Genomic DNA, 288,358 nt, shown 5'->3' on the forward strand with positions numbered 1-288,358 from the left:
AACATGTAACAACATGTTTGTTGATCCATGTATATGATCAAAATCATGTACATGGGTCAGCCAGACAAAAAATAAACATGTAAATGCATGTTGGCTAATCAATATACATGATCAAAATCGTGTACATGGGTAAGTCAGACCCATACAAATATATACACAGTTGTTGGTTGATCCATGTACATGATCGGGTCGGCCAGACCTGTACAAACAATATAACCAACTGCATACACGTGTCAATCTCAGTCCAATAAATAGCCGATAGACTAAAACATTAAAATTTAAAAGAACAAATACAAAACAGTAGATATAGACAGGACTGATGTGCACAAGCATATTCATGAAGAATAAAACTAGGCAAAACAGAAATACATGTACATGCATGAGTGTAAAATTGGCAAGTCAGAAAACAACAAATATCTATTCAGATGCATGCACAAGGAGGTTGACCAAATTTGAAATATAGGTATTTTTATTTTCGGGTACATAAACATGAGAATAGACAAAATCTGAACCATGTATACAATTTAGATACATAATAAAAAAGGTCGACAGATCTGAGTATATATATATATATATAGTATGCATGAATATGGGGAATCAACATATACGAATCACGTGTATACTTTCAAATGCCAAAATAGTAAAAATTGAAAAGCTGAGTTACATCTATATCTTTGCATGATCAATGAAATCAACAAATCTAAACATATACCTATATTTATATATTCAAATTCATGAACCAGAAAATCAACAAAACTGAGTATATATATATATATATATAGAGAGAGAGAGAGAGAGAGAGAGTTTTGAAATCAGATTTCCCTTTTTCTCCGCTAAACGCATGCTTAAATCAATTTATATGATTCTCTTTCTGAGCGAATTAAGAGAAAAACCCATACCTTGATTCATTGAAAAAAAAAACTAGAAAAATCAATGTATGTGATTTTATTCTTCCTCTTCTTCTTTATTTTCTTCTTTTATCTCTTTTTCTTTTTTCTTTCTTTTTTCCTCTCACACGAGTTCTCATTTTTCTCTCTTTTTCACAACTCTCTCTCTCTCTCTCTCTCTCTCTATATATATATATATATATATATATATATATATATATATATATATATATATATATATATATATATATATATATCCTTCTCACTAGAACTCGAGTTCTAGAGAGAGGCTTTCAAGACCCCTTTTTATATTATGTTAATAGGTTCTAGATTGGGGGTGACATCCCCTCTAGATGGTCATTTTAAGTGGGTAGAGTTCTACTAAATATAGAACTCTACTCCCTTATCTCCTTTAGATATTTATTTATTTTAATATTTTAATTATTTAATATTCCTAAAGAATATTATAAAGGGGGAAGCCCCCTTCTGGAAGATCCTCATGGGGTAGAGTTCTACCCCATGTGGAACTCTACCTCATCCTTATTGTATAGTTAATTAAATTTTAAAACTTTAAATTCAAGTAAGTTTTAAAATTGCCATGAATGAATTTTGGATATGGATTTGGATCCAAGATCTAAATCCATATCCATATCCATATCCAAATCCATATGAATCCCAACCTAGACCAGATTTTAGTCAATATGGATCCTGAACTAAGTCCAGATCCATATTAACATGGATCAAACTTTGTGGATCCAGTCCAATCCAACCTAGAAAAGTTCTAAAATAGAGGTCGATCATTTTATAAAAAGCATTTTTCTAGCAAACCGTAATCCGATTTCAGAAAAACAAATCTCCTACGAGATCTACATTCCAAGGTGGATCTAACGGTGGTCATGCCTGAATTTTGCTTTCGAATTTTACCTGAATTTAATGTGAATTTTGCTTGATTTTTAATCGAATTTAAAGGTTAAAAACTAAAAATTTATCAAATTATTCTTTAGTCAATTAGCTTTTGTCAGTGGGCTTTGAGCCACACCCAAACCCAGCTGACGTCACCTCCTTTTTAATTATTTCCCCATGATTTTATCAAATTTTAAATATAAATATACAATTCAAAAATTATATTTTATACTTTAAAAATCATGAAAAAATATGAGATATTACATATGTACCCTCTTAAAAGAATTTTGTCTACAAAATTAAAATGTACCAAATAAATGTGGGTAGTGTTCTTGCATATCGGCCTCAGGCTCTTAGGCGCACTCATCCAGTCCGTGATGTTGCCAATGCACTTTCATAAACGAAATCATCCTACTCCGAAGTGTCCTCTCTTGGAGATCCAAAATCTCCATCGGTCTTTCTTCCGTAGTCATATCAGGTTGTACCTCGATTGCTTCATAGTGGATCACGTGTGAGGGGTTAGGCATATACTTCCTCAATATCGAGTCGTGAAGCACATTGTAGATATGGAAAAATTGACCAACATACTCGAGGATCTCAAAAGATCCAACGAACCGATGACTCAACTTTCCCTTCTTTCCAAACCTGAACACACTCTTTGTAGGCGATATTCGTACAAACACATGATCGCCTATAGCAAAACTGAGCTTCCTATGCTGTTGGTCAGTGTAGCTCTTTTGTCTAATCTGCGCTGCAACTAAACACTGGTGAATCATCCACACCTAATCTGAGTAGTGTTTGATCGCCTCTAAAGACTCCAATGCTCTCACTCCAACCTTGTCCCAACACATCGAAAAACTACATGGTCAACCATATAGAGCTTCATACGAGTCCATGACAATACTGGCATGATAGTTATTGTTGTATGAAAACTCTATAAATTTCGCATGACTGTCCTAATCTCCTGCCCAATCCAGCACACACGCTTTGAGCATGTCCTCGAGTCTATGTATCGTGTACTTTATTTGCATGTTAGTCTGTGGGTAACAAGTCATGTTAAACTTCAGCATGGTACCTAGGGCCTTCTGCAACTGGTGCAAAAAATGAGATGTGAAGCGAGGGTCTCGGTTTGACACGATAGAACATGGTACCTCATGAAGTCTGACTATCTTATCCACATACAAATCTGCAAGGCTCTCTAAGCTCTGACTCACCCTAATAGGTAGAAAATGGGCACTCTTCGTCAACCTATCCACAATCACCTAGATGGCATCGTGCTGATGATGGGTCCTCGGCAAACCCACGATAAAGTCCATTGATATGTCATTCCAATTTCACTCAGGGATGTTTAAAGGCTGAAGAAGTCCACCAGGTCTCTGATGTTCGATCTTCACTTGCTGGCAAGTGAGACATCGAGACACAAATTCTGCGATATCATGTTTCATCTTGTACCGCCAATATGTTTCCTTAAGATCCTTGAACATCTTGGTAGAACCAGGGTAAACAAAATACCTTGATCTATGAGCCTCACTCATCAACTCCTTCTGTAGTGCCTTCAGAACCCACCATCTATCTCCAAACATGATAGTGTCATCTTCTCACGATGGAAGTGCGTACCTGGCTTCTGGGCACTCACGCATAACTTCTGAAAGTTTGGATCGATCGACTAAAGCTTACCAATATGATAAATTATCTCAGGTTGCGCCCTCATCCATGCATAAAGGATGTGTCTGGCCTCGCCTGCAAACATCTACCACTTGACGAACTCCTCAAGCAAGTCCCAACTTCGACCAATCAAGCTGGCTACCATGATTGATGTCTTCTTATTAAGCGCATCTGCCACTATATTCACCTTATCAGGGTGATAAGCGATGGTAAACTCGTAGTCCTTGAGGAACTCTAACCACCTGTGATGTCTCAAATTCAGATCCCGATGTGTGAAAATAAACTTAAGGCTCTTGTGGTCAGACAGAACCTCAAACTGCTCCCCAAAAAAATAGTGACAGCAAATCTTCAATACGAAGACAAAGGCTGCTAACTCCAAGTCACGCATGAGATAGTTCTTCTCATACATCTTTAGCTATCAAGAAGTGTAAGTGGTGACCTTCCTATGCTGCATCAAGACACAACCCAGGTTGGTACCCAAGGCATTGTTGTATACTACAAACCCTTCTGTCCCAAAAGACAAGAACAAAACTAAGGTTGATTTCAACCTTATCTTCAACTCCTAGAAGTTATCTTCGCATTGAGGTGACCACACAAACTTTGCTTCCTTCTGCAATAGTCTAGTCATCAGAGCAGCTATACACGAGAAGTTATGTATGAATCGACAATAATAACTTGCCAATCCGAAGAAACTCTTAATCTCTAACACTTCTTCGGTTGCTCCCAAGACAACATTGCCTCAACCTTGGTTGGAATCGCCTCTACTCCCTTCTATAATATAACGTGATCAAGGAACATTACCCTGTCGAGCCAAAACTCACACCTATAGAACTTAGCATATAACTTATGTTCTCTTAGTGTCTGCAACACGATCCTCAAGTGATTTTTGGGCTCCTCCATGCTCTCAGAATATTATCAAGATGTCATCAATAAACACGATGACAAATTGATTCAGCCACAACCTGAAGACTCGATTCATCAAGTCCACAAACATTGTAGGGCATTGGTGAGTCCAAAAGACATCACCAAGAACTTGTAATGCTTGTATCTCACCCTGAGCACCATCTTTGTAATATCTTTTGCCCTGATTCGCAATTGATCGTACCCTGAACGAAGATCAATCTTGGAAAACACCTTTGTTGTATGCAGCTGGTCAAACAAATCATCAATCCTAGGCAAAGTTTACTTGTTCTTCACGGTGACCTAATTCAACGTGCTATAATCTATACACAGTTGCACAGATCCATCCTTTTTCTTGACAAACAAGACTAATGCATCCCAAGGTGACATGCTCGGCCTGATGAAACCCTTATCAAGAAGTTTCTGCAGCTGCTTCTTTAACTCAACAAGTTATGTGCGAGACTCATGTCGTGCCAAACACTAACTCGATCGCGAACTCGATCTCCTTGTGAAGTGGCAAACCCTGTAAGTTCTCTAGAAAGACATTTGAAAACTCATGGACCATGTTCAACTGCTCCAAGGGTGTCTCCTGACTGTTCATGACAAACACACTGGCCAATAACACTACATAACCTTGCTTGGAGTACTTCAAGATCTTCATAGCTGAGACGATCTTCACCTCACTCACTGGCCTAGTTGCCTGAAATACCAGTGCAAACAAGTCGGGGCTTTCTAACAAAACCTTCTTACCCCAATACAGAAGAGTCGTATTATGTCTGGACAACCAGTCCATACCCAGAATGACATCGTAGAGTGTCATCTCAAGTATGACTAGGTCGATAGACAACTTGTGTCCCTTGCAGGAAGGTACTTCTCATATCGAGTGTACACACCCATTAGCGACATCACATCAAGAGTATTCTCTAAGCCAGATTGTACAAGGTCAAGCAGTCTAGCAAAAGACAAAGATATAAAAGAATGGGTTGCCCTTTAATCAAGCATAACACGAGCAAGATAGTCAGCGACTATGAGAATACCTTCGATCAGGTCGTCCTAATCGCCCTGCTCGGTGGTTGCGGCAACAAAGACTCTCTCATTCATCTTTCTCTGCCCTCGTTGCTGCTGACTGCCCTGAACCTCTGACTTGTTCAGACTGTATGATGCAATGTGACTGAGCTTCTAGCACTGGTAACAGACCCCCTTGAAGAGCGAACAAGGGCCCTGAGGAAGGCTCTTGTTGCACCGCCTACAAGTCGACGAAGCCATCCCCTGTTGCTGCCTCTGCTGAGGTCGACTCTGCTAGGTCCCCCGCTAGTTTCTTTGTTGGGTCTTCTACTTCTTGGCCATAATCCGTTGCATCTTGCCGCCTGCAGGTGGGTTTTTTTGTGCACCACCATTCTTGTTGCCTCCCTTCTTCAGTTGTCCACCCCTAAACCTTTCTCACTCCTCGTTTAGGATGGATGCAGGCCTGATGGTGTCACTGAAAGTAGTCGGTTTGCTAGTCATAAAAAAATAAACATATATTCAAATGCATGCACAAGGAAGTCGACCAAATCTGAAATACAAGTATTTTTATTTTTGGGTGCATAAACATGGGAATAGACAAAATCTAAATAATGTATACATTTTAGATGCATAATAAAAAAAGGTCGATAGATCTGAGTATATATATCTATATATGTATAATATGCATGAACATGGGGAATCGACATATCTAAATCATGTGTGTACTTTCAAATGCAAAAGCAGTAAAAATCGATAAGCTGAGTTACACCTATATCTTTGCATGATCGATAAAATCAACAAATCTGAACATATACCTATCTTTATATATTCATATTTATGAACCAAAAAATTGACAAAACTGAGTATATATGTACATATATATATATATTCAATATGCATGAATAAAGAAAATTGATAAATCTAAACCATGTATATACATTTAGATGCATGAGCATGGAAAATAAATAAACCTAAAATATATATACTTTTATATATTCAGATGCAGGAACAGGAAAAATCGATAATATTCATATTCAAATGCATGATCAATAAAATTGACAAATCTAAATATATATATACCTATATATATATATATTCAGATGCATGAACAAGAAAAATCAACATACATGAGAATATATATATATATATATATATATATATATATAGTTTTGAAATCAAATTTTTCTTTTTCTCCACTAAACTCATGCTTAAATTGATTTATATGATTCTCTTCTCGAGCAAATTAAGAGAGAAACCCATACCTTGATTCGTAGATCAAAAAGAAACTAGAAAAATTGATGGATGTGATTTTATTCTTCGTCTTCTTCTTTCTTTTCTTTATTTCCCTCTTTTTATTTTTTCTCTTTTCTTTCTTTTTTCCTCACACGGGTTCTCCTTTTTCTCTTATTTTCACAAATCTCTCTCTCTCTCTCTATCTATCTATCTCACTCCCTCTCTTTAGAACTCGAGTTCTAGAGAGAGGCTCTCAAGACCTCTTTTTATATTATGTTAATAGGTTCTAGATAGGGAGTGATGTCCCCTCTAGATGGTCCTTTTAAGTGGGTAGAGTTCTACTAAATGTAGAACTCTACTCCCTTATTTCCTTTAGATACTTATTTATTTTAGTATTTTATTATTTTTAATTATTTAATATTCCTAAATAATATTTCAGAGGGAGACACTTCCTTTTAAAAGATCCTCATGAGGTAGATTCTACCCTAGGTGGAACTCTACCTCATCCTTATTTTAAAGTTAATTAAATTCTAGAACTTTAAATTCAAGTTAGTTTTAAAATTGTCATGGATGGATTTCAGATCCAGATTTAGATCCAATATTCAAATCCATATGGATCTCAACCTAGACCAGATCCTAGTCAATATGAATCCTGAACTAAGTCTAGATCCATATTAACATAGATCAAACTAAACAGATTTAGTCCATTCTAACCCATAAAAAATTCCAAAATAGAGGTCGATCATATTTAAAAAATGCATTTTTCGGGCCAACTGTAATCCAATTTTTGAAAAACAGATCTCTTACAAGATCTGCATTCCGAGGAGGATTTAACGGTGGTCATACATGAATTTTGCCTGAATTTAAAGGTTAAAAACTAAAAATTTCTCAAATTATTCTTTACTCAATTAGCTCTTGTCAGTGGGTTCTAGGCCACGCCCAGACCCAACTGACATCACTTCCTTTTTAATTATTTCTCCACAATTTTATCAAATTTTAAATATAAATATATATTTCAAAATTTATATTTTATACTTGAAAAATCATGAAAAAATATGAGATATTACATCTAGTGCTCCGGAAGAACCTACTCCCACCTAATAGAAGCTTTAGATTTTTAAAATTTGGAGTGTTTTTTTTGTTGATCAAACCCTATAGATATGATCTACAATCAATATTTAGTGAAAAAAAGTTTTTGATCATGTGATTATGATATACACGTAGGTTTTTTAAGATCTTCAAAAATCAATGGCTCACAATGTACCCAAATTTCATGACTTAAAAAAACCTATTTTGATGTCCAAAAGACTTGACCCAAAACATGATTCCTATCAAATAAATTGCATTAAGTATATCTATAAGGTTTGATTGAGAAGATGGATATATATATATATATTTGTATAATATTTACACAATCTTGCATACATAGATATATCAATTTCTTAAATTATAAATATATAAATAAGGGTTAATCTAACAATAAACTAATTGTGTTTAACATCGGATAGATTGAACCTTATTAAAATGACAAAATACCTTGAAATAATGATATTTTTTAAAATGTATGGTTATTTTTGTAACATTATAGGTCTTTTGAACTTGAAGGGAATTGAAAAGTCAAACAACTTTTTTAAAAAAGTAACTTTATGAAGCTATCAAAGTTACCTTTTTTACCTCAAAAGGTAACCTTGCATTTTAGAAAATGCCATTATTTTAAGGATGTTTTAGTCATTTTCATAAGATTGAATTCACCTATGCTTAAACACAACTACTGTAACGTTAGATTAGCCCTATAAATAAAAGTCTAAATATATATTAAATATATAAATATTTAATATATTTTTTTTGAAGCAAATGAGTATTGGTGACAGCTGATGTGTCACTGATACTCAACCTTTTTTTAAAGAGAATGGCCTTTAGTGACAGCCATAGTCATCACTATAGGTATTTTCTTGTGACTGCTATAGCTGTCACTATAAGTCCTCTCTTGAGACACACAAAGCAGTCGCTAGATCTTTTAGTGACCCTATCTCATGTGACAGTCACTGGAGCTACTCGTGATGGTCATCTGGCCTCTAGCATGACCGTTGCTAAAGGTCTATTATTCTGTTATGTTTGTAAGCTGCAAATGGGCTAGAGCCTTGTCTTAGTTCTAGATGATACTTGTCCAAATCTAGGTCGATGGCCAGGTCAAGTTTAGGGTTTGAAATGAGTCGATAAATATATCCAGAACTAGTTTAGATCCATATTATGAATATACGGATGAAACCTATACAAGACTTGGGTGTGTTTTTAGAAATATTCAAATCTTTGGTTGTTATTTATTACTAACAAAACTTCAGGCCATTTTTAACAATACAAAAAATTTAGGTGCTTTTTTATTATCACCAAATGTGTGTTTTTGAAAATTTCTTCTAAAAAAAAATTTGCTTTGAGGGTAAATCAATAACTTTATCCTATTAGCTCAACTTGGGATGATGATAATCCAAGTTAAAATGTGTTTTTAATTAGTAGAGGATATATTTTGGTGTGTTTTCATATTATCCAAAAGTTAGTTGTATATTATTGCCAAAACTTTATGTGTATTTTTCAAAATTCTCCCCTCCCCCCAACCCAAGAAAATAAAAATAAAAATAGCCAACAATAACCCTGTAATGCAAACATTTGACTCGGTCTTATTTAAACCGACAGCCTGATTTTGTTTATTGATGACAATTTGAAAGTAAAGCCTACTAAGTACGCAGATAATTTTAGCGCTAATGGAGCTTGAAGTTGTCTAGATATAACAAGCAATGCAAATAATACGATTTGTTAGTCTTAATTTTATTGATCAACATATATATGCATATATGAAAGCCAAGAGTTGGTGATCACAAATTTTACTAAACAGTGTTTAAGCCATTCGAGCTAAGTGAATCCATTGACAGATGAATTTCTTCGAGAGTTCTCCCTTTGGTTTCTGGAATCAACTTCATCACAAACAAAAATGCTGCTCCACATATTCCAGAGTATATATAAAAAGTACCTGTAAGACATGAATAAATACGAAGAACTTGATCAGTACCATTCCCATTCATCTTGATCATCACTACGAACAATCTTAGCACATTTTACATGGAGTCATTCAATGGGAACTGCATATGGCTTAGAGGATGAACAAAACGATTGAATCAACTTATTACACCATTTATCATTATTTAAATAATTTAAAAATAGTTTTAATATTTCAGTATATAAAAATATATTATTTAACTATTATTAAAAACTATTGAAATGACTAAGAATAATAATATATTGTTCATACGTGTCATCAGCATGTTATATGTCACGCCTCCCTGTTGTGTCGTGTCGTTAAAACACATGGCCAAAAATGACATGTCCCTGTGTCAAAGCTTATAAACTTGTTACACCATTATTCAAGATAACACACACATACTCACTCACACACACACACACACACACACACACACACACACACACACAAGGAGAAATGGCTAATGAACTTCATGTACGTTTCGAAACAACACCAGAGGACACACACACACACACACACACACAAAGGAAAAAGGAAATAGCTAATGAACTTATTTCAGCGTTTTCAAAATGACTAGTGTAAAATTAGGGTTAGAATTCAAACAACATCAGATTACACACACACATAGTGAACACACTATATATGCGTTATAATCTATCTCATTTCCTCATATTTTTTAGGACAAGAACTACATTTCCTATTTCTTTTCTTTTTCTCCTGAAAGAACTGTGGATTTCATATTTTTTGATTCCATGGAAGGAGTTTTCAACTTTACCAAACAGAAGCAGCCTTTGGTTTTTCGACTTGTTTTTGTGAGCATGATATAGGGAAGTACCATGCTCTAACTTACCATGCATTATCTAATGAACACGGATCCCATCATTTAGCCATTGATTGGATGGCTAGGATTGAATGTATGATTAAACCCATCCTATTTCAAAGGATGGAATCCGTTTCCTTATCTAATCAGGTTTGGTGCATCTTTGTGGAATTTTTTTATTGTTTACGATTCTTTTTTTGTAGATTCTTTGAATTTTACCTGCAGCACTCCAATTTTTTAGGTCGTTGTAAGTGTAGGAGAGAACCCAATTGCCCAGCCAGTTCACCAAGCTTGCTATCCCCCCAGCCACACCCTTTATGTTTAAAGCAAATATCTGCAAAAGTGAAACACAATTTTGAGGCTCTTCTCTGTGAGAAACATCAAAGTTAAGACTTCCAATATTTGATAGATGATAGTTTCAAACTCACCTCAGACATGATAACCCATGGCAGTCCGGCCATGCTTATTACAAAGAAGCCACTGTAAACCTTATTACACATCAAAGAAAACTTTCAAATCAGCAAGAAGATGGAAATGATGTGCTAACACATATATAACTTAGGGTTGAACGCCATTACCAATATGCCTGTCAGGTTCATGATGAGAACCAAGATCTTGGGCCCCTCATGTTCCTAAGGAGGAAAAAAAAAAGCAGAGTAGTGTTACACTTGCTACCAAGTGCCAATAGCAAGTAAAAGCAATCATCATTTGGGGTGTCACCCCCTGCGTAAGCCCAAGCTTGGCGACTCCCGGGCGTCGAGGGGTAAGCCCTCAGAGTTTTACGCCGACATGGACAGTGACCACAAGTACGGTAGGCTGAGCCAGCGCGGTTAGGTATCTATGCCTGGGGCAGTTTTTCCGAGGAAAGAAAAAGTAAAAGCAAGCATCATTTGGGGGTGGACATTGGGTTGGTATCCGATGATTAGTCGACTCGAGATGGGCCAGGTTTGGGCTGTCTTCTACATCCCAAAGCCTGATAGAGATCCGGCCTCTCCCAGCCCTATTAGGAAACGGTCCGGGTTCCAGGTAGAGCTGAAACACCATCATCAATAGAACCCAGCCAGACCAGTCCGGCCCATTTAGTAATCAGACTTAAAGAGCTCAATCAGACCTAGGATGGAACCTATCCTATGTCAAAGGATTGGATTTTTTTTTGGCCTTTAGGAGGTCAGGGTCTGGCTCTGGCTCTGGCTCTGGACTGTCAAACCGGTCTGATGCCTAAGCATCATAGTTATGAATGCACGCCCTAATTTGATTGAGGGTAATAATTAGCAATTCGGCATTACAAACTAAAGACATTTTCATAACTGCAAGATAAGTGTAGTAGTCTTAGGCCTGGAAGTTTAGTTACCATGTAAAGAAAGGGTTTTACATGGAATGAACAAAAATTTCTAAAAAATCTTGTCAGCTCAACCCTACTAAAGCTTTCATAAGGGCAGAGTTATGAATGAATTTACACATAGAAACGTGGTAGGGCACTTTTCCACCATAATGATTTGATGTTCGTTTGATTCATGGTGAGAAAGAAATATATTAGGGTTGCCAGCTCAGCACTTTCCCATGTAAGTTTCATGAAACAAACGAGGCCTTAGTCTCGTAGGAAGAAAAGTGAGTGAGATCAGTCGATCAGCATCGCAGACTAAGTTGGCTTCCCATTAACCAGTTACTTCTACCTCCATCACCTCTTATGGGGATGTCCTACAAGGTTCACAACTACCAATTTTATTAAAGAATTCTTACCTGAACATGAACATGAATTCTTATGGCGTATGATGGACCTTATCATATGTCAATAATCCTGACTGTGGATATTGAAGCCCAGATCGTGCCGCATGTCCACACTCGGTTAGTGGGTGTTGCCTCCTTATAATTTTTTACAGGCGAGGGACAAGTGGCTCACTCTGAGTTATTATCAAGGTTAGGCCCATCATATGAAATATGACCTGATCTGCCTCTCGCTTACTTATCCAACTGACCTTTTTTCTCAAGCTAGATTTACAAATGCAATTAAACGCTTAGAAATTCCATTAATGAGCAATTCTTTTTTTTTTTTTTTTGAAAGAACCATTAATGAGCAATTTCATACATCTCACACAGTAATGAATGCAATGGAATACATTAACAAAGAAAAATGCTTATGAGCAGTAAAGATTCAAATTAGATAAGGGGACGAAAGCTTTGGTTATAGGTATTAAGGTAAAGGATTAATCTTAGTTGTGAAGATTTGAGAGTCAAGCCCTTATGGGTAGTTACCTACATTTATTTATTTTTTTGGATAACAGTAAATTCCAGGGGTTAACTTTTTGAGAAGGCCTAGTCCCAGCTCAATTCCTAGCAGTGGGGCCAGGCCCAGGACCATAGCGGCTCAGTGTGTGTAGGATTAATATTAGATACTAATGAAGGCATGGAACTGTGTGAGTAGAAATCACCTTTCATTTTTTTTTAGACTTTTTTTTTACAGATATTTCGACCCTATATGGTGGTGATCATCTGCAAGGCTTGTTTGATAGAAGAGTTTTGAATCACGTGGGTGAAACCCATAAAAAGAGCCTTTAGCAGTGGGTGAAACGAAGTACCTAGCATAAAATTCTATGCCTTACGCACCTGATGGCCCAACATCTTGAGGAAAGGGCCTGTCAGTTGTGAGGCCCAATACCTTTATAATTATCATCGTGAATATGATGATAATCTATTGGCGACGATAATTAATGTGTTGATTATTTATATAATTCATTGACGATGATAATTATCATTATTAATATATTGATTATTCAATATACTCACGACAATACTTATCATTGTCCATAGATTACAAATAATTAGCATATTGACACAATAATTATCATCGTCAATAGATTACAAATAATTAGCAAAATTTAAATAAAAAATGAAACGTAATCTATGGCAAATATCACTAAAAACAAAATTTGCATAGTGTTTTCACAAAAATCATAAATTTTACATGATATCTGATGCAAAACTCTTGACAATCCTTGCGAACATCCCTCATGATTTTTCCATCTATAGTACTAAAATTGCGATAATCTTTGCAAAAATTATTTGTGTGAATTTCATTAAGAGTTTTGCATTGGTAGTTGCAAAAGTCTACTTTCAATGCAAAAATCATGAAAAGTTTGTAGAATTGATGGACTTTCACATGCAGTCAACTTAAAGAGATACAAGATTTTGTATTAGCGTGCAAATTTACATGTATATTTGGTTAAGGACCTCTTGGCTTGCAAGATGTTTTCCATGCATACCGGTTGGATGCACGGGAGTGCGTGTGGGTCAGGGCTAATTCCCCCAGGAACCACCTTAGGTGATTCCAACCGAGTATGGTGACTCGGGGCTAGGAGAGTTAATGCTTAGGCACCGACGAATGAGTCTGGGTGGTGCTCTTTCCTATGGTGCTCAATCATCGACTGATCTTCGAAATAGGGGCCGCAAGGTCTTGTTCCTTCAGTGGCGAGGTTTGGCTATGTTGTGCGCATGGAGCCGCAATACGCTCCATGACACGCAAGGCTAAGTCAAAGTTTATGTCTCTTTCGAAAGTGATAGCTGGTATGAGACGACTATGCACTAAGCAGCATGGACTATATGGAATGCGCATTTAGAAACACGCTTGATCAACTTCTGTTAGGTAGTTGCGCACGAGGTGGTGCGTAGGGCCAATGAAAATGATTTAGCACATGGAAACATGTTAATACGCAACCTTTGGCTGTTAAGTTGGTCATCTTAGATAGCTTGGTGTGTCTCGGGTTTGCGAAGCATTCTATGTCTGTGACAGAGCGATAGATAGGCTTGTGACGATAAGAAAGGATAATCGCGTTGCACTGGCTTATTGAAAAAAGTAAGCCCGTGACAAATTGGTATCATAGCATAAAGGTTCACGAAGACCTTATTCTTTATTGTGTGCGACACTGAAGAGGACAACAATGCTTTATCTTGGGTATGTAATTTTGCGCAGCTGAAGTGTGGTTGGTCGAGCACAGAAGCAAGATGTTTGCAGGATGGTATAAGACATCTTGTAGATGAAAAGCAAAAGTGTAAGGTTGTTGTTCAGTTGGCTAAGGAAACATAGATAAGCCAAAGATTTCTACCAGTTGTGCATTAGGCTCACAGGTAGAGCATGACGTTTGCCTTGTGGATGCAAAGAATGCACGTTGGATTCAGCTGAATGGATTTGCACCTTTGAGTATGAAAGACTCAATTAAACTTCTAGATACTCTCCCAATATTGTGGGTTAGCGAAGTACCCATGTTGAGCAAAAGGCTCGTTGCTTTAATCCTTTGAATTGGTAGATCTTCAATGGATTGTGCATGTAGAAAAAGTTGTTCGTGACTTGTTTGTTCTTGTGGGAATGTTTTGCTGACTCTGAGAGAGAGTACAACGTGCTGACTTCGGGAGGGGAGTGCAGCATTGGTGCAAAGTGCCCTTGTGAGGACGAGTGCCCAGGAAGACACTTTGAAGGACCGCATTGGGGTGATACGTAAGTAGGTGTTCCCCACTTGAGGACTCGTTTAGACCAGTGGAAAATCGCAAGTTTGTGCTTAAAAGAGTAGATATCCTTGCGGCATGCATTGGTGGTCATCTTTCTTTGTGAGGACCATGAAGGGCTTGGACTAGCCTTTGCTGGGGTTGGAAGTCACCCCAGCCATGAGCATCAAGATGACAAGTTTGTCGTGTGGACGATGATGACCTGTTTGTGTTTGAGACTGCACTGGGGTCTCACGAGCAGAGAATGCTCGATGTTGAAAAAGCAGAAGACTGCTGTCTAAGTGATCGGAGATGCGTTAAAGGTATGGGACTGGGCGTGTTAAAGGTTGCGGTGATGGTGGATGTAAATGAGAACAAGTTGAGCAGACTGAAGAAAAAGTGTAAACCAAAGATAAGTATAAAGAGAAACTGACATATCAGTGAAGATTGCGTTCTTACCTGCACCAGCATTGTTGAGGATGACAATGGTTTTAACTGAAAGAGAATGTCCTGGGTCGATCTTTTGGAATGGGGCATGTGCAGTGCAGAACTCTATTGAGTGGAAAATACATCGAGTGTAAGAACACGCGGTATGCGTTCGCTTGTTCGATGATGTGTGATGGTAGCATGGCATGCGATAGGCATCAATATCATTGTTAGTGCATCGTTGTGTGGTGGCACAGACATGGAGCGTTTCGGTTAAGCAGTGCCAACAGATCATAGGATGTTGCCTTTGGAGATTTGGTTAAGGATCTTTAGGCTTGCAAGATGTTTTCCACGCATAGCGGTTGGACGTACGGGGGTGCATGTGGGTTAGGGCTAATTCCCCTAGGAATCACCTTAGGTGATTCCAACCGAGTATGGTGACATGGGGCTAGGCGAGTGAATGCCTAGGCACCAACGAATGAGTCTGGGTGGTGCTCTTTGCTATGATGTTCAATCATCAACTGGTCTTCAGACTGGGGGCCGCAAGGTCTTGTTCTTTCAGTGACGAGGTTTGGCTATGTTATGCGCACGAAGCCGCTATACAATCCATGACATGCAAGGCTAAGGCAAAGTTTGTGCCTCTTTCGGAAGTGATAGCTGGTATGAGACGACTATGCACTAAGCGACATGGACTATATGGAATGCACATTTGGAAATGTGCTTGATCAGCTTCCGCTAGGCAGCTGCGCATGGGGTGGTGTGCAGAGCCAATGAAAATGATTCAGCATATGAAAACATGTTAGTATGCGGCCTTTGGCCGTTAGGCTGGCCAACTTGGACAACTTGGTGCATCGTGGGTTTGCGAATCATTCTATGCCCTTGACATAGCGATAGATAGGCTTGCGATGATAAGGAAGGATCGTCACACCGCACTGGCTTATTGAAAAAAATAAGCTCGTGACACTTATAGACCCCATTCTATTGCAAGTCTTCCCCATTTCCCAACATTATCGTAAATTGTCTTTGAGATTAAACATAAACATTTAAGTGAGCCTTTTGTACCATGGTGGGTTATATAAAACTATGTGTTGATTAGCATGATTACCAATTGATTATTAATTATTCTAACACCCTTTATAGTGTGGGTGACGCCGCTCCGAACATGGATTGGTAGTACTTTCATCTTCCTTTCACTTGCTTCATTATTTTCATCATTGTCTACACTGTACAAATAAAGAGATATGCATGTGACTCAGTTTTCACCTATCTTTACAATAGAATCAATGTTTGGATGTTCTTTCTTCCATTTGGGACTTAGTTAAGTGTTTGATCTTGAGTTCATTGTTTGGAGGCTTCTCTTGCTACCATTTTTGGATGACGACTTAAGGATTCCCCACTTGCTTTGTGATGCTCATGATTACTTATAGATCCATCTTTTTTAACTCTTTTAGGCTGCACAATCTATGGGGCTCCAATTATTCAGTTCCATCTCATAGTCGTCTTGCTCTGCTTTTCTTTGGCTAGCCTTCCTAATTGGAAACACTCAATAATGCTAATGGCCTTGATGCTTGGACACATCTCTCTCTCTATATATATATAACATTAATTTAGGGTTAGAGTTTGTTAAATTTGATTTTTTTTGATAGATTTTAGGGGTTTTTGCATTTTAATATTTATTTTTGCAATTGATCGAGCGAACACATGTGAAATCTGATGTTTTTTGTTTGGGTATGTTGAGATTTTAAGGGTTTTGCATTTTAATCTTTATTTTTATAGTTTATTGAGTGAATGATGCTAAATGTGTTTTTTGTATGCTTAGATTCTAGTGGTTTTTGCATTTTAACCCTTATTTTTGCAATTTATCGAATGAATGCATGCAAAATTTGTTTTTTTTAGTAAGCTTAGATTTTAAGATTTTTTGCATTTTAATGAATATTTTTGAAATTTATTGAGTGAATGCATGTAAAATCTAGTTTTTTTGGGGTAAGCTTAGATTTTTGGGGTTTTGCATTTTAATCTTATTTTTATAATTTATTGAGTAAATGATGCTAATTTCATTTTTTTAGGTATGTTTATATTTTAGGAGATTTGTATTTTTAATTTTAATTTTTATAATCTACTAAAATGCATTGTAAATCTGAATTTCTTTTTTTATTCTTAGAATATGATTTTTTATCAAAATATACAAATTGTAAACATTTTGTCCAAGTCTGTGATGAAGAATCAAACACCGAATACATAGATATGATCTATGCAAACACTAAACAAGGACACCATCTTAAACAGAGTCAAAAAAAGACTGGACAGAACATGGAGTCCTTGTCCAGCGTTGTTGGTGACTCAAGGGGTCCCTAAAGATCAATGGGCTACAATGTACCAAAGTTTATTATTAAAAAAATTTGTGTCCAAAAAAATGATCCACGACATGATTTGTACCAAATAAACTATGTTTAATGTATTTCTCTCACAAGCATTGCCGGGTCGACAACGATGTTTATACCTAATTAAATTATATTTTTTGTTTTTCACATTGAAAATTTGTGAATCTTAGCTCAAGGATCGGGCCTAAGTCTGGTGGGAGATTTCATAAACCATATCAAGCTTGTATGCCAATTGAAGTTCATGGGTCTGACCTATATACAAGGATACCGTTGGGATTTGAACTTGCAACGTTCCTGCTTAGGGGTTAGAAGTAGGTCCCATAAAGATTACGTAAAGCAGCCCAAGTCCATTCTTGTGCAGGGAAAAATTGTGGATCTTAATAAAACTTAGGGGTTAGAAGTAGGTTTGGTATAAAGTTTCATAAACCATATCGGGTTCTTGTGTTGGGCTGTCAATAGGTCAGGTTTGCATTGGGTATCTGACCCAACCCGAACCGGGACTTTCAGGTATGGGCATAAAAAAGGCTGACCCAAATCTGACCCGAACAATATGAGGGCTGGGTTTGGGTCATGATTTTGCTGGGTACTTGAACCGGCCCGGTTTTTTTGCCCGGTCTGAGTATTTTACATGTATTTTTAATGATTTTTTTTTTGAACTAATGGGAGTCCAGGCCCGGGATTCCATTCTCGTGATCTGACAAAACCTGACCCTATACCTGATTATTTGTTAATTAGGCTCGTCCAGATATACCCAAATGGATCACGTACCCGACCCGATGACAGCCCTACTCGCATGTAATCGGAGCTCCGGATAGTTAATTGGCCCTTTTTTTTGTTTACTAAACTGTAGCCCCACCGGATCCAGTTTGAGTGAAGATCGGGTCATACCCGACTCGTTTGTATTCGTAGGTCGTGCTTTGGAAAGGCGTTGGCTCATAAATAGGCATAGCGACAAATATTGGCGATATTTTGAAAATATCGCCGAAAAAAAGGCATTCCCTTCGCCCTCCGTCCTTCTCCCTCACCCGAAACGCCTCGACGCATGAATTCACGACTCCCTTGTCAGAGAATCCAAATCCCTTCTTCTCAAACAAAAAAAAAAAGAATCCAAATCCCTAGAAACAAACGCCAACGGAGGAATCGGCGATCCTCTCTCCCTTTTCTCTTCCTGGTAATAAATCGGTTCCCCAACCACATGATCATTATTTTCCGATTACAAGAAGAGTAAATTTGCTTTCCAATGATCTAAGACTATTGTTTTCCTATAATCATCGTCCTTGATGAGAAATTTTTCCGTGACGAAGCATGCATCGATCATCCGTTCATCTCCTTTTCTTTCTTTCTTTTTTGTTAATCGTTTGAATTTCTTGAAGATTTTATCGTTCTGGTTACCGTATATAATGCTGTTTTCCATATGTTTGTTTTCTATTGCTTGATTTTTGAGATTGCTTTGTTCTTGTAGCCCGAATTTCGAACTACACAATATAATTATGCAGTTTCTTGGGTATTGATTTTCTTATTGCCTGATATTGTAGATTATCGTTCTTTGTCTGAACATGAAACGCCATGTAAGAGGTGAAAAAGGAAAATTGCAAACCCCATGCTTTTGTTTTATGAAAAGGGCCTGAAAATTGAATTGGCGCTGAATCATGTAAGATCCATTTTGCATTTGATGAGAAGGAATAATTAATAATAAATTTTTTCCCATTTGTAAAACAGAGGTTGTATATATCTGAACTTTTGATTAACCATGTGATTAATTGGCACCTCTCGCATTTAACTCCCAAGGGCAGCCAAAAACATTTCCTTGGAGGTGTATGTTAATTAGAAATGTATTTTCTGAAAGTCAATTTATTCTCTTTTCCTGGTTTGCAAAAGGAGTGAATGTTTTCAATTCACATAACTAAAAGTATAAGAGAGATCTCAGAAGAATCATTTGGTAGGTTTGCTGAAAAGTTCAAATGCAGTTGAATTGGCTTGACTTACACTGAAAAAATGTCAGAAAACTCTGATCTATCAAAATATTATGGAATTAGGAATGTTAGCTGAAAAGTCAAAGTAAACAAGAAATCCCTTATTTGTTATTACTGTAAAGATCGTTTGATTTTAAGCTAGTAGTCATAGACATTTTTTTTATATTAACTGATATATTGTCTAGATTTGGAGCCACATTAATCTATGTCAGGTTAGACTTTAAAGAAAGTCCATTTGACCAAATTTGTTTGATGGAACAAAGTTGAAAGAACTTTACGTGCACTAGTCTTTTTGGGTATCTAAAGATGCTGAAGAATTAGGTACAAATAGAAAAGACATTGTAAAAGAAATGAGATCTGTAGCTACTGTTCATATGAACCAGTTGAAATCACGACCAAAAAAGTTGTGAAACCTTGCAATTTGATCAATATCACTCCTACTGCCTTTGTTTTCCTCATTCTGTCCCTAGTTTTTATGTTATTGCATGATGATAACAGTGATTATAATGCTTGGCAGTTAGAAAATTTTAGTTTTTGTCATTTTTAAATTGGCTTTATTATGTTGATAAACAATTAAAAATTGCCTTCAGATTTTAAGTTGGTTTCTAACTGAAATACTCTGATTTTCATGTTGGGTTTACTTGGCAATTTTTTCTTACACACAAACCAAGTGTATGAAATACAGACTCCTTTGTGATGTGAGAAGGTGACAGGTTGCTTATTTACTTTGCTAGCAGTGCACACCAATGATCAAGATAAAGGGAACTATTGCTGGCAATAGATGGTGGACAAGACAAGTAATGCTTCTGACTGAAAACAAAAAGTAACATGCTAAGATTACTGAATTTGTGCTTGGCGTTTTAGGAAGAAACAGTAGTTAAGCTTTCTGACAAAGTGGATCAATCTCAGCAATATTGATTTGTTCATCCTGGCCAGGTTTTTTATAATAGCCTTTGGTGATAACTAAAGGTGGAGCAAGCGGGTGATTGATCTAGCAATGCATCCACAAATCTCTGCATCATGGAAAGAACACATATAAGGAAAATTAGATTATAAAATGTGGAAAAAGGTAATGTTAGTCTAACTGAAACAAAGGACCAAAGGAATTTCATCTATGCAGCTAAGGAAGTTTAATATGGCATCAATCCCTCACTCATGGAGGTAGTAGATGGAATGAACACAAGACTTTCTAAACCCGGATAAGAAAGCTAAGCAGGCAACTATAGAAGGTCAAGAAGAACAATTGAAATAGGGAACTTAAAGAAAGATGCTGAAAATATTGGTTGTGAAGGTTGGAGAGATAGGATGAATCAAGCATAAAAAGTTGAAACAATTTCTTTCACATTGAACTGATCCCTGTTAAGACAATGAGTCTGGATCTGACACGAGTTTACAATGTGTATCAATGTTATATAACCATGCAAGTTATGCAATAGGCTCCTGATAGACAGACTTGATTACCTTTTTTCTTCATCCAAAAAGTAATTACTATATATTTTTTTAATAAATGTCAACAAATCAAGGCTGCTTAGAAAGTATGAAAAATAACTAGAAAATGAAGACAAGACAAAACACAACATAAATCTTAATGGTGCAATGAGAATCCCATTCACACTTGTCAAGAATCAATCAAATTGGACTCCGCTCCCTGCTGTTTTAAGTTGGCTCAGATTCTAATCTCTTGGAAAAAGTTCTGCAAGGATGGGTAATGCCATGAAGTACCTCCAAAGCTCATTTTTTTTTTGTTGTTTCCATACCTTCTCAAGTGGTAAAGAGCTGTGATCCCCAAAATTGTGAAAATTTCCCCTGTTTTCCATAGGATAAGCTTGCCTAGTGATCTAAATTTTGAGGGAATCTCCTCATTTATGATGCAATGAAAGCAAAGGGCCTAACACAATGACAGAATAACCCGATTGATTGACCTGTTACCTAGTATAGTCTTGTGAATATCAAGTATTGTCTTGTGAATTCTTCCCTCTTTGCCTTCAGTTATGTATGGAAAATGATCATAAACTTTATTGTGACCGTCACACATTGGTTTTCCATGGATCCCATTATCAAGAAGTGTATATAGCTTCTTGTACCAATTTTTCGTGGTCCGGAGCCCTTCTAGTCTCTATGTAGATTACAGATGTAGGGCTGTTGGGAAAAACCATCATTTTCAAGTTATTTGTGCAAAAAGGAAAATATTTGCAAGATGGTATAATCTTTGTCACAAGCTTCCTACATGAAAAAGCTAGTGATCATAAGTGACCTTTTCCCAACTAGTTTTTTATGATTAATGTAGCAATGAATTAGGCAGCTTGTTGACCACAGGTCTGTGTAGCCTGTAACGCCCCAAAAATCCAGGACTTGTAACTTTTAGAATAGTTTAGAAAGCTTTGAAATCATACAATTATCAGAGTCTAAATAGTACTTCAGCGGAAAATGATATTTTTAAAACAAGTCGATGGACCTTGAGCGCATTACAGCGTAAACTATCTTTTACCGAATTCTGCACAACTATTAAAATCAAATGGTTTTTAAAATGCAATTTTAATGATGGAGAATTTGTTTGCTGAAACCAAAAAGAAGTTTACTAAAACAGTTTTAGTAACTCAAGGTTTAATAAAAAGAGAAATTTTGAAATACACTTTATACCAAATTTACCAACATGTCCTCAGGAGCGAAACGTTAGGGAAATAGCTCTATCTTGATCTCATCACGCCATCGTGTCATCGCAGACTATATCACCTATAAATCACCTGCCCATAAAATGGGTCAGTTTCACTAAAAATTGGTAGGTGCATGTACAGGACAATATAGAACATAGTTAAGCAGAATAATTTAATATGTCAAGTAGACAGGCAATTAAATAACAATTTACTTTCAGCAGGGTCATGGAGCAAACTATCATGAGCACAATGCTAAAACTATTACAAGCATTTTACTGGCACAAGTAGGCTTAACTATTACAAGCAAAGAACGGCATAAGAAATTCAACTAGCAAAATACAATGCTACATCAACCACACACACAATTCCATAAGTATTGAACATGTTACACACTATAACTTTCATATGGGCATAACTCAACAAATTGTGTGATCAGATTTAAATTATGTTTCGATATTAACTGGCCAAGTGGGTACGCACAAGGTACGACTCTAGAAACAGCCTAGACTGATCCGGGGGTTTATTATGTTATGTATTTTATGATAACCCGGATAGCTGACTGAGTCCGCACCTAACGGGACGGTCGGTGACCAAGAGAGAAATCCCCAAAGCAGCATAAACAATGGATGCATCCCGAACATGTAGAGCTACCACCTAGGATAATTATGGTAGTGCATTTTCCCCTAACTCCGATGATTGGGGAAGCCGAGTCTTTTGCTCGTAACTGTCATTAATGGCTTGTCCATCGAAGTTTTTGTACCTTCCCGTCCTCTCTTTGACAGGAGTCAGCGGTTCAAGTGAGTACATCTGGGGTAGTTAACTGAAGACCCATTCTACATACTCTCGTCTTTCGACCAAACTCGAGTATCTTACCGGTGAAGGCGGAATCATCACCCATTTAGGTGATCTTAGCATTTTGTTATTTGCACTCGTCGAGGTTGCCACAACCTACTTATCCAATCATCGCAACGTAAGAAGACGTACTTTTCAAAAAGTATGATCGTACTTGTCAAAAGTATGACTACGATAAAAGGGAAATGGTTCCACAAAAAAACCCCAACAGATATTATCTACAAAAGAATCAATACAACACCGTTTGGCAAGATAAGTCTTGAATTCACTTCAACAATATTTTGCATATTTCATGATACAAGGTCGTCTCGGATCTCTCGTCTCATCAACAAAGTACTTAACATGTCGTGCATGACTAAAAGTACGCTACACCAAAAAGGGGGGTGCGTAGGCTTCTCAAAAGAAACACCCAACACACAACTTCATAACGATCAAAAGAATATAGGAGTGCTCATTTGGCACGATTCATCCTTAAAAGCCATAATACCACATTGAGTCATTCACACCAGGCACATCACTATCAATCTTGCATCCAAAATTTATCTTAGTATCAACATGATTCGCACTACATGCGACACTATATTGATAAATGAAGAATGGGTCCTTCAACAGAACCCCACTCGTTCATAGGCTCATGCCCCTGATCGGGGTTATTCGAATTGGGTCGCAACTCGAATCGGGGTTATAAAATATTTCTCCCAAGTGTGTGGACCTGGGAGGGCCCAAATGTGACTTCGCAATCCGACGAAACTTAAAATTTAACTTTGCAAAAGCTGTGCATTTTGAAGAGCACTGGGTTTGCAGAAGGAAACACTCTTTAAAAGAACTATAGCGCACAAGCGCAACTTCTAGTGTTTTGAAAACAACTGAAATCAGGTTAGGCACAAGACTACATTTATGTAAGTACATATTTACCATGAGTGTGAGCATATGCAGGTTATAACATGACGACAAACAACTCTGGACTTGCGATGCCGCACATCGAGCGAAAAACACATAAGTAACACACGAGGTACCAAAACCATACCTTGGCCACTTAGATAGGCAAACACATAAGGTCATAAGTAATACATGAGACACGAAGTCGTACTTCACTCAAAGGAAACGTGCAGGCAAAAATATATGCAAGAAAACAAGAGCATAGGTATTGCACGAAGTACAAAACCACACCTCAAACTCATAAGCAACTATGCAAAATAATGATCGAAGAATGAAATTGTACCTCGACCCATGAGCATACAAACAAGATAATGCGAAATGCAGAAGCAATATAACTCTAAGCATATCTAGCATGGGCATATTAATTATTTCAACTTAAATAGGTTCATTTATTGCCCTTTGTGCGACTTTACCCTACCTCGGAATGTTGTGTAGCTGCGTACGCCTACGCGTGAGGATAAAACGAGGGTCGGGCCGCGGAGCACGAACGGGGCCTGTTGCGTAAGCTGTAAAGGTACGTTATTAGTATGCATTTAAATGAATAGGGAAAACGACAACAAAGGACTGGGGTCTCGGCTTCTCTGCAAAACAAGGCAGGGATCAACGGTCCCTGCAGACTTGAAACAGAATGGGGTAGCGTCCAATGACCCCTGCCGCCAAAGGAAACAGGTGCAGGGGCCATCGGACCCTACCCCGTTCTGTTTCAAGTCTGCAGGGACCGTTGATCCCTGCCTTGTTTTGCAGAGAAGCCGATACCCCAGTCCTTTGTTGCCGTTTTCCCTATTCATTTAAATGCATACTAATAACGTACCTTTGCAGCTTACGCAACAGGCCCCGTTCGTGCTCCGCGGCCCGACCCTCGTTTTATCCTCACGCGTATGTGTACACAGCTACACAACATTTCGAGGTAGGGTAAAGTCACACAAAGGGCAATAAATGAACCTATTTAAGTTGAAATAATTAAGATACCCATGCTAGATATGCTTAGAGTTATATTGCTTCTGCATTTCGCATTATCTTGTTTGTATGCTCATGGGTCGAGGTACAATTTCATTCTTCGATCATTATTTTGCATAGTTGCTTATGAGTTTGAGGTGTGGTTTCGTACTTCGTGCAATACCTATGCTCTTGTTTTCTTGCATATATTTTTGCCTGCACGTTTCCTTTGAGTGAAGTACGACTTCGTGTCTCATGTATTACTTATGACCTTATGTGTTTGCCTATCTAAGTGGCCAAGGTATGGTTTTGGTAGCTCGTGTGTTATGTGCTTTTCGCTCGATGTGCAGCATCGCAAGTCCAGAGTTGCTTGTCGTCATGTTATAACCTGCATATGCTCACACTCATGGTAAATATGTACTTACATAAATGTAGTATTGTGCCTAACCTGATTTCAGTTGTTTTCAAAACACTAGAAGTTGCGCTTGTGCGCTATAGTTCTTTTAAAGAGGGTTTCCTTCTGCAAACCCAGTGCTCTTCAAAATACACAACTTTTGTAAAGTTAAGTTTTAAGTTCTGTCGGATTGCGAAGTCACATTTGGGCCCTCCCAGGTCCACACACTTGGGAGAAATATTTTATAACCCCGATTCGAGTTGCGACCCAATTCGAATAACCCCGATCAGGGGCATGAGCCTATGAACGAGTGGGGTTTTGTTGAAGGACCCATTCTTCATTTATCAATATAGTGTCGCATGTAGTGCAAATCGTGTCGATACTAAGATAAATTTTGGATGCAAGATTGATAGTGATGTGCCTGGTGTGAATGACTCAATGTGGTATTATGGCTTTTAAGGATGAATCGTGCCAATGTCCGCACTTGTGGAGGGGTGACAACCAATTTTCCGATAACGGTTGGGTTACATCAAGGATCTGCTTTAAGCCCTTTCCTATTTGCGATAGTGATGGATGAGCTTACGAGATCAATTCAAGAAAATGTACCGTGGTGTATGTTGTTTGCTGATGATATTGTTTTGATTGATGAGTCTAGAGCTGGGGTTAATGCTAAGTTAGAATTATGGAGACAGACATTGGAAGCTAGAGGTTTTAAGTTGAGTAAGAGTAAGACTGAATATATGGAATGTCGGTTTAGTAAGCAACGAAGTAGTGATGGGAGTGTAGTGAAGCTTGGTGAGCAAGATATACCGGTGAATGATTATTTCAAATATTTGGGATCCATCATTCAAAAGTATGGAGAAATTGATGGAGATGTAAATCATAGGATAAAGGTTGGGTGGATGAAATGGAAAAGTGCTACTGGAGTGCTGTGCGATCGTAGAATGCCATTGCGGTTGAAGGGAAAGTTTTATAGGACGACTATTAGACCCGCTTTACTATATGGTACGGAATGTTGGGCTGCCAAGAGACATCATATTCAAAAAATGAGTGTAGCTGAGATGCGGATGCTTAGATGGATGTGTGGAAATACAATAAAAGATAAGATTCAGAACGAAGAGATACGTAAGAAGGTAGGTGTTGCACCCATTGAAAATAAGATGCGAGAGAATCGTTTACGGTGGTTTGGACATATTCGGCGAAGGCCTAATGATGCTCCAGTTAGAAGGTTGGAGAAATGGGAAAATATATTAGTTAAAAGAGGTCGGGGTAGGCTTAGGAAGACTTGGATGGAGATGATAGGAAAGGATATGAATGCTTTGAAACTCACCGAGGACATGGCGTTGGATAGAAATGATTGGAGGAAAATGATTCATGTGGAAGACCCAAAATGAATTTCTTTTTTGGTTCATATCGCTGACCCCAATTGTTTTGGGATGAAGGCGTAGTTGTTGTTGTTGTTGTAAGGATGAATCGTGCCAAATGAGCACTCCTATATTCTTTTGATCGTTATGAAGTTGTGTGTTGGGTGTTCCTTTTGAGAAGCCTACGCACCCCCCTTTTTGGTGTAACGTACTTTTAGTCATGCACGACATGTTAAGTACTTTGTTGATCAGACGAGAGATCCGAGACGACCTTGTATCATGAAATATGCAAAATATTGTTGAAGTGAATTCAAGACTTATCTTGCCAAACGGTGTTGTATTGATTCTTTTGTAGATAATATCTGTTGGGGTTTCTTTTGTGGAACCATTTCCGTTTCATCGTAGTCGTACTTTTGACAAGTACGATCGTACTTTTTGATAAGTACATCTTCTTACGTTGCGATGATTGGATGAGTAGGTTGTGGCAACCTCGACGAGTGCAAATAACAAAATGCTAAGATCACCTAAATAGGTGATGATTCCGCCTTCACCGACAAGATATTCGAGTTTGGTCGAAAGACGAGAGTATGTAAAATGGGTCTTCAGTTAACTACCCCTGATGTACTCACTTGAACCGCTGACTCCTGTCAGGAGAGAGGACGGGAATGTACAAAAACTTCGATGGACAAGCCATTAATGACAGTTACGAGCAAAAGACTCGGCTTCCCCAATCATCGGAGTTAGGGGAAAATGCACTACCATAATTATCCTAGGTGGTAGCTCTACATGTTCGGGATGCATCCATTGTTTATGCTGCTTTGGGGATTTCTCTCTTGGTCACCGACCGTCCCGTTAGGTGCGGACTCAGTCAGCTATCCGGGTTATCATAAAATACATAACATAATAAACCCTCGGATCAGTCTAGGCTGTTTCTAGAGTCGTACCTTGTGCGTACCCACTTGGCCAGTTAATATCGAAACATAATTTAAATCTGATCACACAATTTGTTGAGTTATGCCCATATGAAAGTTATAGTGTGTAACATGTTCAATACTTATGGAATTGTGTGTGTGGTTGATGTAGCATTGTATTTTGCTAGTTGAATTTCTTATGCCGTTCTTTGCTTGTAATAGTTAAGCCTACTTGTGCCAGTAAAATGCTTGTAATAGTTTTAGCATTGTGCTCATGATAGTTTGCTCCATGACCCTGCTGAAAGTAAATTGTTATTTAATTGCCTGTCTACTTGACATATTAAATTATTCTGCTTAACTATGTTCTATATTGTCCTGTACATGCACCTACCAATTTTTAGTGAAACTGACCCATTTTATGGGCAGGTGATTTATAGGTGATATAGTCTGCGATGACACGATGACGTGATGAGATCAAGATAGAGCTATTTCCCTGACGTTTCGCTCCTGAGGACATGTTGGTAAATTTGGTATAAAGTGTATTTCAAAATTTCTCTTTTTATTAAACCTTGAGTTACTAAAACTGTTTTAGTAAACTTCTTTCTGGTTTCAGCAAACAAATTCTCCATCATTAAAATTGCATTTTAAAAACCATTTGATTTTAATAGTTGTGCAGAATTCGGTAAAAGATAGTTTACGCTGTAATGCGCTCAAGGTCCATCGACTTGTTTTAAAAATATCATTTTCCGCTGAAGTACTATTTAGACTCTGATAATTGTATGATTTCAAAGCTTTCTAAACTATTCTAAAAGTTACAAGTCCTGGATTTTTGGAGCGTTAAGCCAATTGGGATGGGCCTAGGCTCAAACAAGATTTGGTGGACTAAACATGGTGTAGGCCAGAAGGCCACACATATATATAGGGTATATCTTTTGTGGGACCAAGCCATTATGGTGGTCTGCTCTTGGTTTATATCTATAGACTCCAAAATATAAAACTAACCATTATATCATACTTTTCATCATTCATTTACTACTTTCATGCATTAAAGTTGACTCCGAGATGACATTTTTTGGGTCATTTTTAAAAGGCATCATTTTTTTTGTAATTGTAAGCTGTTGATATTTCACCACCTTAAAAGCTATGTCACATGGGTGCGAGGGTGCGACACTTTCAAAAACCTTGGGTGCAGGGGTGCGGCAAAAAAAAAACACACACACACACATATATATATATATATATATATATATATATATATATATATATATATATATATATATAGAAGGGGGGTCCGGGGGTTCCCCCCGCTGCGCGGTCAGCGGGCGGGGGTCAGGAGGGGCCGCCCCTGGCGGGGGGTTATAGGGGGGCAGTGCCCCCCCCCCCCCCAAGATTTAAAAATAAATAAATTCCGCAGCCCATTTCATAGGGCAAATTTAAAAAAAAAATCCAAAAATGGACCAAAATGACCTTGGGTGCGTTGACTGCACCCAAGGGTCGGGTTGACTGCACCGGGTGCCGCACCCGCTTTGCGTCGACGCGGGTGCGGCACCTGTCTGCCCGAATCCCTGTGATATAGCTTAAAAGTTGAATCTAGTGATGTATTGGAGATGATTGAAGCTCCTAATATAGTGCACAAAACATGCTAAACACATCTGGATTGTTAGATCCAATATTTGGCGGCTAGATCTATGTGAACAAGATGGTGTGCCATTGTACGGATGTGGTTCAGAACCACAATAGATTTTTCTTCCTCTCTCTCATATACTGTCACTCTTGCAGAATTTAAGAGCCGCTTTACAACTTTTTGAAAATGAGCTTTTCTTGGTGTTTTGCATGTCATTTCTAAATTCTTTGTAAATTTTATCAAATTGCCCCCATCACGAACATGATAGATTTGTAGTTTCTTTAAATTCTTCGGGAAATTTCGTAAATTTCTGTCTGCCACCCCTCTCTTTTCCACCACGAAACCTCTCTCTCTCTCTCTCTCTCTGTTTCTCAGATGGACTGCTGTGTTAGATTTGGAGACATAGAGATTTGAATGAGGTCGTAGAGGGGGGGTGATCAGACATTCAGGGAGGAAGAAGGGGTTTTGTTGGGCCTTTCATTGGGTGAATCTCTCTCTCTCTCTCTCTCTCTCTGTTGACAGGATTGCGTGGATGGGGCTTAAAGGGAAGGAGGAGGAGGGAGAGGATTTAGTGGAGGTTTTCCATGAGTTTGATATTATCTCTTTGAGGGCTTGATTTTGTATTTCCATCTTCATTTGGAGAGTGAGTTCTTATGGATTTCTTTTGTGTTTTAGGTTCTGTTGTACATATATTATATATTTCATGGTTTCAAAGATCACAATTTAGGTGTTGTTTTTATGTTTTTGATTGTTGAGGACATTTTTTCAGGTTCAGTTTTTTTGTGTTTGAAATTATGAATGGTATAGAGTTTTGGATTAGTGAAGGGAATTTGCTGCTGGTGTTTCTGTTCCAAGAGTAAATTATGATCTACCTTTTATATATGATCTACTTATATGGTTATTGTTAGATGAAGTACTTTCAGTTATATGTAATAAATCCTTCAATGATTTATGCATATATGCTAAATATTTCATATTTTCTGAGAGTATTGGCTCTTCATGGGTTTTCTTTTTCAGGCTTAGCTTTTCTTTTGTAGTTGAACATGCAAGGGTTTTTGGATTTGACGAGTTACTGGTTGGTAGTATTGATGTTTACTTTAAAATCTGTGAATTTTAGTGAATATTAGGGTATTTTCTTGAGTTGGCTTGATTCTGATTATTTAGGCTTAAAATCAGCAAGCAACGGCGGTGCTTTGGCATGTGAACGGCAGCTCTGAAGGTGACCAATGGTCTGTCTGGGAGCTAGTAGTTTGGCATGAAGATGTGAAATCCCAGAATTTGCAAATGTTTGAGTTGAATGGCGAATTCCACTTGCCTGTTGGGAGCATGTTTAGGATTTCAGTTGCTGATTTTTCCTTTCTATTTTGTGTTGTTTAGGATGAACATTTTCTCAAATAGATGTTTGATTTGACCATGTTGTGTAGAAGTTCGAAATGGATTGTGTTTTTTTGTGTTGAATTTTTCTTAGAAAAAATATATTTTTGAAACTAGATTCAAATCGTATCCCAAGTTAAAGGTTACTTTGGACCCAACTCGTACAATCATTGAGGTCTTTTTTGGTCCATTGATTGATTGTCCCACATAACAAAGACACACTGACAGCCTTCAAATGGGTCAAACAAGATGCAAGCATGATTCAATAAAACCCGAACATGGATCCACCGAAATGGATCCTATAAGCTTAGTTGGTTGGGCTGGTAGTGCTTGAAGTCTATCAGTAGTAAGATCCATCTTCTCATAGGTGGATGTTGATCGAAGGAAGAATTACAAGTGAAACATTTGTTAAAATGTATGCTGTTATATACATATATATAGTTGTATATTGTCATAACCCTCAGGGGCATTTTTGTCTTTTTGTCATATGTACTTAGCACAGTCCACTAGGGACTTTTATTTCTTACTTTTTTGCTTTTACATTTTTGACCATGGACAAAACTGTCCATATTATAGGACTCTTGGGATCCTTGGGGAGCTCCCAACAACTCTATTGAGCTCCCCTTTGTTGTATAAATAAGGGACCTTCTCCCCTCTTAATTGTATTGTTCTTTAGAGCATTTTATCAATAAAATACATTATTTATTTTATGTTCTCTTGTGCTCTCTTGTGCTATTGTGTCTAGGCATCTTGTGACTCTATGTATTTTGCCCATTAATGGCCTTGTGACTTTATGTATCAAGCCCATTAGTGGCTTGTTATTGCGTGTTTAGAGATATCACTTGTGATTCTTCATTTCATTGCATGATATCAAAGCTCATTGGGTTCTCTTGATCTTAGAGGCCTTGCTTTTGATGGAGTGAAGATCGTGACTAAGGTGTGTTGTCTTCTCTTCTTCTTTACCTCTTTCTTTTCGTTATGGAGTATGAACAAAAGTGGAGCTCTCCTTCAAACTCAATGGAAGTAATTACTTAATATGGGGTTTGGCCATAAAAAATCATCTTAGAGAAAAAAAACTTTGGAGCTTTGTGATGGGTACTACTCTTGAACCATCATTTAAGCTTACCAAAGTCGAAGGAGGTGTTGAGAAAGCTCTTGTTAGAGATTATCGTGATAAAACCATAAAAAAACATCGAATAAAGGTAGAAGATTGGGAAATCAACCATACAAAAATTTTGGCATGGTTTATGAACAATGTTGACATAAAAATATGTACCAACATCGCCAAATTCAGAAGAGCCAATGAAGATTGGTTTTTTATTAAGGGTATGTATACTCAAGAGGATCTTTCTAGATAATATTTTTGTCAAGAAAAGATTAGATTTACTAAGTAAGGGGACATGTGTGTTTGAGATTATTTTAGTATTTTGTCTCCTTTGGGATGAATTAGAACTCCTTGAGCCAAAATGAGTGGCTCTTGAAGATGTTGAGATTAAAAGAGAGCAAATTGAGAGGTAACATTTTTTTCAATTCCTTCATAGTCTAAGACCGGAATTTGAACATGTGAGGTTTTCTCTTCTTTATAGAACCAAAATTATGCTTCTTGAAGATGCTCTTACCGAGATATGCTAAAATGAAACCCGCCTTGGCATGACAAATAAGAATGATGATGTCTTGGCCGTTACTAAATCAGGTTCTAATGTAAGGGCATATAAGCCCCCTCACTTTGTAAAACAAAATAACTATAATAGAAGATCCAAATATAATAGTGAGTATATGAAGGGTGCTATTTGCCACTATTGTAATGAATTAGGACATATTAGACCGGTATGTCAAAAATTTAAAGGCAAAGTCGCTTCCGTTGGAGAAATCACACCCAAGAAAGAAGAATCAAGCAAAAATGGTGGAGATATCAAAGACACGCTTAGCCAAATATCAGAGGCACTTCAACAACTTCTCAAATCCTCTTTTATGTTGGGTGCCGCCATTACATCTTCTTCTTCTACTCCAGGTATCTGGATTCTTGACTCGGGTGCTTCCTTTCATATGACCCCTCGTGAGAATGCTCTCTCTAAAGTTCGCACTAATTTTACTTCATCTTGCATTTCAACGGCCGATGGAACTTACTTAAAAATAAATAATATTAGAACTCTTGACTAAAAAATTTCTTGTTCCAAAAATAAGAGTTGTTCTAAAGTTAAACTTAAATTTTTTTCGTCTCTCAAATTTCTGATCATGGTTGCAAAATTTCTTTCTCATCTAAAGAGTGTACCATGCAAGATCTCCAGTCGGGAAAGCTAATTGGGCAAGGTCATAGGAGAGGCGATCTTTACTTTATGGATTTTTTGTTTCCACCCAAGTCATTTTGTAATTATGTACAAGACAAAAGTATTGACACTTGGCATAAGAGACTTGGGCATCCTAGTTTTTTGAAGATGTATGTCTTTTCTTTTTTGAAAAATATTTGTAATGAAAAAGATATATCTTATAAAGATTGCATTTTTAGAAAAATGAAAGCTATTCCCTTTCCTCATAGAACTTTTATTTCTACTCAACCTTTTGAATTAGTGCATTCGGATGTATGTGGTCCTTCACCGGTCATATCAAAAGGAGGTTATTCTTATTATGTTATTTTCGTTGATGATTTTACTAGTTACACATGAATTTATTTTCTAAATCTTAAATCCGATGTGTTCTCTTTTTTTAAGGAATTTCATTCAATGGTTAAAACTCAATTTCTTAGCAACATATCCATCCTTAGATCAAATTCAAGAGGTGAGTACATGTTAAATGATTTTTAAAGCTACTTGAAACAAAATGAAATTTGTCATCAAAGATCTTGTCCTAGAACTCCACAACAAAATGGTTTAGCGGAAAGAAAGCATAGACATATAATAGAAACTACTAGGACTCTTTATTTCAAAAGACATTCCAAAAAATTTTCGGGCCAATGCCGTTTTAACCTCAACCTACTTAATAACTATAACTCTTTCGTCTTCATTACAAAATGTCTCTCCATTTTAACTTTTTTAAAATGACTCCTAATTTTAAAAGGCTAAGAATCTTTGGTTATTAGTGTTATCTGCTTATCCATAAAAATAATAAACTATCTCCCAAAGCCATTGAATGTGTTTTCTTGGGCTATGGTGAAAATCAAAAGGGGTATTGATGTTTTGATTCAATAAATAACAAGCTCTATGTTTCAAAAGATGTCACATTTCTTGAAAATGAAAATGGGTTTGATAGTAGAAAACCTAGTGAAGAAATTGATTATTAATTTCTATTTGATCTATTGCCAAGACATGATGAGTCTAACTCTATTGAAGTGTTTGATTCTTACTTGGACAATGGCTCTAGTATTGATCATCATATTGGTTAAGAAGTTAGTCAGCAACATGAAAGTTTGAATGAAAATGCATCAAATGATATACATGTATACGCTCGATAGGGGGAAGGTAATCACCCATGTACCCTTGACAAGTTCTCTCAAAACATATCCTTAGGAGAATCCTAACTTAGCAGAACAAGTCGAATCTCTAGTGCTCTAAATAGATTTGTGTCGTATGACTTATTCTCTCCAAACCTTAGAGCATGTCTTCACTTTTATTATGAGCCATCTCATTATAATGATGCCAAACAATACCTTCATTGGAATGAAACAATGAAAATAGAACTTAATGCTTTTAGGAAAGACAATACATGAGAAATAGTTGATCCTCCTTTAAGAAAGAAACCTATAGGATGTAGATGGGTGTTTAAAGTTAAAACCAAAGTTACCGGAAGCGCCTAGGGTAAAGGGGAAGCGCGAAACGTTGCGCTTCCGAAGCATGAGGGGAAGCGTCCCCTTTTTATGGGAAACACGCTTCCCCCTCGCTTCCCCATTTTTTTCATTTTTTTCGCTTCCCCCTCGCTTCCTAGGTCGCTTCCGGTTCGCTTCCTAGGTCGCTTCCGAGACGGTTCATAATTTTCTTCTCAGTGGTCCCACGCTTCCCCGCTTCCTATATTTTTGAAAGTGCCTCGCTTCCCGCTCCCGCTTCCCGTATCACTTCCCGCTCCCGCTTCCTCAACTGGCAAGAAAATAGGTACTGTTTTGATTAATTTAGGATTTATCTCTTGTTATACTGACACTGCTCTCTTTGTCAAGAAAATAGGTACTACTATTGTGATTCTTCTTCTATATGTTGATGATATGATCATTGTAAGGAAATGAAGATCTTCCATGAAAGCACAAATGATTGCAATAGGTGTCTATTGAAGACACTACAATCATAACCCACAAAAGGGCATAAATGAAAAAACACAAAAGATAAAATAATGAACTTTATTTCATTCACATGAAATGCTTAAAAAACATTGTTACAAAAGAGAGGGGATCACCCCTATTTATATACAAGGAGAGAGTGGAAGAGAAGCGCTCTTAAGGAGCTCTCATAGAGAGTCGTTGGCGCTAGTCCAACGACTCTAATTGTAGTCGTTGGACTAGCTCCAACGACTATACCAACTAGTCAAGATCTAGTTGGATCTTGACTAGTTTAAAGTCTAGTTCAAATCAAACTAGACAAAAATAAAAATACAAAAAGAAAAGAAAAAGAAATAAAAAATAAATAAATATAAATATTACATATATTATTATATTATATTATATTATATTATATTATATGTAGTTACATTTATATTTTTAACACTCCCTCTCAAACTTACGGTACAATGAGCAAAAGTTTGTTTAAGAGGAAATGATATCTAGGAGCAACGAGAGGTTTGGTGAAGAACACCACTAATTAATATTCTGATATAATATACGGCAGATCAATGGTTCCATGTAGATACTCCTCTTTGACATAGTGAGAATCCATTTCAATATGTTTGGTGCATTCATGAAATGTTCGGTTGTTGGCAATATAAATCACACTCTTGTTGTCACAGCACATGCATGAAGCTTTTATCACTTCAACTCCCATGTTAGCCAATAGTCGTCTTAGCCAAACTACCTCCATTGCCCTGGTGGCCATGGCGTGGTATTCAACTTCAGTGGACGAAAGAGAGACCCTCTACTGCTTTTTGCACCGCCACGAAATCAAGAATTCACTTAAGAAAACACAAAAACCAATAGTTGAGTGCCTATGATTGGGATCACCTCCCTAGTCAACATCAGTATAAGCAATTAAATTTAATGAAGATAAATTAGACAAAAAGTGGCCTCATGAAAGGGAGGACTTAATGTATCTAACAATACGCAAAACTGCTCATATGTGAACAGAAGTGAGAGCGTGCTGAAACTAACTAGCTGTTTGTATAGCGTGTGCTATATCAGGTTTAGTAATGAAAAGATAGGAAAGTACTCCAATAAGCTGTTTGTAAGGAGTGAGATCATCAAGAGGTTCTCCATCATCGATTCTCATTTTGGTGTTAACAATTTCTGGAGTATCCACTCCCTTATCATTTGTAATTTCAGACTTAGAAACAATATTAAAAGCAAACTTAGATTGAGATAATAAATAACCTCGAGGAGAATAAGCAACTTCAATTCTTAAAAAATATCTCAATAAACCTAAATCAGTTATTTCAAAATGATTTTAAGGAGCTTTTTAATGTTTTCAAGTTCCTGTTTGTCTCCTCCAGTGATGATCATATCATCCACATAAAGAAGGAGAATAATAATCCCTGCATCAGAAATCTTAATAAACAAAGCAGTGTCAGTCTGACAAGTTTTGAATCCAATATCAAACATAACATGACTAAACCTGTGTTTAAGGCCATAAGAGTTTTTTTAAACGAAGAGCCTTAGCCTTAAGAATACTTATACCAAGTGGTGCTTCCATATAAACCTCTTCAACTAGGTTTCCATTGACAAAAACATTTTTGACATTCATTTGAAATATGGGCCATTTTCTAATAGAGGCTAAGGCTATCAGTGTCCTGATTGTGGTTATTCGGGTAACTGAAACAAAAGTTTCTTCGTAATCGATGCCATACTCTTGGGAATACCCTTTGGCCACTAATCTGACTTTATATCTTTCAAGAGCTCCGTCACTCTTGGTTTTAATTTTATAAACCCACCTACAATCTATAGGTTTTTTTGTTCTTGTGGAATATCTTGAATGGTCCAAGTATTAGCCCTTTTTAATGCTGCTAATTCTGCCTTTACGACTTCTACCCATTTTGTATGGTTTTTGGCTTGAGTATAGGATGAAGGCTCTACATACAAGTATATTAATGCAATGAATACCTTATATGTGGGTGAAAAAGATTCATAGGACACAAATTTATCGGGAGGTTTAGAGATTTTGGATGTCTTGGTTTGTGCTTCGAAATATTTTTTCAATGCACATGGAAGATTAAATTCTCTACGCCTTGAGTATTGTAAACTGGTGTCCCTATGTGTTTGCTCTTCATTAACAACATTATGCTCAGAATCAACAATACCTTGACCATCATCTAGGTCGTATTCATAGTCACATCCATCAGATTTCGAAGTCAAATCTACCAGAAAAGAATATTCGGTTACTTCCTTGGTCTCTTCAAAATAAAAAAAAACTTTCTTTTTTCAAGAAGGATACATTTCTTGATATATACCATTTTTTATTTTTAAAATCAAAACACCTGTAGCCTTTTTGATTATCTGCATAACCTAAGAAGACGAATGACACAAGGGGAGAGTTTATCATTTTTGTTGGTGAAGACAAAACATTTGCATCCAAAAACTCTTAATATGGAGTAATCAGGAGATAAATTAACATGTTTTTCAATTGGAGTTATATTTTTCAAAGAAGAAGATGGCATTCAGTTAATGATATAGGTAGCAGTTAGGGCCGCTTCAACCCAAAACTCTTTTGAAATTTAGTTTGCTATTAAACAAGTCCTAGTGGTTTCCATAATGTGTCAGTGTTTTCGTTCGGCCAAACCATTTTGTTGTGGTGTGTGTGGACAAGATCTTTGATGTGTGATGCCATGTAAATTGAGATAATCTTTAAATTCTTTTGACAAAAATTTTTCTCCTCAATCAATGCGAAAAATGGAAATATGATTTTGAAATTTATTTTTAACCATTTTATGAAATGTTTGAAAATGCGAAAAGACCTCTGATTTATGTTTAAGGAAGTAAATCCAAGTATGCGTAGAGAAGTCATCAACAAAAATTACATAATATGCATATCCACCTTTTGATATGACCGGTGCGGAACCCCAAACATCCGAATGCATTAACTCAAGTGGTCTAGATTAAACAAAAGTTATATCATAAAATGGTAATCTTTTCATTTTATCAAGAATACAATCTTTATAAGCAAAATTTTAAGAATTACAAATTTTTCCTAAATTTGGAAAATGTTGGATTTGGATATATGTGGATGGCCAAGTCTTTTGTGCCATAGATCCAAATCCAATTTCTGAACATTATAGCAAAAGGCATTCTTGGGTATTTCTAAAAAATCCATATAGTACAATTCTCCTGTATGGCCTTCCCCAATCAGTTTCTTTGACTGGCAATTCGGGATTGGAGAAAGATGAGACAACTGCTCCGGTTGAGGCTTCAGTTGAGGAAGATGCTCCCTTGAGAAGAGGTTGAAGGATTTCCATTAATTGTGCCATGGACACGAGTGCATCTTAATTGGTTTGATCTTTTGATTCTTGTGATGAACTAACAGATGCAATTTTCTTTTCTTCTCTTCTCTTCAATTTAGGACATTGAGGCCTATAGTGCCCCGATTCATGACAATCGAAACCATCTATTATTCTCCACAACCCTTTTCCTCAAATGTGATGCTTTATGATTGAAGCCTACATCAAATAATTGATATCATTTAATTTTACGAGCATGATGGTGACTTTATCATTGTCATCCATTTTTACAAGAGTGAAGAAGTGAGAGAGAGGTGATGAGAGAGAAGAAAAAATAAAAATAGAAAAATATGAAAAAAGAGAAGAGGACAAGAGCATAATCACGATCTTTGTGTGGCCAACGATCCTCTAAAAGTCTTCTTCCTTCAACTATGATGACCCAAAAGCACTTGAACCATGAACAAGGAGATGAGTCAATTTTTGCTAGAGGCACAAAAAACGAGGTGACAACTCTTCCAAGATCTAGAAGCTTTCGAGCTCTGATACCATGTAAGGAAATGAGGATCTTCCACGAAAGCACAAATGCTTGCAATAGGTGTCTATTGAAGACACTACAATCATAACCCACAAAAGGGCATAAATGGAAGAACACAAAAGATCAAATAATAAACTTTATTTCATTCACATGAAATGCTTAAAAAGCATTGTTACAAAGGAGAGGGGATCACCCTATTTATACATTAAGAGAGAAGAGCTCTTAAAGGAGCTCTCATAGAGAGTCGTTGGAGCTAGTCCAACGACTCTAATTGTAGCCGCTGGACTAGCTCCAACGGCTATACCAACTAGTCAAGATCTAGTTGGATCTTGACTAGTTCAAAGTCTAGTTCAAAACAAACTAGACAAAAATAAAAATACAAAAAGAAAAGAAAATTAAATAAATATAAATATTACATATATTATATTATTGTATTATATATAATTACATTTGTATTTTTAAGAATCATCATAGAAAATGACAAAGGAGTTATTGAAATTAAATTAATTTTAAAGAAAACTTTTGATATGTCTAACTTGGGGGTTTTGAGATATTTTTTAGGAATTGATGTTACCTACTCTCCTAGAAGATATATTCTCTCTCAGATGAAATTGGATGCTGACATATGTGCTAGGTCAGGAGTTTCAAATAAAAAGAAGGTGGAGACCCTAGGAAGTTATAAATGCAAAATTAAGACTTGAAGATGGCATATTGCTTGAAGATCCTACTCTATATCGTTAATTGATTAGATCTCTCACCTACCTTTCCATCACCCGACCTGATATCGCTCATGCTGTTTATGCCGCAAGTCAGTTTCAGCATGCCCCTACCACAGTTCACATGGTTGCAGTTATGAGGATTGTGCGATACATTAAAAACACTATCTTAAAAGGGATTTTCTTATCCTCTTCTTCATTTTTAGATTTAACTGCCTATACTGATGCTGATTGGGGTGGTAACCCAAATGATAGAATGTCAACTATTGGTTTTTGTATTTTTTTAGGAGATTCGTTGATCTCTTGGAGGTATAAGAAACAACAGAAGGTCTCGCTATCCTCAACTAAGGCATAATATCAAGCAATGACAACGATAACAATGAAGCTTTTTTGGCTCAGGTCTCTTCTCCAAGACATGAGAGTTTCCATCTCTAAATCCTCGAAGATGTGTTATGACAACAAAAGTACAATCTACATAGCAAGCAATTACACCTTCCATGAAAGAACCAAACACATTGAGATGGACTGCCACTGTGTTCGTGATGAATATTTAAAAAAAAACTATTGAGTTGCCATATGTCACATCAGAGTACTAACTTGCGGAATTCTTCACCAAAGCCCTTCCCTCTCTTTATTTTATTTTTCTACTTGACAAACTTTTAGTGATCTCATCATAAGTTTGAGGGAGGGAGGGTGTTAAAATGTATGCTATTATATACATATATATATATATCAAAATATATATATGTATATAGTTGTATATTGTCATAACCCTCAGGGGTATTTTTGTCTTTTTATCATATGTACTTAGCACAGTCCACTAGGGACTTTTCTTTCTTTTTATTTTTTACTTTTTTGCTTTTACATTTTTGACTGTTTTGACCATGGACAAAACTGTCCATATTATAGGACTGTTGAGATCCTTGGGGAGCTCCCAACAACTCTATTGAGCTCCCCTTTGTTGTATAAATAGATGACCTTCTCCCCTCTTAATTATATTGATCTTTAGACCATTTTATCAACAAAATACATTATTTATTTTATGTTATCTTGTGCTCTCTTGTGCTACTGTGCCTAGGCATCTTGTGACTCTATGTATTTTGCCCCATAGTTTAAAAACTGGTCGGGTTGACCTGGTGACTCGGCCCGGATCGCCCAGTCACCGGGTAAAAAAACAGGTGTGACCTAGCTTTAACAAAACTGGGCCGAGTCATGGGCGAGTCGTGCATAAATATACGTATATAATATATTTTATATATAATTACATATATTATACAAAATATAAATATTATGTATTTTATATATAAAAATATGATTATACATATATTAATAAAATTATACATTAAATATATTATAAAAATATCATATAATGTATATTATATATAATATATTGGTAAAATACTATAGAATATAGATAATATATACATATATTTATATATTTTATATAAAAAATAAAGTTAACATGACCCGGCTGAGTCACGAGTCACTCAAGGACGAGCCGAGTAACGAGTCACCGGGTTTTAAAACATTGTTTTGCCCATTAATGGCCTTGTGACTTTATGTATCTTGGCCATTAGTGGCTTGTTATTGTGTGTTTAGAGATATCACTTGTGATCCTTCATTTCATTACAACATTGTGTATTTGGGTCTTGCTTGTGATCTGAATTAAACTAAACTTGGGTTCATGGACACCATTTTTTACTGAATGAAGACCTGTACCCTCATCAGTCTACCCATTCCATATTGGTTAAAAACGTATCAGATTGTACTGGAAATTGGTAACTGTTATCTGTGCAGTCAAAATTTTCTACTTTGGTATGGTCACCGGAGAATTGAAAGAGCAGCTGGAAGAGAAATTGGCATAGCTGTTGGTAATTACCACCTCTATTTGGTGGCAGTCGGATTGATGAATTGGAGTCAGCAACTGCCATGCCATTCTCATCACTTCTTAAAAATTCCTTCCTCCTGAGCAAATTCTGGTGCTAGGAATTCCCCTGTTCTTCTCCAGAGCCCTCCGATGGTCAGCTTCCAAATAAAGCCCAAATTCAGGTGCAAGAATTAAGGGAAATATGATGTGGACCAAGGAAGGCTCAAGGCTTGTCAAATTGCTGATAAAAAAACAACCGACAACAGTGCAAACCATGGATAAGACTACATCTTTTTTCTCTTTTATGAAAAGAAGAGCCCAGCACTTTTCGAGAAAATTTAGTAGGATCCCTACATAAACTGCTGCCCTTATGGTGGCCTTATAAAGTTGCACTACTGGTTTCTTTATTTTTTTGGTCACTGCCAGTTATGTATAAGAAAATAACATATAATAGGGGCCTTATGTGATTTGGTGAAGGTGTCACTCTCCCATAACAGAATCCAACTTTTTTCTCATAAAATTCATTCAACTAAAATGCTTACATCTATAGATCTGTTTTTCGGTGTTGACAGGCAGATGTGTGCTAAATTTTGAGCTCAGAATCTGGCAAAAGTTGATGGGTATGTGGCTCTCTTTTTAATTAACTGGCTTTATCATGGACCTTAAGTCATAATGCTCTGTTTTTTTGCCTGTCCAAAAGGACGAGAATATTTGGTACCCTCATGGGAAGCCCCTAGTTGGAACTTGGAACTCATAGGAGAAGGTTGTTTTGACCAAATTTAACCCCATCGATGTGTTCAGCATGACCTCAAAATAGTAAGTATCGACACTTGGAACATATTTTTCCGATGTAAAAATACGATTTTATAAGGGTTCAAAATTTGGTACACTGTAAGCCATTGATTTAACAACTGCTGCAAAATCTTACATACAAGTTGGAATAACATGACCCAGGCACCAATTTCTACTAACCCAAACATGTAGATCACATCTGGGGGCCAAGACGTGTAAAAAATATTGCAGTTTTTTACTAGGGGGTTCCTTACCCACGAGGGTAGCAAACATTAACCCATATATAATTGCCTTAGAGAATAGTTTTTGTATTAGGTCGTGTATTAAAACATAAGCAAGATCTGTAAGGTGGATCTTTTATAGTTTGGAAACATATTACATAAGATAACCAACAATTGTAAACCTAAATACAAAGGAAGCAGATATTCTAATATTAGGGTAAAATTTACTGCTAATATTTTTTTAGATGCACCACAAGTGCCAATGAAGGAGAAAGGGAGTACTGATCTATAGGTGAAGGGGACCAAGGACATATTGGGGAAGTGAAGGGTGAGATATGGTTCCCGTAGATGTCTTACTCTTCTTTTCTTTTTCCTTTTCCTTTTTCTTCTTTTCTTTTTTTTTCTAAGGGTGTGACTAGAGCTCTAATTGCACAAATCTGAGATTGTAATAACCCCTCACCATTGTGAAAACCTTAATAAGTTGCACCAGAACCGAGGTATATATATATATATATATATATATATATATATATATATATATATATATATAGAGAGAGAGAGAGAGAGAGAGAGAGAGAGAGAGAGAGAGCACGTTAATTCAATTAGGGCTAATCTCTTCTAAGTTAAATAGAGAGAAGCCAATATAAAAAATTACTTACAAGTCCCTCCTTATTTATGAAATATCCAATATCCTACCTTTTAAGAAAACTTAAGCTTAAAAACTCAATAGGACCATTAATCTTAACACTCCCCCTCAAGCTGGAGCATAGATATCAATCATGCTCAGCTTGTCACAACATTTTGAGAAATTTGGTCTAGCAAGAGGCTTTGTAAACATAACTGCAACTTGGTCCTCCGACTTTAGATATTTGGTAGCAATATGACCAGCTTGAACCATATTTCTTACATAGTGGCAATCAACCTCAATATGTTTTGTCCTCTCATGGAAGACTAGATTGTTCGCTATATATGTGGCTGCCTTGTTATCACACATCATTGTCATAGGAGATGAAACCTTTACCTGAAGATCATTTAGTACTGTTCGAACCCACATTAATTCAACAGCTGTTTGGGCCAAAGCCCTATATTCAGATTCTGCACTCGACCTAGCAACCACATTTTGCTTCTTATTTCTCCATGAAATTAGGTTATCTCCCATAAACACACAGAATCCTGTGGTAGATTTTCTATCCACTACAGATCCTGCATAGTCAGCATCAGATTAAGCCACTATTTCCAGGGTTCCACCTTTCTTGAATAATAACCCTTTTCCAGGAGAAGATTTTAAGTACCTGAGAATCATTATTGCTTCATTCCAGTGTACCTCAGTAGGTTTATCCATAAATTGGCTAACCTTGCTTACTGCTAAAGCGATATCAGGTCTGGTCACAGTTACATATAATAGCTTTCCTACCAGTGAGCGATAACTTTTGCTATCAACAGATTTCGACCCTTCTTCAAACAACTGAACTTTATGGTCTATGAGAATATTTGCTGGTTTAGCTCCTAACATTCCAGTCTCTTTTAATAAGTCAAGAACATACTTCCGTTGAGATAAAACCATCCCTTCACGGCTCCTGGCAACTTCTATACCCAGAAAATATCTAAGTGAACCAAGGTCTTTTGTAACAAAATGTTTCTGAAGATGAGCCTCTGTAGCTTCGATATCTTTCATATCATCTCCTGTAAGAATGATGTCATCCACATATACCACCATAACAACAATACCTGATTTAGTTTTCTTAATAAATAGAGTATGGTCTGTCGCCGACCTATTGAAACCAAAACTTGACATCACTTCAAACAACTTTTGAAACCATGCACGCGGACTTTGTTTCAAACCATATATCGCCTTTCTCAATCTACACACCTTCTGACACTCCCCCTCAACCTCGAATCCAAGAGGTTGTTGCATGTATACTGTCTCAGATAGATCCCCATATAGAAATGCATTTTTCACATCTAATTGACACAAACTCCATCCGTGGTGAACGGCAACAGAGAGAACAAGACGAATGGTACCCATCCATGCAACAGGAGAAAAAGTTTCAAAGAAATCAATATCATAAGTCTGAATATATCCTTTTGCTACTAATCTGGCCCTGTACCTTTCAATAGAACCATCTGATTTGTACTTTATTGTATATACCCATTTACATCCAACAATGTCAGCATCCACTGGGGAATCAACTAGATCCCATGTATGTTAAGACAATAAAGCATCCATTTCTTCTTGCATAGCCTGCTTCCACCTGTTATCGAGCTATGCCTGTTGATAGTTCAGAGGAATAGTTTCAGTTGATAAGGCTGAAATAAATGCTTTCATTTGATTTCCAATTCTGGCATCGGACACAAAATGAGATATGGGATATAAGGTACATTGTCGTGTGCCCTTCCGTAGAGCAATTGGCCTGTTATCATCATCATGAAGGTCTCTGTTATCAGTAGTACTTACCTCAGGAGAAGAAGAAGATGAAGGCACTGGAGGAGGTGGAGCTCTACGCACATATACCAATGGAGGATTATGAAACCGTGAGGAAGATAAAGTTTGGTTCGGTAATGGGGGCTCAAATTCCAAAGGAAAATGAGGTATAGGAAGTGGAAAAGAATCAGCTGGATTAACTTGCATCTGAGTGCCGGTACTAGAGTAATATGGAATGAATTCCAAGAAAGATACATCCGCACTGACATACTCTCGTCGAGAAATTGGATCATAACATCTATACCCCTTTTGATTTTTTGGATAACCTATAAACATGCATTTTGTAGCTTGAGTAGATAATTTATCATGGTCAGGTCCAAGTTTGTCCACAAAACAAACACACCCAAAGATTTTAGGAGAGAAATAGAAGAGTGGGGCATTAGGATTTAGGATATGTAGCGGAATTTGATCTCCTACGGAAGATGAAGGCATGCGATTGATCAGATAACAAGCAGTGATAACCGCATCACCCCAATATAACGCAGGAACATTGGATTGAATCATAAGGGTACGTGCGACATCAAGAAGGTGCCTGTGTTTTGCTCAGCCACACCATTTTCTTGAGAGGAATAAGCACAAGTAGTTTGGGGTAGAATGCCATGGTCTTGATAAAATTACAACAAGGCTTTTGTTTTGAACTCAAGAGCATTATCAGTGCGAACAATCTTGACAGCAGATTCAAACTGAGTTTTTATTTTAAGAATTAAGGATTTGATAATACTTGGAACTTGAGATTTTTCTTTTATTAAAAACACCCATGACAACTTCGAGAAATCATCAACAATAACAAGATAATAACGACATTGAGTCCTGGTAGGAATCTTACTAGGACCCCATACATCTGCATGAAGAAGTTCAAAAACCTTATGACTAGTCTGACTCTGACTAGAAGGGAGCGAACTACGATGATGCTTGCCCAACTGACATGCTTCACACTGAAATGATGTAGTAGAGGGAATTTGAGAGAAGACATAACGAAGCTTTGACAATGAAGGATGACCAAGACGACGATGCCACTGAACAGGATTGGATGAGTGTTCTACTACAACATAAACATCGCCCATTGGATGATGTAGGTAGTAGACTCCATTTTCTTCATAGCCTCCACCAATCTTCTTCCCTTCAGCAAATTCTGAAAATGACAACCCATCGGGTCAAATATCACTCTACAGTTTAATTCTTTGTTTAGACAACTAACAGAGAGTAAACTTTGAGGGAATGAGGGAGCATGGAGAACATTTTTCAACTGCAAGGAAGAGGATATAAAAATATTTCCCAGACCAACAACAGGTGAGGAACTCCCATATGCTAATGAGACTCCTCGATGAACAGTAATATCTTTTAGATCTGAAAAGAAAAGCGAATTCCCACACAGATGTCTGGATGCACTAGAGTCAATAATCCACTTACTATCATTCAGATGAAGATGATCTCCTGTTGAGTAGGCCACACCAGCTACAGGAGAAGAGGAGCTTGAAGGACAACGAGCTATCAGCTCATCATATTCTGCTCGACTAAGGATGATACTGTCATTTGCAGAAGTGTTATCATTTGCATTTGCTATCTCTAGTGTAGTAACATTAGCTTTTGGAACATTAGACTTTGATGCAGAAGAGGTTGGTCGTCCATGCTTATCCCAGCAACAATCTTCTAAATGTCTAGATTTTTCACAGAAAGTACATTGAAGTTTGCCTCTACCTCCCATACCTCTTCCACGCCCTCGTTCTCTAATATTCTGAAAATTTCCACGTCCATAACTAGATGAGACAGCTTGGGCAGATGACTGGGACATAGGTTGAGATTGTGGAAGAGAAATCACAAGTCTACTGAGACGATTGTATGCATCAGCAAGAGTAGGTACATCGGATCCAGTTAGCATTTGGACTTTTGCAACAGAGAATTCTGAAGATAAACCTGTGAGAAACTGAGCAACCATAGTCTGTTCCTGATGATCTTTTTGCTGCGAATAACAAAGAAGTCTGTGGGCATTGAGTCTTTCAAATGCTGCTTTTACTGAGGCATAATACTGAGCCAAGGTCTGATCTCCTTGCTGCAAATTGTATATCTCTTGTTCGACTTGCAGGATACGACTCACATTAGTCTCTTGAGAGTACGTATCTCGAAGATTGTCCCACATCTGTTTGGCTGTATAATAGTAAATTAATCCATCTGCAATATGAGGTTCGACACTATTCATGATCCATGACATAACTATGTCATTATCTTCGTCCCAAGTAATATATTTTCCTACCTTTTCATTAAGTTCAGTTTCCAACAAAATGTATTTTCTACGATGTCCAGATACCGACATCATAAAAGTTCTGGACCACCTGGCATAGTTTGTTTCATTCAATCTCACAGAAGAACCATACGAGAAGGGGTTTGCAAATGCCTTATATTCCCCACTAGTTTCAATTTTGGAATCAAATTTCGAAACTTCACCCATAATGAAGAGTACTCACACGGTGATATAACTGCAATTAACCAAAAGAAATTCACTGTATTAATCTCTCAGATTCTGAATCTGGGATGTTTATCAACCACACACGACTATGTCACGACTTCAGTGCTGAATTAACAGTTTCAGCTGATACAGGAACAACATGTTCATCAGCCGCACACTTTCAGCTGATACAAGAACCACGTGTTTTATGATCACGCAACAGCCACTTTCATGACACACTTTCAGCTGATACAGGAACAACGTATTTTATGATCACGCAACAGCCACTTTCACTACCACACAAGGCTATTTCACCACATCAGAATCAAATTCAAGCCAGTAGAGACAGCGTTTTTCACGATCTCATTGGGTTATTCAACCCACATCAGAACTAATAATAAAAATCAGAAATGTAGATCTGAAAAACTAGAACAGAATCAAACTCGGCATCCATTATGAGCAGCTGTACTCCCACATTAATCCCACGACATAAAAAATGCTCCCACAAAACAGGATTTACATAAAAAAATTTTATTTGCTCGCAACACCCAACTCTGCCGCAACCCGATCCAGTTAACATATGTATCACCGTAACCTTCAGATCTGATTACAGATCTGTGTCATGACATTAGTCAGACATCAGATCTGTGATCAGATCTATTGCAATTAGAAGACAAGCAAAGATACACACACCTGTTTACAGTTTAATTTTTTTTCGGGCCTTTTTTGATGTAGATCGACACTGTTTATTTTTTCAGCCTTTTTGATGTCGATCAATCACGTGCTCACGCTCCCGAGATCCACTGCTCTAATACCATGTGAAAACCTTAATAAGTTGCACCAAAACCGAGGCAGAGAGAGAGAGAGTGAGAGAGAGAGAGAGAGAGAGAGAGAGAGAGAGAGAACACGTTAATTCAATTAGGGCTAATCTCTTCTAAGTTAAATAGAGAGAAGCCAATATAAAAAATTACTTACAAGTCCCTCCTTATTTATGAAATATCCAATAACCTACCTTTTAAGAAAACTTAAGCTTAAAAACTCAATAGGACCATTAATCTTAACAACCATTTGTTGAGGGATTTCACAAATGGGAAGAGGTTTTGTGAGTGAGAAGGGATTTAAGTTTGCTTCTTCAACCGTTTAGTTAGGATTAATCTGCATGTGTGGATCTTGTTTGTTAATTGATACAGATTGTGGATATCTATTATCTTGCCTATAGCTGATTTTCCTATTTTACAAATCAAACAAAAGAAAAAAGATTCACATACTTTCTCCAGCTGCAATCAAACAAAAGGGAGCTAGACTCAGATCATGAAACTGATAATTTTTCAATGTGACAAAAACTCCAAGGAGTATTTATCACTGGTAGAAAATAATCACAGGGAGATTTTGTCAACTGCAATCAATGACACCCTTAGTGTTCAATTCTTTCTCGCTATCTCTCTCCAGCTTTCTGCTATTGCATCAAAGGAAATCTTTCTGTAAAATCTCTCTTAAACATGTCATAAAGGTGCTCCCTTTATGTTTTCACAATGTTTTACTTTGATAAAATCCTGGTACATTTTTCAAGTTTTGATTAAATATATATTTTTTACCATTTAATGACAGTTTGGAATGGCTTTCACTATGAAGCTTGAGTTGGCATTTGCTTCTTTTTACTTTTGCTGCCATTAAGTACAGACAAGCAGTAGGAATATTCCTTCATGACGAGGAAAGCTAACAGCTGTGCCATATGCGAAAATTCAAATCTTCCTTCTATATGTGCTGCTTGTGTCAACTCCAGGTAATCTTTCCTAAGATCAGCTCTTAAATTCTATTACTGTGCTGTTCTTTTTCTTGCCTATGCAATCCCTGATATCTTATTGTATGGATTATGTCCTCTTTTGGCAACCTAAGAGACAATAAAATGATTATGAGACAGTTTTTCCTATGAATTCACCAGTTTAGGTTCTCATGCTTGCGTTAATAATGTTTCTTGTGAGTGGCTCATTGCATTCTATTGGTGCTTCTAAAGAATTAATGGAACAGAAAAGTGGCACTCTGAATCCACTTTGTTGCTGCGTTTTGAAGGAAGTACTCATAGTTGTGTTTCTTCAAAAGAAGGTCACCAAGTATGGGACATGTGACACCACTTTTTTATGAACACAGTGTCGTATTCTTTTCTTTGTTACCTTACTGCACATGTTTGACCCACCTGTCAGTCTAATCTGCTGCTAAGGCTCTGCATGGGCCAAAGTTTGTTGAGCTTTGGCTCTTGATCTCAGCTCTTTAAGGATATTGAACTGCTTGAGCTTCAACCTAGCTGGTGTTTTTTTGTGGTATTTCATAGATGTAACTTGTGATCATATAAAGGGAATCCTCAACACTTGAAACCTGCAACCTCTGAGTAAATAGCCTCACCAACTACACTAAATAATACTTTATTTTATTATGTATCTACATAAGCACACTGGGTAATACTTGATGTGTCACATATCAACTGTAGGTAGACAAAAAATATGCACAGGCACAGACACATTTACTTGCAAACCCTCACAGTAGAAGCATTGTATCTCGTGAACTGCAAGCTTATGTGTGCTATTCAGGAGGTTGCTCTAGCTTGGCTCATTTCTACAGTGGCTTACAAAATAGAGTTGAGCTAAGCTTGTTAAATCCTGTTTCCTGAGCTGGAGCAAATTTTCACAACCTGAGCCTACATTACTCATGAACATCTTGTCTCATTTGCACTTCTACCTCCTTGATTTTCATTACTCATAGTCAAGCATTTCATTTTGCATTTCTCTACTTCCCAATATATAAATAAATTGGCGGAAGACTTGAGCTAAAAATGCTAATTGCATCTAGTAGTGGTTGAGTTGGTGATATTTTTTGATGTGATTCAATTTATGGTTGAGTGTTCTATCCATTATACCTTTGAACTTTTTACCTTGTGTAAAGTTGTATGTATTTTCATGTCTTATGCTAATTTGATTGATTTTGGAAATAGCTTTGAGTTCCTATCAGTTGCCTTTTCTTTTTGTTCTATAACTGCGGCATTGACTACTCACCTAGTGGTTCCTATATTCTTTGACAGTTTGTTGTTTTACTCTTTTACAGCGCTAACAATTATTATGCAACATTGAAAGCATTACGACAAACTCGTGATTGTATGTATGTGAAACTGAGTGGGAAGCTAATTGCTAAGGTTTGCTATATCTTTTTCTTTTTAAGATGCATCAGTAAATTTATCTAACTTATATAAACTGTTTTCCATATTCAGAATTATCGTAAGTTACAGGCTGTTAAATCAGTCAGCTTCATGACATGGGAAGTTATTATCAATTTCTTTGACCTTGGTTTGGAAATTTCTCCTATGAGTGCATATTTATGTTACCAAGATTGATAAGGAATGTTTACTTCAGGTTCTCGTTTCCACTTGCTATTTTTGCTATGCAAGTCATTTTTGTTTGGCCTTACCTTTTTTCTTTAGACATAAATTCTTTCTAGGCTAAACTATGTTAAACTTTGAGAGAAAAAATCCTAAAAGTTTTTTAGAGAAGAAATGAGAGGGCATTCCCATTTTTCTTTCTTGTTATATCATGAAAGAACAACAATATTATATCATGATTTTTTAGGCCATGTGAAAATTTCAAGATTTTGAAAAATCTTGTTATCTTCTTTAGTAATTTTTGTTGATAAGTAGAGATTCAAGATCTTGGAGATATATAAGATGTGATTGACATAAAGTGAATAATAATCACAATGAAATGCCACCAAGGGGCTACAAGAGATCACCAAAAGTTTGTTAAGAAGAAAAAGAAATCGTGGTAGAGGGAAAGCTTTGGTGAAGAAGTCCGCAATCCGAAATTCGGACTGAACATATGGTAGAGTAATTGTTCCCTTCAAGATTTCTTCTCGAACGTAGTGACGATTCATCTCAATGTGCTTCGTTCGTTCATGAAATGTGTGATTGTTGGCTATATATATGACACTTTTATTATCACAACCTAATTTTGAAGGTTCTGAGACATCAACTTCCATACCTAAGAGTAAGGATCTCATCCACACGACTTCGGTTGTTGCTGTAGCCAACACCCTATATTCAACTTCTGTGGAAGATAAAAAAATTTTCTGCTGCTTTTTACATCTCCAGGATACAAGAGAATCACCTAAAAACACACAAAAACTTGTAGTTGAGTGTCGGTTATTGAGATTTGCTCCCAGTCAGAATCAGTATATGCAATAAGATTTAAAAATGAGGAAGAGGATAAGAATAACCTTTTAGATATAGTCTTCTTTATATATCAAACTATTCTCAATACAATAATCATGTAAACTGACGTTGACGCATGCTGTAATTGACTTGCAGTATGTATTGCATGCGAAATATCCGGTCTAGTAATAGACAAGTACATTAATGATCCAATAAGTTGCCTATAAGGAGTTGGATCGTCTAATAAAACTCCGTCTTCAGCTCTCATTTTGGCATCAATTACTTCATGAGTGTCAACATATTTCGTGTCTGTGATTCTCGAATATGCAACAATATCAGCTGCAAACTTTATTTGAGATAAAATATATCCTCTAGGCAAATAGCCAGGCTACTTCAATACCTAAAAAATATCTCAAAAAACAAGGTCAGTCATATCAAAAGATTTCTTAAGTATAATTTTCATTTCCTCAACTTCCTTTTGATAATTCCCAGTGATGATTATATCATTAACATATAAGAGTAAGATGACAAGCGAAGTACCTGTAGATCTTACAAAAAGTGCAGTGTCAGTATGATTTAAAACCAAGGTCTAATATAGTTCCACTAAACCAGTCATATCATGCTTTAGGGGCTTGTTTAAGCTCATATAAAACCTTTCGAAGATGAAGAACCTGTTAAAATATGTATATATATATATATAAAATACCCGATAGGGGTATTTTGGTCTTTTTACATAGTTGTTTCTAGAAACAACTATTTTAAATAGGTTAGATTCTTTTTTATTTTTTCTCTTTTCTTTCTTTTTATTTTTGCCTTTTTAATATGCATTGGGGGTCCCACATAGTGTCGTAGGGGGGCCCTAACGACACTATGTGGGAGCCCCCAATGGCTTCCTTTTACTCTCTCATTTTTTTGTATAAATAGGGGTGTTCTCCCCTTATATTCTTAAGCTTTTAGAGCTCCTCTTCAATAAAGCTATTTACTTTTTATTTGTATAGCCTTTTTAAGGCTTGTTGTATTGTCCCATAGTAGACTTCTCTCTTATCTATCTCTTGTGCCTTTGTGTTTGTCCATTGTTGGACATTGTTAATGCATTAGCATTCTTATATTACACTTCCGCATACTTCATTACATGGTATCAGAGCCATATAGTTCTTGGAGTTGAAGTCGTGACAATGCTCTCCTTCTTCTCTCTCATATCCTATCCGTGCAAAAATTATATGATGTGGGCATCCGCAATGGAGAATAATCTCAAAGGAAAAAAACTTTGGGGTTATGTAATGGGTTCCATTCTGGAATCTCAACTGAAGCTCATCAAGATAGAAGGAGAAAGAAAAAGCTCTTGAGGGAAATGCTCGCCTCAAGGCTATTGAAGAACATCAAAGAAAGATGGAAGATTGGGAGATCAATCATGCAAAAATTCTTGCATGGTTCAAGAATAATGTAGAACTTAAGGTATGTGCTAATATAGCTAAATTTCGTAGAGCCAATGAGGCTTGGTTCTTTATGAAGGGTATCTATACCCAAAAAGATCTTGCAAGAGCCTATTTTTTGCAAGAAAAGTTAAGAACCATTAAACAAGGTGATTTGAGCATTCAAAAATATTATAGTGCTTTAAATCCCCTATGTGATGAATTAACACTTTTAGAGCCTAAGTGGGTGGCCATTGAGGATATGAAACTTAGCCAAAAACAAATGGAACAAGAAAGATTGTTTCAATTTCTATTTGGAATTCATCTAGAATTTGAGCAAGTAAGATCCTCCCTTCTACATAGATCTACTCTTTCTCTTTTGGAAGATGTTATTGTCGAAATTACTCAAGAAGAAACTCAGCTTGGCATGAATAAAAGTGTTGATGAGGTTTTAGTCATGTCTAAACTCGGCAACAATGCTAAAACATATAAACCCCCACACTTTGGGAGGCAATGTAACCATACCAACAATAATAACTATGGTAGAAGTAGAAAGATGATTGTTTGTTATCATTGTTATGAGTCAGGTCATATTAAACCCGCTTACCCCAAATTAAATGGAACTTTCAAGCTTAAGGTTGCTTCCGTTAAAGAATCAACCACCAAAAAGGAAGATGGAGGCAAGAATAAGAGATCTTAAAGAAATACTTGGACAAATTTTCATGGCTCTTCAACAAATTATCAAAGCTACCTCCTCTACATCGGGTACCGCCATTGCCTCCACATCACCACCTGATACGTATTCTTGGATTTTAGATTCCGGAGCATCTTTTTATATAACTCTCCATGAAAATGCTTTAACCAATGTATTCACCAATTCAAAAATATCTTGTCTCTACGGTCGATGAAACTTTTTTAAAAATAAAGAGTATAAGAACACTAATCCCAAAAATTCTCAATTTTTTTTTGTTCCAAAAGTTAGTGTTGTTCCAAAATTAAACCTAAACCTTTTTTCGGTTTCCTAAATTGCCGACCATGGATGTGAAATATCTTTTTCATCTAATGGTTGCTTTGTGCATGATCTCCAGTCCGAAAAGCAGATTGGGCAAGGCCATAGGAAGGGAGACCTCTACTTTATGGATCATTTGACTCTTCCTTCAAACTCATTTTATACTTATGTACAAGACAAGAGTATTAAAACTTGACATAAAAGACTTGGACATCCAAGCTACTCAAAAATGTATCCTTTTCCTTTTGGGAACAAATTTTGTAAAGAAAAAGATATGAATTGCAAAAATTATATTTTTGGGAAAATGAAGTGTATTCCATTTCCAATTAGAACATTTATTTCAACAAGACCTTTTGTATTGGTGCACTCGGATGTATGAGGTCCATCTTCGGTTATGTCTAAGGGTGACTATTCATATTATGTAACATTCATCGATGACTTTACTAGATATATATGGATCTATTTTCTTAATCTTAAATCAGAATTTTTCTCATTTTTTAAAGAATTTTGCATAAAAATTAAAAATCAATTTCAAAGTAATATATCCATTCTTAGATCCGATTTGGGCGGAGAATATCTATCCAATGATTTCCAAAATTATCTAAAGCAAAATGGAATTTGTCATCAAAGATTGTGTCCTAGAACACCTCAACAAAACGGGCCAGCAGAAAGAAAACATAGGCATATTGTAGAAACCGCTAGAACACTACTTATTTCTAAAAATATCCCTAAAAATTTTTGGGCCGAAGCCGTTTTAACTTTAACTTATTTAATAAATCGTATGCATTTATCTAATTTGAAAAATATTTCTCCTTATGAAAAACTTCTCAACATGGCACCCGACTTCTATCGCTTACGTATTTTTGGTTGCAAATGCTTTGTACTTTTATATAAAAGAGATAACTTGTCTCCAAAAGTGATTGAATACGTTTTCCTTGGATACGGTGAAAATAAAAAAGAATATAGATGCTTTAATTTAAAAAATAACAAACTTTATGTTTCCAAAGACGTGACCTTAGAAGATGAAAATGGTTTAAAAAATCTTGATAAGAAAGATGAAATTGGCTATATGTTTTTGTATGATCTTTCTCTAATGGAAGATATGCATACTAGTGATGATTCATTGAATCATTTTGAAATAATAGATGATACACATCATGAAAACTCTAATATTGAAATATCACTAAGTAGTGATGACATCATTGATAAAAACCCTTCAAGTTTATACCCGGCGTGAGCAAAATGAACCTATTAGGGCCTTAGAAAAATTCTCTCAAAACAATGAGTCTCTAGAAGAAACCCCTCTTAGACGATCTACTAGAGAATCCATTCCACCAAATAGGTTTATGTGATATGAAACACTAACACCTAATTATAGGGCTTGCTTAATAACTTTACACTCTCATCATGAGCCCGCACATTATAATCAAGCCAAAAATATACTTCATTGGATTGAAGCCATGAATATAGAACTAGATGCTCTTAAGAAAGCTAACACTTGAAAAATAGTTAAACTTCCTCCAAACAAGAAACCTATTGGGTGCCGGTGGGTTTTTAAAGTTAAGACTAAAAGTGATGGTACTTTAGAACAATATAAAGCAAGATTAATAGCTAAATGATATTCACAAGAATATGGTATTGACTGAGGAAAGTTTTGCACCCGTGGCTAGAATGACTAGTGTTAGGGATTTATTAGCTGTGGTGTCAACTAAAAAATGGCCTATATATCAATTGGATGTTAAAAATGCCTTCCTTAATGGCAAATTAAATGAAAAAGTCTATATGGATGCTCCGCTGGGATTTAACATTGAACAAGGAAAAACTCTTAAACTTTTAAAAGCATTATATGGTCTTAAGCAGTCTCTTAAGGCTTGGTATGATAGATTTAGTAATGTCATGACTAGTTTGGGTTTTCGTTCATGCTATACTGACACTGTTCTCTTTATGAAAAATGCAGGAACCAATATTGTTATTCTCCTACTTTATGTCGATGATATGATTATAATAGGGAATGATCAAATTGGTGTTTGTAATGCTAATGGATAATTTTGATATGTTTGACTTAAGATTCTTAAGATATTTTTTAGGAATTGAAGTTGCATTCTCCTCGAGGTTATATACTTTCTCAAACGAAACTTGTTGTAGATATATGTACTAAGTTTGGAATTTCAGATGATAAGAAGGTGGAAAATCCTGAAGTGCTCAATGCTAAATTAAGACTGGAGGATGGGATTCTTCTAGAAGATCCCACACCCTACAGACAACTCATTGGCTCTCTTACCTATTTGTCCATTACCAGACCAGATATTGTGCATGCCGTTCACTCTGCTAGCCAGTTTCAACATGCTTTTATAACTGTTCACATGAGTGTTGTACTACGAATCGCCAGATACATCAAGAATACCATTACTAAAGGGCTATTTTTATCCTCATCCTCATCATTAAAATTACTTGCTTATACTGATGCTGATTGGGGAGGAAACCTTAATGATAGAATCTCAACAACTGATTTTTGTGTCTTTTTAGGAGATTCTCTGATTGCCTGGAGATGTAAGAAACAATAGAAAGTCTCGCTATCCTCTACTAAAGCTGAATATCGGGCTATGACAACTACCACTATAGAACTCGTTTGGATACGAAGTCTTCTCAAAGATATGGCTGTACATATCTCCGGTCCTTTAAAGCTATGCTATGATAACAAAAGTGCAATTTACATTGCCAACAATCACACCTTCCATGAGCGCACCAAACATATCGAGATGGACTACCACTATGTACGTGATGAATATTTAAGAGGAACAATTACCCTGCCATATGTCACATCAGAGTATCAGTTGGTGGACTTCTTCACTAAAGCTCTTCCTGCTCTTCGTTTTATTTTTCTTAGCAAACTTTCAGTCATCTCCCCGTAAAGTTTCAGTGGGGGTGTTAAAATATATGTATAAACACACACACACACACACATATATATATATGTACAATAACTTATAGGGGTATTTTGGTCTTTTTACATAGTTGTTTCTAGAAACAACTATTTTAAATAGGTTAGATTCTTTTTTCTCTTTTTCTTTCTTTTTATTTTTGCCTTCTTAATATGCATTGGGGGTCCCACATATAGTCGTTGGGACCCCCCAATGGTCATAAATATGACCGTTGGGGGCTCCCAACGACACTATGTGGGAGCCCCCCAATGGCTCCCTTTTACTCTCTCCTTTTTTGTATAAATAGGGATGTTCTCCCCTTGTATTCTTAAGCTTTTAGAGCTCCTCCTCAATAAAGCTATTTACTTTTTATTTGTATAGCCTTTTTATGGCTTGTTGTATTGTCCCATAGCGGACTTCTCTCTTATCTATCTCTTGTGCCTTTGTGTTTGTCCATTGTGAATGCATTAGCATTCTTATATTACACTTCCACATACTTCATTACAGAACCATACCTTTTTAAATAGTCAGACTAGGGGGAGGATCCATGTAAACTTCTTCATTTAAATTTCAATTTAAGAACTCATTCTTAACATCTAACTGATATAAGCCAATTTCTAATGGATGTTATTGCAACTAGAGTCTTAACTATAGTCATGCGAGCTACCAGTGCGAAGGTTTCTTCATAGTCTATACCATATTCCTGAGAATACCCTTTTGCAACCAACCTAGCTTTATATCATTCTAAAGATCCATCACTCTTTGTTTTGACTTTAAATACCCATCTACATCATATTGTCTTCTTTCCCTTAGACAAATGTTAGACTTCCCAAGTATGGGTCTTATGTAATGCATCTAATTCTAGTTTCATAGCTTCAACCCATTCTTTTATGTCTTTGGCCTCTCTATAGTTAGATGGTTCATGATATGAGCGAATTGCTAGAAGGCATGTCCTATAATTTGGAGAAAATGATTCATATAAAACAAACCTACTTGGAATTCCAGGTATTCACTCAGATCTTCTAACACTAGGTTCTTCTATATTGAGTGGTTGATTATATTTTTCAAAAGCACATGGATGCTCCCCATTGTCACGTCTAGAGTATTGTATAAGGTTATGAATTGATTCTCTTTTTTTTCTTGGTTCATTATTTTGCTCAACATTATCACTAACTTCATCATCATTATTGTCATTATTGGACTTAGGCAATAAGTCAAACAAAAAGACATACTCGGATTCTTCCTTAGGTTTTTCAAGATCAAATCATTTTTCTTTTTCAAGAAATGTAACATTTCTAGATACATAAATCTTATCATTTTTTGAATCATAGCATCAATAACTTTTTTTATTATCAACATATCCAAGAAAAACACATTCAATAGCTTTAGGAGAGAGTTTGTTGTATTTTTCAAGAAGCACAAAACATTTACATCAAAAAACTCTTAACCTTTTCAAATCGGGAGTAGTTTTAACAAGTATTTCAATTGGAGATTTGTTTTCTAAGTTTTGAGAAAGCATTCTATTTATTAAATAGACCACAGTGAGAGGGGCTTCGGTCTAAAACCTTTTTGGAACTTCCTTTAAAATAAGTAAAGTTCTAGTAGTTTCACTAATATGGCAATGTTTTCTTTTGGCAATTCCATTGTCTTGATGAGTCCTAGGACATGATTTTTGGTGCAAAATGCCATGGGTTTTTAGGTAAAATTGAAATTCATTTGAAAGAAACTCTGCCCCGGAGTCGGAGCGGAAGATCTTAATATTTGTTTTAAATTGTTTTTTAACAATATTATAGAAATATTTAAAACATGAAAAGACTTCGGATTTGAGTCTAAGGAAGTAAATCCAAGTATGTCTACTAAAATCATCTATGAATATAACATAATATGACTAACCACCTTTTGACATAACGGGAGCGAGACCCATACATCCGAATGTATTAATTAAAAAATTTCACTAGTCAAAGAAGTTCTAGATCCAAAAGATAACATTTGCATTTTTTCATGTATACAATCCTTACAAAAATATTCTTTTTCCTTACAAAATTAATTGGATGTCCTAATTGTTTATGACAAAGATCTAAATCAAATTTTTATGCATGATTACAAAAACAATTTTTCGGTAGACATAAAGAGTTCATATAGTAAAAGTCTTCTCTTCTATGGCCATGCCCAATCAACTTTCCTGACTGGAGATCCTGCACTCAACAAGCCTTATATGAGAAGAAGGCCTTGCACCCATAATTAGAAATTTGAGAAACCGAAAGAAGGTTTAGGTCAAGTTTTGGAATAAGTTTAACATTTGGAACAAAGAACTTATTTGAATCACTTGTGGTTTTATAAAAATTTCTTATACTTTTAACTTTCAAAGATGTACCATCGGCGGTTGACACACATGAAAAATATGAATTAATGCAATTGGATAGTAAGAACTCATTATGTGTCATATGAAAAGAGGCTCTAGAATCCAAAATCCAAGAGGACTTACCTGAAGGAGAAGAGGAAGAGACGACGACTCCAAATGTAGAGGTAGTGACTTTTAGGATTTGTGAAACGATCTCCGCAATTTGGACAATCGTCAAATCATTGAAGTTGCCTTCTTTTCTTGTTTCTTCATGTATTGGCGACTCTTCACTTACTGTGGCCACTTTTTTGAATTTGGGACAATCCGGCCTTATATGCCCTGGTTCTTTACAACAGTGACAAGTAATTTTACCATCCTTGTATCCTCCCCCATTGTATCCACCCCTATTATATCCTTCTGTATTGAATTTTTTCTCAAAGTGAGGAGGTTTATAAGTTTTTACAAAGCTTCTAGGTCTTGATACGACAAACACCAAATCAATAGACTTGTGTATTCAAAGTCTAGTTTCTTCTTGACATATTTGAGCAAGAGCATCACTTATAGAATGAGCCAAGGTCTTACTCAGTAAAGAGGACCTAACCTGCTCAAATTCCGGTCGAGGACCATATAGGAAAGAAAAAAGGTTTTCTCTTTGATGATGTTGGTGGCAATCTTGAAATCCATAATATTCACAAACCATGAGAGTATTTGAGCGTTATTAGCCTCCCAATCTTCTATTTTGTCTTGATATTCTTGTAAAGCCTTCTTCTTTTCTTCCTCGGAGAGAGCTTTGATTTGATCTCCTTCTCTTTTCGTTAGCTTTAGATTTGGTTTGCCCACATCAAGTAGTTGCTTTCGTTGAGCTTGTAGGAGATGATGGAAGCAGATTCTCTTTCACCCATGTTGAAGAAATGAGCTTGAGGTTGAAGAACCAAGCTTGAAGACCACCACCACAAAGAGCGTACACCCAAGATGATTTTCATCACTACAAAAGCCCAGGGCTCTAATACCATATGTGTTCTGCTCTTCCGGTGTTTTTTTCGCTGTTCCGACCCCATAAATGTGTTGGACATGGTTGATTTACGAGGAATCCACACCTGGATCATGTGTTTTCGATGAAAAAATGATATTTGGAGCCTTGAAAATTTACAAAGATTTTGGACCGTTGATTTTTCGAACCTTATAAAAACCTACCCATGTGTCGGAATTGAACACTTAAAGAGCTGATCCCTATAAAATCAAATACATAGATCACATCTGTAAGGTCATAAAAATAAAATGAAAAAACCTGAAAAACCCTTTTAGCATGTATCGTTTAGCATATTTCATTTAGCACCTACCCATTATTATTTATATATTGTATTTTAAGAGTGATATCTACTGTTTACCTTGTGAAAATATTGTTGTAACTTTATGCTTGTTATAGGGGACACAAAGAAGTATCCCTTCTAATGGCTCTCAGTCCCATTATCTGTATTATAGTGGATGGTTCCTTTTAGTATTAAGAAATGTTTCTGTCCTACATTAAGTGTTGTAAAACATCTTATGGTCCTGCCCTGATTGGTTGATCAGAATGAATGATCCATAGGGCTTTGGATCAAAGTTGCCAGTCAAAGAAGCAGGAGCGGGAAGCAAGGCACTTCTAAAATTTTAGGAAGCGGAAAGCATGGGACGACTTAGAAGCAAACCTGGAATCGTCTCAGAAGCGAGAAAAGAAGCAAACCAGAAATGACTAGGAAGCGAACCAGGATTCAAAGGGGGAACAAAGAAGGAAGCGACCTAGGATTTGAGTGGGAAGTGAAAGAGAAGCCAGAATGTAATTATATTTTTCTTAATTTACCAAAATATAAGATATATGTTATCATTGACAAAATAAACCATAAGTAGATAAGATTTATGTTATCATTAATCTTATATTTTTGTAAACAAATGTTCAAAGGGAACATGCCAAAGCTCTGGATGTCATCCATAACCTTTGAAAGCAGGTTGATTGGTGTGCCTCTTTCAGTTGGAGCAGCACTTAACATGGATGAGCATTATTAGTCATGGAGCAAAAGACTGGACTAGGTTATTGTCTTATCCAATTGTCAATATTCAAATTTGTCTCTGTGGTAGGTAAAATTTTGTCACCATTGATTATGCCAACACTTGGTTTTATGGACTTTTTTTGGGCTTAACCGCTTAGGTAACATGGAAATATTATAATTTGTAAGATATGTCAACTCGTACTTCTGGAATTTTCTTCATCTTGAATAAAAGTAAGGAGAATTAATTTTTTAGTTGTCTGGAACAGTCTCAAGTTGATGCTTTTGGGTAAGAACACCTTCAAAATATTGTTATGGTAGACACTAGGTTCTTGTCCACAAACCTTAGTTGAAACTGAAAATGGAACTTTGGTACTATGACCTGTATCTATTCTACTTTTTTCTTTATTCTGGTTGCTTCTTACTGTATTGTTTACTGCTTTATGTTAATCTCCTTGTTTACTTATTGTTTCTTTGATACTAGCTTTGTTTCTCACCTGCAAGACATCATCAATGAGCTGTGCTTATGTTTTAGGTTTTTTCACATAATCAAGCTTAGGCGCTATTATTTTCTATTGTTACCAGTACAAGTGATATATTAGCATAACTGCTTTTCTGTTTCACTTGTACCATATGCATCTTATCGCATTAGGCTATGCAGAAATGCTGTTTCATTATTGGATACAGTTTTTCATTTATGTTTCTTTTACTGTGACAACAGCGCAAGGCAGATGATCAGCGTAACTGGCGAATACTTCAAAATGAGAAACTTGCAATTTTGAAGGAGCGGCTTCATTTTATGGAGATGCAACTTGTTAAAGGTGTTGCCCACTTGTTGCCGTGCCTTGTGTGTCATGCAATATGGTAGCACTTAAAACTTCTCTCATACTTTCTATAACCTTCACCTTTTTGCTATGAACGTTTAACTGCAGGTAGGGCAATGGTTGAGAAGATGTCCCATGAATCGAGGGTTCGTGTTGAGTTGCTGAATTCTGCTTTTCTTATGGTTGTTAATCTTTTCTTATCTCTAGCTTATTATTCTGTGGTTTTGTGTTTCCTTCTCTAGCTTGTGATGATTTAGGTTGCTTCTTGTGCAAATATATCATTTATGAAATTAATTATAAAATCAACTTTAGGCAAAGAATTTAACTAGAAATTGCTTTACTGCAGTTGGAGAGAAATCGTGTGGAACTGCTGGGAAAGTTCTATCCTAATCTCATTTGCACTCAGAGCTTGGGGCATGTAAGTTTTTTTTATAATAGTAAACACCTTGCTTCAGTTATAATGCATACTGATGTCATTTTCACTGTTAACCAATTGTCTATCTGCATTATCTTTGTTTGGTTCTCTATTTTAATATTACTTATTACTGTTTGAGTAAACATAAGTTGATAACATCGAAGGTTAAGGTGGCATTTTTTATAAGACGTGATTTGGATCTGGACTGGATCCAGATCCGAGCGTCTAGTTATGTTTACATTGTGTAATGGCATATTGTAATTTGTATGTATTTTAATGGCTTATGCCTAAAGTGTATCAAATCATATATAAAGAGGATTAGGGCACCCCCATTGTTAGTGTGGCTGCCGTTTTCTGTGTATCTCTCTCTCTTTCTCCTCTCTATTTCTTGCTGAAACATGATTGTGGCGTCTCCCAAATATCTGGTATTCATAATATTTTCATGGTATCAGAGCAAGGCTGTGGATTTCTTCCAAAAGGTATGCCCATAGAGACCTGATATTTGTTTTTCTTGTCAGAAGCTTCTCCCTCCTTTCTTCATTCATTATAAATCTTCCTCTAAACTTTCTTTTCCTCCCCTTTCTCGTTGTTAATCTTCTTTTCTTATTCTTTTCTCGTTTCTTTTCCAAAATAGCATATATATCTCTTTGACGTCAAGCATTTTTGCCTTAAATCCAAATTAATTGATGTCAAATCAGTGTTTTTTGTGTTTTTCGAAAATCTGAAACTGCAAATCTTGTTTATTCCAGGGTTACCGGAAGCGCCTAGCTAAAAGGGGAAGCGCGCTTCCCCGAAGCGCGCTTCGGAAGCGCGGAACGTCGCGCTTCCAAAGCGTGGGGGGAAGCGTCCCCCTTTTTTGGGAAGCGTGTCCCCCCTTTTTTGGGAAGCGCACTTTCCTTTAATGGGGGACGCGTTTCCCTTTAATTGGGGATGCGCTTCCCTTTAATGGGAAGCACGCTTCCCCCTCGCTTCCCCCACGCTTCCCCTGTTTTTTTCAAGTTTTTTGTATTTTTTATTTTTTATTTTTATTTTTTCGCTTCCCCCTCGCTTCCGAGACGCTTCCTATGTCGCTTCCGAGACGCTTCCTAGGTCGCTTCCGAGACACTTTCCGAATCGCTCCTAAGTGGTCCCACGCTTCCCCGCTTCCTAAAATTTTGAAAGTGCCTCGCTTCCCGCTCCCGCTTCCCGTATCGCTTCCCGCTCCCGCTTCCTCAACTGGCAACCATGGTTTATTCTGGTATTAAACCAGATTTCATTTATTTGATCTGTCGACTGTTCTAAAATGTTTCTTTGTGTCGACATTCCTTTATCATTGTCTATTATATCTTTTTCATCATATTCACGCATATTCAGTCAGAGTATATTTTCTCAGCGATTTTTATGTGTTAGCAGGCCTGATCACAGGGATCTGATTGTGTTTGAAAAAATGCCTATTAAAAAAAAAGGCATGTTTGCATAAACTTTTTTTTTACCTTTTCCTGCTCTTGACTTCATCTAATTTTTGGTTGCTGCACATTAGTACTTGACTGAATCAGTCCTTGTTTCACCTGAATTCACATCATTTCTAAAATCAATGGATTCGTCTACCTATGTTGGACTTTCTTCAAATTTTCTAAGTCAGCTTGTCTCCGAAAAGCTTAACCACACCAATTTTCTGATGTGGAAGAGACAAATTGTTCCTTTCATAAGGAGCCAAGATCTATTTGGGCATCTGGATGGATCGATCTCAGTCCCACCACAGTTTTCACAGGAAACGAAGGATGACAAGGGAATTGCATTAGTTAACTATGTTTCAAACCCTGAATTTACAACATGGATGAAGCGAGATCAATCCTTAGTTGTGTAAATTACTTCCACGCTATCACAGGAAGTGTTGATATCAATACCAGATGATTGTACAGCTGCGCAACTATGGAATAAGCTTGCGCAAATATATTCTCAGATTCCAGAGGCAAGAGTCTTATTTTTAAAAAGAGAATTTCAGGCACTTAAAAAAGACTCAATGTCAGTCATGGAGTATTTAAACAAGGTAAAGTCCATTATAGATCAGCTTGCTATTGTTGAGAGTGCAGTCTCAGACAAAGAAAATGTACAACAAACACTTAATGAATTGGGCCCAAAATATCATGTGCTCTTTACCTCCTTATCGGTTCTACCAGTATTGCCCAGTTTTAAAGACCTTCAAGCCAAACTTCTTCAGTATAAGATGAGCATAAAGAACATGACAGAAGGTGGTGAACATGCAGATGCACATAGTGTCTTGGCCTCAGATATGTCTCAAGGTGTTGGACGTGGGGGTAACAGTTTTCAAGGCGGTAGGGGACGTAGCCGCTTTGGACAGGGAGGTCGTGGCATTCTTCCTACTCTGAATTCACTAGGGTTTTTTAATGCAAGGAATTAGAGGAGAGTGCCTACATGTTTTTATGCAATAAAAAAGGGCACGTGAAAGCTGACTGATGGTTTAATCCCCAAAATAGGAGAAAAAATAGCAAAGCAAGAAACAAAAGGGAATTTGAAAGACAAAAGTCCACTGGAGATATGCAACAACTTTTGTTGGCAGCTTTATCTTAAATGTCCATCAAGCAGAATGAGCAAGGAGAATGGTATGTGGATTCCGGAACAGCCACTCATGTTATAGGTAATATTGGTAAGCTCTCAAACTTATCCCCTTATTTCGAAAAAAGTAGCATAGACACAGGAGATGGCACACATCATCCCATCACTCATACTGGAAATGCATAAATTCCTTTCTCCAATTCTTTTCTTAGTTTGTCCAATGTTCTTCTTGCCCCTAACATTAAAAAGAATATTGTGTCTGTATCCAAACATGTTGATGATACAAATTCTTCTGTCGAATTCACTCCCTCTTCTGTGTATGTTAAGTGTAACACCCCAAAATTTTAACCCAAAATTTTGAGGATTTTTTTTTATAACAGCGGAAACACATAATATTATGGTGTTGAGCATTCTGGAACATTACAGTGGAGAGCAAGTCAAAACGTTTATTTTATTTCACTATCAATGAATAATGAAATCAGAGTCTTAAAGACATAAAATGAACTCAAACTATCCCTAGAACAATAAATCCAAAATCTCAATCCGTCTCGATCTGATGCCTCATTCCGCAGTCACTCATAAACTCTATTCTTCACTTGAAAATTGATAAATTGCTAGGAATTAGACTACAACTGTCTAAGTAGAAATTACTGTAATTTTTTTCTTGCAAGTATATCATGTGTCAAGTATCTGATGTGTGTGCCGTGTGTGGTTTTCAGCATATACAAGATCAAATAAAGAAACTACACAACAGTAATATGTATATCAATTAACTCACAACCACAACATTAACATGGATAACATTTAGCTAACAAATACACATCAACAGGATTCAAACATCTCACATGTTACAATTTCTAAAGTATGCTAAAAGTAAAGAGATACATTCTGAAATGACTGTTTAAATGTGAAACTGCAAATCCAGTAATTCAACCCAGTGTGATACCTAAAATCTTCTAATTAAATGTTTATCTTTAATTATCCCACGGGTACACGCGGGCCGAATCACCCGTAACGGAAGAGAACATTCGGGGGTTTATTATTTATAGATGTCTTATTAACCTGAACGTTCTAACCAAAACTGTAAATCTTAAGAGAGCGTGCAGTGACCGAGAGAACCTCCCAAAGGCCAAAACCAAAACAGGATGCATCCCTAACTTCTGCAGAAGAACATGGAGCTACCACCTAGGACACATTTGGTAGTCCGGGTTCTCCAACTCCGAGGACTGGGGACCAACGAGTCACTTTAGCTCGAAACAGTTAAACACATGTCCCCAGAGTTTTATACCACCTACCCTCTCCAAGGCAAGCCAAAAAACTAAGTGGGTTGATCTTTTCATTTAATTAGTTTTTCCCGAAGTACAGAGGTATTTCCCCAATCTTCTTTCTGCTACCATAGCAGTAGATTCCCAAACGTAATCATTTTACCAAGATGTATAAACCATCCTAATTCTTTTCTATATTGATTGCATAAACCCACTCAGAGTGCTCCGGTGCCTTTAAACCAGTCAAGCACACAAGCCCCTGTACCTTTAAACCAGTCAGGCCATAGAAATTAAATTTAAGTTTCTCATTAGTGTTATGATCATTATCTAGAATGCTTCGGTACCTTTAAACCGTCAAGCACCACGTAACCGTATCAGGCATTCAACCCATATTACCCATTAGGCAAGGTTTTCCAATGTAATACCCTACTAAGTTAGACTATCTTTTATATGCTATAGCATATTAAATGACATATTTAACAACATATTGCAATATCAACTGAACAAGGCATACAAGAGAATGTATCTCAAACATCACTGAGAAGCACATGACTGAATTAGATTTAATCTGAGAAAGCATATCAGTTCCACTAAAACAAATCACAGCTAACATACTTTAAACTATGAGAAAGAAGCTTATGAGACCGCAACATATTTAATTTCACACAACATCATGCATACAACTGTATAAGCTTATACATGATCACAAGTACTCAGATCTGATCACAACCAACAAAATAATAGGAAAATCAGACTTAATAGCAATCCACAAAATAACGTATTACTCTAGTATTAAAACCGTCAAAATAATATAACATCTTTAGACTATCATACACTGAAAGATTTGCTATTTTAACAGAAACACACATTTCTGATTAACTGTGTTAATATGTCAACCACGCAAACTCGCAATTTACTGTTTAAACATATTACAAATTCTGATCAGCTGTTTCAACCTTGAAAACAGGCAAACTAGATTTTAATTTTTCTTGAAAGCCATGCAACATAATCGCATAACCACAATCTGTTTTAATCTGGTTTTACTATCTGACTATTCACAAATATATTGGTTGACATAACAGAACCATAAGCTGTGTGGATCCGATGCAAACTTTGAACATTCTCAAATACCCAATATAATAGGACCTTATGCTGTCTGGGTCAGATTTATAATAACATAACCGTAAGTTATGTGCACCAGATTCATATTTTGAAAAGAAATAATATAACAGGTAATCATTGTATGTGTCAAATGCTAAGGGTTTGACTTACTTCAACCTGTGTTACACAACCTATATTATCCGTCAAGGGTTGAAGTCTTCTTTATTGGGCAAAGATGATAAAACAAGAAAACATGCCAGTTGAATGCTGAACGTCAAGATCTCGCAGTATTGACATTAGCATAGACTTGATTAACTAAATGGCATGTTCACTATTCCACTATCTTTGTACAGAATATGAACAACTGTTTAACATTAGCCAGTAGGCTGAAAACCTACAACACATCAAGGATAAAATACCTTTGTTTATTAATTCAAGATTTTCATTAAAGACAACAATCTCAAATAATAGTTGTAACTTCTACCATAGATCATGAGTTTTGAACATTTATTCCATTCACCCGGTTGATCAATATAATAAGGAAGCATGCATACACAGAAATGAAACATGCATCATTCATCGGTGATTTCATCACAGTTCCCAAAACCAACTATTCAGGAAAAACCCAAATCCAGTGTCTATCGAGCACCCTAAGGTTTCAGACCCTGACCATTTGTATGATTACCAGGAAATTCTTAAAGTATACATACTTTAATGATATACAAATGTGTAAGACCATAAATGAACACATGTAATCAGAGGAATTCAATTCTGATAAAAATGAATAGAAATCAAGTCTAATAACAGGTAGTTAAAAACATAGGTATTCAGACTTAATGTCAGTTAATAACAACACATGAATAGATAAATGACTAGAAATCAAATCTGATAACAGGTTAGACTTTACTAAATTAAACATACTCAATTAAGCACCACAGGGGTTTCATAAATAATGCTATGTAATATTAAATGATCGGCTAACAGCCAATCACATAACATACTATGTTCTGCTAACCTGCTACTAAAAGAATTACTACTATAAAAGAATTACTATTATTTATGAACCCCTTCACGTCTTAACAATTTATGCATTAAAATAGTGACTGACATAACTAAGAAATCCTAAAATGTATTACAGTGTACAACCAAGAATCGAACCCCCCTTCCGTATTTGGTTTATCGAGTCCTAAAATAGGAAACCCCCAAACCTGTGGTTATCCATTTCAAAAAATCGGAAACCCCACGGCTGGGGCTATCCAATACCTCAGCCGAAACCCCAGATTGATTTGATTTGGGGATTCTGCAGGTTAGGGTTAGGCAAGGAAACCCCCAAATCGATTGGATTTGAGATTTTTGGGTTAGGATTAGGCAAGAACCCTCAAAATATGAGGTCGCAGCCGCCCGAAACTCATTTTTTTTCAAGATTCTGATTCTAATACTTGATCTTTTTTTTTATTGAAATCGAAACTCCCTTTATTACAAGCATACTGAAACCCCCAAAACGTTGATTTGGGGTTTCGGGATTAGGGGTTCATCGGAAATCCCTAGTGCAGCAACCTAGGGTTTTCGGCACAGACACCCCTCCCTCTTCTTTCTTTGGAATCCGGCAACCCACTCCCCATGCTCGACACACAGAATACCCAAAAGAAGAAAAAGAACAGGAAAACCTACCTGTTCCTGCGAAGAGAAGGTGGTGGTCGCGGTTCTGGAGGTCGACGACGACTCCGGTTACAGGCGATGGGAGCAACAGATGGTCGGCAGGCTTGCCGACGATGGTACTCTACCGACGTGGGCAAGATCACCAGAGAGGAAGAGAGAGATGAGAGGTGAGAGAGCGAGAAGACAGAAACAGATAGGAGAGGAGAGTGAGAGGAAGAGAGAGAAGAGGGGATTTGTAGGAGGGTAGCCCCCGAAACGGAAGGGCCGTTACCCCTACCCCGACGACTGTGCAACCCTTTCCCCAACCCCTTTCCCATTTCCCCTTATGAGGGTTAGGGTTCACTCTGAACCCTAATCGGCTTTGTTTTATCAGGCAACCCGTATCGGGTTGCCTTATATTACATTTTTTTTTCTTTACTTACCGTATGTACGCGGGGCACAGTCCGGGTTCGAGTTCAAGACCGAGACCCGGGATCCAACCGTGAGTTGGATTCGAGGTTCACTTGCAGCGTGAGACCACAAATTCGCCTAGAATTCGGATCCGCAGGTTGGATCCGTGACTCAACGACTGTTTGGGTCTGCAGGTTGGATCCATATGGGTCCAACTGTGGATTATTTTATTGTTATATTATTTATTATTTTATTTTTCTAATACATGTGTATGATTATATATATATATATATATATATATATATATATATATATATATATATATATATATATATATATATATGACCCCCAATTGATAGGGATCCTGGCTCCAAAAATTTTCTCTTTATTACATGATTGAAACTATGGATCCAAATGATGTAATTTGGATTCAAACCTTCAGTAAATGAATATGGCTCCAAAATAAACTATTATGGATCCTATATAAAGTTTTCCCCCTTTAAGATCTACTTATAAATTCGCATATCCACATAATAAGTTTTGGATCTAATATCAAATCTAACCATGATATCGAGGTTCCAATATAAAGGATTCTAACAAAAAACTAAAATCTACTATTAGGTATTTATCTGGATCCAATTATCGAAGATCCAAATAGTATTTTAAGGATCCGTTATCGAAGATCCGAATATGACATCCGAGATCCAATTAGATATAAAAAAATAAAACAATGAAAGTATTCTTGTAACAACCTAAGGACGTAAATTTTAAGTTTATTTATCTGATAAAATTTACGAGTATTACATCCTTTTCCCTTAAAAAGGATTTCGTCCTCGAAATTTCATAGCAGGATTCCCATAGAGATCGTAGTCTGAGGGGATTGGTATCGACAAGGATGCACATATGTGTGCGAGCTCCCAACATATAAGGATCTGGACAACACACAATGAGTTTCTAAGAGAAGTTTTGAGCTAAAATTTGGTCTCGACAAAATTCATACATGATTTCTTTGATGGCAAAAACCGTATTAAATCATGGGAAAGTCTTAACCTATGACAGTTAGAATGTATGTTCACTACTTTCTACTTGTTTACTCATGGATGATAGACACAACCTGTTATTCCTTTAGCTTGTTCTTGATTATTGGATGGAGTTTCCTTTATTTTATCTTAACCACGTCGTTGTTTGTTGTCCTCACTATTTCTAACAAACTCCTTGTTCTGAATAACCTCCACTTATTCTCATTTCTCAAGGCCTTGCACAACTAGTTTTCACATGTCGTAACCTCGCTCAAGATGTTATTCTCAAAATGACCCCATCTTTTCACAGAAGACCCAAACATATCCTCAAATCAAGGTCTAGAATCTCTCACAGAGTGGCTCCTCTATCCACGAAAGACATAAACATAACATTGTATCAAGATCTAAAATCAATAATGATTTAATTATGCTATAACTAAAGCCAAATCCATTGATCTCTAACTGATTATATCAATCAATCTCAGCAAATTCTCCCAATTTACCATAACTCTTTATTAATTAAAGATTAACAAGATCCACGCCGGATCACCTGGTCTGAGAAATGCACGACCTCACAAGGAACTATTGTCCTAGAGGGTATACCTGGTCTTGCGCAATACACTTCCTCACAGGAATTCACCGTCTTTGCGGCTGCCCGCTCTTGGACAGTGTACTTCCTCACAGAGATCTACCGCTCTAGCCAGATTACCTGATCTTGGTCATACACACCCTCACAGATAATCCTTTGGAGACAAGTCCTCAACAGGTGCCAAAATAGACAAATAACCACTCTTAGTGGTCGATAGCCACCAATATGGACATAGGCATACATATCGTCAATATGCATACATCACTTCATATGACACTAAAAATTATGAAATCCACATTTTCACCAATAAGGCTTCATGAACCATAGTTCACTATTGAACTTAAGCATATATCACATGCTTTCTAAATTTCAGATCATGTGGCATTTCAATCCTACCATACAAAAGCATATTATCCTATGCATCATATCATTGCCACCAGGAGCATTGCATTTTCCAGATCTAACCTCGAAGCATGCGTAACCAAAGCATGAGTTCTATACAATGTGATCCTGTATATATCAAGAATCAACTAAACCTCAAGATACGTAACTTTTACGTAGTTCGAGTTATGCAGATAGGATTCCAATCATATATGCATCTGAGACATTCAGATCATTTTATCATTTCATGTGAATTGATAATTCTTACATCATATCATATTCGATTATTTCGACATGAAACACACGCACATATCTACTAAGAAATTTAGTCAGATATCCATGATACACATATCAATCATGCTATGCAAGTGTGATAGATCCATTCAGACAATCATAATACAACCATCTACAATGGAACTATGTAGGCGTGATAAGTCAAGAAGCTAAAAGCTAAGCATTTTTTTGCATGATGTGTCATTCACCTACTAGGTCAAAATTAATCAGTTGTAGGCGTGAATTCCCCTATATGCTAATATGAGCATCACAATAAAAAGAACAAGTAACATGACCAATAAAGAACAAAATGAATTATACTAATAGAGCGCTTGCAGGGTGTGGCATGACCGTGATCTTTGATTTATTGTTCTCAGGCTCTGATACCATAACTGTAACGCCCCAAAATTTTAACCCAAATTTTTGAGGATTTTTTTTATAACAGCGGAAACAAGTAATATTATGGGGTTGAGCATTACGGAACATTACAGTGGAGAGCAAGTCAAAACGTTTATTTTATTTCACTATCAATGAATAATGAAATCAGAGTCTTAAAGACATAAAATGAACTCAAACTATCCCTGGAACAATAAATCCAAAATCTCGATCCGATGCCCCATCCCGCAGTCGCTCATAAACTCTATTCTTCACCTGAAAAATGATAAATTGATAGGAATTAGACTACAATTGTCTAAGTAGGAATTACTGTAATTTTTTTCTTGCAGGTATATCATGTGTCAAGTATATCATGTGTCAAGTATCTGATGTGTGTGCCGTGTGTGATTTTCAGCATATACATGATCAAATAAAGAAACTACATAACAGTAACATGTATATCAATTAACTCACAACCACAACATTAACATGAATAACATTTAGCTGACAAATACACATCAACAGGATTCAAACATCTCACATGTTACAATTTCTAAAGTATGCTAAAAGTAAAGAGATACATTCTGAAATGACTGTTTAAATGTGAAACTGCAAATCCAGTAATTCAACCCAGTGTGATACCTAAAATCTTCTAATTAAATGTTTATCTTTAATTATCCCACGGGTACACGCAGGCCGAATCACCCGTAACGGAAGAGAACATTCGGGGGTTTATTATTTATAGATGTCTTATTAACCTGAACGTTCTAACCAAAACTGTAAATCTTAAGGGAGCATGCAGTGACCGAGAGAACCTCCCAAAGGCCAAAACCAAAACATGATGCATCCCTAACTTCTGCAGAAGAACATGGAGCTACCACCTAGGACACATTTGGTAGTCCGGGTTCTCCAACTCCGAGGACTGGGGACCAACGAGTCACTTTAGCTCAAAACAGTTAAACACATGTCCCCAGAGTTTTGTACCACCTACCCTCTCCAAGGCAAGCCAAAAAACTAAGTGGGTTGATCTTTTCATTTAATTAGTTTTTCCCGAAGTACAGAGGTATTTCCCCAATCTTCCTTCTGCTACCATAGCAGTAGATTCCCAAACGTAATCATTTTACCAAGATGTATAAACCATCCCAATCCTTTTCCATATTGATTGCATAAACCCACTCAGAGTGCTCCGGTGCCTTTAAACTAGTCAAACACACAAGCCCCGATACCTTTAAACCAGTTAGGCAAAAAAAATTAAATTTAAGTTTCTCGTTAGTGTTATGATCATTATCTAGAATACTTCGGTACGTTTAAACCGTCAAGCACCAAGTAACCGTATCAGGCATTCAACCCATATTGCCCATTAGGCAAGGTTTTCCAATGTAATACCCTACTAAGTTAGACTACCTTTTATATGCTATTGCATATTAAATGACATATTTAACAACATATTGCAATATCAACTGAACAAGGCATACAAGAGAATGTATCTCAAACATCACTGAGAAGCACATGACTGAATTAGATTTAATCTGAGAAAGCATATCAGTTCCACTAAAACAAATCACAGCTAACATACTTTAAACTATGAGAAAGAAGCTTATGAGACCGCAACATATTTAATTTCACACAACATCATGCATACAACTGTATAAGCTTATACATGATCACAAGTACTCAGATCTGATCACAACCAACAAAATAATAGGAAAATCAGACTTAATAGCAATCCACAAAATAACGTATTACTCTAGTATTAAAACCGTCAAAATAATATAACATCTTTAGACTATCATACACTGAAAGATTTGCTATTTTAACAGAAACACACATTTCTGATTAATTGTGTTAATATGTCAACCACGCAAACTCGCAATTTACTGTTTAAACATATTACAAATTCTGATCAGCTGTTTCAACCTTGAAAACAGGCAAACTAGATTTTAATTTTTCTTGAAAGCCATGCAGCATAATCGCATAACCACAATATGTTTGAATCTGGTTTTACTATCTGACTATTCACAAATATATTGGTAAACATAACAGAACCATAAGCTGTGTGGATTCGATGCAAACTTTGAACATTCTCAAATACCCAATATAATAGGACCTTATGCTGTCTGGGTCAGATTTATAATAACATAACCGTAAGTTATGTGCACCAGATTCATATTTTGAAATGAAATAATATAACAGGTAATCATTATATGTGTCAAATGCTAAGGATTTGACTTACTTCAACCTGTGTTACACAACCTATATTATCTTTCAAGGGTTGAAGTCTTCTTTATTGGGTAAAGATGATAAAACAAGAAAACATGCCAGTTGAATGCTGAACGTCAAGATCTCGCAGTATTGACATTAGCATAGACTTGATTAACTAAATGGCATGTTCACTATTCCACTATCTTTGTACAGAATATAAACAACTGTTTAACATTAGCCAGTAGGCTGAAAACCTACAACACATCAAGGATAAAATACCTTTGTTTATTAATTCAAGATTTTCATTAAAGACAACAATCTCAAATAATAGTTGTAACTTCTACCATAGATCATGAGTTTTGAACATTTATTCCATTCACCCGGTTGATCAATATAATAAGGAAGCATGCATACACAAAAATGAAACATTTGTATGATTACCAGGAAATTCTTAAAGTATACATACTTTAATGATATACCAGTGTTGTGAAAAGTGTTGAGGCGTAGCGAGGCGCTCCACCAAAATCTGAGGCGAGGCGTAAGCCTCGAGGCGCAAAGCGTAAGCCTCAAAAAAATTTTTTTTTTAAACTTAAAAAAACTATAAAAATGATCTAAAATTATAAATAAATAAAAAATGCTTTATTGATGAAGCGCCAACCAACACGAGTTTCAGGTAGAGTTTCCATCAGATTGGGAGCCTCCCGACATTTTGCAGTTAGAGTTTCAGGTAGCGTAGTCTGTTCGGGTGCATTCGGGTTGCTTATGCACTTCATGATGCTGCCAGTTTTATCAGGGTGGCTGGTGTCTTGCAGAGCCCATTTGATATCATTCTGCCTGAGACTGATGTGTTGTCTGATATGCTAAATGATGAGGATTCGGCTGGTTTATTTGTCGGTGTTGTCCAACAATTCTATTTGGCTTGCCTATATGGAGGAAGCAATGAATGGACACGGGTGCTCTTAGGAGTGAGATCGTTCAAAAACTCTTAATGCTGCACTGTTGTTTAAGGAAGAAGCGGCCTGATTTGATGCTGTGTAAATTGTTGGATACTATTTCTGTAGATGGAGATAAAAAAAAAGAAAACCAAAAAGATTTGAACGCTAAAACTTATTACTTGCAAGCCAAACACTTTAATCATCTCTATGATACAAATTATAACTTGGAATATGGTTATCTCAGTGATGTCTTGGCCAGATATTTGAAACATGGCTCAGATGGCTTGCATAAAAATAGGCAAGACAATTCAAAGAAGGAAAAGATTTAACTGGGAATCCACAGAAATCCATAAAAGCTTTTAGATTGTGGATATACAATTGAACAAAGGGAAAATCTAACCAAACTGCGATTAAACAGGACGCGAGCTCTTATTTCACAGCATATACGAAACATAAATCCTGAATCTCATTAACCATCAATGCTGTGTTTGGGATCCTTGAACTAGAGATGTGTTGCGGTTTCCCCAACATCCTCTGCACACCATTCAGCAATTCTATTCCCAACACCACATTTGAAAAACATATTTTAGCAACGACAATTTGGCAGAACCATCTCTCTCTCTCTCTCTCTCTCTACAGTTTCAACAAACCATTTAATTATAAGTTCATGTTAGACTACATAGCTTTCACTAAACTTACTGGAGGGTTTTGCAATCCTTTTTTAAGAGTTTAGACATTTCTTTATTTGTGTTAATACAGTGATAAAAAGGTGGCACTTTCAAATAAGAGATGTATCATAAATATTGTTTTTTTCGACATATATTCTTTCAAAATATCGTGATAAAAGCGTATCTCAGATAGGTGAAAACCAATAATAAGGTAAGCAGCAAAACAAAGAATTTATAGGAACAACTCGCAACACTTTGCCTGCGGTTTCTCTCACAAGAGTTGGAACTACACAATAAAAAATACATATTGGAGCGCCACTACTTCTTCTCTGATCTTCCCCACAGCGACTGCCAGAAAACTGGCCAGTTCCTCTGAGCTTCGTTCCATTCCAAAAGGGACCCTTCCCTCAAAGGGTCCCAACTAGAGGACACAATCCCATAACTCACCCCCAACAGAGCAGAACCAAAGAAGAAAAAGGAGACGGTGAAGGGCAACCACGTGGGTACATCCAACTTCTGCACAACCTTCAGATAATAGAAGAAACGGAAGAAGGGGAGTCCCAGTACCAGAGGGATTCCAACAGAGAAACCTATTCTTCTCATCATTCGATTGGTTACGATCCCTTCTCAGCAGAGGCGATGTTCGGCGAGTGGTGGCCGGCGGCGAGTGGTGGCCGACGGCGAGCAGTGGGGGTGGACGAGAGGGGACGGAGTGGAGAGAGAAGGGGCGAGGGCTTTCCCTCGCCCCGAAGCGCCTGTGTCTTTTTTAAAGACACAAGTGCTCAATCTTTCGAGAATACGGGTCCGGATCTGGGTCGAACTCGGTTCCGGGCCATCCGATGTTTAATGCGCGCCTCACTTTGAGGCGCGCCTCGCCTCAAGGCGTACACCTTGAGGCTGTTGCGCTTTTTAAGTGCGCCTCAAGGCGAGGCACGCTTTTTGCGGCTTGAGGCGCGCTTTTAACAACACTGTGATATACAAATGTGTAAGACCATAAATGAACACATGTAATCAGAGGAATTCAATTCTGATAAAAATGAATAGAAATCAAGTCTGATAATAGGTACTTAAAAACATAGGTATTCAGACTTAATGTCAGTTAATAACAGCATAGGAATAGATAAATGACTAGAAATCAAATCTGATAACAGGTTAGACTTTACTAAATTAAACAGACTCAATTAAGCACCACAGGGGTTTCATAAATAATGCTATGTAATATTAAATGAAGCAGACTCAAAGGATCGGCTAACAGCCAATCACATAACATACTATGTTCTGCTAACCTGCTACTAAAAGAATTGCTATTATAAAAAAATTACTATTATTTATGAACCCCTTCACGTCTTAACAATTTATGCATTAAAATAGTGACTGACATAACTAAGAAATCCTAAAATGTATTACAGTGTACAACCAAGAATCGAACCCCCCTTCCGTATTTGGTTTATCGAGTCCCAGAATAGGAAACCCCCAAACCTGGGGTTATCCATTTCAAAAAATCGGAAACCCCACGGCTGGGGCTATCCAATATCTCAGCCGAAACACCAGATCGATTTGATTTGGGGATTTTACAGGTTAGGGTTAGGCAAGGAAACCCCCAAATCGATTGGATTTGAGATTTTTGGGTTAGGGTTAGGCAAGAACCCCCAAAATATGAGGTCGCAGCCGCCCGGAACCCATTTTATTTTCAAGATTTTGAATCTAATACTTGGTCCTTTTTTTTATTGAAATCGAAACTCCCTTTATTACAAGCATACTGAAATCCCCAAATCGTTGATTTGGGGTTTCAGGATTAGGGGTTCATCGGAAATCCCTAGTGCAACAACCTAGGGTTTTCGGCACCGACACCCCTCCCTCTTCTTTCTTTGGAATCCGGCAGCCCACTCCCCATGCTCGACACACAAAATACCCAAAAGAAGAAAAAGAACAGGAAAACCTACATGTTCCTGCGAAGAGAAGGTGGTGGTCGCGGTTGGGGAGGTCGCCGACGACTCCAGTTGCAGGCGATGGCAGCAGTAGATGGTCGGCAGGCTTGCCGACGACGGTACTCTACCGACGTGGACAAGATCACCAGAGAGGAAGAGAGAGATGAGAGATGAGAGAGCGAGTAGACAGAAACAGATAGGAGAGGAGAGTGAGAGGAAGAGAGAGAAGAGGGGATTTGTAGGAGGGTGGCCCTCGAAACGGAAGGGCCATTACCCCCACCCCGGCGGCTGAGCTACCCTTTCCCCCAGCCCCTTTGCGATTTCCCCTTACGAGGGTTAGGGTTCACTCTGAACCCTAACCAGCTTTTTTTTATCAGGCAACCCTTATCGGGTTGCCTTATATTACATATTTTTTTTCTTTACTTACCGTATGTACGCGGGGCGCAGTCCGGGTTCGGGTTCAAGACCGAGACCCGAGATCCAACCGTGAGTTGGATCCGAGGTTCACTTGCAGCGTGAGACCACAAATTCGCCTAGAATTCGGATCCGCAGGTTGGATCCGTGACTCAACAGTTGTTTGGGTCTGCAGGTTGGATCCATATGGGTCTAGCTGTGGATCCAAATATATTTTATTGTTATATTATTTATTATTTTATTTTTCTAATACATGTGTATGATTATATATATATATATATATATATATATGGACCCCCAATTGATAGGGATCCTGGCTCCAAAAATTTTCTCTTTATTACATGATTGAAACTATAGAAGAAGAGAAGTGATGACCCGAACCCTAGGTAGAGTGAGAGAGGAAGAGAGAGAGAGGGAGAGAGAGAGAGAGAAAAGAGAGAGAGAGACGACTGAGAGATTAGAACTCGTTAACTTGATTAATTAGGGCTTCTCTCTATATTAAATAGAGAGAGGCAAAAAGAGAAATTACAAGTAAGTCCTTATGAGGACAAAAAATCAGAAAACCTCTAATATAAAATAACTTAAGCAAAGAACCACCTATTCTCAACACTCCCCCTCAAGCTGGAGCATAGATATCAATCATGCTCAGCTTGTCACAACACTTTGAAAAATTTGGCCTAGCAAGGGGCTTTGTAAACATATCTGCAACTTGGTCTTCCGACTTTAGGTATTTGGTAGTGATATGACCAGCTTGAATCATATCTCTTACATAGTGGGAATCAACCTCAATGTGCTTTGTTCTCTCATGAAAGACAAGATTGTTTGCTATATATGTTGCCGCTTTGTTATCGCACATCATGGTCATTGGAGAGGGAACCTTCACCTGGAGGTCATGAAGAACAGTGCAAACCCACATCAATTCAGCAGCAGTTTGGGCCATAGCCCGATATTCTGATTCTGCACTCGACCTGGAAACCACAGTTTGTTTCTTACTTCTCCATGAAATCAAGTTGTCTCCCAAAAACACACAGAATCAGGCATAGTCAGCATCAGAATAGGCTACTATCTCCAGAGTTCCACCTTTCCTGAACCATAACCCTTTTCCAGGGGATGATTTTAGATATCTGAGAATCATTATGGCTGCATTCCAGTGCACTTCAGTTGGTTTGTCCATAAACTGGCTAACTTTGCTTACTGCTAAAGCAATATCCGGCCTAGTCACAGTTACATATAATAGCTTCCCTACTAGGGAGCGATAGCTTTTGCTATCAACAGGTTTTGACCCTTCTTCAAACAACTGAACTTTATGGTCCATGGGAATATTTGCTGGTTTAGCTCCCAACATGCCCGTTTCCTTTAATAAGTCAAGAACATACTTCCGTTGAGACAATCCCTTCACGGCTCCTAGCAACTTCTATGCCCAGAAAATACCTGAGTGAACCAAGATCTTTTGTAACAAAGTGTTTTTGAAGATGAGCCTTTGTGGCTTCAATAGCTTTCACATCATCTCCTGTAAGAATGATGTCATCCACATATACCACCATAACAACTATGCCAGAGCTAGTTTTCTTTATAAAAAGTGTATGATCTGCTGCTGATCTATTAAAGCCAAAGCTTGACATCACTTCAAACAACTTTTGAAACCATGCACGAGGACTTTGTTTCAAGACATAAATCGCCTTTCTCAATCTACACACCTTCTGACACTCCCCCTCAACCTCGAATCCTGGAGGTTGTTGCATATAAACGGTCTCAGATAGATCCCCATATAGAATTGCATTTTTCACATCTAATTGGCATAAGCTCCAACCATGTTGAACAGCTACTAAGAGAACAAGACGGATGGTACCCATCCGTGCAACAGGAGAAAAAGTTTCAAAGAAGTCAATTCCATATGTCTGAGTATACCCTTTCGCGACTAATCTGGCCTTGTACCTTTCAATAGAACCATCAGATTTGTACTTTATTGTATATACCCACTTACATCCAACAATGTCAGCATCTGCTGGGGAATCAACGAGATCCCAGGTATGCTGAGATACTAAAGCTGTCATTTCTTCTTGCATAGCCAGCTTCCAGCGATTATCAAGTGTTGCCTGTTGATAGTTCAGAGGAATAGTTTCAGCAGACAAGGCTGAAACAAAAGACTTCAACTGATGTCCAATTCTGGCATGAGAGACAAAATGAGATATGGGATATAAGGTACATTGTCTTGTCCCCTTTCGTAGAGCAATAGGCCTGTTATCATCATCCTGAAGATCACTATTGTCAGTCGAACTTACCTCAGGAGAAGAAGAAGATGAAGGTTGTTGCGGAAGTGGAGCTCTACGCACATATACCAATGGAGGATTATTAAATCTGGAAGAGGATGAAGTTTGGTTCGGTAATGTAGGCACAGATTCCAAAGGAAAAGGAGGAATAGGTAAGGGAAAAGATTCAACTGGATTAACCTGCAGCAGTGAACCGGAACTAGAGTAATATGGAGAGGATTCCAGGAAAGATACATCCGCACTGACATACTCTCGACGAGAGATAGGATCATAACATCGATAGCCCTTTTGATTTTTTGGATAACCGATAAATATGCATTTTGTAGCTTGAGCGGCTAATTTATCACGGTCAGGGCCAAGTTTGTGTACAAAACAAACACATCCAAATATTTTTGGTGTGAAATAAAAAAGTGGGGCATTAGGTTTTAGGATATGTAATGGAATTTGATCACCCACAGAAGACGAAGGCATGTGGTTGATCAGGTAGCAAGCAGTGGTAATGGCATCGCCCCAGTATAAGGCAGGAACATTTGATTGAATCATAATGGTCCTGGCAACATCAAGGAGGTGTCGATGTTTCCGCTCAGCCACCCCATTTTGTTGAGATGAATAAGCACAAGAAGTTTGGGGTTGGATGCCATGATCTTGGTAAAATTGTAACAGACCTTTTGATTTAAACTCGAGAGCATTATCAGTGCGAACAATCTTGACCGTAGATTCAAACTGAGTTTTTATTTCAAGAATTAGGGATTTGATAATACTTGGAACTTCAGATCGTTCTTTTATTAAAAATACCCATGATAACTTAGAGAAATCATCAACAATAACAAGATAATAACGACACTGAGTCCTAGTAGGAATCTTACTAGGACCCCATACATCTGCATGAAGGAGTTCAAAAACTTTATTACTAGACTGACTCTGACTCGAAGGGAACGAACTTCGATGATGCTTGCCCAACTGACATGCTTCACACTGAAATGATGTGGTGGAAGGAATCTGAGGAAATACCGACTGAAGCTTTGACAATGAAGGATGACCAAGACGACGATGCCACTGAACAGGACTAAAGGAATGTTCCACTGCTGCATGAACCGAACCCATTGGATGATGTAGGTAGTAAATTCCATTTTCTTCATAGTCTCCACCAATCTTCTTCCCCGTCAGCAAATCCTGAAAATGACAACCCATTGGATCAAATATTACTCTACAGTTTTGTTCTTTTATAAGGCAACTAACAGAAAGTAAACTTTGAGGAAAGTTTGGAGCATGAAGAACATTTTTCAACTATAATGAGGAGGATATAGAAATATTTCCCTAACCAACAACTGGGGAGGAACTCCCATCGGCTAATGAGACTCCAAGCTGAGCCTTAATATCCTTTAGTTCTGAAAAAACACGTGAATTTTCACACAAATGTCTGGATGCACCAGAGTCAATAACCCACTTACTGTCGGTCGGATGAAGAAGATTTCCGGTTGAATAGGCAACACCAGCTACAGGAGGGGTGGAACTCACAGGTCGAAGAGCAATCAATTCATCATATTCAGCACGACTAAGGGTGATACTGCTTTCATTTGCAGTGATATTCTCTTGTACATTTGTTGCCTCGATAGTAGTAACATTTGCTTTTGGAGTATATGACTTTGATGAAGAAGAGGTTGGCCGACCATGCTTATCCCAACAACGATCTTCTAAATGGCCAGATTTTCCACAGAATGTACATTGAAGCTTTCCTCTGCCTCCCATACCACGTCCACGTCCTCGTCCTCTGATATTCTGAATATTTCCACGCCCATAACTAGATGGGACAAAAAGAGCAGATGACTGAGTCATAGGCTGAGATTGGGGCAGAGAGATCGCAAGTCTACTCAGACGATTGTAAGCATCAGCAAGAGTGGGAACATCTGATCCAGTCAACATTTGAACTTTTGCAACCGAAAAATCTGAAGAAAGACCTGTAAGAAAATGAGCAACCATGGTTTGTTCTTGATGATCCTTTTGCTTCGAGCAACAAAGGGGCCTGTGAGCATTAAGTCTTTCAAACGCAGCTTTGACCGAGGCATAGTACTGGGCCAAGGTCTGATCTCCCTGTTGCAAATTATATATTTCCTGTTCGACTTGCAGGATACGACTCACATTTGTTTCTTGTGAATATGTATCACGAAGATTGTCCCACATCAGTTTGACTGTATTATAGTAGATCAATCCATCTGCAATATGGGGTTCGACACTATTCATGATCCATGACATAACTATGTCATTATCTTCATCCCAAGTAACATATTTTCCCAATTTCTCAGTGGGTTCGCCTTCCAACAGAATATGTTTTCGACGATGTCCAGATACCGACATCATAAAAGTTCTGGACCATCTGGCATAGTTGGTTTCATTCAACCTTACGGAAGAGCCATACGAGAAGGGGTTGACAAATGCTTTATATTCTCCAATGTGTTCCAATTTGGAATCACATTTTGAAGTTTCAGCCATACTAACCAAATATTTCTGTTTCAGTAGAGATAAAAATCTGGACAGATTTCAAGCAACCTAGCAGCTGTTCACCAAAAAAGAAACCACGACAGTAAGGAACAGCAGGCCATAAGAGAAAATTTTCCCAGTACCACAGGAATTACGCCTGCAATTTTCACGACAGTAGTGGACAGCATCCCACACACATGAATCTTGAACAGCAGCCCACACCCATAACAGTCACGCATCAGCCTCCCTCACAAAAAAACTTTCACATAAACATGATGATTTTCAACACAGCAAAAAAAAACTTGTTGTTTCCACTACAGAGATTCCGATGCTGAAAACAATCACGACAGCATGGAAAAAACAATCACGACATCATAACGACAGCATGAAGGGTCACGGCAGATGCTGCACTCACGACAGAGGCTTAAAATCACGACAGTTGTCGCTGAAATCATATTTACAGATGATGTAAATCACGACAGCCACCAACAAGTTCCTTTCTTCAAAGGACAAAACAGTCACAATAGGGACACGATAAACACATCATGGCAGGCGACGTTAGGGTCTGCTATCAGCTGCCACACCCAGAGGTCACGACATGTGAAGCTCACGAGAGAAAAAAAAAATTACGATTGCCTGACCTGAGGGCTCACTCCCACTATGCTCGTTAGGTCTGATAACAAATCTAGGCCAGATCTGTCATCAGATCTAAAAAATAATGCACACCTGGTTCCAGGATGTAGAACACGCTTCTGAGATAAGATCGATCACGCTCGAGGATGTAGATCACGCTCCTGAGATCGCTGGCTTTGATACCATGTAGAAGAAGAGAAGTGATGACCCGAACCCTAGGTAGAGTGAGAGAGGAAGAGAGAGAGAGGGAGAGAGAGAGAGAGAAAAGAGAGAGAGAGACGGCTGAGAGATTAGAACTCGTTAACTTGATTAATTAGGGCTTCTCTCTATATTAAATAGAGAGAGGCAAAAAGAGAAATTACAAGTAAGTCCTTATGAGGACAAAAAATCAGAAAACCTCTAATATAAAATAACTTAAGCAAAGAACCACCTATTCTCAACAGAAACTATGGATCCAAATTATGTAATTTGGATCCAAACCTTCAGTAGATGTATATGGCTCCAAAATAAACTATTATGGGTCCTATATAATGTTTTCCCCCTTTAAGATCTACTTATAAATTCGCAGATCCACATAATAGTTTTTGGATCCAATATCAAATCTAACCCTGATATCGAGGTTCCAATATCAAGGATCCGAACCAAAAATTAAAATCTACTATTAAGTATTTATCTGGATCCAATTATCGAAGATCCAAATAGTATTTTAAGGATCCGTCATCGAAGATCCAAATAGGACATCCGAGATCCAATTAGATATAAAAAAATAAAACAATGAAAGTATCCTTGTAACAACCTAAGGACGTAAATTTTAAGTTTATTTATCTGATAAAATTTACGAGTATTACATTAAGGATCTTCCAACGAAGGAGACATTCGCTAAGGGAGAGCGACGCGAAAACATGTATGTCTTCAAGGATGATCCCACTACTCATTCGTCTTCTGTCTTGAAGTCTTTCCTTTTGGAACCAGTGTCAGAGAATCTTAAGTCTAGTCATACAGATGTCTACAGTCTTTCTCATTGTAATAAGCCAGATTTGTGGCACAGTTGTTTGGGTCATTGTAGTCGTGGTTTTATTAATAAACTTGTATCAGAAAATTTGATTGTCTAAATCTTGTTTTGGATGGTAAAAAGTGTTTAAGTTGTCAGTTATGCAATAGTCTTGTACTTCTTTTAGCCTTGCTAATGAAAGAGCATCAAAAGCCTTTCAAATTGTGTATTTTGATGTATGGGGACCAACTCCTGTTTATTCTTTGGGAGTCAATATTATGTTTTATTTATAGATAGTTACTCTCGTTTCACCTGGATATACTTCATGAAACACAAGTTCGAAGTTTTTAGATTATTTCAAGACTTCTGTGTACTCGTAAAAACCTGTGGAGGTGAATATTCTTTGAATGACTTCATTGATTTTCTTTTGAAGTAATGGGATAAGTAGACGAGTGTCTTACCCACATATCCCTCAACAAAATAGAGTGGCTAAACGTAAATACTGCCATATTGTTGAGAGTGCTATGAGCATGCTTCATGATAGTAATGTTCCTATTAATCTTTGGACAAAAGCCTTTCACACTACGGTGCATGTGATTAACTGCCTGCCTATGGGAATACTTGATAACAAGTCTCCTTATTTTACTCTTTTTAGGCAACATTCTGGTTATAATAACTTGCGTATTTTTTGTTGCGTTTGTTATGTTCATGTTGACAAGTCTCTGAGAAATAAGTTTTAGGATAAAGCCGTGAAGTGTAGGTTTGTTGGATATGCAAATGATTATAAAGGATACAGATGTTATGATCTTGTCACTAAACGTATCAAGATTTCTAGAAATGTTATTTTTGATAAAGAGAATTTTGAGAACACGTTCTTGCCTCAAGAACAGAACTCATCACGAAATGTTGAAGTTTATGATCCCTAGATGAGTGCAGAACTTGTTGGCAGTGAAGGGCTTACTTATAAGTCAGGTTGTGAAGAATTAAGCTCAAATGAAGAGACTCTCGAACCCTCACATACTTCAGAAAATGAAAGGCTTGAAGAAGTTTATGTTCGAAGAGAAAGAAATCCTGTCTCAGATAATGCAGAGTAGGATATGAGTCAATCTCCATTATGAAGATCAGAAAGGATACATCATCCCATTCATAGGTAGGTCAGCTATGATAATTTTTTCATGGATTTTCAGTTATTCATGTCACAAGTTGAGAAACATGAGGAACCAGTCAACTTTTATCAAGCTGTTAAATCTCATAAATGGATAGAAGCTATGAATTGAGAGATGAATGCTCTACATGAATGTCAAACTTGCGAAGTTGTTCCTAGACCTGAGGAGAAAAATGTTGTAGGGTGCAAGTGGGTTTATAGGATTAAGTACAAGCCTGATGAGTTCATAGAGAGATATGAAGCAAGACTTGTGGCACGAGGTTTTACACAGAAATATGGACAAGATTATAATGAAACCTTCAGTCCCGTGGTTAAAATGAGAACAATACGGATTGTTATATCTTTGACAGTTGACCATGGTTGGCAATTGAGTCAGTTAGATGTAAAAAATGTCTTTTTACATAGAGACCTTAAGGAAGAAGTTTATATGGGACAACCCCCTGGATATGCTGAAGGAGATCCCAAGCACTATGTATGCAAACTAAAAAGAGCCCTTTATGGATTGAAGCAAGCCTCTCGCTCTTGGTTTGAGAGTTTCTCTCTCAAGATTCAAAATCATGGTTTTCGCATATGCTCTCTTGATCATTCCCTTTTTATTTTCAAGGATAAAGATGTTACTCTCTTATTACTTATCTATGTTGATGACATAATTCTTACATGTAATTCTAATAGTCATATACCGATATTAAAGAAATTGCTGATGCAAAATTTCAAGATGAAAGATCTTGGTGATTTAAGACATTTTCTTGGGGTTGAAGTGAATAAAAAATGTGATGTTTTAACTTTTATACAACATAAATATACTCTTGGTCTTTTGAGCAGGGCAGGAATGACAAATTGCAAACCCCTAAACACGCCTAGTGTATTACATCAAAAATTGAGTTTTAATGATGGAGGCTAGATATCGGAGCATTGTTGGGATGCTTCAATATCTTACCTTCACCAGGCCAGACATTGTCTATTCTGTTAATCACGTATCTCAATTCATGCACGAACCACGGACTGGTCATGTTAATGCTGTGAAGAGAATTTTAAGATTTTTGAAGGGAACCATTGGAGATAGTCTTCTTTATCAGAGAAATTGGCCTGACAACAAGGGGCACAAAATCATCACTTATACAGATGCAGATTGGGCAAAAGATCCAGGTAAAAGAAGATCTGTTTCTAGGTATTATATATTCATTGGAAGAAATCTAATATCGTGGAGTAGTAGGAAACAAAGAGCTCTTGCTAGATCCAATACTGAAGCTGAATACAGATCTATGGCAGCTGGGACAACTGAAGCTACATGGGTTAGGCATCTTCTAGCTGATCTAGGAGAAGGAGTTTATCAATCTCTTTTGTTGTGTGATAATCAAAGTGCTATTAATATTGCTTATAACCCCATACATCATGGTCGCACAACGCATATTGAGATAGATCAACATTTCATCAGATAGAACGTTGAAGACAAGGAGATTGAGCCTCATCACATTCGAACAAAAAATCAAGTTGCGGACTTGTTCAATAAAGCTTAACAAAGCATCGGTTTTGGTTTCTAAAGAACAAGTTGTCCATGGTACAAGACCATGCACAACTTGAGGGAGGGTGATAAGACATGATTTGGATATGGATTGGATCCAGATCCGAGCATCTAGTTATGTTTACATTGTATAATGGCATATTATAATTTGTATGTATTTTAATGGCTTATGCCTAAAGTGTATCAAATCATATATAAAGAGGATTAGGGCACGCCCATTGTTAGTGTGGCTGCCATTTTCTCTCTCTTTCTCCTCTCTATTTCTTGAAACGTGATTGTGGTGGCTCCCAAATATCTGGTATTGGTAATATTTTTAATTTTCATGGTGTACAAAACTGTTAACATTATTGAAATTGGCAGAAAGATAAGGGGATTTTTTTTTTTGGGGACTGGCAAGCTGGGGTTAGTTGACCCACCAGTACAAGCATGAAAGAAAAAAAAAACTATGCAATACAATCAAATATCATAACTTGAAGGAAATCAGTTGGGTGGTTTCCTTTCAGATACACTCAGATCCAAGTGCTCCCTTCTCTGCCAGCTGGTGCAGAGTGGTTAATTGATTTATGGGTCCATTTGTAAATAATTCTGGGAACTGGAAGTCTAAATAACTAGTCCACAAATCATTGCAGCTCACAACTCTGAAGTCCCCCTCTTCCTTCCAAAGCTCTTTTTATTCTTGTCACATGATCAATTCTAGAAATCTCTAAAATCGCTGGAACAGACCTGGGAGACAATTTCGGTGTAATATTATAGGGCAGATGGATCAGATGCAATTGTCATCCTTATTCATGTTGCATGTGTTCAAGAAACATTTTTTACAGTTCTGTGACAAAAAAAAAAATTTAGACTGCACTTCATTGAAACCGATGAGTTACTTATGATGGTTTTTTGTCTCTTTATTGGACACAATGAGATCTTCGCACAAGGCTTTTAGGGCTCTCAAATGAGCTTTAAGTGTTGTCATACCTATCATTGTAGTTGATGTTAAAATTTGTAAGCAGTTTGTCAGGGATAAGATCAAAGATCAAGAGGTTGAGCTTCAATTCATCAACATTGAATAACATGATTCTTACAACTTCGCTACTACACATTCCATCATTTGGGCATCTAGGTGAAAACTGCCCTATTTTATCTCATACAGTTGTCGCGAGGCATTTTGAAGTGAAGTTAATGGAATAGCAAATGCTCCTCTTTCCCATGTGCGGGCCATGATCAGCTGTACTTTCTGGGGTATTTCTCAAATCCAATGTGCCGTATATAATCACAATGAATATTAATATGTATGATCCATTTATGCAAGGGATGGTTTCATCATCATCATCTCTCTCTCTCTCTCTCTCATGCACGCACGCACGCATACACACCCACACACTAGGATATAAGTAGCAAAGTTAGATGTGGCTATAGTTATGATTTTTCACTGAATCAATTTTTTATTTTAATTCGTAGATGATATGCTTCTACATTTACTCATGTCCTTGTTCCAAGAATTTAATCTTTCCATTTCTCCCACTTGATTTTCCTATAATGAAAAGTTCAGACGTGAATGTACAAGAAGCATGAGGTTATCAGTTTATTGTTCCTGAATAGATGCAAGTGAGATTCATGGATTTGTATGTATTACAGATGGCAATTACATCTGAACTTCTTCACAAACAATCTGTGGTCATAAAGCAGGTCTGCAAACTGTTCCCACAACGACGAGTAAGTAGTCTCAAATCATTTTTATACATTGAATTGAGATGGAATAGCTTATAATTCATGTATTTGGTTTTTATTAACCATAAAAAAGTAAATTTTTTGCCAATCTTTCTTTTTTTCTTAATTATCAAGTGCATACTGGATATCTTCAAGTGATATTATTCATCTGAATTGCTGTCAGGTTGTTGATCCTTTCCATCTTGAGGAACAATACCTGATAACATTCTAACATAGAAATTTCTTGCAACTTGGTTATGGCATCTGTCTTGATACAAATGCTAAATTGATCACACAAGATTTTCTTTGAGAAACAGAATGACTGTAAACCTGATTATGAAATTTCACTGTTTGTACTGGATCAGGTATGTCAATGTGTAACCACTGCAATTAATGGCGTATTTTAACATGTGTTTAATTAGTATGACCTTTAAGGGAGTTTTAATAGTCTTTCTGGGCTGATGACTGATGAGTATATTGCAATTCTGAGGCTAAGTTTAGCCTCTGCTGGGTTGTCCTTGGGATCATGTAAATGTAGCCTACATTATGCATTATCTTATTGGTTATCTGTCTATCATTGGTTAATTGTTAAATAATGTAACATCATATGTAATCTTTTTCTTTTTAGTTTAGTTAGAATAGATTTTATTCTTTTTAGTTTAACCTTTTTTGTCTTTTTGCACTCCTAACTGCTCTATTTAGAGCCGTTGGGAGCCCAACGACTCTATTTAGAAAAGTTGGGAGCCCAACGACTCTATTTAGAAAAGTTGGGAGCCCAACGACTCCCTCTTCCCCTCTCTCATTTGCATTATAAATATGGGGCTTTGCCCCCTTGTAAAAGTATTCTTTTAGTGGGTGTTTTTTCCAGCCAATAAAATATATATTTTTTTCTTATGTTGTGGCATACTCTTTCTTGGGTATCGTGTATGAACCCTTGTGGTTCTTGTGAATAGTCTCTTCAGTATTTTGATTGAATCCATTTGAAGATTCGCTTGGTGATAATCCATGAACTCATCTTCTTTCATGGTATCAGAGCAAGGTTGTGATCAAGCTAAATTTTTTGGTGCATCGGGAAGCGTGCCATTTGAAGTTTGAAAAAGCGGTGACGTTCTTTTCAAGTATATGTGAAATTGTGATCGTGTAAAAGATTGAAAGCTTGGAGGAGCACTTGTACTCATTATCCGTGGTGAAGTACCCATTCTTTTCTCTCTTCTTCTTCTCTACTCTTTTTTTCTTCGTTACTTCATTATCCAAACCTTGTAAAATGGATGACAATGATAATGTCACCATTAAACCCATTAAACTCAACGATTCAAACTACGTTACATGGGCTTCAATTATGAAGTACTTTATATAGGGAAGGGGGTTGTGGGGATTAGTGGATGGGAACGATTTAGAACCCAAACTAATCCTTACAAAGATTGAAGGTGAGAAAGAAATACCTCTTACGAAGGTTGAGAAAACTAAAACCGTTACCACTTACGAGAAAAAAGGGAAGGAATGAAGAATGGGACATGCCAAGATTATGTCTTGGCTCATAAGTAGCGTGGATATCAAGAAATATTCAAGTCTTGCAAAATTTGAACATGCCAATGATGCTTGTGACTATCTTGAGAGAATGTATTCTCTTAAAGACATTACACATATATGCAATATACAAAACAAAGTTCGAAATACGGTTCAAGGGGACAAGAGTAATAGAGAATACTATAATTGCTTCTCCAAATTATGGGAGGAGTTGGCTCTTTTTGAACCAAAGTGGCATTGTCTACAAGACATAGAACTCCGCCAAAATCAAATAAATGCGGAGCACTTTTTTCATTTTATTAGTGGATTAAGATCGAAATTTGAATCAATCAAATCCGTTCTTTTTCATCGATGAAAGGTTCCCTCAATAGAAGATACAATAGAAGAATTAAGCATGGAAGAGAATAGGCTAAAAAATAGAATCACCAAAAGTGACGATGACTCGGTTCTAGCCGTATCTAGACCGAAAAACTATGTTCGCACATACAAACCTCCAAATTATGGGAGGACAAATGATGAGAGCCACATAAATGAGTTTAAAAAAAGGAAAGTCATTTGTTACTATTGCCGAGAACCGGGACATGTGAAAACCTATTGTCCAAAATCGAAGAAACTATATGAAAAGAAGGTTGCCTCTGTCGGAGCTCCTCAAGAATCAAATAGACCATCCATTGGAAGCATGTCCTTAACATAATTAGTAGAGACACTTCAACCACTACTCAAAGGAGCATCTTCATCCACTGGATCCATTGTTTCTTCGTCGTCATCTCCGATCTTGGTAAATCTCTTTGGCTCCTTGACTCAGGTGTTTCTTTTCATATGACACCAAACATTAATATGTTATCCGAATGTCATAACTCAAATGGGTCAAATGTTTTTACCGCTGATGGGACATCTCTTGAAATCAAAGGAATAAGAAATTTTAAAAATATGTTTCAAAACTTCAAAAGGTTTTGTATTCCACAAGTTAGATATATTCCTAAACTCAACTTAAATCTTTTATCTGTCTCTCAATTATCTGACCATGGATATAATGTTTCCTTCTCCTCTCATGGTTGTCGAGTGAAGGATCACCAGTCAGGGAAGCTGATTGGGGAAGGCCATAGGGAAGGAGGCTTATACTACATGGATTTTTTAGAAATACTCAAAAATACATTATGTTGTAATGTTAAAAAAATAGACTTGGATCTATGGCACAAGAGACTTGGCCATCCGAGTGTATCCTAGTTCTAGTTTTTTCCAAAGATGATTTTTTTTTTTGTAATTTTAAAAACTTTCCATGTGAAAAATGTATTCTTGGAAAAATGAAGAGATTACCTTTTCAAGAAAAAACCTTTGTCTCTTTTCGACCACTTGAGTTAATACATTCAGATGTATGGGGACCCACACCTATTATATCAGAAGGTGGTTTTATGTAATTTTCGTAGATGACTTTACAAGACATACTTGGATCTATTTCCTTAAAAATAAATCCAAAGTTTTCTCACACTTTCAAATATTTCATAATCTAGTCAGAAATCAATTTAAGAATGATATTTCAATCTTTCGCACCGATTCAGGGGGAGAGTTTTTTTCAAAAGAATTTAAAGATTATTTGAATCTATATGGTATTACGCATCAAAGATCTTGTCTCTATACTCTTCAACAAAATGGTTTAGCAGAAAGAAAGCATATGCATATTATAGAAACAACAAGAACCTTACTCATTACACGTCAAGTACCAAATACTTTGGGCTGAAGCCACTCTAACCTCAATTTATCTTATTAATAGAATGCCATCTTCTTCATTAAACAATATATCTCCTGTTGAAAACTTTTTAAACAAATTCCAGATTATTCTAGGTTAAAGGTTTTTGGCTGCAAATGTTTTGTATTTTCTGACAAAAATAATAAACTCTCCCCTCGTGCTATTTCTTGTGCCTTCTTAGGATATGCGAGTCATCAAAAAGGCTATAGATGTTTTGATCTTAAAACAAAAAAGTTATATGTATCAAGGAATGTATCCTTCTTAGAAAATGAAAGTTTTTTTGAAAGTAAGAACTCTAAGGGAATAGATGAGTATTCGTTTCTATTGGACTTAGTTCCAAAACTTGATGAAGGTAATATCGATGAAAGTCAAAAAAGATCAAAATGACACGATAAATACAAAATCATTTAGTAATCATCAAGATTGTATTCAATACTGTAGGCGAGGTAATATAGAAAAACCATGTGCTCTCGAAAAATATACTAAAGAACAAGAATAAGTGTCAATCAAAAAGTCATCTAGAGTATCTAAAATTCTCAGAAAAATTGTGTGGTATGAGTCTTTTTCACCAAAGTATCAAGCCTACATTGCCTTAATACACTCCTACATAGAACCTTCTAACTATGCTACAACAAAAGAACAGTTTGAATGGGTCGAAGCAATGACAACAAAATTAAAAGCTTTAGAAAAAGCAAGTACTTGGACTATTCAAGATATTCTACCAGGTAAAAATCCTATAGGTTATCGATGGGTGTATAAAGTTAAAACCAAGAGTGACGACACTCTTGAGAGGTTTAAAGCCCGATTAGTTGCCAAAGGTTATTTCCAAAAGTATGGAGTAGACTATGAAGAAACTTTTGCTCCAGTTGCTAGAATGACCACAATTAGGATCTTAATAGCTCTTGCCTCCTCAAAGAAACGACATATATATTAAATGGATGTTAAAAATGCATTTTTCAATGGAAGTTTAGTCGAAGAAGTGTATATGGAACCACCATCTAGCATCAATATTCCAAAAAGAAAGGCTCTTCGTTTAAATAAGGCTTTGTATGGGCTTAAAGGAAGCCCCAAAAGCTTGGTATGATAAATTTAGTCAAGTTATACTTGATTTTGGTTTTCAATCTTGTCTTACTGACACAACTTTATTTGTTAAGAATTCTGATACAGGTATTATTATTCTTCTCCTCTATGTAGACGACATGATCATCACTGGAAGTGATAAGCAGGAAGTTGACAACATTAAAAAATTTCTCAAAACACACTTTGAAACAGAGTTACCAGAAGCGCATCTAAAGTAGGGGAAGCGCACTTTCCCGATACGCTCTTCAGAAGCGCGAAACACGATGCTTCTGAAATGCACAGGAAAGCACACATTTATATTGGGAAGCGCATACCCAATTAAAGGGGTACGCGTACCCCATTAATGTGGTACGCGTACCCCATTCATGTGGTATGCGCACCCCATTCATGGGGTACGCGCACCCCATTCATGGGGTACGCGCACCCCATTCACGGGGTACGCGCACCCCATTAAAGGGGTACACAGGGTGTGATTTTATAGTTTTATCCTTTTGTTAAAGCTTTTTTTCAAAAAAAAATTACAAGAACGAGTTTTTTTAGTAAGGTCAAAATAGAGATTTTGAAAAACCCGTGAAAACAAAACTCGAAAGGGCTTTAGGTTTTTTTTTTTTCACGCCGCAGCTGAATCCGAGTCTCCGCCCTTCTCTCCTCTCTCTGGCAACCGATCGACGGAATCCAGAATTCAGCGACCTTCACCGACGTCCGACGACCTCCACCGACCGACGATGAATCCATTTAGGTACATACCCATCTCTCCATCTCACCCTTAGTTTAGCATACCCCTTCCTACTGGATGAGATGGACTTTCCATATGAGATGGTGTTGGAGGTAATAACCAGTTACCCGGTTGTTGTTCGATTGTCGAATTGCACGTCACGGGACACCTACTCGGCGTACTGCATATAAAAGTCCCAGATTTCTGATAAGCCAGTTCATTAGTAGGCAATCTTGTGCTTGACTCCCTCATCAATGAATTGGAAGGCTAATACCTCCCTGTGCCTGAAACTTGCCTCCTTGCTCTTGAAACTGCCTCACTAGAGGATTACTTTCCTCACGAGATTGGTCAACAAATGGCACAACAAAGCCATGGGTGTCATCTGCAGGAGTCCAGAAACCAGACAACAGATCAGAGTAAGAAGGCTCGGGCCTGAACAATGACGTCCAAAAACCACCTTATAAAAAAAGTCAGCTATTTCACTCTCGATAGCATCAAATTACTAAAGATGCGCTCTTGTTGGAAAGAGCTGATACACTTTTTTCTTCTTCATATTCGATTAAGTTACGCAATAATCCCCATGGGATTCGAGCTCAGGAACCCTTAATTATGAATGATAGAGCAACCCAACCATCCAGCTATCTCATTCAACCTAAAAAGGGTTGATATATTTGTACCATGGAAAAGGAAAGACAGGAATATCTTGAAATTGGAGAAAATTTAGATGCACTTGAAAAAAGATTGCCATACAGCACCCATTTCTGAAAGGTGCATCATTTTCAAATACTTCAGTCATACTCTTTATCAGTTGTCAAACACCAAGCCTTACTTATCTGTGATCTTGGTAGATCTTATTCAATTAACAAACACCCTACCATCGACCCCCATATGTTCATCTTATCCTGCCTAAATTTTGGTAGGCTTGTTTAAAAGATCTATATTACACTAAAAAAAACTATTATTTAATATAACTCAAGTACTTTACATTGCAGAATCTGCAAATAAGCTTTACACGTTAATAGGATTTTCTTCTTATTTTTGCAAATAAGCTTTATACGTCAAGTACTATATTGATTTGTCATTTTCTATGTTGCAGAGAGATTTACAACAATCACAACATCAAATAACAAGTCATTTGATTCTTTCGTTGAAAAAGGTAGGCTTTTTAGCCAAATTTATTTGTTTTCTTAATGCATTATTTAGTGCTTGCATGCATTTGCTAAATGATTGCAACAACAATGTGAATTATGATCTTCTCTTGATGTATTATTTTTTAAATGCTAGATAGTTACAATATGATGCATTTGTTAGATAATTGCAACTTATATTATTTATTGTCTTAGATACATGTTTTATTTTGTAAATGATGACATAAATCTTATTTTTTGATAAAATAAAAATATATAATTACATTTTTGCTTCTCTTTCGATTCTTATTCGCTTCCCTTTCGCTTCTCACTCGAATCCTACGTCGCTTCCTTCTTCGCTTCTTAGGTCGCTTCCGAGACGCTTCCTGGTTCGCTCCTAAGTCGTCCCGCGCTTCCCGCTTCCTAAAATTTTAGAAGTGCCTCGCTTCCCGCTTCTGCTTCCCGTATCGCTTCCCACTTCCTCGACTGACAACTCTGCTTTGAAATGAGTGATTTGGGTTTCTTAAATTTTTTTCTTGGCATAGAAGTTGCTTATTCTTCTAGAGGTTATTTGCTAACTCAATCTAAGTTTGCTCTAGATATTGTTGACAGGTCTGATATCTCAGATTAAAGATAGGTTGACACTTCCGAAATTATAAACATCAAAATGCAGATTGATGATGGGGAACCACTTCAAAATCAACACCTTACAGACAACTTGTCGGGGCACTGTCTTATCTTTTTATTACAAGACCTGACATTGCGCATGTCGTTCACACAACAAGCCAATTTCAGCATGTTCCTACCACTATTCATATGGGATCCGTTTTACACATTATTAGATATATTAAAACTTTCATTTTTCGAGGACTTTTCTTGTATGCTTCTTCCTTAGATTTAACTACTTATACTGATGCAGATTGCGGGGGTGATCCCAATGATCGACACTCAACTACTGGTTTCTATGTATTTTTAGGTGAATCATTGATTTCCTGAAGGTGCAAAAAGCAACAAAAAATCTCTCTCGTCAACTGAAGCCGAGTACAGGGCTATGGCTACAACCATTATAGAGGCGCTTGCTTCATGACATGGGTGTTGAAAGTACATGAGCATCACGACTATGCTGCGACAACAAAAGTTCTATCTATATTGTCAGCAACTGGACATTCCAAGAACGCAACAAGCATATTGAGATGGATTGTTACTACGTGCGAGAGAAATTTCTACATGGAACCATTGATCTTCCCTATGTTTCTTCAAAATATCAACTAACAGATTTCTTTACCAAACCTCTCACTGCTCCTCGATTTCACTTTCTATTGGACAAACTTTTGGTTATTTAACCGTAAGTTTGAGGGAAAGTGTTAAATAATGTAACATCATATGTAATCTTTTTCTTTTTAGTTTAGTTATGTAGTTTAGTTAGAGTTTAGTTAGAATAGATTTTATTCTTTTTAATTTAACCTTTTTTGTCTTTTTGCACTTTTTGACCAAAGTCAAAAAACATGGGTAAGATTGTCGTTGGACTCCCAACGGCTCTATTTAGAGCCAGCCATTGGGAGCCCAACGACTCCCTCTTCCCCTCTCATTTGCATTATAAATATGGGGCTTTGCCCCCCTGTAAAAGTATTCTTTTAGTGGGTGTTTTTCCCAGCTTATAAAATATGTATTTTTTTCTTATGTTATGGCATACCCTCTCTTGGGTATTGTGTATGAACCCTTTGTTAAAATATATGTACTTACATATGTATATACTTATAAGTATATATATATGTGAAATACCTGATAGGGGTATTTTAGTCATTTCACATAGTTGTTTTAGAAACAACTATTTTCATTAAATAAGATATATATATATTTTTTTTTTGTAATTGCTTTTTTATCAAAGCATTGGGGGTCCCACATGTAGTCGTTGGACCTCAACGGTCATAAATATGACCGTTGGGGGCTCCAACGACCATATGTGGGAGCCCTCAATGGCTCCCACTTCTTCTCCTTTTTTGTATAAATAGCGGGTTCCTTCTCTTGTATTTCATGGCGTTTTAAGCCTTCATTCAATAAAGATTCTTATATTTTTATGTGTTGCCTTTTTGAAGGCTTCTTGTGTTGTCCCTTAGTCCACTATTTCTATATTTCTCATTGTGGGTTTGTGCTTGTCCATTATTGGACTGTGTAAATGCATTAAACATTCTTATTATACATTTTCGCATACTTTCTTACATGGTATCATAGCTCGGTTATAATCATGCTAGTCCTTCGGTGCATCAGGAAACGTGATATTCAAAAATTTGAAAAAGTAGTGAAGTATTTGTTACCTCTTTTCTTTCTCTATCCTTTGGTGAAGTGTTTGTTATTTCTTATCTCTCTTCCTTTTACTTGGAATTACTTGGCATGTATTCTTACACTTTTCAAGTATTTAGTCCATGCATTACGCATGAGAAAAACACTTGTTTTTTCTTTACCATTATATATATATGCAAACATATATATATACATATATTTTGCATGATTAAAATAAAAACAAAATGTATGTTTTTTTTTTTTTGAAAATTCTAAAATAGTATTTTAACCATCATTGAACTTGTTTTAAGGAAACTAGATATATGTATCATGTTTGAATCTTGAAGCCTTTTCGAAAATAACTCTAATATATATATATATGTTTATATATAGTCATGAATTATTAATTCTAGATGTTTCATCAATCATATTCTTATCTTAATGATTTGATAATGATATCTTATTTTACAAAATATAAACTTGCATTTCACACACACACACACACACACACACACACACACATATATATATATATATATATGATAATCGTCAAATACAATTTATATTTCATCCTTGATAGACATCCGTGTTCGTGTTTAAAACTTTTGACTCATTACATGCTTAAAATGTAAAATTTTATATAAATCCTATCACTTGCACTTATTTGGTTGCAAACATGTCTTTTGTACAAGATATGTGGCCTTAATTATTGCATGAGTTTTTTTTCCTCTATGAGAATATATGCACTTGGCCTTTTATTTGACTCTCTTTAATGATATTAATTGTCTCATAATCATGTTGTGAGCTAAATCTAAATAGTATTTTTTCGATATCATTTACATTATTTTTAGAATCATTGGATTCCTTGCATATGATATGCTTTATTGCATTTATCTCTTGATTGATGTACTCATGAACTCTTTTTGAAGAATTGCTTATAATAAGCATGATTCTTATTAAAACTTAATTTTCTGTGTGGGTTCATCCCACTTTAATGAGATATATTTTTCTCTCTTAGTGTGTGCACTCTTTTGAGTATTTCGGTTCTTGTGAGTGTGTTGAATGAATCTTTGTGTTCATTGAGAAAGATCTCTTGTGAGCTTCTTTTTGAAGTTCCATTTGGGGTTCTTAAAAATTGATTATTTGTGGGTTTTATCTCACTTGAATGAAATTCATTTCTCTTTTATATTTTGCTTTCTCTTTATTGCTCTTATGTGTGAACCCTAGTGGTTCATGTGAGAAAGCTTTGTGTGTGAACCTATATGGTTCTTATGAGAGATCATTTGTGAAAAATCTTTTTGTTTGTAAGTTCTATCTTCTTACATCACCAAAATTATCATAGGAAAAATTTTGGAACTTTATATGTTCCAATCGGTTCCTTTTATAAATTAGATAAGTTAGCTATTTATAACTTGCTTATGTTAACAATACTTATAATTACATGAGCATATAAGTTCAAGTTTTTTCCATCTACCATTATTTGATTTGAAACCATGTTTTTTCAAATCGGTATTTTGCTTGGAAAATAACTTTCATAAATATTTGTTGCCTTTTTATGGCATTTGTATAGCCCATCACAAACTTTATATAATGCATCGATCTTCTTGGCCTTGTTATTATTGAATCAAAGATGTTTGTTGAGGTGAGTTACGTGCACCTTGTGTTATGTCATTTTAGATTGTCAACTTGTAGTTTGACTCTAAATGACATGTTTTGTGATCTCTGAGTATGAGTGTGTGGTATCACTCATTTGTTCTTTGGCCATTGACTTTGTTATAGATGCTCTTAATTATGTGTACCTGTGATGGATGTCTAACTTTTGAGACCATAGTGTTTCTAGATATATTGAAAAATTGATATTTTTTAAATTGTATTTTCATTACAAGCTTTCTTGCCTCAAGTGTCTTCTCTTTTTATGCTTTTTATCTAAGTGTCATCATATGTAGACAAGAAATGGTTGTTCACACCTTCGTGTGTGCTTTTAGCCCATTGTTGGCTTTGTGCTCTTGCTCTAGTAGCTGACACACTTTTTTTAAGTGTCATTATATGTAGACAAAAGTTGTTTAGTCACACCTTCGTGTGTGTTTTTAGCCTATTGTTGGCTTTGTACTCTTGTTCTAGTCGCTGAACATAATAGATTTTGAGTGTCATTATATGTAGACAAAAGATGTTTATTCACACTTTCATGTATGATTTTTAGCCCATGGTTGGCTTTTGTACTCTTATTCTAGTCGCTGATACACTCATTTCAAATATCATTATATGTAGACAAGAGGTGTTTATTCACACCTTCGTGTGGTCCTTTGGCTCTTTAGTAACATTATATTTATATTCTTGTTCTAGTCCCTTATACACTTGATTTGTGGGTTTTGGAGGTCTAATGAGGTGATTGCTTGTAGTAGGATGAACTATTGTTGAGATTTGCAAAATTCCATATTTACGGGAATTCTTAACTTGGTTTTGATTTGCATGTATCATTCCATTTATCATATGAGATTTCTTTCTAAATTTTAATCCTTACTACTTGTTTCTTCCTTGCATAGAAAAATATTTATCGATAAAAATTCATATCATTGATATACATATTTGGAAATCATTTTTACATTTTGAAATTTACCCTATAATGGATTTGTGAATTTTGCACACTAAGTGCTTGTGGTGTTAAGCTTTCTAGCAAAGCTCCTATTCACTTCAATAAAAGTTCTTATTTTTTATGCCTTTCAGCATTTGTGTTTCCATTTATGTAATGTGCCCTTGTGTGCATCCCTTTATGAGGAATTAGTGCTTGCATGCACTTAGCCTCCTTCTGATTCTTGTGGGTTAATCAAGTCATCTTTTGACTTAATCTTATTGAAGATTTTTTCACATTAAAGTCATCTTTCGAACTTGATGTTCTTTTAGTCTTGATGACATTTTCTCAATTATGCATAAAAGTTATGTATAATGTATATATTAGCATGAAGTTAAGTAGCTCTTTCTAATGCATGGAGCTTTTTGCTCTTCGTGTTTATTGTCTCTTTGTAGACATTATACATTGTTTTTTTGAAGACTTTTTCACATAGTGCTTGATTGAAATGCTTATGTAGTTTTTGATAAATAAAGATTCATTATCCTATTATGATATTCCATTTAGATATCCTTTTTATGGGATTTGTTTGAAATGTCTCTTAATAGACACTTTTTTGAGAAATTAGTATGTTTTTTAGAAGATCACTATTTCTTCTAAAATAATTTTTATGCATAAGTGTTTATTTCATCTTAATGGATCATGTCCTTTAAATAAGATAATTATGATTTACCGTCGTCCTTGAGGAATGCTGCCTTTTATCTAATGATTTGAAAAGTTGTTACTATCTAGTTTAAACCACTCTTGCTTTTCAATATATTATTGTTGCAACTCTTGGGTTAGAATATTTTTTTCTTGTATACTTTGAGTTTTTTTTTTGGTTTGTTCATTCTGTACCGGATCTTTGAAATGTGATACCCTCATCATAGAGATAACCAATGAAGAGACTTGGGGATGATCACCAATAAAGGCTTTTTTGAAGACTTAGAGTTGCACGAATTTTCTGAAATACCATAAAGATGAAGTTTTTCTTTGAAGAGTGGGGCTTCTTTACTAAAGCTCTCCGTCTTATTTTCCTACTTCGCAAACTTTCGGTCATCTCCCCGTAAAGTTTGAGGGGGGGTGTTAAAATATATGTACTCACACACACACACACATATATATATATATATATATATATATATATATATATATATATATATATATATATATATATATATATATATATATATATATATATATATATATATATATATATGTGTGTGTGTGTGTGTGTGTGTGTGTGTGATACCCTATAGGGGTATTTTAGTCATTTCACATAGTTGTTTTAGAAACAACTATTTTCATTAAATACGATATTTTTCTTTACTTAATTTTTTATTTTTTATTTTTTATCAAAGCATTGGGGGTCCCACATGTAGTCGTTTGACCCCCAACGACTATATGTGGGAGCCCCCAATGGCTCCCACTTCTTCTCCTTTTTTGTATAAATAAGGGGTTCCCCTCTCTTGTATTTCATGGCTTTTTAAGCCCTCATTCAATAATGATTCTTATATTTTTATGTGTTGCCTTCTTTGAAGGCTTCTTGTGTTGTCCCTTAGTGGACTATTTCTATATTCCCCATTGTGGGTTTGTGCTTGTCGATTATTGGACTGTGTGAATGCATTAAGCATTCTTATTATACATTTCCGCTTACTTTCTTACACCCTTGTGGTTCTTGTGAATGGTCTCTTCGGTATTTTGATTGAAGCCATTTGAAGATTCGCTTGGTGATAATCCAAGAACTCATCTTCTTTCATTAATGAGGTTTTTTAGTATGATGTGCATTTTTCTAGGTTGAACTACTTAATATGGACCTGCTTCTGCATTTGTTGTTGATATTATTTATGGCATAAGACTTCTGTCGCTAAAAGTAATCTTCAGAGACTTGCAATAACAAACTAAATTTTGATTGATTGCATGCCAAGAACATGGTTGCACAAATGATTACAATAGACAGTGGACTTGATGTAATCACAATTAAGTACTCAAGTTAGCACAACTGCTGCTAAGTCAGTTTTCAGAAATACCGTGGAGAATCATCGGTGTTCTCCCGAACACCTGGTCTAATGAACTCAGCCCATTATGGGTGAGTTTCAGTGGCACTGTCAAGGCCATAATTGGTTTGGATGGAAATATCAGATTCCTTTGCCTATTTCTGCCATAGCCGTTGGCTAACACCTCTTCTCGAAGCTTCCTAAGTAAATGGTTGGCTTAGGTTTTATGAGATTTTTGCTCGAACATGTCAAGGAGCCAACGTGTAGCTTGTGTAGGCATAAAGATCCAATTCCAAAACCCATGGAACAGTGGGCTGATCTCATTATCCCAGGTGCTTCGTAGAATACTTGTATTTTTCTCAATATAATACCAGCTTGTTAGTGCATGATTATTGAAGATTATGTTAGCTTTTCATCTGCTGGCACTGGTAATTAAAGTGGGGATTTTTATTAATATGTGATAAATTAGACGGACTGCTGTTTAGCTAATCTTATTTGGGGAAGCGCAGATGCTAATTTCACATATATACCACGTGAAACCACAATTCATTTTTTTAATCTCAAAGCATTATGGAAAAACATTTCCTGTTTTCATGGTCTTTTTTCCTAGGTCACTATAGAAGGGGACAAAAAAGATGGCTCTGGTGGCTGCCAGTATGACCAAATCTGTAATGCACGTTTGCCTAGAGGGCTGGATCCACATTCTGTTTCATCCGAGGAGCTTGCTGCATCTCTCGGGTATCGATTCTCTCTCTCTCTCTCTATTATATGTGTGTGTACCATCCCCATGCACTTGATAAAACTAGGGTTGTTTACAAAATTCCAATCTTTTTTAGTAATTCAGATTTATTCCCAGAAAAATAGGTAATTCAAATCCATACTTCATTTCTTCTATCATTAACCAAAAACTTACTGGGGCTTGTTCTTAAGATGTTCATATTCTCACCTCCATATCTTCATTTTTCCCTGATAGTTGTTAAAAATAGTCACCACTTTTTACTTATTTCTGATGTCTCCATTTTCCTTTTTCTTTTTATTTCTTAAATCCCTTCGTAACCATCTTTTACATTTACCTGCACACACCACCATGTTTCACAATGAAATGGTATGGAATGCACAAACCGTCTTCACTCTTGTCATTGAATTAGCACCTCTCTCTCTCTCTTGTCTTGTTAGTCCTGACTGCATCTGCAATATGACCCAGATTTGGATTCATGCCATCCAGATATAGCAATACTCTAGACCATTTGCATCTCTACCCAATATCACAACTCTCAAATCCTAAGCAGGTCTGCCCCAAAATTTAACCAAATTTTGAGGAATTTAAAAAAAAAACAGCGGAAATATTCGATTCAACCAGGCTAAGCATTTCAAACGCGTCACAGGAATCTTCAAAGCAATTAACATTCATTTCATTTTTAATAAAAAGTTTAAAATATAAGATCAGAGTTCAGAATAACTGAATAACACATTTAACAATAACCAAATTGAAATATAACATCCCGGGAACACAATAGATCATATATCTTGGTCCGCATATCATCCCACAAACACTCTTAATCTTTTACTCTTCTCCTGAAAAATAGTAATATAATTTGTGTCAGACTACAACCAGTCTGCGAAGGAGAATACTATGATTTTTGCAGATGTACTATGTAACAAGTATGCAATGTAATTGAATAACGATGGACAATAAAGCATGATATTAAGTATGGTATAGAGGACTAAGTAACATAAAACTAATTTATTGCCTATCACAATTCTAACTCATGAAAAGCATATCATGAATCATCACCTAATCAAATAAATAATCACATATTTAAATCACTAATCACATGCTCAGGTACAAGGTTTTAAAACTCACCGAGTCAACTCGGTGACTCGGTTGACTCGGCTCGGCTCGACCCTCCAGCGAGTCAACCCGGCAAGCTAAACTCGGTCTGCAAAGACTCGACTGTGACTCGGCCTGACTCGGGCGAGTTCTGGGATGTTTAAAATTTGATTTTTTGGGTATTTTAGAATAAAAAAAAATTGTAATATTATTGAGAATATTGTTGTTACTTTCTTACTTAATGTCTTCAATATGCAAAGAAGACAATCTGTGACTATGATCTAAGGTAAATGTTATTGGATATGAATCTATTTCTAGAAGCATCAGGTAGGACAATCTTCAGATTCAACAACAGCTAATTAATATTTTATGATCAAGTAGATTGTTGCTTTTATTCTGTTCTACACAATTATATTTTTTGCAGTTTCTTTGCATAAATGCATTTAATATTTTGCTTTAAACTTTACTAACATAACTATATAACAAGGAAGAATTTGGTTTTCTCCTCACACCTTTCCTTATTGCCCCATCTTTATGAAGGCATAATAGACAAGAAACTGGAACAAAGTCATACATAACTTTGGCCTTAACATCCGTAGAGTTCCAACATCTACTTGGTGCTTCTTTCTTGTCCTTTCAGACTTCATATTTTCTTTGTATCTCATATTGGCTATACCCCTTTAATCAAAACCAATTGTCCTCACCTTGCCTTATCACATCCAACAAAAAAATCTCTTTTCTTTATAGGCATGTGCATTTTTAATGCATAAAGACATCTATGTAATTGGAATAAATTGTGCTCTTTCATTCCACATTTCCAACTTATTGCTCATTCTTGAACAATTTATCCACATGCTACGATCTCCTTATTTCAGTTCAACCCAAGATTCTGCATGGAGCCAAAAAACATCTCTTGTTTACTGAAAAACATGGTTTGAGACAAATTATATAATGTTTTTCTTTTAAAATCAAAAGTTAACAAAACCCGGTCCGAGTCACCGAGTTGACCTGCCGAGTCACGAGTCAATAAAGAACGAGTTGAGTCTCGAGTCACTGGGTTTTAAAACCTTGCTCAGATATTAATAACATGCTCAAGTAACTAATAACATGGTTAAATAACTAATCACATGTGTGGTCACAGAATTTCACAATATTTTGTCTAAGTGATACACACCAAATGTTTAATTTAAGTTTTTCTTGAATTATCCCGCGGGTACTCGCAGGTCAAGGCAACCGTAACAGAAAAGAACATTCGGGAGTTTATTATGCTTGGTGTTTTATTAACCTGAACGTCTAACTGAAACTGAAATCCTAAGGGAGCAGTTGAATAACCGAGAGAACCTCCCAAAGGCCCAAACAACATGATGCATCCCTAACTTCTGCAGAAGAACATGGAGCTACCGCCTAGGACAAGATTTGGTAGTCCGTGTCCCCTAACTCCGAGGACGGGAGACTAACGAGCCATTGCAGCTCGAAGCAAGAAACACATGTCTCTGGAGTTGTGTACCACCTACCCTCTCCAAGGTAAACTCGAATCTGAGTGGGTTGCTATCTTATTAATTTGTATTTCCCGAGTTATCAGGGTTTTCCCTGGTCTGAATCCAATAACTCAAAGACACTGGAGTTTTCCAAAATTTCGAATCATACTACAGTAGTAGTAGATCCACAACTGTTCATACCTTAAATAGATATGTTAACCCACCTTTATCTATGAAATTGCGTAGATCCACCCAGAGTGCTCCGGTACCTTTAAACCGTCAAGCACGAATATTCATATATGTGTGAATTTACATGTGTATTCTTTTTTTTTTTTAATTTCGAGGGCTAGTGTGTGACCCTCAACACCCTGACTTAACACTTATGTGCCACAGTATATTGACCCGCAGGCTCGGTTACGAGATCATCATTCATTTTTTTTTTATATAGCAAATTGCCATTAGATTTTACACTTGCAACGTCCCAACACATGGTGACGGGCACTGGCAGTTCTTGCCAAACAAGCAGAGACCCGTTTGTTTCATTCAGAGATCATGTTGTGTAATCTCGAAGATTTTGTAATGCATTTATATACACCTATCTCTAAATCACTTCCGCATTTGAACATTCCAGATGATATACAACTTAATGGGCATTTTGAACATTTTAGGAAATATGCATTTGAACATCATAAATTATGCAGCTTAATATACATTTGAACATCAATTTACTATGGAGCTAAATATGCATTTGAGCATCAACCTAATATGCAGCTAAATATCAACTTATTATACAACTTAATATGCAGTCGAACCTCAAGTTTATATGTAGCTTAATATCCTGAACTGGAAATCACAAATTACCACATGGTAACCAAGAAGGTCGATTCCACTGAATAAATACCTATACCAGTCATTGTCATGGCTATTCAAATAAGATACAAACTTTTAGTATATAGCAATCGACAACTACAGGATACATTTGCAATATATTTAAAACAAAATTTCTAACATTTTCAATGTCCTTACAATATAACCAGTGGTTAACATATGCTATGTACCTAACCAGCAATCCATTGGGTTGTTTGTTTCATCTTTGTTTTAATAAGATTACCCTTGGCAACAACAGACACTTCAATTGAATCAGTAAAACTAGAAAGGGAACAGAACTTTCATAGTTGTATGAATAAAAGACCATTTAATGCTTGAGTAAGAGCAGCTGCAACCCTATCACGTTTTTCAGCAGTATTATGGTGTAAACTTCAAATTACAACCAGCAACTAATCTCTGATAAGTAGATAATAGGGAAACCATTGAAGTCTTGGTTTCCTTCAGGTTTAATAAGTTTGTCCTTGGCAATAGCTAATATTTCGATTGATTTGATAACAACAAGAATACCAAATCTGCATAGACATGTGAATAAAACAGTTTACTGCTTAAGTAGAAGGAACTGCCACATCTGTTACCCCTTTCCAGCAGTGGCAGCGCCTGAGAGTATGGTGTTTGATTGAAATAAGAATCTATGTCCAGGTGCAAATCAAGTGAAAATAATAAACAGGAACCACTATATCCATTTTCTTAAATGTATACAAGACTGGTTATCCAAGTCTACCCTAACGATATGAGATACACTCTTGTGGCTACTGCATCATATTATAAACGTAAATTTGTATCAAACAAGAATGCCATGAACAATACATTCCCAACTAACAATGACCTGATTGACAATGTACAGAGAGGTGGAGAGGAACAACAGGTCCACGAGATGAGATCTCCACTGTACGATCTCAAACAGATGCATAATACCAATCCTTACATGCAGCAGTGAAGGGTTAATTATAATCAACTGGAATCCATGATTTTTCTTTACTATAGTTCAGAAAGTAGTTCAACCAATCATATGTGAATTAGCTCTGCGTGTGTACATGGGTGCATTTGGCGTCAGGTTGTCTTCAAGAATCAGAAGTTGTTAAAATTTTCCTATTGAGCTCAAAACCAATGATCTAATCAAAACAGAGCAATGCAGACACAAAAGATCGAAAGTTAAAGAATCAATGAGCACCAGGAAACATCCATGAAGTAAAAACACCAGAAAACCCCTCTTAATCGGTTGAGAAAAAAAATATAATGTTAGGATATAATCTTTTAAAAAAAATGACATGCTTGATTAATAAAATAACAAAAGTAATCTGAAAAACAAAGCCCTAATCTTCAATAGTTATTCGAATAACATTCCTGATGCATCTAATACAGGTGATGCACAAACATTAGAGTATGTGATAGTTGCATACAAATGCACATATGCCAAAAAGGGAACCAATATTCGATCCCTAACTCATCAACAACATGAAAAAGAGGGAATGCAATGTATCATTGCATCCTTGAACAAAGCATATGACAAAGTCATAGAACCCTACCTTTTATTGAAGCTTTTCCCTCTTTTGCCGTGTTCTCGAGCAGTCGTGAATATGAAAAATCCCTTCCTTGAACCGTGAACGAGAGAGAGAGAGAGAGAGAGAGAGAGAGAGGGTGTGGAGGGGGGGTCTTAAAAGATGTGAGGGAGAGAGAATCGGAGGAGATCGTGTGGGAGAGGGGTCGGTTACCCATTCTCCCTCATCCATTTCCGGCTGCGTGAAAACACGCAGCCCCTTCTCTTTCTTATCTCAAACGTAACCCTTTTTAGGGTTTGCGTTTTCTCCTCCTTAACTTTAACATTTTTTTTCACCCTTTTTAACACACGTTATTTTCAACGTGATCTATTCCCTTTTTTTTTCATCTCGGGTCCTCCATATGGTGACCCGCGACCCATTACGGTTCGGGTCCAAGCTTTGGGCCATTCGGATCCATCCAACGATCCAAAACTTTTAAAATTTTAAAGTACTAAAATTTCGATTATGAACCCAAATTAGATTTCTATGGATTCCAGATACGTTATCTTGGATTCCAGATACGTTATCTTGGATTCCAAGTGACTTGTTATGGATCTAAGTAAAATTTTAATTGGACCCTACCCTATTTACCTCTCCGGTATCCAGGATCCAAATGAAGAAAAGTGGATCCAACCATTGCCTGTGCTATTTATGGATCCCCCTAAAGTATTATAGGTTCAATATAGAATTTTTTTCTTATTAAAAATCCGATTTAAACTCTGTGGATCCACTCAATTCGTCCTAGATCCAATATCAATTTGATCATGATATTGAGGATCCAATGCCATAGATCTGATCCATTTGACTGGAATCTATTATTAAATATCAAATTTAATGTTTGTGATCCGATATCTAAGATCCAAATGGAATATCGAAGATCCGAAGAGGATATTATGGATCCGACATTGAACATCCAAACATAATATCCGAGATCCGAATACGAATAAACAAATAAAATAGCAAAAATATCCTTGTACCAACTTAAGGACATAAATTTCAAGTTTATTTATCTGATAAAATTCACGGGTATTACACTAAAGGCTTTGCTTTTTATCAGAGTCAAAGTCTCCGGTCCTTAAACATCAATCATATTAGCTCATCATGGCCCAACCCATTTGCACAAAGATCGGTCATATTGAGAGAGAGAGAGAGAGAGGTTGCGGTAAATGAAGAAACACATTACTGATGGTAAAATGGGTAAACAGAAAAGTTCTAATGAGGGTAAATTTGGTAGCATTTGGAGTTTATTGATTCCTAACTATAGTTGGAGGATAGTTACCACAGATATGCATTTGAATAACCAAAGATAAAAATGAGTATGCATTTGAATTATCTAATTTTTTTATGTATGAGTCAATTATGAAAAAACAACTGTGTATGCTTTTGTAAATAACCCATAGAATTATCTGGGGTGTTTTTATTTACTTTATCTTACACTTTGGCCCAATTTTTTCAACTTATTTTAATTTCATCATCGATCAATCTGCACTTCAACTGGATATCTTTTGTATCGCAGTTTATGTTCTTTCATGTGGTTATGAATTTCCCTTGATTTCATCTACACAGTTGAGGAACCCTTAAAGCTATGTTGTTACTTCATAGCCAAAATGATTTGTATGCCTGAAACAGTTTTATTTTGTAACTGGCCAGAATGGGTTAACTTTCTTGTGGGGCTTGATTAGATTGTACTGCTAGTATTTTATATGGTGATGCTAGAGTTTAGTTACTTGATATTGCTAAGAGGCAGGATCACTGATGTGGTTTCTTCTCAAAGTGTGTGATACGTCATTGAAGTTATGTCATCATGGATGATAGGTGATTTGACTTAAAACCTACATTTTATGTGTAGATGCCATCAGATTAGTTATATAAGATGTACATATTCAGGAGAAGTGTATTCCCATAAAAAAATGTCTCTTCAAATAGGAGCTCATTATCATCCATGGGTGTTAAAACAGTAGAAGATGAACCAAGGTTAATGATGTTGAGATGCTACCTTTTATACAAATGAATGTGGGATGGGCTAAACTGCAGATCTCATAGTACAATGAAGGAATTTTTGGGTCTTTTCTGGAATCTATATATGGCTACAGGATATAGCACAATAGTGTTCCATCATGAGGGGTATGCCCTAAAAGCTTTATGCCATCCACCAAGAGTTGTATATTGTGTGAGAAAGGAAGAGGAAGAGACGTCAAGAGGGTGCAGCCAAAAACCCTCGATTTTCACTAGTGGGTTCTAATCTCATTGATCAACATATAAGCAATACATTAGGGTATGAGAAAGTACAGCTTTACCCTTAATACAAAAGGTTAATAACATGACTATACAAATACAACATTGGACAATTTTACCCTTATGCAAATACACAATATTTCTAACAGCCTGCCTCCTCAAGCTATACATGTCTTCTTTATCATGGACAGCTTGCCTTTAAGAAACCAGAATCGCGCCTTCGACAGTACTTTCGTGAATATATCAGCCATCTGATTTTCAAAACCAACAAACCATGCTTTTATCTCTTGATCTTCTATTTTCTCCCTTATAAAGTGTTGATCAATCTGAATATGTTTTGTCTTCCCATGATAAATAGGGTTCATGGATATTTTGATAGCACTATGGTTATCACAATATATCAGGGACTTTCCTATGCTGTATTTTAGGGTGATAAGTATATGTCTGATCCACATCACTTCTGCTACTAAGATTGCCATGGATCGATATTCAGCTTCTGCACTCAATCTTGCAATGGTTCTTTGTTTCTTACTGCTCCAAGATATTAGGTTGTTACCAAGAAACACAAAATATCCATAGACCTTCACATATTGGGATCACCGGCTCAACCAGCCCTGTAAAACCAATGACAACCAATGGGTTATCACACTCTTTGATGTACCTCAACCCATCCTTCATGGTACCCTTAACATATCTCTGAATACTCTTCACTACCTCTAAGTGTCCTCTAGGATGATGCATATATTAGGACGCTTGATTGACTGCATAAGAGATCTGGTTGTGTAAAGGTTAAATATTGAAGTGTTCTCACTATACTTTTGTATTGTCTCGGATCTTTACTATGCCTTCATCCATTTTCAGTTTTGAGCTAATCTGTACAGGTGTGGATGCATGCCTACAATCTCTCATACCACTTCTTTGGAGCATATCCATGGCATATTTTTGTTTTGACAAAAAACATTGTTTCTTCGCTGCAATCCACTTCCACCCTAAGGAAATACCTTAACACACCCAAGCCTTTCATCTAAAACTGCCTCTACATGTAATTCTTCAGGAGATTTATATAATCAATAGAGATCTTGGTGATGACAATATCATCCACATATATCAATAGTATGGTAATGTTGTGACTCCCAGTGCAAGTGCATAACGAGTAGTCCACCTGATTTTGTTAAAAACCATATGCCCGAATTTCATCTGAAAATCTCCGAAACCAAGCCCTAGAGGCCTGTTTTAAATTATATAGGGACCTTTTTAATTTGCATACCTTTCGATGTAGATCACCTTTTGTATAACCCGACGACTGCTCCATGTAAACTTCTTTTTTCAGGTCTCAATGCAAAAACATATTCTTTACAACCATTTGATATAATTTCCAATTATGTAGACTAACCTTATAGTCATCATTTTGATCACAGGCGTAAAGGTCTCGTCATAATCTAATATGTGCTCTTGGGTGTATCCCTTAACAACCAGACATGCCTTGTATCTCTCCGGACTACCGTCTGCTCTGTATTTTATCTTACATACTCATTTGCACCCAACTACATTCTTAACTAGTGGCGTATTAATGATTCCCATGTTTGACAATAACGCATCACACTCATCTCTTCGTTCATTGCTTCGATCCACCGATAATTCTTACTTGCTTTAGTATAGGAAATAGGCTCTTGTTCACGTTAAATCTCATTGAGTAAGGCTTAATATGTAATGAAAAGAGGCGGAAGCACCAATAGAGCAAAAAGTCACTCCTTAAGAGTGACTACAAGAGCCAAGAACACAAACACCAAATGTGCACACACAAAACTCACAAATATAGGAAATGACTTAAAGTCATAAGTTGGATTTATTGAAGAAAGGAAGAGAAGGGTGTAAAAACCCATACTTTTACAAGGGGGAACCTCCTCTTTAAATAGAGGAGGGAAGCACTAAAGAGGACCCATAAAGGGGGCTCCCTTCTAGTCGTTGGGAGCCCCAACGGTCATAAATATGACTGTTGGGGCCCCAACGACTAGATGGGTGGGGCCCCTTTATGATTCCAAAAAGCAAAAATAAGAAATAAAAAAGGAAAAAGAAAAAAAGGGAAAAAGAGAAAAAGGTGAAAAAGAAAAAGGTACATTTGGGAATTACCAAAATACCCCTATCGGGTTTTTGGTTTATACAAAACAGAAAAAGAAAATATAATTATGTATATATACATATATACGTATATATACTTATATATATATATACTAATGTATATATATATATATATAAGTATATGTATATATATATTTATATATACATAATTTAACACGCCCCCTCAAACTTTACGGGGAGAAGACCGAAAGTTTGCCAAGAAGAAACATGAATCGTGGAGTTGGGAGCGCCTTGGTGAATAAGTCAGCTAGTTGATACTCTGAAGTGACATATGGCAATGTGATGGTTCCCTTGAGATATTCGTCTCGAACATAATGGCAATCCATTTCGATATGCTTGGTCCGCTCATGAAAGGTGTGATTGCTGGCAATGTATATCGCACTCTTGTTATCACAACAGAGCTTGGTGAGAGTGAAAAAGTTAACGCCCATGTCACTAAGAAGACTTCTGAGCCACACAATCTCCATAGTTGTCATTGCCATAGCCCGATATTCAGCTTCAGTAGATGATAAGGAGATCTTCTGCTGCTTCTTGCATCTCCACGAGATGAGAGATTCACCTAAAAAAATGCAAAGACCCGTAATTGAGATTCGATCATTGGGATTTCCTCCCCAGTCAGCATCAGTAAAAGCAGTTAATTCAAGAGATGAGGAAGAGGATAAGAAGAGTCCCTTGGAGATGGTATTTTTGATATATCGCACAATTCTCATTACGGCCGCCATATGAACCGTAGTAGGAGCGTGCTGAAATTGGCTCGCTGCATGAACCGCATGAGCTATATCTGGACGTGTGATGGATAGATAGGTGAGGGATCCAATTAATTGGTGGTAGGGGTTGGATCTTCAAGAAGAACACCATCTTCAAGTCTTAGTTTCGCATTGATAACTTCAGGGGTCTCCACTTTCTTTTCATCAGATATTCCTGACTTGGTACAAATTTCCGCAGCTAACTTTATTTGAGATAAGATGTACCCACGTGCTGAATAGGCCACTTCAATTCCTAAAAAATATCTCAAATAACCAAGGTCAGACATATCAAAAGTATCTTTTAATATAGACTTAACATCATTTACTCCCTTTTTGTCATTCCCAGTGATGATCATATCATCAACATACAGTAGAAGCATAATAATGGAGTCACCTGTTCTTTTGACAAAAAGAGCAGTGTCAGTATAAAAAGAAGAAAAACCTAAATTGATTAATACATTACTAAACCTGTTGTAACGCCCCAAAATTTTAACCCAAATTTAAGAGAAAATATTTTTTTTTTTTAACCAGCGGAAACAAGAAATAATATAGGGTTAAGTATTTCGAGACATTACGGTGGAGAGAAAACCCAACACATTTATTTCATTCCATTTATCAATGAAAATCATCAGAGTTAAAATTATAAGAAGAACTCAAACTATCCCTAGAACAATAAATCCAAAAATCTCGATCTGATGCCTCATCCCGCAGCCGCTCATAAACCCTATTCTTCACCTAAAAAATAGTAAATTGATTGGAATTAGACTACCACGTCTAAGTAGGAAAAACTGTAATTTTTCTTGCAGGTATATCATGTGTCAAGTTGGTGATGTGGGTGTCGTGGTGATTTTCAGCCAATACAAAAGCACATATAGAAGTCGATGCAATAGCAATAACAGACATATAACTAAGTAGAGAAGTGGGTTATGCAACAATTATAAATAACCAAAAAACATGTTATGCAACTACAACAATTAAGCAAGGTATTAAGCAATTAAAGCAGAACTTACACTAACATGAATAACATCTATATAACATCCATAATATAAATTCAATTAACTAATATATGCACAGTTTAGGATGTTGTTTCATCATAAGCACCGAATATAAAGCATGATGAAAAAGTATGCAAATGTCTCTTTAATGACTCCACACAGTGATACCTAACTGTTCTAACTGATGTTTATCTTTTCTTATCCCGCGGGTACACACGGGCCAAGGCAACCATCACAGAAGAGAACTTTCGGGGGTATATTATTCAAGGTTGTTTTATTAACCCGAACATTCTAACTGTGACTGAAAATCCCAAGGGAGCGGCCAGTGACCGAGAGAATCTCCCAAAGGCCAAAACCAAAACAAGATGCATCCCTAACTTCTGCAGAAGAGCAAAGAGCTACCACCTAGGACATATTGGTAGTCCGGGTCCCCCAACTCCGAGGACTGGGGACCAACGAGTCACTTTAGCTCGAAACAAAGAAACATGTCCCCGGAGTTTTGTACCACCTACCCTCTCCAAGGTAAGCTCGAATCTGAGTGAGTTAATCTTTTCATTTAATTATTTTCCCGAAGTATGGGGTTTTTCCCCAACTTCCTTCTACTATCATAGCAGTAGAATTCCCAACCTTAGTCATTTTACCAAGGTGTATGAATCATCCAAATCTTTTCTCCCTATTGATTGCTTAAACCCACTCAGAGTGCTCCGGTGCCTTTAAACCAGTCAAGCACACAAGCCTCGGTACCTTTAAACCAGTCAGGCCATAGAAATAAAATTTAAGTTTCTCATCAATGTTATGGTTATTACCCAAAGTGCTTCGGTACTTTTAAACCAATCGGACACAAATGCCCTGATATCTTTAAATCAGTCAGGCTCACAGAAATAAACCTTGAATTTTCTCACTAATGTTATTAACATTGAGTGCAAGCTCATTAACCAAAGTACCTGCATCAGGTACCCAATTCATATTGCCCAATTAGGCAAGATTCCCAAACTCCCTATCATTCATTTTGACTTCACAGTGGATAAGGAAAAACAATTCACATAACTTGACTGCATGCAACAAACATTGACATTTCTTTAATATGTCTCACAACTCTCTTCCAGAAAACAGTCAAACTCAGACATTTCCAGATTTGAATGGCAGCAGCTTACAAGCCATAATTTCATATATAAACAAATTTCACATCATACCATTTGCATATCAAGTTACAAATAAAACATAGTGTTTCACAAATAGGTAACATCATATATCACAATTCTTAATGGCAGTAAAGATCTAGACACAATTTTTCACTGATGTATAATATCACTCGATTTTTGCTATAAGTATAATGCCCGAACACGGCAACCAAGGACTGACTCATGTTATGCCAGGGTCGACTCTCTGGTCTTCCAGGTATGACATGATGCACTAGGGGTCAATTTCCTGAGAAAGGGTCCGGCTCCCATGTGTAGGGTATGGGCACATGTATAGTCATGACAGCAATGGGAATCACATTAAATTTTCTATGTGGGTGCAGCAGAACATATCCAAGGCGGAGTTCATTCTTCACTAATGTCACAACAGTAAATGTATACATATTTATGTGGGTGCACAGTAATGTGTGCAGCAACATGCATACCAACTGAGAGTGTTCTGCAGCAATACAATATGGATACAAATGAAGATTGGACACAATTTTTTTTTTGATGCATTCTAGAGCAAGTAACTATTGTTATCAACCTTCTACTTTCTACCATCCAATTGGATACAATGTCAATTGCTAACCAGATTAATAAATAGAATACAACGGTTTCTAGTGCACATCAAATAATAGCAAAACATTTTACAAGTTGTAAACAGATTCCTGACTTCAGTGTAAGACCACCAGGGTTAACAGAACAGAACGACTGCTATAATTCTAAAGGAAATTAAATGAGATTTAACCACCGTATTACAAGCGGTGTTAACACCAATATCATTAAGACTAATCGTCATTCAAATTTGGTTGCAACTGAAGCCCTAGAGGCTCTGCTAGGTAGGATTAGCTCACCCAACCCCCCCTTTTTTTTTGTAAAAGATACCATCAGTAGTTCATGACATCCAAGAGATCCGTTAAATAAATGCCATAGACAGTAAATGCAAGTGGGGTATCTTTGCAGACACAACTCATGAAACATACTTGGAAAACAATCTCCACAGATCTTGTCAAAAAGTTGGTCAGCAACATAAAATTTCATGTTATTGAAGAAAACATCTGGCACGTGGACATGGAGATACACACCAGTATGAGTTATGCATGGAAACTTTGTTCAACTAGAGCATGTTGACATAACTGAACGTGTACATGTAAAAGAGCAGTGTAAAGAAATATTTATGAATAAAGTTCATATCTCAAAGCTCATAAATATAATCCTGTATTGCCACCTGAAAAGTATGAACTAGTGATTGACAATCCTATGATATTAATATACATAAGTAGTTGATTTGCACTCTGCACCCTATGTGCATGTATCCATTTGGTTGCTGTCTTTAAAAAAAATTCTCCATGGTACCACCCAGATCTGTACCCATGTCAACATGGGAGGCAATATGGTTCTCTGTGTATCCAGGCATAAAAGCTATGAGAAAATCTATTTCACAAATGCCTACCAGGTGCCTCGTATTTTGCCCTGCCATTTCTGACACAATAAGTGTCTAGTAAGCTTTTTCACAAGTTAACCCTAACATACATATATTTTTTTTTTCAGTTTTCAGAATTGACACATTAAGTAGCTGCATTACCCCAGCCCTCGGCAAGGTCAATTTATTTTCGGAATGGAATAGAACTGCTACGTCCAATAACAACGCAAAACTTAATTGGGTCTATATTTTGGATACCCAGACTAAACCTGAATAGTATGGTTGTGTCCTAGATGGGCCAGTTCAGCTGATTTGCCCTCCCTACATCCAAGTAAACAACATAAGCAACGAACACCCGAATCCCAGATCAATCAAAAAGGGAGAAGGAAAAGTTGGACAAAGAGCATACTGTAAGCTTCACACAAGGTATCCTGCAACTGTAAAAACCCTACTAATCGAAGTCTGAAATCCCCAAATTGAAAGTCTGGGATTTCGGCAAACCCACATCGACTGCTCGAACACACCCAATACCCAAAACAAGGAAAAATAGCAGTAAGACCTACCTTTTTCCCACCGTGATGGTGGTTGATGCTGTAAGAGGGAGGTTTCGCCGGCGTTCATGGCTCCACTAACGAGCACGATCGAGAGGAACATGGAGACGAGAGGAGAGGCAGGTTCGGCTATCGTGCAAGGTCGCCGGCAGCATTGACCGGCGTCGGCGATGGTCGAGGTTGCTGCACGCAGGTAGAAAGAGAGAGAGAGAGAGAGAGAGAGAGAGAGAGAGAGAGAGAGAGAGAGAGAAAGAGAGAGAACCGCCGATCTCGACTGCTCCACTGCTATGAAGGGCTTCGGGAGGGAGATCGAGAAGACGAGGGTTGAGACTTGTGTCCATCCCCTTTTAACGATAGGCGACCCCCGGCGGTTACGCTCCTCCCCTTCCATCGTTATCGATTCCCGCTAGGGTTCTGAAAGAACCCTAGCAAGATCTTATCGGGCAGGTATAGTGCCCCCAATACACATAGTGGGGTGCGGTTCGGGTCTGGATCCGAGACCCGGGATCCAACCGAGTGTTGGATCCGTGTGTCTCAGACGATATGGATCCTTAACAGTTTTGCAGAGTGGATCCGAAGGTCGGATCCAAATAGATCCAACAACGAATCCACACATTAAATTTATTTTATATTATATATATATATATATTTTTTTTGTACAGTTATATATATATATACATACTATTATACATATATATATGTGATTCCTTTGTGGATCCTTACTTGACTTATCCGGATCCGTTCATGGATCCGAATCTCTTTCTTAGGGGTTAAAGTATTATATTTTTAATTTTTTGAATGTAACCCCAAATAAAAAATTTTATCTGGGTGCAATGACGTTGTTATGGATCTCCCATAAACTACTATGGATCCAAGATCCATCTTGCGCATGCAACCCTTTATGAAATCCAGAGTTTTCTTCACACCATGGATCCGAATTAAGATACTTGGATCCAGACAAAGCTAGTATGGATCCACCCATAATTTTGATTGGATTCTACGCTATTTACCTCTTCGATGTCCAGTATCCAAATGTGGATCCAACCATCACCAGTGCTACTTCAAATCCCTCTAAAATGCTATATGTCTGATATAGAAATTCTTCTTATTAAGAATCTGATTTACACTTCGTTGATTCTCTTCATTCATCCCGGATCCGATATCAAATTTGATCCTGATAATGAGGATCCAATACCAGAGATCCAATCCATTTGACCGAAATCCATTATTAAATATCAAATTTAGTGATCCAACATCTAAGATCCAAATGTAATATCGAAAATCCAAACATGATATTATGAATCTGATATTGAAGATCCAAACAAAATATTCGATATCCAATTACGAATAACCAATTAAAACAATAAAATATTCGTGTATCACCTTAATGACTTAAAAAACTAAATTTATTTATCTGATAAAAATCGTGGGTATTACACCTGTCATACCAAGCTTTAGGAGCTTGCTTAAGTCCATATAAAGCCTTTTTTAATTTTAAAACTTTTCCATTTAAATTCATACCTGGAGGTGGTTCCATATAAATTTCTTCATTTAAATTACCATTCAAGAAAGCATTTTTAACATCAAGTTGAAAGATGGGCCATTTTTTGACAGAAGCTATAGCAATAAGGGCTCGAACACTAGTCATTCGAGCAACCGGGGCAAAAGTTTCATCATAGTCTACCCCATACTCTTGGGCATAACCTTTGGCTACCAACCTAGCCTTATATCTTTCCAATGAACCATCACTCTTAGTTTTTACTTTAAACACCCATCTACATCCAATGGGTTTCTTGCCATTGGGAGGATCAATGATTTCCCAAGTTTGTGCCTTTTTAAGGGCATTAAGTTCAAGCTCCATAGCTTCATTCCAATGATCATATTGTTTAGCATCATTGTAATGTGATGGTTCATGAAATGAGTGAAGAGCAAGAAGACATGCTCGATAATTAGGGGAAAAAGAGTCATAAGAAACAAATCTATTTGGAATCTTAGGAATGCGATTTGATCTTCTTTGAGAGGTTTCTTCTATCGACTCATTTTGAGAAAATCTTTCAAGGGCACATGGAGGATTTATTTCATTCCTTCTAGAGTAGACTTGTATTTGTCTTGAAGCATTTTCTTCTAAGTTTTGATCATTATTTGGATGTTCAACAAGATCTTCAAGAGGTTCATTAAGATCAATATGATCATTTATGATGTTTTCTTGAGGTAACAAGTCAAATAAAAAGGAATAGTCAATATTTTCATTTGGTTGATGTGAAAAACCATTTTCTTCTTCGAGGAATGTGACATCTTTTGAGATATAAAGTTTATTATTAAGGATGTCAAAACATCGATATCCTTTTTGTTTTTCGCCATATCCCAAAAAAATACATTCAATAGCCCTAGGAGAAAGTTTATTATTTTTGCGAGTTAAAACAAAGCATTTACATCCAAAAATTCTTAATCTTTTATAATCGGGAGACATATTGTAAAGTTTTTCAAATGGAGAAAGATTTTTCAAAGAGGATGAAGGGATTCTATTGATGAGATATGTTGAAGTTAGAACCGCTTCGGCCCAAAAGGATTTTGGGATATTTTTTGAAATCAATAATGTTCTTGTAGTTTCTATTATGTGCCTATGCTTTCTTTCCGCAAGGCCATTTTGTTGCGGAGTGTTGGGACAAGAACGATGATGACAAATTCCATTTTCTTTTAAGTTTGAAAATCATTAGACATATATTCACCTCCCGAATCGGACCTAAGAATAGATAGATTTCCCAAAAATTGATTTTTAACCATAGCATGAAATTCTTTAAAGAACGAGAAGACTTCAGATTTGCGACTTAAGAAGTATATCCACGTAAATCTAGTGAAGTCATCAATAAATACCACATAATACGAAAAACCTCCTTTAGATAAAATAGGGGAAGGTCCCCACACATCGGAATGAACAAGTTCAAATGGCCGAGTGGCAAAATAACTTCTTTGAGGAAACGGAATAGCTTTAGATTTCCCAAAAATGCAATCTTTACAAGTCATGTGATTGTCTTTACAAGTATTGTTCAAAAAAGGGAAAAGAGACATTTTTACAAAATTTGGATGACCAAGTCTCTCATGCCAAATTCCAATACTTTTGTCTTTGACAAGATTGCAAGATGACTTAGATGGAAGCGTCAAAAAGTCCATAAAATAGAGATCACCCCTTCTATGGCCTTGCCCAATCAGCTTCCCTGACTGGAGATCCTGCACGATGCAATCTTTAGGTGAGAAAGAGACTTGGCATCCATGGTCGGTGATTTGGGAAACGGAAAAAAGATTTAAATTAATTTTTGGAACAACTCTAACTTTAGGAACAAAAAAAATTTGAGAATTTTTGAAGTCAAGTGTTCCAATACTTTCAATTTTTAAAGACGTTCCATCGGCCGTTGAGACATAGGAGGACATAGGTTCGGAAAAAACATTGGAAAGGGAGTTTTTATGAGATGTCATATGCAAAGAAGCACCAGAGTCTAGTATCCACATACCTGGAGGTGATGAAGAGTAGGCGATGGCGGCTCCGGATGTTGAAGGAGAAGACTTGAGAAGGTGTTGGAGAACTTCGGAGATATGATTAAGAGTTTCTTTGATATCTCCTTCTTTGGTACTTTCTTCCTTCTTTGGAGAATTTTCTCCCACCGCGGCAACCTTTCCTTTAAGCTTAGGACAAACCGGTCTAATGTGTCCCGGTTCATTACAATAGTGGCATATGATTCCCTTTCTAGGCCCATTGATATTTTTGTTAAAGTGGGGAGGTCTATATGCTTTTACATTTGAACCGGGCCTATTAACGGCCAAAACATCATCATTCCTAATGCTCAAGCCAAGTCGAGTTTCTTCTTGACATACCTCGGCAAGAGCATCTTCAATAGGTAGGGCTTTGCTTCTATGGAGAAGAGATGCCCTCACTTGTTCAAATTCCGGGCGAAGTCCATGAAGGAATTGAAAAAAGTGCTCATTTTCAATTTGTTCCCTTCTTAGTTCAATGTCTTGTGGAGCAACCCATTTGGGCTCAAGAAGGGCAAGCTCATCCCAAAGAGGAGTTAGAGAGCTAAAATAGTCCCGGACACTCATATCCATTTGTTTGGTGGAGCGAATTTTTTCTTGGCAAAAGAATTGCCGAGCAAGATCCTTTTGGGTATACATACCCTTAAGAAAAAACCAAGCCTCATTGGCTCTTCTAAACTTGGCAATATTGGCACAATTTTTAAGATCTACGTTGTTCATAAACCATGCCAAGATTTTGGCATGGTTACTTTCCCAATCCTCGATTTTTGATTGATGTTCATTAATGGCTTTGATGCGCTCATCGCCATCTAAAGCCTTTTCAACTTCATTTTCAATTTTGGTAAGAACAAGAGAGGGTTCGGGAGTAGTCCCCATTACAAAACCCCAAAGTTTCTTACCTCTTAGATGATTTTCCATAGCGGAGGCCCACATGAGATAGTTGGACCCATTTAGCTTGAAAGAGAGCTCCACTTTAGAGTCACATTCCATCGGCACCAAATATACTTCTTTTCTTCAAAACTTTGAGAGGCACGCTTTCCAAGATGACAAAAAGAGAAGCCCAATCACCAACCTTGCTCTGATACCATGTAATGAAAAGAGGCGGAAGCACCAATAGAGCAAAAAGTCACTCCTTAAGAGTGACTACAAGAGCCAAGAACACAAACACCAAATGTGCACACACAAAACTCACAAATATAGGAAATGACTTAAAGTCATAAGTTGGATTTATTGAAGAAAGGAAGAGAAGGGTGTAAAAACCCATACTTTTACAAGGGGGAACCTCCTCTTTAAATAGAGGAGGGAAGCACTAAAGAGGACCCATAAAGGGGGCTCCCTTCTAGTCGTTGGGAGCCCCAACGGTCATAAATATGACTGTTGGGGCCCCAACGACTAGATGGGTGGGGCCCCTTTATGATTCCAAAAAGCAAAAATAAGAAATAAAAAAGGAAAAAGAAAAAAAGGGAAAAAGAGAAAAAGGTGAAAAAGAAAAAGGTACATTTGGGAATTACCAAAATACCCCTATCGGGTTTTTGAAACTGTTAAGATATGTTAAGCTATATATATATATATATATATATATAAAAACCGAAATACCCCTGATGGGTATTTCGGTCTTTTCATTGAATAGGTGTCAGCCCATTGGGGGCTGACATTTTATTTCTTTTTGTATTTTACTTTTCTTGCATTTTTTATCTTTTTTGTTTTTTTTTTACTTTTGTCATGAAAGGGACAGCTCCGTGTGGCTGTTGGAGCTGCCCAAACGGCTACATGGGGCTGCCCCCTTTGTCCCCTCATTATATTATAAATAGGCCCTTTTGGCCTTGTATTTCTTTAACTCATTTATGAGTGTCTCTATGCAATAACAAACTTATTTGACGGTTGTGTGGGTGGTTTGATGATTCAATCAAGTATTCTACTTGATTGAAAGTGTGTTCTTGCATGTTTATTGGATTGAATTCATTTTATTACATGGTATTAGAGTTTTGGTGGTCCAAAAGCAATTTTTAGAGGAAAGATCGTGATAACATCAAGAGGAGGATCGTGAGCTTGGCGAATACAACGAATCGTGGATTGTTGTATCGGGAAGCACACCATCTCTCAAGCAAGTCTTGTATTGCATTCTCTTTCTCTTCTTCTCTTTACTCTTTCTTTCTCTACCTCTTCCCTTCACATTGTAAAGAAATAGAGAATGAGAGGGAAGTAATAGTCTCCATTCCCGTACGCCTAAATGATACAAACTATGTGATGTGGGCATTCATAGTGAAACACAAAATATGTGAAAAATGACTGGGGTTTGATGGACATTACCGAAAAAGCTCCTAAACTCATTCTTAAAAAAATTGAGAATGGGAAGGAAGTTGCTCTTCAAGGAGAGGAAATGGGTAAATCCGTTTCTGACTATGAAAAAAGATGGAAAGAATGGAGGATGGGTCATTCCAAGATAATTGGATGGCTCATCAATAGTGTGGACATTCACAAATGTTCTAGTTTGGTGAAATTTGATTTTGCTAGTGATGCGTTGAAATATCTTAAAAACATGTATAGTCTTAAAGATATTGCACACATATATAATGTTCAAAACAAGGTAAAAACCATGACTCAAGGAGAGATGAACATTAGAGAATACTACAATGCACTCTCTCTTCTTTTGGATGAATTGACTTTTCTTGAGCCAAAATGGCATTGCCCACAAGATGTGAAACTCCGTGAAAACCAAATTAAAATGGAGCATTTCTACCAATTTATTAATGGGCTTAGACCCGAATTCGAAGGAACCAAGTCGGTTCTCCTTCGTAGAGGAGGTATACCATCCATAGTGAAAACTCTTGAAGAATTGACTATGGAGGAAAATAGATTGAAAAAGCCTTCCGCTTTAAAAGATGAAGAATCCGTGTTTGCCATGTCAAAGCCCGGTAATCATACTAGAAGCTACAAACCTCCTCATTTTGTAAAAAATGAGAATGGAAGAAACCCCAACTACTATGAAAGGAATGAAAAGAGGGGTGATCATGAATACAAAAAAGGTGAAAAGATAATTTGTTATCATTGTTATGAATCGAGACATATCAAGCTTTTTTGTCCCAAAAGAAAAAAGGATGATCATAAAGAAGACAAAAGAGTTACTTCGGTTGAAAGGAGTAGACAATTTCAAATGCATTGGCTTGCTCTCTTTGGCTCAACTAATGGAGGTGCTATAACCCATGCTTAAAGCTCAAATTTCCTCTTTTTTGGGAGCGGCCATATCTACAAGTGGTGACCATGGGAAGTCCTCTTGGATCTTTGACTCGGGTGCTTCTTTTCATATGACACCAAATGAGTCCATATTGTCCGAATGTAAGTTTAACCCAAATGATTCTTATGTTTCAACTGTCGATGAAACATCCTTGAAAATCAAAAGTTTTGGGATTTCTCAAAAACATCCAATCTTTCACATACCAAATATTAGAGTAGTACCAAAAATAAATTTAAATCTTTTATCGGTTTCTCAAATTACGGACCATGGTTGCAAAGTATTGTTTTCATCTAATGATTGTCTAATACAGGATCTCCAGTCCGGAAAGCCAATTGAGCGAGGCCATATAAGAGGAGATCTCTATGTCGTAGACAATCTTAAGTTACCAAAACAACCGTTTTGTAATTTTATAGAAAAGAAAGATATAGAAATTTAGCACAAAAGACTAGGACATCCTAGTGTGACCAAATTACACTTGTTTCTATTTCTTTCAAACTATAAAGAAAGAGATTTTCTGTGTGAGGATTGCATTCTTTGCAAAATGAAGTCTTTGGCCTTTGGATCAAGACATTTTATAACTAAGAACCCATTTGAGTTAGTAGATTCGGATGTATGGGGATCGACTCTAGTCGTATTCAAAGGAGGGGTATCCTGTTATGTTGTGTTTGTAGATGACTATAGTAGACATTCTTGGATATTTTTTCTAAAACAAAAATCAGAAGTATTTGAGTATTTTAAAACTTTTCGTTGTTATATTAAGAATCAATTTAAAACTAATATTCAAATCTTTAGAACCGATAACGGAGGAAAATTTGTGTCAAAAGAATTCGAAAATTATCTTGGTCTAAATGAGATTGTTCACCAAAAACCGTGTCTATACACTCCCCAACAAAATGGACTAGCCGAGAGGAAAAATAGACACATTATTGAAACCACTAGAACACTTCTTGTGTCTAGAAATGTTTAAAAAAGTTTTTTGGGCTGAAGCCGCTCTTACGGCAGTATATTTGAGAAATAGAATGCCTTCTAAAAACATTGAAAATATCTCTCCTATTGAAAAACTTTTTAAAACATATACCGATTATAAAAGGTTAAGGGTCTTTGGATGCAAATGCTTTGTCCTTATCAATAAGAATGACAAATTTTCTCCAAAAGCAATCCCTTGTATTTTTTTAGGCTACGGTGAAAGCCAAAAGGGATATAGATGTTATGACATTGAAAGAAACAAATTGTATGTTTCTCGAAATGTCACTTTTCTTGAAAATAAAATTGGTTTTTGCAAAGAAAAAAATCCAAGAAAGTTCCTTTTTTACCTTGTCAATAAACATGAACGGTGTAAAAATATTCATGACACACATGAGAGTAAAAATGAAGGCACACATAATGCAAATGAGAGTGTGAATGGGGGTCTTAATGATATAGACCCATCTCACAATGATATACAAACCTATGCAGAAGATCATCCATCATGTGCTTTAGAAAAATATTCTCAAAATCAAGAAGTAGATTCTTCTAGTCTTAGAAAATCCATAAGAATTTCGAAAGCCCCTAGTAGATTTGTATCATATGATTCCTTTGAACCAAGGTATAGATCATGGATAATGGCCATATACTCATATTCCGAACCACAATCTTATCATGAGACTAAACATCATCTAGAATGGATTAAGGCCATGAATGATGAATTAGAAGCCTTGGAAAAGGCAAAAACTTGGGAAATCCAAACATTACCTAAAGGAAGGAAAACTATAGGATGTAGATAGGTGTACAAGATGAAAACCAAATGCGATAAAACATTAGAACGATACAAAGCTACGTTAGTAGCCAAGGGATATAGTCAAGAATATGAAATTGACTACGATGAGACGTTTGCTCTAGTTGCTCGAATGACAACTGTTAGAACTCTCATTGCTATAGCCTCGATTAAAAAATGACCTATATTTCAAATGGATGTAAAGAATGCATTTTTGAATGGTAATTTAGATGAGGAGGTTTACATGGACCCCCCACCAGAACTTAGCACATGAGAAAACTCTTCAGTTACGCAAAGCCTTGTATGACTTAAAACAAGCTTCCAAAGCTTGATATGTTTAGTAATGTGATGACACAACTTCATTTTAAATCTTGTTTTACTGACACTGCGTTGTTTGGTAAGTCTTCAAATGCAGGGTTGGTGATCTTACTATTTTACGTAGATGACATAATTATCACAGGAGATGATACGCAGAGAGTTAATCATATCAAAGATGTGCTTAAAGCCAACTTTGATATAACAAATCTTGGTTTTTTGCAGTATTTTCTTGGAATAAAAGTTGCCTACTCACTTTTTGTCACAGACTAAGTATGCAGTAGAGATCATTGAACGATCAAGACTCTCGGATGAAAAACGGGTTGATACTCCGAAGGTCATAAATGCCAAAATGAAGAAAGATGATGGTGAGCCTCTACAAGATCCAACTCCTTACAGACAAATGATTGGAGTTTTGTCTTATCTTTCTATTACTTGTCCTGATATATCTCATGATATTCATTCTCTTAGTCAATTTCAGCATGCTCCCACTATAGTGCATATGAGTGCTGTAATGAGAATTGTTAGATATATTAAGAAATCCATCAATCATGGATTGTTTTTATCATCCTCTTCCCTATTAGAAGTCATTGCATATTCTGATTCTGATTGAGGAGGAGATGTAAATGATAGACGCTCAACCACTGGTTTATGTGTGTTTGTAGGTGATTCCTTAGTTTCATAGCGATGTAAGAAGCAACAGAAGGTGTAATGCCCCAAATTTCAAACTTGCGAACCTTTTCAGAAAAACAGGCAAGAGACTATAAATATCTCTTTCCTTCAGAGTTGGTTTATGAAATCAGCGGAAGATTTTTCTTTGATAAATCATAAGGCAAGCTGACAACTCTGGGCACGTTAGCTAAAAGAACCAAAACGCACAAAAATTCGGATATCCTAAGGGAAATCTGATACAAACACAAGCGTCCAGGACGCGAGCTAAGAGCAGAAAGAAGAAGTCTTGAAGCCATCTTGTAATCGCGCCATTGCCCGTAGAGTACCTAAACATCACCTGTACCCATAAAATGGGTTAGTTTCGCGAAAAACTAGTAGGTGCACAAGAGAGACTACAAGGAACTGAATTAAATATATTTAATTCAGTAGGCTACGCAGTTTAAAGCAGATATGCAGTTAAACAGGTAAGCAATGCAAGCAGGTAAATAGTGCAAACACGTAAGCAGTACAAGCGAATAAGGCGTGCGAGCGAGTAAGTAGTGCAAGCGAGTAAGCAGTGCAAATGCGTAAGTAGTGCAAACAGTAAGCAGTTCAACGCAAGTAAGCAATGCAACTGACCAACGCAGCATACGATCCATTTGATCGTAAGCTGTGAACTACTACGCAACAAGCTTGTCCTCGTTCCTAGAACGAGGTCTCTGCATCTAATCACCACCAGGACATAGTTTGTCACTCGCTACTTCTAACCAACGCTTTGTCCTGAACGACCTTAATCTATCCTCATCTTTCAAAGTCTTACGCGGCTAACCGTCACCGGTTATGACGCACTAAGGCGTCATACCTTCACAGAAAAGCTCACCCTTCCTTAGAAGGTCCAAAACATGATCACTAACTCAAATCGCTAACGATCTGATTCTCACACCTGAGTCAAGCATGTAATCATGCTAAAACAGAAAGCCGAAACTATGAATTCATAGTTGGCTATCACAAACAATCTCAGAAGATCGTCACAGCTCACCATAACTTTTTACGGTAAGCAAAAACACAAGATCCACGTCGGATCGTTCGGTCCGAGAGATATACGACTGGACAAGGAATTACCGCCCTAGAGGGTATACCTGATCTTGGACCCTACACTTCCTCACAGGAGTTCACCGTCTTTGCGGCTACCCGATCATGGACAGTGTACATCCTCACAGAGATCTCCCACTCTAGCCGGGTCACCTGATCTGGGAAATGCATAACCTCACAGCGAAACCTTTGGGAGATCGGTCCCTAACAAATGCCATATTCAATGAAAATCATTGCGATACACACATCCACACAAATGACCGCTCTCAGGGTCGATAGCCACTAATACAAACAACAAGATCAACGCCCGGATCACCTGGTCTGGGACATGTATAACCTCACAAGGAATTCCGCCCTAGATGGTATACCTGGTCTTGGACCATACACTTCCTCACAGGAGTTCACCGTCTTTGCGGCTACCCGTTCGTGGACAGTGTACATCTTCACAGAGAATCTACCACTCTAGCCGGGTACCTGGTCTTGATCATACACGCCCTCGCAGATAATCCTTTGGAGATCAGGTGCTCGACAGACACCCCACTCAGTGATGCATGCATCAATAACCGACTGCTCTAAACCATTGCATCACAAGCCATTCATAAGCAATCATACGGCAACAGTTATATCACAATATGTAAGCAGCTTATAAGACAAGCGGCCACATCAATCCTAGTTGCCACCAGTTCGTAGATTACGAGCTGTATGCAATCACATCAATCATAAGATATGCAAGCCAACAAGTGCTACGCTACAATAAGCATCAAACAGTTCGACCAAGGGATAAAGCAAGTCACATGCTAATATGTAGCAACTGGCATAATGCTATTATTATAAGCATTTAAGTAGTATGAGAAACTCCTTATTACTCCGCAAAGAACTGCATAAGCAGTTTAACCAACTAGAGTAACGCCTTGACAGGCATGCACAGCTCAACAAGTAGCATATTGAACTATCGAGCAAGCAAACAAATTAGTAGTGCAAGCGAATCAGTAGTGCAAGTGAATAGTGCAAGCGAATCAGTAGTGCATGTGAATCAGTAGTGCAAGCGAATCAGTAGTGCAAGCGAATCTCACGACTCAACGACCAGTGTGAACAGACCTTATATTTCGATAATTACGAACCTGCGGGTACGCACAGGCAAAACGTAGAACCAACTGAGACTAGTTCGGGCGTCTGTTATTCTATGTATTTTCAATAACCCGAATAGCTGGTTGAGTTCGCTCCAAAGGGACGGCTTTAGCCGAGAGAGGATTCCCCAAAGGAGGTTGTGCCACAGACGCATCCAACTTTTGCAGAAGTGTTGAGCTAACTAATGTAGCCCCTTTCCCCTAACTCCAATGACTGGGGAGGCCGGATCGTTGCCCGTAGGGTGGCAATCTGTCCATTGGAGTTTGTACCGCTCTGTCCTCTCCCTTGACAAGACACAAAGAAGCGAATAGGTACGTTAGGGGTTGCTTAACTAATGACCCATTCTATGCTGTGGTATTTAAACCACTTGAGCATCTTGCCTGTGAAGGCGAATGTGAGACCATTTATGTGATTACAACATTTTGCATTTAGCGTTGTTCGAGGTCGCACGACCGTCTCATCCGATCATCGCAGTACTAGACGTGTCGTGCACGACTACAAGTACTCTAGGATGAAGGGGGTATAGCTCGTCAATAGAAGCTTCAACAGGAGTGTTTCACAAAGATGTAAAGTTTATCAACTTTACTCTATCTTTTGAAACATCAGTACCTTGTGCCAACATTATGCATGTGATTATCTCGAATCACATCCGCTATCGGGGTATCTACATGTCTCGCATGACTCGATACCGGCCTCGATAGACGGGATACAGGTTTCTCAACAGAACACCCGCTAAGAAGTTCGCTCGAACCCCCAATTTGGGATCACCCGAGATATGCCAAAAAGGCGAGCAGAACCAGCCAGTCACATCTTTCCAAATGCTTCGATTTGGAGCAGTCTTTGATGTTTTTGCGCAGCTCCCTGAAATCTCAAGTCGACTCTGCAGGACTGCACACACGAAGAGCCAGGATCCCTGCGAGGTATCCCTCTCCAAGACGGCTTTTCGAACCAGATATGGGCATTTCGAGTTTACTGTCATGCCTTTCGGACTCACCAACGCTCCTGCAGCCTTCATGGACCTCATGAACCGTGTGTTTAAACCCTTTTTAGACACCTTCGTCATCGTGTTCATCGATGACATCTTGGTGTACTCGGAGACCTGGGATCAACATCGCGAACACCTGATCATCATTTTGGAAACCTTGCGGAAGGAGCGTTTGTTTGCTAAATTCTCTAAAAGTGAGTTTTGGCTCAAGGAGGTTATGTTTTGGGGACATGTTATATCCGAAGAAGGAGTGTCTGTGGATCCTGCAAAGGTGGAGGCCGTACTAAGCTGGCAGCAACCGAGGAATGCTCGTGACATCAGAAGTTTCCTTGGATTAGCTGGATATTATCGAAGATTTATCCAAGACTTTTCCAAAATCTCTCTACCTATGACAAAGCTGCTAAAAAAGGAAGCTAAGTTCATATGGGATGTTTCGTATGAAAGCAGTTTTCAGTTGCTGAAGGAGCGACTTACTACCGCTCCTATCTTGGCCTTGCCTTCAGGACAAGGCGGCTTCGTGATCTATACTGACGCTTTTGGGACAGGCTTGGGCTGCGTCCTAATGCAGAATTGTAAGGTAATCGCCTACGCCTCGCGACAACTTAAGATTCATGAGAAGAATTATCCGACTCATGACTTGGAATTAGCAGCTGTGGTGTTCGCATTGAAGATATGGCGACACTACTTGTACGGGGAACAATTCGAGACTTTTACGGATCATAAGAGCCTCAAGTACTTGTTTTCACAGAATGAGCTAAATATGAGGCAACGACGGTGGCTAGAATTTCTCAAGGATTACGATTTCACCCTTTCCTACCATCCAGGAAAGGCGAACGTGGTGGCTGATGCTCTCAGCCGTAAGGCTTCTAGCATTTCCGTCAACCTATTATACGTTGGTTGGAAGTTGATTGAGGATTTGGTTTCATGAAAACCGTTTGCAGTCTCATCAAATTCTATCAGTCTTTCTAATCTGATAGCTCAACCTGAGCTATTAACCAAGATCCTTGCTGGACAAAAGACTGATGCGTAGTACGAGAAGCTGAAGGCTCGTACACAGCAGACCGATACTCCTTTCCGACTTAAGGACGATGGAAGCATTTGGCTCAAAAATCGTCTTTGGGTCCTAGATGATCCTGTTTTGAGAGACGAGATTCTCGAAGAAGCCCATAAATCGAAATATACGATTCACCCAGGAGGCACGAAGATGTTCAAAGACTTGCAACGCAGATATTGGTGGAGCTGGATGAAGTGAGATGTGGCTGAATACATCTCTAAGTGTTTGACTTGCCAGCAGATTAAGATCGAGCATCAACGACCTGGCGGAGTGATGCAGCAGATGGAGATCCCACAATGGAAGTGGGAAGACATCACTATGGACTTTATCGTCGGTTTGCCTAGGACACGAAGAAAGAATGATGCGATTTGGGTGATCGTGGACCGACTCACCAAATCGGCTCATTTTCTTCCTATCCGTATTAGTCAGTCCTTAGACAGTTTGGCGGATCTCTACATTCGTGAGATTGTGAGATTACACGGTGTTCCGGTATCTATCATCTCCGATCGTGATCCGAGGTTTACCTCGAGGTTTTGGGGACAACTTCAAATCGCTTTGGGTACGAATTTAAAGTTTAGCACTGCTTTTCACCATCAGACAGACAGACAGTCTGAACGAACAATTCAGACTTTGGAGGACATGCTGCGTGCGTGCATGATGGACTGGAAGGGAGAATGGGATTCTCATACCAGTCTGGCCGAATTCGCGTACAACAACAGTTATCACGCTAGCATCGGGATGGCCCCTTACGAGGCCTTGTATGGAAAGCCCTGTCGTTCGCCTCTCTACTGGGACGAGGTTGGCGAGCGAAGGATGGAATCTCCTGTAGTGCTACAACACTACACTCAGCAGATGCAGATGATACGAGAGCGACTCCGTACTGCACAGAGTCGGCAGAAAAGTTACGCGGATCGTCGTCGTCGAGAGCTTGCCTTCTCGATAGGAGATATGGTTTTTGTTAAGGTATCTCCCACAAAGAGCGTATTTCGTTTTGGGAAAAAGGGAAAGCTAAGCCCTAGATTTGTCGGACCGTTCGAGATCCTGAAGCGGATTGGTGAAGCAGCTTATCGTGTGGCTTTACCTCCTCAGTACGCTCAGATCCATAATGTTTTTCACATATCCATGCTTCGGAAATACGTTCACGACCCATCACACATCATCCATTATGATGATGTAGACATTCAGAAGGATTTGTCTTTCAAGGAAAGACCAGTCGAGATCGTTGATCGTCGAGATCAGGTGCTTAGAGGAGTCCTGTAGAGAGTTTTAGTTGGCTCTTGAATAAAAGAGATCAGGTGCTTAGGGATATCTCATCTGTAATAAAAGAGTTTTAGTTGGCTCTTGAAAAGTTCATCACAACCTGAAAGGAGTCCTGTAGAGAGCATTCTGTTTTAGAGGTTTTCAATAGGATGTTGCTTTTCTATAAAGCATCACCTACACAACGTGAACAGAGAAAGATCAGATGGCTATTTTCATCTTATCCTTGGCTTGGCTTGCTAAACGTTGCAATGACTTCTATGAAGCGTGGAATGTGGGATTGTTTATATGATACATTCCAAGTTATTGTTGGTGAGCTACTTACCAAACAAAATAGCATGCAACCTATGGAAAACATAGAGTTGGAGCCTTTTGTGAAAGTGGAGGTTCCATCAAGCAGCAATGATCACTTACAAGCACTTGAAATTAGTGTTAATGCTGATGATATATTTAAAATGATCACAGAGTACTTCAAACTTGACAAAACCATGCGAGGAGAAAGAAACAGTGCTTGGGAAATCTTGCCTAATGGGCAATATGGGTTGGGTACCTAATGCGGGTACTTGGATTGTTAACTTGGGTACAAGTTTCTTTAGGAAAAACAAAGAAAACATGCATATACCTTTTGTATTATGTGCGGCCTGTTGTAGATTCCAGATTCTTACCTGCTTATGATTAACATGTTTTGGGTGATCGATATTCAAAGGCAATGTTAACTTCATGGGTATTTTGTGAACATGTACCAATATGAAATGTTGGGTCATGTTGCAGTTGCACAAGGAGTCATATGTTTTAAAGAACCCATGGATGTAAACTTGCGTGTGACATAAGTAAGGTGGACTTAATCTGATGAATGTAGTTCTTCTCATATTTTAGTTTGATTTTAGCATGTTGGATATGAATGCATGCATGTTAAGTTGTTATTGCAAAGTTGGTTTTGGAAAATGCATACATGATATGAATGTGTGCAGCCTTGAACATTTAATTTCTAGATTTGGGTTATATTCATGTGTGTGGATGTTAACACATGAAAAGTTTCATATGCCTACATTGATGGGACATGTTTATTTATCGTGCACTTATGGATGGGTTTCAAGTACATGTGCATACATGAAATCGATGTGTGTTTAGCATGTATAATTCTGCATAAATGTTCACATATACTTGTGAATCACGAATGAATGCATGTGTGTTAAGTGATTTCATGAAAGCTCTTGCACATGGATGGTGAACACATGCATATGGATGTGGTAGCTCATGCGTATTGTTAAATTGGTTTGAATGGATGTGCATTTAGAAGCATGTTGACCTCATTGCATACATTGTAAGTTGTTATGGCTTTTACGTATGATGCATAGATGGTATAAATAAATCATCACAGGCCTGGAGAGCCTTGAGCCTTGGTTTGCTCTTTCTTAAATTGTTCAAATGCATCGCAAAAATTACATTTATACCATGGTTTTAATTTTTTTGTTCATAATGCTAATATTGTTCATCCATGTTAGGTTGGCATAGGTGCTTATGTACGAAATTTATAAGTTTTGCCCAATGATATGTACATGTGATTGATCTTGCTAAGCAATGGTTCATCGTCCTGGTTATGCCATCATTATTATGAGCATGTGTTGTCATTTAACTGCCAAGTTATTGATATTGTGCAGTTAATGTAAGCATGTACTCAATAAAAATGTTAATTTATGTGTACATGTACACACTCGAAGGAGATATGCATTGGTAGATACACGTATGTAATGGAGGTAGCACACATATTGAGAATGATATTATTGAAAAATGACATGCTTATAATTGGGTTTATTTTTGCATGAGTGCACATGCTTTTGGCACGTTGGCCTAGTGTTATGAATGAAACACTACTTTGGTTTGGTTATGTGATTCATCGATGGCCTAAATGGACCATCATCGGCCTGGAGAGCCGTGGGTTGATTCCTTTTCATATATGTTTGGATTTCATCACTTAAACCACACAAGTTGGTATAGCACATTACTACACTATTCTAGTTGTTTACACGGGCAGGAGTCCCGTAAGGGAGGATGCGGGTGTTCATTTTACTTTTGCATATGGTGTTGCAAACTTAAAGAATTGACTTTAATAAAAATATAAGAAATAAGAACAGTGTAATATATGTTATGAGATCTTTCATCTGGAGAATGGAGATCTTAGAGATCCGGTCTTGGGGAGACTGTGAGGATACAAAAACTCCGTGTGCTGAAATTTTGTCCCCTGAACCCGATATTGAGGTTTCTTCTCCTGGCTACGGTTTTAGGGGGAGTCCGCCACTTTACTTGGGGGGGGTGTGTGTTTGTCGCAGCTGTGATTTGTTTTGGTACCAAGGAAGTGACACATGTGGGCATGGGGTGTCCCTTGTGTCCCCGACATTAGATGTGGAGGTCTAATGTTCCGAAGGTGATTCGGTCGAGGGCTAAGTTGGAACCTAGTAATAAAATACAAATTGTATGTTAAGCTACCCTGAGAATCTACTTGACCTCGGGGATTGTACCCATTTGGTGTATCCGCAGACAACAATAATTAAAAAGAAGTACTTAAATTGTGTGCATTTAATGGGGCATGCATATAGAAATGAAAGAAACTTAAATGAAAGATAACAAAGGATTCATGCATTACACATAAATGATGCATATTCATGCTATGCATTAGAACATGCATATGTTATATGTTCCCTTAATTGTTATATGATTGATGGATGCGTGATGTTTAACTTCTAATGCATGTTAAATACCATGTTCTACTTGAATTGTAATTCATGGTAATGATTAATGTTATTTTATGTCTAATAGATGCACCGTGTGGTAAGAATATTTACCTGAATTGTGTAATTGTCATAATTGCATTCCTCTGAATCATTATATGAATTCATATATGTGGTTATGAGATATTTAAATAATTGTTATTGATGTTACTTGCTAGTTAGCTTCTGATAAATTGTTGACTGTTGTAGCGTAGTCCTTTACTTATTCTTGTATGGGTTGAAAATCACATTCGGTACCCACATCACATACTTGACACATGATATACCTGAAAGAAGAATTACAGTAATTCCTACTTAGACAGTTGTAGTCTAATTCCTATAAATTTTCAGGTGTAGAGTAGAAGTTATGAGCGACTGCGGGATGAGGCTTCAATCGAGATTTTTGGATTTACTGTTCTAGGGATAGTGTGAGAAACTTTGATGTTATTATTCATTAATAATGAAATAAATGTTTTGGTTTGCTTCTCCTATAATGTTATGGAATGCTTAACCCTATGGTATGACTTGTTTCCGCTGTACTGAAAAAAAAAAATCCTCAAAATTTGGGTTCAGATTTTGGGGCGTTACAGATATGGTATCAGAGCCTGGGAACACTAAATCAAAGATCACTGTCGTGCCACACCCTGTAAGCGCTCTGTGAGTATAATTTATTTTGTTTTGTTATTGGTTATGTTGCTTGTTCTTTTTATTGTGATGCTCATATTAGTATATAGGAGAATTCACGTCTACAAATGATTAATTTGACCTATTAGGTGAATGACACATCACGTCTATAAATGATTAGCTTTTAGGTTGACTTATCACACCTACGAATCATTAGTATCGACCTACTAGGTGAATGATGTATCACGCCTACATAGTTTCATTGTAGATGATTGTATTATGATTGTCTGAAGGAATCTATCATACTTGCGTAGCATGATTGATGTGTGTATCATGAATATCTGACTAAATTTCTTAGTGGACATGTGCGTGTGTTTCACGTCAAAATAATCGAATGTGATATGATGTCAGAATTATCAATGCACATGAAATGATCTGAGTGTCTTAGATACATATATGATTTGAATCCTGTGTGCATAACTCGAACTACGTAGAAGTTACGTATCTTGAGGTTTAGTTGATTCTTGGTATATACAGGATCACATTGTATAAAACTCATGTTTTGGTTATGCATGCTTCTAGGTTAAATTTGAAAAATGCAATGTTCCTGGTGGCAATGATATGATGCATAGGATAATATGCTTCTGTATGATATGATTGAAATGTCATGTCATCTAAAAGTTAGAAAGCATGCGATATATGCTTAAGTTCAATAGTGAACTATGATTCATGGAACCTTATTGATGAAATGTGTGATTTTATGATTTTTGTGTCAGATGAAGTGATGTTGCATATTGATGATATGTATGCTTGTGCCCATATTGGTGGCTACCGACCTTGAGAGCGGTCATTTGTATTTATGCATGTATCACTATTTTGGCACCTGTTGAGGACCTTTTTCCGCAAAGGATTCTCTGTAAGGGTATGTATGATCAAGATCAGGTAATCCGGCGAGAGGGGTGGATCTCTGTGAGGAAGTATATTGTCCAAGAGCGGGTAGCCGCAAAGACGGTGAATTCCTGTGAGGAAGTGTATTGTCTAAGACCAGGTATACCCTATAGGGCGGTAATTCCTTGTGAGGTCGTGCATTTCCCAGACCAGGTGATCCGATGTAGATCTTGTTAATCTTTAATTAATAAAGAGTTATGGTAAATTGAAAAAAAAATAAACAAAAATTGTTGAGATTGATTGATATAACCAATTAGAGATCAATAGATTTGGCTTCAGTTATAACAGAATCGGATCATTATTGATTTTAAATCTTGATATAATGACATTTTTGTGTCTTTTGTGGATAGAAGGGTCACTCTGTGAGTGATTTTAGACCTCGATTTGATGTTAGGTTTGGGTCTTTTGTGAAAAGATGGAGCCATTTTGAGGAATAGGAAATAGTGGAGGTTATTCAGGACAAAGAGTCTCTTAGAAATAGCGAGGACAACAAATAATGACGTGATTATGATAAAATAAAAGAAACTCCATCCAGTAATCAAGAACAAGCTAAAGGAATATCAGGTCATGTCTATCATTCTTGACTAAACAAGTAGAAAGTAGTGAACCTACACTTTAACTGACTTAGGGTAAGACTTTTCCGTAATTTAGTATGGATTTGGCCATCAAAGAAATCATGTATGAATTTTATCGAGACCGACTTTTAGCTCCAAATTTCTCTCAAAAACTCATTGTGTGTTGTCCTGATCCTTATATGTTGGGAGCTCGCACACATACGTGCATCCTTGTCGATACCAATCCCCTTAGACTACGATCTCTATGGGAATCCTGCAATGAAATTTCGAGGACGAAATTCTTTTTAGGGGGAAATGATGTAATAACCTCAATTTTTGGCTTTAATTGCTTAAATTTATCTGAAAATATTAGGCATTTTTCTAAATTTTGGCCTGGGATCCGCATTTCGGATCCGGGATTCGGAATGGATCCATGTGTAAATCCATGTAAGATAGCCTATTTATTAATAAAATATAATAATATTATTAATATATATATATATATAATATATATAGGGGTAGCTAACTAAGGGAATCCACAGAATCCAACTTGTGGATCCATACCCACACCACATTGGGTGTCGCTCTGGATCCCGAGTATCGGACCTGGACCCGAGCAATGTTTTACAAAGTCCCGTAAACAAGAATCGTGCGTAGAGGGGGGTTACGAAGAGCGTAACCAACTCCCTCCGATTTTCTCGGGTATCTCTTCCTCTCTTTCGGTTTCGCGCACGCCGGCAAGGTCACTGACGTCGGAGGGCTCCACGACCATCTGTAGCTGCTGTCGCCAGCCACCTCCAGTCGTCGGCAACCATTTTTTTTCCACCGAAAAAAGGTAGGATTCTGTATTTTTTTTGTTAGGTGTAGATTGAGTCCAGTTGTGGTTTTTCGGCTGAAGAAATGGACAACCCCATATGAAAAAAAGGAAAGAAAAGAAGAAACAGTCGGGGGTCCCTTTTGTGTGGTAGGAGCAGATAGTGCACGTCACCTTTGTGCCGGGACATTGCAGGTTCAAAACCCAATGGTATAGTTGTATAACTGGTAGGGTTCTGCCTAACCCCAGATTTGAGGGTTTCTGAGTCTTAACCCCAGAAATTGGGGGTTTTCGACGGTAGTATCGGGTAAACCCAGTTTGAGTTCCGATTATTGTGGTTGAATAACCAGTTTGGGTTCCGATTATTGTGGTTGAATAACCAGATTTGGGGATTTTTGACTCTGGACCTCGAAATCGGGAGGTCTCTGGCTGTAGTGTCAGGCAACCTTGTGATTTCCGATTGTGTTGCACAAACTAGGATGGTTCTTTTCGTTGTTAGCCGATCCGTGAGTCTGTTTCATTCAAGCGTCCCAAGTGTTTTTAAAGTGCCGCAGCACCGCATCTTCACCCGTACCCGCAGCCGCACCTATGTGACATAGGTCCTCACTTACCATTTATCTCTTAATCTCTCCCATAATTAACTCCTTTTTTTTTGTTAAGAATTACTTTCCCTCTTTTACTCATTTACTTAGTATCCTATTTAGTTAATTATATATATATATATATATATGATGCCCCACCCTACTTGGGTTTCTCTCTCATCATAGGTAATTGGATCTGTCCAATGAGGTTCCAGGATCCATTTAAATTTCTGGAATCCATATTGGGACTATCTATATCCATACGAAGATCCAAATTTTTCAAAAACCAAAATCAGAGATCCAATTTTTAAAATCCAATATCAGAGATCCAATCTCTGAGGTCCAATTTCGGACCGGCCAGAATTTAGACATACCAATTGGGTCAGACATTATTCTAGATCCAACCCTTATCCAAATCAAATCCAAATATAAAAATACACAAAATAAGAATCTTGACCATGTTTAAATCGAATTTCAGTTTTATTCATGGCAGACTTGTAGCAAAATTCACAGGCATTACATTAAGTACAAATACCCTTATCCATCCAAATGTAAAATCTGTCATCATTTTTTTTGCTTAGGTCAATGAAACAAAAAACCTCCATCAGTGGCCACATATTGGCAAGCGTCTGGTTGGTAAAGCCCTTGAATTCCCCCCTGCCTACCTGGGAGTATACTCAGCTTCGACCTTTCTGCAAGGGATGACCCCCATGGGTTTTGAACAGTGGTCGTCCTATATCATGTGGCAAACCATTTCTAACATTGTGCTAAAATAATTATTCTGTTCTGAAGTTTTCTGGACCACTACCATCTTACAAATACTGCAACTTTTCAATCATTGTCTTTCTGAGAAGTTTTTATCTTGTGGTGATGCCTGTGATACTTTCTTTCTAAGTGATCTCATTCCAGTTGAAAGTGCACATTTTCCTTGCTTGTTATAACCCGATATTTTACTCTGGAGCTCCATGGATGAATATCTAGGGTAATGTTTGTTTCTTGTATTGTATTCAAGGGGAGCTTTTTTACCTGTCAAATTATTTCAAGAATGTGTTGCACTTTTTGCTGATGGATAATTGCTTGATACAGGTATATGGTGCATCTATTGAATCTTGCCGTCCGATACTTGGCTGCTCCAGTGCTTCACAATTCTGGTTTTGCTGTAAATCTAAATGCCTTGTCTGGAAAGAATAGTGAAGCACCTTAATCATGAGTTTTGTACAACTGGAAGCTATGATGTTTGATTGTTATGGATTATAAACTTGTGTTCTTGATAGAATTGTTTTCTTTCTGTGAATTTGTTGGTGTTTCAGGGCTCCTGCTCGCGCATATGGCAAAGGGATTCATACTGGGATGCTCGTCCAGCTTCTCGAAGGTATTTCTGTGCTTCTGGAAAATGTTCCTGTTTAATGTAAGAACAAATATTTTTCAATACCGCATAGAGAATATGGCAAATATCTCTGGCTTTCTAAAATATGACAGATATCTATGTATTTTAGAGTACAATGATAACTCCAATAGATTCCTGGCAAATTCACTTTCACATGAGTTATTGGTAACTAAATTTATGATATAATAATGGCAATATCATAATGTATTAGATTTTCATGGAATATATTTAAATTTCAAATATTATAAACTTATTCATTAGAATATATGATTGATAACTTTTATAGATTTTATTTATTTAATTTCCCCTCTGTGTTACATGGCTGTTTACATTTTTGACATTATGACAGAAATTTATATTTTTCTGCAGCAATGAATATCCCCTTTTTATTCCACGTCAAAATTCTTGCTCAACCAGTGGGGAGAATTCATGGTCAGATAGAAGCGCTAGTAATTTTGGTGTTAGGTCAATGGAGTCAGAAAAAAAACCACAGTTGGATGGTGCAGGAAACATTAGCTTTAATTATTCCAATGCTTCTCCACATTCAGTGGAAACTCACAAGGAGCTGCAGAAAGGAATTTCTCTTCTAAAGAAAAGTGTGGCATGTGTTACAGCATACTGCTATAATTCATTACACTTGGACATTCCAATTGAAATGTCAACATTTGAAGCCTTTGCAAAGTTGTTGTATACTTTATCTTCTGCCAAGGAAGTCCGATCTATTCATTCTTCAAAGACGTCGTGCTCAAGGTCTCATGCTTTTACTTTTCTTTTCTTCTTGCTTATTGAAGTACTTGAAATTCCTTCTGGCATCTGACTTGGCCTTACCTGTGAATCAAAGAATTAGATTGTTCCTAATGTTTTACCAAAAGTTGTTTCTTATTTTGCAGATCTCATAAGCAAGTTCGACTGTTGAACCAGTCCATTTTGCATGAACAGTATCTGGGGAACTCTTCAACGTCGTCACGGATCATGGATGAAAGCCTGCATGTAAAAGCCTCCATGGTATGACTGAAAAGAGTCTTAAACATTCACTTGGTATAATGATTTAGGGAAATCATGAATGATTAGATGTCAAGCAATAGAAAAATGCATATAAGACACCATTTTTAATCTGTTACAATCAAAATGTGCCAATAGTGCAATTAGCATGCCAGAAGGAAAATCTCTAATAGGCTTTTTTATAAAAAGAACAAATGATGTAATATCTTTTTCACTTACAGATTTGTTATAAACTTTTTTTATCAGGTGTATTACGTAGTAATAAGTTATGGCTTGCAGATGTACTTTTAGCACATTATGAATGTTGAAACAGTGATTTGAGCAAATCTAATGGTATTTTGGTTTGATCTTCCATGCAAAAATTGTTTTTATGTTGTAAGATTTGTATGTTTGCTCTGGTATCTAATTAGATTTACTTGTTTTGCACCATTCTCAAAGCCTGCTTTGTTCTAAATTGAAGATATGTTGCTACTTTTTTTGCTGTCATTTTTTCTTCTTTTCTCATTATGCTTTTCTGGCAGCTTGTCTTTAATGATATGAACATCACTAGTTCTGCTCCTAGTTTCCTTTACATGAATGAGCCGGCTGGTGCTAAGAATGCTAAAAGCCTTATTGATGGCTGGGATATCATTGATCATCCTACCCTTCCTCCACCGTATCAGGAAGAAGACATTGAACATTGGACTCTAGCAATGTTTGCAGATGCTACAGGGAAAGCACCAATCCGACGTGATCAAACTTGAAAGTCAGATCTCTTTTTTTTCTGTTCCCATTATAGTCTACTCACTGCAAAATATTTGCTTTGCCTTTATGTTGCATGAATTTGGATGTTACTTCTGGAAACAGTGTGAATGGAAATTAAAAGTTGATTCTTTTGTTCCTAATGCATAATGGTTGAGTGTATTTTTTATGATAATAAATGGCACTCATTAGACTGACCTATGTTCTTTTCTCTTTTCCTTTTTTGCTAGCCAAGCCATGTTTATGATGGTTAGCTCTACGCCAGCCAACATATAAATAAACCAGTACATTGCCTGAGAATGTTGGAATTAGATAGGAAACAATTTTCAAGAATAACCCAACTTCCACCATTATGATTTTCTAGGGTTTTCTGGCTAGCTATTAATATGTTTCTTAACTTTGGAGAAAAGCAATGCTTATTTTGTTCTTTTTTTCCTGTGCCACAAAGCGCAACTGAGTTTGTTTGTTATCAGCAGTGGCTTGCCTTACTCTCTATCACCAAATTCATTAACTATTAGTTTTAAAACTTTCTGCTTTGTCAATGTTAATGAAGCTCAAGTTCCCTTTCGTTTATCGTTGCTGCCTGCTGGATTCATTTGGAAGGGCACTGCTTTGTTTCAAATGATGAATAGTTTGTTGCTCTATTCTCCCTCTCGTCTTTCTTGCCTCCTCGTTTCAAACTAGAGCCGACCCGTCCCAGATTTAGAACCGACCCCAAGAGCCCCAATCGGCCAGCCCCGGGGGACCTCTAGCTTTATCTAGCTTCTAGATCCTTGGTTTCTTGAAGTTCTTTAATTATGAGTATTACTTTCTTTAGGTTTTTTTGTTTTCTTGGCTTTCTCTAATTAGGACTTTTGGCTTTCTTGTGTTAGAATTCTTGGTTTTAGGATTTTTGGTTTCTTTAGACTTCTTGGTTGGGTTCTATAAATACGTACAAGATCATTGAGAGTTTCTATATTCTTCATTCTTGATCTTGGTTTACAGCTTGAGGGATTGAGAGCACATAGCTTGTAGAATAGGCACGATTGAGTTTCTCCCTCCTACCCTGTAGGCCTTGGGATTTGTGCTCCATGTCTGTCGATCCTCCCTATTTCTTTAACTATTTGTGTTTTAGACGTGTCCTCTTGTTGCCCCTCGACCCCTTTATAGAATCCATTCCTCCCTAGGGTTGGGTTCTAACAATACTATCATAACGAGGCTTTTTGTGGGATCAAGAATGGTAGATCTGCCTTCTTGGAGGCAGATCAAGTTTTTTTTTCTCAATAGCAAGGCCCATGCCCTTCTTGAATTCGTTTAGGTTCCTATCATCACATTGATCGAAACATCAAGGATACAAAAATTCATTCAAGCAATGAAGATTAACAAGTCCTTTCAACAATTTTGAGAGTTGCATGAATCGTCTCAAGAACATTGTAGATGAAGGGTTTGCCAGAATAGAATGAGCGCTTGTAGAGATGATTGAAAGAAAAGGGAATCGAGTTACAGGTGCCGAATCGTCATCCCTCTCTCTATGGCCAACTACCATTTTGACAACTTGGTTGTCATACGACATATCTGCATTCTTCTCGAACCCGTTCAGTCGTTGGGTTGGAGCAAGCCTCGGGCGGTTGCCAGACTGATGGAGATGGCATGTGGGACATGCACAAAGCCTTATGGTCTCCCTCTCCATCCCGTGACTAAGTTGGTGGGATGGGGAGGCGCCACTGGCGGGAACCCACCTGGCGTTTTCCCGCCAACGGGACTTGACTGGCTATCACTCTCATGGACGATCAGAATCAACGGCAGCATGGGAGCACTACTGGCAGTGGGGGAGTGTAATATATCGCAATTTTTTGCCTAATTTTAAAAATCTAATAAATGTAATTTTTATTAAATAAATATATTTTTATTAAATAAATATATTTTTATTATTTAAATCAATATAATATATTTAGTGGCTGACGTTGAGTTTGGACACACATATGGATCTTGGACCCGTTACTGAGGTCCATGGTGTCAAATATCGTGATATTTACAAAAATCTCGTGAAAAAAAATGCAGCATAAATTATAGAAGTTTTAAACAATTAAAATTTAAATATGTAAATCTCGCGAGATTTTTTTTTGTGACAATTTCTCGCAATATTATCGCGAGATTTACTAAATCTTGCAATAATATCGCGATATGTTTGTTGCACTTTTTTTCCACTGTTCTTTCAAGTTTCAAAACCCTTGAAACCCTAGGTCCCCTTTGCAAAAAACACAAAAAACCTTGCTCTGCGAGGGGCGACAGTCGGCGGCTGCAACCAACCAACGACTGCAACAACAGAGTAACCAGTTCATCTCTCTCTCTCTCTTCCTTTCTCTTGAGTCCTCTTTTCTATACTATAGATGTGTTTTTTTCATCGATGGGTGAGAGGTGTATATGTAACAAAGGATTGTTTTGGGCATCACTGTGCATCTCTCTGTTTTTGGGCATCACTATGCATTTGTTGTTTTTGGCAGCTGCATCTCTCTGTTTGGGACATCACTGTGCATCTCTCTGTTTTTGGGCATCATTGTGCATTTGTTGTTGTTGGCAGCTGCATTTCTCTATTTTGGGCATCATTGTGCATCTCTCTATTTTTTGGCATCACTATGCATTTGTTGCTATTGGCAGTTGCATCTCTCTGTTTTGGGCATCACTGTGCATCTCTCTGTTTTTGGGCATCACTGTGCATTTGTTGTTGTTGGCAGCTGAATTTGTGTACCGCATCAATTGCTTGAATAAGATTCAAAATTTCAAATATCTAATTATAGCATAACAATACAAATATGAATGTTGAACTTGAAAACAAAAATAAGTGGAGTTAATGAAGCCATCATCCATGATACCAAATTACATGAAATTTCTCCTCCTATCTGCAAATGCTTGGTAAAAACCCAAAACAATGCCTTATGAAGAACCAACTTTGCAATAGATATATCTCCATATTATCAAGAAAAAGAAAGTAGAGAATATTAAAAAATAAAAGCATTAAAACAGGCAGGAAAAAACAATGATCAATATCAAAATACAAAGTGAGTACACACAAAGATCTCAAATTAATGAACCACAACTAAATGTGAACATACAAGGCTCCATAAAGCAAAAAAAAAATGGAAGTTCAAACACTTTCATGTTGACAATCAGATTGTAGATGAGCATGCAAAAGCAAAAGTGGAAAAACATTATCAACATAATTCATCACATATGGAAAACAATGGCTTGACAGAACAGGTTTTTGAAAATTCAACATAGTAGAATTAAATTTAAAGAGAGGCTTCAGCATTAGTAATTCAAGCATCAAGTTCCACATTTTTGAACAACCAAAACATAGCCTAAAACACTGCCTTCAAGAGCACAAGATGTAAAGCTATGGAGCATTTTGAGAATGGCAGGAAAATAATGTGAAAAAAACTCTCAATTGTTAGCTTCGAACAAATTTATCAACAAAATTTAAATGAAAATAATTCAGAATGTGCAATTAAATTGTGGGAAAAAAATAAAGGAAAATAATATGCAGAGAAATAACTAAAATGCATCAAAATAAAAACTAAAATCAAGCAAAAAAAGTGAGGAAAAAAGCAAAAGGCAGATTACATCTGAATCAAGAAAAAAAATTTAATGGCAAAACTAGTGAAAATGCAAACAGAAAAAACAAGAATTCAATTGTTTAAGATTGACAAACAGATCTATAGAACATAACACAATTACAATAAAAGATTTGATATGTTATCAATCCCAAGAGAAAGGTTTTGAACAAACAAAATTCAAGAATAAATTTATGAAAAAATTCCTCGTGCAGAAAACATCAAAAAATAATGAAAGGAAATTAAATTAAATAAAAGAGGAAAAAAAACTCATGGATAAGATAACAATAATGGAGAAAAGGATAAAAGAATTCAAGAAATGAACAACATAAACTCCCAGATTTGCATGAATAACTGCAAGAACGAGAAAACAAAATGAAAAATCATCACACTGAAATTTAAGGAATTCAAATAAAATGTGTGAAATCCATGAAGCTCACCATAAGCTTTTAACAAACAAATGCATGCAGTTAGAGATAGTGGCCATGTAGCATATAGTTAAGAACATTGTCATATGAGACTAGGGTTGGGAAACAATCTGAGCTGCTTGTTACTTGGCTCATAAAGAGCTTGTTGGAACTCATAAAGAGTTTATCCTTTCAATTATTTGAATTTGTGGAGTTGCCTTTACCTCTTACCTGTTGGTTATGTCAAGAAACTTCTATTTTGGTTGTTCTGTTTTGATATTTTGTTTTGATGTGCTTAACAAAAAACAACAAAATGTTCTCTTTTAATGTATTCTGCTAAATATTTGATGTGTTTTAATGTATTCTATGTAGGAAAAAATATGGGGAGACCTAAAGATGCATTATAGAACCATGCTACACTACAATCACATGGTTGATTACTTTGCAACTATTGTAAGGTACACTTTAACGAGAGAATAACACAATTTAAGTATCATCTTGTGGGCATACCAAATAAGGATGTTGTTGCATGTGGGCACGTAACGTCAGATGCGAAACATCTAGCATTGACTTCAATTCTTGAATTAGAATCCAAGCTATCAGGAAAAAAAACAAAACTCATAAATTATTTGTCTCCTATTGAAAGCAGCTTAGACTCTACTTCTATAGGAATTTCTTCTACTTCTCCTAGTATAAGTATGGATCAACAAAATACTCTAAATGCTTTTATAAAGAAGAAAGAGAAAGAACATGCATATATGTGTGTAGCAAAATGTATTTTCATGAACAATTTTCCTTTTAAGTTACCTAGAGTTGATTCATTTAAGGAGATGATTAATACCATTACAAATTATGAACTTGGTTATACATCTCCATGTAGTGAAACAATTAGAACAAAATGACTTCAAAACCTAAAAGGATAAATTTTAACATTTATTGATGAGGTAAAAAAGTCATTGTCAATATCAGGATGCACTTTAATGTCTGATATATGGACATATAAGAAAAATTGTTCACACATAAATATTTTGATCTCATGCCCTAAAAGCACAATATTTTTGAAATCTAAATGTGCTAAAAGGAAAAAAAGTGGTGAATATATTGAGGAGTATATATCAGCTACTGTTAAAGAAATTGGATCGGACAAAGTAGTTTAATTTGTGACAGATAATGACTCAAATTACTTGAAAGCAAGGGCTGCAGTGGAGGTAAGATACCCTCATATTTTTTCATCTTCTTGTGTTGCACACTGTATTGATTTAATGCTTGAAGATCATGATAGATTGCCTAATTTTTCTCATATATTATTAGATGCAAAAAGGATTACAAGCTTCATGTATAAATCACAATCAATTTTGCAACTTAGGAGAAATTATACAAATGATAGAGAGATACAAAGGCTTGGGTCTATTCATTTTGCTACTAATTTTTTATGTTTGCAATCTATATTGAAATGGAAGATAAGTTGAGATTTTTTGTTGCTTCTTAATGGAGAAATTTAGATTAGGTTAAGAAAGGAGGAGAAGGCAAAGATGTGATTGTATATTATACAAGGGGAGGAGTTTTGGGAAAACGGAAGAGAAATAATAGCAACAACAGAACCACTTATAAAACTTTTGAGGATAGTAGATGGGGATGGTTCTACCATAGGTTACTTGTATGAAGGCATAAATCGTGTTAAAGAAAAAATAAAAAGTTTTTATAAATGTCGAGTAGATAAGTATCTACGAATATGAGACATCATTGATAGTAGATGGGAGGTCAACTTGAGAAGTGACTTATATGTTGTTGCTGGGTATTTAAATCCACAACTTTTTTATTATGGTCTTGTAAAGATAAACAACGAAATCATGGAAGGATTAAAGAAAATGATGAAAAAGATGGTTGATAAGGAAGATAAAAAGGATGTGCTTGCTTCAGAATTGACTTATTATCACTCAAAAGATCCAAAGATCTTTAATGAGATTACAATATCTCTTCTCCGTACTGCACATCGACGTAAGTTTCAATTTTGTTTTGTATTTTGTTAATTTTTATTTTATTTTAGAATATATTATCAATTTCTCATTGCTTGCTTTTGTTTTCATCAAGAATGTGGTGGAAAATGAGTGGAGCAAATGTTCTTATTTTGCAAAATATAGCAATTAAAATACTTAGTCAACCATGTAGTGCATCTGCATGTGAAAGAAATTGGAGTGCATTTGAAGCAGTACATACCAAAAAGAGAAACCGTCTTGAGCCAACAACTCTTACTGATTTAGTTTATGTGCACATAAACATGCACATGCAAAAGACTTCAGTTGAAAAAGAAGCAAAAGATTCTCAACCTATTGTATATGACGACATTGATGCATTTGTATATGGTTCAATTGAAGAAGAAGAAACAAAAGAGGAGGATGAAAGCATTGACGGCCAAGGAATCGATAAAGACCTTTTTGATTTTTTAGTTAATAGCAAGTGATAGTCTTTTTGTATAAACTTGAATCATTATGATATTTGTTTTCTCGTGAACTTGTGGTCATTTTGTTTATGTTTTTTATACTTGATTATTGATACTTAATGTATGATGATTTACTTGATGCTTGATAATTATTTGAATGAAAGTACATTTGATGCACATGCTTGATACTTATTTGATGTTTGATACTTTTTAGATATGGCTAGTGGGATTGAAAATAGATTTAAATTTTTTTTTGCATGTAAAATTAAATTAGTTTATTTTATTTTATTTTTTAATTTTTTCTCAAGATTTTGCCAAAAAAAACTCGAGAAATATTCAAAAAGTTGAAAATCTCTCAAGAAATTCACTGTCGAGAAATTGTCGTTTAAAACTTTTGTCACTATGCCGAGGTCCATGATCCATATGAGTTAGGATAAATAAGTATTAAAAAAACAATTTTATATATATATATATATAAGTTATAACTATAATAATAATAGGAAAATAATCTCTAAATATATTAGGTATATATTTAGATATAGATTAGAAGGAGTTTCTATTTCCTGAGGGAAATAGAACACTTTATATTTCTACAAGGATGTCCTTTCTAAAAGGGAAGAGTCCTAATAGTGTTATAAGTAGGGGCGTGAGCCTCACTCTCTCAACATCGATTTTGAGTGAGGGGAGGCTAAACCAAGTAGAGAGAGAGAGAGAGAGAGAGAGAGAGAGAGAGAGCAACCCAACGTGTAACGACCCCAACTGACCCTTGTAAAAATAGGGATTTTTTTTTAAACAATTACGAAAACTCACCCAAGTATCCGGGGCATCACAAATTTAATATACCAACCATACCGTGCATTGAATCAACTGAGGAATAAATCAAACTTTATTAATTTAAATCAAACTGTCGAAATAGTATAATGGGTTCCACACTCGTTTCTCGATCGATATCAAGAATCCTCACATTTCATCAGAACATTAGGAATCTTCACCTAATGTCGAGACATCAATGAAAATCCTCAACCATTACTTTCTTGGTATACCAATAACTACAGCTGAGTCAACAACACTATACTCAGGCTAAGTTGCTGAAATCTCGCTAAAACCGTAGCCGGTAGGTGAACCACCCTATCGGGTTCAGGGCACAATCGCACACAGAGTTTTAGTATCCTCACAGTCTCCCAAGACCGCCATCCAAGATTCCCATATTGTGGAAGGGACATCAAGGAAGAGATTAATTACTCTTTGGTCTCTTTTACCATTTCAAATAAATTTCAAGTTCTTTACATAAGAACCGTTTTGCAAATCAACATGCAAAAACAACTACGGGTCTTGATCCTCACAATTTAACAATGTAATTAAATTTGGGAAACTAATAAATTTTCAAAAATAAATTTTGCAATGCATAAATAAAATCAACAACACTCCTCGCCTACACGTGTCGTAGTGATTCACATCTGACCACCAACACATCTCAAAAAGAATTTATGCATCTTTGCAAAATTTCAGTGAACATGCAACACACACATTGTTTTCAAACATGTTCATAATGCACATTCAAAACACAAAATATGAATGCACATTATGTCAAGCATATATGCATGCAAATACAATGCTTGCAAAACACATCATCCATGATCAATTTCATGCATAATCAACCAAACTTGCATATGATCACAGTCATAGAAACATCAAATAAATTTTAGATTCATGCGTATGATATGCACAATTGCAAACTTGATTAAATCAGGATCAGTTTTATGTATCATCTCAACAGAATACATATATAAATCTTAAACATGTACATGACCAATTTCATGTACTCAATCAACTATGTAGAAATTTTACCAAGCCAACAACTGGGGTTAATCCATGCACATGGGTCAGCCAATGCTGAAAAATACATATTTTCAGTATATTGGTTGATCCATGTACATGATCATAATCATGTACATGGGTCGTCCAGACCCCAAACAACATGTACTAGCCTTGCTGGCTGATCCGTGTACATGTTTACGAACATGTACATGGGTCGGCCAGACATGTACAATGTGGGCAGCATGCTGGCTGAACCATGTACATGATCATGTACATGGGTTGGCCAGACAAAAAAGAATTATGTGTACAACATGTTCAACATGCGGGCTGCACATATACATGAGTACAAAGCTCGATAAAAGCTGAAATATGCAAATATATTTTCAGGTGCATGAGCATGTAAATCAAAACACAACATACAGATGCATGAACATGTAACAAGATCAGATCTGAATCAAAACAATCTGTTCCGATGCATAAGCATGGAACTCGACAGATCTAAACTGAAACAACATATACATGTGTTCGATAGATTGGAACTAGATCTGCATATACAGGTGTTCGACAGATCTGATCCAATTAAAATAAGCATGTACTCTACAGATCTGAACTAGATATGCATGAGAACATACTCGGCAGATCTGAACTAGATCTGCATGAAACTTGGTAGATTTGAACCCAATCGTATGAACATATGCTCGGCAGATCTGAATAAAAATATATATTCAGTTGCATAAATACCAACTTGGCAAAACTGAAACGCAATATGTTAAAATGAATGGGTATAAACTTGACAAAATTTGAATGAAACAAAATCTATTCAGATGCACGCAAGTGAGAACTCGACAATATCTAATTCAAAATACTTAGATGCATGATCAACAAGTCTTACATATGTATGCATACATATATATTCAGATTACAAGAGTAGGGAAACTTGGCAAATCTGAATATATATATATATATATATATATATATATATATATATATATATATATATATATATATATATATATTCAGATGCATTAACTAGGGAAATCGACATACATGAGAACAAATATACATATGTATATATCTATATAAAATCAACAATACATATACATACATATATATATATATATATTGTTTTGAAATAAGATTTTCCTTTTTCCTCGCTAAACTCATGCTTAAATCGGTTTATTTCCTTCCCTTGAGAAATTAGAGAGAAACTCGTACATTGAATCAAAGATCGAAAAAACTCAAAAAAATTGATGGATGTATGAAAAAGAATATTTTTTTTCTTCTCCTTTTCTTTCTCTCTCTACATGATTTTCATGATTTTTTTCTCTCACCTCTCTCTTTTCCACACACTCTCTCTACCTCTATCTAGAACACGAGTTCTAGAGAGAGGGAGATACAACCCCTTTTTATATATTTTTTTTATCATATTATTTTTTTTAATTTATTTCTAGATAGGGGTGGCGTCCCCTCTAGAGTTCTCTAAGTTGTGTTGAGTTCTACTTCACGTAGAATTCTACTCTATCTTCTAGATATTTTAATTAAAAAAATATTTAATTATTTTATTATTAATATTCAAAAGAATATTCCAGAGAGTGTCGCCCCCCTCTGGAAAGCTCTGTGGGGTAGAGTTCTACCTCATCCTATTTTAATTTAAAATTGATTTTAAAGTTTTAAAATGGCTATGGATGGATTTCAGATCTTGATCTGGATCCAAGATCCAAATCCAAAACCACATGGATCTTACCTGGACCAAATCATAGTCAATATGGATCTTGGATTGGGTCTAGATCCATATTAACTTAAATCAAACGGAACAGATCCAGTTCGATCTAATATAGAAAATGCAAAAAATAGAGCTAGTCATTTTTTAAAAATGCATTTTTTGTGCCAACCGTAATCCGATTTTGGAAAAATTGGTCGCAAACACAATCAGTATTTCGAGGCAGATCTAACGGTGGTCATACTTGATTTTCACCTTCGAATTTTGCCTGAATTTAACTTGAATTTTGCTTGATTTTTGCTCGAATATAAAGGTTAAAGACGAAAATTTTCTTAAATCATAAATAACTCAAATAGTTCATGTCAGAGGGCCCTGAGCTACACCCGAACCCTGCTGATCTCTCCTATATTATGTATTTTCTCATGATTTTATCAATTTTAAATAAATATAATTTAAAAATTATATTTTTTAATTTTAAAAGTATGAAAAAATACACGATATTACATCCTTACCTCCTTAAAAGAATTTCGTCTATGAAATCAAAATATATCTAATAAATGTGGGTAGTAGTTGTGTATATTGGTCTCAGGCTCCCAGGTGCACTCATCCAGTATGTGATATTGCCCACACACCTTCACGAACGAGATCATCCTACTACAAAGTGTCATTTCCTAGCTATCCATAATCTCCACTAGTCTCTCTTCCGTTGTTAAATCAGGATGTACCTCGATCGCTTCATAGTGTATCATGTGTGAAGGGTCAAGCACATACTTCCTCAACATCAAGACGTGGAAGATATTGTGAATTTGAGAAAACTGAGGAGGAAGCTCCACTCGGTAAGCTGACTCACCAACACGCTCAAGGTTCTCAAAAGGTCTAATAAACCGAGGACTCAACTTTTTCTTCTTTCTGAACCTGAACACGCTCTTCATAGGTGATATCCAAACAAACACATGATTGCCCATGACAAAACTAAGCTCCCTACGTCGTTTGTCGGTGTAGCTCTTCTACCTGTTCAATGTTGCAACCAAATGTTGACGAATCAACCACACCTGGTTTGAGTAGTGCTGGATAGCCTCTAGAGACTCCACTGCTCTAACTCCGACTTCATCTCAGCACACCAGAGATCTGCATGGTCTACCATATATAGGGATTGAATGCAAACAATGTATGCAAGTGAATGCTTCTCTTCATTTAAATTCTATCTCTTTAAGACTTGCATTAGAGTCATTTAGTTTATTGCATATTGAACATGTTTTCAAAAACATCCCTACCTATATTGTCTCGGTCTTCATGTTGTTGGACTATCTCACTGAACCATAGTTCGGGAGAGAGCCTCACAATTGGACCACTTATTCGAGTTAACACCCCCCTACCACGTACTTAAGGGCCATAGTCCGAAGTATATCGGTAGGTGCTCAAGGATGTTGGGGAGTCATTACCTTAGAACCAAAGAAATATTTTATATGCCACGTACTTCGAGCTTCGGCTTGAGTATATCGGCATATCTTGATTGGAATCAGATGATCAGAACCATAGAGTTAGGATTAAGGCCCTACAAGCCATTTCAAAATATTGCATTTAGAGTCAGCTTTTAGGGAGTGTTGTTTGTGCATTCTTGTTTGTACAGTTGTGATTCTGTGATATTTATTTATTATAATTCCTTATATTTTCCAAAGACCCTGGGTATATTATTCAAAATTTCTTCTTTGTTTTTACAACCCAGGTGTATTTTTTTCTTTTTTCTTCTGATTCCTTTAAATTCTTTGATCATGCCTGCAATTCTTCAATTTTTAAATCTTTGCCATCTATTTTTAAACTCTTCTTTCTTCATATCTTCCAGTGTATCTTCTAATTCTATTTCAAAAATTCTTGTTTACCTTTTCATAAATGAAATCTCTTTTCGTCAAGAGATATCCTTTTCAAAATAGCATTTTTCTTCATATTCTAATTGTTTATTCACTCTCACGGAGTAACAACGCAATTGTCATAAATTCTATGACGACTCAATCCCTAGTAATGGGATATCATTTTCAAATCTGTCAACCTGATTCCTTCTTTTGTCAAAATTTCTTCCAAAATTCTTTTTCTAAATATTTCATTTTTCAAGTTCTCCTGTTTTCTCAAATAGCTTTCTTCAAAAATCATTCTTCCTTCCCAGCGATACTGGGGTATTTTTTTTTATTTTTATGAAAATTCATTTTTCAAATACCCTATATGCAGTTAGGATCAAACAAAATCTTTTTCCTCAATTTTTATCAATTTTCATTAATCTTTTTTTCAATCTTTATCAATTTTTTATCGATTTTTCATCAATTCTTTCAAATTCTTTTCCCTTTCAGGTTAAGGAATAAACCTGAACCTCGACCTTCGAAGTATCCTATTTTCCATTCAGGATAAGGGATAATCCTGAGACCCCTCATAGGAGCAATGATACTACCTATGAGAATTCTTTTTCAAGACAAATTTTCATCAATTTCCTCAATTTTTATCCATTTTTATCAATCTTTCATTAAATTTTATCTCTTTCTATCTTATCAAATTTTATTTTATTCCCCGTTCAGGATAAGGGATTAATTCTGAAAATCGGACTACATACAGTTAACTATGCTGGTCCATCTAAATCATAAATCAAGAATCTTTCATCAAGACTTTTCCTTCCAAATTCAAGCTTCAGGTTTATTCTCTTCAAAAATTCCTTCTTCCTTCAGGATAAGGGATAAACCTGAATTTTTCTTTCAGGTTAAGGGATAAACCTGAACCTCGGCCTTCGAGGTATTCTTTTTCCCTTTCAGGTTAAGGGATAAACTTGAACCTCGGCCTTCGAGGTATTCTTCTTCCCTTTCAGGTTAAGGGATAAACCTGAACCTCGACCTTCGAGGTATTCTTTTTCTCTTTCAGGTTAAGGGATAAACCTGAACCTCGTCCTTTGAGGTATTCTTTTTCCCTTTCAGGTTAAGGGATAAACTTGAACCTCAGCCTTTGAGGTATTTCCTTCTTCCCCTTCAGGATAAGGGATAATCCTGAAACCCCGGTAATCATTTCTGCTTCGATTTTCAAACATCTTGAGAATGTCGGTCTCCTTTTCAACTTCTAGTTGAAAAATTCAGTGCTCGTACTGGTACATTTTTAAAACTCAGTGCTCGTACTGAAACATTTTAAAAAATCTAGTGCTCATGTTGGTGCATTTCAAAACCCAATGCTCGTACTGGTGCATTTTCAAAATCCAGTGCTTGTACTGGTATATTTTCAAAAATGCAGTGCTCGTACTGTTACGTTTTCAAAATTCAGTGCTCGTACTGGTACATCTTTCAAAAATCCAGTGCTCGTACTGGTACATTTGCAAAAATCCAGTGCTCGTATTGGTATGCCTAGCGCTCGTGCTAGTGTCTGGCTGATTGATCAGTTGCTCCCCCAGGTTCAGTCTTTGCACTAACCATTCATCCAAATTCAAAGTTTTAATTCTAATTTCGACCTTTGGGTCATCCAATTCTCAATTTCAAGCCTTCGGATTACAATTCCATCAATGTCTATCATTTTCAAGCCTTTGGGTTACAATTCCATCAATGTCTATCATTTTCAAGCCTTCAGGTTACAATTTCATCAAAGTATATCATTTTCAAGCCTTTGGGTCACAACTCTATCAATGTCAATCATTTTAACCATTTCAACAATCATGACGAGGAGAATCAAGATGTAGTTGTGCAAGCAAAGGTCATCACAAAGACAAACATTTGATTGCACAACATAAATGAAGTTGAGCGTCAAATGGCCAGCCAAATAGTCCAACAATTTGGCTATGTTCAACAACCAACCCTTGTTTAGTTAGCAAAACCGTCTTGCTGACAATAAAGGATAGGATAAAGGATTATCTCATCCTATTTTTCTCCAAACTTGAAAACTGGTGTGATGGCGACAAAGACATCAGCTTGTCCTCCATGGTACTTGTCGACGATAATGAGGATATAGTTGCATAATCCTAGCATTTTGCAGGCACTCTCACCATAAAGAGGGTTATTGAGAAAGAGGAGGAAGAATGTGTGTCGATAAGTCAAAAGCACATAAGGATTGCAAGTGGAGCAGCTGCAGAGTTGGCTCTTGCATAGGATGCAAAATGTGTATTGAAGGCTATGATTGCTGTAAAGGATTCCATTATATGGAATCAAGCTGAGCTTATTAATAACTATGCTAGGGTCATTGAGGAGCAATGAGTGTGCCTGAGAAGCTATGAGTGAGTATATTTATTTTTTAATAAATAAATGAATGCATATGAGCAAGTTTATTTTTAAATAAATGATTAAATGTATGTATGAGTATATACATTTGTTAATAAATGAATAAATGTATATATGAGCTTGTTTATTTTTTAATAAATAAATGAATGTATGTATAAGCATGTTCATTTGGTGATGAATGAATGATGAAAGTATGTATGCGTATATTTATTTTTTGAATTAATAACTGAATGTATGTATGGGCAGGATCATTTTTTAGTAAATAAGTGAATGTATGTAAGAGTAAGTTCATTTTAGAATAAATAAGCATATTGAATGAATACATGTATGAATTGGTTCATTTTTAAATAAATGAATAAATCTATGTATGCATGAATATATTTATTTTTAAATAAATGATTGAATGTATATATGAGCAGGTTGATTTTTTGGGAAACTCTGCAAATAATTATTGTGGATCATAATCATGAGTTGCAATTTTTTAGAAAATCTGCAATAAATTATTGTGAACACTGACGAATATCTGCGATTTGAAAGAAATTTGAGGCATTCATAATACAAAATAAGTGTTTTTTCTTGTAGGCAATTTTAATACAAGATATGTGATTTTAACTTAAGTGTTTCACAACAAGGACGGTGCGAGAATATGGAGCTCCCCAAAAATATTTTGTGAACATAAAGAATTTTCCAACTTTTACAAAACAGCTATGCAAAAAAAGAGTTGCATTTATTGGAAAAATCCACAACAAATTATTGCGAACAATGAAGAATATATGTGATGTAAAAGAAATTTAAGACATTCGCAACACAAAATAAGTGTTTTTCCTCATATGCGATTTCAATACAAGATATATGATTTTAACTTGTGTTTCACAGCAAGGACGGTGCAAGGATGCAGAACTCTGCAAAAAAAATTTACGAACATAAGAAATTTTGTGACTTTCACAAAATAGTTTTGCAAAAAAAGAGTTGTGATTTTTTGAAAAATCCGTAATAAATTATTGCGAATATGATAAATGTATGCGATGTAAAAGAAATTTGAGACATTCACAACACAAATAAGTATTTTCTCTCATATGTGATTTCAATATATGATATGTGATTTTAACCAAAGTGATTCGCAACACGGAGGGTATGAGGATGCGAAACTTCACAAAAAAGTTTTGTGAACATAAAGAATTTTATGACTTTTGCAAAACAGTTTTGTGAACAAAGAATTGCAATCATGTTGAACTCTGCAACAAATTATTGCGAACAATGGCGAATGTATTGCCTTGTAAAAGAAATTTAAGACATTCACAACACAAAATAAGTGTTTTTCCTCATATGTGATTTCAATACAAGATATACAATTTTAACTTAAGTGAATGCGCGAATGCAAAACTTTGTAAAAAGGTTTTGCGAATATAAAAAATTTCATGACTTTCGCAAAACAGTTTTGCGAACAAATAGTTTGAGACATTCACAAAACTAAATAAGTGTTTTTCTTCATATGCAATTTCAACCTAAGATATGCAATTTTAACCTAAGTTGGTACAAGGATGCAAAACTCCACAAAAAAGTTTTGCAAACATAAGAAATTTCGTAACTTTCGCAAAACAGTTTTGCGAACAAAGAGTTGGAGACATTAGCAACACTAAGTATTTTTTCTCAATTGCGATTTCAACCTAAGCTATGTGATTTTGTGAACATAAGGAATTTTGGGACTTTCGCAAAAAAAATGTGAACAATAACAATTGTGTTAATTTCCTATGTTTTGCACGTCCTTTATAAATATATAAAATTTGTAGAACATTAAACTTGAAATATTTAAAGAACAATGATGAAACTCATAATTCACATTCTTAAAGTTTGATAATTCATAAATTTTGACAAATTTAAACTCATTAAACATAAAAATTTAGACTTTAAAAAAATTATGAAAATTTTAATAAGCTATAAGTTTTGGCCCAATTAAACATGAAATATTTAAAAAAAAAATAAACTCATAATTTATATCCTTAAAGTTTGACAATTCATAAATTACAATATTAATCAACAGATAGTTCTAATAATTGGCCACAGTTCCATAGCATCCGCCTCCATTGTTTTCTGCTGCATTCTTTTTTTATTCTTTTCCTTAGCATTCTTCCTCATTTTCTTATAAAATGATATTAAATGATTTCTACAGTTTGTGATATAATTTTGAAAAAAATATTATTAACAAATAAGTAATATAGCTTACCTCTCATAAACATCACAAACAATAACATATAAACATGTACCTATAAATTTTTTTGACAGCTTTAGGACACATATATGCATGATTGAATCACTATGAAATTTTTTGGACTGCCTTAGAACACATATATGCATGATTGAATCACTATCAAATTTTTTTGAAAGCTTTATAACACATATATGGTTGATTGAATAACTATGAATTTTTTTTTTACAGCCTTAGAACACATATATACTTGATTGAATCACTATGAATTTTTTTTTACAGCCTTAGAACACATATATGCATGATAGAATCACTATCAATTTTTTTTGACAGATTAAGAACACATATATGCATGATTGAGTCACTATGAATTTTTTTATGACATCCTTAGAAGACAAATATGCATGATTGAATCACTATCAAATTTTTTTGAAAGCTTTAGAACACATATATGCATGAATCAATCACTATGAAATTATTTTTGATTGCCTTAGAACACTTACGTGCATGATTGAATCACTATGAATTTTTTTTGACAGTCGTAGAACACATATATGCATGATTGAATCACTATCAAATTTTTTTTGACAGCCATAGAACATATGTATGCTTGATTGAATCACTATCAAATTTTTTTTACAGCTTTAGAACACATATATGCATGATTGAATCACTATTTTTTTTTCAAAGACTTAAAACACATATATGCATGATTGATTCGCTATGAAACTTTTTTGACAGCTTTAGCATACATATATGCATGATTGAATCACTATGTAATTTTTTTGACAGCTTTAGAACCCATATATGCACGATTGAATCACTATGAAATTTTTTTGATAGCCTTAGAACACATATAATCATGATTGAATCACTATGAATTTTTTTTGATAGCCTTAGAACACATATATTCATGATTGACTCACTATCAAATTTTTCAGAAAGCAAAAGGATAAATATATCATAGTCATAGTTGTAACATAAATATTCCAAGTCAACATGTACATAACATTAATTGAATTAACAAACATATAAGCAAAATATTTATTCATTTTCTTGCTAAAGAATACCATCCACAAGTGATGCTATATTATTGAAATAACAGTTATAGCCCATCCACGTTATAAAAAATGCAGTCTATAATAAAACATTAAACCTAATGCATATGAGAGATCAATAAGATCATGTTTTAATAAGTAATCTTAACTTACTATGTTGCAGACGTTCTTAGGTGCACAAGTTGTTCTACAAATTGAATTATACTGTTTGAACAACTTCACCTTCAGCTACATTTTCCAAATAACCCAGTGCTTGTTGCCCAGTTCACAGGAAATAAGACCTGCAACATAGATCGAGTTTAAGGTCACTTTGGGCACCCAAATTTATGTTTGCTACGTACGCAACATTGTCCAACATATACCTTGTCTACTTCAAACCAAACATAGGGCACATTGTCGTCAACATCTAAGCATCCAATAACTCCTTCCTGTCCTTTAGTTGTAAGTATTTATTGTGATCAGTCAATGTTTATAAGTTAGTTTTTATTAGTCAATAGTAAAATAATAGAAACATCGATTTTCAAACTCACTAAGAAATAAGAGGTAAGGTAAACAACTTTTTGTAGATTATATCTATTTTTCATGTCTTGGTTGTGGGCTTTTTTAGTTTTTTTATGAATCTTGTTAAATGTTATATATGTGGTACATTCACATTAGATTCATTTGAATATACATACAAACATAACAAAAGAACAAACAAACGATCGTGCATACCTAACACTTAAGTAACTTGCCATCAAAGTATCTTCATAAAATTAATACTCATTCGACTCATTTTGACTTTTCTCACTAATCTTTACAATTATCTTGGACATTACAAGTGCTTCCTTGCTAGGAGCTAAGGATGGAGGTTTGAACAACTTTTTTTTGCGATGTTTTGTTATGAATTATAATTATTCATCGCAAACTATCTAAGATATACATAAAAGATATATGATATCATTAACTACATACGCAGAAAACAAATATGCATTATACCAACATAGTCAAAGCTAACCTCATAATACCAACACAGAAACATCAAAAATTAAATAAAGGACAAACAAATACACATAAATCATCTACAACACAAACATAGTAAACCCTAAATGGTAAATCACGTGAAAAATATTAAATAAAACAAGGACAAGCAAACAACCACACAAAAATAAAAAAAATTCAGAATGAAATAAAACTATATATATATAGGTTGTTTGTATGAAACTCACATTTCGACCTAACCGGGGCTACAACCTCGTAATGCTACGATGCAGTGTCATCAATGAATCGCCAGAACAGAGTGGCCAAAAGTAGTTGTCAGAAAAGTCATTGTATTTTTTTAGAAGATCAAGAATGTTGGGGACCACAAAAAAAATTCTAGAAAATGCAAAAATATCCCTAGTTGCAGATAATTGTTTTTTATTCTACAAAAAATCACAAACATGAAAATCATATTCTATAGGTACCAGGTACTTGTTTTTACGTGCTTCATGAAAACCACAAAAAATATATGCAAATATACATTTAAGTGAAGGTTAAAGAAAGAAGAAAGGAGGTTTGCACGGTTTCTTACAACTTTGGTATAAAATATGCAATTTTACTTAGGTTTTTACGATTAATAGAGAAGACCGTATAAATAACATAATTTTTTGCATGCTCCATGAGGCCCGTAAAAAAAATCCTTTTAGGTATGAGTTTACGATACCCGATGAGCAGAGCTATATATCATGCAAACTTCATGAGTTTCACACATGCAAAAGGTAAAAAGGTCATAACAAAGTTGGCTATTTGCGGTTTTGGTCATCGAACATATTTTAGCAAATTGCGGGGTTTCTAGGAAAAACATGTCATTTTTACTATACATTAAAGACATTTTTTTCGTATATACTAACTAAAATATTCTTATAATCCATCATATTATGATTCATAATATTTGAAATGTTAGATCAGCGTAAACTATGCTCCAAAACACTGATTTTAGGCGAGTACTGGAACTGAAATTTCGTTTCAAGTGGGAGCATAGAACTGCCTTTTAAAGGGCTTTTCACATTTTCTCTCCAGTTTTTATGAGACAAAAATTTGAATTTCTTCATGCTTAACATAAATAAAGAATTTTTCAATATTCAACCTAAGAAAAGGTACCAAAAGCAATAATGAGTAGTAAACAATTCCTATTAGTTCTATACAAAAACATGCTTTAATTATAACTGGCTTTATAAAAAACAAATCAGAATGATGAACCAAGTTGGGGGCATCCAGAGGAGTGAAGAGATCTAGGGTCGCCCTTAGCTGAAGTCCCAAATGGAACCCAATTTCTAGGTGAAATTATTACTCAAGTCTTTGGAATTACACGACATTTCTTTCACGTGAAATGAGGCTTGTATATCTCCCAAGATCCCTTATTATCCCTATACTCATGAGAAATACCAAAAAGACTCAAAAGTCCTACCTACCAAAACCAACTTGGCTTATGTGGCAAACTTGTCCAGCTCTCGTATATATGAAACTACTCAAATTTCTCATAGAGTTACTTGCAAATCTTCAATTTGGGTTCCCTTCTAATGTTTAACCCTATTTGAAGCCCTCTATTGGCTTGTCCAAACCAAGCAACAATCTCATTCTTTGGGTTTTCTCAGCAGAACAAGGTAAGAGAATCTAAAACCTTCATTTTTTTTTCACGGAAACCATCTAACGATGATGCTAAATAAACAAAAGGGCACAATTAATGATAATGAAACATTTAAATATCAAGACATACAAAACATTTAAATATCAAGACATACAAATTTGCTAAAACCTATGCCAACGTCATGATATAAGGAAATTGAGTAATTAAATATACTAGATAATCTAGCCCGCCTATATGGCCGGGCTCTATAAGATAATTCAAATGGTAAAAGAAAGCTTACATCATATACATTTATCAAGATTGAAAGTAAAATTAATGAGAAATATGAATGTATTGATGCTTTTAATAAATTAGAAAATAGTTTTGTTTTATGACTATTATAAAGAGAGAGTATGTGTGTCCATTTTATGGCCATCAGAGATAGGGGTGGCAATCGGGTCGGGTTGGCGTGTCAGCATACCTCAACCCGAACCCGACCCGTTTATTAAACGGGTCGGCTGTGGCAAACACGAACCCGACCCGTTTAATAAACGGGTAACCCGACACGACCCGCCAACCCATTTAATAAATGGGTTGGGTCGGGTAAACGGGTTTTTAGGTTTGCGGGTCAGGTTGGCGGGTCGGGTTGGCGGGTTGACCCACCCGCCTAACCCGTTTATTAAACGGGTCAGCCAGGTTGGCGGGTTGGCATACCCCCAACCCGAACCCGCCTAAGAGGTGGGTTGGCGGGTCGTATCAGAAATTGCCACCCCTAATCAGAGAGTGGGGGAGAGAGCGACAAACAAAGACCTGGAGAGGGGGAGAGAAGGGGTTATAAATAGTAACTTATTAATGTTTGAAAAAATTACAATGTGGGATGTAGGTAGCACTTCCTTTTTGTCGAAATCTTTATGAAAACGGCCATACAAACTTTTAATTATATTCTCAATTCACATAACAAGAATGTCAATTAAGAAAAAGTTACTAAACATTCATTTTTTTGCACTTGATGTCCTTGCTTCTGTTTTTAATATTTAGGATTTAGGATCAGGACCTTATTAGGGATGCTTGAAACATCAAACCTGAAATTTTTTTACTGATATTTCTAAGTCTTCGATGAAGCAACCATTCATAGATGCCATTTGGACCAATTATCACAATATTTTTGAAAAAAAGGTTAATCTACTGACTTTTAGAGGAGAACATTGAACTAGGCTGACGAGCAAAGGCTTATGCCAATGTCCCCTTTATAGGGCTGAGAAATGAGACAAGCTACTCACAGCTTGGCTCATGTTAGGCTTGTAAAGAGCTCGTCTGCACTCATGAAATAGGCTGAGCGACTCAAACATGAACAATGAGTGTTTGGCTCGACTCATCTCATATAAGCTCATTAAATAGCAATGAATATATATTGCATATATTTTATATTATAGAGTGCATATGGTTGAAGTGTTGGACTTGCAACAAAAAAGTTGAGTTCAAATCCTATTGCTTACAACTTTAAAACAACATTTATTTTGTAACGAGGCAGTTTGAGATTGGCTCAATGAGTTTAGAGTTCAAATTATATGAGAATGGGGATCATTTTGCTCTTTTTTCGTTAGGTTACTGTTAGGACCCTCTAAAAAACACAATTTGAGGTATTTTATGCTCGATCTGAACCATTAGATGTATTTATCACTTTTATTTAATAAAGAACAAGCTTCATTTTAGATTACTTTGATGTAAAAATGTGAATATCATAAAGTTTTACTACAATATCAACCATTGATTTTTTTTTACCACTTTAAACTACACAACTCAGCATAAAGATGTTTAATTAAATACATATTCTCTATTGAGAGAACAATAATAAACATATCTAATGGTTTAGATTTAGTATAAAATACCTAAAACTATGGTTTTTGGAGGCTTTTACAGCGTCCTAACGAAAAAGATGGCAGAATAAACCCCATTCTCAAATTCTATTATTTTTATTTCTGAAAATTGTTTCTTTTTTCAAGCCAATTGGAGCTTTGATTGGTTTAACTCAGGCTTGCCATGAGCTAGAGCCTAGTTCGGCTTGCCATATGAAGAAGCTGAGCTTGAACACCCTATGTTCGGTTCATTCACCTCATTTACCAGTATATTGGTCTTCCATTTAGGTGCTTGACCACCTTTGCCTAAGTGTTACTATTACACAAAATCTAGTTATCTTTGACACAAGCCCAATCGACACTTATAAAGTTCAAAACCAGCAAGACCCAGGCCATCATATGAGACCCACTTGTCTTTGATGCCCGACCTTGAAAGATCATGTGAAGTAATTCGTTCCTCCTACCACCTTTATGATGTCGACGACCAAACTTTTTATTAAGGGCACGTTTGAAAGCAAGAAAAATTCTCATAGGAAAAGAAAAGTTTGCCTATGAAAAGTTTTGATATGATACTTTTCCAAATGGAATTTTTTTGTTTGTTTGTCATGAAAAAAATGTGAGAAAATGTGTGTGTAAGAGAGAGGTGGGTCGATCACACCCAAGAGCTACACGTTTGTCGAACCCAAGCTTGGGGGACTCAGCCCAATCAACGTGCATGCAAAGGGTGCAAGTCATGGTTGTGCGTGCATGGTAAACCTTTTTTCTGGTCACTCTCTGAGATTGAACATCATGTTGCTCCTTCTTCTTCTTCTTCTTCTATATCTCTCTCTTTCCTCTGAGGGTTTCTCAAGGGTTTTAGCTATGTCTGAAGATGTCGTGGTCAATCTTTCACTGAGGATCACTCTCTCGTCCTTAAGGTTCGATTGTCTCAGTTTGAGCGCACCATCTCTTCCCTTGGAGAGAGGTAAAGCAAATCTCTTGCCCCAAAAAATCTGATTTTAAAAAAAAAATATTTTTATTTCAGTAGCTCTGAAATTAATTATTGTGGTGGTGGGAAGAAGATGAAGATGAGAGAGAGAGAGACCTAAAAATGGTGGTGGGTAGGAGGAAGATGAGACCTTAAAAAATTCTCTCGTTAAAAATGGTTAGAAAAGATGTACTTTTTTTATTCCTACTTTCACTTTTCTTACTATTTTCTCACTTTCAAATGTGTCCTAAGGACATACATGAGAAAGAGAAATACAAGTATCATGTGATTTGTCTTTCAGATGATAGTAGAATCATGTGAACTGGATTCCTACCAATTTAATTTCTTGGTGCTTGTTTCATATTATTTAAAGTCATAAAGTTGCTCAACTCCACATGGGAAAAGTAACATTTCTACGTTTATTACTAGAACCCAATGTGAAAAAGATGGTGGGAAAGTACTACCCAGCAAGAAGCCCTCTTTCCCATGAAACAAGAGGTGTTTCTCTTTGACCATTTCTCACCAAAATAACAACATTAGTTTATAGCAAAAAAGAGGGCCATTTTCATATGAAAACGACCCGAGACACATTTTTTCACCAAAATGAGTGAAACATATGCCCCTTAAACTCAATATGAGCTGTTGATTTTTTTAAACCCGGTTAAAAATGCATGTAAAACATAAAATTGTTTTAATATATATATAAGGTATTTGAAGCAAATCAAAATTGAACACCAACATCTTAGAGGTTCCATGCAGAGGATCAAGATTTCTTAATAAAAGTGGGAAGATGTCACTATGTATTTCGTGATAGATTTGTCGTGAACCAAATGAAAGTACCATGCGATTTGGGTGATTGTGGACAAACTCATCAAGTCTGCACATTTCTTATCTATCTGGATCAGTCAATCTCTTGAGAATTTGATCGATTTGTATATTCGAGAGATCGTACAACTATATGATGTACCAGTATCGATTATTTCGAATCATGATTTGAGGTTCACGTCGTGACTTTGAAAAAGTTGCAGTCACTTTGGAGACAAGGTTTAAGTTCAACACTGATGAACAATAAAAAAAAACGTATGAAGTTCAATAACTAAAACATGCAACAAAACATTGAAAATTGAACTGTTTCCTTCGTATCATAATGCGATATGAAAAGAACAATGTGCATCATCCGTAGCTACATCTATTCAAGGTCACACTAACTGCCAGCAATAATTTTCCAACGACGTACTGAGGAAATTTCAATTAGAGGTGTTTGGTTCATGGCCCTTCTTGTGAAAGAAGCTCATGAAAGAGGGCTTCTTAGGAGGGGTGAATCAAACATATTCATGAAAAATATGTTATGGATCACATATAAAAGGTGGCTTTTCTGTCAAGATGGGTTCACACTTCTTTCCACAAAAAATTACTTTCCCTCTGGGTGTCTTTTCAAGAAAAAGTGATTTCTCTGGATTGTAACAAACACCCCTCTATTAATAACGGGAGCTCGGTGTGGTTGGTAGGAGCTGTCAGTGCACGTCTCCCTGTGGTGGGACGTTGCAGGTTCAAAACCCGAGTGGTACTGATGGGTCTGCCCAACCACAGCTTGCCTTTCAAAACAAACACCCCTCTAAGAAAAGAAATCCACGAAAAAACAAACAGGAGCAAACAATCCAACAAAAAAAAATAAAGTAACAAAACTTAAACCGACACTGTTCGTTCGTAGCCTTCTTCTTCGCATGCTATTTTTCCCTTTAATTGTAGACAAGGAAGGAAGAGAGGGATGGAGCCCCATGAATTTGCAGCGGCTGCTGCCTACGCCCAGCAACAGCAGCAACAAGCAGCGGGCGTCCCACCTCCCCAGTTCCCCGGCTACCACCAGCAGCAATTCCCCCAACACCCATCTTCTTTCATCCCTCCCCACCACCTCCAGCAGCAACAGCAGCACCCCTTTCACCCTCTCCACCACCAACAGCAACAGCAGCAACATCTCCACCACCTCACATCTCTCCAATTCCCCTTCCACCGCCCCCACCTCCTCTCTCCCCAACCCTTCCCTCCCCATCTCCCCCCTCCCCACCAGCTCCCCCACCATGCCAACATCCCCCACCCTCTTTTCAAATCCTTTGAGCCTCCCCCACCTCCCTGCCCCCCGCCCTCCGACCCCGAGCTCCACAAACGGATCGACAAGCTCGTCGAGTACACCGCCAAGAACGGGCCCGAATTCGAAGCCATGATTCGCGAGAAGCAGCAGGACAATCCGGAGTACGCGTTCCTTTTCGGTGGCGAGGGCGCTGGTTACTACCGCCACAGGCTCTGGCTCTGTATCCATGTCCCTGGCAACCCTCCTTCCTCGTTCCCGCAGATGCCGCCGATGAATCCCGCCTTGAATCCTCCGATGATGGGCGGCCCGCCGATGCACCATTCCCCTTTTGTGGGTGGTGGGTTTTATGATCAGCAGCAGCAACAGCATCAGCAGCAACTCGCCTATATGGGCGGCGGTGGCGGGCATGGGCGGGGCGAGTTTGAAACGAAGTCGTTCAAAGGTCTGGCTGGTCCGCTTCCATCTGATGTAGCAGCTGAGCTGAACAATGTGCTTAACAATCTCTCTGGGACCAAGGAATCGATCAAGGGCACAAAAATATGGTTTATGCAGAGGTCTCCTTTCGCGCCTGCTCTCGCGGAGGCGCTCAGGGATAGGGTGCTCGCTCTCGACGATTCGGAAAGGCAGCTGCATGTAATTTATCTTGCCAATGACATCCTCTTTGATAGGTTTGTTGACATAATGCTTGTAATGATTTACCTTCGCTGCAAAAATTTAGCTTTTTATTGCTTTACTTTATTATTGCTGCTTCAAAGCTAGTATTGTGGTAAAATAGCATATGAATTCCACATTGTGATTAGTTTACTTTTGCTTATTTGTATTCCTTACGGGATAAATAGCATGGTTTCACCTCTATACATTTTTCGGGTTTTGGTTTTGTGCGGAGGGATTTGTGGAAATAAGTGGGGAAGTGGTGGATTTGATGTTTATTCTCACGTTGGTTTATTGTATTACTGGTCGTTTTGCCCTAGGAGCACGATATTACAAAAATGATGATGCTGGTAGCTACACCGGGTGCTTTTCTCAGTTTCTGTGCTGATATTTTTTGATACCATAGTTTTGCTTATTTCTGTGAGTCGCAGTAGCATAGTTTTTCCATTACATTGGTAGTGCGGTACTTTGATGTCAAGATCCTTGATTAGGAAGAGGAGGGAAGTGCATTGGAAGCATGCTTCTCCAGGCATCGGAATCATGATTGCCATATAGTGGAGCCTATTCTCCAGGTTTAGGAAACTTTGATTCCCAAGAGAATGGAATTATGGGTCTATTTCCTTTTTGTTTTAAGTATAAAACTAAGCCATTTTTCTTTAATTGTTTGTATCAACAAAGGGTTCTGGTAATAATTTCAGCGGTATGTATCTCTTGTTCTTTTCTTTTTTTGATAACTAACAAAATAGGGAAGAAAAAGGTTATACAGGCCAGGAAAATAGAAAAGAGAGGAAAATTTTAAAAAGGTAACAGAGTGACCTGAAAGTAAAGGAAAAAAGGAAAATATATGATAGAGGCAAGAGAAAAGAACAAAAATTGAGTCAAGAAAAAGAAAGAAAACCCATTGAAAAGAGTTAGGGTTTTTAACTTTTTAGAAAGAGGATTGTATATGGTTATTGAGAGAGTTTGCAAGAAATAAAGAAGTAGCATAGAAAATTAACCAAGAGAATTGCACCAGACTAATGTCACATTGATGTAAATCTTCATTACCATATGTAAATGTTTGCTTTCTCTTGAAGATATCTGCCTTGCAAGACAGAGAAAGTGGAAAGGAGAAAAGGAGAGAACAGCTGATATGATCCATTATATAAACTGCATGTCCCTGACAGTGAAGATCCCAAGAAAGAAAGGTTAGAACTTTGCCACTTTTAAATTTCACATATTAAAGAACAAAATAATATGTGAAACTACAAGATGACATCATTTTCTATCGAACTGGGTATACATGCAAATGCTTTAATGAGAGAGAGAGAGATTCCATAACTTGTGTGGACCAGTGTTATCAGTATCATATTGTACGATATGATACACTTTATCGATAGGAGAGCTGATACAATATTGCTCTTGTATCGGTAATTTAACGATTATTGATCCATATTGATTGTATCATGTGATAGAGGGGTGTATCATACTGTATTGTACGAGCCGACTAAATTTTTTCTAAAGGTTTTTGATGCCGTAAAAATGGCTACCAACAACTTATGGGGATCACTTTTAAGTCTTCAAAGGTCACTTTGACCCCATTTTTTTGCATTATCCGTCCCCAACCCTTGTTTCTAAGCCTACCAATTGATTTTTAGGTTCAAATCAACCCGAAAATTTGGGGCTTTTGATAGATCCGAGCCCTCGAGGTGTGATTTACCCTAAAGCAACCAATTTCTATCCTAGATAACGTTTTTTTTCTCTATCCCTGATTGAAGGTGTTTAGGCATTGGCTATGTTAAGGGACCCTGACATGGGACCATTGTACACCGGTTTATAAAAGGAATAGGTTGTGTAACCAGTGCAACTATTGTCAAAAGGTGATTCATATGGGCATTATCAAGTTTATCACATCTTCCATTCCTAATAAATTTAAAATACTATGGTGGTTTCATGCATTAATTGTGACTACCAAGGGTAGTTAACTCAATTTCAGAAAGTCTAAAATGTGTATCCATTAGTTATGTTTTTTGAGTGCAAGTCATCTCTTAGGGTATATTTGATACTTATTACACTAGAATAATATATTATTTTATTATCTAAGAATATATGATTATTTTTGTACTTTTAAGTTTATTGTTCATGAATTAAAAATATTTTGAACTTTCTTATTATGATACGCTGATGCCAAGTGATGAAAAATGGGTAAGAGAAGTACTCTACTTTTGATGAGAGAAACAGTCTAACTAGCTTTCTTATTTCAATAAAGTTTTAAGGAAAGAGAAGGAAAATATTGAGAAAAGTTAGCTTCTTACTTGAAAACTTCCTGTATATTGAATTCTTGCATTTCAAATATTTTACTTTTTATATAGATGTTATTGCCAAATAAAAAAAATCATCTACATATCAAAATAGATGGGGCAATGTAGATTTACTGGTGTCCTTGGTAAGGGAATTGATGAACGAGACCAATAGTGTTTTTAAATTTGTTTACCTGTTAGTGTTCATGAAATTTTGTGGATGTTAGATCCTACACACACACACATTAAAATGTATGAGGGCCAGTGCTTGGTGCATTGATTAAGTGCTTGCGCTGTAAGCGAGGAATATGCCCATTTCCAATCTGCCCCTATCCACAACACCGCAAAATTACAGGAACACACTGGAATGGCCCTTTTGTGTGTGTGTGTATAGATAGATATATATATAGAGAGAGTGTGGGTAAGCGTGCACTGATTTATCTGTGAGCTTGGAATGCACTCAAAATTTCACCAATTTTTAATTTTATTTTATTTGTATAAAATTCTAATCATACAGATATGTTCTACATGGTTGAATTAGTAGTGACTTGCTTTTGAATCATCTGACTTTGACATGTCAGTAGGTTTTTTTAAGGGTTGAAAAATCAATGGCCCACCAATTTTTAAATTTGAAACGCTATAAAATTGCATTTTTTTTTATGAAAAAAACATGAACCAAGGGCCGATTTCTAATAAATGGAATATGCCGAATACATCCATATGACTAAATCAATGGAAAATGCTGCCTAATATCAGTGCACTCGAGGCGTGCACACCCACCCGTTTTTCCATATATATATGTGTGTTTGTGTTCATTTGCTTATGCTTATGCTTTCATCTTTCTTGCGTTCATTCTCCATTCCTATCTTTCTAATTTCTTAAGTTCTCTCTTATAAACCTGATGATCTATGTCACATGGGTGCGGGTGCGGGTGCGACACGGGTGCGGCGCAATTTCAAAAATTTTGGACACGGGGACTCGGCTATATATATATTAAAAAAAAAAATATATATATATATATATATATATATATATATATATATATATATATATATATATATATATATATATATATAAGACTCGGTCAAAGTTGTGCCCATTAGGGGACAGGTGATGAGTTGTGAAGGCATTCTGTACACTTTCTTCATACAGGAATAATTCACTTTTGGGCACTTTCTTCATACACTGAAATAATTCACTTTCTTCATACAGGAAAAAACCACAAAAACTTGAGTTGTGCCCATTCTGTACTTAAAACTTGAAAGTGTACAGGTTTTTTAGTTGTGATGGGTTTTTTTCCTTACAGTTGTAGCCCAAAAAATTTAAAAAAAAAAAATTCCAAAAAATGGACCAAAATGACCCTGGGTGCGTTGACCACACCCAGGGTCGGGTTGACCGAGTCCGAGCCGCACCCGTGTCCGCACCCGTGTCAGTGCGTGTCGACGTGGGTGCGGCGACCTTGGAGCCGAGTCCGTGTGACATAGCTGATGATTTGTTAGGTCTCCTGTATGAATCCAACTAGTTTGTGGGTTACTTCTGTAAAAGTATCTCCAACAAGATACTACGGACAATATTACAATATTCTTGGAAATAAATGCATATACAAACGCCCAACAAGAACACTTGAAACACTTGTGCACACAATGCACAACACAAACTCACAAATGCACAAATACGAACCCAAAAGTCATAAGTTCCACTAACATAGGCTTGGGCTATAATCCCAAAGCCTTAAGCAATACACAAGGGGAGAAACCCTTTAAATAGAGGAGGTGGAGTCCTTGGAGAGGCTCCACCTCTGGCCGTTGGAAGGGGCCCAACGACTAGATGGTGGGCCCCTCCAAGGTGCTTTCCACCTTTTACAAAAAACAACAAAAAGAAAAAAGAAAAAAGAAAAAAGAAAAAAGAAAAAAGAAAAAAGAAAAAAGAAAAAAGAAAAAGAATAAAAGGAAATTACAAAACATATTCTAAAAAGAATATGTTGTAAAAAGACTAAACTACCCCTACGGCTAAACAGTTAGAAATATATATTATATATATATATAATAAGTAGATACATATACATATATATTAATATATGTATATGTATTACCTTATAATATAAAATATATATATATATTACATTGCATGATTAGATTACATAATTTAACAACTTCTCATGAATGGGTTTTATTTATTTGAATATTGACATTGATCATATGAGTGCCTTAGTAGATGACACCATTAGAAAGCTAAGAAGCAGAGTTTTAAAATCCTCCCTTTTATTGTTGTATGCTACAAATGAGACTTGAGAGGGAATAAAAGTTTTTGTATCTCTCTTACTTTACACAAGTTACAACAATGCTTCATGTGATATTTGGAATTTCAAAAATGTGGGTTATGTAAACCCTTGATTGGGAGGGATAAGATGATGTGTATCCTTGTTGGAAGGTTTGATAACTTTCCTCAAATGCAATGATGCCAATTTAAACAATGAGAGGAGTTAAATCCAGCTGAAAAAGATATGGTTGTTGAATATACTAACCTCCTTGGTTTCATGCCTATGAGCAAACCCTTCTTGGTGAGGCGTGGAACCACCATTCAAAATTTGAATTTGTATGATGTGGAATCTTTGTGAGCCTTGTGCTCTAACAGTCCCTAGAAGTGCACACAAGTCGAGTTCGAGCCGAGCTTAGGCTGGCTCGGCTCAGCTCGTTCAAAAAAATTAGCTGTTCAAGTTTGGCTCAAGCTCGAGCCGAGCTTGAACAACTTTTGTCCAAACTCGGCTTGAGTCGAACTTGAGTTTGGCTCGGCTCGAGCCGAACATTTTTTATTTAAAAAAAATTAATATGTAGTGAAGATAGTGGGTTTCTATATACCCACCTTCCTGAAAAGGGTCAACACCTTACTTTAGGCAAAGCCTTCTGATATGTTTACTTTGCAAACATAAATGATTCATATACCATATAGATGCATTATATATCTACACAAACCGAGCTTAATCGGGCTAATCGAGCTCAACCAAGCTTTCTTGCCTGATCAACCTCAGCTCATTTATGTATACTGAGTTTCAGCCTGTGCTCAAGCTCAACTCGTTTATCTACTTGAACGAGTTTGAGCCGAGCTTAAATGAGTCGAGCCCGAGCTAGCTGGACTCGTTGTGCACCCCTAACAGTCCCTTCCTCAAGGTCAACATCTCCATGTGATGTTGAGCTTGTCTCTTAGAAGATTGAGCCTGGTTGAGCTTAGAAGATTTGGTGAAGATGTTGCCTAGTTGATCTTTGGTGGATATATACCAAACCTAGAGGACCCATTTGGCTACATGGTTTAGAACAAAGTGGAAAACTATTTCATTGTATTTACTCCAATTATGGAAAACTGATTCATAGTTAGATACGTGGCTCCAATATGATTGCTCTAGGTGTCTGTAACCTAGTTCCAATAGAAGTGATTGCAGCCAAATGAGTTCAACTACTAAATTCATTAAGGCTCGATACTCAGCTCTGTTGCTGGACCGAGACACAATATGTTGCTTTTCCAGGAGATGAGATTTGGACCTAGGAACACGACATAGCCACCCATAGGTTTTCTGTCTTAGGGCATCCCAACCAAACCACATCTATTTAAGCTTGGAGTGTTGTGGAATTGGATCTTTTGAGGAGCAGTCCATAGTAATGTATGCTTTAAATATTGGAGGATCATTTAACTATCGTTTAGTGAACTATGGTTGGGCATTGCGTCAATTGACATACTTTGTTTACTATGGGAGCAATCTAGACAATTGAGAGTGACATATTGTAAAGCATCTACTACAACAACAACAACAACAACTACGCCTTCATCCCAAAACAATTGGGGTCAGCGATATGAACCAAAAAAGAAATTCATTTTGGGTCTTCCACATGAATCCTTTTCCTCCAATCATTTCTATCCAACGCCATGTCCTCGGTGAGGTTCAAAGCATTCATATCCTTTCCTATCATCTCCATCCAAGTCTTCCTAGGCCTACCCCGACCTCTTTTAACTAATATATTTTCCCATTTCTCCAACCTTCTAACTGGAGCATCATTAGGCCTTCGCCGAATATGTCCAAACCACCGTAAACGATTCTCTCGCATCTTATTTTCAATGGGTGCAACACCTACCTTCTTACGTATCTCTTCGTTCCGAATCTTATCTTTTATTGTATTTCCACACATCCATCTAAGCATCCGCATCTCAGCTACACTCATTTTTTGAATATGATGTCTCTTGGCAGCCCAACATTCCGTACCATATAGTAAAGCGGGTCTAATAGTCGTCCTATAAAACTTTCCCTTCAACCGCAATGGCATTCTACGATCGCACAGCACTCCAGTAGCACTATTTCATTTCATCCACCCAACCTTTATCCTATGATTTACATCTCCATCAATTTCTCCATACTTTTGAATGATGGATCCCAAATATTTGAAATAATCATTCACCGGTATATCTTTCTCACCAAGCTTCACTACACTCCCATCACTACTTCGTTGCTTACTAAACCGACATTCCATATATTCAGTCTTACTCTTACTCAACTTAAAACCTCTAGCTTCCAATGTCTGTCTCCATAATTCTAACTTAGCATTAACCCCAGCTCTAGACTCATCAATCAAAACAATATCATCAGCAAACAACATACACCACGGTACATTTTCTTGAATTGATCTCGTAAGCTCATCCATCACTATCGCAAATAGGAAAGGGCTTAAAGCAGATCCTTGATGTAACCCAACCGTTATCGGAAAATTGGTTGTCACCCCTCCACAAGTGCGGACATTGGTTACTACTCCTTCATACATATCTTTAATTATACTAATGTACTTGAGAGAAACACCTTTCTTCATCATTGTCCACCAGAGAACGTCCCTAGGTACTCTATCGTATGCCTTCTCTAAATCAATAAAAACCATATGCAAATCTTTGTTCCTCTATATCTTTCAATAAGTTGTCTAAGAAGATGTATAGCTTCCATAGTTGATCTTCCAGGCATAAAACCAAATTGATTCTCCGATATCATGACAACCTTCCTCAACCTAGACTCAATCACCCTCTCCCAAAGTTTCATAGTATGACTCATGAGTTTTATACCACGATAGTTTGTGCAATCTTGTATATCACCCTTATTCTTATATAAAGGCACCAAAGTACTCTTCCTCCACTCATTAGGCATCTTATTTGTTCGCCAAATCAAGTTAAAAAGATTTGTCAACCATTCTAAACCTTTCTCTCCCAAGCATTTCCAAGCCTCGATAGGTATACCATCTGGGCCAACTGCCCTTCTTGATTTCATTTTCTTCAAAGCCTCTGCAATTTCTTTCTTTTGAATCTTGCGCATGAAGTCACGTTTATCTCATGAAAAGGAATGGAGAAGTCTCCAAGATCTTGAGCATGACTATCATTAAATAGCTTATCAAAATAATCTTTCCATCTCTCCTTAATCTCCTCATCTTTGACTAAAACCCTTTGCGTTTCATCTTTGATACATCTAACCATACCCAAATCCTTCGATTTTCTATCTCTCATCTTTGCAAGCCTATAAATATCCTTCTCGCCTTCTTTGGTATCCAACTTGTCATAAACCTCCTTATATACCTTAGCCCTCGCGTTTCGAACAACTTTTTTAGCTTCCTTCTTTGCTATCATATACTTCTCCAAATTCTCATTATCACGACTCTTACTTAGATTTCTATAACAATCTTTTTTAACCTTAATAGCTAATTTGACATCCTCGTTCCACCATGATGTATCCTTACCTAGTGGTGCACCGCCTTTAGACTCACCCAATACCTCCTTAGCTACTTTTCTCATACCACCCGCTATCTTATTCCACATTGATTCTGAATCCTCCTCGAGACACCAATCAACTTCCTTAACTACCTGCTCTACAAACATTCCTTGTTTAGCTCCTTTCAGTGCCCACCACTTAATTCTAGGATCTATCCTATGTCTATCCCTTTTGCGGCATTGTCTAATTCTAAGATCTAAAATTAAGACTCTATGTTGTGTAGCTACACTTTCTCCTGGTATAACCTTACAATCGATGCAACAACCCCTATCTCTCTTTCTAAGTAGGAAAAAATCTATCTGACTCGTATTAACCCCACTTTTAAATGTTACTAGGTGAGACTCCCTCTTCCTAAACCAAGTGTTTGCTAAGATCATATCATAGGACAAACAAAAATCTAAAATCCTTTCTCCACTTTCATTTCTTTCTCCTATACCATAGCCTCCATGGATATTCTCAAATCCATCCCTACTAATGCCTACATGTCCATTAAGGTCACCGCCGATGAAAAGCTTTTCTCCATAAGATGTCTCTTGTACTATTCCATCTAAATCTTCCCAAAATTGATGCTTAATGGAATCATCTAAACCTACTTGAGGTGCATAAACACTAATAATATTAATAATATCCGTACCTAATACTAATTTAATAAGTAAAATTCTATCACCCTTCCTACGGACCTCAACTACATTATCTATAAACTGACGACTCATAACAATCCCTACTCCATTCCTATTCCTATTTATTCCTGTATACCAAATCTTATATCCCCAAGGTTCTATCACTTTAGCTTTCTCACCTACCCATTTGGTCTCTTGAAGACATAAAATATCAATCTTTCTCCTACACATAACATCTACTAACTCTACCAACTTACCAGTTAAAGACCCTATGTTCCAAGTGGCTAACCTAATTTTATGGTCTTGGACTAACTTCTTTACCCCCACCCGTCCAACAAAGTGAGGGAACCCTTGCCTATTTGACACCACACCCGGGCGCCGGTGTGACGCGTCGCTTCTGGGCGACGACCTAGCAACCCTTGCACATTTATCACTGCCTCCGGGCCTAGAGAGTACAGCGCGTCGCTCAGTAGGGAACGCCCCAACGAAATTCTCATATTGGTTCATTTTCATAGGATATGACAAAGTTTTTATGCTGGCTGTCACAGGCCTACCGCAACCCTCCTCCTTTATCCGGGCTTGGGACCGGCAGTGTAAAGCATCCACTACATTTCAATATTGGGTGGCATCATCCAATGGATCTCTATAAGAAATGATACCTTCGTGCTAGACACTAATGGTGTAGAAGCGAGTTTGGCCCACTGTATAGATACTCGAGTTAGGAGATACAAAATGTATTTTAGGTAAGAAGTGTTAGACTATGGTATACAAAGTCGTCAACGAAGTTTACCACAAGAAGAGAGGAGAAGAAGAAGAAGAAGATAGACATGCTTCCCTTGAAATTACGTTTCTCAAAACAAGAAACATGTAGATCCTCTATCTTATATTTTCCAAATGTTAGTTTTTACCTATGTCACATAGGTGCGAGTGTGGATGCGAGTGTGGGTGCGGCGATACGACACTTTAAAAAAACTTGGGTGCGGAGGTACGAGGAGGGTATATATATATATACTTTAACAATTTTAAGTTAGCACTACTAATGAAATAAAAATAATTATCATATCATCAATTCATGCAATAAATTAAATTAACTACGAAGTACAAGTCAAGTCAAGCAGATTTCATACCAATCAAACAAGTCAAGCAAAAAAGAAGCAAATTATACTAACAAAAAAAGCGAACAATACATAATCGCATATCAAAATTATATCATACACAATGTATATGATGAGGTAATGATTCTAATAATTTTCTTTTTCTTCATCAATTTCATCATAAGAAGAAAGAACAAACTCAGTTAAGTTCATGTTTGCGGTGTTAAAATCATGCTCTCCCTCCAAGTCACATTCATCTGGGTTTACATTCCAAAATTTGGATGATCCTTGTCTGCATTATAATTAAAATTGAAAAATATTAAATACATGCATATTTAGATGAAGAAATTATAAAATAGTCAAATAACTAAGAGACAAATTAAAAAATAGTACCTGTATTTCACATTGGTTCGTGAAAGTAATCAAAGATTTAAATGAACAAAGACTAAATCCTTTGCATGCTGGTGAGTTTGTTTCTCTTGATGTTGTTTACTTGTGCGGCTGCCTCTTTGGCGAGTCCATGTGACATATTTTTACTTGTGTTCTTGGCCCTTAAGTGTCTTATGTGCATGCGTTCTTGTATTGACCCATAAGTTGTCTTTGTTGTTTATGCTCTTGTATTCTTGGAAGCCCATAAGAGGCACCCACTTGTGTTATTTTTCCTTTTTCATTACAAAGACATGGTGTCAACCCCATCCACAAAACGAATGTCATAAGACTTCAGCAGAGGGTCAAATTGAGAGTTTCACAATGGGTAGTTATCTGATGAAAGTTTGATCATCAAAAAATGTTGTGTTAGTTGGCACAGGAAATGATGGGTATGGCATTGAAAGATTTAGACCTGTTGATAAGTAGCTGTGGTGTTAGCCGACTGGTTTGATGTACATGATCACTCCATTTTGACCGTGAGGTTATTTTGTCTCTTTCTTACTTTACGTGACGATAGATTATATAGCTACATTCGGAAACTAAAAAATGTGGGTTAGCTATGATGACTCAACTGGTGAATATCTCGAACTAGATCTGCAAATCCGGCCTGATTTGATAACAAACCTGAACTTGAATAATTAGGCTGCTGATCAGCTAAACCATTAAACACATTCTGAACATTAAACGCCTGGAGGGCAGAATTGTTCAAAAGGGGATTACTTCTAGGACTGTGTTCCCTAAAAGTCACATCCCCAAGATCTGGCTGGAGGCTCCGGAGAGCAGAAAATCTGTTAGCAAGTGCATCCTCTCCTTGAGTTGAATGTGAATGAACAGATATCGGTACAGATTTTTTCCGGGACACCTTTTGCTGTGCCAAATTTCGATCATCAAAGTAGCTTTTGCTTATCTTCTTTAAGCACCTTGCACCAATATAGCCACGACCAAAACAGAAACCATAGATTAAATTCAGTGATTCAATCTCCAGAGTTAAATCTCCACTGAACTCATTGCTGATATTAATAGGAATGACTTCTTGTAAATCCACATTCACTGGAAAATCTAATAGAATCCTTGCATAATCTTACCTTTGAAGATACTTGGTACGATCATTCACAGGAATAAATTTCCCTTTAGCAGCTTCCCCTATTAACCAATAAAGATTTAAGTGCCAAATAGCAGGTGGGATGTTGAATGCATTAGTCCATATTGGGATGTATTTATGACCCTGAAATTTCAGTATTCCAATGTAATAAAATATGTGGAAGCACGAAACACTAGCCATAAGGGCTTACAAGATCATAACCATACAAGTGCACATGCACAGGTTCACTATGGGACAATACAAAAGCCAATAAGGCAACAATAAGAACACAAGAAATAAAAAATTATATGACTTTATTGATCAAATGCTTAACACTATTATTGAAAGAACAAGAGGGGTGAACCCCTATTTATACACATCTCAACACCTAAGGGGGAGGCCATTGGGAGCTCCCAAAAAGCCGTTGGGAGCCCAATGGTTGGGCAGCTCCAACGACTCTTTGGTCCAATGACCAAAGAGCCCCTTAGTCTTTTGGTTAAAGACAAAAAGAAAAATAAAAACAAAAAAATAAATAAACTGTCCCTAGTGGACAGGTTTTATTACAAGGAGAAAAGACCAAAATACCCCTGACTTGGAAAGTAAATTACAATATATATATATATACACTATTTTAACACCTCTCCTTAAACTTACGGTGTAAACACTGAAAGTTTGTTTAGAAAAAACAAAAAATGTAGCAAAAGCTTTAGTAAAGAAGTTTGAAAGCTGGAATTTTGAAGCAACAAAAGGCAATTCAATAGTTCCTCTCAAGAATTCATCACGAACATAATGACAATCCATCTTGATGTGCTTGGAAGGTGTTTGTTGGCAATGTAAATTGCACTTTTATTGTCACAATACATCTTCGAGGGTTTGGAGATATCGACACCCATATATTTGAGAAGATTTCTTATCCATACAAGCTCCATAATTGTTGTTGTCATTAGCTCTGTATTCAGCTTCAGTAGAAGATAATGAGACTTTTTGTTGCTTTTTGCATCTCTAAGCAGTCAGTGAATCTCTTAAAAAAACACAAAAACTAGTAATTGAGATTTCCTCCCCAATCAGCATCATTATATGGAAGTAAATCTAAAGATGAAGATGAGGATAGAAAGAACCCTTCACTTATGGTATTCTTGATATATCTGACGATCCTTAGTATAACATTCATGTGCACAGTTGTTAGAGCATGTTGAAATTGACTAGCAGAGTGAACTGCATGTGCTATATCTGGTTTGGTGATAAACAGATAAGTGTGAGACCCAATTAGCTGTCTGTAAGATGTGGGATCTTCAACAAGAGTCTCATCTTCAAGTCTTAATTTATCATTCACCACTTCAGGAGTTTTCACTTTCTTATCATTTGAAATTCTAAATTTAGTACAAATATCGACAACAAGTTTCATTTAAGAAAGTATGTACCCTTTGAGAGAATATGCAACTTCAATTCTTAGAAAATATCTTAAGAATCCTAAGTCGAACATATCAAAATTTTCTTTTAAAACATTTTTAACATTGCTAACTCCATGTTTGTCATTTCCTGTTATTATCATATCATATACATTAAGTAAAAGGATAACAATGTTGGTACTTGTACTTTTGACAAATCGAACAGTGTCAGTATATCAGGAATGAAAACCCAAATTAATCATAACATTACTGAATCTATCATACTAGGCCTTAGGAGCCAGTTTAAGACCATACAAAGCCTTTAAAAGTTTAAGAGATTTTTTTTTTCAATATCAAATTCCGACGGAGGGTCCATATAAAATTTTTCATTTAGTTCTCTATTAAGAAAGACATTTTTTACATCTAATTGATATATAAACCATTTTTTAATTGAAGCAATGACTATTAGGGTCCTAACACTAGTCATTCTAGTTGTGGGTGCAAAAGTTTCCTCATAGTTAATTCCATATTCTTGGGTTTATCATTTAGCCATTAACCTAGCTTTATATCTTTCTAGAGTTTCATCACTTTTGGTTTTTATCTTAAAAACTCATCTACATCCAATGGTTTACTTGTTTAAAGGTAACATAATTACTTCCCAAGTTTTTGCTTTCCTAAGGGCATCTAATTTTATGTTCATAAGCTTCAATCCAATAAGGAACATTTTTAGCTTCATTATAATGTGAAAGCTCATGGTAGGCATGTAATGCTATTAAGCAAGTCCTATAATTGGGAGACAATGAATCATAAGAGACAAACCTGTAGAAAAGAAAAAGAGGGAGAGAGAGACGTCTTTTTCATGTATTAGGTCTAATCTCTACTCGTTTAAATAGAGATCAGCCATAAGAAAGAATTTACATATGGGTCCCTCATTATTTAGAGAATACCAAAATCAGACTTAAGTAAAACTTTAATAAGAAAAACTTTAGGAGGTTGACTTATTTTAACACTCCCTCTCAAGCTGGAGCATAAATATCAATCATGCTCAGCTTGCCGCAACATTTTGAGAAACTGAACCTGGCAAGAGGCATTGTAAAAATATCTGCAACTTGATCCTCAGATATTACATGCTTGGTAGATATATATCCAGCTTGAACCATATCTCTTATGTAGTGGCAGTCAACTTCAATATGTTTTATCCTCTCATGGAATACCAGATTATTTGCTATATATGTAGCCGCCTTGTTATCACACATCATCACCATAGGAGATGAAACCTTCACTTAAAGATCAGTCAACACAGTTCGAACTCACATCAATTCAGCTGCAGTTTGGGCCATAGCCCTATATTCAGATTCGACACTCGACCTAGCGACCACGGTTTGCTTCTTGCTTCTCCAAGAGATTAAGTTACCTCCCACAAATACACAGAATCCTGTGGTAGATTTTCTATCCTCTACAGACCCAGCATAATCAGCATCAGAGTAAGCAATTACCTCCAGAGTACCCCCCTTCTTGGATAATAACCCTTTTCCAGGGGAAGATTTTAAATACCTGAGTATCATCATTGTAGCATTCCAGTGTACCTCTGTTGGTTTGTCCATGAATTGGCTAACCTTGCTTACAGCTAAAGCAATATCAGGTCTAGTCACGGTCACGTACAGTAACTTCCCTACCAGCGAGCGATAACTCCTGTTATCGATGGGTTTTGACCCCTCGTCCAATAAATGAACTTTGTGATCCATGGGAATATTTGTTGGTTTAGCTCCCAACATTTCTGTCTCTTTTAATAGATCAAGAACATACTTTCGTTGAGACAAAACCACTCCCTCACTGCTCCTGGCCACTTCTATGCCCATAAAGCATCTAAGTGGACCAAGGTCTTTGGTAACAAAATGTTTTTGAAGATGAGCCTTTGTAGCTGCAATCTCTTTCATGTTATCTCCTGTAAGAATGATGTCATCTATATATACCACCATAACGACTAGGCCTGAGTTAGTTTTCTTAATAAATAATGAGTGGTCTGACGTTGACCTATCAAAACCAAACTTTGACGTCACATCAAACAACTTTTGAAACCATGCACGAGGACTTTGCTTCAACCCATATATCACCTTTCTTAATCTGCACACCTTCTGACACTCCCCCTCAACCTCGAACGCAGGAGGTTGTTGCATGTATACTGTCTCAGACAGATCCCCATATAGGAATACATTCTTCACATCTAGTTGACACAAACTTCATCCATGGTGAACAACTACCGAGAGAACAAGACAGATGGTGTCCATCCCCGCGACAGGAGAAAATGTCTCAAAGAAATCAACACCATATGTCTGAGTATAACCTTTTGCTACTAACCTGGCCTTATATCTTTCAATTGAATCATCTGAGTTGTACTTAATGGTATATACCCATTTGCATCCAACGATGTCCGCATCCACTGGGGGATCAACAAGATCCCATGTCTGTTGAGATAGTAAAGCATTCATTTCATCTTGCATAGCCTGCTTCCACCTGCTATCGAGAACGGCCGTTTGATAATTCAGATGAATAGTTTCAGCATATAAGGCTTAGATAAAAGCTTTCATCTGATTACCAATTCTGGCATCTGACACAAACTGAGACATAGGGTATAAGGTACATTGTCATATCCCCTTTCGTAGTGCTATTGGCCTGTTATCATCAACATGAATGTCATTGCTATCAGGAACACTTACCTCAGGAGAAGAAGATGATGGAGGCACTGGAGGAGGCGGAGTTCTACGCGCATACACCAATGGAGGATTGTGAAACCGTGAGGTAGGTGGAGTTGGATTCGGTAATGGGGGCACCGATTCCAAAGGAAAAGGAGGAACAGGAAGAGGAAAGGAGTCATCTTGATCAATTTGCAACTGTGCACCAGTACTGAAATAATATGGAATAGACTCTAAGAAAGATACATCCGCACTAACATACTCCCGACGGAAAATCGGATCATAACACCGATACCCCTTCTGATTCTTTGGATAGCCTATAAACATACACTTAGTGGCTTGAGTGACTAATTTATCACGGTCAGGTTCGAGTCTGTGCACAAAACAAACGCACCCAAATACCTTGGACGAAAGAGAGAAGAAAGGTACATTAGGATACATGATTTGCAAAGGAATTTGGTTTTCCACGAATGATGAAGGCATGCGGTTGATCAAATAACAAGTTGTGATAACCACATCACCCCAATATGAAGCAGGAACATTGGATTGAATCATAAGGGTGCGGGCTACATCAAGGAGGTGCCTATGTTTTCGCTCAGCCACCCCATTTTGTTTGGAAGTATAGGCACAAGAGGTTTGGGGTTGAATGCCATGGTCTCGATAAAATTGCAATAGTGCTTTGGTTTTAAACTCAAGGTCATTATTAGTGCGAATAATCTTGACAACAGATTCAAATTGAGTCTTTATTTCAATAACTAATGACTTGAGGATACTAGGAACTTCAAATCTTTCTTTTATTAAGAATACCCAAGACAACTTAGAAAAATCATCAACAATAACAAGGTAATAACGACATTGGGTCCTGGTAGGAATCTTACTACCCCATACATTCACATGAAGAAGTTCAAAGACCTTATGACTGGACTGACTCTGACTAGAAAGAAACGAACTCCGATGATGTTTGTCCAACTTACATGCTTCACACTGGAATGATGTAGTAGACAGAATTTGAGGAATGACACGACGAAGCTTCGACAATGAAGGATGTCCGAGACGCCGATGCCACTGAACAAGACTCGAGGAAGAATCGATTGCAGCATAAATGTTTTCCACGAGGTGATGTAGATAGTAGACTCCATTTTCTTCATAGCCTCTACTAATCTTCTTCCTCGTCAGTAAATCCTGAAAATGACAGCACACAGGATCAAATACCACTCTACAATTTAGTTTTTTTGTAAGGCAACTCACTGATAATAAACTTTGAGGAAATGAAGGAGCATAAAGGACATTTTTCAACTGCAAAGAAGAGGATATAGAGACATTTCCCTGACCAATAATCGAGGAGGAACTACCATCAGCTAATGAGACTCCTCGATGTGTAGTAATAGCCTTTAGATCTGAAAAATTTTGAGAGTTTCCACATAGATGTTTAGATGCACCAGAGTCAATAATCCACTTACTATCATGAGGAGAAAGATGGTCTCCAGTAGAGTAGGCCACACCAGCAACAGGTGAAGAGGAACTTGAAGGACGATGAGAAACCAACTCCTCATATTCTGCACGGCTAAGAGTGATAGATTCACTAGGAGAATTGGTTTCATGCTCCATCTCTAGTTTTGTAACATTAGCTTTTGGAACATTCGGCTTCAATGGAGAAAATGCAGGCCGTCCATGTTTATCCCAGCAACGATCTTCTAAATGTCCTGATTTTCCACAATAGGTACATTGGAGTTTGCCTCTACCTCCCATACCTCTTCCACGACCTCTGCTTCTAACATGCATAGTATTTCCTCGTCCATAACTAGATGGTACAGCTAAAGCAGATGACTGAGATGCAGGTTGAGATTGTGGAAGAGAGATGGCAAGTCTACTCAATCGATTGTATGCATCAACAAGAGTAAGAACATCTGACCTAGTCAATATTTGAACTTTTGCAACTGAGAACTCTGATGATAGACTTGTGAGGAAACGAGCAACCATGGTCTGTTTTTGATGATCCTTCTGTTTTGAGCAGCACAGAGGCCTATGAGCATTCGGTCTTTCAAAGGCTGCCTTGACAGAGGCATAGTACTGGGCTAATGATTGGTCACCTTGCTGTAGATTATATATTTCCTGTTCAACTTGTAGAATACGACTCACATTGGTCTCTTGAGAGTACGTATCTCGAAGAGTGTCACACATCTGTTTAGTCGTATTGTAATAAATTAAGCCATCTGCAATATGAGATTCAATGTTATTCATGATCCATGACATAACAATGTCATTATCTTCGTCCCAAGTATTATATTTTCCTGTTTTATCATTAGGTTCAGATTTCAATAGAATATGCTTTCTACGATGTCCAAACACGGAGATCATAAAGGTTCTGGACCACCTTGCATAGTTAGTTTCATTTAATTTCACAGAAGAACCATAGGAGAAGGGATTGGCAAAGGCTTTATATTCTCCAATAGCTTCATTCTTATAATCAGATTTTTGAGCATCACCCATAATGAATAACACGAACTAAGGAGCTACAATCACTGACACTGCTGCAGTAGATGTCCACATGCACACAAAAACTTGTCACAGTTCGTAAATGAACTGCTCCACAATGAACCGATCCGCTATAGTGATTTGCCTTCACCACAACACCCAGACCTGTGATCAGATCTGAATATACGATCAGATCCAAAAGAATATGCAGATCCAAAACAAAACGACGATATAAGCTTCACAGCAGTCTGAACAAACGATCAGATCCAAAAGAATATGCTGGTCCACGACATATGATCAGATCGACTTATTTTACGACAACCAAAACAACAAAACACACAAAAAAAACTAACCCACGACAAATCTGGTCATCACCCACATCCACGACAAAAATAGGTCGCCACCCACTTCACTACAACATTACTGCACCGTACCTGTATCCACCAGATTGATTGACCAAAACCCATACTTCCACCTCGACTTTTAGATCTGATTACAAATCTGAGTCATGACTTTTGTCAGACTGCAGACCTGTTATCAAATCTATACCACTTGATTCCAAAAAACATTTCGAACACACCTTAGGTCTGGTCACCCTTCACGCGATCTGGTACCCTTCACGCACGCTTTGGCGCAGACCCAGAAGTCATGCCCCTTCACGCCATCTGGTACTCTTCACGCACACTTTGGCACAGACCCCGAAGTCACACCCCCAAGGTCGATGGCTCTGATACCCTGTAGAAAAGAAAAGGAGGTAGAGAGAGACGTTTTCATGTATTAAGTCTAATCTCTACTTGTTTAAATAGAGATCAGCCATAAGAAAGAAATTACATGTGGGTCCCTCATTATTTAGAGAATACCAAAATCAGACTTAAGTAAAACTTTAAGAGGTCGACTTATTTTAACAAAACCTATTTGGTAGAGGAGATACCATGCTAGATCTTCTAAGTTTAGTTGTCAAAGGCAGCACCTAGGCGGCAGGCGGCCTATGTGACTTAGGCGCAACCCTACCACCTGGGCGACCAGGTTTGGACAGTGGGGCCGTATATTACCGCCTAGGCTTTTTGTTTTGAAGTGTTTTTTTTTGTAGATTTTCTTTTTGAAGACATATGATTTGTTTTCTTCTTCGAGGAGGAGAAGGAAAAGACATGTTATTTGTCTATTGCTTGTATTATGTCTATTGTTGAGAAGAAGAAATATTATTTGTCTATTGCTTGTATTATGTCTATTGTTGAGAAGAAGACATTATTTGTCTATTGCTTGTATTAGTCTATTGTTGTTAATTTTTTTGTATATATGATTTTATTTTTTTTGTATTGTTCATTCACATTGTTAGTTGTATGGTTTGTTTATCCAATTGTTAATTTATTCTTAATTTGTTTAAGCAGGTTAAGGTTACGTACTATAATTGCTTTATAGTATTCAATGACATATTATTTGTCTATTGCTTATTGTTGATTGATTTTATATTATATACATGTTTCTTATTATGTTTTTTTATGTTTTTCCAATTTTTTTTATTTGGGGTACCACCTGACCCCTGCCTAGGCCTTTTTAGGGGCTCATTGCTTAGGCTTTGCCTAGTGCCTATGACAACTAAGCTTCTAAGCGAAGTTTCTTCTATAGGCTCACTATACAACAACAACTACTACGCCTTCATCCCAAAACAATTGGGGTCGGCGATATGAACCAACAAAGAAAATCATTCTGGGTCTTCCACATGAATCCTTCTCCTCCATTCATTTCTATCCAATGCCATGTCCTCGGTGAGGTTTAAAGCATTCATATCCTTTCCTATCACCTTCATCCATGTCTTCCTAGGCCTACCCCGACCTCTTTTAACTAATATATTTTCCCATTTCTCCATCCTTCTAACTGGAGCATCATTAGGCCTTCGTCGAATATGTCCAAACCACCGTAAACGATTCTCTCTCATCTTATTTTCAATGGGTGCAACGCTTACCTTCTTACGTATCTCCTCGTTCCGAATCTTATCTTTTATTGTATTTCCACACATCCATCTCAGCATACGCATCTCAACTACACCCATTTTTTGAATATGATGTCTCTTGGCAGCCCAACATTCCGTACCATATAGTAAAGCGGGCCTAATAGTCGTCTTATAAAACTTTCTCTTCAACCGCAATGGCATTCTACGATCGCACAACACTCCAGTTGCACTCTTCCATTTCATCCACCCAACCTTTATCCTATGATTTATATCTCCATCAATTTCTCCATACTTTTGAATGATAGATCTCAAATATTTGAAAGAATCATCCACCGGTATTTCTTGCTCACCAAGCTTCACTACACTCCCATCTCTATTTCGTTGCTTACTAAATCGACATTCCATGTATTCTGTCTTACTCTTACTCAACTTAAAACCTCTTGCTTCCAATGTCTGTCTCCATAATTCTAACTTAGCATTAACCCCAGCTCTAGACTCATCAATCAAAACAATATCATCAGCAAACAACATACACCACGGCACATTTTCTTGAATTGATCTCGTAAGCTCATTCATCACTATAGCAAATAGGAAAGGGCTTAAAGCAGATCCTTGATGTAACCCAACAGTTATAGGAAAATTGGTTGTCACCCCTCCACAAGTGCGGACATTGGTTACTACTCCTTCATACATATCTTTAATTATACTAATGTACTTGAGAGAAACACCTTTCTTCATATTGATAAAATTTTTCTAAGGCACTAATTGGATTATTTTGCTCACACCATGTATAAACTTGAATATTCTTAAGAGAGCTATTAATGATGTCATCACTACTTGATGATATCTCAGTATTAGAGTACTCATTGATTGTTATCATCCACAATTTCATGATGATTCAAAGAATCATCATAAGTATGTGTATCTTCTTTGGGGAGAGATCATACAAAAACATATAGTCTATTTTCTCTTTCTTATCATTCTTTTTAAAACCATTTTTATCTTCTAAGAATGTCACATCTTTAGAAACATAAAGTATATTATTTTTAGAATCAAAGCATCTATATTTTTTTTTTCACCATATCCAATGAAAACACATTCAATTGCTTTTGGGGACAACTTATCTCTTTTGTGTAAAAATACAAAATATTTGCAACCAAAAATTCGTAAACGATTGAAATCGGGTGTCATTTTTAGTAGTTTTTCATAAGGGGAAACATTTTTTAAAGTGGATGATGGAATTCTATTCTATTTATCAAATAAGTGGAGGTTAAAATTGCTTCAGCCCAAAAACTTTTGAGAATATTTTTTGAAATAAGTTCTAGTGGTTTCCATTATATGCATATGTTTTCTTTCTACTAGTCCATTTTGTTGAGATGTCTTAGGGCAAGATCTTTGATGAAAAATCTCATTTTGCTTTAAGTAGTTTTGAAATTCATTGGATAGGTATTCCCCACCCAAATCCGATCTAAGAATAGATATATTGCTTTGAAATTGATATTTAACTTTTATGTGAAATTCTTTAAAGAAAGAGAAGACTACTGATTTAAAATTAAGAAAGTAAACCCACACATATCTAGTAAAGTCATCAATAAAAGTAGCATAGTATAAGTAACCACATTTATATATGACCGGAGAAGGGCCCCATATGTAACGACCCCAAACCGACCCACGAAAAATGCAAAATTTTTTAAACTAATAAATGATTTTAAAATGTTAAAGAAAGATATCTCAGGGATCCAAAGGCACATTATAGATTTCATACCCACAAACTAACATATATTCCAGACATAAATTTATTTAAACCATAAATTTAAATTGAATGTAATATAATGGGATAATCCCCATTTCGGGTTCAACAATTTCAAACAAAAAACCTACAAACTCCTAAAGCGGTTTGAATCCGATCAACCAAATCATAAGTCATCGCTCCCTCCAGCAAGCCGGTCCTGCCATCATTGAGCTTCAATACCTAAAAGGTTTTTTAAAATGAGGTAAGAACCCAAGTTCTTGTACGAGACCCTTTCGAAATTCAACATTAAAGAAGATAGCAGAAATCAAATCAAACATAAGTTTAAAAAGGCTCTAGCAAACCATTCACACTTTGAACAAGTTTGTTATATAAACAATTCAATCACATGCAACCAACCTCATGCCATATAAACATTTAGAGATGCATGAACCAATGTAACTTGTATTAATGAATTTTTAATTTAGTTATCAAGTATTGCTTTTGAATGTATGTCCTTACTTAGTGCAACACATTAAGTTTAATCTTGTATAAAACCCGCAGATATTAAAAACAGGTCAAAATCCTGAGGTCCAAGGTAGTCCCCAGTGGTATCTTATTGCACAATTGTATTTTATTAACTGAGTCTCACACAAGTCGCTCATTAAGAATCATCACCTAATGTCGGGACGACAATGGCATCATCATCACCAATTGACGCCACTTTCTTAGTATATCAATAACTGCAGTTGAGTCAAACAACACTACCTTTAGGCAAAGTACTGAAAGTTCCCTACAACCGTGGCTGGGAATACGAATCACTCATCGGGTTCTTTGGGAGAACAATGTACACAACGTTTAGTATCCTCACGATCCCCCATGACCGTCATCTGAAGATCTCACCATTTTAGAGGGCCACTATGAACAAATTATTACATTGTTTGGTCTCTTATACCATTCTTAATTAATTATGTAAACCTTTGTCCTGTCAATTTCAACAGTGTAATGCATATGCTACAATTATCTCAGAAGCATAATGAAACAACATTGCAATGCTTTCAAAACTTGTCATTTCAAGAACAACACAAACAATTGACCTCCAAAGGCCCACTAGTAGTCCATACATAACCACTACATAATTGAATGACATTGCAAAATTTCGGTGAACAACAATCACGCATAAATAGGGGAATGTTAATTCGTACTCATGGTACATTCACCTGAGACATAACACTGATGCATGTGAAATTGCATGCACATTGTAACAAAAAAAACAGATTTATAGTGTCAACCATGAATCCAATTTATAACTTGACTGAAAACCTATATTTTTATAATAGACTAAAATCAGCTTTGTTCAATAAAAAAATCCGATTTAACCAAAACAAATCAGAGTTAACGATTTCAAATGAAATTCAGTTTTAGTCGACTTAAGTAAATTCAGATTTCAAATCGATTTCCAAACCAGATTTTTAACATAATTTGTAGCTTAATGGATTAAGTTCAAGCAAAACAATTTTAGATTCATCATGAAAGTTCAGATTTTATTTCTTTGAGAATTCCAGATTTCAATACACATTAATAGGTAGCTAAAACAAATCAGATTTATGAATGGATGTAACATCAGATTCATGCTTACATATTTAGGTTCACATAAACTCGTTCAGATTGAACATAACCAGATTTATCAAAAAAAATATCGAACTTGCTTGGCTGATTAAAAAGTATTAGACTCTAGGCCAAGGAATAGAAAATCAGGTTTTTGCTTATTAAGTTCAGACTTAAATTATTAACCAAAAACTTAAATTTACTTTCAATCAGAAATCAGATCTATTAGACCTTGACTATCCTTTATCAATTCAGTTTTAACATGGACCAAAGTTTAACCACCACAATGAAATTCAAAGCCCAATTTAAACATGCTTTAAAACAAGGCACAGACAAGGATCTAAAGCTTGACAGCTATGATGAGAGACCCATGTTCGGATGCTGATATATCAACCCAACACAAGCCCTTGCATGCCTGAACAACAAAACAAGATCTAATACAGACATCCTCAATAAGGAGTTATACGTGTTAAAAGAAGAGATATCCGAATCTAAAATTCCAAATGAAGCCCAGATTAGGGTCCAGAATTTAAGTTAACCTGAACAGTAAAATCAACACTAAGATCATACACGTTAATTTGGTTACCCAGCAAAAATCTGTAACGGGTACTGTACCTACACACTTTTACACAACAGCATATAGGAAATATTATGCAAGATAAACAGTCCATTGGGGTGTGTGAACCCCAAAAATCTCATTGATCTCGACTGTTTACTAACCTAGTTTTATGAATTCAAAACTTAAATATAAGCATGGATCAAACAAAATTTTAAATCCAGCTACCTAGACGGTGAACCCAATATGAAACAAGTTCTTGCTTAAATCTTTAAAATCCTCGTGAAAAATATCTAAATCTGTAACCAAAAACCTATTGAAACAATTGGATTGAACTTGATTAAAAAAAAATGCAGAATCAGGTATAAGCCCAATAATTCTAATCTAAACAGAAGTAAATCTTGATTAGAAATACATCTTGATCATAACAACATAAATAAATTTTGATCATACAGTTAATCATAAGCAAAAATATATTTGTTTGATAATGAGGCCTGATGTTATCTATAAGGGTTATCTATTCAGGCTATCACTATCAGCTTAGGCGACAAAAGCTAACAGCATACATATTAGTCAAACAGAAACTTAGATTGCTGCATGAGCCCAAATGATTCGCTTAATACACAAATTTTAATAGACCATGAAGTCCAAAAAAAAACACATATATCTATGAATCAAATTTATAAAAAAAAACTTCTGAACAGGCTATCTCATAGATCCATTCATGTTATAACAAGAATAAATCAGAACAGTTGAGTAACCTAGCCTGCTATCTTAAAACATTCCTTCTCAAATAGATTTTTGGTTTTAAAAATCTATGTTTTTAAACCCATGAGATATTCAACCCATGCTAGATTCCTCGCCTACCGGACCAAGGGAGAGAGAATCTCGTACCTTGTTATTGTTGGATTCAACTGCAAAGAAAGAAGAAGAAAACACTGATGGTGAGCATGCTGCAGCCTTCTCTCTCTCTCTCTCTCTATATATATATATATATATATATATATATACAACCGTCTCTCTCTCTCTCTCTCGATATCGTGATTGAGAGAGGGGGCTCACAACCCTTTTTATAAAATGAACAATACTCCTCTGAGGAGACGTCAAACTCTGAAACAGAAGGACTTCTACTTTTTTGTAGAAATAGACATCCCTCCTTAACTAAACTACTATATATATATTATATTGACACTATAGTTATATTTTTATCATTATAATTACTTATTTATCTTAACATGGATGTGTCATGGATCTCGGCCAACGGGTCCATGATCCATATCTAGATCCAAAGTTAGCGTTAGCTCTAGTATGAATATATTATATATTATATTAATCCAAACAGCAAAAATATTATTATTTTAGGTAAAAATTACATTCATAAAATTAAAACAAGCTAAGATTTTTACGAGATATTACACCATACATCCGAATGCACTAATTCAAAAGATCATGTGAAAAATGTTCTATTTGGAAACATGATAGATTTTATTTTTTCAAGGATACAATCTTTGCAAGGCATATCCTTTTTCATTACAAAATTTTTCTTCAAAAGGAAAAAGGTATATTTTAGAATAGCTAGGATATCCAAGCCTTTTATGCCAAGTTTCAGTATCCTTATCTTGGATATAATTACAAAAAGGTTTTAAAAGAAGAGGCAACAAATTCATGAAATAAAGATGTCCCTTTCTATGGCCTTGCTCGATCTACTTCCCGGACCAGAGATTCTGCACAAAGCAACCTTTAGATGAAAACGATATTTCACACCCTTGGTCGGCAATTTGAGAGACCGAAAATTTTTTTAAATTTAATTTTAGAACAATTCTAACTTTCGGAGCAAAAAAGTTTTGAAAATCTTTAAAATGTAAAGTTCCAATATTTTTAATTTTCAAAGTGGTTCCATCGGCGATAGAAACACAAGACAAGTTTGAGTTCGTGCATATATCAGATAAGGCATTCTCATGAGTGGTCATATGAAAAGATGCTCTCGAATATAAAATTCAAGAATATATACCTGGAAAAAATGATAAGGCAATGGCGGCACCCGATGTAGATGAAGTTGCTTTAAGAATTTGTTGAAGTGCCATGGATATTTGGCCAAGTGTGTTTTTAAGCTCACCATCACTTTTGCCTTTTTCCTCATTATGGAGAGTAGATTATTCAATTAAAGCAACCTTATATTTGAAGGTTTCATTCAACTACAAGTGGGTTTAATGTGACCCAACTCATTACAATGATGACAAATAATAATTTTTCTTCTACCACTATAGTTATTATTATTACTATAGTTATTTTGCCTCATAAAGTGTAGAGACTTATAGGTCTTTACATTGTTGTCGGGCTTAGATACCTCCAATACTTTATTACAACCTTTACTCACACCAAGACGTGTTTCTTCTTGAACAATTTCAGCGCATCTTCAAGAGGAAGATAAGTAGATTTATGTAAGAGAGAAGATCTAACTTGCTCAAATTCGGGAGGAAGTTCCATTTGTTTTTGCTTAAGTTTTACATCTTCAATGGCAACCCACTTAAGCTTCAAGGGTGCTAGTTCATCTCATAAGGGGTTTAAAGCACTATAAAAGTCTTGGACACTTAAGTCCCCTTGCTTGGTAGTTCTAGCCCTTCATAAAAAACCAGGCCTCATTTGTTTTTTGAATTTTAGCAATATTAGCACATGCCACATACCTTAAGCTTGACATTGTTTATGAACCATACAAAAAATTTTGCATGGTTACTCTCCCAATGTTTCACTTGCTTATGATGATCCTCAATGGCCTTAGCACGAGCATCTCCCTCTAAAGCCTTCTCTTGACCTCCCTTCTAGGTTTGTGAGCTTGAGTTGAGGTTCGGGGATAATGCCCATCAGATAACCCCAAAGCTTCTTTCCTTTGAGATTATTTTCTATGTCGGAGTCCCACATCATGTAGTTTTTCCCATTGAGCTTGAAGGAGAGGTCAATTTTGGTCTCCATTGTGTGAAAAATGGAGGAAGAAGAAGAATGTGAAAATGAGTAGAGGAAAGCATGAATCCTTTGCATACTTTGTCATGAACATGATCACTTGATGACAACTTTCCACAAGTCCAAGAGCACTATAGCTTTGATACCATGTAATGAAATATATGGAAGCACAAAACACTAGCCACTAAGATCATACAAGATCATAACCATACTTGTGCACATGCACAAGTCTACTATGGGACAATACAAAAGCCATTAAGGCAACAATAAGAACACAAGAAATAAAAAATTATGACTTTATTAATCAAATGCTTAACAGTAGCATTGAAAGAACAAGAGGGGTTGAACCCCTATTTATACACATCTCAACACCTAAAGGGGAGGTTATTGGGAGCTCCCAACGGTCATATTTATGACCGTTGGGCAGCTCCGACGACTCTTTGGTCCAATGACCAAACCACCCCTTAGTCTTTTGGTTAAAGACAAATAAATAAATAAACGGTTCCTAATGGACAGGTTTTATTACCAGGGGAAAAGACCAAATACCCCTGTCTCAAAAAGTAAATTGCAGACACACACACACACACACACACACACACACACACATATATATATATACTATTTTAACATCCAGATCCATTCCATGACACCACAAGGAGAGTGCCGCCAGAAGCAATCCAATGTCCATTTCTTCGAACAAAACCCAAGTCTAAATTAATAATAAAAAACTCACTCTTGGGTAATGAAGCTAACCTGGTGCTTTTTGCAAGCTTACACATCCTCATGAGCTCCTTCACATAAAAGGATTTTTCCATAGGCCGTAAATCCCACTTGCAAACTAGCGAAAACTGAAACGCCTTCTTCCTTTCTTGGTACAGCGTCTTAGGAATATTGATCATCAACTTGCCATTATCCTCTAGAGTGGAGAAGATCTGGGTTAAGTGAGATCATCCAACAATTTCAACCCAAGAAGACTTAGGGAAAGCTCTATGTGAAAGGCAAGCCACCGCCTCAGAGCTCTCTGCATAGCCTTATCTCACCCATAAGAGCCAAAGGTGCATCCAAATAGTGACGATGGCCGATCTCCCTCAAAAAAGAGGGAGAGGAAACCCTAGAGGGAGATGTTTCCCGAGTTCTCACACATCACTTCAGTCTTGCATATTTTTTTCTGAATATGCAATTGAGTAATTGCAGTTGGAAAGTGTTGGTCATGGTAATAAAACCACAATGTTATGGAAGTGTGGTGAAATGCTAGCTTATATTCACGTATTTATTTATTTATTTATTTATTTATTTTTATCCCGTGGTTGATAGTTGTTTGGTTCAGAGGGCCATGTCATGAGGATCAGAAGGAAATTGACCATATTGGGAAACATACTTTCTCTTTCATAGTGTAATATTTCATTGTGTTCGTCAAGAATTTTCACAACTTAAATCTATTTAGTTGAAAGGACTGAGTTTTCCTTGTTTCATCATCTTAGGAGCATATAAAGGATGGAATTATTAGGGTGGATTAGACATCTTAGGGATAAAGACGATACTTACGAATTTTTTTTAATAGAATTGTGAAATCACCTTAAGAGGTCATGTGATTCTTTATGGATTCTAGTAGCTGGTTGTGAAATTATCTATGAATACATAAAACTTTGTGTCACAATTAAAATGTTTCGTGGCAATTTAAATAGAATCAATCAAGATTTCATATTGTGCCATTTTCTGGACTTCAACATTCTGGGTTTTGCTCACCTGTTCCTCTTCCCAAGTTTGGTTGAAGCCAGGAGAGCCTGGTGTTCATTGCTTCTGATGAAGTGTGGTCCTGTTCTGTCACTCTACCTGGATTGCTACAGATTTCTTGAAAAATTAGTGTTGTGTATTAGTGAGCTAGATTTGATTTAACATTAATTTTCCAGAACCAGTTGAAACATCCTCATTGAGCTCTTTATCTGAGGTCATCAAGTTTTAGTTTGATATGAATTAATCTTATGATGGCATGTGCTGCAGGTGATTTAAAATGAGAATGTAATCTACCAATGAATTGTTTTACATATCCTAACGAAATTAAATTATTTTTGTTCTGTTTAGTCCGAAAAACAAATTGTTCTGAATGCTTCTGTGAAGCTTGTTTCCAGGTTTTATATGTTTACAAACTTCTGCATGAACATTGGGCCTTCAATTAGATTGCAGCAAGTTTAGTTCTTTTTTACTGGAAGCTGCTTTTTTTTAAGTACATTTTAGAATAATTTTATGCATTAATATGTGCTAGTGTTCAAAATGGGAGGCCCTGTCTAATTACTTTGATGGCCTCAGTATGTTCATTCGTCCTATGTTCATATATCCTGAGGTCTGGTGATCTGGTGTCCTTTTTCTTCAGCTTACTTCCCAAATATCGCAAACAGCTCTCAAGGATCACAATTGGCAATTTATTTCATTTGATAGCCAAGATATTCTTATCTTTTGATTGTATTTTGAATTTAAAGCTTATTGAAAAGCCCTACAATATTTTTTGTTTGATCAAGCTTCCTTCCAAAGTATATTCATTCTAACCTAAGGTGGCACTCTGTAACAAAATGTCTTGCTGCCTGTCCTGACCTTTTGTATGTTGATATCACAGTCTACAGCGTCGTCGTGTTCCTCGTGAGCTTGATAATGAGGCTCTTGCATTTAGACCTGTTCTTGGATCGATGCTTGCTATGATCTACCACAACCCCCACAACAAAGAAGCAAACCAATCTAGATTACAGAAAATATTGCAGTTCTGGGCCTCCAAGGAAGTTTATGATGCTGATACTATTTATGATCTCGAGGGCGACATGATTGGTGGGGCACATACCTCAACTCATTCTGGGCCCTTAAAGGAGCAACCTACTGCTTCTAATGATTCACCAAATCTTTCAGGTCTCTCTCTCTCATATATATATATATATATATATATATATATATATATATATATATATATAAACGGAAACTTTTTTTCGGAAGGCATCTTTTATGGAAACTTATCATAACTAGATTGTGCACCATTTCATTGTTGCAGGATTGCCACAAGGGCAGAATCTCGCTCATTGGCAACCTGAGCCACAAAGAATCTCAGTCCCACCATCAATGGATCCTGACCAAAATGGCCCACCAGCTTCATCCTCTCAGTTTGTACCACCAGTAGCAACACAGTTCTCAGCAAATGCATTGCTTTCTGCCTATCCCTCTGTAGCTGTCAATGCCACTCCTTTTGCTGGGTCTTTACCTCTAGCTGCTCCAGTTCAGCCTGTTAATCAGCCAGGTACAGCCCATCTGCCAAACATAACTGCCAAAACTGGAGATCAAGCACCACCGCCATATCCATTGTTCCCTCCAGGCCTTATTCCAGGAATGGTGCGTAAAATGCAAATTGGGAGCGGTGTTCCTTACTCACCCATGAGCCCTTTGGATATTCCAACGATGATCCCGCCCTCCACGGTCTCCCAGTCATACATTTTAGAGAGAGTGTCAAAATTCTTCAAAGAGATTGGAGAGGTGAATCCTTCTGAGGGCCCATTGAAGGGATCAAAACAAGGCAGTGTTGATAGTGATGATGAGTATGATAGAGACCCCCCTGTTCGAAAGGGTGGTGCTTGCATACCTCCCCCACCAAATCTGCAGGTGGTTGATCCAGAGACTGGGACTCTTCCTGATGGATCCGTGGAGCGAAAGCCAGGTTCCTTGAGCTCGGGGCGGCTGGGCCTGGGAGCTACAGCCAATCCAAATGAGGTCACCCAATATGATGATGTGTACACCTCTTATAGGAAACAGAGAAGCACCAATTATCACTCCTCCATGAGTGCACGAACTGCAGCAAGGTAACACAGTTTTACTAGGCTTTGTCAAAGGGGTTTCTGCATGGTAGTATGTCATATGATTTTTAGCTTCCCTGAGTATGATTGGCAGCAGACTTGGTTGGATTTTGTTGCATTAGCAAAATGGACAATTTTGCTGTGCATTTGTAGTGTCTTATCTGATGTAACATTCATGGATGTTGTCTTGTTTTTTCCCACTTTATCTTTAGGGTGCGTTTGCATGTAGTGGAGGATGCTCCGGCCCACAATCTCCGGGGAGTATCCTTCCGTGGTAAATGAATCTGACCCACCCTGGACTGGTGACGTTACTGCGCCCATTTTTTTTTTGGTGGGGGGGGGGGGGGTGGGGGGGCGATTATTTTGGCCTCCGCTTTCCTCATGGAAAACAGGTGCCTTGTTTGCATGTCTGTGTGCCCCATGGAAAAGGTGTGGGGTTTTGTGCCATTCCGCAAACCCCTCCTCTTTCAGTGACATGCAAATGGGCCCTTATTGTTTAGCAGATTAAGAGAAATGCAATCATATGCGAAGTAATTAGTCCAAGATTTTATATGTTATGTATATCAAGCTTCAAGCTAAGTCCTGGATTTTTTATGCCAAATTCAAGGATTTGAATTGAATGAGCTGCAAATGAGATTAAAATAAAAAATAACCTTACTGTATGGGTAATTTGACCTGATTTCTTAAAATCTCTATCATTTTTTATATTTTCTCTCAATGTCTAAAATCTTAAATATTCAAATCGTTAGAACCTTTTTACCCTTCACAATTGCAAATTATGCTTTGTTGCGATAAAATCGTAATATTTGTCGGCTAATTTCAGCTCTCACTTAAATCTAGAATCGTAGGTTTTTTTGTGGAAATTTGGAGCTCATGAACTCGCATAAATTTATTTATGATTTTTTTGTAAAACTAAAACTACCAAAATCACAAATATCCTCTTTTGCATATATTTCATGAAATCGCAAAAATATGTGCAAAACTTCACTTATTACTAAATTTTTAAATATTTTATTTTTTTCACATATGCTTTGTGAAATGATAAAAGTATATTTGTAAAACTTTACTTATCACTAAATTCACAAATATCTTACTTTTTATCATATACTTTTTTAAATCACATAAATTTATGTTTGAAAATGCACTCATCATCAAATTCGTAAATATCTTATTTATTCGCATATACGACACAATATCACATAAATTTATGTAATAAACTTTACTAAATTCGCAAATATGTTACTTATTTGCATATATTATGCTATCTCACATAAAGTAATTTATGAATTATCTTATATCGCAAATATTTTACTTAACTATTTGCAAAAGTATGAAACATATGCTATATTGCTTATTTATTTTGAACTATTTTTTTGAATCATATATAAATCGGTTCTGACCCCAATTGTTTTGGGATGAAGGCGTAGTTGTTGTTGTTGTTGTTGTTGTATATATAAATCGGTTGTGGTCTTCAACTATTTTCGCATAATTTAGAGTTTTTTTGTCTTTTATCCAAGTGGTTCTCAACTTGCTTTCTTTTCGACAATTATTTTTGACAAATATTTTTGGCAACTATTTATTGGAGGCATTTCATTGTTGTTGAACCATCGACTATATGTTTTGTCGATATGCAAAATGTGCCCTTTTGTTTAATGGTTGAATCAAACACTGTTCTAGTTGAATGAAATAATGTTCACTTTTTTTTTGCTTGAAATGAAGTGTTTTTTTATTATTTTCGGCAAGCATAATGTTTTCTTTTTTTTGAAATGCCAATATATTTTTTTTAAATGCTTGTTCAATATTTCCTGTATTGTTATTGTAGAAAAATTTGAATATGTTTATTAATATAATATGGCCAATAAGAAGAAGATTGTGTCGAATCGGACCATACCCATATCATCTAAATTTTCACAAGCAAAATAACAAAAGCCAACATAGAACTATGAACTAGGTTATCTTGGTAATTTTGAAGCATGGATTAGTGTGCAAAAGTGAGGAGAAAAAGACACATTTATTGCCAAAAAAGTGGGTGTTCGACATTTTTCACAAAAAATGCACCATCAATAATCACATATAAGCATTAAGCTAAAAAAAATTATGAATTGCCGTATAATGAACTACGTAAGTATTGTTGTTGAAATTTTATATATTTTTTTAATAAATGTATGTTTGTATGCCTAACTATAAAAAAAATATAGGTAAATTGGATGAAGGTGCATTGTAGGAGGAGGATAATGTTGATGTGGTTGTAAGGGCGAAAGACATCGCCAGAAAGGACATTTGGATGCACAATATAAATGAAATTGAGCGCTAAATGACCAACCTAGTCATTCGGCAGTTTGGGTTTGTTCAGCAATGAACTAGTCACCCTCGTTCATTTAACAAATTTTTATCGCATGCCACGAAGGATCGAACAAAGGATTGCCCCACGATATTCCTCTTCAAACTTCAAGATTGGCGCGAGCACGATGAAGACATTGACTTGTCGTCCATAAAATGTGCCACTAATGATGATTTTGTAGTCGCCCGGCAGGTTGTATGTTCTTTAACGACAAAGAAGGCCTTTCAAGAGGAGAATAAAGTTGGAGAGAAGCACATAAAGACCATAAGTGGATCAAAGGAAGAGTTGGCTTTTACACTTGAAGAAATCTTCATGCTGATAAATATGGTACATACTCAAGAGGATATGATACGTACTCAAGCTGACATTTTAGAGAACTCAAATAAAGTCATTAAGGAGCTACAATCATGGCAATCAGAGCATCCTCAATCGTACAAATTCATTTGATTATTTTTTTGTATATATTCGAATATCAACATTGTAACTCATTGATTTGTATGTAATGTCATTTGAATGTTTCTATGCATGAAGTTTTATATAAAGTTATTTGTTTGTCATTTATTTGTATATAATGTCATTGATTGAATGATTAAATGATTTGAATGTAAAACTGAAATCACTATTGAATGTAAAACTGAAACCCTTGTTGAATGTTTAAATAATTTGAATATTTAAACTGAAAGCACTTGAATGTTTAAATGATTTGAATGTTCAAATTGAAAACACTCTTGAATGATTTGTGTATAACATCATTGTTTATATGTTTATATATTTTCAAATCATTTAAATGTTTAAATGATTTCAATGTCTATTTGCTTACATTTAATGTTATTTGGGTTATTATATGCCAAAATCTATTAAAATTACACATATCATACTTTTTTGCATATTAATTCACAAATTTGCAAAAAAAATATTTGCAAAAATCTTATATATTCACACAAATCTGACAGTTTTGCAACAATTTTATTGTTTCGCATAACCACTGAAACAACTAAAATTATAAATAACCAATTCATTTGCGAAACAGACTGATTCTTTCCAAACAGTAGGACTTTCGCAAATATGTTTATGCACAATTATGAATTATATGTGAAAAGTATGATTTATGTGAAACCGTAGGATTCTAGTGGTTTCGGTGTAAGTAGAGTTTCACAAATATTTTTATGCAAAATGTTACGTATATACAAAAAAGTAAGATATTTGTGATTTTGGTGGTTTCAGTTTCACCAAAAATTCACAAATAAATTTATGCGAGTTTGTGAGGTCTCAGTTTCTGCATAAAAAAACCTGCGATTTTGTATTTAAATAGGAGTTGAAATTACTAGCTGACTGTCGGTACAATTTTATCGTAATATAAATTCGTAATTGCGAAGGGTAAAAAGGTTCTAACGATGTCGGATATTTGTGATTTTGGATATTAGAAGAATATAAAAAATTATAAGGTTTTTAAAAAATCAGGTCAAATTATCTGTACAGTACGGTCATTTTTTGAATTAAAATGAAGGGCCAATGAACAGAGAATAGTAACTCAGTTGGAAGTTTGTCTAGTCCAAAGTACAGAACTGGGTAATCATTTTGAGAAAAGGCCAATGTTGTCAGACTTTAAACCTGGATCGCCCTGAACATTATTGACAGAGGAAGCAATTTCTACTTTTGCAAGATTTCTTGGAACGAATATGATAAGAGCAGCAACCCTCCTATTTTCTCTCCAACCCTCTTTTTCAGTACTAGTTTATTATCTTTCTTTTGTTTACGATGCATTTTCAAATTGGTAAGTGCTTCTTTTCCTGCAGGCAACGGATGTGACACAAACATCGCTCAAAAACTTGTTTTCTAAATTAAGCATCCAAGAAAAATGGAGCAACTTTCCTCTATGTTAGTTGAGAAAGTGCTCTCAACTTTGTGCTTCAATCATAATTCTTTTCATGTATAATCATCTTTTAGTTCCAAAAGACGGGTGACAAAATTGCAAACCAAAATATGCAAACTGGTTTTCAACGGTTTTTTGGCACTTTCTTCGCAAAACCTGTTAGGAAAGTTTTAAATTATTAATGGTTACTATCAAAAGTGTTTTGAAAAGTTTAGTCCCATATCTAAGAGAGAAAAGCTTTTCAAGAGGTTTAAATAGAGAGTTTGTAATCTATTCTTTACTTTGGTAAGCCTTGAGTATTTAGGTGGATTGCGGACGTTGCTGCGCATCGTGCAGCAACGGACGCGCCGTTCGCGCACACGCGCGCGCGCGCGCGTGCGTGCGCAAGGGCGCTTGAGGCGCAATGTGGCGTTTTGATGGCGCACTTTGCACTTCGCACGCTCGCAGCGGTGCGAGGTGCATATGAGGCGCAAATATCCATTTTGATTTTTCGGTTTTGAGACATCTGGCCGTTTGAAAGGTTTTAATAGCATTTATATTGAGTTTAAGGCGCTTTGTGACTGTTGGACGGTTTTGGAGGCCTTTGATTGACAGTCAAAGGTGGGTGACCGTTCAGGTACCTTTCATCCTATTTTCAAACTGTCAGATTTATGGCCTTTAATCTCATTTATCGCAAAACGTTTTCGCCTCTCTAAAAGGTTATAAATATCTTCTATCTTCGTCTTTTGGAGATCAGAATTTCTGACTCTCCAGTTTTCTCCTTTCTTTCTTCTCGGTTTGGCTTGCAGAGTTCATGTGTGGGAGAGGTCATCTGTTCTTGCGAAGCAGTGACTCTCTTGAGGTTCAAGCCTAGTTGTATCCTGGGAACTCAGTCGTAACAAAACCCTTTTTCGCATCTTCGGAATTTCCGGAGTGGGGCGATTGAAGTTCTAAAGATAGCGATCTTAAGAACGTGCCTCTAGGCTTGAATTCTCTTTTCTGAAATCCTGTTTTCACTAGGTTGGTATAACAAATTTAGAACTTCATCATGGCCTCTGGTTCGACATCCAACTCCATCAATCTGCTTAGCCGTGACCTTGAAAAACTTGATCGATTTGATGGGTCAAACTTCAAGCGGTGGCAATCAAAGGTATCTTTCTTGCTGTCCGAACTGCATATCGACTATGTCCTCAAAAAGTCTTGTCCCACTGTCGTTGCTGGAGAAGTTGAGACAGAAGAACAGAAGAAAGAGCGAGAGAAGTGGCATACTGACAACTACAGATGCAAAGGGCATATCCTGAACACTTTAGCTGATTCACTCTTTGACCTGTATTCACCATTGGAGTCGGCTGGAGAGTTGTGGAATGCTCTCGAGATCAAGTACAATGCAGAAGATGCTGGTAACAAAAGGTTTATAGTAGATCAGTATGTTAATTTTTCTATTGTTGATGATAAGCCTATACTTTCTCAAATTCATGAGATGCAAATACTGGCCTATAAGATCAAAGGAGAAGGTATGTATCTTGATGATGACTTTCAAGTTGCTGTCATCATTGGGAAGCTGCCGGATTCCTGGAAAGAATATAGGAATCACCTAAAACATAAAAATGAGAAAATCACTTTAGATGGCCTTCTTAAGGACATCAGAATTGAGGAAGAGACTCGTCTTCGTGACAAAAAGAATTCGAGTCCTAAAGAAGGTTATCCTAAAGTGAATTTTGTTAGTAACAAGGGTGGCAAAATCATGAAAACCCAGAAAATCAAAAAGAATTTTGTGAAAGGGAAAAAGCCAACTGATAAAAAGAAAATTAGTTGTTATGTTTGTGGCAAGTTTGGTCATTTTGCTAGAGAATGCAGAGAACGGAAGAGGACTGGTCCTAAGCCAAATGAGTCAGAGGAGAGGCTTGTTGCTGTAATCTCTGAAACATTTATGGTGGCTGCAAATAAGGACTGGTACCTGGATACTGGAAGCACTGTTCATGTGGCAAACGACAGGAACTTGTTCAAGTCGTATGAAGTAGTGGGGGAGGGATGCAATCTTTTTATGGGAAACTCTTCCTCAACTAAAGTGCTGGGAAAAGGGAGTGTGGAAATTAAGTTCACCTCCGGGAAAGTCCTAACACTTGAGTATGTCCACTATGCTCCAGAAGTTCGGAAAAATTTAATCTCTGCAGATCTCCTGTCACGAAATGGTTTTAAGATTGTTATTGAGTCTGGGATTGTAACTGTGACCAAAGGGAAAATCTTTGTAGGAAAAGGGTTTGCCACTGGTGGTATGTTCAAGATGAGCATAAATGAAGCTACTACTTCTGTTTATATGGTTGACTCTTATTTTCTTTGGCATTCAAGATTAGGACATATAAATTCTCGTTGCATTCATAATATGAATAACTTTGGTCTTCTTCCGTGTCATGTGAAAATAGAACATAAACATAAGTGTGAGACATGCATTCAAACTAAGCTAACTAGACTCCCGTTTCCTAGCGTAGAAAAGAATTATAAATTGCTTGAATTAGTGCATTCTGATGTGTGTACGATGGATAATGTTTTGAGTCGTGGTGGCAATAGGTACTTTATTACCTTTATAGATGATTACTCAAAATTTTGTTATGTTTATTTGTTGAAACATAAATCTGAAGCATTTTCCAAATTTCTTCGTTATCTAGCTGAAGTACAAAATAGGTTTAAAACAAAGATTGTACATTTAAGAACAGATAGAGGAGGTGAATACTTAGGTGGAGAATTTGATAAATTCTGTGAAGATAATGGTATTATCCATCAAACGTCAGCTCCTAGAACTCCTGAACAGAATGGAGTAGCAGAAAGGAAAAACAGAACACTTGTAGAAATGATGAATGATATGCTTCTTAATACGGGTTTGCATTCCAACTTATGGGGAGAAGCTATACTTTCTGCCTGTTATATTCTTAATCGAGTTCCTTATTCCAAATCTGATAAATCACCTTATGAATTGTGTTTTGGTAAGAAACCTAATCTTAGTTATTTTCGTGTTTGGGGTTGTTTAGCATATGTTAAAATTCCAGAAAATAAAAGGAAGAAGGTTGGACCTAAAGCATTTAAATGTGCATTTGTTGGGTATGCTGAATATAGTAAAGCATATAGATTTTTGGACATTGTTAATGATGTTATTGTAGAATCTAGAGATGCATCTTTCATAGAACATAAAAATGCATTTGATTCTCTTCTTGATGGCAGCCGGATTATAGTAGATGAACTTCCTGTAAATGACATGATTGAATATTCTAATGAATGTGTTGATGAACCAGAAACTGAAGTTAGACTCAGTAAACGTATTAGAAAACCAACTAATTTTGGTTCTGACTTTTATACATTTCTAATTGAGAATGATCCTGTGTCTTTTCAAGAGGCTATGTCTTCTCAAGATGCTGCCTTTTGGAGAGAAGCTATTAATGATGAAATAGAATCAATTATGTCTAATAATGTTTGGAAATTAGTGGATTTACCTGTTGGTTGCAAAACTATTGGCTGCAAATGGATTTTCAAAAAGAAATTAAAAGCTGATGGTACAATCGATAAATTTAAAGCACGTTTGGTTGCAAAAGGCTTTAAACAAAAAGAAGGTATTGATTATTTTGATACTTTTGCTCCTGTAACCAGAATATCTACTATTAGAATTCTGATTGCCATGGCTGCCATATATAAGCTTCAAATCCATCAAATGGACGTTAAAACGGCCTTTTTGAATGGAGAATTAGATGAAGAGATATATATGGAGCAACCTGAAGGTTTTGTAGTGCTAGGGCAAGAGCGCAAAGTTTGCAAACTTGAGAAATCCTTATATGGATTAAAGCAAGCCCCTAAGCAATGGCATGAAAAATTTGATAGTTCTCTGGTGCATAATGGTTTTAAAATTCATGATGCGGACAAATGTGTCTACAGTAAAGTAGATAGTGGCTCAATTATTATTATTTGTTTATATGTTGATGATATGCTTATTTTGGGTAACAATAGTGAATGCATAAATCAAACAAAAAGATTTTTATCTTCCTTGTTTTGTATGAAAGACTTGGGTGTTGCAGATGTTATTTTAGGAATCAAAATAATAAGAAATAAAAATGGCATCATATTATGTCAATCACACTATATTGAGAAAATTCTTACAAAGTATGGATATCGTAATAGTTCACCAGCATGCACCCCATATGATCCAAATATGAAATTGACTCCTAATGATGGTGCTAGTGTTCAACAATTAAAATATGCCAGTGTTGTAGGTAGCCTTATGTATGCAATGAACTGCACAAGGCCTGACATTGCTTATGCAATGAGTAAAGTGTGTAGATACACTAATAATCCTGGTCATCAACACTGGAATGCAGTGAACAGGATTCTTAGATATCTAAAGCATACTTTAGACTATGGAATTCACTATACCGAGTTTTCTGCTGTTATTGAAGGGTATAGTGATGCAAGTTGGAATACTGACTTTGAAGATTCCAAGTCTACGAGTGGTTGGGTTTTTACCCTTGGAGGAGGAGCAGTTGCATGGGGGTCTAAGAAACAGACCTGTATAACTCATTCTACAATGGAATCTGAGTTTATTGCTTTGGCATCTGCTTGTAGAGAAGCTGAATGGCTTAAGAATATGCTAGTGGATATTCCACTAGGTGAGAAGCCTATACCTGCTATTTCAATGTTTTGTGATAGCCAATCAGCTATATGTAAAGCAGGTAATATGAAATACAATGGGAAGTCTAGACATATTAGTCTAAGACACAGTTTTATAAGACAAATGATTGATGACAATATTATTTCATTGAAATATGTGAAGTCATGTCAAAATTTGGCAGACCCATTTACGAAAGGCCTTTCGAGAGATGTCATCAATAAAACATCGAGGGGAATGGGAATTAAGCCAATTAAGTCATCACCTAAGGATACCCAACCTAGAGCGTTGGAGATCCCACATGCATAGGTTCAATGGGAAACGAATTGGTGAATGATAGATATTGAGCATATTTATGTAAGCCCATTACTGATGTGTGCTCATGAGCTGTAACTAATATGAGGGTTGAGCTAATAGCTCTTAATGAGTTTGTAGGCCTTAAGGCTAAGGTGTGTGTTACAGTACACCTAGACAAACTCACCTATATGAGTGTTGAAATGTGAGCCGTTTCTTATGAGAATTGGCAATTCTCTAGAGCACTCATGAATCCAGGAAAGCACAAGGCTCTAAATGTGCCAACATGAAATCCACACAATCAAACTTTTGGAAACCGATGTATGATTGAAAACTCCGTTAACAATATAAGGAGCTAAGTTCAAGGTAAGTCCACTTAGCACCTTGGTTAATTTAGGTTTTCTTTCTAATAGTGGGGGTTCAAGTCATGCAGACACTCTCACTAATGCATAGGTTTCTATGCAAGCCAAATATATTTTAAAACTAGTGGGGGATTGTTAGGAAAGTTTTAAATTATTAATGGTTACTATCAAAAGTGTTTTGAAAAGTTTAGTCCCATATCTAAGAGAGAAAAGCTTTTCAAGAGGTTTAAATAGAGAGTTTGTAATCTATTCTTTACTTTGGTAAGCCTTGAGTATTTAGGTGGATTGCGGACGTTGCTGCGCATCGTGCAGCAACGGACGCGCCGTTCGCGCACACGCGCGCGCGCGCGCGTGCGTGCGCAAGGGCGCTTGAGGCGCTTGAGGCGCAATGTGGCGTTTTGATGGCGCACTTTGCACTTCGCACGCTCGCAGCGGTGCGAGGTGCATATGAGGCGCAAATATCCATTTTGATTTTTCGGTTTTGAGACATCTGGCCGTTTGAAAGGTTTTAATAGCATTTATATTGAGTTTAAGGCGCTTTGTGACTGTTGGACGGTTTTGGAGGCCTTTGATTGACAGTCAAAGGTGGGTGACCGTTCAGGTACCTTTCATCCTATTTTCAAACTGTCAGATTTATGGCCTTTAATCTCATTTATCGCAAAACGTTTTCGCCTCTCTAAAAGGTTATAAATATCTTCTATCTTCGTCTTTTGGAGATCAGAATTTCTGACTCTCCAGTTTTCTCCTTTCTTTCTTCTCGGTTTGGCTTGCAGAGTTCATGTGTGGGAGAGGTCATCTGTTCTTGCGAAGCAGTGACTCTCTTGAGGTTCAAGCCTAGTTGTATCCTGGGAACTCAGTCGTAACAAAACCCTTTTTCGCATCTTCGGAATTTCCGGAGTGGGGCGATTGAAGTTCTAAAGATAGCGATCTTAAGAACGTGCCTCTAGGCTTGAATTCTCTTTTCTGAAATCCTGTTTTCACTAGGTTGGTATAACAAAACCAACTCGAGAGATACATTTCACATGGTCGATTTGCTAGAAACCTACACCTGGATCATGTTCTTAAGAATAAATAATGATTCTTTGAGCTTTGAATACATTTTTGAGCTGTTGGTTTCAAACTCTATCGACACATCAGAAACAGCCGATCCAAGAACTGATCTGTATAAAATCAAGCATCTAAATCGCACTTGAAAAAAAAAGGAAAACAGAGAAAACCCTGGAGAAACACTTGAAAACCCACTTTGGATATTTGGTTTACATATTCTCGTCACCCCAAAAGACCAAACAACGCAACAGTAAATATTCCAAGTGCAGCTATCATGTAGTCGGCTATTTCTTTCTCACGTGAAGTTTATGGGCCCGTAATCAATTCTGCACTCCTCCATGTATGAAATATTACCTCTAGTGAAAAATACCTCATGGGAAAGGAAATACCTAGAGCTGGGCATTGGGCCGGGCAGCCCGCGGGTGGCCGACATGGACTGGGCTGTGGGACGACATGGGCCGGCCTGACCTGACTCGGCAGGTTTAGGCCCATGGACCTAAATGGGCAGGCTGTGGGCAGGGGTGGGCCAGCTCATTGCCCACCCCTAGAAATACCCATAGAGTTGGTTTATTTGAAAACTAAATCAGTGTTGCCTGTGAATCAAGAAAAGAACCACAAAAGCACTCTTACCTTTTCTCTTTCGGCCTTCCAATCTTCTTTACTTAAGGGCCAGAAACTGAACTACTCTTGCATAACGGTTGATCCAAAACTTGATTTCTACGTATTTAAACATCAAAAAATGATCATATTGTCCTTGCAAAATGGCATGGTTCTCGAAATACCTACCAATTTGACAAAATCCCCCACATATCCAAAATCGTTGATATCGTTATTTTTAGGATATTTTTTTCCTTTGCACATGCAAACCTAATGAGGTTTGGGCGATATATAGCTACGTTGTAGGAAGTTTGCAACCTTTCAATAAAAAAAGAGATCTTAGCGCATTTGCAAATACAACACAACATTTACAAATACAGTACAACCTTCTCGAATATAATCTATGAACCTCACTTAAGTAAATACTTCTCAAGAAGCTCCACGAATGTGTGTGACATTCGAAAATACCTATTGCGAATGTACAATATTTTTGCACTTTGATTCGACATTTACAAATACAGTACAACCTTCACAAATATAGTACGACCTTCACGAAAAAAAACTATGAACCTCTTTTAATGCTCAAGGAGGTCCGCAAATTTTTGTTGACATTCACAAATACCTGTTGCGAATGTCCCTGACTTTCACACTCGAAATTGACATTTGCAAATACAGTACAACCTTCACGAAGAAAACTTGTGAACCTTATTTAAATAAATATTGCTTGTTGAGGCCGCAAATGTATGTTGGCATTCACAAATACTTGTAGGTTATATTCATAAAGTTCGTACCGTATTTGTGAATGTCATGTATTTACGGATGTGCTCAAAATCGCCTTTTTTATTAAAAGGTTGCAAACTTCTTACAACATAGCTATATATCATGCTAACCTTAGCAAGTTCACATGTATGAAGAGCAAAAATGTTCTAAAAAAGTCGGGAATAAGTGATTTTGGATATGTGGAAGGATTTTGTCAATTTGGTAGGTATTTCAAAAACCACACCATTTTGCAAAGACAGTACAATAATTTTGCATTTAAAATTTCTTAGGTTGATCTTCTTATCTCAATTTCTAATGGAACTTAAGTGTATTATTAACCAATACGATTGATCCATACCTGTGATCTTATGAAATCTCTAGAAGGATCACAACAACTATAAGAAGAGGATAATCATGGAGAGTCCAAAATCAAGAGAAAAGCTTATCTTACCAACTTATACAAAACCAATAGCTCATGAAAATCTAATGAAAAGAAGAAAGATAAGCCAACCATTTTGATTGCTATATTCAAGGATAAGGAAAGAAGAGAAACCATAGATTATTTCCCTAACAATATTGAATTGTACACATCTATAAGTTGTAGCTGCTTGAAAAAAGTTGAATAAGCAAGAATCATCTTACCTTCTATGCATGCAAGCTCATTAGCCAAACCATGTAATTGTGCTTGCCATTTTTCCTTCTTTCCCTCTTTTAATTTTGGTATCAAAGCCTCATAGTGCTCTTATCGGTTTCCATGTCAAGCTCAGCACACATGCTATCTTCTTCCAAGTACCCCTATCTCGCAACTCTAAACATTGCAAATTTTGTTTCGATAAAACTGAAACACACCTACTTACTTTGGAAGACAAATGCTTGGCTTGATCGAAAGCCAAGAATTATAGAAATTCATCAATGAGAAGAATCTTATGCTGGATTAGTTCATAGTCGACAATAATGGGGCGAAGAACAAGAACCCTGATCACACCCAATGGAGATATGTCATCTTTTGCATGGCTATATCACAAGCATGCTATCAGAGGAGGTCCTCGGGCTAGTCGTTGGCCATGAAATGCCTGCCCAAGTGTGGAACACACTCGAAGAAGCTTTTGCTCTTGATTCAAAAGAGTGAATATTCATTGTTGCAGAAACTTCAAGTCCACCATAAGAGAAATCAAACTATGGATGAATAGATCAGAACATTAAAAAATATATGCGATGAGCTACAAGCCGTTGGCAAACCTGTCAGCGACCAATCCCAAGTCTTTTTCTTGCTAAATGGTCTAGGACAGGAGTACAAATCTTTCATTACTATTATGCTGAAACCCTCTATTCCTACCTACAAGCAACTTGTTCCACTTCTTCAGTGCCATAACACTCACAAATCTCTATAAGTCTCAAAGAATGACAACTCAGTTAACCATAACGTAACCTTTGTTGCTTAAAGACAAGTGAGAAATTTCAATAAGAGAGGAGGATATCAAAACTTCTCCTGTTGAGGTCGCGGATTCTCACAAGTCAACCAACAATCCTCTCACGAAATGCTTCAAGGATCCAATCAAAATCAATCAGCTGCCAATAATAATCAAGGGAACAAACAACAACAGAACCAACAGTAAAAGGAAAAGGGTGTTGTGTGCCAGATTTGTTTCAAGCTGAATCACATGGCCCTAAGTGTTACCATAAGTGCTTGTCGCCATATTAGTCTCGAACAACCAAGATCATGGCTGGCTTCCAGACACGAGGGCCATATCTCACATAACCATGGATCTAAGTATGCTTCAAAGCGTTGTTCAATATAATGGGTTTGAAAAAATAATGGTAGGACATAGAACTAAACTTGATACAACACATATTGGATCTACTTTCATTGAGCATTAAAATGGTAAACATGTTCTTGATAATGTCTTAGTTGTGCTAGAAATCAAAAGGAACCTCGTATTTTTTAAACAATTAACATCTGACCAACCCCTAACTGATGAATTTTGTGTTGACCACTTTATGATAAAGGACAAGAAGAGCGAGATGATGACATCCTCGGGTTGTAGAAGCAGAGCCCTATATGTGTTGGAGCAAAATAATAAGGTAGTCTTCTTTTCCATGCATCATAGAGCTATTAGTAATTAAGTGTGGCACCAATGCTTGGGTCACATGAATTTTGAAGTCGTTGATTATTTGTGTAGAAATAACTTTATTAGTAGTGTTGAAAATAAAATTCAAAAGATTTGTGTAAGTTGTACTATGGCAAAGGCTTCTAAGCTCCCTTTTTTCTGTGTTAGATTCTATTTGTAGCGAACCCTTTGAGAAAGTCCATTGTAACTTATGGGGACTTGCCCCTGAAACATCCAATCAAGGATTCAAATACTACGCTATTTTGGTTGATGATTGCACATGATTTATCTGTTTTTTTTTTTTCATTAAAACACAAATATGATTTTTTGGCCTGCTTTTATGATTTTCATAAGATGGTTGTTAACCGCTTTCAGAAAAACATCAAAGTGTTTCATTCTGATGGAGGTGGTAAATTCCTTAGTAATGATTTTCAAAAATATTAAAAAAAACAAGATTCATCGTAATATGTCTTTCCTAAGAACTCCAAAACAAAATGGGTGGGCAAAAAGGCAACACCGCAACATTGTTGAAGCCAACCTCTTTATGATCTTTCATGCTGAAGTACCCAAAAAATATTGGGTTGAGGTTTTTTTTACAACAATTTGGTTATTAAATAGGCTGCCTAGTTTAGTTCTGAACACATTGTCACCTTATGAAAATTTGTTTGAAAAAAGGCCCAATTATTCATACTTACATATGTTTGGATCTAGATGTTTATCGTATCTTTGCGATTATGCCAGATGCAAGTTTGAGCCAAGGTTTCTACCATGTGTGTTCTTAGACTATAGTGAAAGGCACAAGGGTTACAAATTCATGCACATCAAGTCTGGTTGAGTCTATATATGTAGAGATGTCATTTTTGACAAAGGTATTTTTCCATTCCAAAACAGTGACAATCATGCTAACAACAATGGCAGTGATACTGTTATTTCTCATTAGATTTCAAGTGACATTTTAAAAGATAAAACTGAATTAAGAGAGATAAGTTCCAGAACAGGATAACCATCACTTGATTATCAACATCTCACGAATGTCTATAAAGATGAACATGTCTTGGATAACTAGCATGAGGTTCAACATATTGTTGAAGACCAGAATAATGCTTAATGTGTTTAGGAGCCCAACCAATATGAAAACAAGGCTAGTCTGAATCAAACCAAACATAATAGCAATGATGGTAACATACTAAATCTCAATACTCACACTATGATTACTCCATCCAAATTCGGGATAATATAACCGAATCCCAAATATATTTTTGCATATGCAGTTGTTTCTCTTGAGTAAAAAAATGTCAAACAAGTTGTACTTCACCTTGACTTTTGATCAAGCCAACTTTGACTTTTTGTTTCTTGCTTTGCTTTCCTCGTTTGAGCATTTAAAAGACATTTAAATGGTGTTTATGGGGCTTTGTAACTGGTGGTTTTGGAGGTCTTTGACCATTGGTCAAAGGTGGGTGACTGTTAAGGGTCATTTTTGTCTATTTTTTTTAAATATTGGATTTATAAACTTTTAATTTCATTTATCACCCAAAACATGTTGGCCTCCTAAAGTATATAAAAACTCTTTATTTTTGTCTTTTGTATTATTAGACTTTTTGATTCTCAAGTCTTTTCTTGCTTTCTATTTATTTTTGCTCTTGTTTGGGTTGCAAGTTCATGTGTGGGAGAGGTCACCTGATCTCACAAAACGGTGACGCTCTTGTAATTCAAGCTTAGTTGTATGCTGAGAATTTAGTCATGAACAAACCCAGTTTGCATCTTCAAAAATCTTGAAGTGGGGTGATTGTTCTAAAGATAGCGGTCTTGAGAACGTGCCTCTAGGCTTGGGATCTTGATTTTCCTAAATCATGTTTTGGCCACTGTGTGTTTTAACCATTTTAGAACTTCAATATGGTCGTTGGTTTGACATCCAACTTCATCAACCTGTTAAGTTGTGACCTTGAGAAGCTTGATTGTTTTGATGGGTCAAATTAAACTGTGGCAATTGAATGGCCTCCTTCTTGTTGTCCGAGCTGCATATCAACTATGTCCTTAAGAAGCCTTGTCACGTTGTTACTGCTGAAGAAGTTAAGATAGAATAATAGAAGAAAGGGAGAAAAAAGTGACACACTAACAACTATTGATGCAAAGGGCATATTCTGAACACTTTAGCCAATTTTTTGTTTAACATATATTCTTCTTTGGAGTCGGCTAAAGAGTTGTAGAATGCTCTAGCGATCAAGTACAACACAAATGATGTTGGCAATAAGAGGTTTCTCGTAGACCAATATGTTAATTTTCTTATTGTCAATGATAAGACTATACTTGCTCAAATTCATGAGATGTAAATATTAGCTTATAAGCTCAATAAAGAAGGTATGCATCTTGATGATGATTTCTAAGTTATAGTCATTATTGGAAAACTATATGATTCTTGTAAAGAATATAGAAATCAATTTAAACATAAAAATGAGAAAATCACTTTAGATGGCCTTGTTAAGGACATTTGAATTGAAGAGAAAACTCATCTTTGTGATAAAAAGAATTCGAGTCCTAAAAAAGGTTTTCCTAAATTGAATATTATTAGTAACAGAGGTGGCAAAATGATGAAATCCTAAAAGAACAAAAAGAATTTCATAATAGAAAAAAATAAATTGGCAAAAAGAAAACCAGTTGCTATATATGTAGCAAAATTTGGCCACTTTGCAAGAGAATGCAAAGAATAGAAGAGGACTGGTCCCTAACCAAAAAAGTTAGAGGAAAGGTTTGTTGTTGTAATCTCAGAAACTTTCATGATGAGTGTTGATAAGAATTGGTACATGGATATTGAAAGCACTGTACATGTAGAAAATGACAGGAACTTGTTCAAGTCATATGAAGTAGTGATGGAGGGATGTAATCTCTTTATGAGAAACTCTTCATCAACTAAAGTGTTGGGCAAAGAGAGTGTGAAAATTAAGTTCACCTCCGAAAAAATCCTAACTCTTGAAAATGTCCACTATACTCCAAAAGTTTGAAAGAACTTAATTTCTGCATATCTATTATCACAAAATGGTTTCAAAATTATGATTGAGTCTAAGATTATAATTGTTACCAAAGAAAAAATCTTTGTTGGCAAAGGATTTGAAATTAGTGGTATGTTCAAGATGAATATCAATGAATCTATTACTTTTGTTTATATGGTTGACTCTCATTTTCTTTGGCACTCATGATTATGATATATTAATTCTCGTAACATGCTTAATATAAATAATTTTAAAAAAAATTTGTCATGTCAAAATAGAATATAATAATAAGTGTGAGACATGTATTCAAACTAAGCTAACTAAACTATCATTTTCTAGTATAGAAAATGTTATAAATTGCTTGAATTAGTGCATTTAGATGTGTGTACCATGAATAACATTCAAAGTCGTGGTGGCAATAGTTATTTCATTACCTTGATAGATGATTATTGTAAATTCTATTATGTTTATTTGATGAAGCATAAATTTGAAGCATTTTCAAAATATCTTCTTTATCTAGTTAAAATACAACTAGAAAGCAAAACAAAAAAAAGTAGGACCTAAAGCATTCAAATGTGCATTTGTTGGTTATGTTGAACATAATAAGCATATAGATTTTTTGATATTACTAATGATGTTATTATTGAATCTAGAGATGCATCTTTCATAGAGCATAAAAATATATTTGATTTTCTTCTTGATGATTGTCGTATTGTAGTTGATGATCATCCTTTTAGTGACATGATTGAACATTCTAATAATTGTAATATTGAACCTGAAATTGTAGTTAGGCACATTAAACACACTAAAAAACTAACTAATTTTGGTTTTAAGTTTTATACATTTCTGATTGAGAATCATTCTTTGTCTTTTCAAGAGCCTATGTCTTCTCAAGATGATACCTTTTGGGGAGAAGTTATAAACGATGAAATTGATTCAATTATCTAATAATATTTAAAAATTAGTGAATTTACCTATTGGTTGAAAAATCATTGGCTACAAATGATTTTTCAAAAAAAAGTTGAAAGTCGATGATATAATTGAGAAATTTAAAATCTATTTGGTTGCAAAAGGATTTTAACAAAAATAAGGTGTTGATTATTTTGATACTTTTACTTTTGTAACCAAAATAATTACTATTAAAATTCTAATTTTCATAACTATCATATATAAGCTTGAAATCTATCAAATAAACATGAAAATGATCTCTTTTAACGGATAATTAGATGAGATATATATGGAGCAGCCTAAAGGCTTTATAGTGTAAGGGCAAGAAAGCAAAGTTTGCAAGCTTGAAAAAACCTTATATAGATTATAACAAGACTCTAAGCAATGACATAAGAAATTTGATAATGCTCTAGTAAATCATGGTTTCAAAATACATGATGTTGATAAATGTATTTACAATAAAGTAGATTATAATTCTGTCATTATAATTTGTTTATATGTTGATGACATGATTATTTTAAGTTTTAATATTAAATGTGTGAACCAAATAAAATATTTTCTTTTATATTTTGTATAAAATATTTATGTGTTGCAAATATTTTTTAAGGAATCAAAATTGTGAGAAATAATTATGGCATTGCATTATGTCAATCACATTGTATTGAGAAAATTTTTATAAAATATGAATATTTTGATTATACATCTGTGTGCACTCCATTCTAGACCTATCAGTTGGAATATTGAATTTGAAGATTTCAAATCTACTAGTGGTTGGGTTTTCACCCTTGGTGGAGGAGCAATTGCATGGGGATCTAAGAAACAAGCCTGTATAACTCATTTTATAATGGAATATGAGTTCGTTGCTTTGGCATCTGCTTATAGAGAAGCTAACTAACTTAAAAATATGCTAGTGGACATCCCAGAAGGTGAGAAGTCCATACCTGCTATTTCAATGTTTTGTGATACCCAATCAGCTAAATCTAAAACAAGTAATCTGAAATATAATTGTAAGTCTAGACACATTAGTCTAAGACATAATTTTATTAGACAAATGATTGATGACAATATTATATATTTGAAATATGTAAAAACATGTTAAAATTTAGCATGCTTTGATTAAAGGCTTTTCAAGAGATGTCATCATTAAAATATCAAGTGAAATGAGAATTAAGTCAATTAAGTCATCGTCCAAGGATACCCAACCTAGAGCATTAAAGATCTCATAAGCGTAGGTTCAACGAAAAATAAATTAGTGAATGACAAGTATTGAGCACATTTATGTGAACCCATTCCTGATGTGTGCACATGAGCTATAATAAATGTGATGGTCAAGCTAATAACTCTTATTGAGTTTGTATACCTTATGGATAGGGCGTGTGTTACAGAATACCTAGACAAAATCACCTATGTGAGTGTAGAAGTGTGAGACACTTCTTATGAAAAATGATAATTCTCTAGAGCACTCATAAATCCAGGTAAACACAAAGCTCTAAATGTATCAACTTGAAATCCACACAAACAAACTTTAGAAAGCCTACGTGTGATTGAAATTTTGGTTAATAATATAAGGAGCTAAGTTCAAGGTAAGTCCACTTAGCACTTTGGTTAATTTAAGTTTTCTTTCACTAAGTATGGGTTTATGTCTAGAAGACACTCTCACAAATATATAAGTTTTTTTATGCATGCCAAACATATTTTAAAACTAGTGAGGGATTGTTGAAAATTTTTCAAATTTTATTATAAAGTTTTGATGTATTTATTGTCTCTCACCAAAATCATTTGAAAATTGTTTAGTCCCATATCTAAGAGGAGACAAAATTTCTGGGGGTTTATATATGGTCTTTATTCTATTTCATATACTTTGGTAATCATTGTGTCTTAGGGTGGCTTGCGAATGTTGTTGCTTAACACGTATGAATGGATTCAGTAGTAGCACACACGTGTGTGCAAGAGTGCTTGAGGCTCAATGTAGCGTTTTGATAATGCGCTTTGAACTTTGCATGCTTACAACGATGTGAGGCGCCTAGGTCTGTTTTGATCATACCTAGCCCACCTTGACTTTTGACTGAACCAACTTTGACTTTTCATTTCTTGCTTTGCTTTTCCTATTTGAGATCATGTAAAGGGCATTTAAATGGTGTTTATGGAGCTTTGTGACTATTGGGTGGTTTTTGAGGTCCTTAAACGTCGGTACCATTCATGGTCATTTTCATCCATTTTCTAAATATTGAATTTATGACATTTTAATTTCATTTAACACTTAAAACGTGTTGGCCCTCCTAAAGTCTATAAAAACTCTTTATTTTTGTCTTTTGGATTATCAATTTTTTTTATTCTCAAGCTTTTTCTCTCTTTCTATTCTTTTGCTCATTTGGGTTGCACGTTCATGTGTAGAAGATTTCACCTGATCTTACGAAGAAGTAACACTCTTGAGGTCCAAGCCTAGTTGTATCCTGAAAATTCAGTTGCAAAAAAACCAGTTCGCATCTTTAAAATTCTCGAAGTAGGGTGATTGAAGTTCTAAAGATAGCAATCTTGAGAATGTGCCTCTAGGCTTGGGATCTTGGTTTTCCTAAATTCTGTTTTGGCCGTCGTGTGCTCTAATACATTTCTCATCACAGAAGAAACCTATTCACTTTACATGAGAATCACATTTTAATGTGTTTTTCTTACATAAGAAAGTTTTTTCTTTATAATTTTTTTGAAAGTTATGTTTTATTTTAAAACTCTACTTAATTCTTATTTAAAAAATTCTTTTATTTTGATATATTCTATTATGTTAAAAAGGATGTAGTGTGATGAAAAGAGGAATGATTTAATGTCTTTTTTTAGATGATTTTATTTGGTTATTCATATGTTCTAAAAATCATTTTCATAACTTCTTTAACTCCTACTCACCACTCTAAATGTTATAGGAAACATATCACAGGAAGCATCAATAGTATGAGCAGACAACAAAATAAACATATATTTTTCTTTTAGGAAGGTATCATCTATAATAAGAAGTAGAGGGAATCCTTTGACAATCTCATCGATGCATGATCAGAAGGATATAAACATGTACTTAAATCTACTACCTGTATAAATCTCAATGAACACTAATGATCCAGGGTTAGCCGTCATCAAATGATGATAATAAGTGGGAAGCATCCCGAAGGACTCATAGAATAAATCACATAACACCAGCCTAATCAATTTATGTCCATGCCATGCTTGTTTGTAAGAAACCTCTATACCTACATTGCGACCGAGGTCGTTCATGGGATTTTTTGGAGTCATCTTCGGGTTATCGTGCAAGCGTCCATGAATAACACATGAAATCCACTTTGAAGACACCTTTCTTACAACAAGGTTTTCAACTGATCCACCACATGTATATTTGCTTTGATACCTCTTCACTTTAAAGAATGTTGCTTTGTGCATTTTTGTGCAGTGGAACTTCCAAGAACAATCTACCATACTCCGTGGGTTCTTTATCGTACATACGATAATGACTTTGTTACTTCAACTCTTCACAAATTTTGTTTTAAAGTTATTCTTAACTATATGATCTCTCAAAAACTTGTGACATTGCTCAAGATCAGTAAACCTTGTTTGACTCTGTTGATAGCCACTAAAACTCTTTGCATTCATTTAGTTTTCCGTTGTGCAACTGATCATATAACTGCGAAGCCTGTGCATCAATTATTTTTCAATTGCTCCTCATTGAATAAGAATTTGTTCATTGAGAACCAAGGGTTTGACTTCTCAATTATCATAAGTGTATTGTTTTCACCCACCATTACTTGTTCTTAATCATCACTAATTTGGCCATCCCATATTGTTTATAAGTTTGACTCAACTGACATGGTATACTCATAATCATCCCTATCAATTGATTTTGTATAGTACTCGTCATTGCTATTAACGCAAAATCACTGATCGACTATACAAAGTAAATTAAAACTCATTGTATCTATGGATCTATTTGCTTCTAAAAATGCAATATTTTTACATTCCCAACTTTCAAGATTAACCAAAAAAATAACACCTCCAGTTCAAAAATAAATTATAAAGACCGTCAACATTTACCTAGATTTGTTGTCTGCATTAGAAGGTTGGGTGTCATACAACGTCCTGCGATGAACATCACTGACACTAGTTTATCCGAGTAGTTCAACATCGTTTGCGGTGATCCTCTCATTATTAACTGCTAGAAACAATGGGATGTTCACCAGAGGAGTGTGCTCAATAGCTGGTAGCTAAGACAGATGCACATCATCCACAAGATTTTCATCATTCTATTCTTGTATATCACTTCTGACCTTGATGTTTAACTATGCATCCTCCAACTTCTTGTTTAACTTTGCAAACATTGTCAAATTGTGTAGCTTTACTAGCAACTAAGTAAATATTGCCCTTACAAAACATCGATTGTACATCATCTTTGTCCAAGAGATGTATCCATATATCTTCACCATCTAATTTTGGTGTGCACTTATACTGGATGACCATTAACTCTTTTATATATCTGATTTTATAAGACATTAATGCTATAAATTCTTTATAGCTATTATTTTTAGATACCAGTATAGATCTTCAAAGAGGTTGCACAGTGCTATAGTAATTTACAAATATTATTTTAACAACCATTATAACTGTAACATTCCAAATTTTATAACCCGAAAATGGTGGATTTTTTTTTCAATACCTTTAAATACTTTAACATATAACAGCAGAAAAACTCATCGGGTCTAAAAGTTGGCGTGCTACTTTTCGAATTCATGCATAACCATACGATTGTGGGAGCTTAAAATAAATAGATTTCATCTTGCATAAAATAAATCAATGTCCACAATCATGCAAATTATTAATTAAATTGTCCATTACCATAAAAATCAAATAATAAATCAGAGTCTGAAAATCTTATAAATACGAAGGAAAGGTAGACTTGGTTCCCGTTGCAACCTCTCACCTTCGCATGTAAGCTATTTCTCATAATTTGAAAATATTAAACCGTATAGGGTCAGACAATACATGTCTCAGTAGAGTGAAATATGCTAAGCATGTAAGATAGGAATTCAAAGCAAGAATTTCAATAGAAATTTCATAGTTTAGCATTTGGAATTAACTGAAACAAATACACAACTAATCCTACATGTTCAAAATTTACAATTTTAACAAAAGAGTATTAATTCATACATTCAAGGAATAAAATGCATGAGTAGTTAATATGTATGACTTACCATATGCAGAAGCCCTTTAATGCGTGCATATATTATTATCTTTAATTATATTTTCTTTCTTAAATGATGCATGCAATGCCTAACTAATGCACATACGTCATAAGTTATCACTTTTTAGTTCGGCTGATACGAAACAAACTTATATTCTCAAATTAGAATCATGACTTAAGACATGTTTTACATACAGGGATGACTTTAGCCTGACCAGGTCCTTTCACTGGGACGGGGTGAGAGACGTTAATACGAGAGAGATTCTCAACATCTTTTAAACCGATACACCAGTTTTTCTCATGAGTACCTTGCCCTCTGCGTTGCAGTCTAATGCAAAAGTTTTCACATAAAATCGTGAGAGGGGAGGAGCAACCTTCTGTGCTCGAAACAAACTTACCCCATGAAGTTTTGTACCACCTGCTACTCTCCCAGTAAGTATCTTGAGTTTTAATATCACATGATTACTTGATTACATACATATTTTTTTTCATGCAACATCAAAACCTGAGCCACTTTATGGGTCATGGATGCATTCTTATAAAGCATTATGAAATTTACTTAATCATGTAATATAAACTCGAGCATATGCATAAATGAAGTTCTTATTCATTTTTATACTTCAACTAACACATATGCATATACATGGCCAATGCATTAAAGAATATGAATATGAGCATCCATCTCAGTGAAACATTCATATCACCATCATAACATGAACATACTTGTAGCCAACGCATATTCAGAACTTAAAACATAAACTTGCATTCATTAGACCCTTTGATCATTGATCTTAATGTGTAGGCTTTATTAACTATTCAGGTCAGACATATTCATATATGCTTTTGCATAGGATCATACCCGTATACTTATTCACATATTACATGTTATCCAAAATAAAGAAATTTACACAAAAATATGCAAACTATGCATAGGTCGGCCCTCGATCCAAAGACCAGTCTTGATTAGCAAAATCTTTAACTCTGTCAGACTATTACAGAGTTCTTAGAAAATTTTATGTTTGGTGAACAGAGTTGATATTTACACAATATAAAGAAAATTTTATTAGCTTTTCATATCCATAAACCGTTCATGAAAATTCCTTCGTATGAGGGAGTTATAAATGTTTTACTGTAGACATGTTATATTTCATTCTGACTATCACAGGACCGTGCTCAGTCCATAAACAGAGCCCAAAATTTTACAACATATGCAAAATTTTGTTAGCTTTCCAACACAATAAACTGTTCAACAAAATTCTTCCGGATGAGGGAGATACAAATATTTTACTGGTCAGAGGTTAGGCCGAAAACCAAAAAATTCAGATCTAAGCATTCGAGTTAGACCAAACCGAGTCACCCTAATTCGTACACCCATAATTTTTCTTGCATATTTTAAATAAAAACTAGAATAAAATACATAGTTAAATCTAATATATTTTATCTAAGATAGATCATATTTTTCCTCAGCCTTTTGGTCGAAAAAATATGCTCGATATGCATGTGCTTTATTTTCTCAAGAATTAATTCGAAAGAATACACAATAAATTAACTAAAATATGCAATATTTATGAAATAAATTCATAACAATCCACAAAACTCACAGAATATCTAAAAAATTATAATCTATCAGAAACCATCAAATCTTGCATGAATCCAACCATGAAATCTACTTTCTTTCTAAATTTATTGATTTCTTTTCTGAAAAACCCGATATTGCTAAAATTGTAATATCTCAAGATTTTGACCATAGAAATTCTTAAAAATTTTACAGCAGGTCTAAAATAACATATTCTACCAATACAAATTGATACTTGCAAGAAAATCATGGCATAAATCAAATATTTATAAATTTTACAGATATCTTTTCTGAGAAATCGATTTTTATGAAAAACCCAATTTTAAAAGGGGTTTTCCTTTGGAGAAAACATTCTTTCGCCATGGATCTTTAGATCTAAGACAAATATGCGGTTAGAAGGGTCTGATCATGATCTAAACTCATGAAAAAGCATTGAAATCTAGGCCAAGAACTTTGTTCTTGCAAGAAAAGCATAAATCACTTACCTCATATAATCAAAAAATATTTTTCGAAGATTCTGACAGATCTTTTTACATAATTCGGATGATCCACACCTTCTACTAGCTTGAAAATGATCTAATACACCCCCTAAAATCATGTGAAAGTCTTTCTTGAATCCAAGAAAAAGAAGTGAAGACTCTAAGGGATGTGGAGAAGGGAGGAGAGAAAAGAGAAAACTAACCTTATTAATTCTTCTCATGAGGGTCTTTATTTATAGATGGGTTTAGACAAGAGTCTCATCTCTAATATAAGAAGTTAATATTTATTAATAAAATAAGATAATAAATTATAAGACCTAATTCAATAAATTTCGAAATTACTTAAGTTATAAAAGAAAAGTAGAGACTTTTTACCCTGTCTTGAGCTCTAGTGACAAGAAAACCTTTCAAGAGGCCTACAAACCCAAAGTCTCATCAAAATTGGACATCAATATAATCGATTTGATAGCCCTCAAAACGTAGATCATCGTGGTGGTTTTAGATTTAATCATACGTATACAGATTGGCAAGAAAATTTAGTTGATATAAAAAATGTTAATTTTTGACCTATAATTAGGCATAAACTTCGGTCAATGATAAAATGCTCAAATCAACACCAATTTGGGCATGTAAATAGTTGATTTTGAACGTCAAGGTCAACTCTAATTTAATAGATGAGTCACTGATTGGCCAAAAATTCTGTCAAAACAATAATAACATTTTTTTAACCTTAATTTAACACTCAATTAAGTCTTAATTTAGATTTGAATCAAACTCAAATTTAATTATAATATTTTAGACTTATTTATTAAATTTGAATTCAATTTAAAAATCCATAATCTAAAAATATATAAATCATTTACTTTCTTGTTTAGTCCATATATTTTAGCTTTTTCAATTATTCTTGAAATAATCTTCATAACTTGAGACAAAGGTTCATAATTAATCAAAATCAAGAAAATAAAAAAAAAATAAGAAAATAAAAAAATCAAGAATTCATGATTATAGTCATGAATACACCAATAATTCATCATTTATTTATTTTAATTATCAAGAAAAAAATCTTGGGTTTTATAATAACTGTCTACACCAATCACGCAATATATAACTCAGTTAATAACTCTGAAAACCAACAACCCATAATAAACCACAATACCCCCCAAGTCCTATTCAATGCTTGTTCATAGTCAACTGTAACCACATCTCACTAATTGAATGTTTATGTGTACTAACACTAGACCCAATCAAACAAAGATACATATTGACATAAAAAAATCATTTTTACCAAAAAAACAATAGTGGAAAGCTATCCACCGGGAAACCTAGCAGTCAATAACCTTACAGAAGAAAACTTGGTTGAGGGATGCTGATGAAGTCGCTGCCTATGATTTTACCAGAATATTCACAAGAGATTCACCAAAAAAATCACTGGAGGGAGCCAAAATTTAGGGGTTTTCATCACCGGTGAATTGTTGCTGATGAACAATTGTCGATGAGGGATTTTTGCAAATTCTCTGCCCACTGGAATATTCCTCTGAATGTTATTGGAATGTCATTGAAAGATCACTGATTAGGAACTACAAGAACCCTAGGGTTGCAAAAATAGGGCAGCCAAATGCAAAAAAAAAGTTTGAGAAACAAAGTGTCATTTATTTAGGATGAAATTTCGTAAGAAAATAAAATTTTATAAATTTTTCATAATTTCACAATGTGTTGTGTGATACGCTTTCAGAATTTAAAAAATTATGGACTTTCACAACACGTAGAAGGTATTTTTGCAACACAAGGTGTGATACTTGTCACAATTTTATAAGGTACTGACTTCCATAATTGCAAAACTGATTTTTGCAACATGCCTTACGATACTCATCCATAATTTCGCAATTTGTGAGATGGTTTTATGGTTGTAATAAACTTATTTACATATTTTATGAAAGAAAATAATTTATTAATTACACCGCCTGGGTTGCCCGAGTGGTAGTGGGCTTGGGGAGAAGGTGATGACCCCTTCATCCAAGGTTCTACTCCCACCTGGTGTGCAGGTGCCTTTTATTGGTGAGCTTCGTAAGGGGCTTGGGTATCGGGAGATTACCCGCTTCGGCAGTGAACTTAGTCAAAAAAAAAATATTAATAGTTAAGATGATGCTGCCCAACAAGTTTACATAAGCTTGTAATTTTCTTTGTACATATCATTGTACTCTCTCGCTCTCTCTAAATCATGTGGCCATTATTTAACGATGTTTTTTGCCCTATGAAGCCATATTCAAAGACTGCTGGAACGGGTAAATGAGAGTTAAAAACTACCATTCATTTGGAAACTTAGAACTAATTGATGGTTCGTTAAAGGCCGGATGCCCAAAATGACACAAAAAGGCAGGTGAAAGACTGTGTGACCAAACCAACGGACTTTAACAGGCAAAAGACATGACTACATCAATCATGAACTTAATAGCCAAAACCAGGGGTGGACTACAACTGGGTAGCCACGAACAGCCCATGGCCTAACCTGTTTATATACACATATAACTTGTGGGTTGAGCCGATAAGGTCCATGAGCTTAATGGGTGGGCCGTGGGCTAAGCATTAGACCTGATCCTAGCCTGGTCAGTTGAGAAGCCAGGCTTGACTGGGCTCAGCCCATCGACGGCCTGATCAAGTTTGTCCAAAAGCTGGAAAGGGTTGGGCTGGCCAGCCTGTTGTCCAGCACAAGCCATACTGCCCTCCCCATCGTTTAGATCAAAGAAGCAAGCAATCATCTTCCAACCAATTAAAGAAAGTCACCATTTTAAGTGGTGATTGGTGAGTTTAAGTAAAAAAAATCATAAATTTTTTTAATTCCTTAAAATCCAAATTATAGTAACACTGCATTCTTGAAAAGAACTTAAAATACCATTAATTAATCTTTACTACTTGTTAAAGAGAATTTAAAAAATGACAAACAATCCACTCACACCTGTTCATTTTGTAACTGTTTAAAATTTCAAGAAGCATGTTGTAATAAAGAATACAAAATACCCACAACAAGACTTCTATTTCTAGACCGATGATGATAAGATGTTGAAAAATTAAATCAGTGGATATGGCAACTGAACATGAACCAGGTATGCTCGGAGGCAGGACACATTAAACACGTTATCTTTAAAGTGATAGTTGTGCACTTAGGATTGAGTGCTCCTTAGTACAATGGGTATTCATGCAACCTTGCTCTCAGGATACAACTGACCTACTTGTGAAGGTGGATCCATGCTATGTACTAGGTGAGATGACAACTTCAACTAGATCACCTTGAATAGCCTCTTGACTCAATTAAGATTGGGCACACCCTAGGCTTTAGTGAGCATACGAGTTTATATAGACCCAAACCCAATTACTAGAAATAAATCTCTAATAACTAATAATAAAGTTACAATGACTAGCAATAAGTAGCCCTAAATGGGCTCAACGACTAGTCAAAGAGAGTAAATGAACTAGGTGAAGTCAATGGACCATAAGGGTAATCATAGGATCCAAAAAAGAACCTGAAAATACTAAAAAGGTCCACTAAAAGAGTGATCAACGGTCCACTGCGAGGTCAAACACTAAAACAAATTTTGTACTGTTATGACTATTAAAGAGTGCATGCAAGGGTGTCGAATAGGTTATGACCAATTCAATAGCCAAAGTTGACAAGGTTAAAGTTTTAAAATTGTCAATCAAGGACTTAGGTCAAAATCATCCCAAGCCAACTAAGTCTAAGTCCTTATAATTTTGAGACAACTACCTAATAATCCACACATGAACAAAAATTATGAAAAGACTCAAGAGTATATTTTTGAAGATTCAATGCATAAATAAAAGTATATTTTGGGTTTGAACCTCCATATAATCATAGTCAGTTTGATATCACTATAGCATTAACTTTGAATTGATAATCATGATTGGCTTTTCAAACACAATAACACAAAATTTCACTTCAGATGATCATATCTACCAGTATATATATAAGCTGCACATTAAGAGTGTTGTATTGTATTCTAGTTTCATGAGTCCCATAAAAGGTGACCCTTACCTTCACACTCATGTAGGTAAGTCCATCAAAGTAGTAAACCTGTTTGAAATACCTCAATCATAAGGTCTATGGATTTTATTGAAAGTTTTGTTTGAACTCAACCTTCATACACAGGTTTTAAGCATTTGACATTAGGAATGAGAATATTATAAGTGTTCAACCCAATCTATCAGTGACTTGTTCTTCTCATAGAACCACTAGACTTGGTTTAACCTATATCATGTGGTTGGGTTCTCATCATAAGTGATTATTTTTATATGTTTTAGCCTTATTCCCCTCAATGTATTGAAGACAAATTCTTGAGAAATTCAATTTCCAATGAATCCACGAAGTTTTGGTAAGATTTTACATCTTTGAGATTACTCCTTGCTCGAGCAATCCAATACACATAAATATGCTTTCGACTTTATAAGTCTAGGTTTACTATAAAAGTTCTTTTATATTTGCATGAAGCTTGTTTGAATAGCAATCACATTTTATAACTTATTGGGGTCACTTTAAAGAGATTCATAGCCATTTAGCTTCTGTACCAGTTGAAGCTAGTGTCATCAACTCTACTTTCATTATTTTTTTAGAGAACTCTACTTTCATTGCTGAATGTGTTATTATAATTTTCTTCTTAGATCCCCAAGCAGTGGCTTCTAATCCAAAGATAAACAAACATCATCTTTTGGAAAATGATTCATTGGAATTTGAATTTTAGTTCACATCACCGTGTCTATTATGCACAATGGATTTTTCTCATATTCTTGAGTTCCTTTTAAGTAGTTTAGGACTTGATATGTAGCATCTTAATGTTTGTGTCCTGGGTTTCCACCGTGTTAGCCTAACTTACTTATGCAACCTATTTTATTTCATATAAGTGTGCATGAGTTTAACCCTCACAACCAGTATCATTCATAACATGCAATGGTTAGCCAATACACATGAGATGTGCATATTTCAGTGTTAAAAATTAGTTTAACACTAAAGTCAAATAGAGTTACAAGAGACATACAATCACAATGATTTTATTTTCTCAATGTATTGGGATTATGTAAATGCATGACTACACTCATGTCTAAACAATTTAATATCGGGTATAGCATGAACTAAGCTCATATCTTTTGTGAAAGAAAATATTTGGTATTATTCATGTATTTCACACTATTGCTCATGATTAATATGTCATCCACATCCAAGCTAATCATTAGAACATCACTATGCCCTACTTCAAATATATATTTTTGATGAACATAATCTTACTATATAGCAATGAGTTTATGGTTGAAGAATCAAACATTTTGTCAAAAAATTCTTAATGTATTGAGAGTTTTACAAAATATATCCTCTCATTATTTTAATTAGAATCTTAAGTCAACCCCTTCCTCAATTTTTATAAATCTTTGATAATAACTTTGAAAATTATGTTAGAGCCTTAAAAACTTTATCAAGTCAAACATTCTTTAAAAAATCGACCTGTAAACGAATCCAAGTTAGTTTTTCATTACTATGTAAGAATAGTTGATCTCTTAAAAAATTATTTTCTTTCAATGCTACAATTTATTGCCTTGAATTTTCACAACTGGCCAACTTATTACCACTATTCACCTTTCAATAAAAGACAATTTAAACATGGAAAATTTCAAAATTCATAGTTACCCAAAAAAGTTTTAGCTTCTTCAAAATACTATCACATCACGAAAAATTATTTTGAACAAATTTATATCATCCACAATAATAAAAATAAATTAACATTAACAAAACATTTTTTTGAGAGAAAGATCAATTCATTAACATAGTAATAAGCAATAAAAAAATTTGCAGTAGTGATATGGTATATAGAAATTTAGCAGTAAGAACAGAGAAACAGATAGAAAATTATTACAGCTGACAGTCCTTTGATTTTACAGAGTTCCTTCAATGAAAACTTTGTTTTTTCCAATCCATCCCAAGTCTTGACCAGGCCATTTGTGTCGTGCACGTTGCGTAATTTCCCATTTTAGTTGATCCAACAGTCCTGCGGGGTCAATGTGTCGGCCATTGAAGATGCATTGATTATGTTCATGCCACAACAACCTCCAAGCTGTAAGTATCCAAAGTCTCTAACAAATTTCCATCATGGACCATTGGAGGCCATGTGATTGCAACCAGCATACTCCTGGGAAAGTGAAAATCGTCCCAGGTCAAGCACAGGTCTCCCCATGCATAGTTGAGAAGTGCACGTACAAAGGCGGACTCCCAAAGTAGATGGGCTAGCGATTCTTTTGTGACTGCAGCACCCTCCCGTGCAGGATAAGCGAAGCAGGTTATATGTAATTGACCCTCTTGGTGGAAACCCCCCCCCCCCCCCCCCCCCCCACAATGCGTTCTTTGGCAGCCAACAAGGTGTCGGATTGGCGAGCGCCCTGTAAAGAGAGGACGCAGTCCAAGAACCATCGCTGGACAGAGATCACTTTACCCTGTCCTACCTTGACCAGACACCCATGACTCCAATATTTTCCCGGAACAACTTGGTAGAGGTCAGAAAATGTATCCTTCAAAATCCTATCACCCCGCCATTTATCATGCAAAAAAAGAGTCGAATGACCCCCCGCCTATGGCCTGAGAAAAAATATCATTAACTGTGACCTATCCCTTTCAAATACCGGACCCCGTCTCCACCTATGATTGACCAACACCAAGGCCACCATTTACGTCATATTTCTCCTTAAAGATCAATGCTATGCGGCATTCCGTTGCACAAATTTTTCATTTCGCCAAGAGAGCTGCCTTAAATTCTTGCAAGTTATGTATACCTAACCGGCTGATGTCAAGAGGTTGGGACAAGGTCACCCAACCCACTTTTTGCCTTTGAGCGGTTATCTAGTTTGCCATGGCTGAAAAATGGTGTTTATATGCTTTCCCACCTTGATATATTAGAATGAACTAAATTGACTCTTTCCATCATCGACAAAAGTCGTGATGCACATGATTGTGTCTTGTCCCATACCAAGTCCTCTACTCGACTCCAATGAAGCTCCTGCTAGACCACTAAATATAAGGGAAGGCCTAGGTATGTGAAAGGTAGGGAGCCCTACTCACACCCAAAGATTTGGGATGCCCTCCATTGGGTCTCTCTAGAGGGATCATTAAGGACCATGATTTTTCTCTTGGCCCCATTCATTTGAAGGTTCACACCAACTTTGCTTTTCTATATGTTGAATATATTTGCCAAATAGTTGTGATAATTATCTGTGTAGCAGCACTGAACCCCCCATCTTGAGACACAGGTGATGGAAGAGATGACAGAGGGGGGCGCTGACTATTGCCTTGAGTGCATCAGTTATGAATGAAGCCTACCGTAGCAGTCGCCCGGTAAAAAACTCTCTCTCTCTCTCTCTCTCTCTCTCTCTCTCTCTCTCTCTCTCTCTCTCATTTGTATAGTTAATAATCATATTTCATCGGCTGTTCCATTTCTGCACATGACCTAACTGGGCCAGATCCTATATATTGGATAAGTCTATGGTACGTGTATCAATGAGTTAAAACTAATAATATCTTATTGCTCGTATTTTTTAAAGTGAATCTAACCTTACAAATATGATCTACATGGTCAGTTTGATGGTAGATCGACTTTTAAATCACCAGAATCTAGTGTGTGCATTAAAAAATAAACGTGCATGCATAAATGCACTTAATTTTCACTACCTAAAAAAGACTTTTATCAAAAAAATATGGCCCAAGGGTCGATCTCTAATGCATTAACTATGCTGCTTGCACCATGAGTTTCATCTCATTGATACCGTGTGCACATCTGCACAAAGACTTGTTCCTATATTTTCATTTGCAACCCGACCAGGTTTCCACATTCTATATCAGCACTGACTCAAACAAGAGATGCAACCAAGTAGGACCATAGTTAGCAAAACTGCGTTCACAGCATGTTTTTTAATAAACCTTTAAAAATGCATTAAAAAATGAAGCGCCATGTTTTAAAAAAAATGGCAAAAAAACTCGTTCTTTTGAAAGAAACATCTAACACAAAAACATATTTATAAATTTACTTTTGAAAATGCCAATCAGGCCTGTTTGGCGATGTGACTGGAGCTTGACTGAATTGGGCCAACGAAGCTCCACAGATTCAAACTTCATCTTAAAATGAAAAACCAAACGTGTACAATGTGCATTATTCAGTACCCATAAGTCACTGTTTTTATCTTGAATTTATTTGAATTTGAGGGCATACAAGAGTAGGATCGTGAACCGATCAAATTCAGGTCAGATATGGCAATACCAGATCTGATTAATCAGATATTGGCTAAATGGAATCGGGTTAGGATTAAGATTTGGATGCAGAAGAGCTCATAATGAATCCAATGTTTTACATGTCACTGGACTTGATGTTCATCAAATCCGGATATCCATCAGATTCAATATCAAAACTTAAGACCAAATCCAAATCCGGTTATAAATCAGATTCCTTTGGCTTACCAAATTTGACCAATTGGAGTTGGATTAGGTCGGACCAATTGCTCAGATCCTATCCATTGACATCGAGAGATATATGATGTGAGATTTTGGTTTTTGGTTTGTGTAGGTTTGGGGCAAGACCATCATTTTGGGAGTGGAGATGCATCGACTCGGTAGATCTGCTGACAGGTAGGAGTGTGACTGGGTCACCGTTCGGCAGCATCAAGGCTGAGACCGACATTCCAATATTTGCAAACATGTATAAGGCGAAGGTGAATGACCCCTCTCTGTGTGTGCTTGTGTGTGTGTAGTGCACACGCGATGTGGAAGTCGGTGTTAACGAGACTCAGGGTGAACCTGCAAGGACCCTATTGTTCACAAAAAAAACAGTTTGCTTGAGCCTAAGTAGGCTAATTTTAACTTGTTAGATAAATCATGTGGGCCTACATATGTTTAATCACACATTATATGTTGTCTAAGGTTAAGGTCTATATAAAGTGATCAGGTACGGTTACGGTTGGGTCACATGATATCTCATATGGTATGGTTATGTTATGTGTAAAGACCTCATGTGCCCTCATTTGTTAATTTCCTATTTTATAATGGGCTAAATTAGAAATAAACACTAAAGTAGTTACAATTAGGTTATGGTCCCAAAATCATATATAGTGGTTGTTCTCTTTTGCCTTCTCATCAAGAAAGAAAATTGTCCCTCTTTTATTAGGTTTAGAGAAGAAAGCAAGGTCACGTATAGAGGTTCTGGAAGATCATATTATAAAAGATCTACCAGAGCATCAATGGATTCAGGTACACTTTTGCATTATGTTTCATTTCTGTTCTTTTCAATGATTTAGCAGGAACAAGTTTAACAATCAAATAAAGTTTTTATATGGATTTAAAATCCAACAATTTGTATAATTAGAGCAACTTGTTCTCTTTGAATCGTTGAAATATTCAATTTTGCCATTATGCTTCTCGTTACGACGATCTGTTGCGGTTGGTTTTCATCGCAGGCACCATTGGGTGCCTGCATGGTTCTCAAAGAAAGGGAAAGGACCAGATCCCCTTCCATGAGTTTCTTTTCAACTGATGGCTGAGCGAGGGCGGAGGAGGGCCGATCGGCACTCCTCACACCATTCGAAATTGCCCGGACTCAAGGGAGGGTCGATCAACCCTCCCCTTAGGGTTATCAGATATGCAGGAGGGTTGATCGGCCCTCCCCCTTCTATCTATCATATCATCGAACGACGGAAGGCCCTTCCCCTTATTTTGGATCACCAAAATTGATAGGCGGGAGGGTCAATCCCCCCCCCCCCTTCAGCAGGGGGGGGGGGGAGATGTCGCCCGCTCAAATCACTAGATGGCGAGGGTGGATGCCCGTTCAGACCAGATTTCTATTCACCGGATGGGGATATCGCCTGCTCATATTGTCGGATGGGCAGTCACTCTCTCAGAACGCCGGACGGCGGGGATGGATGCCCATTCAGACGAATGATTCTAGGTTCGACGGCAACCCAGGGTCGTTTTTGGCCTTCGTCGGGTACTTTGAGGGTCGGCGGCAATCGGGATATAGTTTTTCCTTCCACCGCAGTAGTCGGGTGAGCCGATTCAGACTTAAGTCGATACGGCAACTCAGACCGGTTTGGCATTTAGGCCTAGTTCTGGTTCGTCTTTCATCTGACCAAACCAGGGCCGATTCGGTCTTTAGCCGACCAAGCCGGAGTCGGTTCGACCTTCAGCTGACAGACCTGGGATCGGTTTCGCCCTCAGTAGAGCCAAGTTCGGCCTCCAGCCAGGGTCGAGCTAATTTTCTGTTTCTTTCGGGGGGCTGACCCAGTTTGATCCCCATTTAGTTGCAATGACTGAACCGAGTCAGCTGATGTCTTTGTAAGCTGAGCCAGGCTGAGTTTGACTTTCTGGGCTGACCCAGTTCGGTCCCCATCAGGTTAAGGGGACCAAACCAGCTTGGATGGAGGGCTAGACCCGTGTCGGGTCAGGTTTGACCTGACCTGCTAATCGGGCCTGGTCGGACTGATCCAATGGCTCAGCTACCTCTTCAGCTGTGGTGTATTAGGGTCAACCCTATTATGACCCACCAGTTGGGTCTGGTCCGATCCTCATGGGCCAAACCCTTGCATATGCCCTAAAACTCATAATAAAAAAAATTAAGGATTTTATTATTAGATTCAAGGTCGTTAAGTATGCATTGAGTCCCTTTAGAGGATTGTCTTCAATTACTTTTCGACCCTATACGGATTATGGTTATATTTTCTTTTTGTTTATATGCATGTATTGACATATTTGAACTATAATATTCTTTTCAAGATAAGGGTCTGATATTCTAAAATGAGTTGATTGAAACAACATGTTACCAAAGTAACATCTCTTGTGTAGATTGACTTGTTTGAAATATTAAGATGTTTATATATTTGGGTTTCATGCGAATAGTGATCGGCCCAAAGAAAGATTACTATTTGGTTGAGCCTATATATATATATATATATATATATATATATATATATATATATATATATATATATATATATATATATATATATATATATATATATATATATATATATATATATATATATGGGGGATGATTATATGGTTTTTCATGTGAATAACGAGTCGGTCCAAAGAAATGCTCGTTGTTTGACAGGATTAATTGTTCATGTTTGATTACTGCGATGAGAGTGTCACTTACAAGTTGATATTTCTATCCAAAGACTGAATATCAATGTTGTGTTGGGTATCTTGTGATAAGGTTCTTCACAGTTTAAATATATTTGTTTATGTTAATGCATGTGAATATGTATGTTAATTATAAGCTTGTTTTGTTCTTGATTCAGTTAATACCTCTGCTTCTACGATATCTACAAATATCAATTCAATCCCTATTTTGAATAACTTTAACTTCAAAAACCGGAAAGACAATGTTATGATTGTTCTCGGATGCATGGATCTGAACCTTACACTTTGAGAGGATCAACTGCATGCCCTTACAGATAGGAGTTTCGCTGAGTTGGATTAGGTCAGACCAATTGCTCAGATATCAGATAAAATCCTATCCATTGACATCGAGAGATATATGATGTGAGATTTTCGTTGTTGGTTTGTGTAGGGTTGGGGCAAGACCATCATTTTGGGAGTGGAGATGCATCGACTCGATCGATCTGCTGACAAGCAGGAGTGTGACTGGGTCACCGTTCGGCAACATCAAGGTTGAGACCGACATTCCAATATTTGCAAACATGTATAAGGCGAAGGTGAATGACCCCTGTGTGTGTGTTTGTGCGCATGTGTGCTTGTGTGTGTGCAATGCATGCGCGATGTGGAAGTCGGTGTTAACGAGACTCAGGGTGGACTAGAAAGGACCCTATTGTTCACAGAAAAAACAGCTTGCTTGAGCCCAAGTAGGCTAATTCTAACCAACTTGCTTGAGCCCAAGTTGCTAAATTATGGGGTTACGAAGATTCTCTAATTAATTGCAATTAGGTCTCCTAAGCTTTTTATGCAAGTTTCATGCCTTTGTATGCTAAGGGGATGATTATTGTTCACCTCCTTGAACTCAGCTTTCATTATTTTTCATTGAACTTTTTTTTCTTTTTTTTTAATGAAATTTATCTAGTTGCAGGAACTTTGCTTGGATCTCTTTGTCACGCATGAGCTAAGCCTTCACGAAACAAATAAAGTGTTTGATTTGCTCATCGAGGGTAAAAGCTTGAGATGCGTAATTTGGATGCATAAATAGATGATCACCTGCAACTCTTATTGATGATTTTTTTTCGATAGTAAATTCCTATTCAAGATTGATTTATACTCAACCTGGAATTTTAATAAGGAACCGACTCTCTCTCTCTCTCTCTCTCTCTCTATATATATATATATATATATATATATATATATGTGTGTGTGTGTGTGTGTGTGTGTGTGTGTGTGTGTGCGCGCGCTCACACAAACTTAACAGGTAGCTCAAGATGTTTCAAAATCAAAATAGAAATTAAGTTCAACTAGATTTTCTAAATAAGCCGAACAAACGGAATGTCTCAATTCATTTACCACTAGATTCAGCTCAGGCTCGAGCTTGTATCTCTCCAAGCTAAGTTCGAGCTTGAGGTATGCTCGAAGCATCAGAGCTGATCCAAAGATGGCTCACGTGAAGGGACTATATGCATCTTGGAAAGTGAAAATAATGTGATTTAAATCTTAGACATGATTTTTGACAGACATGTAGATGGGCATGTTTTTTTGCATTATGTGACTCTACATGTGATTCCATCTATTGTGATTTGAAATCATGTAATTCCAAATGAAAGCGGGGACCACACATAATTTGGAAACACATGAAAGGTGGTTAAAATGAATTGAGATCAGGTGCAATGTGATGGCATATTTTAACCGTGCTGCTTCACTTCATCACCCACCATCGGCTGTTGAGCCCTACAGCTGGCAGGAGAACATGAGGATGTTTCACACACAAAATGAGGATGCATTTGATTGCTGGACTCCCAAGGGTATTTTTTCTACCTTCATAAATACTTTCAAAAGTTTGTCAAAGAAAAACTATCTAGTGCACGTCACCTTGTCTGGTAGGAGCAGCTAGTGCACGTCACCTAAGCTAGTGGACTTTGTATCCTTTATTTAATTGCAAAGAGGAATCAAAGTATAATATATATATATATATATATATATATATATATAGCTTTTGTACCATGATAACTTGTTTGCATGGATCTAGCTACCAAATGGTAGATCTAATTGTACGCATGGTTTATATACTATGTTATAAGGTTGAGAGTCGAGACAGTAAAAATCAAATGCTGATAATTCATGAAAATAAGAGTGGTTTAAAAATAATCCTAAATATATTTCAGTCAACTTTAACACATGAAAATAATAAATAAAACATGTTAAACATAATTCAAAGGTTAGATTTTGCATTTAGAGCTTAGATACGTGTAAATCAAGAGTGCACTATCATAAATTATGGCGGTGCATTACCATCATAGAAGCACGGTATATGAGAACTAATGTGTGAACTACGATTTTCATGGATTTTTTGTTCTTTATCTTGAATCTAACTGTACAGATTGATATGCATGCTTGGTTTTATAAGAACCTGCTTTTGAAACGTCCCATTTTGATGCATAAATGAGATTTTTTTTAGGACTTTAAAATCAATGGCTCATAAATTTCATAAATTTTCAAGCATTCAAAAATCACATTTTTTTCATAAAATACACAATCCAATGGTTGATTTCTAGCAAATTCACTATGCCAAGCACATCCATGTGGTTAGATTTGCAAAAAAAAGTGTTGAAAATGACCATATTTTTAGTTCTCATATTTCAGTTTTCATATTCTAGTGAGAGAGTGAGAGACCGTTTCTTGATGAAGACATTGGAGAGGAGGAACCAAATGCGGTGACGCCCGCAATGAGTTTCCCAGAGGTGCTGCAAAGAGGTGTGGAGAATGCAAAGCAGGTTATATGTTCCCCCCCCCCCCCCCGAACAGGGCAGTTAGCTACATCTCATGATCGGGGGTCCCAAAGAGCACCACGTATGTAAGCATGTGCGTCTCGTATCCCCATGTTTGTCAGCATTAATTAGCGTTGGAGTTTGATGCGATTGCAAAGACTTAAGTACCCTCTCCTCCATTGGTGCAAAAAAAAATGACGGTTCTTGAAAAGGAGTGGTTGTAAAGACTTAAGTGCCCCGAAGGTGATTATTTAAGACCCAGTCTCTGCACTGCAGGATTATCCGAGAAAGAAATCTCCCCTGGAGGAGGCCATGAACATCAACCCTCTCACTCTCTCTCTCCCTTCTATTTCTGCTTCTGTGCACATCCATTAGAAGATCATACATTGCTCCATCAAGCACCGATTGACCTGTACATTGACTCTTGTGGAGCCTGATTCAGAGTTTTTACCCTTACAGGAGGAGGGTTTGGGGGCTCCTCCCAGCGTAGGTATCATCATTCAACTAAATGAGTTGTAGATCCTGATTCAGAGTTTTTACCCTTACAAGAGAGGGGTAAAACCTCATCTCACTCTCTCTCCCTTCTCTCTCTACTTCTGTGTACATCCAACTAACGATCCAACATTTCTTCATCAAACACCGACTGACCTGCACACTAACTATAGCATCGTTCAACTTGATGAGTTGTGGAGCCTGATTTAGAATTTTTGCCCTTACAGAAGGGGGGTTTGGGGGCTCCTCCCAGTGTGGGTAGCATCATTCAACTTGAAGAGTTGTGGAGTCTGATTAAAAGTTTTTACCCATTCATATTTTAAGGCATTAGATCTCATTTTTGAACATCCACGCATGTACAGTTTGCTTTCATCATGTTCAGTTGCTTTCTAGATTATACTTTGAATTCTGGTGCATTTTAGATCTATCAATTTGTATGTAACCAGAGCTCATTTTAATCTGAATTTTTTACTGCGACTTCATGCATATGTCTTCATGCTCTCCACCAAAAATCAGATCATTCTGAGTTTGTTTGACCCACTTTAAAAATCGAGATTCAAAACCTTTATTTTGTACCGTCAGGATTTTAGCAGAATCAGGACCAACTTGCGGAAGTGATTTCTCCCTAACCAAAGATGATCTTTCTGATCCGTAAAAAGGGTTATTTTCTAAATTGAATCTAGTTTGTTCATACCAAATTTTAGTGATTTCTATGGTGTTTTTATACCAGTTTTGGGTCAAAAACCATAACCCTGTCACCCTGTGTCATTTTAACGACTCAGATTTTGATCCATTTTGTTTGAATTTTATTTTTCTAATGGGAGATCATTTTTAAATTCTAAAAAATGGGTTCTCTTTGTTTATGTGTTTAGTTCATCCCTGTAAATTTTCAGAATTTTTCATGATCAATTGCTATTTTATTTTGATTAAATATCAGAACCTTGTATCCAGATTTTATAAATGTTCTGATTTTGGCCCCCATATCATGACTGTTGTAGCACTTCTTCAACAAATCGTTATTTGATTGGCAATATTCTTCAGCAAATTATTGTTATGATTTTTTTGAGTCTCTAATGAGTCTCTACTATGATTTGTAGTATTTTTGGGTCTCTAACGAGCCTCACAATGATTTATAGTGTTGTCCGATCTTTTAACTATGATTTGTAGTGCTTTGGGGTCTCCAACGAGCCCCACAATGATTTGTAGTATTTTTCGGTCTTTTAACTATGATTTATAGTGTTTTTGGGTCTCTAACGAGACCCACAGCGATTTATAGTGTTGCTGGACCTCGCTATAGCGATTTGTAGTGTTTCTCGCTAAACACTACAACGATTTGTAATACAAATTGCTATCCGAATCAGGACCAACTTGTCAGGGTCATATCTCCCTAACCAGAGATCGGATTTCAAATCCGTAAAAAGTGGTGTCTTCGTTATGAAGTCTAGTTTATTCCTGTAAATATTCAGCGATTTATATGGTTATTTGATACCCCATTTGGATCTAAAACCAGACCCCTATCAGTCTGCCTTATTTGATTGACATAGGTTTTTATTTCATTTTGTAAGAGTCATATCTCCCCAACGAAAGATCATTTTCCAAATCCGTAAAAAAGGTTCTCTTCCTCTATGTGTCTAGTTTATATATGAAAATTTTTATAACTTTTTATGCTCATTTGATATTTCAAACCTGTTAAAAATCGAGACACATAGAGGAAGTTTTAAACTTTTTAAGTTTTATAACATTTTATAACATGTCTCGGTTTTTAACAGGTTTGAAATATCAAATGAGCATAAAAAGTTATAAAACTTTTCAGATATAAACTAGACGCATAGAAAAAGATAACCTTTTTTACGGATTTAGAAAATGATCTTCCGTTGGGGAGATATGACTCTTACAAAATGAAATAAAAACCTATGTCACTCAAATAAGGCAGACTGATAGGGGTCTGGTTTTAGATCCAAATGGGGTATCAAATAACCATAGAAATCGCTAAAAATTTACAGGAATAAACTAGACTTCATAGCAAAGACACTACTTTTTACGGATTTGAAATCCGATCTCTGGTTAGGGAGATATGGCCCTGACAAGTAGGTCATGATTCGGATAGCGATTTGTATCACAAATCGCTATAGTGTTTAGCGAGAAACACTACAAATCGCTATAGCGAGGTCCAGCAACACTATAAATCGCTGTGGGTATCGTTAGAGACCCAAAAACACTATAAATCATAGTTAAAAGACCGAAAAACACTACAAATCGTTGTGGGGCTAGTTGGAGACCCCAAAGCAATATAAATCATAGTTAAAAGATCGGACAACACTATAAATCATTGTGAGGCTCGTTGGAGACCCAAAAATACTACAAATCATAGTAGGGACTCATTAGAGACTCAAAAAAATTATAACAACAATTTGCTGAAGAATATTGCCAATCAAATAACGATTTGTTGAAGTGCTACAACAGTCATGATATGGGGGCCAAAATCAGAATATTTATAAAATCTGGATACAAGGTTCTGGTATTTAATCAAAATAAAATAATAATTGACCATGAAAAATTCTGAAAATTTACAGGGATGAACTAGACACATAAACGAAGAGAACCCGTTTTACAGAATTAAAAATGATTTCCCATTAGGAAAATAAAATTCAAACAAAATGGATCAAAATCTAAGCCGTTAAAATGACACAGGGTGACAGGGTTATGGTTTTTTACCCGAAACTGGTATGAAAACACCATATAAATCGCTGAAATTTGGTACGAACAAACTAGATTCAATTTAGAAAACAACCTTTTTTACGAATTGGAAGGATCATCTCTGGTTAGAGAGAAATCACTCTCGCAAGTTGGTCCTGAATCTGCTAAAATCCTGACGGTGCAAAATAACAGGTTTTGAATCTCGATTTTTAAAGTGAGTCAAACAAACTTAGAATGATCTGATTTTTGGTGGAGAGCATGAAGACATATGCATGAAGTTGCAGTAAAAAATTTAGATTAAAATGAGCTCTGGTTACATACAAATCGATAGATCTAAAATGCACCAGAATTCAAAGTATAATCTAGAAAGCAAGTGAACATGATGAAAGCAAACTGCACATGCGTGGATGTTCAAACATGAGATCTAATGCCTTAAAATATGAATGGGTAAAAACTTTGAATCAGACTCCACAACTCATCAAGTTGAATGATGCTACCCACGCTGGGAGGAGCCCTCAGACCCTCCTTTTCTGTAAGGGTAAAAACTTTGAATCAGACTCCACAACTCTTCAAGTTGAATGATGCTACCCACGTTGGGAGGAGCCCTCAGACCCCCCTTTTCTGTAAGGGTAAAAACTTTGAATCAGACTCCACAACTCTTCAAGTTGAATGATGCTACCCACGTTGGGAGGAGCCCCCAGACCCCTCTTCTATAAGGGTAAAAACTCTGAATCAGGATCTACAACTCATTTAGTTGAATGATGCTACCCACGCTGGGATGAACCCCCGGACCCCCCTCCTGTAAGGGCAAAAACTCTAAATCAAGCACATAAGTAGAGAGAGAAGGGAGAGAGTGTGAGAGGGTTGGTGTTCATGGCCTTCTCCAGGAGGAACCCTTTACCTCCCTTGATTTCTTCTCTAGAGAGAGAGAGGGTTTTACAGTGTTTTACGAATAAGGAAGAAGAAGAAGATGACGATGGAGCAATGTAGGATCGTCTGTTGGATGTGCACAGAAGTAGAGAGAGAAGGGAGAGAGAGTGAGAGGGTTGATGTTCATGACCTTCTCCAGGAAGAACTCTTTGTTTCCCTTGATTTCTTCTCTAGAGAGAGAGAGGGTTTTACAGTGTTTTACGGAGAAAGAAGAAGAAGACATGTTTGTCCTTTTTTTGAACAGAAAAAGAAGAAGACTTTGAAGAGTCAACATCATTCTCGACTTTCATGATGGAGGACATGTTTGTCCTTTTTTTGAACTGTTTGTTTTTTCTTTTTTGAATGAAGGGCATTTTTGTCATTTTCTCAAACCATCACTTTATGAGAAGAATAGCAAGAAAGAGTACTTAAGTCTTTGCAACAACACCAGAGTCCGATGCAAAGTTATGTCAACATACACGGGAATACGAGCCCCATGTGCTTGTATACGTGGTGCTCATTCAAAGCCCCGAACACAGACGTGGGATTCAGTGAATCATCGGGGGCGAACATACACCACCCTCTCTCGAGAATGGGATGTTGTAACTCAACTAACATTTTTTAAAAATTTTTTAGTTTTATGATTGCCCTCGGGAAAAAGTCGTGTGGTGGAAGCTGCGACTTTTTCGCCCCCAATGTTTTTGAGTTAAACTTTTCCAAAAGTTAGAGATAAAAGTTGACGCGTTTGATACGTGCATGGGCCTTAACATCAATTTTACCAAAAAAAAAAAAGGACTAAAAGTTGATGTGTTTGATTCGTGCATTGGCCCCCACATTGATTTTCGAAAAAAAGAAAAGATTCCTTTTTACTTGCAATCAAACACGCACGGAGAATGATTCTCATGTAGGGCCAAGCAAACGTTCCTTGCATGCACTGTGTTGTTTTTCTGTAACGTATTATAGTGAAAAACTATATATTACATCTGTACAAGTTTCGTCGAGCTGAGTCGAGCCGAGCAGAGCAGCCTCTGTTCGTGCCCTATTCATTTCAGGTGAACAAGCTGTTTTGGGGGCAGCTTGCCCTTTATATGACCCGATCATGAATGAGTTTGAGATGAGCCAAGCTACAAGTTGCGCTTCATTTTTGCAACAAGTTGGTGGAGTTTGGTTACTTTTTTAAAGCAGCATTGTCAAACCCTTATCTTCAATCGGAACCACATACTTAAAGACCATGGTTTGGTAGCACATAGTTCAACACAAGGTCTGGTTTCATATCAAGTTGGGTCACGCATCTTACCTTTAGGTTTCTTCTCTTCTTGGAATACGCAAGTGGCATGCAGCCAAGGGTGTGACAGGTAGCCAGCCAAGTTAGGCTGTCCTGCTGGCCGTATGCACCCCACTCATAGAATAGGTATGCTGTGCGTGCAACAGCCCCCCCCCCCCCCCCCCCCCCTCTCTCTCTCTCTCTCAGCGGTATAGCTTAGGGCTGCCAAATGAGATGAGCTGCTCATAGGTTGGGCTCATGTTCGATGTATAAAGAGCTCATTTGAGCTTGTGAAATAGGCTCGGCAAGGTCGATCATAACATATGTCCTGCAGGATCCATACTATTTGACTGTCATTACCAGCCTTGTTTCACAAGGACAGTTGAAAAACCATCTCAGAACTATTTGATCCATATGAATCCATGCCATATCCTACAACCCATCAGTCCAGTTAGTGCAAGCCCATTTCTATGTGGACCCAAGTACCCGATCCGATGAACGAAGATGCAATTTGGTATTAACTTGGAGTATAATTAATTTTGTCATTCAACATTATGTGGTTGGACTGTTTTAGAAGAAACACGATCCTATCTCTAGGGGTGTCAACGGGTTGGGTTTACCCGGACCCAACCCAAACCAAACCCTATAGGGTCCGGGTATGCTGATAAATAATAAGACCCGAGTATGACCTCGGTCCAGACCTGAAAGTTCGACCAGGTATAGTTTGTGAAATTTTATACCAGCCTGGACCCGACCCGAGTTTCGATTAAGACCCACAATTTTATGTAAAAATGATAAAAATATGGTTTTGCCGGGTATGGTCCGGATCTGATTCATGTAGTTCTTATCTGGTCTGGGTATGGTTTTTCTTATAGTGGACCCGATTAGACTTGGATCCAAACCTGGTATCATACCCCAAAACCAGAACTAAGTCTGGTACTACTTGGGTCTGAACCAAACCCGACCCGTTGACACCCCTACTTATCTCCACACAATAAGGGCAGATGCTATAATGTTTGAACCTGAAGATAACAAAGAAATCATGGAGGAAGCAAATGACAACACAAGCTCTCCTCCTCTCCATACTTCCAAGGTAGCATCCCATGCAAAATTGAACATAGCCTTCTCCACCATACAATCTATTGCCATCCTCTTCTTGTTCTACTATAGAGTCTCTTGGTTCTTCCAAGAAGGGCCAACATCTGGTTTTGCTACAATCCTTCCAAGGACTCTCATCTGTCTCAGAATTTATCTTCTCTTTCATCTGGCTTCTAAGCCAGGCTTGTCGATGGTGGCCCATCTGCCATGCCACCTTCCCGGAAAGACTGAGCCGCAGACTGAAAGAAGAAGATTTCCCGGCGATCGACGTCTTCATCTGCACCGCAGATCCGAAGAAGGAACCACCTATTACAGTCATGAACACAGTCATTTCAGCCATGTGCTTCGAATATCCTTGGGAGAAGGTGCAGTTCTATTTGTCTGATGATGTTGGCTCCCCTGTTACACTCTATGTGTTGCGTGAAGCTTCGGCCTTTGGGAAATCATGGCTGCCTTTTTGCAAGAAGCATGGAGTAAAGACCAGGTGCCCTGAGTTGTATTTCAGTGAATTTGATGCCTGGTCTAAGGATAAGGTGTTTGATGAGAAGTTCATTGCAGAGGTTGAGAGCATGAGCGTAAGTACAAGTGAATGAGAGGGTGGTGTATGTCCCCCCCCCCCCCCCCCCCGATGATTCACTGAATCCCACGTCTGTGTTCGGGGCTTTAAATGAGCACCACGTATACAAGCACATGGGGCTCGTATTCCCGTGTATGTTGACATAACTTTGCATCGGACTCTGTTGTTGTAAAGACTTAAGTACCCTTTCTTGCTATTTTTCTCATAAAGTGATGGTTTGAGAAAATGACAAAAATATCCTTCATTCAAAAAAGAAAAAACAAACAGTTCAAAAAAAGGACAAACATGTCCTCCATCCAGAAAGTCGAGGATGATGTTGACTCTTCAAAGTCTTCTTCTTCTTTCGTTCAAAAAAAGGACAAACATGTCCTCCATCCAGAAAGTCGAGGATGATGTTGACTCTTCAAAGTCTTCTTCTTCTTTCTCCGTAAAACAGTGTAAAACCCCCTCTCTCTCTCTCTCTAGAGAATAAATCAAGGGAGGCAAAGAGTTCTCCCTGGAGAAGGCCATGAACATCAACCCTCTCACTCTCTCTTCCTTCTCTCTCTACTTTTGTGCACATCCAACAGACGATCTTACATTGCTCCATCAAACACCGACTGACCTGCACACTGACTGTAGCCTCGTTCAACTTGAATAGTTGTGGAGTCTGATTCAGAGTTTTTGCCCTTACAGGAGAAGGGTTTGGGGGCTCCTCCCAGCGTGGGTAGCATTGTTCAACTTGATTCGTTGTGGAGCCTGATTTAGGGTTTTTGCCCTTACAGGAAGGGGGTCCGGGGGCTCCCCCCGGCGCGGATCCAACAACGATTTGTAGTGTTATCAGGCTTTCCTATAGCGATTTATAATATTTTTGGGTCTCCAACGAGCCCACAACAATTTATAGTGTTATCCGGCTTTTCAACAGCGATTTGTAATGTCTTTCGCAAATCGCTATAGCAATTTATAGTGTTTTTGGATCTCACTATAGCGATTTGTAGTGTCTTCCGCAAATCGCTATAGCGATTTATAGTATTTTTGAATCTCACTATAGCGATTTGTAGTGTCTTTCGCAAATCACTATAGCGATTTATAGTATTTTTGAATCTCACTATAGCGATTTGTAGTGTCTTCCGCAAATCGCTATAGCGATTTATAGTGTTATTCAGTAAGCAAATCGCTGTAAATCGCTACTCGAATTAGGACCAACTTTTCAGGGCCATATCTCCCTAACCGGAGGTCATATTCCAAATCCGTAAAAAATGGTGTCTTCGTTATTGAGTCTAGTTTATTCCTGAATATTTTAAGCAATTTCTATTGATATTTCATTCTCCATTTTAACTAAAAACCAGACCCTTATTATTTTGTGTTATTTGAGTTGCACAACACCATTCTCGTTTGACATCCACATCTTGATTCTGGCATGCTTCCTGTTGGATTTTCCATTGATTTCTTCCAACCTTGCTTGGAACAAACATATGTCTTTCTCACCATGACAGCTTGTGCATTTTTTGACCACGACACCCAGGACCCGTGCCGGGGGGGAGCCCCCGGACCCTCCTCCTGTAAGGGCAAAAACTCTAAATCAGGCTCTACAACGAATCAAGTTGAACGATGCTACCCACGCTGAGAGGTGCCCCCAAACCCTTCTCCTGTAAGGGCAAAAACTCTGAATCAGGCTCCACAACGAATCAAGTTGAACGATGCTATCCACGTTGGGAGGAGCCCCCAAACCCTCCTCCTATAAGGGTAAAAACTATGAATCAGACTCCATAACTCATCAAGTTGAATGATGCTACCTACGCTGGGAGGAGCCCTCAGACCCCCCTTATGTTGACTAATCATATATATATATATATATATATATATATATATATATAATATATTTATATATATATAAATATATAATATATATAAATATATATTATATATACATATATATACGTATATATGTACAAAAGAATACATCCATCTTAACAAAATCAACCAATCACAATTCATGAAAATCGAGGTGGTTTGGAAATAGTATAAAAACACCATATTTGAGTCAACTTTAACACATGAAAATAATAAATAGGACACTATACATATAGATACGAAAATTGGTTCCTTCTAATCATCTATACAACATGGACTTTTCGATGTTTCAAGCCCACAGTATGTGTTTAGCATGATCCATTTGATAGGAATTGAATATTGAATTGTGTTCTTCCAATGAAAAATATGATTCTATGAGTTGAAATTTATGAAAATTTTAAGCCATTGATTGTTGAAACTTTATAAAACCTGCTCACATGTTATAATTATTGGGTTTGGGTTGGGTCCATCCTCATTTGGCTGGCCCACCTCCTCCTGGTCCTTTTTATAGAGAGCCAATTTTGGTTTGACTTATCGAGATATATTTTTGTTCATATTTTAAGTGGTATCTTTATTTGTCTTAAGTCCTCTATTGTTGTAGTGAGACGTAAAAGAGAGATGTGTGTGAGAGATACGAGAGTGTAAGGTTGATCTTCTTTGTGAGTGAGAAAAGACCTAGGGTTTCTTCTACAACCAAGAGAGCACAAGAGAGGATTCTTGTAAACAAGAAGGGTGTATCCTCAAACTTAAGAGCTTAAAATGAGAACATTGTAACCTGATTTCACATATTCTATTTGTTGCGATGACCTCATGGTTTTTTCCTCTTCTTCTGGAGAAGGTTTTTCACGTAAATCTATTTGTTCTTCTCTTTGCTTTGATTTCTCGTGTTTTTCTATTCCTACTAGATGGTTGCACGCTATTTTCTTGTGTGCTTTGGTGGAGGTGGTTGCACGCCATTTGGTATAGTTGGGGTTTACCTAATTGTGCTTACCAAGTGTTTGTTGAATTTTCTAAGTGATTTACATAGAGGAGAAGTGCTTCCGCTTATTTTTGTTACTTTGGGTTTCTCCCCAACAATAATCATGTGATCCAAAAAGCCTATTCCTAGTAAACAGATCATGTAGATTACATCTATAAGGGTGTATTTCAGAAAAAAAAGTGAAAATTAATACTCCTACCATTAGGAGGAACCAATCTCTCTCTCTCTCTCTCTCTCTCTCTCTCTCTCTCTCTCTCTCTCTCTCTCTCTCTCTCTCTCTTTGCCAAGTTTCGGCGGAGAGCCAAGCACCGTCGGAGACCCTAACCCTCGCAGGTGTGCCTCTCTCTCTCTCTCGTCTCTTTCCCTTTTTTGGAGATCCGTAGGCCCCTCCATCGGCGCCCTTTATCATCTGAATGTTCGTGGTTTCGTTATGCGCCTCTCATCGAGCTGTTTTTGGGGGCTTGCTTCTGATCTCCCATTGAGTGTCAACCAGCAAGCTCTCCATTTCATTAAAAAAAGTTGTGAATGACTGTGGTGCAGCCTTTGTGCTACGCAGGTGGGGATTTGATGTTGTCCTGTCTTTCAGACTCAAATATCGGTTCTTCTCTAAGCTTTTGGAGTCACTCTGATCTTGCTTAGATGTGGGTTCTCTTCGTATTTTGGATGTCAAGTATTTTCTACGAGTGGTTAGGTGGGAGCCTCTCGAAGCGTGCTCTGTTAAGGTGATGCTTGTTACGCCTTTCTTCATCCGTGAACTTTCAGAATGGGTTACTGATCGGGGATGGCAGCATGTCCCATCTCCTTGGCAAAGCTTTTTTTACGTTGTTCGCTCAAGATCTCAGTTGACTCATGGGGATCGGTGGTGTGTTGTTTGTTTCTCTCTAAACTTCCAAAAACGCTTTGATTGTTATAAGTGTGGCTTATCTTTTTCCTCTCATCGTCACCAAGTCTGGAAGCGTAAGCGATCTAGCCCCTCCCATTCCCATTCATAGGGGAAAGACTCTAGTCACTCAAGATTTTTCTGAGTTGGGGTGTCATCCTGCAAGTCGGAATCCTAAACGGCCTCCCCGACAATTATCCTTCTCGCCGTGGGTGCAGATTGGCAATCTTCATAAGCCGGTGAATTCATTCCATGCGGTCAAGATTGGATCTATCTAGGTCTTGGTCCAGCCGCAGCACTTCGGGCTTTCTTTTTCGTCGTCTGCTCTGGTTATGTCAGCCCCATCTCCGACGTATAATGGCATCTCTCAGCTGTCGCAAGTTCTGGCAAGGGCGGGCCCCCAAAAATCTGGCTCCGCCAACAATGTTTCATCTCATGGAGATCTGCCACTCATTATTTCTCCTGCATGGAGATCGATGCATGATTCTTATTGCGTCGATTCCTTAGGCAAACTGGCGGTGCGGTTGGATAGGCATGCTCGTGGGGAGCATAGGATAATTTTGCCCTCATCGACATTGAAAGTTCTGCCAGGGGTGGGCCCACAAAAATCTTTGAAAAAATCAAATTAGCTAAATGTTTGAGCTCTTAATCCCATGCTAAAGTTTCAATTAATTCCATAGTTCTTGTGCACTGCATCACTTTACAAATCCTACTAAATAATTAGCTAACGTTTGCAGACTAACGTAATACCACAAGCATAAAAGATCTTGGTCTCAAAAGAGCTGCAAAAATTTACAGCCATAGAAATAAGTGATATTACAATACTATAAATAATGAGTAAATGTTCGTAGAGGTATTAGTGAAGGTTCAAGTCTCATTTTTAGACCTGATTGGGTCAGGTTCAAGTCTCATTTTTAACCCTGATTAAAAATGGGTTTGTCTAAAATCTGACTTGTTTATAATCAAGCTAGTTTATACTTGAACCATTAACCCATATGGGTTTACTATCCAACCATACCCAGTTCTTAACCAAATTGGATCAGATATGAGTTCAAGTTTTAGACTCATTTAAAAAAAGGGTTGAATAAAACCCGACTCCAAGAGACCCAAATTCTTGCTAGTGGAATATTTGAGCAGTTGAAGATTCTAAATAATTTCTTGGCATGTGATTTGACATTGGCATATTATATAGCTGTTATTGACTCTTAAAAGCTTTTAGGATAGGAAGGATATGAATAGGCATGGCACTCGGACGATAAACGAGTTGTACAACGAGTATTACAACTCAAAAGCGTTTGGAAACTTTTCTGTTCTGCCAACTGTGTCCAGACAAGACTGTTCTACACAAGAATGTTCTTGCAATCAAAGGTGCCTTCAGTGGGTGCTTGCATGCTAGGACCTAGGTCCACACCCTATGTTCCAAGGGGCCTTGGCCAGTTTCTGTCCAAAGTACCTTGGGTGCTATCCATTAATAAAATGAATGGTACCCAACCTAGACTCTCTCTCTCTCTCTCTCTCTCTCTCTCTCTCTCTCTCTCTCTCTCTCTCTCTCTCTCTCTCTCTCTCTCTCTCTCTCTCTTTGATGGGTATCCTGTGGATTTCTTTCGCATATTCTGGCAATGCGTTAAGAGTGACATTCTTAGTGTCTTCACCGAGTTTCATCGAAATGGTCGATTGTCGGTTCATTCTCACCTAGCAATTGTGTCGCTTATTCTTAAGGAGGAAGCCGCATCGGATATCTCGCGGTTTAGACCTATATCAGTGTTAGGGAGTTTATATCGCATTATCGCCAAGGTCTTAGCTAACAGGATGCGGTCAATTGCTCCTAGGATTTTTTCAGAGGCTCAGTTCGCCTTCATTCCTAACAAAAGACTTCAACATTCCTTCATTTTTGCCACAGAAGTGTTGCACTCTCTCAAGATCAGCGGGGGGCCTTTTTCACTCTGAAGCTTGACTTTCATAAAGCCTACGACTCGGTTCATTGGCCGTTCCTCTTCAACATATTGGCAAACTTGGGCTTCAGTAGGCGTTTCTCTAGCTGGGTGCATGAGCTGGTAACCAATGCCCAATCACAGTTTCAGATCAATGGGGTCAAGGGAAAACAGTTCAAACTTGATCGTGGTCTTCGATAAGGATATCCTCTGTCTCTGTTACTCTTTAACGTCGTCTCTGAAGGCCTGGTGGTCTTGGTTAAGAGGGCAGTGGAGGGTGATCTAATTGAATCTCTCGGTATTCAAGAGTGTCGTAGTCAGATCCTGACATTCGCTGATGACATAATTATCTTTGGAAGGGCCTTCATCCAACAAATGTTAAGATTCAAGCTTGTCCTTTTTTTCCAATCGATGTCAGGTTTATCCTTGAACTACGAGAAGTGTTGTCTATCCATGGTCAACGCCCCTGCATCAATGTTGGACTTGGGCCAGCGGATATTCGGATGCTCGGTTTCGGATAACTCTTTCTCTTATCTGGGTCTGCCGCTTCAAATCAGTCGTGTATCAACGGCAGCCTGGAGCACCACTATCCAAAGGGTTCAGAAAAAAAAATTGGGCTGGCAAGCGTCCTACCTTTCTATCGCGGGTAGACTAACTCTCATCAAGCACGTTCTTTCTGCTATGCCGGAATTTTTTATGTCTATGTTCCTGATGCCCATGGGGGTTAGTAAGAAGATAGCTCAGGTAGTGACGCACTTCCTGTGGTCTGGACGAGGTCCCAAAAACAAGCGCCACCTAATAGGGTGGGACACTCTTCGACTACCCCAAAATAGGAGGGGTTTGGGAATCAAGGACCCCCGGCTGAGGAGTATGATTCTTGTCGTGAAGCAGAGCTGGCTTGCACACCAACCTGGGTCTCCGTGTGCAAGCGTGCTTCTAGCTAAATACGGTGGTGTGGAATCATTGGTGGGGGCCACAAGCGTGCGTCAGCGATCTATGTCAAAGCTTCGGCGATCATGGATCCAAGCATGGTCTGCAGTTTTGTCTCATAATGGCAATGTTGACTCGCAGTCTCAGTTCTTTGGTCGTAACCTTGCTCCGAACGGATCTTTCCGCTCTAAAGAAGGCTACCTCGCTCTCCTTCCGTCGGGGGTGGACCGGTTTCCGACGAACCTGATCTGGGGCAAGGGTCCCACTCCGAGATCATGTTTCCTGGTTTGGCTAATCTTACACGATCGGGTGCAGACTGACAACTTCCTCAAATCCATCGGATTTCATCTGCCGAGTAAATGTGTGTTGTGTGAGGCGGCTGAAGAATCTGCCATTCACCGTTTTTTGGAGTGCTCTGTTTTTCAAAACATCTTTAAGGTGACTTGGAATAAGCCGGGGGTCAGCGTGCGCCAGGAATCGTTCGCCAATGATTTGTTGTGGGGTCCTCAACCAGTTCGTCATTGCAACAAATGACGTATTATTTGGCGAACTTGACTTCTCTCGTCATGGTGGGCCGTATGGATGACTCGCAACAACGCTATTTTTTGGCATATTCCGGCAGTGTTCAACAAAATGGTGAACCTTATTTTGGCGGACGTATACGTCATTCTCCGCATCAACATCCCTGATCTGCAACACCATCTGCCTCCAGGGACCATTCATGATCCAGGGTGATGCTCGTCTTCTAACTGTATTTGCTTCTTGTTTCTTTCTTCCTTTTCTCCTTGCATCTCTACTTTTCTTTTTTTCCTTTTTTGGGGCTTCTTGGCATGTCTTGGGCCCGTGTTTGGTTACCCGGTAGGTTCAATGTTGGTTGAACCTGTTTTTGTATCGTAATGTTGATGGTTATAGTTCGGCTCTCTGTGTGTGTGTGTGCGTTGCAAGTGGTTTTAAAAATGAGGGCAGTGTGATCTTTTCCCTCATTAACTCAAGGTCAACTCACTGAATTTATGACCAGGCATGTCTTTGAAATATAACTTTTAAAAGAAAACAGTTAAATGTAATAACTTAAACGTTAGACATCTATTTGAAAATAGCTAATTAGTTAAGTGCCTTTTTGTAAATTGTTCATCAAATTATTTTGATATGGGTTTGTGACTTTACGCATAAAACAAGGGTGGTAATACAGACCAACAAGAGTATAGTTCTTGCAGGCGTATGTTGTAATCGCTAATCGGGTTCTGAGTCCAGATTCAATGTGTTCCATTCCCAGTTTGGCCTCACTTTTTATTATGGCCAGGTCTCACTCATGGACATGCTTTGGGGAGGAGCTTCAAGAAGTATGGTAGTTCTCTCATTTCGCTCTTATTAGGGCTGGTGACAAACCGAGGAGCTCATGGCTCGGCCTGGTTCAGCTCGTCACTATTTGGTAGTCAGCCAGCTGAGCCACAATTAGCTCAGTTTGCTTTAAAGAGTCAAGCATGAACATGGTGGTATTAATTACACTTATTAAATACCATATGCACCCCATGTCGGGCTTCAAAATGGAGCCTCAGTTAATTGAATGTTCCTAATTTAGTTAACAAGTTTAATGCACATATACAACATTATATACTAATTGTTAGCAGTAGGGGTGGCAATAGGGTCGGGTTGGCGGGTCGTGTCAGTGGGTCAGTATACCTCAACACGAACCCAACCTGTTTATTAAACGGGTAACCCGTTTAATAAATGGGTCGGATCGGGTAAACGGGTTGGCGGGTGGGTTGGCGGGCGGGTTGACCTGCCTACCTAACCCGTTTATTAAACGGGTTGGCATACCCCTAACACGAACCCGACCCATTTAATAAACGGGTTAGGTGGGTTGACCAGTTTATGACACGAACCCGTTTATGCCAAACCCGAACCCGGCTAAAAAGCGGGTAGGCGGGTCGTGTCAGATTTTGCCACCCCTAGTTAGCACCATCCTAAACAGCCCGACTTTATCTAAGTTGCAGAGCGGAGGACTGTAGTAGGTTGTTGTCAACCTTGGCATCCGGTTAAAGTCCAGCAAACCAGAACTGATATTGATGATAAATTTATCTAATTCCCCCGCCCCCGCCCCCACCCCCACCCCCCACCCCACCCCACCCCACCACACACACACACACACACACACACGAACTCTTTACTTCCAACTGCTATACTGACGGTAGTATCTACTTTGTGTACACATGCATATTTAGTGCACTGATTACTAATCTTCTTTTTACCAATGAATTCCAGTGTTCATTGGTAAAAAGAAGCCTATATTTGAACTTGCAGGAGGAAACTATTTTGATAAATTTTGACTTCATGGATATGTTCAACATGGTCAAATAGCAGGAATCAATCCCTTGGATCGTATTTTTTGAGGTAAATGTACCATTTTTTGAGGGTTGAAAAGTTAGAACATTGTAAGCCGTCGATTTTTCAACTCCCAAAAAATCTGATGTATACATTGGAGAAACATAATCCAATAGTCGATTTATACTAAATGAAACATGCAAACCACGTCTGGTGAGTCAGATGTGGCAAAAAAAATTGAAAAAAAAAAATTTGTGTTTTCAGTAGAGCTTCCTTACCCACGAAGGTAGCAAAACATTATCCCTTCATTGCTTCAAGGGGTTTGATGCAGTCAGTAGAGGGGGCCTTGGCCACTAGGCAGGTGGTCAGGGTTCCATTCCCATGAGCATCAGCCCCTTGCATTAATGAGGGCAAGTGATAAACCCTTGCTCAGCCGAAGCTTGGCGACTCTCTGAGAGAAGGGGTGCACCATGGGTTTATACCGTCGGGACAACAATCGTAAGTACGGCAGCCTTAGCCAGCACGACTAGGTGGGTGGTTCCCCATCCTTTATGGAAAAAAAAACATTATCAGTATTAAAATATCGTTTGACATCATTTACAAAAAAAAATTATTACACCATTATCTCCAAAAAAAAATTATACACCGCCAAAGATTTGTTCGTACTAAAAGCTGTGTTGAACGAAAACAATTATAAATCAGAAAAATAGCTTTGTCAATCATTATCCTTTTGTATTTTCTACAACATTCAAATGAAGAATTTGAGAAGATCTTTGTTTATCTCGAGTAAAAACTGCCTGCTTCTCATTCCCTCCATCTATATCAGGAAGTCCGGACAAAAAGAGGATAATAAACTGGAGAAAAAAAACTATAGCCGGTGGCCAGATCACTGGAAATACCACACTACATTTTGAATATTTAGCTTAATCTGGAAAGTGTTGGTACCTTTCAAGCGTGCATGCACATTTTGAAAGATGGTGTTACTGAAAACACTCACACAAGAGAAGACACCGTGTTTACCGTGGTTCGGTGTATGATCACTTACATCAACGAATCTCTCTTTTGAAAGTATGCACCACTCTCAACCTGGTGCATTTTATTATTCACCTTTTTTATAATATTGTTTGGAGTCCTCGTTCCATCGATTTTTCTAAAGGACCTTCTTCACTTAAGGTTTACAAAGCTCTTTCTTTTCAATATTTTTACATGTGATAATTTTGCTAACTTGTTCTTGTTGACTTTCCAGCTGAAACCACCTTCCTATTTTCCTGCAAGCTTCATCACCTACCAAACACAACTTTCCTTTATTGTGTTGGAGATGCCCTATGTTGGCTCCTTATCCAACGCAGCTCCTACACCACCCTATTCATTACAGGGGTCTTGTTTCTTACATTGATCCTTGTTTCCGTGTGTGATCCTTGTTTCCTGTGAAAGAGAATATTACACTCATTTTGAATATTTTGAATGCAGCATTTGTTTCCGAAAGAGAATATCACCCTCTTTTTTTATTGCAGCTACCAAATCCAGAGCTACCATATTCTGTACCATTCTGCCTTTCTTTCTTACAAAGATTATTTGTTAATGCAAAGAGGTGACAAAAAAGGATTTAAGGAAATGGAAAGCTCAAGCCTAAAGGCACGTTCTTAAGATCGCTATCTTTAGAACTTCAATCACTCCACTCCATGGATTTGTTGCGACTGAGTTCTCAGGATACAACTAGGCTTGAACCTCATAGAGTCACTGCTTCGCAAGAACAGATGACCTCTCTTCACACTGGAACTCTGTAAGCCAAATCAGGAAGAAAGAAATGAGAAAATTGAAGAGTCATAAATTTGTATTTCAAAAGATGAGAAAATGAAGAGATTTATAGACTTCTATTTAGGCCAAAACGTTTTGCAATAAATGAGATTAAATGTCATAAATCTAACGGTTTGAAAAAGTCTCTGAACGGTCACCCACCTTTAATTGTAGATTAAAGGCCTTCAAAACCGTCCAACAGCCACAATGCACCATAAACTCAATATAAATGCAATTAAAACCTTTCAAACTGTCAGACATCTCAAAACCGAAAAGACAAAATAAACATTTGCGCCTCATATGCACCTCGCATTGTCATCAAAATGTCACATTGCACCTCAAGCGTCCTTGCACACACGAACCGCAAGCCACCTAAAGACTCAAGGCTTACCAAAGTAAAAAATAGATAACAAACCCTTTATTTAAACCACTTGAAAAACTTTTCTCTCTTAGACATGGGACTAAACATTTTAAAAGCACTTTTGGTGAGAAACAAAACTTAAAAGGATTTTATATTTTAAAACTTTTCTAACATTATTGTCCTCTTGTTTATCACTTATCTTACTCAACAAGTCTGGTCCAGCCTGATTGCATCCCTCGACTCACGTCCAACATTATCAGTTACATGAACAAAGTACACGTATTTTTTCAAGTCAAGAGACTCGATTTGAAGGACATATGAGGACCCAAAATCTGAGCTGAACAAATATTTCATGTAACTGAATCCTGTGATTAAATTGATTGCACCAACGTGTTAATCTGTATAAAAGGATTCACATCTTACAACTTGAGGTCCTGCATTTTAATTTCCTGATTGCAGAAAATACGAACAGTACGGTACCTTCACTTGAATTTATGACTTATTACTACGTAATCTACTATAATCTGTATAAAAGGATTCACATCTTACAACTTGAATCCTGTGATTAAATTGATTGCACCAACGTGTTAATCTGTATAAAAGGATTCACATCTTACAACTTGAGGTCCTGCATTTTAATTTCCTGATTGCAGAAAATACGAACAGTACGGTACCTTCACTTGAATTTATGACTTATTACTACGTAATCTACTATAATCTGTATAAAAGGATTCACATCTTACAACTTGAGGTCCTGCATTTTAATTTCCTGATTGCAGAAAATACGAACAGTACGGTACCTTCACTTGAATTTATGACTTATTACTACGTAATCATGTATAATCTACTAAAAACACTCATAATTCGAAGATCTTTCAGAGTGAACCAGTTTTCTAAAGAACCATTTCTCACCTTCAACTCATGTCACACGGATACTCTATTTTGACTCCCGAGTTGGGTCTCCTTTAAATTAATCATATTGTAAACTTTATAAAAATGGTCGTATCCGCAGCAATCTAGCATCATCACGGGGATATCATCAATCAGAAAAATATGCATCTGATAAAATTCAACAAATTTCTGGGAAGGAACTTTTTTCGTGCGTACACTGTGCAAATACAGTGATAGAGAAAACGGAAGATCAGATTGATTAGGACGGTCTGTTTCTTCTGCGCAAATTAATAGCTCTGGTTGCCCTCTCAGGTTGGCTCTGGCGGGAAAGAGAGAACTTGTTCTTCTGAGCTCATATTCGGTTCTAAGCTCATGCTCAGTGCCCCTTAAACTTTCCATAAATTCTTCCCTCTGCAGCCTAAAAGCCAAGGCTGCCTCTGATTGACTTGGAACCCTTCTTCTTGAATTGCTGCTGCTCGATCTGCGAGAGGATGAGGATGCTGTCAAACCCCGTTCATATCTTTCCTTTTTATTGCTACGCTTGTTTTCTGCACTATTTATTGCTAAGGCCTTCTTTGCTTCTACTTCTTCGGGAAAAAGAAGTTGAATGGTGTTCCACAGTACTGTATTGATTGTACACGCTCTGCCATTGCTGCACAACAAAATTTGGACCAAATTAGCTAGAATCCTTGCCAGACAGGTTTGAACCAATGTTCATGTTGAACATTACACAACTAAAGAATACTGGGATCAAATTTTGATACTGAGGCGGACACAACTAAAGAATGCTAGGATCAAATTTTGGCACTAAGGCGGACGTATAGGCAACAATTAAACATTACACAGTACCGATGCACAATCACTCAACAGTATCAACATGGGCCTGATGCCTCAAGAAAACCAGCTATAACATCATTAATCAGCACTAACTGAACAAATCAGACTAGAGGAGAGCTCAAGGAACATCTAAAGCACTGCCATAAATTGCATCCAAGAATCTGATTTTTCGGTACTCCATTTCAACAGCTTCTGTTCAAGTAATGAACTATCATAGATCTACAGCAATTTATTTTGAGCATTCATATCAAAAGTAAGATGGTAACCCCAAATTAATGACCCTTATAAACTGTCCGATGGCAAAGGATAGATAGGTATACTTCCCCTCAGTTAAATAAATCTCTGATTGAGATTGGGATAAACTATATTTATAAGATAAGGATACATGGTCCCCAAAGTAAATAAACATTCTCATAGAGATTTGTGGAAAAGAATTACCTGATCATCTGTCTGCATTTCGGGCATTTTTTGCCACACTTGTCAGCAGCCGATCGCAAACATCTCTTGCAGAAGCTGTGATTGGTGACAGAGATACAGAAGCAGAAATCCCCACATTCAGTTTCTGTTCAATTTCACAATGGAAGTTACAGAAGGCAATACCAACCAATGCTTTGATTCAATTTTTACCTGTGTCCACAAGGCGTGGTACTTGGCTCGAAGCAAATATCCAAGCAGACCTGCACAATTCCATTAAACTATTTCCACATTACCATCTATAAGGCACCAACATTAAAATGGCAAAGGCAGGACTCAGAGGCATCAATCATACCGCACAAGATAGCTCTTCTCTTAACCGATCCAGGCATGCCAGACCCAAAGATTGGTTAGAAATATGTGGGGATTCTTTGGTCTTTTGGATTTTCTCTGTTTCAACACGACCAGCCACCGCACTGCCATCCTTCTTCTTATCTTGCGCATCAACCTCTGAAGTTTTCGACTTCTGGGTTTCCTCTGTTTCAACACACCCAGCCACCACACTGCCATTCTTCTTTTTATCTTGTGCATCAGTCTTAGAAATTTTCACCTTCTGGATATCCTCTTTTTCTGCATCCCCACACACATTGCAACAATCAAAAGAGGTTCATTTCTTGGAATCATGTAATGGCGAACACAGAGGACCCAAAAAGTCAATGTACAATACCTCCTGAATCTTTGCAACCATCATCTTCCAAGTTGAAAACAGAAACCCTAGTACTTGGAGTCCGCCGATGGGGCCTGCGCTTTCTAGACAATTGACCAAAGAGAAACATGGCATCGGCATTTCGAAAACACTGAGGGACTAAAACACGGCAGAATCAAAGTTTTTTCTTTTCATCTTTTTCTTTTTCCTCAATTCTTCTCTCAGATTGAAAAACTTACCTTCCTGTGGACACTTGGGGGCTCTTGGGCATCAAAGGGGTAGTTCTTTTCCTGCGTTTAGACACTCTATCGGGAGTGTCTTCGACGACAAGGCAGGCCAAAAGGGTCTCCTCATCCCATCCGGCCAACGCCGCCGCCGACCGGAATCTGGGGCTCAGAATGCTCTCCTGGTGCTTTCTGCCGCTGCCTCCGGCGGTGCCTTCCCGATCAGATGACGCCATTCTTCTCGTTCTTGTTCTCGGGAAGGGGAAAAGAAACGTTGGTCGTCTTCTTCTCGCTTTATCGGGGAGAAGGAGACGTTAATGGAGAGGAAAGAAGAGGGCAACGGTCATTTTTGTGGAACATGGGGATTTGAATTGAGAGAGGATCATGTAAAACGCTGGGTAAGATTAGCAATCTCACCCAGCGTTTTACCGGATCAGCTCTCATTTGAATTGGCTCATAACGGCTATTTTTGCGGAAGCCGTGACCGGCAATGTGTTCGTTTTATCAAGTCGGGTCTGGTTCTAGATTCAGATCCAACTTGGGTAACATAGCGGGTTCCATATCTTGTATAGATATCCGGACCCGCTTAGAAAGGGAATTCTCTGTTACTTTGTACCTAGTAATTGTACCCCTGATTTCGGCACAGATCTGTCGCCGAATTGCTGTCCAGATCCAGACTTGGATCCGAGTAGACGTCAACCCATATGTTGGAGATCCAACCTAGATTCGGATATGGATTAGCAATATCAGAACATTTGGATTATACCCAGTTTGAAACCCGTCAGACCCCAACCCACCTGCACCTACTTTTTACTCTCTCTCTCTCCTTCCTCTTGGTGCCGATTAGATCCCTGCGAGCCTTATTTGGGCCCGGGGCCCTACTCCTCGTCTGCGGTTCCTCGCATGGCTAATTATGCATGATCAGGTTCAGACAGACTGTCTCCTAAAACATATCGACTTTCATCTACCGAGTAGGTGTATTATGTGCAAGACGACTGAAGAATCTGTTTATCATCTGTTCTGGCCTGCCCCAATGCCCCATCTTTGGGGATCTTTTCAAGCATACCTGGAACGAGTATGTCGTCAACAGGCGTCAGGAGTCTTTCGCTATTGATCTTTTGTGGCGCCTGCAACCTGTTCGCAAGTGCAACCGATGGCAGCTTATCTGAAGAACGTGGCTTCTCTCTCCCTGGTGGGCTGTCTGGATGACCCGCAATAATGCTATCTTTCGGGAATGCCCAGTTATCTTTTTCAATAAACTGGCACATTGCATTTTAGCAGACATGCATACTATTTTGCGGTTCTCGTTCCCTGACCTTTAGCGCTTTCTGTCGCCCTGGACGTCTCCTGACCCAGGCTGAATCTTTCATGTTTTTTGTTTACTTCTGTATTTCTGGTTTTGTTTTTTCTCTTGCTCTTGGCCTTGAGGCTTGTTTTTTGCTTTGATCTTTGGGCTCAATGTTTGTTGACCCTTTGCTCTCTCTCTCTCTCTCTCTCTCTCTCTCTCTCTCTCTCTCTCTCTCTCTCTTTATATATATATATATATATATATATATATATATATATATATATATATATATATATATATATATATATATATATATATATATATATATATATATATATATATATATATATATTACGACTATAATTTTGGACCAAGCTTGGGTCGTGTTAAGCTGGAATACTGGATTGGATCAAATCCAACTAGCATGTGAAATGAATATCCGTTTAGCTATTTAAGCCAATCTAGTCCTAATTCAGTAGTTGCCTTTTTTATTTAGAATACACATCTGACCCTAAGCTCGATTATGTAAGACTCAGTAATGCTTGAATCTAGGGGTGTGAATGGATCGGGTTTGACCAATCCCGACCATACCGGATCTTATAGGGTTCAAGGCTTGGTTAGAAAGAAGGTTGCCAGACGGGTCGGGTATGGTTTATGAAATTTTATACCACACCCAGGTCTGACCCGAGTTCCGATTAAGATCCACAATTTTTCATTGTAAAAAAATTAAAAATTATTTTTTTACCAAGTATGGATCTGGTCTAGTGTATGTAATTCTTATCGGATCCAGGTATGGTTTTTCTTATAAAAATTCTGGTTGGACCAGAATCCATATCATATACCTGCATTACTTAGTCGGATTCAGGTTTGGACCCACCCATTTTAGAAATGATCTGACCCGTTGACACCCCTACCAGAATCCTAATCGAAGTATCATTAAGGAGGCGTTTGCATGTCAGGGAATGGGGTGCCGCAGCACCCCCTTCTGTGGATTCCACTGCCATAGAAATTAATGGAATCAGACCCCCATGGGAACCATTTTCGCAGAAAACCCACCTTCAGCGTGCAAAATGGCACACCATCGAGGGTTTTTATGCAGAAACACATGCTTTAAGTGTTTGTGTTGCCACTGTGGGCCCTGCAGAAACGCACACCCATCGATGCATTTTCGCAGAAAACATTCTGTGACGCACAAACGCGCCGGTAGCGGTGTCATAGCTAATTAAGCCATCTTTGCCACGAGTGCATATCAGGTCAGAGAGACATCTGGTCGTTCATCCATACGATGAATGCCATCCAAAACACCATGGTAGGACTCAGCAGCTCGTGCATGGGTCCCACGTTTTTTTTCAGAGCCGTTGATGCTTTAGATGCACCTCATCTATGGCTTCTAAAATGAAGGGCAGAATGAAAACACTGAGCCAACCATAGTGTAACCGGTCAGATGTTGCACTGACCTGATACTCAACCGGTGCATGGATATTTGTCAGGTGCACGCACAGTGTCTGCAATATGTTGAAAGTATCATGAAAAAAAACGTGATGTTTTGGCTCACTATGTTTTCAAAATGTCATGATATTAATCATTTCATGAAATGATTGCAATATCTATGTTGATGTCCTTTATACCTCACAAGTGTTTGGGATCGTTGTTTTGGGAGATGTCAATGGTGTTGGAGTGGAGATGGCAGTGGTCGACCCTCATCTCCCATTTTCATCTCCACTCTCATCACCCCTCTTATCTCCTCTCCAACACCGGCTCCCATTAGAGCCAAGTCACCTTTTAGGTAGTGGTGTGATTGAACTTGATTGTTTGGTAGTATGGGACACCACATGGAACATGTCAATTGATGCTATGACATGTATGGATATTACTTTATTATTTTTAGTATATTTTTGACAGTTTCAAGTCACCCTCCTCTTTCCTAGATTCTCGTAGTATTTGACTATCGATATGTTTATGTATTTTATTTCTTAAAAAAGTTATTAGCAAACAACTAATTAACTTACATTACAAACACCCAACAAAACTATATATAAGAGTATACCTATGTAAAACTGAGTTGCATTTTTTTCTCAAGTATTTCATGTACATTAGCATAAATATATTACAATCATACATATATTAATTACATTATAAAAAATATATACATATGCATATTGAGTTTGAAAGTGCACTAGGATCGAGGCAACGAGCACTAGAGGGGGGTGAATAGTGCTTTTAAAAATTGTCTGCGGAATATAGAATGATTTTGCAAATCTCAAAGCAAACACACAAAGAACACAAGATTTTATCCTGGTTCGGTCAAACCTGACCTACATCCAGTCCCCAAGCAAAACCCGCTTGAGATTTTCCACTATCAACCTTGTAAACTACAAGATCACACAGACCATTAACCGGTCCCACTTTCAGTAACAATCCCACTGAAAGCAAACAACTCCTTTACACCAAGGAGTCCTTCTTTTTACACAAAAGAAATAACAACTTACAATACAACCTATGAGCCTTCCTTTTGAATGCAAATGAGATGCAATTGGCTTTTGAGGTTGTTGAAACACTCTACTCACGAATTCACTATCTCTCAAAGTGATTTGAGTGAAAAACTGAAGTGAAAATATCACGTGAGTGAGAAAACAAATACTTGAATGGATAGGAGTGAAAAGCAAGAAGTAAATGATTCAAATCGATTGAATTCTTGTTCTTTTGAGTATAAAATGCACTCATATTTATAGTTCAAAGATTCCATACGTTGAGAGTATGAAAGGGTGTCAAAACTATCCATTTTGAATGATCAAAATATTTGAAAAATGAAAAGACACGCCTTTTTGAAGTTTTAGGAAAACGGCAAAATTAGTCGACTGAAACATCAGTTAGTCGACTAATAGTTAGTTATTAGTAGACTGACAGTTATCGTCGGTCGACTGATCTGTTAATCAAGCCGTTTGAAAATCTGAACTTTTGAAACTTAGTCGACTTGAGAAAAGTTAGTCGACTGATAATATCATCAATAGACTGAAAAACCTTTTAGTCGACTGCTGCTAAAAACTTCTAAAAAACAAACATTCTGTTCGGTCGACTGATAAAAAGCATTAGTCGACTGCTGCTAAATTTTTCAGAAAACACATGTTCTGTTCAGTCGACTGAAAAAACATTAGTCGATTGCTGCTAATTTTCCAGAAAACAGACATTTTGTCCAGTCGACTGATAAAATCTTTGGTCGACTAATTTGACACGAATGACTTTTTAGAAAATATGGCGCGAAAGGATTAGTCGACTGATAAGTCTATTGGTCGACTAATAAACATGAAAATTTAAGAAAAGAGTTTTCTAAAAAGATTTTCAAAAGAGTTTCTTTTAGAAAAGTTTTTCTAAAGACTTTTAAGATGAAATACAACCTAAATATGCACTCTAAGTAAGGCTCTTACAAGAATCTAAGACTTTTAATGAATTAAACATTTGCACACTAGTCTTCAAGGATTCTTCACTGAATTCTTCAATTTCTTCATAGCCTTAGCTGAAATGCAGTTGATTCCACTTGCTCATCATCAAAACCTTGTACTTGAAGTATCATGTATGGCTTCATTGTCGTAACAGAGTTAACAATTATACATGAAAGTAATTACTTGTTATCTTGTTGATGAATACTTTGCATGAAAAAAATGATCGTTCAATATAAACATCATAGCAAAAATGCTCTGCAAAATAATATACCTGAAACTCAATATTAATTATACCTAATATGAGAGCAAACTAAAGACATTATTAAATAAGTTAAGTATTCATACTAAATCTGTGACATCCTTATCTACATTCATTATGGTCTCATTGGAATTGTACAACATGAAGTCCTTTGTATTCATATTTATCTCTTAAAGAACCCAAAGTTGAATGTTTTAATAAACAAGAATTAAGATCTGCAATATAAATTGGGTTCAAGACATAAGCACGCATCATATATAATGTAAATATAAGTATCACTATAACAAAAACCCAATACACTTTGATAGATACTTTATCACTTTTTGCAAGAAGATACAACAAGTTATAGCTCTCCAAAAAAGCATAAGCCCCAAATCGTCCATCAAATTTGCTAATTATTTATTATGAATAATAATGTTAAGCAATTAGTTTCTGTGAGACAAAAAAAATATCATTATCGCTTTCAAGATTCATCGAGAACCATGAATAAAGGTAAATGATCTTTAGTAACCCTTTTCTTGTTAACCACTCTTACTCATGGAGGCGTTCAATTCTAGTTATAAAGCTTTCTAGATGCTACATAAATAACATTTGTGATACACTCATATTAGATTTAAATCAATGTACATATACAAACAAACATACAAACCTACCACATACATCATTGGTCAACAATATTTTCATACTAAATGCATACTCGTTATCTGGTTCTTCTGGTTATTATGTTGATTGGTTCTTATCTACATGTTTTTATGGCAAATTGCAATGAAATTTAAACGTGTACATGTACTACAAATAAATATATAAACATAAAACTTATTTTCTTAAACATATTACCAAAATTGAATGCATGTCTATATATGGCTTTTTATTGCAACCTTTCGTTTACAATGTTTTCCTTTAGGTACTTTATCAATATCTTGTCCACTCAATGTCTCGTATCGCAAAAAAACCTAAGATATATATAGAAAACATAAGAGTAGTAAAGAGTCAATAGAGGGTTGTGTTGGACATTATTTGTCATTGAAAGATGCAAATATATAATATATAACTATATACGAATCAACTTTAAAGTATTTACTACAATAATTTTCTAGTAGCATGCCTTCATACAAAATGCATGAAATTACATATTTACATGAAATCTTATTCACCTGCCACTCATAATAAGAGCACCCCCTTCTCAAGATTAACATTGCAATTGTGACATCAGTCGCAGGCTTTGTATAGACGTCAGTAGTAATATATGGCAATCACATGTTGTTCCTTCTTTTAGTGACTCTACGATCTTTTACCTCTAAGACAACAACGCCTGATATTTTCTATATGATATTCTTTTTTTTTCAAACAATGTCATCAACATGATACGAGGATTCTCAAGAAGAGGCACTAGAGGCTTGTTGTATATGAAAAGAATCTATGAATTATTCTTTGTTATATTAGATAAACACCCATATTTTTTTCTTAGAAAGTGAGATGTAAACAAAACTTTGTTTGCACATCGGTGACAATATAATTTTATGCAGTTTTATTTTGCATCTTGATTTTTTCAAGAAAATATGTGCATTGTTGTGGTGTGGATGTTCGAGTTGTGTTCCACCAAAGTGCACTGAGTAGTGCATCATGCAATATCTAATATGACAATTCCATCATGTGTGGGAGACAACATACATGAACCTTGGGTGCCTATCTGAGAAAATTGTCATTTTTTTAAGCTCGTCATTGTGTATGAGTTCTTTATTCAAACACTCTAAAAACCATGCCCATGCCTTCTTGAACTCTTTATCTACAACTACAAATGTTATAAAAAATATTTTATTAAGAAGATCAATACTATGTAGCAACAACAATATATACATATATTTTTCTTTTAAGAATGTATTATTGAGCATAATAACTGAAGAACACTATTTTAAAAAGCCATCGATGCATGAACGAAAATATAAGAAAACATACTTAAATTGATCTTCCTTATCAATATCAATGGCCCCTAGAGTTCTTGGGTTTGTTTTCATTAAATGATCCAAATAAGTAGAAAACATCTTCATATGTATCATATAACACTTTCTTCATATGTTTTTGTTCATGCCATGTTTGTTTATAACTAATCTACATACCTTCTTCGTGACTGATGTCATTAATGATTTCTCTTGAAGTCATTTTCAAGTTATCATGTAAGCATTCTCCAATAACACTTGCAATCTACGCAGAAGGTACATTTTTCACTTGGAACAAACCAAAAATATCAAAAAAAAATTCAAAGTTAACATGTTATTGATTTTTTTTTCTTTTTCAATATATAATAATTCAACGGACACGTTCCAACCTTACCAAGTACTAGACAGCCCGCCTAAGCGCAAGCACGAGCATGTCTTAGCCTCCTAGTACCAGGTCCAGTATAGAACCATTGTTAATAAATCTGATTGAACCCTTATATAGAAGAAATTATATAGGTTAAGTCTTCCATCATTGGCATTACCTTAACCGAAATAAGCTCTAAGGAATCAGCTTGTGCATGCATCGGCGTTTAATAGCTCTCTAGAATAAAGTTTGAGAATAAAGCATCCAAATGACAAAATCTTTAAGTTATTATTTATGTGAGCAAACATAACGAAAAATATTGATTTTGAAATCAATTTAATAAGCTGAATTTTTTGTTAAACCTCTTGAACACATTACATTTTAAAAACATTGTCATTCAATCATCTATGAGAAATTGATTGAAATATGAAATAGTCTCATTTAAATATTAAACCCTTCAAGCAATTGTTCCAAAGATAGACAATTAAATAGTCAATGAATATCGAATAAAAGAAAAGATAAGTATCCCTTGGGATCTCGAAAGCATCAGTCCTCACAGCCCCCTCCAACATCCTACTCTCGCTCCATAGATCATATATTACCTAAAAAATATTTTTATTTTGAAAGCATGAGACTTTGAAAAGTCTCAGTAAGATTCACACAGCTAATGCAAGATACTATACATAAAGCTTGTATAATATGTATCAATCACAAAAGTATAACATTCAACATTTAATAGGCAGATAAACGATTAAATAGGAAGTTCATGCATTCATGATTTTTAAAAATATAGACAAGTGTGATATAACAATGTCAAGCATACATAACTGCATTCAAATTGAAATAGGGCATTCAATAATATGCATGAATCCACATAATCATATGAACATAAATAAAGTACAAAAAAGTAAAGTGAACAAATATTTTATGTTTCACTTGATTACCAAATGCCTATCAGGTATGTGTAGGACTAATATGAAACAGACTAGACTATTCGGGTGTTTATTATGCCATGTATTTTAATTTTCTAAATAGCTGACTGAGTCATCTCCTCCATGAGTGGAGTTAGGCCATGATAAGTAGCAGCTTGATCAGAGAGAATCTACTCAGGGGTGTAACTTCGTGCCACAACGATAATTATGATCACTCACTTCTGCAAAAGTACCAGGGACATGCCCACCTAGGATATAAAAGACAGTTCTGATCTCCCCAAATTCTCTAGGCTGGAGGACCGTCGTGGCATTATCCATCGCAGCATAATAAGAAAGATTAAGACCCAGAGAATTTCATACTGCCTACCCTCTGTAAGGTAGACTACCACTTATTCTGGTTCTGCATACCTTAGTAAAGGCATACCCGAAAATATATCATATGGTTATCTTAATTAATTAGGTCATAGGTAAATGCATCTACCATTTAGACTAGTGCATTGCCATCTCACTGTTCCCTCTTTAGAATCATACATTATTATTTTATCTAGCACTCAAAGTACCCATGCAATCCTGTGAGATTTATATCATTATGCATGTATTTCATAAATACAACATCTCAAAGCATAACATGCATTCTCGTAAATAATGAATCATGTTAACATGCTATTTAATAATTTACTCATGCAGTATCACATAATTTCAATATTAAAAAATAAGCATGCATCAATATCACAAATATGAATCCATTTGAGAACCACAGTTCTAACATCACTGTCAATAATTTACGCACAACCAAAACATGTTGCCAATTTAAAATATAATCAACATGTTCATATTTATCTTTTCACATGCTTTGCAAATACAACCATGCTCATGCCCAATTTATCATAAAAATAAATATATTTAAGATGTCATAATTGAATTTACTCATAAATCTCAAATACAATTTGTGTAGGAGTTTTTTCTCTCAGAAATAGGGCATCCTCACACTACAACCATAATTTATCGATTGCAATCTAACTCACCTTTATCTCTAACATAAATATTTATATCAGATTTGATATGATTCAAAACTGAATTTATGAAAAGTTTAAAAAAAAATATCAAAACATAATTAAAGTCATAAACCTGACTTTCCCTAAAAGAGCTCCCATAAACTCCCATCGAGGAAATCGATATGACTCTAATTAATGTCTTGATTTTTCAGTACTCAAATCATATCAAACCTAATTAAAATATTCATGATAACAAATTGAATTAATGAATCTACTATAACTAACCCATAACCAAAAATACATAAGTCGATTTTCCCAATCTAGACCCCATAAGCCCAAATCGAAAAGACATATATTTTTAATTATGTTCAGTTGTAGCCATGCTTAAGCAATAAAAATACACATAACTTAATTCAGTTCATATTGTACATAACTTGAAAAAATTGTATCTCAACAACATATGCATTTGGAAGAATCAAAATTCAAGAGCTCAAAACCCTAAATCGGTTTATGAAAAACTGGGGTTTTGATTCTCTCAAACACAAACCAGTATATCTTCATTAAGTCATGCATGAATTCAGACATTAAACAAGCTAAATATGTTGAACATAATCAAATAAATAAAGGTACCTTCTTTTGGCATCAACCAACGCAGTTAATTTACAAGTCAATCAAGATTTGGTAATATCTTTCAATCACAACTTGCATAAAATCAAACTCAGGCCTTTCTAAATGTTTAGCCCTTTGTTTATTATTCAATAAGGTTTCTAAATACTGCTAATATGCAGAATATAACAGAAGAACAATAGAAATACAAGATCCAAACGCGTTACTGACTAATCACAAGCATAAGTCGTCAGGAAAAATTTGGATCCGTGATGACCCATTTTTAGAAAATATGTTAGAAATAATAGAACATATAACAAATCACAATATTTTTATCGTGGCTGCCTGTCTGTCAAAAATTCAATCCAACAAACCAATCTCAGAAATAATGAGTAGATAAATAATTAAAAATCTTTTACGAAGCCTCTAACAAAGTTTTGATCCAGAATCTGCAAACTATTAGACTTTTATCAAATTAATTTTTCTTTTAAATTTATAGAAACTTTTTTTGGCAAAACCCTTTTTACATGATCTCTTATTATATGTTATTCTTTACCCAACTTTTTTATAAAATATTCAAAGTCATTTTACTTGGGTGTTTATATATTTTATCAGAGTTAGGTCGAAACAGTCCTGTAACGAGAGCCAAAAGCTGAAGCTCTGTTAGAACATATGTTTCTCCCTCAATACAAATCCAAAACAGGTAAAACAAAATTCTAAAATCAAGAGCAAGATGCATAGATTAACCTGATATTTTTAATTAGATTTTTTAGATTGAACTTCGAAGAGATATTGATTTATTTCTGAAACTAGTCGGGAATAACATATCAGTTCTCACAAACTTAGGTTTCTTAGAAAACATTTTTCTTAAAAATCTTCTTGAATCCATAAAACCTTTGAAAACTTAATATTTTAGATTCAATCAGATACAATATGGGTTTAACTTATAAATATCACCAATAATAATCAAGTTATGACTGAATCTAATACGAACCAACAAAGAAACCCTATTTGGGCATGTTTTACAAAATTGTTTTTATGAAAAACTCATGATTCACCTTCTTCGAATGTAAATAACAATTTCTTCATAAAAGAAAACATGTATAATAGATCCAAACAAATAAATATGCTGTTAAAAATAAATATAACTCAGATATGCATGCTTAATGTATGTAAAAAGCATCTACTACATAGCTCTTACCTGAAAAATCAATAGATCTTTAAGACAAACAAGAAATCAAGTATTTCGATCTCTACACCACTACAACCTTCGAAGTTTGTGCAGGTTTAATGGTTGTACACTCTACTCCAGACCTCCTAGATGTTTTAGGAGAAGAAGAAAAATAAAAATAAAAGTAAAGAGAAGAGAGAGAGAGAGAGAGAGAGAGAAGAAGCAAAAGAATTTTCTCAAAAAGAATAAGGGAGGGGCGTGTGAAAGAGTATATATAGCCCTCTCCACAAATCCCTAACCTATTGATATGGAACTCTCCTCTCCAAAATCGTGTGGAGGGGAGGAGTCCTTTCTAAAAAAATTATTATCTTCTAGACTCCATCCTCTCTAATTATTTAATCTTTTTCTTAATTTTATTTAATTAAAATTATGAGGTTTGACTATTCAACAACCGACTCTAACAATTCTAACTAATATTGGCTCTTCAAGAGGTGTGGGACATCCCACCCTCTTAAAACTCTTAATTAGTGATTTAATTAAAAATCTTAATTATCACTTTTATATATTTATTTAATTATTTATCTGAATTAAAACTAGATAATACTTTAATTCATATGGACTCCTGGATCCAAATGGGGTTTCATACAGGATTTCCCCTATGAGGGTCCAATCCATAACCATTAGATCCAATTAATATTTTAAATTGGATCCAACCCAAACAACACCTCAGATTCATATTGGATCTAAATGGTGATTTTAGATCTAGAACCGAAGTCTAAGGTCTAAAACCACACCAACTCATTTATTCTTCATATCTTACCTTTTTCAATTATTCTTGAAATATTCTTTATAACTTGAGACAAAGGTTCATAATTAATCAAAATCAAGAAAATCAAGAATTCATAATTATAGTCATAAATGTATCAATAATTTATTATTTATTTATTTTAATTATCAAGGAAAAATCTTAGGTTTTACATATATGCTCTCTTTCATTTGTTTTTACTCGAAAGAGTGTTGCTCCGTGAACCTTTGTGTAATGGATCTTGTAGGGCAATCAACTATAATTAGTGGGTTCTTTCTCGTGCATACAACAATCATTCTATTACTACAGCTCTTCATGAATTTTGTTTTATAGTTATGCCTAATCACATGATCTTTAAAAAATTTATGACAATGCTTTAGATCATCAAATTTTGGTGAACAATAATGTTTCTAGCATTTGAGTTTGTTGCTAACCACTGAAAAGATTCTTGGTCATTAAATTTTTTATTATGCAACTCATCAATCATTTTAAATACCTTTGCTTCAATGGTTTTTAATTGCTCTTGATTGTATGAGAATCTACTAAATGTGAATATATTCAATCACACTTCATTTGCAGAAAAAATCAATTTTACTAACCAATAAATGCTTATATAGCTTATACAACATACCAAAGGTTTGACTTTTCAATTATCATTTTTGCATCATTTGTATCTGTCATTAATTGTTCCTTGTCATATGTGCCTTATCATCTCCTATAGTTTGAGAGCCATCATAATCTGACACGGTATAGTCATCATCATCATTCATTTCTCTGTTGTTTACATAATCACTACTACCATAAATTACTTGTCTGGATGCATAAACTAAATTATAAGACATCATATTTTTTTTATTTGCGTGTATGGATGCATTATTCATGCATTTATAAATTTCATTATAAAGCATAAAAATAACACCTATATCTTAGTCATAGATTCCATAATCCAACTTGTACCTTGTTATGTCATCTGCCTTGGAAGGTTGGATGTTATCCGCATAATTGCAGTGAACATCAATAACATTGGTTTGCTGACATAGCTGAACATTCGTTGTACATCCTATGATTATGTAAAACAATAATTATTTGTGTGAGTTATTTATTGTATGCATGTATGACGTCTATATCTCTAATTGGTTAGGGCAACTACATGCCCTCTGCATGCATGGTACAAACATTCATATTGCCAACTATTTGAGAGTGTTGGATGTCCACCTCATGATTGCCCTTAATAGATATTGCCTGATATAAATGGATATTCTTCACATGTTTCTCGTCATCATTTGAAACACTACTTCTGAGGATATTTTGGTTATCAATTACTTCTTGAAAATCACTTTTAATTGCTTTTTGTTTAACTTTGTTATGTAGTACAATGAAAATAATTAAGTAAATATCACTACTATATAACATAAAGTCTACATTATCATCATCTAAAATGAGTATAGTTATTTTCTAGTTCCCTATGTCTGCAAAATAACCATACTGAAACTCAAATATTCTTTGACATATCCAGTTGTACGATATATCAAAGACATAAATTCCTTAAAGCTACTATTTTTTGACATTATTATAGATCTTCAATAATAGTCATCAACGAAACAATAGTATACTTTAACTATTTTTGAAGTCATCATTAACTGCCTACACCAACCACACAACATATCAAATATCAAATAAAAATAATAATTAACAAATGGTCATCCATATAGCCTTCATACACTCAATTAATACATCTACCTATACCAACCACAATTGTTGTCTTACACTTCACTTCGGCCCTAACCTCATTACCCAAATTGAATGCTTATACATAGTCAACCCTAACTCTATTACCCCAAAATAAACTAACCATAAACATACAATCTAGTATCAAATATTAAATAAAACACAAGTAAACAAACATAAATAATCCACAACAATAACTAAATACAAATTCTACGTGGCCAACAAATATATATCTGTAAAAAACCTTTACATCTTGACTTTAAGAAAAATTTTAATTAAAAGTGGTTTGCATGACATTTGCATGAATGTTAGGATTGCCACAGATGTATGGAGCGAACATGTTGAGCTGAAACTTTTAAATTTTAGATGGTTCACATCAGGCTTGTGAATCTCAGAAGATCCATATATTTTAGATATGAATCTCCTGTGTTGGGATTCAAGTTAGCCATATTCACAAATATTTTATGTGAATTTCATTAGGTCTGCGAAATGATCATGTGAATCTCTTTTTTATTGAGATATTGTGACCTTCAGATGACATATATACCTATCGCGTGAACATTAGTAGGTTCACTTATGGAAAGGGTAAAAATTTTGTACAAAAGTTGAGAATAAAAAAATTTGTAGATGTGAAGAATTTCAGCAGAATATGAGACATTTCAAAAAATGTGCTATTTTACAAAGACAATACAATTATTTTTCGTTTTATAAACACTTATATGAATTTTAAACTTTTTTGACATTATTGTATGGTATTTTTTATTAAATGACTAACATATAAATCACTATCATAATCTCTCTACTATTCTATCCTTTTATAAACATTATAAAAGCATAAGTGAAAGTAATAAGCACACAAAATTAGGTGCTTTATGACTTCTTAATTAACATCCATGCCATGTAGTTTGAAATTGTAATTAAAATGTGCATATGAATTTTAAACTTTTTTGACATTATTGTATGGTATTTTTTATTAAATGACTAACATATAAATCACTATCATAATCTCTCTACTATTCTATCCTTTTATAAACATTATAAAAGCATAAGTGAAAGTAATAAGCACACAAAATTAGGTGCTTTATGACTTCGTAATTAACATACATCCATGCCATGTAGTTTGAAATTGTAATTAAAATGTGCATAATCATCTATGTATAGTTTTCTAAAAAAAAGTGTTGCAAGGCACATTGTAATTTGTTCAAAGACTAATGAATTATCGTTTATAATTGTTTAAATGAATCAAAGTAAATGTGACTCTCTCTATCTATCTTAATAACTATGATAAAAATGAAGAAATGGGTAAGTTTCTTTCCTCCTCTTTCCTAAATTATCTTCATAAACCACTTCTTATAGAAGTCTTCTCTCTCCTAAATTATCTCCACAATATCTATCTCTATGTGAAAATACACATTTCTCAATATAAACATATCACTCACCATCTCTCTTTAAAAGACGCATCTCTTAGGATCCACCATTTTAGTATTTATAAAAGAAAATAATTTACTTATACGATAATTAAATTCTCTCCCTTTATTTTTTTTCATTTTTTGTTGTTTGATTTTGATTTTGATTTTTATTTTGCAAAATAGTATGGTTTTAAGAAATTGTATGCTAAATTTGTATTCATTCGTGTGCATCCCTACTTGGGGCACCATACAAATGTTAGATAAACTATGAGAACTATTCGTGTGCATCCCTACTTGGGTTACCATACCAAGATGCTAAATAAAAACATGTTAAATGGTTTTTTAGAGTCTTTGCTTTATTTTTAAATTTAACATATTTTTATCACTATACATAGTCACTAGAATATGAGAACTATCGTTTGAGCTGGGTGTTTTCAGCGATTTTTTTTTGGCAAATTCAATTTTGTAGATGTGTTCAGCATGGTGAATTTGCTAGAAATCGAACTGTTGGATCGTGTATTTTTTATGAAAAATATGATTTTTGGATACTTGAATATTTATAAAGATTATGAGCCAATTTTAAAGCATTAACAATCTTGTTTTTGCATCATAATCTGATGATTCAAGAGCTTGTTCTTATAAAACCAAGCGCATCTCTATAATTAGATTTAATAGAAAAGAACAAAAATTCATGAAAACCTACCCATTAGAAAACCTACCAAGCCTACCCACTAAAAAATATTTTATCAGATTTTTGGTGTTTTTTTTTTAATTCTTACGTGTGTTCAGCATGATTGATTTACCAGAATACTGGGAGTTCTGACCATTTATGAAAATTGCAGACCGTTGATTTTTGAAACCTTATAAACACCTATGCATCGGAATCAAATGCTTCAAGAACTGATTCCTAAAAAAACAAGCGCATAAATCACATCTCTAAAGTCAGAAATTCAAAGAAAGGCTGAAAATCTGATAAAATGTTTGTGAGTGGGTGGGTTTTCATTCCCATATGAGAAGTCAAAACCTAATGATTGAGAAATACCCCAAACCTACCCACTAAGCTGGACTGTCCGATCATTTTTTGATCGGACGGTCCATAATGATTTTATAAAAATTAAGAAACAATACCCATTCACGACTGCAGCCCTCTCTCTCTCTCCCCGCCTCCCTCTCTCCCTCCGGCGACGACAGCTCTCACTCTCCCGCCGGCGACGGCCTTGAACCAGTTACCGGCAATCGGTGGTTTCCGGCGTCTCCTCCTCCTGGGCGTCTTTTTCTTAACAGGTTCTCTCTCTTGCTGAAAAAAGGCCCAGGCCCCTTTCCGATGACCTCTTCCTCCTCTGTAGAAGCCATGACTTCTCTGTCTAGTCAGAATAAGGGCCAGCCCCTTCTTCAACCTCTTTTCTGTCTGGTCGGAGTAGGGGGCCCTTTGCCGGCCACCACCTGTGGCTGGAATAGGTGCCCTATGCCTTTTGGGTATAAGAATTCTTCTTTAGTTCTGTTTAATGTGATGATATTGAAATGAAGGTCTTGCTTGATCAACTAGAATTTGTGTCATACGAATCGTGGGAGTCTAATTTGGGTTCTGTTACTCATACTCCTTTCCGTCCCTCTGCACGGGCCATCATCACCAGTCAAAGTAGTTGATCAAGGTGATGGTCCTGTTTCTGCATTCATAATATTTAGGAATCGTAACAGTTAGCACCTTCATTTTGTTTTTTGATGGGATGTTATGCTTGTGCTTGCTTTTACCGCATTTCCTCCTTCACCTTGAAGCGTTTTCTTAGCACTTCTTTTCTCTTTGATATGATTGTCTGGGTTACCTGTGACAATAATATCATCAACATAAACAAAAACAATCAAATATCCTTTACTTTTATGACCAAAAAAAGAGTGCTCTAGAGGAGACCTGTAGAACCCATGCTTCTGTATCTCCAAAGAAAAGCTTTCAAACCATGAACGAGATGCTTGATTTCACCCATATATGTCTCTCTTCAATTTGCATACATACTGATTCAGGTCATTTTCACTCTATCCCCGCGGTTGTTTCATATAAACTTCCTCTTTAACATCCCGTGCAAGAACACATTCTTGACATAAAGTTGGCTTAGTGCCCAGCCATGATCAACTGCAAGGAACAATATAATTCATATGGTTCCCATCTTCACCATTGGACTAAAAGTTTCTTCATAGTTTATTCCATGTTCTTGAGTAAGGCCTTTTGCTACTAATAGGGTTTTATATCTTTCAATGCAACCATCAAGTTTATACTTGATTTCATAAACCTACTTTGATCTTACCACAATTTTATCTGGAGGCATTTGTTAACTTGTACATGTATATGTATATATATGTATGTATTGTCACCCATACATATTTGTTTCATATTGTACATAAATACATATATATGTATATACTGATGTAATAGGTAAATACCCTCTAGGAGTATTTTTGTCATTTTACTTGTGTAATAGTACTGTTCATTAGGAATAGTTTTTCTCTTATTTATTTTTTTCTCTTTTTATTTAATGCCTTTTTTGTAAAGAGCATGGGCTCTATGGTCAAAAGACCATAGAGTTGTTGGGGGCTCCCCAACGACTCTATTGGAAGCTCTCCAATAAAGCCCCATGCTCTCTCTTTGTGTATGTATAGGGCTTGAACCCTTCTCTTGTAAGTAATGCTTTTCTTAAGCATTTATGCTCAATAAAGATGAATATTTTTTATACTTTGTGTTTTTCTATTTAGTTCCTTAATGTTTTATATGCACTTAGTGCTTGTGTTGTTGGCCCCTGTTGGCTATTGTTTTGTCCTATAGTAGACTTGTGCTTGTGCACATTGTGATTGTAATCTTACAAGTCCTTAGTTGCATTGGTTTGTGCTTATGCACTTTTGTGATCGTGATCTTGTAAAGCCCTTGGTGGCATTGTTTTTGTATTTTCCGCTATTTCATTACATGGTATCAGAGCCAAGAGTTTCTTCTTGGCATTTTGCTTCTTTTAGGTCTTGGGATTCTTTGGTTCGAGTTTGTGCTTCGTGAAAGATTCATGATCGTTGTGTGACTTGGATTCAAGGAAAAACTAGACCCGGTATGTATCTTATAAAAGGATTAAAGGATTAAGGCCCCCATTTGTTCTTACTGCTTTTTCTTAAGCATTTTAACATTAATAAAGATCCTTTTTTTTTTATGTTTTTGTATTGTCCCTTTGCGGACTTTAGTTGTTCTTTGTACTCTTTGTATGCCCTTAGAGTCTTTTTTCGCTTGTTTGATTACATGGTATTAGAGCCTTGGGATCTTGGAGTGTGTTGATTCGAGTTTGTGATTAAAGAAGCCTTGGTAATCTTAAATTGAAGGAGTGCGGGCAACAAGTTTGCTTGGAGGAGGATTGTGATTGTGGACTCTCTTGTTTTGGAAAGCTCACCATCAACACTCTTCTCCATCTATTTTCTCTCTTTTCTCTCTTCCCCACCTATTCTCTTCTACTATCTTCTCTTTTTCTCTATAAGATGGGTGGAAAAAAAACCATGAGGTTAGTCTCATTCAAACTCAATGATTCTAAGTTTCTAACTATCTAATGTGGGTCATCGCCATGGAAAACCATCTTAGGGGGCGTTTGCATGTCAGGGAAGAGGAAGTCGTGGCACCTCTTCCGCGAAAACGGAATCAGACTCCCCCCCCCCCCGGAATGCTTTTAGCAGAAAAGGGGGGACCAGTGTGCTTTTTGGCATGCCCGTCGAGGTAAATCCACGCTCCCACATTTCTCTCAAAAATTTGGGCAATGCGGAAATGCATGCCCGTCGATGTGTTTCTACGAAAAATGCCCATTTTCCGTGATAGGCAAACACGTAGTAAAAGTAAAAAAACTTTGGGGGTATGTAAGTAGATATGCATGTGAGCCACAACTCATAGTTACAAAAAAAGATAGAGAACAAATCAAAGCCCTTGACGATGAAGAAAGAGAAAAAGCTTTAAAAGAATTTCATGTTAAAGTGGAAGATTGGGAGGCCAAAAACCCTCAAATCCTATCTTGGTTCCTAAATAGCATGAAACTTAAGATAGCCGCCAATATTATTAAATTTAAGAAAGCTTGTGATGCTTGGGTCTTTTTAAAGAATATGTTCGTGCAAAAAGACTTGGCTAGGCAATATTTCCTTCAAGAGACAGTTTGAACAACAAGACAAGGCGATAAGAGTGTGAGAGATTACTTTGGAACTCTCTCCTCTTTGGGATGAGTTGGCCGTGTTTGAGCCTTAATGGAAAGGACCTGGTATCGAAATGAGGCTAAAACAATTGAAAAAGGAACAACTACGTTTCTATTTAGGCTAAGGGCTGAGTTTGAGCAAGTTAGATCCTCTATTTTGCATAGGACCGTAACTACATCACTTAGAGATGTTCTTGCCGAGGTATACCAAGCTGAAACTCGACTTGGGTTAACAAAAGAAGTAAGAAAGTTCTTGTTGTGTCAAGACTCGTCAATTATGTTTAGAATTATAGACCTCGTTTTGAAAGAAATAACTATGGGAGGAATAACTATGATGGAGGGGGGAAGATAATTTCATTTTTGTAATGAACCCGGACATATCAAACTGGATTGTCCCAAGCTCAAGAAGAAAGTGGCAATTGTTGAAGAATCATCCAAAAAGGGTGAAGAAGTTCATAAGGAAACTTTAAGTATACCATCAACCAATTAATAAAAGCATTTCAACAATTCCTTAAAACATCCTCCACTCATACTTTCAGTGTCGTGTCTCAACATCCTCTCACGGTATGTTTTCTTGGATACTTGATTTTGGGGCCTCCTTTCATATAACTCTTCTTGAATCTCACTTATCCTAATGCACTGAACCTTTTTATAATTATTATGTTTCTACCCCCAATGGAACAAATTTAGAAATTAAAAACATTGAAATTTTTAAAAATATTTTAAAAGATTTTCAAGTTCCCAAAGTTAAAGTTGTTCCAAAATTAAATTTAAATTTATTTTCAGTATCTCAAATTTCGGATCATGGAAATGAGGTTTCTTTCTCATCTAAAAATGTTGGGTGCAGGATTGCTAGTCAGGGAAGCTGATTGGGGAAGGACATAGGAGGAGAGATCTTTACTACATGGACTTTCTTCATATTCTCAAATAATCTTTTTATAATTTTGCTAAGGAAAAAAATGTTGATTTATGGTACAAATGATTAGGCCATCCAAACATATCTAAGTTATCGCTTTTTCTTTTTTTGAAAACATCTTGTATCGAAAGAGAATTCATATGTAATGATTGTATTCTTGGAAAATGAAATCCATTCCATTCGAGCCTAGAACTTTTTTCTCTCAAAAACGTTTTGAACTTGTGCATTCAGATGTGTGGGGACCGACTAAAGTCATATCAAAAGGAGGATTCTCTCATTATGTTGTGTTTATTGATGACTATACTAGATATACTTGGATTTATTTTCTTAGGCAAAAATCCGAAGTCTTCTCATATTTTAAAGAATTTCACAAAATTATACAAAATCAATTTCAAACCAATATTGTTACTTTTTTATCAGACTGAGGGGGTCAATACTTATCTAATGAGTTTAAAAACTATTTAAAAGAAAGTGACATTCTACATCAAAGAGCTTGTCCAAATACTCCGCAACAAAATGGTTTGGCCGAACGAAACATCGTCATATTATTGAAACAACACGAACTTTACTCATTTTAAAGATTGTTTCGAAAAAGTTTTGGGCTGAATGATCACTTAGCGCAGTATATCTTATCAATCGGATGCCCTCATCTTCTTTGCAAAATATATCTCCGATTGAAAAACTTTACCAAACCACTCCAGATTTAAGTAAAGAGTTTTTGAATGTAAATGTTTTGTATTCATTGAAAAGAGATATAAATTATCTTATAAAGCTATTAAGTGTGTTTTTCTTGGGTACGGAGAAAATAAAAAAAGATATAAATGTTATGATTTAAAAAATGACATTATATATTTCAAACAACGTGAATTTTCTTGAAAAAGAAAATGGTTTTAATATAGATAAGCCTAAGGATGATTCCAATTATTCCTTTTTATTTGATTTGTTACCTAAGAAAGGTAGTGATAGTAATGAATTAAAAAATTATCATTATGGAATCATACATATTGATGATTCTAGTGACTCCTTTAATAGAGAAATTATGAATCATGAGATTCAAACTTATTCTAGAAGAACTGGTGAGGATCCTCCATGTGCACTTGATAGGTATTTACAAAACCAACCATATGAAGAATCTAGTATTAGAAAATCCAATAGGACCTCGAGAGCTCCAAATAGGTTTGTTTCTTATGAATCCTTTTCACCTAGACATAGAACATGTCTTATGTCCATTCATTCTTTTTATGAACCTTCAACTTATAAAGATGCTAAAGACTATAAAAAATGGGTAGATGTTATAAACCTAGAGTTAAGAGCTCTAGAGAAAACTAAAACATGGGAAATTCAATCATTACCCAAAGAGAAAAAGATTATTGGATATAGATGGGTTTATAAGGTTAAGATAAAAGGAGATGAATCTTTAGAAATATTTAAGGCTAGACTAGTGGCGAAAGGATGTGCTCAAGAATATGGAATTGATCATGAGGAAACCTTTGCACCTGTAGCACGTATGACTAGCGTAAGAACCCTTGTTGCCTTGGCATTTATTATAAGGTTGGCCTATCTACCAACTAGATGTCAACAATGCTTTTTTGAATGGGGACCTAAATGAGGAAGTGTACATGAATCCTCCTCTCGATCTTGAGATCGAGAGAGGAAAAAATCTTCATTTGAGAAAAGCTTTGTATGGGCTCAAGCAAACCCCCAAAGCTTGGTACAATAGATTTAGTAATGTTATATTAAATTTGGGTTATAAGACGCGTTATACTGACACTGCTCTTTTTGTCAAAGATACAAGTGATGACATTGTTATTCTGTTATTATATGTGAATGATACGATTATTACAGGAAGTGACAAGAAGGGAGTGAACGAAGTTAAAATGTTTCTTAAAATGCATTTTGATATGTTTGGCCTTAGTTTCTTAAGATATTTCTTAGGTATAAAAGTGGCTTACTCCCTAATGAGATATATTTTATCCCAAATGAAGTTGGCTGCAGATATCATTGTCAAATTAGGAATCTCTAACGATAAGAAAGTTATTGCGTCGGAAGTTATCAATGCAAAACTAAGATTGGAAGATGGGATGCTTCTTGAAGATCCAACTCCATACCAGTAATTGATTGGATCCCTGACCTACTTGGCTATTACGAGACCAAGTATTGCTCATGCAGTGCATTCAGTCAGTCAGTTTCAGCATGCACCAACTACAATGCATATGAGTGTCATTTTTGAAAATTGTCAGATATATCAAAAATTTTATATCCAAAAGAATTTTTTATCCCCATCTTCTTATTTAAATTTAATTGCTTATACTAATGCAGATTGAGGAGGAAACCCTAATGATACAGTCTCAATTACTAGTTTTTGTATTTTTCTAGGAGGCTCTCTTATATCTTGGAGGTGCAAGAACCAATAGAATATCTTGTTATCATCAACAAAAACTGAATATCGAGCTATGACAACTACAACCTTGAAGATTATTTGGTTGAGAAGTTTTCTCAAGGATATGGGCGTTGTCATCTTTGGTCCTTCAAAGATGTGTTGCGACAATAAAAGTATTATATATTGCAAGCAACCACACCTTCCACAAACATACCAAGCATACAAAGATGGACTATCACTATGCCATAGAAGAATACTTAAGAGGGATAGTTGAGTTGCCTTGTGTTACTTTTGAATGTCAGTTGACCGATTTCTTTATTAAGGCCTTGCCTTCACCTTATTTATTTTCTCTTGGCAAACTTTTGGTAATCACATTGTAAGTTTGAGGGAGGATGTTAAAATATATTAGATATATTGATATATATATATATATGTGTATTATGCATGTATATGTATATATATTATATATATTTAATTGTTTTTTTGTTGTAATAAGTTTTTCACATGTTGGGGCATTTTAGTCATTTTACTATGTAATAAGTACTGGCCATTAGGGTTAGACTTGTCTTTTTTGTTTTTCTTTGTTATTTGTCACAAGGACTTTTTGGTCATTCTCCATATAGTCATTGGGATCTCCCCAACAGCTATATTTATAGCCGTTGGGATTGGTGACCCATGTAGCCTATATAAAGGGGTTAAAGCCTGTTAGAAAGTGACTTGGAATACATTGGGTTCAATAATGAACCCATACTTATGCACGTGAAGTGCAAATATACCCATTAAAGGGAAACAACATAAGCACATAATGTGCTAACACATAAAACCCATAAAAAGGGAAAAATATGACATAAAGTCATAAGTTGCATATCATTGAAGAATAATGGAGAAGGGGTAAAAACCTCATTACAATGGAGCATAAGCTCCCTCAAGGATACAAAAATACAAAGGGGAGAGCCCCTATTTATAAGCATAAGAAGGAGCCACAAAGGGGGCTCCCAAGAGAGTCGTTGGGAGCCCCCAACGGTCACATATGTGACCGCTCCCCAACGACTCTTTGGGGAGCCTCCCTATGTGGCGCAAAAGCCAAAAAATAAAAAAGGGAAAAAGAAGAAAAATAAAGAAGAAAAATAAAAATAAAAATAAAAATAAAAATTACAAGCATTATTCCAAAATGGAATATGCGTAAAACAGGAATTTACAGAAATACCCTTTTGGGTGAAATAAAGTATATATATTTATATTCATATATATAGATATATATATATAGATATATATAAACATATATATATGTATATATATCTATATATATATGAATATAAATATATACGAGATTACAAATGTCGATAATACACATATTTTAACATCCCCCCTCAAACTTTGCGGGAAAAAACCCGAAAGTTTGGAAAAACATTTCTTCAAAACAGAGGGAAGTCTTGAAACAAAGTCCAATTCTTCAAAAAATCTTTAAGGAAAAAACTCCATCTTCATGACAGTTGAGCTAGGTCTTCAAATCCAATTCACCATCGATCGAATCCATGATGTACCTAATGTTCCACATCTTAGCGATCCTGTAGAAAAACAACAAAGAAACAAGTAAAACATATCTTTGCACTTTTACTCAAATGGAACATTTCTAACTAGCATAATTATGGATGACACATGTTAGAAGTTATGCAAATTATGTAGAAATGACACCAAAGTTTCAAAATCATACATCATGTTAAAACAAAATGAGCGGAAGCAAATTATGCAGAAATAAATTGCAAGAATGCATAATGCATTCATAAGGTCCAATATTGGACAAATATAACCCCATAATGGGGAATAACAAACTGGTCCACTAAGGGACACCACAATAAGCCTACGAAGAGGCATGATATACAAAAACATTATTGCATGAGGGCCCAAAAAGGCCATAAAGAGCATATGCATATACTTATCATGAAATGAATTAATACTCAAAGAACTCATTAATGAACATGCTTCAAACATGTAATGAAGTGCCAAACAAGAGAAATAAAGTCTCCAAGCATACTTTAGGCAAAATAAACCCAAGAGTTCACAAGGTTTTAAAATCATTTATGAAAGACATACTTAATACACATTTTGCATATAAGGGTGGCAAAAACCATAAGCACTTAATATATAGATTAAATGCTAAGAAATCAACTTGACATGCTTATCAAAAATATGATTTGCTTGAAAAACACAAGTCATGAATGAAATTTTGCAAATTTCAACAATAGTTTATCCATTACAAACATCTTCCTCATTAGTCCTCCAAAACTCATAAATCAAGTGTATAAGCTACTAGATCAAGAATATAAAGCCATTAAAGGCCAAAGACACACACAAAGGTGTGTAAAAGAACCTCTTGTCTACATATAATAATACTTGAAATAAGTGTATCTACGACAAGAACAAGAGAATACATGTCAACATGGACTAAAAAGTATCTCTTGTCTACGTAAAAAATACACTTAAAACCAAGTATGTTCAGCTACTAGAACAAGAGTAATAAGTCAACCATGGGCTAAAACATAATACATCTCTTGTCTACATATGATAGCACTTGAAATGAGTGAAATAAGCCAACCATGGGCATACATCTTAAGCGACTAGAACAAGGACACAAACGCCAACATAGGCTAAAAATCACACACCATGGTGTGAATCAACGTGCCTTGTCTACATATAAAAACACTCAAGACAAGTGTGTTCAGCTACTAGACCAAGAGAGCAAAAGCCAACAAAGGGCTAAAAACACACGAAGGTGTAATAAAATTCTTGTCTACATATGAGAGTTAAGAAATTTTAAGCAAGTATGGGTTCATATGAGAGTTAAGAAATTTTAAGCAAAGATCATTACTTTAGCAAGAAATCATATATATAATTTTAAAAATTAACTTATAGGTCAATCATGAAATAGTTATGTAAGAATTATAAATCTCACATAATTGAAGGTAATTTTAAAAAAAAAACATAAATTGCTATTATATGCGATGAGTAGTTCGATAAACACAAATTATATATTTGAACAACAAACGAGTTCACCAAATTTGAGGGAGATAATTTTAAAATATACGAGCACACGAAATGTGAAAAGACATAATTCAACTATCATAACCATTAAACGAACAAACTATATGCAAAAAACATATTTTCAAATGCATAATATTTTAAGAAAAGGGATACATACCGAATAACTTCAAAGCAAAAAGGAAGAGCAATGAATACTTCACCATTTCTTGAGCGACATGCTTTTCGTTGCACCAAAGGACAACCCCATCGTGACCTCGCTCTGATACCATGTTAGAAAGTGACTTGGAATACATTGGGTTCAATAATGAACCCATACTTATGCACGTGAAGTGCAAATATACCCATTAAAGGGAAACAACATAAGCACATAATGTGCTAACACATAAAACCCATAAAAAGGGAAAAATATGACATAAAGTCATAAGTTGCATATCATTGAAGAATAATGGAGAAGGGGTAAAAAACCCATTACAATGGAGCATAAGCTCCCTCAAGGATACAAAAATACAAAGGGGAGAGCCCCTATTTATAAGCATAAGAAGGAGCCACAAAGGGGGCTCCCAAGAGAGTCGTTGGGAGCCCCCCGTTGGGGGCTCCCCAACGACTCTTTGGGGAGCCTCCCTATGTGGCGCAAAAGCCAAAAAATAAAAAAGGGAAAAAGAAGAAAAATAAAGAAGAAAAATAAAAATTACAAGCATTATTCCAAAATGGAATATGCGTAAAACAGGAATTTACAGAAATACCCTTTTGGGTGAAATAAAGTATATATATATATATATATATATATATATATATATATATAGATATATATATACATATATATATGTATATATATCTATATATATATGAATATAAATATATACGAGATTACAAATGTCGATAATACACATATTTTAACAAAAGCCCCCATTTGTTCTTAGTGCTTTTTCTTAAGCGTTTTAACATTAATAAAGATCCTATTTTTTTTATGTTTTTATGATTTCCCTTAGTGGCCATTGTATGCACTTGTGTTTTTGTGATTGCCATTGATGGGCTCTTTGTATTGTCCCTTTGTGGACTTAGGTTGTTCTTTGTACTCTTTGTATGCCCTTAGAGGCTTTTTGTGCTTGTTTGATTACGCATATCCCACGAATTTATAAATGTGTGCCACTTTGAAACTTATCTATGTGAACATCATAGATGCAATGAATGATATTTAGGATGTTTTCCAAACAAAGTATAATAGGGAGATTTATAACTTAAAATTCTCTTGGGCAATATGTTTATGACATGCACCACAGAATGAAAAACCTCCATCCAAAGATAAATTGGAACACCGCCAATATGCAACATCACTAAGGTGCGATATTTTTTTTGAAAATATCAAACACTTGACTCTTATGCTTCATGAAATATATCCAGCTATAATAGGGAAAATCATCAATAAAAAAATATAATAATGACTACTAGAAGATGAAGCATTAGGTGTTGGACCTCATATATCAGAATCAACAATCTTAAAAAGTTTTAAAGCTCTTTTATTCCATGAATTAAAAGGAAGAACATGACTTTTTGACAGCTGACAACTAGGACAAATAGCTCCAACATACTCATGACTCAAACTAGACTATGGAATAAGAATCCTCGAAACTAATCTATCAATAAAGCCGTGACTACAATGAGCAAGATGACTATGCCAGACACTTACATTATTCAGTTTAGACATACTAAACAAAATAGATAAACTTCGAGACACTGAATTGAGCTTTGAAATAAAATTAGCAAACTTGGATGATGGATCTTCTCAGAAAATGTACATATTGCCACATCTTTCTCCTTCAACGAACATCCTCTTCGTGCAAAGATCCTTGACATAGACATAGGAAGGAGTAAATACAACACAAGAATTGTTGTTGTCAACTAATTTAGAAATAAAAAAGTTTTTTTTTTATGTTAGGGACATAAAACACATTGAAAAAATTAAGAGAACTAGAATTGGGTAAAGAAATTGACACATTTTCAATATATGTGATGGAATGGCGAGTCTCATCTCCAATTATAACACTATCTTTACTATAACAATGAATCAACTTAAGAAGCTTACAACTACTTGTCCCGCAAGTGCAGCCAACAACTACTTGTCCATAGGCAATTGTCCTTCGTTGCTACTCTGGCCACTAGTCTAACCAACAACTTGATTCTTCACTTGACTCTTGTTTTGTGTTACCACTGGATTGTATCTTGGATCATCTTTAAACCAACAATTGACTTTGACATGGCCTTCTTGCAGATATAACAGATAGGGATGGGTGTCTCCCTTGATTGTTGGCATTAGGAGGCATATTTGGAGTGGGAAGAATACCTCTACCTCCCTGATTATTTCTATAGTCACACCTTCTTTCTCTTCGAAACGATCCTCCTCTCCCTTGTCCCCGAGCCAAATTAATAAGCAAAACTTCCTAGGTATCACCTGAGGAATCAGATTCTGCATCGAGTCCCATCTCATAATTCAACAACTTGGATATCAAATCCTTAAAGGAAGAAGGATCATTAAAATACTATAGAGTGGTAGAGAGGATGTGATGTTCAAAGCCAAGTCCAATAAGAGCTTGTTGAACCTTATCCTTTTCTTGCACCTCATATCTCACCATGGCAAGTTGGTCAATGATGGTTTTTATTTTGTAGGGTATTCTAATATTCTCATTGAACCCTTCTTAAGATTCTAAAACTCTTTCTTCAGGAACATAACCATGGATTTTGAAATTTGGGAGAACCTTTATCAATGTAGTCCAAAGTTTCAAAGTTGTGCAATCATCGGTGATCCCAATAAGAACCTTCTGGGACAGGGTGGAGGTGATGTATGCAACTCTGAAACCATAAATTTTGGTATCTCTGATGTCCAGAACTGACAAGAGAAGAGAAGAAAGACCAAGCAAAGGGTCTTCAAAACTGCACGATTCCCAATAAGGGAAATCATGTAAAGTTCCTCTATTGATATTGATTCTGTTACTCCTTACACAAAGTTACAGAAACACCCTTATTCATCCTGTTGGAGAAAAATCTAAACCTTGAAAATATGCATTTACATTCTCACATTATTATAATGCAAATTACCAGTGAAGTGAAGCTTGAATGAATTGGCTGCCTGTAAGGGCATTGATATGAAGAAGGTGAACACAACTTGAGCAAAGACCGGATCACCAAGGACAAATTTTGGAAGAGTTCAAAGCAGATTCATATCGTTAGGAAACTAAAGGCTTTTTTCTCTGTTGGGAATATCTTTCAGTGGCTGAGCACATTCTAATATGCAGGCCATTCCAATCCAAAACCTGAAAATATGTTTAGCATCTACTTTATCATCTATAGATGCTGAAAAAATAGTACTGATTCCACGTATTTAAGTCCACATTAGGTGGACTTTTACTTTAACTGATAGGAATCAAGCTATGTCACATAGGTGCGGATGCGGCGATGCGGGAGAGTGTATATATATATATATAAAGCAAGCTCCCAATGAAAAAATTTGTTTTTCACCAGAAATAATAAAGAATTCAAAACCTAATTTTGCAATTAAAGCACAATTTCATGCTGGAAAGCCAGAAACCAGTGTTGATCGTGAGACTAAGGACTTTTTGTGAAGAATTTTGAAGCCATCACAATTTCAGATTCGGTTTGGATCTAAGCATTAGAGAATCTAACCTAATTAGGTATTGCTTAATCAGATTTGGATTTATATACATTTAATACAAATGTTCATTCCATTGCAGTTTTCACTTTTTTTATTAATGCATTTAATACAGAAATCCGACTTACTCGGTTCTCCCCATTTAATACAAAAATCCATTCCAATGCAGTTTTCACTTTTTTTATTAATGCATTTATGACATAGCTTTATAAAAAGTATAAAAAACGTAAAATGGCTCAGTTTTTTATAACAAAGCTTTGGAAAAACAGTAAAAGAATGTATATGGCTCAGAGCATTTGATGCACAACGTTTCAAAGCTTGTAGCTGGGACAAAACTTTAGATATTTTTAAATTTCTTGTGTGAAGCATCTTTTCGGGAGTACTGTTGAGCTCCTTTATTTTTTTAATAGACTAAAATGGATTTGGTCAAAGTTGACTGAGTTCATTTTGAACAAAAATAACCTTGAGTGCGGGTTGACCGCACCTAGTGTCACATTGACCACACCGGGTGCTGCACGCGCACCTACACTCGTATCGTGTCGACGCATGTGTGGCGGCCTCTATGCCAAGTCCCTATGACATAGGAATCAAGTTATGTTCTGAAATCCCCTACTTGAGACTGGACAGAGTCTATAATGGATAATCTAATTTGGAATATTGTATTGTTAAGAGGAAGAAGAAAATTGGGAGAGAAGTTTGCACATTTTAACACAATTTATGACAAAAAGATGACATTTTAGCAATTGAAAGATACCCCTAAAACAAGGCATATAAGGGTGTAAAAGGAACAAAGATAGGAATATTCCACACATACCACAAATAAATAAATCCCATGAGTGCCACCCCCTGCATAAGCCGAAGCTTGGCGGCTCCCTGGGGGCGAGGGGTAAGCCTTCGGAGTTTTACGCTGACAGGACATTGACTGTAAGTACGTCTGGCTGAGCTGGCATGATTAGGTCTTTGCGACTGGGGCGGTTTCTCCACGTAAAATATAGAAAAAAGAAAGAAAGACCAAAATATAGCTAAATGACTCCATATACGCGATCTTATACTAACACCTTACGTCAAACTCATGTTGATATAAATGAGTGTGCTAAGGGGGAGATGATGAGGTGAAGAGCCTTTGTCAAGAAGTCAGCTAGCCATAGATTAGCCAAGGCATGTCAACTTGTCAAGGTAAAGAAACCGTCCAAAAAATTCTTCCCAATAAAATGGCAATCCAGTTCAACTTTGTCAGTGTTCCCATGTCACATAGACATAGACATTGATATGACACATGACTTGCATGCATT

General features: G+C 36.5%; 3 protein-coding genes across 10 annotated transcripts in view; all 3 read left to right on the plus strand.

Moving 5' to 3' along the window:
* The first annotated feature begins 18,763 nt into the window (after positions 1 to 18,763).
* Positions 18,764 to 141,659, plus strand: LOC149840809 (uncharacterized). 8 transcript variants are annotated; one of them, XM_090003351.1, is made up of 15 exons: positions 18,770 to 18,901; positions 20,438 to 20,500; positions 41,999 to 42,046; positions 48,973 to 49,147; positions 50,461 to 50,548; positions 61,985 to 62,084; positions 62,196 to 62,269; positions 62,434 to 62,505; positions 88,943 to 89,020; positions 102,703 to 102,830; positions 139,471 to 139,543; positions 139,695 to 139,756; positions 140,141 to 140,521; positions 140,662 to 140,776; positions 141,295 to 141,659. In XM_090003351.1, the coding sequence occupies exons 4-15, from the start codon at positions 49,068 to 49,070 to the stop codon at positions 141,514 to 141,516; spliced, it is 1,473 nt and encodes a 490-aa protein (XP_089859477.1). In that variant the 5' UTR covers positions 18,770 to 18,901; positions 20,438 to 20,500; positions 41,999 to 42,046; positions 48,973 to 49,067; the 3' UTR covers positions 141,517 to 141,659. The 8 variants fall into 8 exon arrangements, with proteins under 8 accessions (XP_089859478.1, XP_089859477.1, XP_089859476.1 ...); XM_090003350.1 differs by having other exon boundaries at positions 20,441 to 20,500; XM_090003353.1 differs by having other exon boundaries at positions 20,441 to 20,500; positions 49,045 to 49,147.
* A 24,401-nt stretch (positions 141,660 to 166,060) lies between these two features.
* LOC149840810 (SUPPRESSOR-OF-WHITE-APRICOT/SURP RNA-binding domain containing protein 1-like) lies at positions 166,061 to 197,817 on the plus strand. Its single transcript, XM_090003356.1, has 3 exons — positions 166,061 to 167,155; positions 196,402 to 196,685; positions 196,825 to 197,817. Exons 1-3 carry the CDS (start codon positions 166,167 to 166,169, stop codon positions 197,625 to 197,627), a joined length of 2,076 nt encoding a protein of 691 aa, XP_089859482.1. The 5' UTR covers positions 166,061 to 166,166; the 3' UTR covers positions 197,628 to 197,817.
* Positions 197,818 to 274,031: 76,214 nt separating this feature from the next.
* Positions 274,032 to 288,358, plus strand: part of LOC149840811 (Sterile alpha motif (SAM) domain-containing protein) — a 16,382-nt gene continuing 2,055 nt past the window's right edge. Inside the window, exon 1 of the mRNA XM_090003359.1 lies at positions 274,032 to 274,149. The gene's annotated coding sequence lies outside the window, so the exon portion shown is untranslated. The remainder of the gene's footprint in view (positions 274,150 to 288,358) is intronic.

This window comes from Nuphar pumila, chromosome 4 (assembly GCF_984573655.1).
Source record: "Nuphar pumila chromosome 4, dmNupPumi1.hap1.1, whole genome shotgun sequence".
In the NCBI taxonomy this organism is placed as follows: domain Eukaryota; kingdom Viridiplantae; phylum Streptophyta; class Magnoliopsida; order Nymphaeales; family Nymphaeaceae; genus Nuphar; species Nuphar pumila.

Coding starts and splice junctions, on each gene's coding strand:
- LOC149840809 (XM_090003352.1), top strand. CDS start 49,068: ATGACGAGGAAAGCTAACAGCTGTGCCATATGCGAAAATTCAAATCTT. Junction 89,021..102,702: donor AACTGTTCCCACAACGACGA/GTAAGTAGTCTC, acceptor CTTTTTTCCTAG/GTCACTATAGAAGGGGACAA. Junction 140,777..141,294: donor TGCATGTAAAAGCCTCCATG/GTATGACTGAAA, acceptor CTTTTCTGGCAG/CTTGTCTTTAATGATATGAA.
- LOC149840810 (XM_090003356.1), top strand. CDS start 166,167: ATGGAGCCCCATGAATTTGCAGCGGCTGCTGCCTACGCCCAGCAACAG. Junction 167,156..196,401: donor AATGACATCCTCTTTGATAG/GTTTGTTGACAT, acceptor TTGATATCACAG/TCTACAGCGTCGTCGTGTTC. Junction 196,686..196,824: donor TGATTCACCAAATCTTTCAG/GTCTCTCTCTCT, acceptor TCATTGTTGCAG/GATTGCCACAAGGGCAGAAT.